Source organism: Thermobia domestica, chromosome 16 (assembly GCF_964235325.1).
Source record: "Thermobia domestica chromosome 16, izTheDome1.hap1.1, whole genome shotgun sequence".
NCBI lineage: Eukaryota > Metazoa > Arthropoda > Insecta > Zygentoma > Lepismatidae > Thermobia > Thermobia domestica.
In genome coordinates this window covers 3412406-3700763 of record NC_137469.1, presented here as the reverse complement: position 1 = coordinate 3700763, position 288358 = coordinate 3412406, and the positions used below count along the sequence as shown (strand labels likewise).

Here is a 288358-nt window from a genome sequence, read left to right as displayed (position 1 = left end):
TTTGCCCCTTCCTGCCTAAATATTTGCTTTAGTGCCTAATATTGCCTATTTTATGCGATTTCTTCAAAATAAGACTTTATTGGGAAAATATGTATAATTTAATATATCACGAAAGCATTCTGCAACTTTCGAGAAATGTAAGTGCTGTTTGTAGTAATAAGTTGCCGTAAAACCTTGGACTGCTATGTTGCTGATAAAGTAATGTAAAACTTTCGCTGAGTGTACTGATAAAGTGTATAGAATTTGGACTGTTATGTGTTGTGATAAAGTGCTGTATACAGTGGCGGCTTTAGCAGGTAGGCCGAGTAGACACGGATCTACTTAAAAGTTTTGAAAAATGTATAAACGGTAAATGATACAATAAAGAGTAAATATATTTCCCACTAGTTATATTAATAGTAGATAGTTACTTAACAAATAGCATCAACCACTACTGTAAAAGTAATTTCCTTCTGTAATTAATCAATCAAATGTGTATATGTATCCGTAAGCGACGGAGAGGGCCTACCCAAAATTAAAATTCTAAAGCCGCCCCTGGCTGTATAGAATGTATTTACCAAATATACATAAAATACATGTCAAGTTTCGTTTTTCTATATACAGTAAAAGAAGTTATTAGCAAACAGGCATATTTCTATATTCTTTGAACATTAACTATGACTTCAATTTATTTTTTAATTGAAGATTTTATCGTCATTATTTTGAGTTATTTTAGTGCCTATTATGCTGCCTATTTTTAAAGTTTTAAGTGCCTATTTGCCTGCCTATTTCCCAGGTTTTTAATGCCTAAACATCCGGTCTCTAGTCATTATTCTCCAGTTCTGAATACTTCTCTGTTTCGTGTTCCCTAACACTGCGTCCCACCATTTACTTTTTGGTTGGTCGCGTGAACGTTTCCCTTCCACTGTTCCTTCAAATATCCTTTTTGCTGTTCTGTCCTGGTTCATTCTGTTTACGTGTCCGAACCATCCTACTTCGGTCTATTCGTATATATGTAATGATGTCTTCATTGCTGTATAAATTGTATAGCAGTGATGAAAAAGAAAAGTTCAAAATGTTTTTTTTTTTTTTTAAATTTTTTACAAAGTTTTTAATTATGAAAAAAAAAAGAAAAAAAGTTAATGGTTAGAATTAATAAGAGCACATAATAAAATATGTTCTCTTTTGTGTGATTTTCGTAAATCTATGACAATGAATGAAAGTCATTTGTTAAGTGAATTCACATAATACAACTGTGACTGACAGTTAAAGTGAAAAAGGAGATTTCAGGCCTTGATTTATTCTATAAACTTCAATATTTTAGAAACAATTATTCCAGTGACGGATTTCTGTCTATCCAATTGCTGAATTACATTTGCGATTTTAAAAAAAAATAGTACACTTTGCCTGTCTCGAACATGTTTGTAGCATGTATATTTCAGTGTCAGTAGCAAGCACGGAGTGAAATTTCTCGAAATTAAAATTAATTAAGACGTATTCGCGAACTACAATGACTAAAGACAGTTCAGACAGTTAGAAACAATTTCCATCGAGTGCAGTTTATTTAAATAAAATTGGCATGACAGACTTGATTGATACACTCGCTAAGGTAAAAGATTGAAAAGTAAGATTTCTGCAATTGTCTTACAGTAAGGTGTAGTGTATTAACTATATAATTATGATGTAATTGTGATATAAATCAATAGTTTTTTTTTCCCTTAACTCTCAGTTTTTAGGACGTAATCTGAATAGGGGTCTAAGAGCGCCGTACAACCTTGAGCCGACTCGATGGTTCATATAACTTCTATTATTTCTGTATTTCATTCGTTACTTCTTATGTACAGTACAATTGAGAAGTCATCGAACTCTTGAGCTAAAAATCTAACGATTAAAATATACAGAAATATTTACTTATATTGTCTCTTGCGGTGCTTGTGATGGACCTTAAAAAATGTTTGCTACCACTAGGGCCAATGACAACACATACGCTGTTGACAAGAAGTCTCATACGAAGGAAAGCCAGTATACCTTTAATCTCTCGCAAGAATAGAGTGTTGCTTTCGTAGAAGCGTATTTTGCAAAAATAAACCAATAAATAAAAATTAAATTATATATAGCATGTACAAACTGATTGACAGGTGATAGAAAGTTGTGGTTCATGTGGTGAACATAGTACAGTGTGAAGTTCTTGCTCCAGATATATTCTCTTCATTTTCTCATTTCTGCTAGAAATGTTATTTATGAGATGACCCTATATAATTCTTATTATTTATTTATTAATTAATTTCAGAGGCGAAGCGCCTGCTGACTGTACTTCAGTAGACGAAAGTACGATGAGTGAAAGAAGCAAGTTGGGTTTGGTACCACATTCCATTCGAGGATTTCTCACTCAATTTAGCCACGTATTGCCAGCAACACATATGTTCAGTCGATGTATAGCTTGTTCTCAGCAGGTAAACATTTTCATTCTCTTTTGCATGGTTTCTTTATTGGTACACTGTTACGTGTTATGACTGGGAGACATTCCTTTTACAGGATTTGGATTGCCGTCTGTCAAGTTTGGAAAAAACTAGAAAAATTAAGTCTCAGTCTAGACGTAGACATTTCCATAAAGAGAAGAAAGTTAAATAAATACTTATATTTACATAGTAGTAGTTGGAGGTCATGGTGTACTGTAGGTTCTTTATTGCTAAATATGTTGGAAATTTCGTTCGTGATTTTGCATAGTTATCGATCACAAAGTGGAGTTTCTGAAGGCAAGTGAGTTGATACCCAGGAAAGTAAATAAATAAATAAATGATAACTGATTTTATTTCTCACCTATCTTATGTATGAACATCTATTTGGTGAATAGACCTTATTTTAATAAATAGTGGCCCTGCGTAGCGTAGTCGCTAACGCTCTCGCCTTTGGTGCAAGCGGTCCCGGGTTCGACTCCCGGTGGGGACACTCGGTCGAAAAAGTGTAAGAGGTTTTTCAGGCCAGCCATCTTGAGTGAGGCTTTTCCTGGGTTTTCATCATTTGCACCAGGCAAATGCCGGGATGGTACCTAACATATAGGTCCCAAACCACTTCCTTCCTTCCCTTTCCTCGGATAGTATGATAACTGGGATGGGACGGGTTAACTCGGGACGTCACCCCTCATATGTGACGGGCGTAACATGGCTATAGATGCTGAAAGCTCAGAAATCTAATTCCTAATCCTTTAATAAATAAAACTATCAATATTTCCCCCGTGTTTTTTAAATTATTTTTTATTATTATTATTATTAGAACTAACGTTTCAAAGGCCTTTATCATGAGAATTGTGCTAATTGAAAGAGTTGTTGTATAATAGTTTTTGCTGGTTGTAGATAATGAAAGAGAGAGGCCAAACTATGGTATACATGTTTCCTTATTCATGTTTATGAGTGTATTGAGAATGTCGAGATATTATGTTAATTATAATTTTGTTTGGTACTAATGTTTTATTGTATGATGGGCATTCCATATTGATTTACACTTTCCTTTTTTCCGTCTTTCAGGGTCCACCATTGAGCTCATCATTACAGTTGGAAGGAAGTAGTACTTAGGTCTGCCTTCAGATGGAAGGGCATTACAGAGAAGTGTAATCCCTGGAAACTAGAGCACATTTCACCAACAGCTGTTAAGTACGTGAGCGGACAACATGGAAGGTGATCAGCAAGAACAGCGCTGGACAACGTGGTTTTTGTGGAAAAAGGGTGTACAGACTGCGGAAATTCATAGGCGATTGGTGGCAGTGTGTGGAGAGTTGGCACCGTCACGCAATACCTATACAACTAGGTGAACGGCTGGAAAAGTGGCCGCACATCAACAGAGAAGGGAACCAGTTCTGGAAGGAAGGTGACTGTTATAGCATCAGTGAACAGTTCAAGAGTCTAGCGGCTTATTCAGGACAACAGGTGCATCACATTTACGGAACTGGAGCCGGTCACAGGACTTGCCAGAATCACTCTGCACCGCATAGTGCACGAGCACCTTAAGATGGGTAAGATGTCTGCCAGATGGGTTCCCAAATCCCTGAATGCAGCGCAAGGATGAGAGCACTGATCTTCTGCAACTTTACAGAAGACTTCTGTCCAAACGGTTTGCGTGACGGTGCGCACTCTCCACACACTGCCACCAATCGCTTATGAATTTCCACAGTCTGTACACCTTCTTTCCACAGAAACCATGTTGTTCATCGCTGTTCTTGCTGATCATCTTCCATGTTGTCCGCTCACGTACTTACAGCTGTTAGTGAAATGTGCCCTAGTTTCCAGGGATTACACTTCTTTGTAATGCTCTCCCATCTGAAGGCAGACCTAAGTACTACTTCCTTCCATCTGTAATGACGAGCTCAATGGTGGACCCTGAAAGAAGAAAGAAAGAAAAAAAATGGAAAGTGTAAATCAATATGGAATGCGCGTCGTATTCCAAGTACAAGAAATTTGACTTATGATTAGTATTTACAGTAAGGAAGTAATCTTATACTGTATTAAAAAAAATAAATAAATAAGAGAGCGTGGAACGACTATAGGAATGGTGGAAGCCAATTCAAAAATTAAGTTTTTCTAAATCCGGTCATAAATGATGGTGTCGCGGGTAAGTGCAGAATTTACTTACTTAGTCATGGAAATTCAGGGAAATCAGTGTGAGAATTTCAGTGTGAATAGTGCAAGAGTGAAAAAAATGCATGATTGAGCCAAGAACTCGGGTCTCCGGCTTACTGTGCTGATACATTAGCCCGCACGCTATACAGTTACTCTCTGAAAATTCTATCACTTTTGACGTCAGTACTCAGCCATTTAGAGACGGAGCCGGGGTGGCTCAGTGGTAGAACGTTCACCTCTGGTGCATTGGTGTCCCTGGTTCGATCCCAGCTCGCGCCAAGTAAACTTTGTGGTGAACAAACACCGTGTGCGTGGGTTTCCTCAGGGTTCTCCCGTGTCTTCCAACTTTCTTCATTCCACCATTTCATTCATTTCTCATCATCACCGTCTCCTTTCGCCTATTCGACATAACCATGGGACGTAAAACTCAAAGATTTCATTTCATTTTCCAGCTATTTAGACCACGTATACTGTACATCTCGGGTTTTCAGCCCAATCGTGCGTTTATTTATTTATTTATTTATTTATTTTTTTCACTCCTGATGTATCATTGAATTATCCTATAAAGAAATTCCTTTGACACAAAATCGCTTATTTTCCTCAATTTATCATATATATAACATGTGTTCTGACGGCATACATTTAACAATGCAGAATCATTATTTCAATAATGGAATACTGACATTATTATTAATAGTAGCATTAGAATTTGTGTTAGTAGTAATTATATTATGTCCTCATTTTGTAGAATTACAAACTACTGTTCTGCTTTGTTTCTCCAGGTTCAGGAGGAGTATGAGAAAAATGGCTTTGAATTCTTGATGAAAGTTTTTAACACTCCTGGTTATTTAGAAGATTTGACTGGTCTCACACAGCTCCATCTAGAATCAGAGTCTGCTGAGGTATGCTTTTTCTTACTTAATTCCTTTCTTTCTTCGAGGGCAAGGTAAAAATTCGAGTTTTACCATTTTCAGATAAATATTTGGTCTAGGAATTAATTCGTGCGGGTGGACAAGAGATGGCGCAACGAACGGAGCGTCCCACAGTTCCGTGTATCCACACATGTGTTGCAAACCCCTGTCATCGCGTATCGTTCGTAGTATAGGGCAGTGGATTAAAGCGTCAACAACACCAGTTTGTAGTTAAGTGAACATGGCGCAATTTGTGCCTGATAAAGTGTTTTTGCGGGGTGTCCTGCTGCATTACTTTCACATGCAGAAAAGTGCGACTGAAAGTCATCGTATTTTGGTGGAAGTGTATGGTGACCATGCTCTAGCTGAGCGAACGTGTCAGAAGTGGTTTGCACGGTTTAGAAGTGGTGATTTCGGCTTGGCAGACCAAGAGCGAGCTGGACAGCCAAAAAAATTTCAAGACGAAGAATTGACAGCATTGCTCGAGCAGGATTCGTGTCAAACGCAGGAACAACTTGCAGCAGCATTAGGCGTTGATCAAACAACAGTCTCCAAACGCTTGAAAGCCATGGGAATGATTCAAAAGATGTCACATTGGGTTCCACATGAATTGAAAGACAGAGACGTTGAAAGAGAAAAACCATTTGCGAATTGCTGCTTCAACGACAGAGCAGAAAGGGGTTTCTGCATCGAATTATTACGGGTGATGAGAAGTGGATCCATTACGAGAACCCTAAACGAAAAAAGGCCTGGGTGAAACCAGGTGAACCAGGTCCATCACAACCAAAACGAGATATTCACTGTGCAAAGGTTATGCTGTGCATATGGTGGGATATGAAAGGTGTGGTGTACTATGAGCTGCTGCAACCGGGTGAAACTATGAATGGAGAACGTTATCGACGACAATTAATACGTTTGAAGCAAGCTCTGGCCAGAACACGACCAGAATGGGAGAACAGACATGATAAACTTATTGTTCAACATGATAACGCTCGCCCACATGTCGCAAAACCGGTCAAAACCTATTTAGAAAATGTCGGATGGGAGGTTTTACCCCACCCACCGTATTCACCAGACGTTGCTCCTTCGGACTACTACTTGTTCGATTGCATGAACAACGATTTGATTGGACAGCGGTTTACTTCTTCAGAAGATATCGAAACATGGGTCTCTGACTGGATCGCTTCCAAGGATGAGGACTTCCTTCGCCACGGAATCCGTACATTGCCTGACAGATGGGCGAAAGTGGTGGCTAGCGATGGACAATATTTTTCTTAAGGTATTTATGTATTTTGTGTTTGTACTACAGCTTCAATGTGTGCGTACCAACCGCACGAATTAATTCCTAGACCAAATAGAAATGCGAAACAAAATACATATGTGCTGTAGTTGAAGAAATATATTACAAACTGGATTATAGTTTCGGCATTATAACGCCTTCATGAGGCACTATGATTCATACTTATCGTGTCTTAATAAACACAATGCTATGAGTGGCCCCACGTAGCGTAGTCGCTAACGCTCTCACGAGCGAGCGTTCCTGGGTTCGATTCCCGGTGGGGGCACTCGGTCAAAAAAGTGTAAAAAGCTTTTTCAAGTCAGCCATCCTGAATGAGGTTTTTCCTGGGTTTTCAGCAATCATCCCAGGCAAATGTCGGGATGGTATCTAACATATAGGTCCCAGGGCCCTTCCTTCCTTCCTTCCCTATCTGCGGATAATGTGATCGCCGAGGAAACCGTCATCCTTCATACGTGATGGACTAAATGGCCATAGATGCCAAAAGCCCAGAAATCTAAATCCTAAACCCTAACAGTGCTATGAGGTCTTCCTCCATCCTCCCCCATAATAAAGTAAATTCCGCCACTGGGGGCCGCGGTGGCTCAGTGGTAGAGCGTTCACCTCTGATGCTAGGGGTCTCGGGTTCAAACCCTGCTTCCACCAAGTGAAATTTGTGGTGGACAAACACCGTGTGCGTGGGTTTTCTCGGGGTTCTCCCGTTTCCTCCCACTTTCTTCATTCCACCATTCCATTCATTACTCATCATCACCGTCCCCTTTAGCCTAACCGGCATAAGCGTGGGACGTAAAACTCAAAAATTTCATTTTCATTTTTTAAATTCCGCTACTGAATATGTTAACAGATTTACGCAATAACATTACATACGTACTTATTTTTATGTAGGAATACGTACCCAGATACACAAAACAGACCTAATAAAGTGTATGTGTAAGTTTTTGATTTGATTTGATTTCAGTTTAGTGTCCCTTTCAGCAGCGAGGCTATATGAGACGTGGACCTACTGCTTAACATGGAATTCAAACCACCTGACCTCCCGCTGGGAATCGAACCCGAGTCTCCCACGTCAAAGGAAAGTATGTGTGAATAAAAGAAGGCTAAAACTTAGAACAATATCTAGAGATACAAATTAATGAAAGGAAAGAAGTACACAAAAGTATGGCTTGTCCCAGTTGCTATACCTTTAACGTAAACAAAGGTATGGACTAAAGAGTGGAGGTTTCGTGCCTGTCAGCGAAGCTGGAAGAGAATGTGAGTCCGAGTATTATCGTGCAACAGTATTACATCTATGAATATGGATTATTGTGGTGTCCTTTACGGTTGGAAGCAGTACACGAGTCCGTTGCTAAACACCAGAAGGATTTTCTCATCGAAACTCCGGGGCATCGAGACGAGTTCACTAGCCATCTGGTAGTGTACCATTGGATGGTAACATAGTTGACACCTTCCCCCCTGCCCCCGTATCACATTTCCTTCTCGTTTTTGGTGCGAGCGGTTCCGGGTTCGATTCCCGGTGGGGACATTCAGTTGAAAAACTGTAACAGGTTTTTCAGGCCAGCCATCTTGAGTGAGGTTTTTATCCTGGGTTTCCCTCATTGACACCAGGCAAATGCCGGGAGGGTACCCAACATAATGCACCTAGGTCACTTCCTTCCTTCCCCAATCCTTCCTTCCTTTTCTTTCCCCGGATAGTGTGCTTGCCGTCATACGTCATCCCCCATGTACGTGACGGGCTAAATGGCCATAGATGCCGACGACAGCCCAGAAAACTAATTCCGCATTTCCTTTTTCTTGATACATGATGTGAGAGACGCTATTCCAACGTAAATTTTTGTAAATTATCGATTATGTCTTGCTTTCCTGTTCCATATCATCCTACGGCATATTTTACAAGCTTTTCATCGTTCTTGGATTTGCTTTTCAGTGTTTGCCTGTTTGTGGTAGTATTTTTTTCACAAACTATGGTATTTTAGCGGCACCGTAAGAAGAAAGAAAGAAAGAAAAAAAAAACACTTGTACGTACGCTTTAACTCCCTCATGGTTATGTACGCGCCATCGGTGCGGGAGTCGTAACTTCTACTTCCGAGGGTGTACGAAGAAGAGGAAGTTAATTTAAATGTTGAGAAAGTTAAAAGTTAGGTAAATTATCGTACAAGTTGTTTGCGTTTTGATAGATAATCTGTTGTTATCTTTCAAACAAATGAACTTTAATATGATATTTTTTATGTTATATATAGTTCAAATCTTTAGTAAATTTTGTGGTTGTTTTATAAATATGTTTATATATGCTACATTTTGATATATGCTTTGAGGGAATAAATGTTATATATTGATGTTAGAAAGTACCTGAAATAAAGTTTAAAAGCTAGACCTTTTTTTCTTTCAACTGTGTCCCTTCTGGCGTTGCTGTTGATGTGTATTTTCCCGTACCTCCCTCGAAAGAGGAGGGACAAATTGCTGCGGCCTAGATCTTTCAATTGTTGGATACGGAAGCGTTGCCACAATAAATTATTTCAGGAACTTCGCTGTGCTCTGTCTTGTTAACCATTCTAAGTAGCTTACGATCTTCAGTCGTCAAGACCAGACGACTGAACGACAAATTGGCAACACAGCTGTCATTCACTTCTTTTCCTTAAGCAAAGGTGAGGGTTTCCTCCGTCAGAGGATGGCGGGGGTTGGGTCGAAGTATGTTTCGCATATTTTCCAAGGACACACCTCAAGTAGACAGGCTCTAATTTAGATACGCGTATATGTGGTCATGATTTTGTTTTCTAATATCTGTCAATGGCTCAGGGAAAGTGATGCATACCTACGCTTGCGAACGATTGAATAAATAACCAAAAGATCGATAAGGTCTGAGAAAAAATGAGCAAGCAGGTCAGCGAAGAAGTCGATTGTAGGCAAAGATATTGACCGAACTATGCTGTTACTGTCCTAGCCTTGTGACAGGGAGCCAGATCATGTTGATAGATGCATCCCAGCAGGGTACACTATTTGGGGCATGGGAAAGACTTGATCCCCTATGATTTGCTCATAGGGCGTGACAGTCATCACTCCACACAAGGGTACAATGGACCTTACAGAAACTACAATATCAGTGCTCTTATTGTCATAACCACTCCCATGCTTCACGGTTAGCAGAAGACAGTCGTCTTCGGACCGTCACATGTTCACATGTCCTCCTATCGGAAATAATGTGAATATCGGTTAATCTGATCACATTACATGTTTCCATAGCTCTGCGCTCTATGTCCTCTGGTCCTCGTGCCACCGGATTCGTTTCTAACATTTAACTGCTGCTACCACGGGCTTTGCTACAGCAGACTTGCCATGGATATCCATTTTATATGGTTCTCTGCGCATTGTTTTCGTGGAAATGGGGTCTTTCGGGAACAACTGATGTCCATAGTAATTTTAGTGGCTATTGTTCTCTTGTTTCTTGCTCTGTTGTCTCTGTTGGACTGCCTTGTCTTTCGACCATTGTTATTTTTAGTATAGTTTTCTCACTAATTATGTATGCTTACATGACCTGGAGACAGTTGCTCTCGATATCCCCCCCCCACACACACACACACATGTATATATATACTTGCCACTTTCGTCACAGATATAACAATGTCCTCGTACAAACTTTGTAAGGTCTGATATTTGAACACGACTACCACAATACTTAAGTATGAACTGCATACTGATAACAGGTGATCAGAGTCCACGTCATACATGGACAGCACAACGCGATTGCTAACCGCATTTGTACGATAACGCTCGTAATTTATATGAGATATGTTAAAGTGTTGTTCACATTATTCTGTCTAAACCCTGTATAAGCATTTGTCAGTCAACAAGCGCGCCATCTAATATTTAACACGATCGGGGGCCACGGTGGCTTAGTGGCAGAGCGTTCACCTCTGGTGCATGGGGTCCTCGGTTCGATCCCAGCTCGCGCCAAGTGAACTTTGTGGTGGACAAACTCGGGTCGTGAGTTTTCTCGGAGATCTTCCGTTTCCTCCCACTTTCTTCATTCCACCATTTCCTTCATTTCTCATCATCACCGACTCTTTAGCCTAGCCGGCATAATCGTTGGATGTAAAACTTAAAGATTTCATTTCATTTAGTACGGTTGGTAATAGAGCCCCCTCCCCCCCCCCCCCCCGAAGTCCACCTGCGAACTTAACTTGTAAGGTTATTTCAGAAACTTACTGGCTGCAAGACTCAGCATAGTCACTTCTTATGGATGTAACTATTCATAACCATTTTATATATATTTCTATTACTTCACTTATTCAGATTTTTTTCTTCTTTTAGGTATGGGAACTAAGTGATTCAGAATCTATTGGACTAGAATAGATGTGACGTATTTCGACACTAAATAAATATCAAATTGAGGAGAAAAAGACGACGCACTGTTTGTGCAAGCACAGAAATTATGTGTATATTTTTGCCTTTTGTGTAACAAGGAGCATAGCAGCAGTTTTGTTATGTAAATGATTTGACGAAACAAACTTAATTATGAAAAAAAATTAAGTATATACAATAAGCACTTAAGAATAAAAAGGTTTTAACAATGGATGTACAATTGTAGCCAGTGCTAGCAGACAGGTTGCAGCAATGCGACTGTTCAGGTGGTTTTCATTGACTGCTAAAAGCTTTAATTGTTTAAAAGTGCATTATTGTTAGCGCTTTACCTTAGGGGCATTAAACAAAGAATTACTTTTTACATTTGAGTGTTTATTGTATATTCTTATTATGTTTTTTCATGCTTTTATATACAAGGAGCGTCGAAATTTGATCAGAATTTTATTTATATGTTTATATATACTTCCTGTTAAGCTGATTGTACACCATTTTTATTAAGAGCCATGCTAAAAATAATTCAAAATTTATTGCTTGCTTTTCATAACTAAAGGAGATAATGAAATGCAACTTACCACAATCATAGATAATGTTATTCTACAACAGAAAATATGAACCTGAAGAATTTTCAGTGTTGCCATCCATAGAAATTACAGTGTTGCCAGAATAACATTTTCCCCAAAATCTAAGTTAAGGCAGAGACTAGAGGAACGAACTCAATTGCATTTGATTACGTATTATGTTGTTTCGGTATCCTGTGAACTACTTTTTTTTTTTTAATAATAGTTGTATTTAGTTTGTAATAAACAAAATAGTTTTAACATACATTTATTAAAATTAAGTAATACTGTTATTTAAAAAGTAGTTCAGTGGATTCCAAAACAACATGATACGTAATCAAATGCAGTTGAATTCGTTCCTCTGGTCGCTACCTTAATTTAGATTTTTGGGGGAAAATATTATTGTGGCAACAGTAATTTCTATGGATGGCAAACTGAAAATCCTTCAGGTTCATATTTTCTGTTGTAGAATAACATTATCTATGTTTGTGGTAAGTTGCATTTTATTATCTCCTTTCATTTATGAATAAAGAAACAAAATAAAACTGGTAAATTATGTATTATTTTTAGTATGTCAGGCTCTTAAAAGAGTATTCTACGTCGTACTTAGTTCTTCATTTTCTTCAGTGTCCTGGAGATCGCGAATCTCAAGATTTCACGGTTTATTTTTGATGCATTGTCTGCTTCCCTGGTTAAATGAGTTTCCATTACTCAAACACTGATTAATGGGATAGACAGGATGCAGAAAAATGTACGTTGAATCTTTGATAGTTTTCACTGCCACACAGAAAAATTTGATTGATTATTCACTGTTGCACAGAAGCTGACATGCATTCTTTCGCCTCTTGTGCAATGCAATGATTACCAATGAAACTAGAGGAAATAGGTGATGTTTTGTTAGTGTAGATTTCGGTATTGACGGAAGCACATTGTTGCAAAACAGAATTAGTAGAAACAAAATTTTAGGTCAAATTTGAACCTCCTAAGTATAAAATAATTCAATGTGTTATGAATAGTGGTGATGCATTTAATTAAAGCTGTCTACATTTGCTCTACACGGAAAAATGTTAAGTTTACAAGTGTGATTATAGAAGCTTAGTAAGTTTTTAAAGTTCTTTATAAATGACGGCCAATTACGCATTGTGCCTAAAGTTAAGAATTGCTAAAACTTTATATATAAATAGGTTTGTACATGTTTGTAACATATATACGAGGGGCGTCCAATAAGTTATCAATCTAGACAGAAAGGGAGGGGTGGGGCATAATGACGCGTGATAGGGACGCCAAGGCCACTGTTGGGAACCCAGCTGCGCAATTTTAAAGTCTGTCGCAGCAACACAGTGGCAGAGTGATTGTGTTACACCGCGAAGAATAGATTTGCAGAAGTTCGAGCACCACCTGCAGAAGATTGTCCGCGAAACTTCTTCCAGGGGCGGGGAATCATGGTGTTTTCCACTGCATGGAATACTGCTTGCTCTCAGGATCCCAATGGTGGATCCAGGTCTCGACACCAGTTGAGTTGTCCCCTAATACAAACACTGCTCACTTCCACTGCGTTGTTCCGACTGACCTCAAATTGCGCAGCGGGGTTCCCCACAGTGGCCTTGACATGCGTGTGAGGCGTCATTAAGCCCCGCCCCTTCCTCCCTATCTAGGTAGATAACTAACTGGACTCCGCTCATAGTACTGATCTCTGAACATTTTTTGCTAACTGTAAAAGTAAAATTTGTTATATATGAAGGGAGTAAAAGAATGAGCTAAAATTGTTTCTGCGTCTATGGGATTATCCAAACGTTTTAGGCCTGAAATTTTAAAAATTCAAAAAAATGTGTTAGAGCCTTTCTATTTGATCGGTGCCCCTTCTGGCGCTGCAGTCGATGTGTGCTTTCCCGTATCTCCCTCAAAAGAGGAGGGAGAAGTTGTTGCGGCCGAGATCTTTCAATTGTTAGATGCGGAAGCGTTGCCAGAATGAATTATTTCACGGACTTCGCTGTCCTCTGTCTTGTTAGCCACTCTTAAGTAGCCTACGATCTTCACTCGTCAAGACCAAATGATTGAATGACAAAGTGGCAACACAGCGGAGGTCAATCACTTCTTTTCCGTAAGCAAAGGGAGAGTTTCCTCCGTCAGAGGGAGGCCGAAGTATAGTCCGCATACTTTCCGAGGGCATAGATGAGATAGACAGGCTCTAGTAACGTATTTGCTCATATCCCAAATTCTGTATTTTTGGTTGCAAATATAAAAGTATACTGTTTTACCTTCGAAATGTGCTTGAGTTCGCAAGAAATGGAAGTGTGTAAATATACATAAGTTTGAATGATGTCCTCAGTTCGACATAGACCATTTTTTTTTTTTTCACCAGACATATATAATCAATGCATAATTCTAAACTATTTGGAATGTGGTAATGTTAATGTAGCTCTACGTGTGCTACTTACTGTAAATAAAACTGTCTAATAATCAAATCATATTTACGGTATTGATTGGTAGAGAAATGCAGCCTTCAAATTCAAAAATTCCCCACAATTTTGACATTTGGTAGTCGTGTTTTCTAAAAGCGACATAAAGTCCCTTAGTTATATGATGCAGCATTCTGAAAACATCATTTATTTCCTTTTATTAGTCTGGGAAAATTCATTTAATAAATAAATAAATAAAAAACTTTCATCTTGAATAAACATAAAATAAGCAACTTACAAATATAAAGTTCAGTGGAAAATTGTCTGCAGTAACATTGAGGAAAAAAATAGCATCGTTGTTCTACAAAATATTAAATGTTTGTCAACCTATTCTAACAGTTTGCTAAAATAGTGAAAGGTGTAGGATTGTCATATGTCCAGGAATTCACAGAAGGAAACATTTTCCCGGTCGGTTCAGTAGAAATCCCGTATTTTTTACTCCATTAATAAGTTTTATCCAATTTCCAATATTAACTCGAACGTTAAATACAATACGATATCAAACTAAAATACTTCACCAAACGTATTTCGGAAGAGTTAGAGATTTATTATGCCAGAACATTGTCAGTGCATATTGCTCTGGGCTTTACAAACGTACACGTAGATTTTAGTACCCTTACCAAGTATGTTCATCAAAAATATAATTAGTATAACAAACATTAAAACACAATTACCAAATTCAAATAGGTGATAAAACAATATGAAATGTGTATGCCAAAGCTGATATTACAACATTCCGGACTAATGATGTAATATATGAATAAATTACCATCTATTCGTGCTTGTCCCCTTCAGAGTACTTTCCTGTTGCATCTACACACCTATTTTGATGATGTCGCAATCGCTGGAATTCCTGTTGAGGAATGTGCATGAGTTTCCTCGTCGTGTTATTCTGAATGTCCTGGGTGGTATCAAATCGTGTCCCTTTTAAGGCAGACATAAGTGTAGAAGAACTAGAGAAAAGTTACACAGAGCAAGGAGGGTGTATTTTTGACCAAGAAGTCAGACACTATTCCTGAAGTGTATGACACGGAGCATTGTCATGGTGCAAACGCCACTGTCGAGACGACACTTGTCCGACCGTTTACAACGAACGAAATCGCGTAACCATTGTAAACAACTGTGTAGAACTCCTTATTAATAATTCAGCCACGAGAACAAATTCATGATGCATGATGCCGAACATGTCAGAAAACACAATCACTAGTTTAGTTATTATGTAAAATACCTTCCGAAGGTTTATGCATAAACCTATTTATTCCGTGGGAAGAACGGGCATTTCAGCTGGCATATGATATGCCCAGTTCAGCCTTTTCTCTAAAAGAAAGAAAAAAAAGTTACGGCAACCCTAAAGTGAGACTAAATACTAACTTGATGTTTGTATCCCAATTCGTGGAACTTATACAGTTTTAACACTTAACGCACTTTTTTTTGTTTTTTTTTCATTTAATATCGTTTGTCTGTCAACATTTTCCATTAAATTTGTGTTTATTGACACGTCACTATGTATATTTATTATTTTCTCTTTTAGGATAAATGTGTGATTGCTTCCAAAACTTGTTAAAATAATTTCAGGCCGACTGACGTTATATGGTATTAGAAAATTAAAAAAAAAAAAAAAAAAAAGTGTTTACCAGCAATTAAATGTTGTAAAGTAAGACTGTGATATGTGAAAATGCTTCTGAGCACGGGCGCTCACAGAAATATTACGTATTACTCATCAAAGCTACAATAGAAACTTCAGTAATACCAGAGGTAACCCTAATAAAATAATGTTAACACTTCCAAGTCTTTTATGGCACAGGTTGTCCTTGTGTAATACCAACTTCGCAATAATGACCAGTGACAATTAGCGCCATTTGCGGTCCATTTACAGAAAAATTTACTTTATTTAGTCTGAGAAAGTTTATAAAATCTGGAATATATATATACAGGGTGGTAGGTAACTCCACCGACAAACTTTGGGAGGTGATTCCTTATATGAAATGAAAGAAAAAAGTTCTTATAAACATAGGTCGAAAAACGTCTCATTTCAGAGTTATGAACCGCCGAAAATTCGAAAAATCATGTTTCGAAACGCCCTGCCTTAGAAACTATAGGGCCGATCCCAAGCGGTTTAAGGAATTACAAAGGAACTAGTATGCGAACTATATAAATATCCATGTTTTACCATCCTCCGTTATCGGTGAAACGAATGCGTTATTAGTACTTAAAGGAGTATCCCTATACCTCAATTTCCTTTTTACAGTTCGTTTCGCCAATAACGGAGGATGGTAAAACATGGATATTTAGATAGTTCGCATATCAGTTCCTTTGTAATTCCTTAAACCGCTTGGGATCGGTCCTGTAGTTTCTAAGGCAGAGCGTTTCGAAACGCGAATTTTCGGTGGTTCATAACTCTGAAAGGAGACCATGTTTTTCGTCCCATGTTTATAAGAACTTTTTTCTTTCATTTCATATAAGGAATCACCTCCCAAAGTTTGTCGGTGGAGTTACCTACCACCCTGTATATATATATATATATATATATATATATATATATATATATATATATAGGGCGGATCCAAGGGGGGGCTAAGGGGCTATAGCCCCCCCTTGACGCTCAGGTTTACACTGGATAAAATGGGCTTCAATTCTGCTTTACACTGGATAAAACGGCAAATTATGGTTTAGCCCCTCCCTTGATCATATCCTGGATCCGCCACTGTGTATATATATATATATATATATATATATATATATATATATATATATATATATATATATATATATATATATATATATATATATATATATATATATATATATTCTAAATAATGTTGAGCTCCTTTGTGGCTAAGCGGTTAGCGTCCGCGCCTTTGGCGTAGGAGACCCGGGTTCGATTCCCCGCGGGAGCTCGTGTGGTTTGGATTCCATGTTAATCAGTAAGTCCAATCTCATATAGCTTCGCTGCTGAAAGGGACGTTAAACTCTTTATAACTCCTCTTAATTTTTTTTTTGTTTGTTTTGTTTCTGTTTCCATTTTATGAACCATTTAGAAAAATCTTATTATTTTGAGAATTTGAGTGTAAAGAAATTTAAGATAATTGAGCATTAACAATAGTTCAGTCAGTTTTAAGAAATGGATGTAGAATCTTTACCCAGAGACAAATTATTGTGCGAAGTCACACGGAACACAAATGTCCCACAATTATGCCCTTTAGGTTAAGGGTGACGGATGATTAAGGCATGTGAATGATAATGGAAGAATTTGTGAAATGAGAATGTGGAAGGAAAACGGAGTACTCCAAGAAAACGTACGGATACGGTGTTGTCCACCACAGACGTACTTGACCGGGGATCAAACCAGGGTCTCCCACGCATCCCAGAGATAAGAAGTTTACCACAGCTACCATGCCTTTCAACCTAGAAAGTTATGATCAATTGAGAAACACGAGGCTGCTGAAACAACCCTTCAATACTTATTTTCCTCTGACACCCATTCTTTAGCGTTAATCAGTAGGTCCACCTTTCATATAGCCTCGCTGCTGAACAGGACGTTAAACACAAAATCAACTCAATAGAGTCATTGCCCTCTGAAAATTAGAAAATAGGTCCGTGACATAATAACACCCTTTTAGAAATCATCAGTGGCGTATTTAGGGGAGGGGGCTTTCGGGCTTAAGCCTTCTCCCCCGAAATCTTACTTATTATAGTAAAGTATATGAAATATCGTGCTGAATTTTCACATTTTCAGACACCCCCCCCCCCCCGAAAGTTAGCAAAATCTCTCCAAAACAAAATCGTAAATACGCCACTGGAAATCATAATACTATAGACAACAAAGTTATTTATTATTTTAGTTATTTACTTTTACGCATCGGTTACAAAGTTATAGCACCAATTCAAACGCTTTTTCAGTTTCTTTTTCTGACATTGCACAGTGTCGTCCAAAGTGTATTCAGCCTTGATATATCCCTTTGAAGTTCTAGTACCTTTACAGGCTCACTAAAGTAGTGTCTTCATTATTCGATTAAAAAAGTACCAATAGAGCTTTTTACTTCGGTTTTTTTATTTATTATTTTATATCTAAATGCATTGTAGAACACGTTACGTATGGTTTCACGCCTTTCTGTGTCGAGGCATAGGAAATGATGACATAATAACTTTAAAAAATATTTTTTGTTTATACCTATTTTTATTTTTTGCCAGGCTTGCTTTTGCACTTAGAAGATTGGCATTTTGCATACACGTTCAGTATACCTCTTAGTATTTTTCAGATTTTTTCAGATATCTGTGTTAAAACAGAGGAGTCCAGAGGGACAAAATTGTAAAATAAAAAAAGGAAAATTTTTAACAAAAAATCCCCTTTTTCGCACTTTCCCCCTCAGATACATGATGGAGACACGTGAGTGGTGCTGTTTGAAAGTCTGTTCTCTGAAGAGAATAATGTACAAACCATGATCCTACGATAAGTAGGAATGTCTCAGGAAATTTTTACCTGAGATTCGGTTTTATACGGGAATCTGGGGTATTTTGGGGATATTTTTTTTTGGCGGGCTTACTTTTGCATCTAGAAGATTGAAATTTTGCACACATATTCAGTCCACCCCTTAGTATTTTTCAGATTTGTTTCAGAAATCTGCGTTAAAACAGAGGGTTCAGAGGCGCTCAAAATAATTAAAAAAAAAAAAAAAATCAGAAAAATCCCGATTTCTCTCAAAATTTCCTGTTTCAGGTACATGATAGGGAAATGTGAATGGTAATATTTGAAATGCCTAATTTATTATTAAGAAAATTAGGTACGAATCATAACCCTAGGATAAATAGGGGTGATGCTGTAGCTGTTTGACTAAAAGTCTATAATTTACCTTAAAAAAACAGAACTTAAAAGGGATATTCATAAAACATATAAAAATAAGCCATCTTCATTCTATTTCAAAGTGTAACATAATATTAACTAATCAAAGAATTGTATTAATCTGTTTGGGAAAGTTCTTTCACTCAGCTTTAGCATTCCTGCGTTGGGCTGAGGTATAATCAGCGCATCTTGTTATTGATACTGGTCTCTAGATGAATTTTTAAGTTCGAGTAGTTTCTAATTATGCTCGTGATTTTGGGCTGATTGTGCAATTCCAATACCATCAGCAATCTCTCAACGATGCACCATCCCAGAAATATTACTAGACCTAGCTATGATCGTACGGGAACTGTTTGGCACTAAAATAATAATAATGCATGTATATGGACATACAGCACACTTGTCTTGCTCTGAACTTTACTCATGAAGAGTGATCTAATTGGCTTAGAAGAATCACACCAAGTTAATATTATGGCAAAAACGTATTACGATTTGCCTTAAATAAATAATACTTTTCTGACCCGAATATATATTATTTATTAAAATTAAAGTAAGTCGTAACAGTTTCAATAACTATCGTTATCTTCATCAGACGTTAAGTACCAGAAATATCTTCATAACAATGAAAATCTTGTGAGAGGAAATGAAAGGAATGGTTTGAGCGTCCGTGCTTTGGAAAGCCCTTGTTGTTGCTTTGTTGTGTGTCTGTTATTGTTATTTTGTACACGAAATTTGAACAATAAAAAAAAATATTCAGCTAAACTACTATATGTATCTCATTTTTTGAAACTTCCTGTTTTAAGGATATATTTTCCGGCTCAGTAATAATTCCTGGTTCCTGTTAACGTCTGTTTCTAGAATTTGTGAAATTTCTATTTCAAGTAAACCATTACCAGCGACGTAATCCAGGACACCCCTGAGACGAAATTCGAGTCACATCATTCTCTCTATAGGTACAGGTGCATTAAAATTCAAAGAACGAGAAATATTTGATAATTGGGAGTCAAACCATGGTCCCAATTTTGCAACGGTTTGCGTTAACGCAATTTTAGTGTGCGATAATAGGCATAGCAGTTATACACAGTATGTACGAAAAGTAATGGAACTTCGTTTCTTTACAGATAACCACTAGCTCCATCTATTGAAGCAAGAGATCATCGGAAAGCTGGATATTTGCTCAACAAAACGAGACTACAATCGTGAGAACCAATTGACGGAGTGCCAAGTTATAGCAAAAAAAGTGAGTGTATCTGGGGTCACTTCGTCACAAAAACACGATGGAGCAAAGAACCAGTATTACATTTTGTTTAAGCTGAGTAAAACATTTACACAAACATTGGAAATGATGAAACAAGTGCATGGTGCTGAATGCTTATCTCGTACACGTGTGTTCGAATGGTATATTCAATTCCGGGACGGTCGTGAGTCCTTGGAGACGACCCAAAGCCAGGCAGACCTAAAAAAATAAAATCACTATGTGTTGCTGGAACAAGTGCGTTAAATGATCCTTACGATGCAAATTCGACTGTGAAATGGATGGCGAAGGAATTAAATACGACGAAAGACTGATGCACGAAACTTCGACAAAGAATTTAAAAAGAAAGGCAGTTGGTCTTTATTGTATGACAATGCACCATGTCACAGAACTGTTGCAGTTCGTGACTTTTTGGCTAAAAAAATGAATCTGTCTGCTTTCACATCCTCCGTATACGCCGTGTGACTATTTCTTATTCTCAAAATTAAAATTTGCCATAAAACGAACATTGTATGACAATATTACACACGTCCAGTCTGCCGTGACGAAGGTTATTGAGGCGGTTTCGAAAAAGGACATTAAAAACTCTATGCTAGTATTGGTTGAACGTGTCCAGCGGTGTATTGATGCGGAAAGGGTGTATTTTGAATAAAAAGAACTACAATTGGTAAAAATATCTAATTCATTGTTTTTAATTCGAAAAATTCCGTTATTTTTTCGACATAGTGTGTAATTGATTTTTGTATTTCGTTACGCCTCACCGTTTTTGTGAAGCCTAATTTGGATTGTGGTGCCATATTTCGGTTACAGTACTCGCGCACTAACCACTACGCTAGTCCCCTCACTGACTGCTTACACATCAATCACGTTTCAGGCCTGTACTCAAGTCACTCAACCCACTGTTTATTCTTGGCAACGTAACAGCAAATTGACTGGTTCATTCGTTGAAAAACTCTTTGCTGCACCGGCAGTATACAATGTGGCCAATTTAGCAGATGAGCTGGTTTATTCGCTGAAAACTCTTTATAGCACCGGCAGCATACAATGTGGCCAATTTAGCAAATTGGTTGGTACATTCGTTGAAAACTGTTGCACCGGCAGTATACAATGTGGCCAATTTAGCAGATTTGTTGGTACATTCGTTGAAAACTCTTTGTTGCACCGGCAGTATACAATGTGGCCAATTTAGCTGATTAGATGGTTTATTCGTTGAAAACTCTCTGTAGCACCGGCAGTATGTAATGTGGCCAATTTAGCAGATTAACTGGTTTATTCGTTGAAAACTGTTGCACCGGCAGTATACAATGTGGCCAATTTAGCAGATTTTTTGGTACATTCGTTGAAAACTCTTTGTTGCACCGGCAGTATACAATGTGGCCAATTTAGCTGATTAGATGGTTTATTCGTTGAAAACTCTCTGTAGCACCGGCAGCATATAATATGGCCAATTTAGCAGATTAACTGGTTTATTTCTTGAAAACTGTAGCACCGGCTACTATACAGTACTATTCAAGAAGAATGGCGCCAAAAACATATGTTTTGTCCAGATACAACATAGAAAAACAAGATTCTAGCAGAATAAAATATTCATAGTCTACAGTAACACTATATTTATATATATATATATATAAATCTTCAATTTTTACATTCTGGCGGAGAGGCTTCCTAATGGAAGCTACAAAAAAAAAAAAAAAAAAATGTGAGAAATGCTATTGGAAAATTCTAGATTGAGGAGTCAAGAAGAATTATGAAGAGAGAGAAAATCATCATAGAGAGAGAAATTATGAAGAATTAAAAATTGTTGAATATGGAGAAAGGAGAACAAAGACACATTCAACACTCATTTGAAGAAGAATAATCTGAAAGCAGAAGAATTTTCCGAAGAAGATAAGTCATTGTATAGTATTGTAGAATACTACAATAACCTATTGTAGTACAATACTTACCCATCTGGATCGCAGCGCGTGGTCCCTTGCCGCATCAGTGTATGTATGATGAGGAATGTAGGCGTTTGGATGTGTGTACATGTATATGTTGTGTATATCCACCCGCCTGGCCAAGCACCCACACCCCACCCTCCTTTCCAAGGTCCCGTCAGCCCGTCTCCCCCTTACCGGACCGTCTGCCCAGCGGCTCAAACACTCGTCCTGTCCACCAATCTACTCCCCTGCCTGCCATCCAGTCACCACCAATCTTCCCAGAGATAGTAGGAAGATTGGTGATAGACATACCCCATCCATCTATTGATCCAGCCACCCCACTTAATCAAGCACCTACCCCTAAAACCCCAAGCTAATTCTTTTAAGGAGTTTTATTACTTTTTCTTATATACATTACATTTTAATAAATTGACATTACAATAATTGCTTGCGTGATGTTTCCCTCTTGGCTCCAATCCAGCGGCGAAAACAGTGATAGGCACTCCAACTCCTTTGTACCAATTGCAAATAATACACAGCGTTCAGTAATACAGCTTGTTCAAGAAGCAGGTAGCTGGCGTGCTTCCAATGCCTTATCAGAACACTCACTCAGTTATCAGAGTCTTTCAGTCAAATGACATTGCATTGATGATTTCTTATTGTACCAAATTTCTTTTCAAGTTTCATAGTTAAAACCGTTGATTAAATGGATCAAGTGCACTATCAGCAGTGAGTAAACGAGAATCACAAAGATTTTCTTTTATTTCTAAGATATTTAAATGATTTTTGGCCATTAATTGTTTTACAAATTGATTTCGGCTCCCAGGAACAACTTATCAACAACCACTTTTTATCACCTGTAGCGCAGTTGGCGGACTGATGGTCCGTCATCCGTGGTCATGTATCTGTTTCATCTTGGAGTTGGATTTCCAGTCGTGGTGCAGGACAGCTTCACAGAATTGAAGTTCACTTGGTCAGTGCACAGTACTTACACATCATGAGTAATATCATGGTGCCATCAGTATGAGTACCTCCAGTGGTCGAAGTGAGGCGGTATGCGGTGGAATGCCATACCGCCTCTGGTTTTTCAGTAATGAGGACATACCATCTCTGGTTTTTCAGTGATCAAGACAATATTTAAATAGCCGGTATGTTCAGTCAAAATGATGATAAAACATACCGACTCTGCTCTTTTTCCACTTCGAACATTGAGTACCTCAATTTAATGTCATTATTCGGTTCCAGCAAGATCAGTCCGCGATAGATACTTTCCGTGTGGTTCAGGAATGGTTTGCAGGTGCAGCCTGAGATTCATTTAATTGACTGGCAGGCCTCAACACCTTTGAAAATAAGTGGACAGAAGTGAAGGATACTCTAAGGCACAGTTCGCCTGAGGCATTTCCACCAGGAACTCGAGATAACCTGTAACGTCCTGTTTTCGAGGCATAGCTGGAAATAGGGGAAGGAGGTAGATTTGTCGGGCACTTAATAGATTCCATGCCCAGAGGAATGAAACAAGTAATAAATACAGAAGGCTATTGAACACATGAACAAATTCAACAAGAAAAGGTCACTCGTAACTACAGCCTTAATATTGGACTAAGGAAGAAATTGGTCAAATGCTATATATGGAGTATTGGACCTTATGGTTCAGAGACTTGGATATCACAGAAGTTAGAGAAGAAATATTTAGAAAGCTTCGAAATGTGGTGTTGGAGGAAAGTGGAGAAGATAAATTAAGACAGAAAGAGTGACAAACGAAGATGTTTTAAAACGGATAGGAGAGAAGAGGACACTTCTAGCCACCATCCTTCGTAGGAAGGCCAATTGGATTGGACACATCTTGCCAAGAAATTGTCTTCTTCATACTGCTATAGAAGCAAAGATGGAAGAAAAGGGAGAAATAAGAAGAAGAGCATAAGTGATCGATGATTTGAAAAATAGAAGAAAATATTGAGAGTTAAAAGAGGAAGCTGAAGGTCGAGAAACATGGAAGAAACATTTGCAAGCCCAAACTGAAAATTAAGGAGAAGAAGAAAACTTCGTTAGTCCCAGGACCTGCCAAACGGCAGAATACTTAATAATTGAACACAATACTATTGTCTTCACCCCAACTCCCAAAGCAGCCCTTTTTAGAGCTACCTGAATTTTTCTGAAAATATTCCCGTAGCAACCACTCCTTGTGGCCTATTTTTATGCAATTCTGCTAATAAAAAAAAAAAAAAAGAGAGAGAGAGAGAGTATGTTGGATTAGAACTCAAAATTTGACAATTGGGATCCCGTGTTCTACCATGAGTTAACATGAACACACAAACTCATTCTGAAGAAACATCACTTTGAATTTCCGGTGTTTGATGACAATGATGCTCATATCCGTTTAAAATGTTCTATTAAACTTAGGATATCCAAAATCTCAGATAACTAAATGTTTGAACACACTGAAGGCACAAATGGCAATGAAAATATTTGGATTTTACTTCCATTACTCAATTTGTCAAAGTGTGGATTTATACGGTTTCTTTCCTACAATCTTGTCAAGTTTTTAAGTCATTTTTCATAGTTTTGGTTGTGTGATTTTTGCTTTCTACAACTTCAAAATTTCGACATTCTGGAATTCAGAAACTGTATTAATGACTTCCTAATATTACCTATTCGACCACGACAGGTTCTTATACAAGATATGTCACAAAACTTCAGGTTGGAAGTGTTTAAAGGAATACAATTATGTACACGTATGTTTCAGTCTCTCGTGTAAAATCAGAGGAGATATGCTAATAATTTCAAAGCAATATAACGTACTGTTACTCAAACTATACAATAAATAGTGCATTTTACTCTGCATAACCGTGATCATGCATTAGACGAATAAAGTGCATATATAATAATTAGAGCAATCCACATTATGCTTTATTTTTGCTTAATTATGCTTTATATTTTCCCAAATTATGCTTTATTGTTAATTTCAATTATGGTTTAACATAAATCGTGTATAATGTATAATATTTACTAGTAGAGTGTCCGGGGGCAAAAGTCCGCAGGGACAAAAGTTCTTTTTGGGGTTTTGGGGTACTTTTTGTTGGAGTTGTGCAATAGGGTGCATCGAATTTCCACTTTTTTTGAAATCAGCTTACCCTTAGCGAGATTTTTTTGCGAAATGGTCTCTATGTGTCATATTGAAAATCGCAGGCCGATTAGTTAATTTCTTCAGGTGCCACTTACGGCCTAAAGTTTCAAAAATTTGTTAACAAATACATTATTTTAAAAACAAGTTATACATATTTACTTTTACGAAAACATTTTACCCTTAGTAGTTATTTTCGGCAGAAATATACATATTTTACGTGAAAAAATTCAGCTTGACCGGTCAAGTCCTTCAGGTGCTACCGGCTTCTTAAAATTTGGAAAAAAACCTCCCAAAAATATTTTTTATTCAGTGTTTTGTAAAAAAAAATCGAGTTTTTTCTCTTATAAACAGCTAATTAGGTAAAAAAAATGGGGCAATCAAGGTAAAAAAACAGGCTTTACAGTAGATTAAATGTTATCAAATAAGACACATACCGGTAGTTGTCCGGCATATGTTCGTAGCGCGAAAAAAAAAAAAAAAAAAAAAAAAAAAAACAAGTAATTATTTTTGTAGAAAGACTCCTTTCGATAATACATCTGCACTGCATAGAATGAAGTCGCCCAAAAGCTAGTTTGTCGTAAAATTACAAGTGGAGTAGCATCGAGAGAAAAGGAAAAAAGTGACTCCTTGTTAGTGTGTCTGGAGATGAGATTAGGAGTAATTTTGCGTTGCTTTCTACACAGAAAAAATGATGTTTGATGTGGAAACTATTTACATTGCTGATTGTGTTTAAGTGAAAATACGTGTGCATTTGTGTGCGTTTTTGAAGGATTGCGTCCTACTTGTGCTTGTCGGCAGTCATTGAATGTGTCAGTTCGTCATTCCAATGGTGCGGCAAGTTTGTTGAGATATTGCGTTGACAAAAGTGTCTAACTGTTCAAAATTGCGTTCGGCGAATAAACTATCAAGTGTCCGTAAAGATGTCACCTAAAAAGAAGTCACGTTTGAATGTAAGGAACTTTGTCCATAATGTCATTGGATCCCCAGTGGAATTCACTTTTAATCAGCTTCCAACAATCGCTGGTGTTTTAAAGCAATTCTTGTGGGAAAGAGAGAACACGAAATGGGAAAAAGCATCTCAGAAGGACCACTCTGCTAAGGTGCTAGCTCATTCAGTGGCAAGGAAAGTAATTCAAATTTGGGAAAATGCATCAATCAGCGGTGCAGCTATTTTGAGCGAGCAACGGGTTATAGCGTTGATTTTACATTATCAAAAAAAGGTCCGTCAGCTGCAAAAGTTCAAGGACAAACCCGTTTTCTTTTCTTTCTTCCAAAGTTGCAGAACTCCAGGAGTTCGCCAGGAAAACTTTGTTTGATATCGCTTCTTGCAAATGCATCGATCCGGTTGCTTGGACTTCTGCGAGAGAGAAGAAAGTGCCTAAATTGAAGGTTTAATTTTTAATTGACCAGAGAACCACTCGACAGATGGGTATGGCAGGACTTTATAGAAAGCAGACACAGAAACGTGTCAAACATTTATTGCGAAAAAATCGAGGTCAGAAAAATCAACAAAAGCCCAATGAAATTAGTAGTTCCAGAAGACAAAACGATAGTGTCCCTTTACAAGATGAATTATGAGAAGAGTCAGTTTCCACTGTCGAGTTTATTCCTGCGCTTAAAAGAAAGAAGGCTAGCCCTTCTAAACAAACGATAGTTAGATTGCCGACATTCTCCAATGCAGTATATAGATGTAATATATAAGACCGCAATTATCACATCGTCGCTTTTGGCATATATCGGACTGGTTACCCCAGTTCATAAGCAGAAAAGGTGATTGACAAAAGCAAGATTCGGAGAGAGAAGAAATCCTTAGGAAACGCCATCGTTGAAGAAGCGAGTGCATCGCTTGAATCGACCAAAGTAAAAGCGTTTCACTTCGACGGAAGAAGGAATCAGACTCTCACCCTTGAGACTAAAGACGGCATCAACCACGGAATAATGAAAAAAAGAAGATCACTACGTTCTGCTACAGGAGCCAGGATCGAACTATCTTGGCCACGTCTCTTCTTCATCTGGAAGAGGAGAGAGTATACGGACTGCCATCACAAAGCTCTTTGTTCATCAAAATATCCCCCTGTCCGATCTGGTTTCTTGGGTTGCGACGGTACTGCTACCAACACTAGTCGGAAGAATGGTGCGATGACTTATATTGAAGGCTTCCTGAACGAACCTCTTCAGAGAATCGTCTGTATGATACACACGAATGAGCTCCTATTTCGACATTTGATTGAATTTATAGACGGCAAGTCTACTGGACCAGATACATTTAGAGAACCAATAGGATCAGCACTTCCAACCTGCGAAGAGTTGCCACTCCAGAATTTTCAGCCCGTTCCAGTAGACTGGGATCTCAACTTGACTGAGGATGCATTAAGCACGGATCAAAAATATTTGCTGAATATCTGCCAAGCGGTTCAGGAGAATGCCCCGCTGGGTTAGCTCACATGAAGCCTGGTAAAATTCATCAAGGCAGATAGCTAACTACAGCAAATAGAGTCTTACGTTTGTACGTAGGAACAAAAGAACCCACTAATGAACTTAAAACCATCGTCCAGTACATCATGATGGTCTACGCGCCACTCTGGTTTGTTGTGATCCGTAATCCATCGTGTGCAGAAGGAGCTCGTCATTTGTGGCAACTCATCACGATTTCTCGCCACATGGAAGCGAAATACAGGAAAATTCATCCAGTGATCCGTAGAAATGCATGACAACCATGCTGAGAACCTACTTCTATCAATGTTGACTGACCAAGATGCTACAGTACGAGAACTTGGCTAGAGGCGAGTCCTAAAAGCAAGACAAACGACCCAATCTGATGATCGCGTACCGGTACGAGAATTCGTCGTCCCTGAAATCAACTTAGAAGTGACAATCTATGTTGATATGATTAATTGGTCAACATGCACGCTGACGGAGCCACCACTGACAAAACACTTGAGCCTGCAGAAGCTAAGAGAAAATGTAAAGACGGCTGCAATGGCTGATGAATCTATTACATCCTTATCCTGTCACACTCGCGCTGTAGAAAGAATGGTGAAGTTGGTGACAGAAGCGGTATCAGCGGTATGTGGGCAAGAAGCACGGCATAGATTTGTCCTAGCAACACTACAATCAAGAAAAAACATACCAAAATTTAATACAAAAACAATTTGAGGTAAAAGAGTAACGATATGAACTTAAAACTGCCATATGCAACATTAGTATATACAGGTGGGCGCGTGGGCGGACCTCAAACTGCAGTCACCTCCTCGTGGTGTGTTCTGGGTTATTTCCAACATTATTGGAAATAAGCAAAGAGCTGCAGATGTAAAACAAAATATTTCTTATCTAATTAACGATCCAGATGAATCACAAACAATGCAACTTAATTTTTAAGAAATGAAAAAAGTAGGGACACAATTGTCCATATTTTAAGCCACTGGTAGCACCTGAATGACTTGACTCATCAAGCTGAAATTTTTTAACGTTAAATATAGACTTTTTACAGAAACAAAACCACAAAAGATAACCATAGGATAAACCATAACCATAGGATAACCATATTTTATAAAAGTACATATTTTACATTTTTTTAAATAACATTTATTTTTTTAACAAAATTCAAAATTTCTCTGCCGTTGGTGGCACCTAAAGATATTGTCCAATCGACTTGCAATTTTTTACACGTTATATGGAGCCCATTTCGCAAAAAAATATCACTAAGGGTAAGCTGATTTAAAAAAAAGTGGAAATTCGATGCACCCTATTGTGCAACCTTGGTTGTGCTACAGAAAGATTAAATGACAGCGGTGTACTGTCCATGTTAGTAAAGGTGTGCGGTGAAATTTGTTAATACAATGAGGTAAATTACATTTTGTCTTACTTTGAAGTAATATTTTGTTTTATGGGAAATAATACTACAGTCCGTAGGAGAAGTCACGACTTATTTTATTGCTGTTTCATATGAAAACACTTCTTGAGTAACAATATACACTATCTTCCCTTTTCCCGGTATCAGTTATTACGTCAGCATTTCATTGTAATTAAAACAAGTGCGATGGGGCAAATGTCCGATTTTTTTGTGGGGCAAGAATCCGAACGCGGACTTTTGCCCCAGCTCTCAAATTTGTAAATAATTTTATTCTTAAATTTAAATTCCAGTTTCTCACAGTAGGCCTATTTTAATTCGTTTGCTACGTAGGCTTTCTTTAACTTAACCAAAGCTATGTAGGCCTTATGGAGTTTGATCTTTGAATTTGAGCAAGCCGCTCAACACTGATTAGTGCACCGATGGTACCAAGTGCACTACTCACATTTCAACGGTGTAAACAGAGCCTACGATTAATAGTCAGTAGTGCTAACACATACCTGTTTGTATTGCTGAATCCATCTGTTGAGGTGTGAAAATTGCTCTTGGAGTCATTTGGTTCGTCGGTGCTGAGACAGATTTGTCCTTTGCTATTAAAAACACTACGAAAAGAGCTACGTAGCCTACTGTTCGAGAAGAAAAAGAGAAGAAGGGTCCTAAGAAGTCAACCTCACGGAAGAAATTGTTTGCATCCGCTGAAAGTTCAACTTCAAAAGTAGTGGAATATGTATGTCCATCGTGTAAAGGGAAATATATCGAGCCACCGGATGAGAACTGGATAATGTGTAATTCGTGCGAAGAATGGTGGTATCATGATTGCACAGCTTATGAAGGAGGCCAGTTCGTATGTGACAAATGCCTAGACCCAAGCCTGGTTTTGTAATTATTTCACTTTATAAGTTTATGTGCTTTTCTTAATAAGTGGGATAATTTCTTCTTTTACTTTAACTTTGTTGAAAAGAAAAGTTTTATGCGTTGTGTGTCTATTGAGCTTTTCTTAAGTAAGGAAGACTTATTTTTTTCTTTTAGTATAACTTAACACGAACAAAATCTTCATGCTTCGCATGTTTGTGTGTGTGTGTGTGTGTGTTTTTAATAAACAACTGGGATAGCCTAATTTCTTCTTTTAGTGTAACTTTTCAATACGAGGGGAAAAAATCCATGCTTTGTGTGTTCTTGTGCTATTCGTAAATAAGTGGGATAATTTCTTTTTTTCATAGTTTAACTTTATCAATACGAAGAATAACTTCATATTTTGTATGTTTATTGAGTTTTTCTCAAGTGAGATAAACTTATCTCTTTGCTTAGTCTAATTTTTTTGTTAATACGAAGAATCACTTCATGCTTCGTATGCTCTTTGTTTGTCGTAAGATTCTTGTAGACCAAGGATGTTATAAGATCCTTGTTGTAGACAACAAAATAATTCAATAAAAATGCCTGTATGTCGATTTGCTACGTCGTGTATTTCAGTGGACTTTTGCGCCATTGCGATAGGACTTTTGCCCCCTATACTGGGGTAAAAGTCCGAATATGTCCATCCTTTTTTAAATTGGTGTATCTTATTAAGTAATAAATTAGTAGGCTTTCTAGCACCTTCAAAATATAGAGTAATATTCACTTGTACTTCTGTGCGAAATTCGTTATTTTGCCGTTGTATATTTCGGCTCCAGCGCAACTCAAACACCAAACTGCGGATATTTGCCCCCGCTTACTCTATGCATTAAATATTCTAAATATTTTGATCTATTTATTAATATTTTATGCAACCAGTTTCTTTCATATTTAATGAACTTTCTACTTAATGCACTTGTAAAGAGACATGCTTTACTCAAGTCAGTTTTTTAATCACTTGTGTGCAAGGTGACCAGAATGTTTACTTTCAAAAACGGGATGCATACGAATCGACGAGGGGGAAGTAAATATCTGACTTTCAGATTGCATTTTGGGACTCAGAAGTGTTTTCAATTTACAAAATACACAAGGGAGATAACACAGTGTTTCTAATTTAAGTACTACCCAACAATGCTTCTAACTACTTGAACACACAGAATTCCCATTCAATTCCCACTTAAACCACAGAACATTGAATTCCCATTTGAACATTCAAAAGTTCCATACACGACTGAACCTTCCCAATGAGTGTTGGTACGGGAAAGTGTAGAATTTGCATTGACCATTTATATTTTGAATAATAATTACGGGACACCTGGGTCATTTTTGCTTAAAAACGGGATATTTAGGCGTCCCGTTTGAGAATCAGAAAAAGACTGGACAACGGTTGAAAAAAGGGACTTCCCAGCTAAAACGGGACGTCTGGTCACCTTGCTTGTGTGCGCCTTAGATGTGCATATATGCAGAAAGGGTAAGTAAAAGATGATACCAAAAGTGCTGAAATTCAGAGTTCTTGTACACTTTTTGTACATTTCGAATCATCATATATACCTGCGCAGTTACATTTAGAATAAAACTATTGTTTATTCCTTGTTGGCGGAAGGTTTTCTTGTTTTACAGAAATAAAAATAACCTTTTCATTGTTGCATTGTTATGTTCTCAAAGGTTTTGCACTGTAAATACATATTTGTTTTAAGAAATATTAATACAGTGTTAAATTTGCAGTTAAACAAAATTTTCCAAGGATTGTTCAAATAGAATTTTCCAAGAATTGTGCTATATATTTTAAATTATGCTTTATGCCTTATTGTCCAAAATTATGCTTTATTATGCTTTTAAAATTAGTTTCTTCTGGACCCTTAGACAACCACAACCATGTTGAAGATACCGACCATATGTGCAAATTGCTGTTATGCTTTTTATGCTCTTGGGTTGCCCTAATAATAATACAGAACTTCAGCAATGAATTAGACTAAATAAATTCACCAGGAGCAAATATGTCACATTTAGCGCATACTATCCACATCTCACAAGTAAACCTTACGTTTTGGTGAATCGAGTTGCTGACTGAGACACATATGAGAAGGTAGTACTAAATGTGGTCAGTATTTCAGTGAAGTTATAGGTGCGAAGCTCCAGGGGTTTAGGAGATACAGCTACCAGAACATCACATGGGAGTACAGAATAGTATTCATACAGTTGGAGGTAAAAGCCCTTTAAGACCTCTTTTAACGACAAAAGGTGAATAACAAATATATGGGTACATATTAGGACTAGGCGGAAGTCATATAGTAAGGGTATACCTGACGGCGGCCATCTTGAAATCCGCCATTTTGAATTAAGGTTAAGTTTTTAAAATAGGAATAGGGTCATGTGATACATGATTTAAGGCGCAAATTTAATCAGAAGAACAATGGTGACGTTAATTTTGATTTACGCGCAATTGGTAAAAAGTTACAAGGAAATTAAATATTGTTGCAGCATATGTATTAGTCCTTTACCCAACCTTGTAAATTTTGTGTTAATAATAATTATTAAATAAAAAGCAGGTGGATTAATATTGATGTTGTCGTGTGTGCGTGGCACAGACAAGGTGAGCAATAGTACAGTGAGGACAAGAGCGAGCGAGAAATAGATGTGAACAGCATACAAGAAAAACAACGAAATGGCGTGCAAGTATAGCATCAAACAACTAACATTGTAACACCACCATTATATTTCTGATTAACTTCTAGCCAGAAGTCATCTATCCTGCATTACTCTATTCCCATTTACCTTTGTGCTCGTTAATGATAAAGCAAAAATGGTTATACCCTTGGATTTATGGTAAAATTTGCTATTAATAAGGTGTCACTGTTATGCGTTTTGTTTAAAACTTTTGTCTGATTCAAAATGGCGGATTTGAACATGGCCGCCATCAAGGCAACTCTTACCATAGACCTAATATTTATCCACCTGCTTTTTATTTAATTATTATCATTAACACAAAATTTACAAAGTGGAGTAAAGGACTAATACATATGCTGCAACAATATTTATAATATCCCTGTAACTTTTTACCAAATGGGCGTAAATCAAAATTAACGTCACCATTGTTCTTCTGAGTAAATTTGCTCCTTAAATCATGTATCACATGACCCTATTCCTATTTTAAAAACTTAACCTTAATTCAAAATGGCGGATTTCAAGATGGCCGCCGTCAGGTATACCCTTACTATATGACTTCCCCCTAGTCCTAATATGTACCCATATATTTGTTATTCACCTTTTGTCGTTAAAAGAGGTCTTAAAGGGCTTTTACCTCCAACTGTATGAATACTATTCTGTACTCCCATGTGATGTTCTGGTAGCTGTATCTCCTAAACCCCTGGAGCTTCGCACCTATAACTTCACTGAAATACTGACCACATTTAGTACTACTTTCTCATATGTGTCTCAGTCAGCAACTCGATTCACCCAAACGTAAGGTTTACTTGTCAGATATATTTTAACCATAATAATTGCTTATATCCCGTACTGATTTTATATATATATATATATATATACAGTGGTGCCCACCCCCCCTCATGTCCATGACGCACCCCCCCCTCAATTGTCTATCCTTAGGTGTTCCATGAAAAAAAATCTTTCCGATTAATTTTTACACCCCTTCAAACATATTTATATAGATTTTTAACCCCCCCAAATATTTCAATGACGCAGTTTGCGTCATAGCCCCCCTTGTGGGCACCCCTGATATATATATATATATATATATATATATATATATATATATATATAACTAAATATATTAGACTACTTTATTTCTATTCTATTCTTAGCCGCTGTTGAAGTGTCATGTATCCATCATTGAAAAAAAAAACTTTTTTCACTACTTTGCAATCACAAAAGAGATCAGGTAGATAAGATTCGAGTTTAGTCTCTCTTTCAGCACCGAGCCTATATTAGACGTGCACCTACAGCTTAACATAGAATCTAAACCACAGAGAATCCAACCCAGGTCCCTCGCATCGAAGACATATACACTAAACATATAGCCACGGTTGAGGATCACAAAAGAATGGAAAGATTACGTGCGTTCTGCCCAAGTTCGTGTTGTTTTGATCAATTACAGCGAAAGTTTCCTTTAACCAGTGGTGCCCACCCCACCCCCTCATGTCCATGACGCACCCCCCCTCAATTGTCCATCGTAGGTGTTCTTCCATGAAAAAAAAAAACTTTTCGATTAATTTTTACACCTCCTCAAACATATCTATATAGATTTTTAACCCCCCCAATATTTCAATGACGCAGTTTGCGTCATAGCCCCCCTTGTGGGCACCCCTGCTTTAACTAAGGCAATCATCCAAGTCTCTGAACCATAAAGTCCAATACTCCATATATACGAGGGGGAGTCAAATGAAAACCATAATTATTTTTTTAAATATTATTTATTGGTCACACAGGGTACAGAAGTAAGTCACTTTTCAACATAGTCCCCTCCTCGTTCAATGCAAGTCCGCCAGCGCTTCGGAAGAGCCTGAATACCTGCAGAAAAAAAATCTTTTGGGCGACGGCGCAACCACTCGTGCACCGCGTTGTGTACTTCTTCATCGGAGTGGAACTTCCTGCCGCCCATTACCGTCACGTTCAGCACGCCACAAAAGGTCTTCGCAGCATCAACACGTCGCTGTTTCAGTTCAGGCGTCAGTTGTCGGGGCACCCATCTTGCAGACACCTTATGAAACTGGAGAACATCATTCACAATATGATGTGCCGATCCATGACTCATGTGTACACATGCTGGAATTTCGTCTATTGTCACACGGCGGTTTTCCAAAACGATGGCTTCAGCGGCTGCAATGGTCTCTGGAGTCACTACGCGCCGAGCCTGGCCGGGGCGTGGAGCATCGGCCACAGACGTAACACCATTTGCAAATTTCCGGCACCATTCATAGATTTGTGGCTGTGACAAACACGCATCTCCATACTGAACCTTCATTCGCCTAAAAATGTCAATCGGTTTCACACCTTCAGTTCGCAAAAACCGAATCACAGAACGCTGCTCCTCGCTGGTGCATGTGGCTAGTGGGGCTGCCATTTTGGAACTGTTGTTGCGCCGGTGTTTGTGCATCTGCCGGCTGCTGCCACCTAGGAGACATCCGGCATACTATCGTAAACAGGCATGCCAACTTACAGCTCACTGGCGCCATATGCGGATTTTTATTTCTACTTTTATGGTTTTCAGTTGACTTACCCTCGTAGCAGTTGACCAATTTCTTCCTTAGTCCAATATTAAGCCTGCTAGCTAAGAATGATCTTTTCCTGTTGAATTCTTCTTTGGCTATGGCAATTCCTCAACCGATCTCTTTGCTGCACTAAACGTCTCTCGCCAAAATACTTCCCAGTCGCTTGCAATGATCGACCTCTTCAAGTTCTCTTTATTCTACTCTGACACGCAAAGGCGTCTTCCAGTGCTGTAGTCCTAAAATGTTCAGAGGGTGTACGCTGATTTGTGATCATCTATCATTGTCGTAAGACGCACTGAAGGCATTTTTAATGAACAATGTAAATCGTATGTATTAATTAATTCAATATAAAGAATACGTTACTGTTTTATGGTCTAAAAGCATTTCATGCTATTTCCTTGATAGCACTCCTTATTTAAATCACACCATTAAAACATAAATGGGTATAGGTATGGAGAAGGAACCAACTCACTCCGAGAAGGAACAGAAAAAATCGCGCCTGATGTTTTTTTTTTTTTTTCATGACATATATTTAAACACCTGCTAAGAATATAAGAGAAAAAAGGTGATATAGTCACTTTATCATTGGATTCATGGCCCGATTAAATAAATAAATAAACATAAACGAAAATATACACTTTGAAGCAGAAGCTACACACTTATGATTAATATTAAGCAGAGAATAAGCCGTGTACCGCCGTGTACCCTCGACTACAGCTCTGCGTCTTTCTATGGGATATTTTCATGACTTTTAGGGATGCGCATGAGACAAGATTTGAGACTGTCTCGACTCGAAAATGTGCTGTAAAAGTGATGTCTCGACTCGAAAAATATATTTTTTTCTATTGGAAGAGCTGTGTCTCGACTCGAATTTTGTCAGGAAAATTCTGTCTCGACTCGACTCGAACGCATCCCTAATGACTTTTGATTGTTCAATGTTGATTTCCATTCCATACAGTTTTCCAGTGTCAACTATTTTGTCAATCATCTCCTGTAGTCCTCCTTCGGTTTTAGCTATTATAACCGTATCATCTGCATACCTGATCTTGTTAATGATCTGCCCTCCAATCTTGAAATCTCCATTAATGCTTCCTTCATTACACATTCACTGTACATGTTGAATAATTGGAGCTTGGAAATGTGGTGTTGGAGTAAGATGGAGAAGATAAAATGGATAGAAAGAGTAACAAACGAAGACGTTTTAAAACGAATAGGAGAGAAGAGGACACTTCTAGCTACCATCCTTCGTAGAAACGCCAATTGGATTAGACACATCTTGCGATGAAATTGTCTTCTTCATACCACCATAGAAGGAAAGATGAAAGGGAAGCGAGGAGAGGAAGAAAAAGAATAGAACTCATCGATGATTTGAAAAATAGAAGAAAATATTGGAAATGAAAAGAGAAAGCTGAAAATCGAGAAACATGGAAGAAACATTTTCAAGCCCAAACTGAAAATTAAGAACAAAAGAAAAAAAAACTCATTACTACCAGAACCTTCCAGGAGGGAGAATACTTAATAATAATAATAATAATAATAATAATAATAATAATAATAATAATAATAATAATAATAATAATAATAATAATAATAATAATAATATGATCGTCTTTCCACTCTACTCCTTCCCATAATTTTCTTAATTCCTTCTGTTACATTGAGTGTGATTTCTTCTGTTTCTTCTCGCGGTGAGTTGGTTCTGGGTGAAGTACCATAAAGAAAAAGCATAAAGTATGTTTAGACTATGAAATAAACAATATTGCTGCCTTTTTGTTTAATGCTGATACGTGCGTTTTACTTATTTATTTTTTTAAGTGCTTTCTCTATTATCGTGTCTTTTACGTCAAACATAGACTTTCCACAAAACAGCATATACCAGTTGAAAATTTTGGGAGCACAGCACTTGGTAATAACAGTAGAATAACTACCCCATGAATAAGTAATATATCGAGCCATTGTCAGGCCACGATTGGACCATAACTATAACTTGGGCCCTCTATCGAGCCGAATGTGGAACGCTCATAGAGTATTGAAGTCAGCCATTTTGAGTCTATCGACCAAGGATGTTATAAAACAGAAGATATGTCTATACAACAAAATCGTGAAACCATACGTTATAATTTCGCCACCCCCACTGTGCCCGCTCCGCCCAAGCTGATTGCAACATTTTGAGCCAACATTTATGGCGGAAACGAGAATAGCCAATCAAGTTCGATTGTGGTGCCAATACTCGGTTCTCTCTCTCTCTTTTTTTTTCTTTCTTCATTGAGTTAATAGGATGAAGATGCGTAATGGGTAGAGCCTCTATTTTATAACATCCTTGTTATTATTGCTAAAATCTTATTATTAAGAAAAAAATAAATTGTTCCAATTTTCAAAAAGAAATAATATCTAAAATTGAAAAAAAAAATCAGAATAACACAAGGAGCGTTCAATAATAGGGTAGAAGACGTGTAACTTTTTCGGGGTGTAGGAGGTATGAAACTTGTGAATCCGTTGCAATCTAGAATTTTTGTTTTGTTTTGTTAAGATCGCCATATTTGCTTCTGTCCTATCGTCGCTCAAAAATAAAAATAACTAGAGAAATTGCATTTTTTGAAGAACTTCATGCAAAGATGCAGGTACAGCGTACCGCTGCATATCGCAAGAAAAGTACAAGTACTACTACTACTATTATTACTACTACTACTACTACTACTACTACTACTACTAATAATAATAATAATAATAATAATAATAATAATAATAATAATAATAATAATAATAATAATAATAATAATAAACACATTCTGAGAAAATTATCGTCGGGGATAAGCAATCGTGAATATGCAGACTCTATAGGCCTACAGAATGACAAATTCATCGCTTAAAATATGAACTTAAAAGAAGCCATCAAAGGGAAAGTTGAAAGAGTGTACAGCATCTTCTTGACTGTTTCTTTTACATATTAGTAGCGTAGTTTCAGAGCTTTGTTAGGAGCATTGGAAACACTGTCGGGTGGTCAACATTGTTGTGACGTAACAGTTGTGGAATGTCGAGCGTGCGGCCGACCAAGTGACTGGGAGGCCCGTGGGCTAGTTGTAGAATAGAAAAAAAAAATATTTAAGGACGTTTGTCGCGTTGCCTCTTTAAATGACGACTCAATAAATGGTCCAGTTAAATATATAGGGTATCAACTTTCGGAGAAAATGCTTCTTCACACCCATTATCGTTTTACAGCGAATTTTCAGTCAAAATTTAGCTACTTTTCTCAGTATTCTCAATATATCCGGACATTTAAATGCGTACTTACATATTAATACATTTTCTTTTGCTGCTAAAATCTTTCAAGATTGATATACGGTATCAGGAATGTATTCATGGGGCCCACAGGGTCCGAACCTCCCCCCCCCAAAAAAAATATCAGAGTTTCTTAAGGCTCTTCTTTCCGGCGAAATTAAAATACCGCTAATTTTACAGTAATTATGTGATATCTTCAAATAGATAAAAGATAATTGAAATATGGAACAAGAGCGCCCTAGACAATATTATTTTGCGTGAGGTACCGTTATCACAAGTTATCTAGCGGCTTTCCGTTTTCAGCTGTTTAGAAACGCGAAAATAAATGCCGAAATTCAAAATGGCTCGAAATCGAAAGCAGATAAGTGAGTCGTGATAACGGTTTCTCATGTAAAATAATATTGTCTAGGGCGCTCTTGTTCCACATTTCGATTATCTTTTATCTATTTGAAGATATGACATAATTACTGTAAAATTAGCGGTATTTTAATTTCGCCGGGATGAAGACTCTTAACAGAACTATACTTGTTTGAAAGAGAAATTATTGATGTATCCTAAAGATTTGACTTTACGCTTCATCTGTACTTATTCTTTTCTTATAAAAATAATCTACTTCTACACTGAGAAAAAAATTTATGTGGCGTACGTAAAAACGTAGGTTACGTATGTAAATCCTGTAGTTTTTGGACTCAACGTACAGCGAACGTACAACTGAAAAAGTAACTATATTTTATACGTACTTTCCGTAAAAGTGTTCCATATAAACGTACTTTCCGTATGAAAGAAGGCACTGTATATAGGCGGTCAGGATCTCGCTTACAGATGGAGGTATATAACATACAGCTGACGTATACGTATGTAATATACGGAAGACTGTTAAATGTCAGACATCCTGCAGTGGCATGATGTAACATCTAAACAGGTAAAATGGTAGTAGTCTATATATGTAGCATATGAATAACGTATGTTCCGTACATATTTCCGTAGTGAAGATAAGGATTCCGTATATTTGTATAATAACCTGCTGTCCGGATAACGGATTTTTCTCACTATAGCATTTTTTAAAGCATGTGACAGTAATTAACCTTTTCGGGTGCAGAATATGACAGGTTCAATATTACATACATGCAAGAGCGTCCATCAGGGGGGCAAGGTGGGGCGCTCGACTCCCCCTAGAGGAAATTGTACTTCAGAATATCGAAAACCCAACAGAAGTTTTACATTAATTAAAGCAAAATTTGAACCTATATTTGAAACGTCGCTTATACTTGCCCCCCTTGGAAACCACAACATGGGCGCCCTTGCATACATATATTGGATCTCCTCACCAAATAAACTTTGGATCCCTCCCAGTAAACACTTCTGGGTGCGCGAGTGTGCAGTATATACCTTTATTGAACTTTTAAAACAAACACCATTACCCACCACATTTGCCATTCTCTACGAAAATATATAATTCTTCCCTCAAAATTTATCATACTCCCAACCAAATTGACCATTCTCCAAGAAAATGTATCGTTCTTCCCTCAAAATTTATCATTCTCCACACGAAATTTAACCGTCTGCCTACCAAATTTATTACTCTACCCGAAAATATACCATTCTTCCCTCAAAATTTATCATACTCCCCACCAAATTTACCATTCTTCCAGAAAATGTATCGTTCTTCCCTCAAAATTTATCATTCTCCACACGAAATTTAACCGTCTGCCTACCAAATTTATTATTCTACCCGAAAATATATCATTCTTCCCTCAAAATTTATCATTCTGCCCTCAAATTTACCATTCTGCTCCCCAAACGTATATTTCTTTCTTCCCCAAATATATATCATTAGCAGAACCTGCGCTCTCTATACAGTTCATCATTGATATATGAGCATGAATCTCCTTGTCATTCTTCACAGCATCTGTACATATTCCTTTACAGACACATCAGGAGCTCATGTGATTCGGATTCCACGTTAATCAGTAGGTCCACGTCTCATATAGCCTCACTGCTGAACGGGACGTTAAACTCAAACGGGATCACCTCACCCTTTACAGGCACAAGTGAAAGACGCCTTGATAAAAATCGGCAAAGGGTGCCATAAAGGGGAGATTTAATATCTCGCACCGTTTGCAAGATTTGATCCTACTTCCGGTTGGAGTTTCTAATTCATGTATATTTAGTGTTCTCTTTCTCCTTGCATGCAGTATGTAATAAGCAAATACATTACATACACAATTAATTATAATGTCAATGATATATGGTGTTCATTGGGCAAAACATTCCAAACAATAAAGATTCATCTTAGATCCTTCGTTTTTCATTATCATTTGGCCATGAAACAAACACCTGAGTGATATACAACCCTTGTATACAAATTTGTAGTGTTGAAATGTATAACTCGTAGGATATGGTGTTTTTTTAAAAAAAATCAGCACTTCCAGTATATCCCTAAAAATGTAATTTAAAAAAGAACGGCCATGCTCTTTAAATATTCAATTAGAACTGATCAATCTACACAAAATTTGCAATCGATCAGTGAAAACTACATCTTTTTAGAGCCTATGGTTCCTGGGAACTCACTGTCGAAAGGATTGGCCACAAACATATAAACCTAGCATTTTAATATATAGACTAGCTGAACCTGTGCTGTCTACTCAGCACATCGTTCTATTATGACCATGAATCTCCTTCCCATTGTGCACGTCTCCTTACACAAGTAAAGGATAGGAGACTCACAAAGGAAGTGAATGCTATGTATAGATCTTGGAGTGAGTTTGTAGCAAATTTGTAGAAGTAACGCAATATCAACTCGAAATATATATTTTTTTTTTCTAATAAATCCATATCCATCCGATACGCCTCATTGTGTCTCTTGAAGCTTTTGAAGTTGCCAGCATACAATAGGTTTTGAAATTCAGATTTAAGCAAAGCGCCTGCAATATCCGCCAACCCACCATACGTAACTTCTGTACTGGTTGCCTAACACAATAGTTTCGGTCTGCAACAATGTTAATCTTATGGGCTCAAAACGGCCCTAAAATGTTGAATAGAACAATAGTCGACACGGTTTTTGAAAATTTGAATGAGAACTGGACAATCTACATAAAATTTGGAATCGACGAACGAAAACGGCACGTTTCTAGCACGTATGGTTTTCGAGATCTCATTGTTGAAAGGACAAATATATCGTCACATGAGAACTAGAGGGACGTAATTCCAAAAATGCGGTTTTCGTTTCATTCATGTTTGGACATAATTTTGAAAGCCCCACTTGGTGTAAATGGAACGTAACGCCATCTGTTCTCCTTGTCGATCATCTGTTGTAATGTAGCTCAATTACCATCTTATTAAAATCATATCTTTCTAAGAAAAAAACACTCTTTTTGTTCTCTCGCCTGTAAACCTATGAAAATGGAGCTACATCCCTCTGGTTCTGATGCGACGATATAAACCTAGCATTTTAATATATAGATAGATTGTTCAGTTTGATTGTACCGTTTTCAGTGAAAAATTATGCCCCCTACCCCACGTAAATATTGTTATGAGCGCAACTTACTGCCTAAAATCTACCTGTTGTGTATCTTGAGTTTGGCTGTCACATCAAACTAGGCCAATGTTTCGTATAGGTTAAGAAGTGCTCTACAAACAGAAACTTTCAATCAGAAACAAATCTATTTTGCTCGATTAATTATTTTGATATTTTATTTAGTTAACTTTTTTAACGTAACTTAATTATTTGACCATTTAAATTAATGGTTCCTTCATGAACTTCATAAAATCCTTTCTAATACCAATTGATATTTCACAACGGTAACGGTCTTTATTATTAACAATATCATCTTAAGGAAATCATGAATCACATATAGAGAAAATGTGTGTCCTGTACAACACACATAGAGGATAGGAAAATAAGATTGTTAAATACAGAGCGTCTGGCAAATTCTGTGATTCACTTCTTATTTCGAAGAATCTAGTAAAAACGAAAATGCCGGGCGACCATCTTTCTGCGTGCTCTTATTTATACAATGTATTATCCACAACTATCTACGCTATTTATTTTCTACTAATGTGGGAAGCTTTTGCTAAATACATAAAAAAATATTTATTACTTTTAATTAACATAAGAACGCCATTCATGTTTAAAAATCTTTCTGTTCACTTCTTCACGTTTAGCAGGAAATGTTCATTAACAGCTTATAATGAAAACAGTTATCGTTTCTTTCTTTTTAATTACGAAATCCTGTCGATTCATGCATTGTCCATTAACTAAACATCTGAGATTAGATTGAATGAATGTGTTTGAAATAGAGTAGCGGTAAGCTTTTTAGTTAATGGATTCTAACATATTTAGAATACATAGGAGATTATAATACGTGGATATTGACGTGCTATCGGTAACAAGAAAATGATACAAATATAGTGTATATGTGTATGTGTAAAATGTGTCTTCTACGTGTATTTTCAGAGTAATGCTTCCTGTATTGGATTCTTCACATTTCTTACGCATTCCCTTGCACACATTCACAAACTGTACGCGCAAAGATAATGACCACAAAAGTACGTACTTGTTTCCTGAAGAAAACTCAAATCTTCTGCAGTAATAGCATTTATTTTTACTCACGATTTGACATGTGTACAGTCAGCGACAAAAGTTCTTTTCGTTTGATAAAATTTATTTTGGTTGATTTGATTTTGAGCTTAACGTCCCGTTTAGCAACAAGGCTATATAAGACGTGCATCCACTGATTAACATGGAATCCAAACCACATGAGCTCCAGTCGGGAATCAATCCCGGGTCTCCCATGTCAAAGAAGCGTACACTAACCGCTTAGGCAGGAGGAAGCTCAATTTATTTGGGGATTAACGGTGATATGTCTGGAACTTACAGAAAATTACCTTCTTTTTAATTTACTAAAAACTGTACTCAAGTTGCCCTTCCATTCTGAAGTTACTTACGAAACTAATTTCATCAAACGGAAAAAAAAACTTTTGTCACTGACTGTACAACAAAATTCACCATAGCTATGCTAATTAAGTATTTGGAGCTGGGATCAAAAATGATTACAGCGACATACAGGATAGCGCACGGAAGTGGGAAATTTTGATAATGGCATAATGCACAGTATTACTATATACGAATCTATTGTTATATAATTCTGAACACGAAAAGGTTGCCATTTGCATGCCATTGTATAGGATGAATGTATGCCATTTGCAGGAAATAAAACATAACTCTTTTCTTTGAAAATAACATCCTCTAAATACGTCCCTCCCTGAGTTCTGCATTCGGGAATGGGAGTTTCTCATAACTTTCTGGAGGATGTCTACTACAGTGATCGACCGAATCTCTTCACATATCGCAGCCTGTAGTTCGTCCAGTGTATGGGAGCGAATATCAAACACACGATCCTTTAAATATCCCCATACAAAGAAATCGCACACTCATAGATCTGGCGATCTTTCAGGCCAGTTCATATCCCCGTTCCTGGGCATGAAACGCCTTCTGAAAAAGTTTCATAAAGTGACAAATCAATATCTTTACTTAGCAATTAACAAAAACACCAAATTTATTTCACTTCTTCGAACTGTAAAATATACATACATCGCATCGTGTAATGAAACCAATAACTTACTTCTCGTTAGTTACCTTACTCTTCTCGTGAAGATAGAAACAATATATTATTTCAATTGTACTTTTATTTTTTTTTAGTGTAACGTCCCACATATATGGTCCGAGTTTAATGGAGATGATGATGATGATGATGATAAGGAACAAAACAATGGAATAAAAAAGTAGGAGGAAACAGGAAAAGTAGGAGGTATATATTAATGCTCAGATCCGCCTCTTCAGTTTCGACATCTGAAGACTTTAACCGAAACGGGCTATCATCATCGCATTTTATTTTTCTTTAGCCTTTTTCATCATCCTTTATTTTCGATAATTGGAAAGAAGAGAGGGAACAAGGAAAAGGGTGGGAAGGACGAGACCGCGACACTCAACATCCAACAACAATGAACAAACAAACAAAAACAAAACAAATTTTCAGAAACAAAAAGAAAAACAAAAAACAAAAAGGACTTGAGCTATCTAATCAATATTAACTAACTGACAAGAATTTAATTACTATCTAATTCCTACCTAATTTTATTATCATATTATTTAACAAAATTTGATTGCTATCTAGCTACTACCTAAATTGTCATGTATATTATGTTGACACTTGTTTAATATTTCCAAAACCTACAGTTTCTATTTTCATCGTATTGATTTTAAGAGTTCATTAAAATAACACGAAAAAAAAAAATAGTTCATCACTGTATTGTACTTCATTTGGAAGACTACCGTGAAAGTTTTATGGGAGCCAGTAACAATTTAGTGGGGCCGGCCCCCATGCCCCCGTAGATACGGGCCTGGGAAGAAATGCACGGAGAGAAAAATCGAGCGCATTTAGAACAAAAATCTTTAGATTCAGGTTACAGGCGGCTTTCCTGGCGCTCCATCTGCCACGGCAGGAGAACTACAATACTAGAAAATCCGTGTTGTGATAGCCTATGTGTTTTCTAGCCTGTGTAATGTCTATACATAATCAGAGGGCACGGTGACTTAGTGGTAGAGCGCTTATCTGTGGTGCGTGGGGTCCCTGGTTCGATCCCCAGCGAAGGACATCGTGTGTGGGGGTTCTCGGAGTACTCCCGTTTCCTCCCACTTTCTCATTCCACCAATTCTTCTAATCATCATCTCCATTAGCCAAAAGGACATAATCCTGAGACGTTGAACTCCAGGATATTCTTTTTCTTTTTTTAATATTCATTTCATTAACCAGATTATGTTTGTCAAAGTACAAAATCATGGTTTTCTATATCCTGCACGTGTCTATAGCGAGGATATACATGATTTTCGTCTATTTGCTGCTGTACAGATTAGTCCTGGCTAAGCAATCAACTTGCACGTAGCCTGGTTCAGAATAGACCTCAGTCCAGCTCTACATTCCTTTGAAGTTACCAGAATCCAATAGTTTTTGTCACTTACCTGTGAGATTAAAGCAAATTGCCTGCAATGTCCCTCAATCTGTTAATGTAGCTCGTCTACTGGTTACCTGATACAAGGATATCAACCTTGGGAACGCCCTGGTGACAATTGTGATTTTATTTGGCTTAACCCGACCCCTAAAGCGCTGAATAGAATAATTCGTACTCAGATGTGGATTTGAAAGAAATAAATATTTTCATTTGACATTATCTACCACTTCTCCAAGTTTGTCACAATTCGCCCAACATCAATGTTAATGTGCTACGGTTATGTGTCTCTCTAGAGCAATTTACTCCTTATAATAATCCTCCCGTTCTTTACTTGTGTCTATAAAGGGACATCTGCAAATATAGTGAGAAAGTAGGAAGGAGATTCCATGTTCATATTAGAATATTACTTTTTTAGACAGCGCAGGCTTAGCTGGTATAGTCGAAAAAATGACTTACAAATGATTTTTCAACATCTCTAAATATTTTGAATCCCGAAAATAAACTTGAAACAATAACCTTGTAATTTTTCCTGAAGGACTTAACTACCTAGTGTCTCGTAAATAGTGTCAGAGGTTTAGAAGTACGATATATTGATACCCTTTTGCAAGATGATACATAGACGTGTGGAGCATAAAGAGCACCAATCGGTTTTCAAAATGTCAACCCTGAAAATGGATACAGGCCAGAAATCTGGTGGGCCACTCGCCAATGGAATTATGAACAGTGTCGATGGAGATGTGACAGGCTGCCTTGACCAGGGAGTCCACTATAGGGTGTCTCTTCTTGCAAACCATAGTTTGAGGCACTGACCACAGTTTGTAATTGAGCAGGCTGGTAGAGAGCCAGTCTGATGTTGAGATCAAATCTGGAACGTTGACTTGTAGCTACTCCTGTGTTGACCGTGCCTTGTGCTTTGGAGCAAAATCCTGGAAAATCCACTGTTGGTTGGGGGATATGGTGGTACTCAGTGGTTTCACAATAGGGTCCAACACTGTGGTTTGCTACACGGCAGCCGATGTCTTCACCCCTTGTTCACAAAAATCAGAATGTGTTGTGCCGTTGAAGCTCACCCACCACATTATGACTGATGTCTGGGTGATTGGACTTTTGCACTTTGGAAACACGTTCAGTAATTTAGATTGAAGATACATACACACGGTCATTTTGAGCACTAAAGGACTTCTCAATTGCGATCAGCTTCTTCTCGGAAAAGGGAATTGTCTTGGTTATCATTTTCTTCGTAATACGTGAGGAAACGTTTGGTTTTCACCACTCTCTGTTGATGTAGCGCATTAGTCAAGATGTGGTCTGTATGTTATTTGTAGGCTCTGAGTCTCAGGTCCTGATTGAGCATTCGTGACATGGTTAATCTCGAAATGGACATCTCTTTGGACATCACTGGTTGAGTCCTGACGTGATTTCGCCAAATCCTTGCAGCTACAGGATGCTGTAACTGCCTGTCGTGTCCTTGTTGTGCGCGGTTTGTCACTACGCTGCTGGTCATTGTCACTTCCCGTTTCACTGTAACGCTGGGTGGTAATATACAAATCGTTCACTGATTTGTAGAGGTTTCAGGGTGATGAAGATCCGTGATAGTGGCGTGTCCACTTTGTGTAGCGTTATGGCTGCAATACGATTCTCGTAGTCCTCTCACTTCATCGTTACACATTCCCACTGTCTCGCCGTAGAATGAACACCTAAGGATCCTCTGCGCCTATGATACCGGTGACAGCACTCACTCATGCCCAGTATGGTCAAACGACGGTCGACATCTAACAATATTTATGAAATAATTAGATATTTCCTCCTAAGACGCGGGGTGTGGGTCGAAGGTCTTACTTGCCCCACCCACAAGGGCGGGCGTATCTATACCCATCCTCCAGTATATGACCTTGATTAAAATGCATTTTCCTTGCGTAAACTACACAGTTTTTATCTACAAATACCGGTATTTAATTCCAAATAAACTTAAATGTTTCAACCGTTTTCATCGACACCTTAAAATGACGCACTATGCGTCATAATTCTGTTCTTGTGGACAATCCTAAATATCAAAATAGTTCAAAAGCTTTTGACGAAACTCGTGGAAGATCATTTGGAGTGAGAAGAGGGCCAGAATTCAGAATTTCTCCCTGCAAGTTCTACTTTAGCTACGCCACTGGTTACTATAATTGAAATTCTGTACTATCATTGGAGATAAGCAACATTTATATTAAAAAAAAAAATCAGGTCAATACAAGTGGATAAAAAATTTCACAGAAGATAAGTTAAATGAAACAGCATAAAAATGATTTTTTTTTCTTTGTCTTAAATTCCAGAATGATGTGTGTGTAAAAGGCTGCCTCTTCCCATCTCGTCAAGGACGGAGAAACGATTCCGTGCTCCTTTGCTGTGGAAACTGTTACAGCACTGAGAATCAGCGACAGAAAGAAAGCCGTCTGTTGATTTTGCAACACTGCGAGTGGGCTTGAGAGGTCGTCCAAACACACAAGACGGAACGTGAAGAGTGCATCAGGTGATATTCGCTTGTCAACAGCGAGACCGGGGCAATTGTTTAACAACAATTAGGATTATTTCATTACGATGTACAGCGATAAAGATTGTTGAGGTGTCATCCCTGTGTCATATTATTAAAACAATAAAAAAGCAAAAATGCCCTTTTGCAGTGTCGCGAATTGTAAGAATGGGAACCGGGGCACGAAGAAGAACCCCCACGGAATAGTGTATCACATGTTCCCACGGAATGTGCGTTTAAGAAAATTATGGGAGAAACGATGCAATACATCCGCTGTTGGAAAACTCAATCCTAAAACAGCCCGAGTGTGTTCCATTCATTTCGACAGCAGTGCGTACGTGGACGATTTACCGAAAAATGAACTTCATCCAGGGATGACTACGAAAAAAGTGCTGAAGAAAGACGCAGTGCCGAGTTTGTATCTCGGGGACAGTGCTACATCAAAGAAAAGTCGTGAACAGAGAATTTGTAAACGGAAAAGTGTGAATCCAGTCAAAATAACAAGAGGAAGGCTTGCGGCCAGTCGTCAACTGTCAGGTAAGTTATTTATTATTATTATTATTATTATTATTATTATTATTATTATTATTATTATTATTATTATTATTATTATTATTATTATTATTATTATTATTATTATTTTGTTTGTACTACTACGTTTTTACTAACCTGTAAAGCTAGGGTTAGCAGATGTCCTGTTTTGCATGAACACATCTTTTCCGGGTTCTAAAAATTGTGCAACAAGGGCGCCGATCCTGGGAGGGGGCGGGGGGCCGGTCCCCCCAAAGCTCATGTGGGACCCCCTAGTGTATTTATGAATATACAATATTTGGCATAATTTGAATGCAATTTGTCTTAACATCCTCATATATATATATATATATATATATATATATATATATATATATATATATATATATATACCTTATGTGTCTGAGAGCCGCCCCCCCCCCCAAATTTACAGAGAAATCGGCGCCCTTGTTGTCCAGGAGCGTTTTTAGGAAAATGGGTAAACATCCTCTTTCTGAGGGTACAAACAACGACATGAACTTCAAGATCCGAAAAAAGAAAAGCTGCAGTTTATGTGTAAATTTAAGAATTAAAATTTGAGAAGAAGAATGCATAACATACAAATTAAATCTTTATGAAAGGTGAAAAATATATTACATATAGTATAAATTTTAATCGAAAATTATACAATAGATATTGACCATGGGTCCTGCCCAAATCCTGGAGAGGCCAAGGTGGCCCAAGTCGGATCACCCGTAGATACTAGATACCCAGAAATATTTGCTGGGAGGGGTCCAAAGTATTTTGGGACGGCGGTCCGAAACGTTTATGTAATATTAAATTTGTCCTATTCTCCACCCGAAAATACGATAAATATAATTGTTAATTACTGCCACCTATATTGTTAGAAAAAAATGACAGAACTGTATTTTAATAAGAAAAGAATGAATACAGATGAGTGTAAGATCAAATTTTCATGCTACATCAACCATTTCTCTGTTTAACAAGTATAGTTCTGTTAAGAAAACCTACAAATATTAGTCGAGTTCCAAATTTTTTTGGTGGATTTCGGACTTGATGGACCCTTCATAAGTGCGCCCCTGGGTCGGACCTTTATTTAAATGTCTGACAACAAAATTCTCATACCCCCGAGCGCCCCTCATCCCCTGAAGTTATTCAGAAATTGGCGCCGCTGGCTGATATTAACCGGAAACACTGCATTGATTTACCTTTCTCACTGGTCTAGTGGGTAGCGCAAAACCTTTAGTGTACTTAGTTCATAACTTATAAAAACATTTTAAAGTGCCCAGGCCTAGTATTTCTTTTATTTATTGATAAACGGAAGAAATCGTTTTACAGGAAAAATAAAAAAAAAAAACGCGTGGAGTAAAACATACCAGAGAAAACAAAAACTTATAGAAAAAATCTAAGATCTGGTAACCCTACTTGTGACAGTGTCCAAATTTATTTAAATCAAAAAATTCATTCCATAAGTACAAAAAATAACAATGTCTACAGGAAACACAATTTAAAAGAATTAAAAAGAAACCTGAGACCTGCACGGGCCAATTTTTTCGGCCCGATCCCAATCCAGCCCGAATGTACCTAGGCCCGGCCCAGCCCGGGCCCGAAAAGATCTGCAGATTTTCGGCCCGAGCCCGGCCCGGCCCGATAATTTTCAAAATTCTTGGCCCAAGCCCGATAAATTTTAAAAATTTCATTTTGTAACATTTTTTCAAGGGCATGCTTCTTCAACGTTTGCCTTTATTCTAATTATCGTTTAACGAAAGCCAATAATATTAACCCTTTCACAGAGGAAGTCGACTTTTGTCGACAGAAAGAAAATTTCCTTAAAATGCGAATGTCAATTATAGTCGACAGGTTAAAATTTGTTTGTCCATATCTTGGCTTTGTCGAGAATAGTCGCCGAAGTTGTACCGTTCAATTTTTTTGTGTTCTATTGTTTTCGATAAACAATAGAAATCACACAGAAAACCTTTGGCGACTATAGTTAACTAAAACAAAACCAAGATACAGACAAATTTTAACACGTCGACTATAATTGACATTCGCAGGCATTCTTTCCGTCGCCTTCCACAGTGAAAGGGTTAAAGAATTTCAATTAATCGGCCCCAGTCCGGCCCGACCTGAAGAGAAATCAGTGTCGGCCCGCGGGCCGGGCTTGACTTCGAGCCCCGGGCCGAGCTCGGCCCGTGCAGATCTTTAAAAGAAACTGCCAGTACTGCCTACTGCCAGAAAACTAAAAGTTGTTTTTGTAACTAAATATCTGTTGTTCCCTAGAATTTCAATAGCGGGAAACCCATCTCCTTTATGAACATCTCCTGCATAGGGAGAGAATTCCATTCTTTTTTGTAACTTCTACGTGTACACAAAAATAAAACTGAAATAAAGTTCGTACTTTCGTTTGAACGTCATTTGACAGAAAAGTATACGCAGGGAGGGACGCATGCAGGAGTTGAGTCCTGGAGTCCGTAATTCCCCGAAATCCCGATTTTTTTTTCATAAATTTACTCTAATTTTGGGGGCGTTTTTAGAAATTCTAATTTAATTTATTGTCATATTGAATTTGAATCTCTCTCTGAAATGCTTTGGACTCTCCCTTTTCCAAAACAAATTCCTGCGTACGTGCTGTGCACAGGGTAAATAGTAAAGCAAATTAGTCAACCAAGGGGAACTTTTTATGTTTTGTTAACGCAAGGTTAAAGAAACAAAATATTTTCCTAATAACTAGGTATTCCAGATTAGTATATTGTAAAAGTTACATGAGTATTGCACCAATTAGAAGAATACTAGAGCAAGTTTTACCGAGTAAGTAATTTTATCCATTTGTATAGACACTGAGTACGTACCAAGCGACAGAGGTTGTTGTACCCAGAGACATTATTAAAATCTAACGATAACTGTTTCCACAAAATAAACGATAGAAAATCATACAAATACTTCTTCCTGTTTCTTATTAGAATTGGATTTTTAGCTTTATATTTTTTTTTTAACAAGGAACACAATATGCGTATAGAAACAAATAATATTGCATTTTTACTTACTAAAAAACGTACAAGAAATATGGAATGGACATATTGGTTTCAAAAGTACAAATATTCGTAACATTATTATAACACACTAGCGTCAATTACTCGCTTTTCTGGGTTAATTAAAAAAAATAGTAATATGTTGCGCAGTGGCGTAGCAGCTGCCCCCGCAACCCCCGCAGTGCGGGGGGCCCCGAGGTATAGGGGGCCCCGAAGTCTTGCGATGACTAAAGATTTAAAGAAGTAGAGCTTCAACCTTACTTCTGTCGGCTTTACAACTAGGGCCCCTTCTCTATACTTTGCGGGGGGGGCCGCAAAAGTATGCTACGCCACTGTGTGTTCCGTTAGTCAGACACTTTTTGCTATTACTGAAACGATCTCTGATATCGGTCATTTTTATATATCTCCTTCTCCTTCCTCAAGTTGCGTTGCTGAATTTGGATTTAAACGACATCCGAAGTGTCACTGTTCATCTCAGCGACCCCGAAAGCTATGGATTCGATACTAATGTCGGTCATTTTTGATCATATTCTACATATCCCTCTTTCCCTCTCCTAAGTTACACCGTCAAAATGAAATGATAAAAACTATTCCAAGCCCAAACCTCATCTATGTTGAAAATTTGATTGAGATCGGTTGGCTGTTTCAAGAGTTATTAAGTCATAAACATAGCCACTTTCATTTTTATATACAGCGGGTGCAGACCCGTACCCAGGGGGGTCTAGGGGGCCGCCCCCCCCTAAATTTTTACTGGTCCCTCCTAAAATTTTCACTGTAGGCTTACAAGTTAACTATAATATGGTGATGTACTATAATGTGATTGGATCGCCCCCCCCCCCTAAATTTTTGGGCTGGCTACGGGCCTGAGCGGGTGTATATAGATATTGAGCATTACAAGGAAAGGCTCATATCCCTCGGACCAACAATTTGCCATATTCATAAACTAAAAGTTAATTTAACAAAAGGACTGGATAATAAATTAAAATTGCCTAAATTTAGAAACGGTAGACGAGCACCTTACATATATTGTGGCACTTATTTGCAGCTTCCACTTACGTTTAGTAAGAAAAACAGTTCCAAATATCAAGAACAAGAATTTTCTTTTATATACAAAAACATAAATCACCTCAGTGTGCGAATTGAAAAATTTTCCCAGGGGGGGATGAATTTCACCCATATGCGCACCCAGTCCTCCCCCCATATATATATATATATATATATATATATACTAACAAGTACAAAACAGTTGAGATGTGAGATCTTTCATAAATTTTCACTCAAGTAATATTTAGGTTAGCTACGCAAAGTAGACCTACTTATCTTTATGTCCACTTAAAAATACTCCAGAGGGGGAAAAAGTTATCCCTGCCAGGGATAAAATTTTTCTTCTCCAAGGTGGGAAAGATTTTTGTCAGGGGGGAAATCCCTGGCATCCCCCCGCCAATTCGCACCCTGAATCGCCTTCTTACTAACTTGTGTCGTCACTGTATGCAGATACTTCATGGTGGCTTAAATCCCTCATTGAAAAATAACTTCACTGGAAGAAAAAAAAATATATCAACGGTGCTGTGGTTGCTATGTCTCTTGGATGAGCTAATTCTGCCATAAGACCTAAACATCATACCGTTAATAAAAAGTGCTCACTCTTGCATAAAGGATATCTCCAGTGTCCCTACTTTCTTGACCAGTGAGTACCAGGATCGATATGGGTATGTCCTGAACCGGGTGCGTTGTTTTTGATGTCGCAAAGTGAGGTGTGTCCGAACAGACGTCGGAAAACCGATCGACAATCCTGACCGTGTTTTGGTAACTTCTTGGGTCACTGTGCGCCACTGGTAAGGTTTCCGTTGGAGATCTTTGGGGTATTCTCATCTCCTGACCCTGTTGCGTAATTCTATACCGCACACTACCCATGAAACCACAGAGATCCAACAGGATCCTCACAGGAAGGGACGAGAACCGGGCCAGAAGCACAGGTTGTTTACTTGTGAGGGCGCATATCTCCGGTGACCTACGCGTCCCTCGGGCATTGTGGGTCTGGAGACAACGGGAAGACACACTAGTTCCCGAATATGCAAACCCCGATGTCGTATTTGAAGTTGTTCCAGTGCCAGGGCCCAAAATGGCCACACACTGCTGATCACTCTCGCACGGATGTTATAAAATAGAGGATCTGCCCATACAACAAAATCATGAAGCCATACGTCACAGCTTTGCCACACCTACTCTGCCCACTCCGCGCCACTAAGATCGCAATGTTTCGAGCAAATAATCATGGCGGAAGCGAGAGTAGCCAATCAGACTTGCCGGTTTCGACAATGCTCGGTTGTTTTTTTGGCTTCATTGAGTTCATATGATGAAGATACGTATGGGCAGATTCTCTATTTTATAACATCCTTATACTCTCGGCTATTTCGACCCATGCGTCAGCTGAGCTTGTGGTGGTTCCATTTGAAACCCATTCTTGGGCTTGGTTGTGAGAGATAGTAGATATAACTCTATTAGAAAACAAAACATACAAGATAGATCAAACCATTTTTTTTTTACTGGAGGGGGCCATGGTGGCTCAGTGGTAGAGCGTTCACCTCTGGTGCTAGGGGTCCCGGGTTCGATCCCAGCCTCCGCCAAGTGAACTTTGTAGTGGACAAACTCCGTGTGCGTGGGTTTCCACGGGTTCTCCCGTTTCCTACCACTTTCTTCATTCCACCATTTCATTCATTACTCCTCATCACCGTCTCCTTTAGCCTAACCGGCATAACCGTAGGACGTAAAACTCAAAGACTTTTTTACTGGACACCACATGTGATAAGTAGAGACAAACACATCCTAATACACGGTGGCGTCACAAAATTAGGTAGCACTGTGAATATCTTGGAAACGAATTATCCAAGATAGATGGTTGTCAGAAAGTATTGGGAACACCTTAATCCAGCAATGGATCGACAAATGTTGATAATGGTATGAATAACTTTTAAATATAAATAATCCTCACTGCTACACTCATGTGATCTCAGTTCTCATTCTTGATATCTGACAATGAGCATTTGAGATTAAGAAATAAACGTTTATACCTTGTTCTGAGAGATGAAGGTGAAACCATTGTTACAGTGTTGAACTCTGTGAAATGCATGGGAAACTTGTCCACAAACACCCATCAATGTCTAACAGACACGATGTCATCCTGTTGAACGACTGTTCTCTCGCGCAAATACGGCGCAAGCTTTTCATGAGTTGCAATATGAAATCTTGCTTACCCGTTGCATTCGTATTCTCCCGACATTTCTCGCACTGATTACCTCCTCTTCAGGCCGGTAGCCAGCCAAAAAGTGTAGGAGGGGCCGGTAGAAGTTAGGGGGGCTCGACCCAACCATATTGTAGTTCATTTGCAAGCCTATCGTGAAAAGTTAGGGGGAGGCTCCCCTAGCCCCCCGTGGGTGCGGGCCTGCTCCTCTTCCGGCATCTCGAGCATTTTTCGGGAGGAAGGATGTTCCATGATGAACGTGCGGTTGAAGAATTCTTTGCATCACAGGCTCCAGACTTGCTTTGCCACGAAATCCAGTCGTCGGTTGAGCGATGCAAACAGCGACTAGTTTGATTAATCTGGTATTTTACGTATGTGTCCTTTTGGAAATAACGCACCTGAACAGAGTGTTCATTCGCACCAACCTAATATTTACAGTTCATTTTAAAAGATTCAGTAAAATTACAATGATTCATTGACAACAGAACCGGTTGTTAAAATATTTCGAATTTGCAGAACCGTTTGTTAAAGCGAGATAACCTACATAAATACACACACACAATACCAAGCCAAGCATGAAAGAAAGAAGCCAAACAAAGTATGTGTTTAAACCTGGCAGAATTCATTTCCAGAATTTGAATTCATGCAGTCCGTTTGTTCACGATTGTTCTCATAAAATTTTCGTTTGTTCAGGATTTATAAACACTTTATATCAGAAATAAAATGGGCGGTGGCAACTTCACGTAGCAGAACCAATTTTCGGTAATCGAAAATAAACCATGCAGATAAAATTTCTATATCTTTTGTATTTCTATTAGCATAGCAAGTGTGTGTGCATCGCAAATTTCAGCTAGAAGGGAGATCTTGTAGAATACAAATTTTTTTACAGCCAAAAACAATTGACCTATTTGAAGAACATTGATCTCTACGTACAAGAAGATTAATGGAGGGCGGGGGAAACGGTAAATTTTGTTTTAAGTTTCTTTGTTCTTAGAAATTCTTACAGGGTTAAACGAAAATCTCTGAGAAGGTATAGACGTTTATTCCTTATCTCAAATGCTCAGATATCAAAAAAGAGAACTGGGATCATATGAGTGAAGTAGTGAGAATTATTTATATTTCGAACTCATACATACCATTATTAACAATTGTCAGAATTTGGATTCAAACGGCATCGGAAGTGTCACTGTTTGTCTCAGTGACCCCGAAAACTATGATTTCCACACTACTATCGATCATTTTTATATATCTCCCCCTACCCCAAATTACGTGGCTGAATTTGACTTAAACGGCATCGGAAGTGTCACTGTTCATCGTAGTGACTCCGAAAACTATGGATTCGACACTAATATCGATGATTTTCGATCATTTTTATATATATCTTCCCCCTCTCTTGCGGTGCACCGTCAAAATGAAATGATAAAAACCATCCTAGGTCCAAACCTCATCTATGTTGAGAATTTGATCGAGATCAGTTGGGTGGTTCAAGAGTTATTCAGTCACAAACACAGTCACTTTTATTTTTATACCTGGTATATATAGGTAAAGAAATTTTGGTAAACCAAAGTCTTCAATCAAGAAACTTGCATTACAATTCGATTCTACAAGTCTGTAAGAAGTATTGCAGGCTTCAAAACGGGCATGTGTACCACCGTTTGAGGACCTCAAAGATATTTCAATAGTGTTCAACATGTGCCTGCTTGAATTAAGTTTGTGTATTCCTCCACTTGCCACATGTTTGAATTTTGTGACAGTTCTGTGTGAGTTGTTTGCCACGAATGCAAATAATATTAAAACTTTTATAATGTTATGTTCGTTGTGTATAAAGAAAGATACAATTGATACGAAATCATACGTGCGTTGAACATCCCGTTCTATCTAAACAACCAGCAATAACAATATACTTTATGTTTCTTGTTAATAAAGCTTATCCAACCAACATGTTACTACATGATACTAGGAATTATCAATGGTCAGATAACTTCGGGAGTTTGTTTTCTAACGACTTTTTATGTCATTCGTCGAAAACACCATTCCGTAATTCTTCCGTCAACATTCACTTCCCTTAATTATCGTCTCCATTAGTCTAAAGGGCATTATCGTAGGACGAAAAACTGAAATATTTCTTTAATTTTCATTTGTAACCAGTATTTTGTTCACGTGACATTGCCACTTATTTAATGCAATAGCAACAACGGATAATTCCTAAATCATGCATCCTTTCGGAAAAGAATGTTTATTAATATGCAGTCTAAAAATTTTTTTAGACCGTTTGCGCACGAGATGATGTTACTCCTTCCAAATTATAAGGTATATGTGTCAGAGTGTGTCAGACCAAAAGCCATTTGAGTCGTTGAGTTGATTTTAGTTTAACGTCCCGTTCAGCAGCGAGGCTATATGAGACGTGGACCTACAGCTTAACGTCGAATCCGAAGCACATGAGCTCCCGCCGGAAATCAAATCCGGGTCTCCCACGCCAAAGGCGCGGACGCTAACCGCTTAGCCACGAAGGAGCTCCAAAAGCCATTGGACAGCTGACAGTTGAAGCCATTAGATATGGAAAGACTGTTGAAATTCACAACACGAAAGATGTTGTGCCGGGAAGATGAATAAACTTCCTGTACAATTGCGCTATTTTTTTTTTTTTTTTCAATTTCATTTTGATAAAGAGTTAAATGAAACGCAGGCCCTTGAAGAAATTTGTGCAGTCATACGTTATGATAAAGCAATAGCCAAAAAATCGTTCAGTAACTTTCGTTCTTTTTTATTTCTGATAAGTAAAGTGTTGTTTGAAGTGGGCGACCAATCGCAGACGAAGTACATTATGTTATGGAAAAAGTCGATCAAGACCTGCATGTAAGATATCAATGATATCTCAGCAATGGCTGGAGGCAAATGTTCTGCACTTCGTATCCACTTCAGATTGGCCTTCTGCAAATCCGGACCTAAAAGCTTTGGACTAGAAATTGTGGTCCAAGCTTCAGATGGCTTGCAAGAAGAGACATCCCAATATTGAAAGTTTAAAGCAGTCTCTTTGGAAGGTAGCTGCGGATTTCCCAGTTGATGTTTTGCGTAATGCAATTGATAAGGGGCCACAAGGACTGTGTACAGGCTAATGGTGACCGTTTTGAATAATTATTATTGTGATTTTCGTTCATAATGCATCAATGTGACTTATGTTATTAGTATATTAAAATATATCTAACCATTTTGTGTCAAAACTTTCGGACAGTATTTATGGTAAGGCTAGGTAGAATATGAATAATCCAAGTACAGTGGAACCTGGATAATTCGAACCTCAAGGGACCAGTAGAAAAATTCGAATTAGAAAAGTTTTTGTAAATGGTTGAAATAAACAATCAAACTTCAGGTTTTAACATAAAGACCATTATTGGAGTACCATACACTCATTGTAAAACTAAAAAAAAAAAAAAAGGTTAATACAATATGAAGTAAAATACTGTACTGTAATACGTACGTACATACAAGAGTGCGATGACCTTCAAGCTGAGTAGACTGCGGGCGGGGCGAAAAGCCTGCTACAGTACGTATCTTCATCCGTTTCTTGGAAAATCCGACCCGATGACTTGACCTCCTTTTAGATTTACACTGCAAAAACTTCGAATTATCCAGATTATTATTCGATTTTTTTTTACCATTGTTTGTATATAAAATTCTAGGGACCAAGAGAAAAATTCGAAATAAAGAAGTTTTCGAATTACAGAAGTTCGAATTATCCAGGTTCCACTGTATTTATGTATAGGCCAATATATGAGTAAAGTAGTGATGCATGTTACAGTATGTGTACAAACCATGGAAGGCTATTACCACATTTTAGATTTGATATGTATTAACATTGTATCTACAGAAGATAACAATTTAATATTTCGTAAGCTATGCATGTAAACATCTAAGAGCAAGCTTGAATGCAAATGTGAAATTTATTTTATTTAAAATTTGAGAATTACGTAACTATGGAAAATCGATTATGGCGACAACTATTAACAAAATTTTGAATTAATTCATATCAGTTGCCACTAGAAGTTCCTTAAAATCTTTTTTTTTTTTTTTTTTCACTTTAAAATGCACATATATAATTTGCTGTGAATCAAGATTAATCTAATTATTACACAATTTTATTACCGTATTTAGCTAGATAATTCACAAGGTAATCAAAAAAGTTCTTCCCGTTTTAGAGGAGTGATAAACAGAGAGCAATACAATGGACTTTACGTATCTTTAGGTTTCGGAGTAATCTCCATCAACATCCAACACCTTTTACCAACGTTCCTGCAGCTATATAATATATTGTTGATAAAACTCGGCGGTCGTGAATGCATAGAAGTCCATTAGTGCGTTCAACAGGTCTCCCTCATTTGCGAAGGATATCCCACGGTGGTTATCGAAGGAATGAAACAGATGTTAACGTGTTGGAGCAAGGTCCCGTGAATATGGTGCATAGTACAGTGTCTCGCAGCAAAGTTGCTGAAGGATCTTTCGGGCCCTCTTTGCTAGATGTGGCTTGGAATTGACATGCAGGAACAGCACACCCTTGCGATTCATTAATACCGGCTTCTTCTGCCGCAATGCACAGTGCACACTTTGCATCTGCTGAGAGTAGAAATTAGCAGTAATAGTCTGACCATGTGGAAGGAACTCGTAATGCACCACTTGCTGACAATTCCACTATACAGAGAGCATAACCGTTCATGGGTGCAGAGGTGGTGTTGACGTATGAGGAACAGGGTCACGTGGCGACAACCAATGTCTGGTACGTTTGGGAGTGTCATAGAGAACCCATTTTTCGTAACCAGTGAGCAGGCAGGCGTTCAAAGATGGGGTGTTCAGGTGCCGAGTAAGCAAGGACAAAAAGACTATCACTTGTTATTCCTTGTTGCCTGCCTACATAAATATTGTGCATAAATATCAAATTTAGGTAATTTATTACACATTTATTATTGTCATTATCAGCACATGTACACAATTTAAATTAGTGAGTGACATAGAATTCTTCATTTTGTGTGCTCAGGAATTGTTCCACTTCTAAAGTCACCTCGTTGTCATTCGGAAATGCCTGCCACGTAATAGTGTTTCATCCGCGGAAAGAGGAAAAATCACTGAGTGCCATGTCTGGAGAATACGAGGTTTGAGGCAAAATTTGATTGCCCAAAGAAGCAGCATGTGCGACTGCGCTCTGTGCAGAATGAGCTGGGATATTGTCGTGGAGCAAAAAGACTCTCTTGGACAACTTCCCTGGGCGCTTCGTCTTAATAGCCTCCCGTAACCTTGCCAAAAGATTTCAGTAGTGTTCTCCTGTGGTAGTTTGCGCCTTACGAGCATAATCTGTTAGCTCCATATTCCAGAAAACACTGAACATTAGCTTGTCCAACGATGGTTGGGTCTTCGCCTTTTTCGGCGGTGGTGAATCCATATGTTTCCACAGCTTGCTTTACTCCTTTATCTCGGTGTTATAATGGTACAACCCAACACTCGTTCATGGTGATTAGACGTTTAAAGAAGTCATCTGGGTTATCCTGACACAGCTGCAACATATGAGCTGCTGCCTCGGTTCGGCGGGCTTTTTGAATGGGTGTAAACAGTCGAGGAAAAGGTTGTGCATGTTCCTTGAAGTTTGATGTTGAAGTCTGATCCATGACTGATTTTGACTATTTCGACTGTTGTCTCGATTGTGATATGCCGGTCTGCAATCAACAGGGCCTCCACTTTTGTTCCGAATCCCAGCTCTTCATAGATAGATGGTTTGTCACCTCGCCCTTGGTCATTCAGACTTGTCTGATCACATTGAAAGAATCTGTGCCACCTAACCACTGTGACATATGATAGTACATTGTTGCCATACACTTCCACCAACTCGGCATGGATTTCTTTCCCTTCAAATATACGAAAACGAATTTCCACACGATACTCCACTTTATCAATGAACTGCGCCATTTTGTTTTCGCAACTCTAGCAAGTGCGACGGTACTGTGACACGAGGATTTCAGTGTGTGCTAGAACTACAGATATGTACCTGCAAAAAAACAAAAATTAATTAACTTTATTTTTTCGAGGTGATAATTAAAACTCTATGCCTGCCCCTCACGTATATACATTGTATGTTTTACCAAAAGCATATTAAACATTAATGGCACCCTACAATGGCTCTCTTTAAAAAAATCCTAGCTTCGTTGGGGATCGAACTCGGAACCACATGCATTAAAGCCGCGCGCGCCAGGCACTAGACCAGCGGGAGGGCTGAGCACAGTGGCGGATACGGGGGGGAGGTGATCGGGGCGATTGCCCCCCCAGAAGAGGAAACTTTGTCAATTTTATATATAAATAAAACCCATCCCAGAGTTTGGAGCTCTTAAAAGTAGCTCTAAGTAGAAGTATTACAACCCCCCCCCCAGAAGTCCGTCCTGGATCCGCCCCTAACTGAGCATGGCTAATAGATATTATTTTTATTATGTAATTTATCACATTATCTACTATATATCAAGTACTTGTCAACGAATATAATAGGGGCTACCTAGGCAATTTAAAGAATTAATTACTGATTGTGAATGGAAGGAAGTTTGTTTTGTTTAAATATAGTTACAAATAAGCGATTTCACGGATTTTATGAAACTAACCTGTGGTCTAAGAGTCTTCTGTGTTAGTTCGGCAGGGGTGTCTACAAGGGGAGAGAGAGCCATAACGCAAAATACGTCAGTGATATTTTTAGGGATCGAGAAAAAATAATTGCTCTAAATCAGCTAGGAAGTTTTTTTTTTTAAAAAAAGAAACAAAAACGAAATAAAAAAATAAATAAATAAATAAAAAAGAAAAATGAAATGAAATTTTTAGTTTAACGTCCCACAATTGTGCTCTTTGGTTTAAAAGAGACAATGATTAAAGCAAGTGAATGATGATGAAAGAATTGGTGGAAGGAGAAAGTGGGAGGAAACGGAAGTACCCTGAGAAAACCCACGGACGCGATGTTGTCCACCACAAACTTACATAGCCGGGGATCGAACCAGGGACCCCACGCACCAGAGGTAAGCTCTCCACCATTGGGCTACCATGTCCTCTTCGAAAGAGAAAAACGAAAGAAAACTATAAAAAGCTATGTATTATCTTAAAGTAATTTTAATCACCGCCATACCTAGAAAGTAAATATTGGATATTAAAACTGAATAAGTCATAGTTTCTTTCGAAGTGTGGGTATGGAGAAGAATGGATAGAATTAGCTGATTCGGGCGGAAAACGAATGAGAGAGGTTAGAAATGGTGGAGTAGAAAAGAACAATTTTATATATTATTAAGAAGAGGAAGAGAAACTGGTTGGGACATTGGCTAAGAAGGAACTGTATCATGAGGGACGTGCTAGGGGGTATGGTGGCAAGAAAGAGAGGGAGGGGTTGAAGGAGACTACGGTTAATGGACGATATCAAAATAGAAAATGAAGAGGTTAACGGAAGACCGTGGAGCATGGAAGCTTCTCAACTGCGGAAATGACCTGTCGATACTGGCAGAATAACTATGAAAAAAAAAAGTCTAAAGTGGCATTGATTTTGAAGCCGAGTGAATGGGAGAATTTTGTGGGTGTTTCATAGCCCGCGAAGGGTGAACACCTCTGGACTGTGGGACAAAAAGAAGTAAAGTTACTGCAAAATCATGCGTAGAAATTATATATCAAAACTTAAGAGACAAATTACAGCGATACTATAATTAATCTGTACCCATTTTTATCAACATTGATCAGAGGCGCAATAATTAAACAGATAACTTAGATATAATTAAAAGAAAGAACGTTGTTATTGATTCGTTGTCATGAGTAAGATTATTGTTTTATGATGGATAGGACATGTTGGTATTATCAAGATCATTAGTTGCTATGATTGCTGCTGACATTTTATGTACGTATACTACAGAGGAATAAATCGAAGATTTTTGGATGCAATTCATGTTTATGGTCAGTAAATTAGTAGTTGATATGTTTACTATAATAACGTAATAACTTAAAAGATACGTAAAGCGAATCAGGGCTAAAACGAAGTGATATCGTTTTATCTGGTGCCGAAGACACGGGACCATACTATTTAGTTCCGAAGAATAGTAAGAACTGAGTTTATGTGCATAAGTACATATACCTTTTTATGAGTTTCACTATTTTAAGAAGCGGGAAGAGAATACAAAGAATTGTTAATATGCAGGATTCTGAGATTGAAGAAGTACCCAGTGTTTCAAACGAAACCATATCTGGAAATGCAACAGCTGTGTCTGAACATTCCTATTCTAACCTTATTGATATGTTTAGTCGACTACTTGATGAAAAACTAGAACAGAAATTTGATCAACAAGATAAAAAGCTAGAACAGAAATTTGATCAACAAGATGAAAAGCTAGAAAAGCTAGAACAGAAATTTGATCAACAAGATGAAAAGCTAGAACAGAAATTTGATCAACAACAAAAATTGTACGATGATAAGTTAGAACAGATACTAGTGCAGCACAAGTCTCTTGCAGATAGAGTTCAGGGTATCCATGAAAATTTCGATCGGTTACAGCATAATTTGAAAGAGGACTTGCAAGTGTTGATTGAAAAAGTGAATGGTACTGGTGTGAATATGAAAGTAGAACCGGAAGAAGATCAGAAGAAGGTCGATGGACGAAATGAAAATATTGAAGAACAGGATGTAAACGAAACAACTGAACCTGTGGTGAATTGGGATGCGGAAGATGCTGCAATTAAAGAAGAACCATCATCTTCGGCCAAGGAGACCACCACCACTACTACTACAGACGTATTCAAAATTGAAGTGAATACAGGCGTATTCAAAATTGAAGTGAAAGGTCTGCCGAGATTATACAGGTTAGGGGAATTGAAGAAATTGTTGACAGACGATTTGAAGTTGGGAAGCCATACTATTAGGTCACCGAAAAGAGCGAGTTCTTGGATTTATTTGATCTTCAAAACTGAAGAAGACCAACAGATGGCAGTAAAGATTTTGAATGGATACAATTGGAAGAAGCGAGTTCTTTCAGCCGAAGTTGCCGAAGCTGATCATCGTAAACGAAAATTGGAAAACTCTGTTGATAAGGATTCTAAAAAGGCGAAAGTTGAGCTACCTGTAGAAGATAGAATAAAACAGGCAACAATACCTTTGTGGGATGTTACTTATGGAGAACAGTTGAAGAAGAATAATGAAGAAATAAAATCTTCACTCACGCGACTGATGGATTTGTTGCCGAGAAGGAATTTGGATTTAGCAGATTGGGCAGAAGAAAGAAAAGAGAAGAATGAAGGACTTGCAGACTTTCTGAAGCATTCGCCTATAAGAAAAATTACGCATGGTCTGAAAGATTACTTCCAAAACAGAGAAGGTAACTGTTTGAATGTGACACCGCTCTATTTCCTGATCTCCACTGAAAAGGAAGAAGGTGAGAAACCTCCACCACTGCAGCTGATGTTCGGGAAAGAATATGTGAAAGAAACTATATGTGACGTGAATTTCCGAGTATCTCCAGATTATTATTTTCAAGTGAATACTTTGATGCTGTATACTTCCATCGCAGAAATGGTTGAAGTTGACGAAGAAACTTCCTTGGTAGATGTGTGTTGTGCCATTGGAGGAATTGGATTTATTTTTGCTAAGAGTTGTGCTCAAATTCTTAGCATAGATGTAGTTGAAGATGGCTGTATTCCCGTTTGTGACTTATCGTTTAGCTTGATTGAATCTTTTGGCCATGTAACTTAGATTTGAGTTACGGATGGATAACAATTCCTAATTTATTCTCTCAGATGTTATGAGTTGTGTTATGAATACTTCATTTGGACTTTATATTTGAGCAACATGTTATGATGTGATTAATTTATCTTATCTTTGTATTAACTTTGAATGTTATGTTTCTTTATTTTATTTTGCATGTTCAAAAGAGATTCGATTGTATTAACTTGAAATCCATGACAGTGAATTTAAATTGAAGCTTTTAAACGTAATTATTGCCTTCTGATCTTGTTGTTGTTTTGATAAGATGACAATCTTAATTATAAATAATATTGTTTGTAAATGGATGTTATTGCTCAATGTAAAAGAGGAACAGTTAAGTAGTAACTCTGCGTAAGTCATCAATTACCTATAATTTTGGATAGACCCATAAATGATATTTGTAATGAATCGACGTTTATGATATGTAATTAGTAATAAAAGAAAAATATTGTTATAAATGAATTGATATATATATATGGAGAAAGAAGAGAAAAGAAAAATATTTATATTGATGTAATAATGATTAGTACGAGGGCTATTCAAAAAGTAAGTGTTCTGAAAATATCCAGGGTTCTTTCCTTCTCCGTGAATACTGTTACGGAATTCCCGTTCTGGGCGACATTTACAGCGATACTATAATTAATCTGTACCCATTTTTATCAACATTGATCAGAGGCGCAATAATTAAACAGATAACTTAGATATAATTAAAAGAAAGAACGTTGTTATTGATTCGTTGTCATGAGTAAGATTATTGTTTTATGATGGATAGGACATGTTGGTATTATCAAGATCATTAGTTGCTATGATTGCTGCTGACATTTTATGTACGTATACTACAGAGGAATAAATCGAAGATTTTTGGATGCAATTCATGTTTATGGTCAGTAAATTAGTAGTTGATATGTTTACTATAATAACGTAATAACTTAAAAGATACGTAAAGCGAATCAGGGCTAAAACGAAGTGATATCGTTTTAAAATCAACATTCAATTGTTGATACAATACATTTTTGCTATTCGTACGTTGCCGCTGTAATTTCGTTACATAGAGAGATTGCTGTACAGGGTGTCTCAAAAGTCTCCTAACATAGGGTAACTCTTGTATTATCAGAGTTACAACAAAATGTAAGAGGGGAAACTGTCTTCAAATATGATATTTTCAATCTAAAGTGAAGGATTTCTTTTCTTTTTTCTCTTTTTTTTTAATTGGACAAACCGTTTCGGTTGTACGTACACTATTTATGTACCCAATGTTAAACGAAAATGCAACATTGCCATTCATCGAAGGCCGGGAGGAGAAGAGTGCGGGGTGGAAGGTGGATAAAGTTTGTAAGAGTGTGGTGAATAGGTCATGTTTGAAATGGGGGCCGGCCATTGATCCATTAGCGTAAAAGAGAGGAACTTCATTCACTTATGTTGTGGGCCCAGGTAAATGACAAGGTTTCATTTTCATTTAGCATCGGACGCCTTTATATATTATAGAGGTACATAAAGAGTGTACAGCCCAAACGGTTTGTCCAATTAAAAAAAAAAAAAAATCCCTCACTTTAGATTGAAAACATCATATTTGGAAAAGATTTTCCCTCTTACATTTTGTTGTAACTCTGATAATAATAGAGTTACCCTATGTCTGGGGACTTTTGAGATACCCTGTATATAAAAACATATATGTAGTTTATAAACTTTAAAAGAAAGAAGCTTGGGAGTGCATGTAGAATCACATCAAAATCACAAAATGCAAAGTGAACGACGTGAAGTGAATATTTCAGCTGGCCTTCTTCTGCAGATAATAAACAGTGGTGTGAAAAATTCTTGTGGATTGTGGAATGCATGGCCTGGATGCTATCAGGATCTACGCTCACGAAAGTAGGTGGCTTCACGACTGGTCTCGAAAGCAAACGAATTCCAACCCGTCCTTCTCTGTTTCTTTTCTTTTTCACTTGGTCTCATTGTGTTTTAAAAAAATAAATGCCATCGTTCTTTGCATTATTGAACAGATGATTGGAATAGTGCAAAATCAAAGCGTTTATTAACTTTTTTTTTTTAAACAACACAATAATCATTATATTTCTTCTTGCTTAGTTTAGACTAAAAAGCACGAGAGCTATGTTGGTCGGATATTACTGGCGCATGTAAAAAGACTCGGGATACTGCTAACCCAAATACCAACAATATTAACTAACAAAACATTGCTAATATGAAGTCTGTATGCAGTTTGCAGTAGGTAAGTTCCGCTAAAATTAACTCCATTGACAACAATTTGCATGTAATTATTATATACAGGGTGTTCCAAAATTGTGCGCCTACACTTAAACCTGCTATTGGTGTAGGCAGAATTTTCTCATGGGATTTTTTTTTCTTTTTCTTTATGAAGAGGGAAAATAGGGTTTGTGAATGGTTAGATGGTACGCCATTTCTTGAACCCTTTTAGAATGTAGAGCGCTTACCTCCGAGTTGCGCAAAGTAAGTTTTGTGGTGGACAAACACAGTGCGTGGTGTTTTCTCTAATTTGTCCTGTTTCCTTCCCACTTTCTTCATTCCTCCACTGTCACCCATCTCATCTTCACCTTAGTCTTCCTTTGCCTCGAAGCGTAACGTGTGATGTTAAACTAAATCAAAATCAAGTTATCAATCAAGAAAGAAAAAAAAACTTTGGAAGTTTTACCTTGAAGGCGTAGAATAAAGTTTGCATTTAACTATTATGACATGGTTCTTTTAAAATTTCAACGTAAGAGCATGAAATTGGGAATAAGAATGCCTAATTCATTTTTACAAGCCTTGAAACTTCCAATTTAGTGGCCTGAGAGAAGGGAGAAAATTGGCCATTGAAATCTGAAATAAAATTTTTAGTTTAACATCCCATGCTCACATCCTTTCCTTTAGGCTGATGATGAAAGTGAATGATTGTTGTAAAATTTGTGGAATCAGAATGTGGGAGGAAACGGGACAACCCCAACAGAAAAAAAATTGACTCAATGTTTTTCTTCCCAAGTTTATTAGACCCGGGATTGAACCAGGGACTCGGAGTATAAGAGATAAGTGCTCCATCTCTGAGTCATGGTGTACTCTAAACAGTGCCGTATCGTAGGGGGCGAGCCGGGTGACGGCGCCGAAGTAAGAGAGCGCAAAATTCGGGAGGAAGAAAGAAAAGAGAAAAAAGAGAGAGGAAATATTACTTGGAATATTACTACTATGTACTTAAATCATTTTCCTGCTTTTAGGAAGTGGTCCTACGCAAGGGCGTCCATCAGGGGGGGCAAGGTGGGGCGCTTGCAGCCCCAAGAGGAAATTGTATTTGGGAATATTGAAAACTCAATAGAATTTTTACATTAGTTACAGCAAAATTTGAAACTATATTTGAAACGTCGCTTATACTTGCCCCCCTTGGGAACCACAACATGGGCGCCCTTGGTCCTACGTCCTATAATGTTAAAGTGCTCAAAATCAAGGCAAAGCAGCGTGTATTTTTGAAAATTTTCTTACACTTCACGCCAAACATGGTGCCACTTCGCTCGCAGCTGCTCTCTTGATCTCACTCATATGTACCGGGGCACCGTCGTATACTCTCGCCCCGGGTGCGATGTTCCACGGCACGGCACTGTCCCTAAAATTAACCTTTATTACATGCTATTTCTGGACAGTTAGAAATTAAGGATACAAACGAGATTTGGTAGGGCTGCCATATTTGTATACTAAAAAACCGGATCTCCCTATCAGAACGTACGAAGAGAAGTCAGAAAATAAGACTCCATAATGTATATCTTTTGTACTATTGCACGTGGGAACTTATGAAGTTCAGACCTTGATTGTTTTGTGGTAACAGAATCAAGTGTCACTGCCTGACACGTTCTGAATATGATGTATACAAAATGACTACTACGCTTTCGGTGTGGACACTAGAAGTGGTGCAATCTGTTATTCGGTTTTTGTGGGCAAAAGGGACAGAACCAGTTCAAATTCGTAAGGAATTGCAACAAGTGTACGGTGCAAAAGTGATGGGGCATCTTAGTAAATGGTGTCGGGAGTTTGGTGGTGGTCATATGAGTATGCAAGATGAACAAAGGAGCGGGTGTCCTCGTACGTCAGCTCCAGAACTCCTTCATGCATTTGAAGAGGCTGTACGAGTTAAGGCTCCGTCATACAAGCGAGAAAACTTAAAACCGAGGAACAGGGGTAAAAAGGGCGTGATTTTTGAGATGTTATTTGCGTGGCTTTTACCACTGACGTAGCACATACGTCATGAGATTGACAGATTCTCTCAAGCCAAAATCCGTTGCACCGCCGCAATGGTCAGAATCCGAGTTAGGAAATAGTCCGTACATTCTACACGTTGAAGCCAACGGCTCAGCTGACGCGAAAGTCTTGGACTTCGGGGTGAAACAAACTATTCTGTGTAGGGCGAGTGCTGCGGAGTGGTGTGGACGAGAATCCGTGAAATCCCGGCGAAGACCTCTTTTGTCCTGTGTGCTCGCATATATCTGCTTCGAAATGCAACGGGCAGGGGAGGGAGAAGTTGACACTTGCTTGCAGGGGATAATGCTGAAAACCTGTTTGGCTCGAACATAGAAGCATCAAGTACCCATCAGCCAACAAATCCATCCATACGACACGATTGCCGTGGCGCATAGAAGAGCCAGTTCGAATTGTTCAAAGTATGCGAAGAGAAAAGAAGGGTGAGGGCAGCCCCCTGCAAGATAATACCGAAGACTTTCTGACGACTCATAATCAACATTCTCTGTAGCAGAATGGTAGATAATTTAATTATAACTAGGGCAAGTGTATATATATATATATACACAGTGGCGGATCTAAGGGGGGAGCTATAGGGGCTATAGCCCCCCCCCTTGACGCTCAGGTATACACTGGATAAAATGGGCTTCAATCCTGCTTTACACTGGATAAAACGGCAAAATGTGGTTTAGCCCCTCCCTTGATCATATTCTGGATCCGCCCCTGTATATATATATATATATATATATATATATATATATATATATATATATATATATATATATATATATATATATATATATATATATATATATATATATGTCGGGAACAAAACAAAATACATTAGCTGTCCATATAATGAGAAAAATAACGCTCTTGACTTTCATCGTAAAAGTATTTTTGGCATTCTTGCTGTTTGCCTTTTTAGAACTTTTCTGCACATTTTTCGCGCTTTTCAGTTTATTATTATTATTATTATTATTATTATTATTATTATTATTATTATTATTATTATTATTAAGAAGAAGAAGAACGCGACTACAGTTTCCCTATTGTTTTTCCACAAGTCGATATAACATTCGCACTATATAAAAACTGCACTACAGTTCAACAATGACCTCTCGTGTGAACCTATAATTTTGTTTCGCTGTATCAAACATATCATAAAAGTATTGCGTAGGTATAATTTTACGTTGCAAGGAGACGTACTTTAATTCAAACTTATTTTGACGTACTTTAATTCAAATATTTGTAGTAAATCCCAGCTAAGGTACAGTGAAAATAGCATATTTTAGAATAATATTTGACGTCATAATATGTTTTAAGGCTCTTTCAGTGCATTTTCCACGTTTATGACAAGCATTTTTTTACACGTTTTTAGTTTATCGTATTTCTTAAAGAGCGAGTCGTAATTATAGCAAATATCTGAGCTCTAATTACAAAAAAGACTGCTATATCTGTGAATAATGTGTAAATGCATACAATCACCAAAAATTCATGAAATGGAAACCACTGTGTTACACACTTTATTCAGTACGTGCAATGGTTGCGTTTCCGAAAACTTAGGATTCATCTCTTATAGGGTTCATACACGGTCCACGGTTTGTGCAAACAGTTTAACCGTGTATGGAGCTGTATGAACTGTTTGCGCAAACGTTTGTGCAAACATTTTCCACATCGAACTCGTTCGAAAACTGTTTACACGAACATGATATTTGCGCAATCACGTGGACTGTGTATGGGCATGTTTGTGCAAATACGAGGTTTATTTCTAAAGAGGCCCATAGATGATCCACGGTTTGTGCAAACACTGTGTTTGCGCAAACATTCGGCCATACACGGTTCAACTGTTTGCACAAACTTCAGTTCAATTTTGAGTTTGATCGCGTAAACATGTCCACTGAAGCAGCTCGTTTAGCGATAGTAATTGCTCGTGCTTTGGAAGCGGAAAGACCTGCGAAACCAAAACAGAAGAAGAGGATGTGGATGAAAGAGTGGTTCAAGAAACGGTCTATGTTAAATCATCAAAATTTACTTAGGTAATATCCGAACTTGAGATAAGTTCGACTGTGGACTATAAAAATTATTTACGAATGGATTCAACTACATGTGGTGAAATACTGGAAAATTGATTGTATTCCTCACTGACTATCTATCCGCCTTCTAATCTATTTTCTTCATTTTAGCCACCAATTCCTCATACGCCGCATTTTTCAGATTCCTGTTTTTATAATCTTCACTCTTTACCTTCCACAGTTCAGGTAAATTTCGATAAAGTTCAATAAATTCTCTCCAGAATTGTTGATTCCTATTCATTGACGCTATAACGCAAGAAATAAGCGTCTGTACACTAGGCCTCTTACTCGGAAATAAAGCTCGTGTTTGCACAAACATGCCCATACACGGTCCACGTGTTTGCGCAAACATCATGTTTGTGTAAACAATTTTTGAACGAGTTCAATGTGGAAAAAGTTTGCACAAATGTTTGAGCAAACAGTTCATACAGCACCATACACGGTCAAATTGTTTGCACAAACAGCCTTGTTTGCACAAACCGTGGACCGTGTATGGGCCCTATAGGTAGGAGACCTTATGTAGAAACGATTATTTCTCGCGCTGTGGCGTTAATGAATAGGATTCAAGAATTCTGGCAAGAATTTATTGAACTTTATCGAAATTTACCTGAACTGTGGAAGGTAAAGAGTGAAGATTATAAAAACAGGAATCTGAAAAATGCGGCCTCACACGTTTCTATAATAATTTGTCCAAGCGTCTGAGATGCAATGGCTGTTTCAAATTTAAGTCCTCGTACGTGTTTCCGCACGCAAGATAATGCAAAGTGTCAAAGAACCTCTGCTCGCGAGATACTGCATCTTTCATATTTGTATCCTGTTCTCGAATAAGAGGAGTACCCATTTCCAATATTTCACCAAATATAGTTGATTCCATTCGTAAATAAGACCACAGTCGAACTTATCTCAAGCTCGGCAACAACCATGTAGCCAAGGGGGGTTTAGGGGGGTCAGGATCCCTCCTTTGAGTCCAGAAATGAAAAAAAGGGAAGATTAAACAAAATGAAATGAGAAAAAAAAGGATCAGCGTTAAAAATAAACTACAAGAAGCTTTTGGTTACTCATGAGGAAATTTGTATTACTTGCAATACATGGTGGAGAGGTGAGCGAGATATCCTGGAAGAGACAGGGAATTTGCAATTTCTATAAAAGTTACGGAATTGTCAGAATTTCTGCTACTAGTCAGGGAGATTTCAAGCTTCCGAAAGCATAGTGCCGTTGTGTAATTGCGTGGACATTTTTTTTAAATCATAATTTTTCATCGCATCCTTACAGTATCAAACATGTTATTTCAAAAACAATTTTCTACTGCTCTTTTGACATGTTATTTGGAACAGACAGTAGTTGACGGAATAATAAAAACAAAAATTTATGTGGAAAGAAAGTTCTGTTAACATTTGATTCAACAGAGAAAGGAACGCAAATATAGTTGAGTTGAGTTTAGTTTATCGTTCCTTTCAGCAGCAAGGCTATATGAGACGTGGACCTACTGATTAACGTGGAATCCGAACCACATGAGCTCCCGCCGGGAAACGAAGGAACGCAAATATTGTAAAATACTTTGCAAGACATTATTGAGTATGTACTGTTTATAATAGTGAATATGTACTTCTTATAATAGTTGAGGTCATAATGAAAGGAAAATTGTTATATTTGAATAAACTGAGGAAGGACGTAAATATTGTAAAATCTTCAATACGTTTTATTATTATTATTATTATTATTATTATTATTATTATTATTATTATTATTATTATTATTATTATTATTTTACTCGAGATTTCTTCATAGTTTGTTATTAAATACTTGACAACATATCCTCATTTTATTGTCCTAACAAACCGATATATGTTGATAGTAAAGTACTTTAGATTGATCGGGCTCCTGGGCCTTCAAGTCACGCCCCCGTTACGAAATCCTTGCTAAACAAACCAATATATGCTCCAGTAAAAAAGTTTAGAATGATCGATCACCGTATTTCATATCATGGCCCTCCCCCATTACGAAATCCTGGCTACGTGCCTGTCGGCAATTAAATTTTGATGTCTAAACTAGACCGTTTCTTGAATCACTCTCTCATCCACAACCTGTTCTTCCTTTTTGGTTTCGCGGGTTTTTCCCCTTCCATGCACAAACCATTATTATAGCTAAACAAACTGCTTCAGTGGACATATTTACGCGATCAAACTCAAAATTGAACTGAAGTTTGTACAAACAGTAGAATCGTGTATGGCAGAGAGTTTGCGCAAACACAGTGTTTGCACAAACTTAATTTTTGTACAAACCATGGATCGTCTATGGGTCCCTTTAGTTTTGTGCCATAGTAGTTATGCCCATGGGTGGGGGATGAATGTAGATCGGATTACATTACACTAGAACAGGGGTGTAGCCAGCAGGTTTATCTAGGAGGGGCAGCTACAATATACAAAGGTTAAAAAATTTGAGGCCTGAAAAAACGGAAAATTTTAGTTTCCGGCCGAAAAAATCTATATTTTTTAGCTTTCTTCTTTTTTTTCTCCATAAATATTATGTACCAGGTAGTTTTTTATTATGCTTAACCAAGAACTACTACCCCGGAAAAAACATAAATTTGTGTATAACTATTTCAATTTAAGCCCTTGTACACAGAACCTATCTACATAAGACTAAGATTTACTGACAAAAATATTTATTTATTATTCGTGATTAAAAAACACTATATTTTTTTATTAACAGCTATATCTCACTTCCTGTTTTACACAAAGTAGAAAAAAAAAAAACTGCAAAACAGAATAAAAGCGTTTTTCATCATATTTTCCATCCAACAAAAAATATGTTTTTTAAAACACTAGTTATAGCATATAAAAATATAAAGTACTTATAAAGCAGTTTAGTACCATTGTTTTATGGCAGTATTTATAGTACCTTGTTAAAACGTTTGTCTTCAAACTGTCAATAAGTCAAATAAATTGTGTAATCTGCTGTCAAAAAAAGTATTTTTCAAAGTCCATATGTTTATTATGCAGTTTATGTTGACACAAATCTAAAGAAGAATTACACACTCGAAAAATTATAAATGGTATGCAATAATATAGTTCCATTATCTAAACCTTTTCCTTTAAATTTGGATATAATTGAAGCACAAGTTTTTTTTTTTTTTTTCATTTGGGTTAAAGAAGCTGCAACTTCCGTAAATTATTAATTATATGTACACTTTGTTATTTTTTAATAACTGAAGCGAAGTAATCTTAGGATAATGTTTTAGAAGTCGGTCATTTGTTGGATCCAGGGAATCATTTGGGGGACACGGATCTCTTCTTTTATATTTTTGATTTGATTTTAATTTAGCGTCCCGTTCAGCAGCGAGGCTATATGAGACGTGGACCTACTGATTAACGTGGAATCCGAACCACATGAGCTCCCGCCGGGAATCGAACCCGGGTCTCCCACGCCAAAGGCGCGTACCCTAACCGCTTAGCCACGAGAGGGCTCTCTTCTTTTATATTCTTTCCACCTCCACTTTCGCGGGTTGTGTAATCGCCGAAGAACCCAGACGCAGAAATATCTGCAGAAGATAATCACTATTGGGTTAGGCACGATTTCTTATAACTTAGTACAGGTACAAGGCACTGACTCAAATTTGTATCGGTAACAGGTATCAGGTAATAGATAGCCAAAGTACTACCCAAGATAGGTACTGTACATGTACTGACTAATCAAAGTACCTAAGGTACTATTCTAGGTACAAGATTTTAACCAATTATCTCCCTATCTGGAATAAAAGTAATAACAGAATTCGTCAAATTTTAAATATTTAATAATAATTCGGGGTACAGAATATACTGATTTATTTTACTTGTGTAAGTAATAGTTCCATATATACAGTACATAATAGTGTTATTATTAATTTGGTTTCCTTGAAGTACAAATGACAGAAAATTCAAAAAAAAAAAAAAAAAAAAAAAAAAAGAGGGGGGAGGAAAGAAAAGGAAAGGTATGCTTAGCTACCAAAAAAATAACAGATTGCAGAAAACTCCAGAATGACGTCAAATTTCACCCTTCTGGAATGTCAAGTTTACAAAACTGAAATGTCAAACGGAGTGACAATCCTTTCAACGTGTCACTAAACGGGTGTCAATGTGACTAAACAAAAGTTCAAAAGAACTTTTTGTGTGTGAGAGAGGAATAACCTCCCAAAATTTGCCGTATAGATCTTGTAACACTCTGTGTATTATTACTAATTTAGCTTACGTCAAGTACAAATGCAATAGAAATGCGAGTTCCAAGAGGCAAAATATATTACACTAAACAACAAAAACATTTGAATCATTAGGTGAAAAAGGAAAAAAAAAAACATACGTTTTTAAAATTCGTAGGAAACGTTCACTATGTAATACAATATTAATAAGTTTAAAGTGTTCCTATCTTTCCTCACATTTCGTTTTGTAAGCTCCATAATACTTTAAAAAACTTAATAAAGCTATATGTACATGTACAGGGTGTTCCAAAACGTATGCGACAAACTTCGGGAGGTTATTCCGGACACAATACATAATTTTGAAACAAACATTTGTAAATAGAAAAGATATGACTTCGACAGTAATTTAGGAAGCCGCACTCTCTACACTGAGTAGTTTTAAAATTATATTCCCTTGAAATTCAATTTCCTACGCATTCGGCATCTTGCAGCTCCGAAACTAGTTGCACTAATGTTCAAAAAGTCTTTCTTTCGTGTCCGGAATAATCTTCCGAAAATTGTCGTATAGGTCTTGTAACATGTATTATTACAAATTATAACTTCCTAAGAACAAATCACTTAGAAAGGAGACAATTCTAACAAACTGCAAAATATGCTATTCTACTACAATAATAAAAACACCTGAATTAGTACGTGAATAATGAAATAAACACATACACGGGAACACACACACACACAATATATATATATACTCTTGAAATTCATATACAGGAAACTTTCATTATGCAATACAATATTAATACATTTCAAGTGTTCCTATCTTTCTCCACATTTCGTTTCATAAATCTACAGTATATTTACATGTACAGGATGTTACAATCAGTGGCGGCTTTAGCGGGTAGGCCGGGTAGGCACGGACCCACCCAAAAATTTTGAAAAATATATAAACGCAAGAAGTTACAATAAAGAGTTTAATATATTTTCCATTATTTATATTAATGGTAGATAATTATTTAACAAATTTTTATTTTTTTTTGAGATATTCACAAAATTTATTAATATTATTATTACTTTATAATCAAATTCCTAATCAACTACATATTTAAAAGTTTTTTTTTTCTTTGCAGGTTGTCTATTGGATCTAAAATTTATAAAATATAATTAACAAATAGTATCAACCACTACTGCAAAAGTAATTTCCTACTGTCATTAATCAATCAAATGTGTACAGACGTGATCAAATTATTAGACTCACGCCCGTAAAATGCAAAGCTGATGTTGCAGCCCTAATTTAGGAGTTCTAAAACATGTGAGTTAAGGGTTAAACCACCAATAGAGGATCCTTCATTTGTTTACTGTACAGTTGAAGTGATGATATCACCGTTGAACAGCAGATGACATTAGTGGAGGAGAAAGTTCTGAAAGTGGTGTTTCAGTTGTATACAGCGCAGAGACCTGCACGAACCGAATTTTTCGGCCCGGGCCCGATAAATTTTAAAAGTTTTATTTTTGTAACATTTTTCACGGGCACACTTCTTCAGCGTTTGCCTTTATTCTAATTATTGTTTAACGAAAGTCAATAACTATTAAAGAAATGCAATAATCGGCCCCAGCCCGGCCCGGCCCAAAGAAATAACAGAGTCCGAGCCCGGCCCGTGCAGGTCTCTAATACAGCGATTGTGGTTTCTATCAACAAGTTACAGTCTGAAGTGTTGTGGTTGCAGTCGTAAGCAGTCACAACATTCAAAGCGTTCAACAGTTCGAATGGGCCAGTTTAAAGTGATCGTGACGTGTTTTGTGTATTAAAATTTTAGTCTGTGAAGTCCTGTAATCGCTGCATAATGTGAAAACCAGAGATCTTTCTCCACGTAAAGTGGAAGTTATCAAAACGCTTCTGGCGGAAGGAAGATATACACAACGACAAATTGCTAGTAGAGTTGGTGTAGGGCAAAACTCTTTGAGTAGAATCTCTGTTGCAATGAGCAAAAAGCAAATGTATAAGCAAAAATCTTTCTTATTTTGGCCTTGCTTCTGCGCTCATGTAGATACATCCCTACTTTCTTCCTTGGCTTCATGCTGGGGACTTCAGTAAACTCTTGAAATGCACACGTCAAAAAATATTACACCTGTCACACAATACACACAATAATGCTGCTTTTCCTTGCCAGCAGACGTCGCATGCGGATCTTCCCTCGCGAACTACTTTATTGTATCCCTCCGAATTCTACTGTGGGTGGGGCTTAGGCCCTGTCGAACTTTAAGCACAAGATGTCGCTACAGTGCAGAGAAACTTTACGCTGTTACAAGGGTTTCGTTTTCCACGTACAGTATCGATATATCAAAACTGACTTTACAAGTTATAGTGCGAGTGTCAAGTGCAAAGATCAATGCACAATTCCTTCAAAACGGATTTTTATTAGCATGTGGGGTTCTGGAGATAATTGCATGTGAAAATGGCGTTTATTCCCCATTTTTATACCAAATGTACTCATTAAGGATGAAAATTTTTAAATTTTTGTTCTGAAGGATTTGTGCCGACATATTTTGTGAAGAATATAAAAAAGACTCCATAGTTCTATCTTTAGTCGTAACTGAGAAAAATGTTCAAAACGGAAGGTCTGTTCTGCGCGTTTTTGTGGAGGTATGAAGTCCTCTTAATTTCCTAGTGTCAATACCAGAATTGAAAGTACAGTTTAATCTGTCACGTAGCACAATGTGAGACATTGTCCAGCCGAACGTTTAGAATACAGGAAAGTGTGCAGCAGGTGGGCTCCTCGACAACTGACAGACAATTCTTCCCCCCTTCCCCAACACACACAATTCATGGGTACATCCCTCTCAATATCTCCCGCTTTAATGAACATGGGCAGGATTTCCTGAGCCAAATAATTTACTTTGGGAACGAAACGTGGTGTATCAAATAGTGCTGTCGAAATCGGTTTTTGAAAAAACCGAAAACCGGTTTTTGAAAAAAGTGAAATTTCATAAAACCGAAATGTCGGTTTTGAAAACCGCTTTTGCGGTTTCGGTTTTCAGAAAACCGGTTTTCTCAAAAACCGAAAACCGCAAATGTCACAAAAATTGAACAGCACTAGTATCAAAGCCCAAACAATGGATGGAAGCATCCAGGATCTTGAACAGTCAGAAAGTTGAAGATATCGTCCAATAGTAACAAACTGATGTCAACGTTCTTATGAGATATGCATCGTGTTTTTCTGGTGAATGTTGGTGCCCTTAATCACACAGTGAATCCTGTGGCGTATCAAGTTACATTCTGGAAACTGAAGAGATTTGTTCAACGAAAAATGCCTCAGCTATTAGCAAGCTGGTGCAGAATGCATGCCCGCATACAGCTCATGCGACAGTGAATATTTTGCAACTTTGAGGCTGGGAAATCATTTCGCACCTACCATAAATTCAAATTTAGACCCGTCCAACTTCCATCTTTTGCCGAAATGAAAGAGCATCTGCGTGGCAAACGATTCGTATAACACAATGACGTCAAACATAGGGTACAAACATGACTTTTTTACTCATTAATGAGGGTAATAAATAAATAGTAAAAAGAAAATTAGAAGCAATACTTAATTTTCAAAATGTTATATTTCTTCTAACTTCAATGAACTCTGGCTTTAAAATCCTCGAAACAAATTTAGAATAATTGTATTTTAAACCTTGAAAGGAATGAAAGGTGTTGGAACCTTGATACTTTACTACCAATAATTTTATTTTATTTGATAGTATCAAGTAAAAATTAAAATACCGGTCATAAGTGGCCAATAAAGGAGTCTGTACTGGCCATCAGCTCTATACTATCATTATTTCCCTGACCTGCCAGTAAATTACTGGTTAGTTGGCAACTCTAATCTAACAGTGAATAAAAAGTGTCTATTACTTAAGATTTAATGTCGATAATTTTTTTAAAGGACCTTGGCTGTATATTTTGAATCAATTAATAACTCGTAGCTAATTGGCTTTCAAGTTGAGAGAAGGGAAAGAAAGTGCCTGTGATCCATAGGAATGCGCACGAGACGAGTCAAGACAGAATTTTCCTGACAAAATTCGAGTCGAGACACAGCTCGTCCAATAGAGAAGAATACACTTTTCGAGACGAGACATTACTTTTACAGCACATTTTCGAGACGAGACAGCCTCAAATATTGTCTCGTGCACATCCCTAGTGATCCAATCTACATGAGTAGGGTTCTCAGACATTCCCGATTTACATCATGTGTACCCTCAAGAACTGTTCCGGACTCCAAATGTCCCGGTTTTCCTCCAAACCATAAATTAATATCATTCATCCGATATATTTTTTAAAATCCTACTTTTATTACTCAAATCTATAGTTAACTGATAGGAATAATCTATTCTCTATCACATTCATATCTATCTTAATGTTGGCTATTATTAAAATCATAATAGTGGGACAGTTCTTTGGTCCGTCCGTGTCTCCACACAACACAATAACTCTTACACGAAAGCAAACTTTTGATTTTTTTTTCTGCAATAGATAACTAGAATGGTTATCTCAGCTGAGTTCGTTAATGGAGTTAATTCATTATTACTAGAGACCGGATGTTAGGCAAAATGCCTATTCTTTAATATTAAAGATATGATCAAAAATAACGTTTTAAAGTTTATATGGGGGGTTATAGTTTCGATTTAAGCCAATTTTATTTTGCTTGTTTTGCCTATTTCGACCTTTACTGCCTAAATAATTGCTTTAGTGCCTAATATTGCCTATTCTATGCATTTTCTTCAAAATAAGCCTTCATTGGGAAAATATATAATTTATGTAACATAATACACACATATTTACGTATATTAAGTGTTTGTAAACACAAGCATGTGGTACGTTGCAATATATAGCTATACAGGATGAACTTCAAAGATGTGCACATACTTCTGGAGGTGATTCGTAACATGAAAAAAAGACAAAAGTCCTCTTGAATGTCACGAATCATCTCCTGAAGTTTGTGCGCACCTTTATGTCCCGTTCCAATTGTCAGGATTCGATTTTCGATTCCAAGTTGGCACCCATGTCACTCGAACACGACGCAGAATTCGACAACATACAACAACACTTTTTGTCTTCTTTTTATGTCACGAATCACCTCCCGAAGTATCTGCACATCTTTCAGGTTCACCCAGTATGGGGAATGCATAACATGCCTCGTTTTTATATATACAGTAAAAGAAGATATTCTTTAACAAACAAGTATATTTCTATATTCTTTGAACATTATCTATGACTTGAATCTATTTTTAATGGTATTGAGTATTTATCTTCATTATTTCGAGTTACATTTTAGTGCCTATTTTTTAAATTTTAAGTGACTATTTGCCTGCCTATTTTCCAGGTTTTTAGTGCCTAAACATCCGGTCTCTAATTATTACCTTCACGAGTAACGGTGTCTTTAACGATATCTATCTATATCGCATTTAAAATTTTATGCACTCCTAGCTTCTATGCAACCTACACAACACCAAAGAAATGTTGGTTGCCTATGGTAAAAGTATATCTAACTTTACTTATTGTAAAATGTTCCCCCCAATATCCCAGATATGGTCCTTCGTATTTTACGGACTATAAGACACATCTACATTTTTAAGCATTTTTTTAAAAATACCGTAACATTTTTTTCCAGTTTTTCGCAGAGTTTACGGTCTGTATATTCTAGTCTCTGGTTCTGGGTTTGTGATGGCGGGGAGGGGGGGAGGGATGCAATGTTAGCAAGCTTGTGAATCCCCGCAACTCATGTTCGTTGCATCGGTGCACTGTTGCTAGCGGCAGTTGAATCCAATGTTGCCAGATAGCGATAGGTTTCCCATGGCATCGAATATATGGCCATTTTTAAGACTGGTGGGAATTTTAAATCAAAGACTGGACATTTTAATATTAATTTCGAATATAAAACGCACCTGAATTTTGGAGGCAGTTTTTCGAAGAAAAAAGTACGTCTTATAGTCTATAAAATACGTTACCTTCAGTTGAGTTTATTTATACCCTGGCCGGTGAACGATGATTTCTGACAGCTTTGCGCAAGGCCACAGCGAGCGAGCAGAAGACAGCAAGTCAACCAATCTTAGGCTCAGAACTTGTCACGTCTCCATGGTATCCACCGCACATTGCCAAACCTTCACTCACACCCTCTCACCCTCAACGATGAAGCAGACGATTCTTCCCTTGTGCAAGAAGAAGCACATGGCAACACCGCACTCCTCAGTCGTCCTCGCGAGCTGAGCTGTCAGAAATCATCGTTCGCCGGCCAGAGTATAGTTAGTTTCGTTGTTTCACGAGGAATAAATGTATGTCTACCAATATGCTGTAAATTTTATAGGGCGTTCTGATTTTTAGTCTGAAAACATGGCAATTCTAGTCATGCATGATATGAGGTGTAATGCCAGGAGCCACAGTCGCTTGTGGTAGAGCGCTTACCTCTGGTGCGTGGGGGCCCTGGTTCGATCTCCGACTAAGTAACATCGGGCGGAGTATACGACGGCGCCCCCATACATATATTCCAAGTAATTTTTCCTGTCTTTTTCCTTTTTTCTCCCGAATTTTTCGTCCCCTTACTTCAGCGCCCGGGGCCGTCGCCCCGTTCGCCTCCCCCCCCACGGCACGGCACTCATCGTGTCCGTGGGTTTTCTCGGGGTACTCCCGTTTTCCCCACTTTCTCATTCCACCTATTCTTCCATTATCATTCACTTGCCTTAATAATTGTCTCCCTTAGCCTAAAGGGCATAGTGGTAGTAGTTACATTGAAATTTGAGATGTAATGGTATGTAGTAACATACAAGGGTCGCATAATTCACTAACATATTGGAAGTTGTTCTTAACTCATCATAGAATTAACCCACCTTATGTTTAAGGTTCTTCACTACAGCGAAATTAAACTACCGCTAAGTTTAGTGTTTTTCTGTAATATCTTTAAAACAAATAAAAATATTCGAAAAGCAGAAACGTAGTGAACTAGATTATACGATTTTGCATGTGATACCATTATCACAACTCAACTATCTGCTTTCGATTTGCAACTGTAGATAGATTTAGCATTTTTTTGCGGGTTCTGTAAATAGCGGCAAAACAAAAGCAGATAGGTGAATTGTGGTAAAGGTATCAAATTGTCTAGTTCACTACGTTTCTGTTTTTCCAATATTTTTATTTGTTTTGAAGATATTACAGAAAAACCGTAAAATTAGCGGAAGTTTAATTTCGCTGTAGTGAAGACCCTTAATAGCTTGGTCTGATCGGGATATTATTATTTTTTCGTGTGAATCCGAAAGTTTCACTTTTGAAAGGATTTTCTAATACGAGGGTCGTTTCATAAGGACAGCGTGTTACAGCTGTCATAGCAGTTGTAGCAACTAAAATTCACTATATGCGTTTAAAGGCCACCAGAAAAGAGCTTTTCATTGCTACCAACAGGTGGCGACTGTAGACAATCAGAAGATACGTACTTACTAATTCATTGTTGGACCAAGCTGCAATACAAATAAACACAGAAGTACAAACGGACAAAAGAAAAATATGGCATAACTTGTGTTGCTCAAATGTACACTGCTGTTTGTGTAAAATACAACACCGTGAGTGTCACGTACGCATGACTGACCGAACTTCTACTGTACAACACTACTAACATTGATAAATTAGTATAATGTAAAATCTCCACGTCCTACAAACACCACACCGAGCTTACGAGCTTACAATATGAACGACGCTGTACGGTCTGTCACAACAATGCGCCCAAAGTGTCTGCGGTGGTATTTGGCGCTATGAACTGCGGACATTCTTTTCTCTCCATTGCTTCCATTATACATGTCAGTGTGGTAGTGGTTTACCCTGTATAAAACCCAATTTCGCGGTTCAAGAAACCAATTACATCCCGAAGACCGACAACGCGCTCCCATTCGAATGTAGTAGTTTTTTTTTTTAAATATATCGTTTGATTTTGAGGAACCATAGTGAAGTTTTCCCATATCTTTTCCTTTCACGTGTCTACGTTCCATTATTATATCCCCCCCCCCATCATGGGGTACGACATTACTCAAGCAGCAAACCAGTGGCTACGCTTGGCCTGACGTCCCGCTGATATCGTGATCAATGATCATTAGTAGGTCATGCCCTGCCGCACAAATTGTGTGAGTTTGAATGGATTCCCGTAATTCCATCTTTATATTGCACATTCTACTCAAGTTCCAGTACCAACACAATTTTGTGACGGGCAATTAAAACGTGGATATTCTTTTTTTTTTTTTTTTTTTTGTCTCGAGTAGCCTGTATGACTGAGAGGGCTACAGTATTTACGCCACTGGAGAACAAAAACCTCTTGTCGACGAATTGTTGGAGACACAAATGCCATAGCACACTGATTAGTATATCTTGATCTCGACTTATAAGCATACTTGTAAGTGGAGGGGGCAGGAAGAGGCAGAGTCCCATCTGCAACAACGAGGTTGGTAATCCGAAAATGTTAATTGGATTACAATAGTGTGTGAATTCATCGCAATGTATGCAAAACAATTTAGTATTGTCTTTGCACTTTGTAGATTTAATAGTGGCTCTAATTGGTCCCTCTCCTCTCTTTTTGTTTCCTATATACAGCTTTGAAACCTTGGTATCATAAAGTTGTTGCTACAATGTGATAGTGGGTGTCAGCTATAAAATTGCGTCTTTCAAATCCGAACATGAAACCTAAAATAGGCAAAGAAGCGATTGCTATATTAAGTTCTCAAGCATAGTGCAAGGGCAGTCAGGGTGGGGAGGTCAGTATTAGTGTTTCCTACAAGAGGAGACGATGCATTCTTCTTGTGACAAGAAACGATACTAAATATTTTTTAAATAGAAAAAGTTACATTTTTACACGAGCAGTATTGCTAAAAAGTTGACACAAAACAACGCCAAGTGGGAGATGAAATGACTCCAATTTTTGGTGAAGGAAAGTCGCTTAAAAAATATTCGTAAAATTTCGTCTCTCTCTCTCTCTATCTATCTATCTATCTATCTATCTATCTACTCTACTCTACAAAAACATAAAGTAAAACCATCTAACCATGGTGGATTGAATTATATGTAATTAATGTCATTTAGATTAAGTGCTTGAACAATAATTTCCTTTTTAATCTATATTAGCCTATAAAATTGAAAGTGACTATGTTTGTGACCCTTAATCTCTTGAATCACCTGACCGATTTTCATCAAATTTTCAACATAGATGAGGCTCAGGCCTAGAGTTATTTTTATCTATCCACTTTGACGTTAGAACTGAGGGGAGATATAAAAATAAATAAAACTTAATAATTATTGAATCAAACGTCCAATCTCGATCAAATTTCCAACATAGATGAGATTCGGGCCTGGGATGGTTTTCATTATTTCACTTTGACGGTGCAACTTAGGGGAGGGGAGATAAGTAAAAAATGATCGAAAATGACCGATATTAGTGTCGAATCCATAGTTTTCGGGGTCGCTGAGATGAACAGTGACACTTCCGATGCCGTTTATATCCAAATTCAGCCACGCGCATGGGGGGAAAAAGAGGATGAAGAAATATAAAAACCATCGAATTGATCGATATCAGAGAGAGCTTTGGAAATGGTAAAAAGTGATTGACCAACGAAACTTATTACAATATTGTTTTCTTAATTTAACCCACCAAAGCGGATTATTGATGGTAGTACTATATATATATATATATATATATATATATATATATATATATATATATATAGAGAGAGAGAGAGAGAGAGAGAGAGAGAGAGAGAAAGAGAGAGATCTTCAACCGGTCTAAATGTAACGAAAACGTTACATAGAGACCTGTCAGGAAATCTAGTCTGAGGTCGAGTGGTCTCTTTGTAACGAAACAGATTTCTTTGTAACGGAAGAGCGGTCTCTTAGTAACATCGATAATAATAACCAGATTCTGTGCACCATGAATGGTCTCAGATAGATAGATAGATAGATAGATAGATAGATAGATAGATAGATAGATAGATAGATAGATAGATACAGTACACTTCTGTATATATATATAGTACAGTGTTACAATATATACAATATTATAGTATTATATTATCAATTTTACGCGTACGGTACTTCAATGAAATCAAAAATGAGTTTTAAAAAAAACACAACAGTTAAAAGTCTACAAAATAATAATAATCTTATAGTCACTTCATTTTTTCTCGCACTACAGATATTCGGTAATTCTGTATTATTTGTGCCTCTCAGCGGAAGCTCTGCTAACTACAACAATTGACATTCAAGGTTGAAATTGTTCTCCGTTAGAGGGAATTGTTATCAGAAAACAAACGGCAAAATTGAGATGTGTTAAGCTTTCCGAAATCGTGAAATGCTTGCGTTGATTCAAACATGCAAAAGGAAAACAAATATATTAAACCTACTTCAAATTAATAGTGTTTCATTACAGAAAAACAATTTATTTGCAGCACAAAAGTAGCTAGAGTTGTAAGTAAATCGCCAAGTCGCCATTTAAAAATCACCAAAAATGTCACTAATCGAAAAAAAAAAGTGTTGTCTCTTTCCTGGAAGTCGAATTTTCTAGATTTAGCTACTTTTCCTCCAAATTGTCAACACTGCAGACAAGATAGTACTTTCACTTTTTTTTTTTTTTTTTAATGACGAGACAGTCTTCAACCTCTTCTCGTGGGCTACACTATTCAGAAGAATAAACATTATTATAAGAGCTTCTGAAAGGTACCGTCTCAGAAGTAACATCGTGTCCTTTGAGTTTTCTCGGGGTACTCCCGTTTCCTACCATTTACTCATGCTACCAATTTTCCCATCATCATCATGGGCGCCCAAAGGGGGGCACGGCCCCCTGGCTTATGAAAATGTATACGTAATATAGCCAACCAAATATATTAAATACCAGAAATATCAGATAATATAGCAAGCATAGAGATGAACCCCCTAGAAATTTTATTCGTACGCCTCTGATCATCATTCACTTGCTTTAATCATTATCTCCCTTAGCCTATAAAGTGCATAATAGTGGGATGTTAAACTGAAATATTTAATTTCATTTCTCAGAAGCAAGATACCATGCCCTCCTTCCTGGCATGCCTAGCAAAATATTACACCAACGTTGTTTATAAACAGACAACGTTAGAGGGGCAAGGGGACGAGTGCCCCTGAATTACGACTGTCCCATGACTTCTCGTATTGTACTAATATATATAAGTAATATAAAAAGTACTACTCGTATTACGTAATATATATTTGGAGCCGCGGTGGCTCAGTGGTAGACTATTCATCTCTGGTATATAGGGTCCTTGGTTCGATCCTAACTCTCGTCAAATGAAACTTTGTTGTGGAAAACACCGTGTGCGTGGCTTTTCTCGGGTTTCTTCCGTTTCCTCCCACTTTCTTCATTCCACCATTTCGTTCATTTCTCATCATCGCCGTCTCCTTTAGCCTAACCGTGATAATTGTGGGACGTAAAACTTAAAGATTTCATTATCTATCTATCTATCTATCTATCTATCTATCTATCTATCTATCTATCTATCTATCTATCTATCTAGATCTATCTATCTATACATAGACTTATATCATTTTTGGTACAAAAAACAATTGGCTTTGTAATAATAATAATAATAATAATAATAATAATAATAATAATAATAATAATAATAATAATAATAATAATAATAATAATAATAATAATAATAATAATAATTCTGCCTCTGCATTTGCATCCCTAAGATATTAAAGGTAGCGTCGTCGCTGCTTATAAGAGATAAAGTATCCTTTCAATATGTATATACAGATGAATAACTTATTTTTAATTGAAGCTGCAATTAACGAGTAAATAACATCAACGGGAATGAGGTTGATAAATCAAGTGATTGACCTGCCTTCAAGTAGCTAGCAAGGAATTCAAAACATTTTCTTTCTTTTTTGTTCGCACGTGTGCACAAAATATTCCTAAGATTTCCTCCAAACTTTCGTTCACATATAAAAATATACTTTCTTTATATATAAGAAATATTTCTTTACTAGTACAGCTCTCATATAACAGTTTTTCCCCTCTAGTACCATGTTAATCTCCGCGAAAGAAAGAATTTATGCGTTACAAACGTTTCATATTTTAATGATAAGATTGAAATGCACGAACAACTGGATATATATTAAAAATACTAGGGTCTACTTCTTTACTGAACTTTTCTTACGCTGCATATTATTCTATGTAGGGGTGCGCACGAGACGAGTCGAGACAGGATTTTCCTGACAAATTTCGAGTCGAGACACGGCTCTTCCAATAGAGAAATATACATTTTTCGAGTCGAGACATTACTTTTACAGCACATTTCCGAGACGAGACAACCACAAATCTTGTCTCGTGCGCATCCCTAATTCTATGTATGTTGCAATGGAGTACTCCCTTGTCGTAAAATCAGTGACATCAATCAGTGCCTGGTTTGGTCAGTCAAAAAGTAGGTAACCGTTCGTAGTCACCAGATGAGTTGGCATTGCGACACCCACTCAGTATCGTGAGGACGACTGGGGAGCTACTTGTAAAGAAAGAAGTAGCCAACTCCAGTCTGGAAAGCCAGCATTAACGGTGAGGAGAGCCAATGTGTTAATGACACAGCACCCCAAAGACATGAGCACCACAAATCCGCTGGACAAGTGAGTAATGCATTCGACCATTCCCTTTCAACATTGAGACGTAGACCTACAATTTAATGTAGACTAAATCACAGCTACCGGGAATTGAACCCTGGTATACATGCCGGAGACGCATTTGCTAATCATATAACCACGAGGAAACTTCGATCCCATATGTCTATCGTACTGTAATGCTTCTTGAGTTCCTCTATCACTTGTACTGCAGTCACGAAATGGGTATTAGTTACAATCAACTTTAATGCTCGGTGCACTGCAAAAAATACAGAAACTACTTTTAGACACAGTAGGGCACTGTACACATTACCGATACTCTTTGAACATCTCCAGATGAATATATTCACCCCTTGTAGATACTGTATTGTCCAGGTATATCGCAGATGTATGTACAAAATGTGCAAAATGTATGTCAACACTTTGTTTTCGAACTGTCTGTCGAGATTGGACAAGCGAAGCACACTTTATGAACACTATTTCAACAATTTTCCCCTCAACATCTGTACTAAAAGTGTTTCAATGGTGTTTTATTTTTTAAAGTGTGGTACATGTTACTGAGGGTTTTCTTACGACCATTGTTCCCTTTCGCTGATTTGGTTTTGCCATGGGTTTGTAGGCCGGCATCACATTGGACACTTGTCACAACACATTTTTCACATTCGTCACGTTCGCATCACGTAATTGAGCGTCAACAATTTCCCCTCGTTTGAAATCAAAGAAGTCCGTTGCTCAGCTCACTGCACACTACCGTTCTACTGCTCGTTATGTAGTAAGAAGTTTGTCCTAAGACACCACCATCTACAGCCCGAGGGTATGGTCGTCGCTTGACCATTGCCAACCCAGACATATGACGTATTTCCAACTCCAGACGCTCCCATAAAGTATCTTTAAATAAATAAATATGGTACTTTCGACGAAATGATTTCTAAATTTATTGTAGCCTAATCTTGAATATCATAGTGCAGCATGAAACCAAGCATATTTAGTTCTATCTACAATATCACTGGTTGTTTCTATGAAATCCCACTTCGAGATGTTATTACGATTTTTTCATTAGTAATTGGTTTATTATGTTCTTTTAAATTGAGCTTTAAAATATTAAAAACGGTTCATTCGACGGAGAGACCGTCAAATTTGTCTTCCTGTCGGATGTACTTTGAACCCACAGTTTGATCTGTTCGTTCAGTTCATGAACACATAAAGTTATCATGGATTAGTGACCTCTCATTAAAGAATGGCGGTTACTGATCCCTTTGGTGGATTTAACATTAGGAAATTGCAATTTTCCTACTACCTGGGTGTTGCTAATAGGGTCGTTTGATTAAAATATACGAGTTCCTTAAATATACAAAAATATTGAAATATATACATTTCTTAAGTTCGAAATTATTTTAAAATCAAGATTCGAATAAAAGTACTCAATTTCCTAAAATACAATTTTCAAAACAATGTAGAGTTTCCTTTATATGACATTCCTCTAACTTCTGATGTTCACAACAACAATAGATCACTTTGTTGTCGTATTGTTTAAAATATCTATATACTGAAGATAAATACGGTAGAGCGTTCACCTTTGGTGCTTGGGGTCCCTGGTGCGATCACAGCTCACGCCAAGTGGGCTTTGCGGTGGACAAACACCATGTTCGTGGGTGTTCTCGGGGTTCTCCTGTTTCCTCCCATTTTCTTCATTCCACCATTTTATTCATTTCTCATCCTCACCGTCTCCTTTAGCCTAGCCGGCATAATCGTGGAACGTAAAACTTAAAAATTTCATTTTTTAGACATAAATAAACAATAATTTCGAAGATTGGAAGATTGTCATAACACATTTCCTCTATCTATCTATCTATCTATCTATCTATCTATCTATCTATCTATCTATATATATATATATATATATATATATATATATATATATATATATATATATATATGCCCCCCACTTTTAACGTCCAATCGCCGCCACTGTATATAATGAATCATGTTTTTTTCGATAGATTTCAACGTATATGATTAATTCATAATAGTGTGTCATTCATCTGTATTTTACTCAGAATCATGATTCTCTTGTGATCCAGAGATGAATTTTCTTAACGCTGTATGTTCAGTCTCATCCCATGTGTTATTTGGGAATTTATGCCTTCCATTTTCCAGGTGAATTCCTGGTATAATTTTTAAGACCAATGAAAAGAGGATAACGTTGTAACAGTTGAATTGTCAAAGAGTTTTAAGTTCTAATTTTTGAATTCGAGATATTAATTAATTTTGAGAATTTATTTAGGAATCATATTTCTCCTTCTAAATGCAATTGTACTTTTTGAAACGATCTTTATATTTTTATTGTCCATGGCAGTGGAATTATTTATTAAATTGCCATTTTTTTCAGTAAATTGTAGCAAGTTTTGACATGTTCTGGCACGCAGTTGCAACATAATTATTATTGTTTGTTTTGCACTATTTGGGATAGTTTATAGGAGATATGGTCACGTGGCGAAGGAGAGGAATGAAAATTGTCGATAATTCATCTGTCGAATGCAAAAATCCACGCTGGTCCATCTCTTCCGCGCCTCAGGAAGAAGGCTCGTTTCAGTCAACAGCGCACGAACTCACACACCAATCACGTCAGCGATACTTTCCGTTGTTTCGTGTAGGTGGCAGCACTTTCCAGAGTGTCTGCTGTATTGGCTTCATTCTTTTCTGCAGTCCTCTCATTCCATACATTCCTGCATGCTGAGGGCAAGCAGAGACCAGACTGGGCACGGTGTGATTGTGTGTAGTACATAGTATTCAGTGTTGGATAATTTTACGAGGAAAAAAAGTGTATGAAGTTCGAAGTGGTGCTGTCTTGTGAAGGAACTGAAGTTAAGCGACGTGGAATTGGTGAGTAATTAACGAAAATATTAGATTGCAAAAAAAAATTTTTGCAGGCCCCCTCCTCCTGCATGCCTTTGGACCTCACCCTCCCTCCCTCTGTGTAAACAATTCTATTGACATTTTACGGGGTGTGTTCCTCCGTAAAATTATATTAAGTATGTGTAAATTTTGATGTATATAACAAATATTAACAGAACAAGTGAATCATGTTATCAATACCAGAACTATTAAAGATTGTTTACTGTAAGGAATTAATAGTGGTTTTACGACCACGTTCAATGATGTTTGTACAGTGTTAGTGCATATTTTCGTAAACAATTTTAACGTCTTTTGCATTGTTATTGGCAAAAGTTAACAACATTTGAAGGTACAGATTGGTTAACTTGTAATAATATAGAAGTCTTAACCGGCAGAATGGCTCAAATATTTACTGTCATTCTTGTTTCAAATAGCATGTTAAATATCTTCAAATTTGAAAATTATATCAGACCCACATTTAAATATTCTGTATTCAAGTACTTAAGAGTAATATCAGGTAAATATAGTGTTCTGATACACTTTTTTTTAGGTGGAATATAGGATAGTAGTTTTATATAATTTCCCCTTGTACTTTTTTTTTTAAAATTTATGAATACAAGCATACAGTGTAGAGTGGAACAAACGTTTCCAACAAAATAATACAATAGAAAAATACGTATGTATTCAACATTATCAGAATACGACGTAATTCATCTGTATCAAGGTAACTTCACTCTTCCCTATTTTGGAATTTTGTAAAGAATGGATTCTAAAGAATTATTAACAAAGTTACTTGTTCAAATTTTAAAGAGAACGTAAATTTATGGATGACAAAAGCATTGATCACTAAATAATATAGATTTTAATAATACGTCGATTTGGTTAGATAAAATTTACGACTTACTGAAGTTTTGTAATATTTTTCGTAATATTTTTCAAAACTGGGCAATTGTTTATTATTATTATTATTATTATTATTATTATTATTATTATTATTATTATTATTATTATTATTATTATTATTATTATTATTATTATTATTATGATTATTATTATTATTACTGTTGTATTTGAATCCAATTTGTTTCGGTGTGGAATGTCACGTTTGAATTTGAGGTAGCCTATTTTTAAAAATGCTTTATATAATGTCATTCGATGAATTTCTTTAATGTGTGTATGTTACTTTTTTATGTAAGCGTGTAGTTAAACGAAGAAAATTTAGCTAACATTTTTTTTTTAAATATAATAATTATATAAAGCGTTTTTAAAATTTTCATTGATTTATTTGTCTGCTCGAAATGGCAAATTGGACTACCAAGAATATCATTTCTGGAGTACTTTCTTGCTATATGTTTAGTATTAATTCATTTATACACATTACCACAATTTAATGTTACATTATCTATTTAATATATATATATATATATATATATATATATATATATATATATATATATATATATATATATAAGTAAATGTGAATTGGGTGCAATAGTGGTCGGACAAACTTCCACATCACATAATATCCACAACATAAAGAAAACCAAATTGCAAAATAGGGGTCTGAACTAATACAAGCCTATATAGTACAGTGTACAAGTTGAGAATTTCGTTGTACTAGCTGCCAAATACAAGATTTAAGCCTGCATTTTCTTATTTTAAAATTATTGCTGGTAGACCAATATTTAGCCACTTCCATGAAATTAAAAATATTTGTTGTTGTGCTTTTGTAAATTGAAATGGACAATCTTTTCATAATTGGAATAATAATAATAATAATAATAATAATAATAATAATAATAATAATAATAATAATAATAATAATAATAATAATAATAATAATAATACTGCTAGTGCATACATTTTTTGTTGAAAGAATATAACTTTCGCTTTTTATTTTTAGATCAAAAGATCCAATGTATTTCAACCAAACACTTTCTTGTAGGCGTTATATCTGGAGAACTATATATAGTGTAGCCAAACCCAAACTATTATTTAACCCAGTATGATGTATTTATTCCGTAGAAAATACGAAAACTCGATTTAAGGGCCGTCCAAATATTTTGTGGCCCCTGATCACCCCCTCCCCCCAAAAAAACTAATTATTGGCCAAGATCGCAATCTTTTGATGCACTGTGTGTTTGATCATTCTTTTTTTTTTATTATTACAAAAATGGAAGTAAAAATATATATTTGTAATTTTCCGAACAAAAAGAAATATCAGACAAACACGGCTTAAATTGTGGATATGTGTTACATCTATAAACGAATAAAAATGTGATTTTTTGCCGATTGTGTTGAAGAGGCTGTCTTTAGACTATTAAGAACTATTCTTTTTGAATACAATGACACGTTTGTATTTAATAACGTTGAAAAAATTCTGTGCTGAGAACGTTTCATGAGAGACTCCGTTTGCTGGATATGTAGACCATGTAATGGATTCATTTTCATTCTACTCAAGAGTGGGCAATAATTTTGAGAGAATTGCAATAAAATAAAACAAAAACACAATAGTTAATTGATATTTTACATTGTTGCCTTTAAAATTTTGTTTCTAAAATTATCTTAGAATTAGCTCAATAGATTTTCAAAACGGGTAATAAAGAATGAACATTTGTGAATTAAATTATTGTTTGAAGATTTTGTGTCTCTTTCAGCGCTCAAACTATACGAAACGTGGCCATACACTTTAGCGTGGAAACTGAACCAAACGAGTATCCACCGGTAATCGAACAGAGTCTCCAATTCCGAACGTACGAGGGGGTTCTGTAAATTGATTAGCAGTCCAATTGGTTCCCAAACCATTTAATTCAGATTTGTTCCTCTGTCTCACTTCTTTTCGTTTCGGCCAAATTTTGTAAACAAGTTTCCGATTTCTATGAAATTGTACGTGCATTATTTCTCTACGATGTTTCATAGATCCTGACGCTGGACCGACATAATTGTTATGTAGCCGAACAGATAATGTTCGGAAGCAACACCAAAAGCTTTGGAAGGTGAATGCTTACATGAAAACAGCACGTGCACCCCTTCCGTTCTCAATATACACTATCTAAACTGAGAAACTGACAATGGAAATAGCAATACTTTCCTAAAATTTCATGTCATGTTTCCGTTTCGGGCTTAAAACAAAGCGGTTTTGCCAAACATAATAGTTTAAGTCAGTATATATATAATTTCGGAGTTTCAGGCTGCCGAAAAGTGGTCAAACTTGAAATGATTTGAAAATAATCACAACTCGAGAACGGATTGTCGGATGAAACTCGGCGAAAGAACATAAACATTATTTTAAACGTAGATTTCACTAATATCCCAAATATATTTGCATAAATCAAAATGCAAAGTTAAATTTTGAGATCTATAATAATTACGTTGTTCGTGAATTATTGGATTACGGATAGTCCTTATCTCCAATACAAGATGATGTCACCAATAATCCTTAGCTAAACGGTTTGGCGTGGGAGACCCGGCTTCGATTTCCGGCGGGAGCTCATGTAGTTCATATTCCATGTTAATCAGTAGGTCCACATCTCATATAAATACGCGAGATGGGACGTTAATTTGAAAATGAACTCAACTCAATCCAGGACATTTGTTGTCCATCTTTCACGTACCAACACTTATATACTCTGTCCATAAAATCTGTCAAGGGTAATTCACTTAATCCAGCAAACTGTGTCAGTTGATGCTTAACGACGATTTTCTTTAATACATCTATTTGTTAAATGTTTCCGAGGAGAGGTGAATAAAGTTGTTACTGGCAGTTTGAATCCAAAACTGATCACCTTCCTACAAGATGTGTGTAGTGTACCAATCACTCAGTTTACGTCAGAAATAATTATGTTCATCTGGCAATTGATTTTTTTTTCTTTTTGGTGTTACTACAGCACAGTTGTTCTGTTTGCCAAAACCACAGCTAGAGTTTTTTTTAGAGGTGAAGCGAGTGAGAGACCTCCTAAACTTTTAGGAATCAATTTGACACGCACAAAGATATGATAGTAGTGGTTTAGTTGATGGACTTGATACATCATTGGATTAGCATTAACGAGCTTTGAAAACCTAGGCATAATCCTAATTGAGGTTTCCTGAATTATTATATAGTGAGATTGTTTTCTTTTGCCTTTACGTTTGGGCCTGGGGATTTTTTTTCGACGTTTTTCGATCTTCAGCTTTTATTTTTAACTTCCAGTATTTTCTTCTATTTTTCAAATCATTGATCAGTTGTGTTCTTCTTCTTCCTATTCCTCGCTTCCTTTCCATTTTCCCTTGTTTGACGGTATGAAATACACAATTTCTTTGCGAGATGTGTCCAACCCAATTGGCCTTCGTACGAAAGATGCTGGCTGAAAGTGGCCTCTTCTCTCCTATCCGGTTTAAAATATCTTCGTTTGTTATTCTCTCTGTCCAATTGATCTTGTCTCAACGGTACAGTTAGAAGAAACAAAATGCAGAAGGCCTATTACTGGATAGTATCTGAATTCGACATAATGACATCTTTATGTTCATTCATGAATTTTAAGATTAATTTATTTCTTATATATTTGGTTGGAGTTTTTTTTTTCTTTTTTTAATGTTTGAACATTTTCAGTCTTGAAATGAATTGAAATGAAATCTTTCAGTAACGTTCAACGATTATATCCTTAAGTCTCTTCATCCCGGGGAAATTAAAATACCGCTAATTTTACAGTAATTATGTGATATCTTCAAATAGATAAAAGATAATCGAAATGTGGAACAAGAGCGCCCTAGACAGTATTATTTTACATGAGATACCGTTATCACGACTCACTTATCTGCTTTCGATTTCGAGCCATTTTGAAAATCGGCATTCATTTTCGCGTTTCTAAACAGCTGAAAACGGAAAGCCACTAGGTGACTCGCGATAACAGTACGCAAAATAATGTTGTCTAGGGCGTTGTTGTTCCATATTATCATTTATCTATTTGAAGATATCACATAATTACTGTAAAATTAGTGGTATTTTAATTTCGCCGGGATGCAAGTGAATGAATGGAAGTATTGGTGGAGTGAGAAAGTGGGAGGACATGGGAGTACCCCGAGAAAACCCACGGACACGATGTTGTCCACCACAAACTTACTTGACCGGGGATTGAACCAGGAACCCAACGCACCAGAGGTAGGCGCTCTACCACTGAGCTACCATGCCCTTTCAGTATTTTTGAAATAAGCAATGAATGAACATGTATGGAAATGGTGACGTGCAGATGCACTATATAAGATGCATAATAAAATTCTGTATTACGAGTATTTAATTCTCAGTGACGCCGTGATTTAAGTCGTCATTGTACCCTACGTACCGAAGGGTATTTAAGATTTAGATCCTTAACTCACATTCCCAAAGCATACTCTAAGATGAGACAAAATCTTTGAGTTTTACGTCCCACAATTATGCCGGCTAGGCTAAATGAGACTGTGATGATGAGAAATGAATGAAATGGTAAAATTAAGGAAGTGAGAGGAAACGGGAGAACCCTGAGGAAACCCACGCACACGGTGTTTGGCCACCACAAAGTTCACTTGACGGGGGCTGGGATCGAACCCGAAACCCCAAGCAGCAGATGTGAATGCTGTACCACTGAGCCACCGCGGCCCCTCTAAGATGAGACAATTCCGACCCGAATATATTAAATAAGTTAGAACTTATGCCAATTTAAACATTGCACTGAAAAAAAAAATCACTACCACGTAGTGATGTTTGAAGCATGTGAAGAAGGAGAGATGACAACAGTGCCACTTAAGAGTCTTCATCCCGGCGAAATTAAAATACCGCTAATTTTACAGTAATTATGTGATATCTTCAAATAGATAAAAGATAATTGAAATATGGAACAAGAGCGCCCTAGACAATATTATTTTGCGTGAGGTACCGTTATCACAAGTCACCTAGGGGCTTTCCATTTTCAGCTGTTTAGAAACGCGAAAATAAATGTCGATTTTCAAAATGGCTCGAAATCGAAAGCAGATAAGTGAGTCGTGATAACGGTGTCTCATGTAAAATGATATTGTCTAGGGCGCTCTTGTTCCACATTTCGTTTATCTTTTATCTATTTGAAGATATCACATAATTGCTGTAAAATTAGCGGTATTTTAATTTCGCCCGGATGAAGACTCTTAAGCAAATCGAAAGTGAAGAAAGGGAGATCGATCACTGCCATATAAGTAGATCGGAAGCATTTGAAGAAGGCGAGATCAAACTTCATATGTAGATCGACACTGAGGGATTATGAGTAGTGGTCGCCAAACTTATGAAACTTTAGAGCTGCCATATCGTTTTCAAATCCTACTGTGAGCTTCCAACCAAAAGAACTACCAATCTTTTTTTTTTTTTTTTTAATCTTACATTTGTTTATTGCCTATAAACTTACGTATCTAGTAAATATGAATTCAAACTATCCAAGTTAGTAAATGTCTAATATACACGCGAAAAACATAACGTTTAGCAAATGCCTAATATACACACGAAAAACATAACGTTTAGCAAATGTCTATATACACACGAAAAACATAACGTTTAGCAAATGTCTAATATACACACGAAAAACATAACGTTTAGCAAATGTCTATTATACACACGAAAAACAACGTGCACAACTACTCCACGCGTATACAATCAACTGAGATGAGGCTGACAATGGCATTTACGCGGAGAAACAAGCAGTTGTCGTCAGCGCCCCCTGTCGTTAGCGCCAACTCAGTAGAAGGAATTAAGGTTAGCAAACCGGAACGTTAACGCGATCTACCGAAAATGTCCCCGCGAGCTACTAGAACTCGAGATCGCCGGTTTGGCGATCACTGGGTTAAGGTATCAGGGATATGAACTTTCGTTATTATTATTATTATTATTATTATTATTATTATTATTATTATTATTAATAATAATAATAATAATAATAATAATAATAATAATGTTGTGATGTATACGTAGTGAGAATTATATGTATTCTTATTATTCTTGTATTTTTGTCAGGGAATCCGTCAATGGAGGCAGCCGAATCCCCATTGGATGTTTTATCTCGTGCTGCAACGATGGTGCAAGACAGCAACGCCTCTGCTTACAGTAAGTAGACGCTCATCTTCCTTTTAGGGGGCGTACAGACAGTGGGAGTTCCAAATTCCAACGAATTTAACTCTCTTGTATCAGTAGAATGGAATTTAGCTTTTGATTTCTTTCTTCATGCATGAAAACCTTTTTATTTTTATTTTTATTTAATTATGAAATCAGATGTATGCATTTTGAATGATTGATTTGGGTTTTGTGTCCTGTAATTAATTGCTTAGAATATAGCGTTTTAAATTTAGCGTCTCTTAATTGAATGATTCAAGTTTATCATTCTATGATTGATTTTTTAAATTTTTGCGTCCTTTGATTGATTGATTCACTTAGTTGATTGGTTAATGTTTTGCGTCCTTCGATTGACTAATTGATTAAATTTCTGCGACCCTTGATTGATTGATTCAATTAGCGTCACCTAGTGGATTGATTAATGTTTTGCGCCCTTTGATTGATTGATTGATTAATTTTTTGCGTCCTTTGATTGATTAATTCAATTAGCGTCACCTAGTTGATTGATTAATGTTTTGCATTCTTTGATTGATTAATTAAATGTTTGCGTCCCTTGATTGATTAATTCCGTTAGTGTTCCGTAATTGATTGATGAAAGTATAGCATTCTTTGATTGATTCGTTCAAGTTTTGCTCGCCCTCTTGACTGATTTCAGGTTTGGATTCTCATCGTCAGCTGAATCTAACCATATTTTGTATTATTATTATTATTATTATTATTTTTATTATTATTATTATTATTATTATTATTATTATTATTATTATTATTATTATTATTATTATTATTATTATTATTATTATTATTATTATTATTATTAAGAATCAGCTGCATAACTATACATATACTATACAGTGTCATAAAATGTCTCAGCTTCTCAGTCTAGAAATATGGGAGCCCAGTCAATGGCATTCACAAGAGGGGTTTCGGAATTTCAACCCTCGCCTTAAGCAACATGTTATGGAAAAATAAACATTCAGTACGTTACGATATATATAGCAGAATGCCCATTCTTCGCACGGGGAGAATACATATCATTTTGGATATAAAGGGTACCAAAACTGTCACCAATCAATTTAGGGATTCCAAAAAATTATGAATTCGACACTAATATCAGTCATTTTTAATTATTTTTACATGTCACCATCCCCCGCTTAGGAGTACAAATGGGAGCTGAATTTGGATTTAAACGGCATGGGAAGTGTCACTTTCCTTCTTAGCAATCCCGACAACTATGGATTTAACACTAATATCGGTCATTTTCTATTATGTTTATATATCAACCCTTCCCCCCTCTGCCGTAAGTTGTACCGTCAAAATGAAATAATAAAAAAACATCCAAGGCCCTAACCTCATCTATATTGGACATTTGATGGAGATCGGTCGGGTGGTTCAAAAGTTGTCACAAACATAGTTATTTTGATTTTTATTTAAACAGATGGATAGATAGATAGATACACAAAAATAACGCGTGCCCTGAAAGGATATTAGATTGTGTGCTTGAACCCTCCTTGATGATATCCTCTGTACGCCATTGGTCTTAGTCATGAATTATACGAAGAATTAATACTTTTTCTTCTCATCGTGAATTGTATGTTTAATGTCAAAAATAAAATTTTAAACACGATGCATTAAGAGTATTGTCTCTATGTTGGGTAAACGCCGCATTAATAATGTAAAATCGGATACTCTTAATGAATTTAGGGCTGGGGTATTCTTCAAAATAAATGCAGTTTGGGTGTAATAAGTAGACTTCGGATCGATATGCACTAAAAAACGGCAAAATATGCATGCAAATATGCGCTAAAAATCACGAAAATATGCACTGAAAATATGCAAATATGCACTAGAAAGGATAAATATGCATCAATCAAAAGCTAAAGTTAGCGAGAAGTTTTATTATCTTTAGAGAAAAAAAGTTGTATTACTTGAACTACATATACTTGGTGTACAACTATGATGCATTCATGCTACAATAGACAACTATATAGTTTTCGGTATTTTCTGGCAAAACATTATTGTACATCGGAAATGTTCCTTCCGTGTCTTGGGTTGTTAAGGGTCAGTATTTCACAGAAGCAATGTTACTTGCCGATAAATCTGTAATTCCTAAACCGTTGTTTCCAGGAAAACTTTATTTGTATTAGACAAGAATTTTATGCCAGGTTTTCTCGCGTCTATTGACTGTGCTTTTCGAAAAAAAATGTTTGTCCGATTGGTTTTGGCGCAATCTATTTCGTTATTGAATAAAACAGCTCAAATGCACTACAAAGTCCTAATCATCGCTCTTCTCATCACGTTATGATCTTTGAAATTGAACTGAAATGAGTATTGATAAACGCAAGTTCGCTCTTAATGTTTTCAATATCCACGGCTTCTTGAATACATTTGGTTTCTTCGGGTTCAAACAGCTCAGTACGTGAAATTGAAATACATCTACCCCCATATATATATATATATATATATATATATATATATATATATATATATATATATATATATATATATACTAACTAATAAAAACTAGAATGCGCCAAGTATTTGTGAATAAAGAATAAATATACTCAGAGAAGTAAATAAACTTTTCTGACATAAACATATAGTGAAACCTGACTAGCGAGATTGAACAGGACTCGTAAAAATTTCTCTTATAGATTTTAAAGTTAACGGAGATAGATCTATGCAAAAAAATAAATAATGGACATAGGGAGATAAAATAAAATGTTATATATACCCTATTAAAATACAGTATTTAGTTATGCTACAAATTCATACACATAAAACTTACAGTAAACAAAAAAAAAAGCCTACATACATTTTCCAAGGTCAAGACAAAAAGTAGATGCTATGTACTTTTCAGTGCTCCCCCTGTACTTTTGGCTCCCTTTGATCTATTGTGTATATTATGCTCATTGTTCCATGTCTCTAGACCAGCTAGAAAAATAGTTATTGGTTTGGAAATTACTATATAAATTGCACTTCGTTCAAAAAGTTGCACGGTATCTAGGGCCTTATACGGCGGTAGACTATAGATTAAATGTGTAGGGTAACAAGTAAACGAAGACCTTTATAGACAACGTAGTTCATACACCTAACCTCTCACAGAATGTCTAAAATTTTTCTAAACGCTGCATTCCGGAACTTGAAAATTTCCGTTAAAAAGTATATTTTAACATCCGTTGTTCGCAACACAGATTCAGACTAATGAAGAAAATTTAACACTTTTTTTTTACCTTTAAATTCATGGGACCGTGAAATATTTCCGTTTAGTAAGGGGTCTTTTTACTGTATTAAAAGCCTGCATTCAAGACCTTATGTTCTTGTTTAAAAGAAAATAAATCCACTTCAAATTCCTTTTTGTATCCAATTATGTGTTAATCCTAGAATATTTTCTTCTAGCGTAACATTGTCCATTAAAAACACTAAGAATTTACAATGCATAATATTCATACTTTAAATGGAATAAACTGATTTGAGCGAGATATGAAGCATGAATGAGAAGAAGGTAAAGTTATCGAAAACATAACAGAAGACTTAGTAGGAAATTTACGTTTCGAGAGACTGAGGTGCATATCAAAGCAACACACGCTTATATTTAAATAATCTCATAAATTCTTAAAGGAAAACTCGATAACTTATCTCAAAAAGTAACTGCTGCGACAAGTTTTAGATTTTGTAAAGAAAATATTTTAATTAATTGTAGAGCATATTTTCAAAAGGGTTGTTCATTTCTTCCCGAAAAACCTTTTTAAAGGATTTCTTTGGGATGATCTCTGTGGAGTAAAAAAAATAAATAAATAAAACACTGGGTTGTTTCATATTTGTAGAACTATAGAACTCCTTACCAGACTTGAAACTGTTATATAAGAAGCCCAAAAAATAGGGCGCTACTGAAGTGTAAGTTTTTGCTGTCGAACAATATGGATATGTCCTCTTCTGAAAACAAGCATACTTAGTTTGGAAACATTACTTGTTTAGCACACACTTTGCAAAATATTTTTCTCCTTGAATTGTTAACATCTCTCGACCTCAATCCATTGTTTCAGAGGGTTCATTAATTGTAGTGTTACACCTCCAAATTCGAATTTTACAAGCTTAGAATTTTGTCCATTTTTTTACATTCTTGAACCACTAACAAAAAGATATATCTAATATATATGGGTTGTTTGCAAATAGATTGGCCTTTTGAAGTCTTTCAATAGTAAGTTAAAAGATTGTTTTTAAAGATGAGTTCTTTTCGAGTGACATATTATTTATAAATATATAAATCTGGTAATCGGTATTTTTTACATAGTTCGTAATGATTTAATATATTTTGAGAGGGAAGATGAATAGAAATGTCATTCTCCTGGGTGTCCCTATGTACAAATATTACTAATAACTTTTGTATATTTTCTTTTAATGTCAATTCTATTTCATAATTTTCTCATACAATATTTGAAATATATTACACTTTTCCAATTCAAAAAAGAAAAAGCAAGAAAAATACTTTTATAATAATTTCTATAACATCAAACTCTGTCCTTAATATTTCTGTCATTCTCCTGGGTAATTTCTCGTCTCTTTCAAGATCACATTTGATTATATGTACAAAATCGTAAGAGTTCATTTTTATATAGATAGTACCTTCTATATCTGTGATATTGGCCACACTGTTCAACCTGCCTATTGCGTCAGCCAGTTTCTGAGTAAGTGTACTGCGAAGTAGGTGTGTGATTCTTTGCAGCATTTCCAGTCATTCTTCTGGTATGACATTTTAGTTTGTTTTTTACAATATCTAAATTAATTAGCTTTCTTAAGAGAGACAAAACAGGTATGTTTAAAATGAGTACATCATTTCATGTAACAGATAAATACGGTATAAGACTTTAACGACATGTTAGCGAAATGTCATTCTCCTGTCATAATTAAGCCGTCATTCTCCTGGAATTTTCGTGCCAGGAGAATGACTGACTAGCCAGGAGAATGGCAACTACTACGTGATCAGACGTCAGAGCGCCCAGACGTTACTTATAAGGGATCTGAAGTGGACTTCCTTGTCACTTGCAGATGGCGAGAAAGAAGCAAAGTAATGAAGAGCGTCTTCAGAAAAAAAGGGGAAGCTGAACGTCGAAGATATAAGATACTGAAGCTAAAGGCTGTGGAGTGTCCTTCCTTCGCTGCAGAATTGAAAGAAAAATCCAGAATGAAATACCAAAGAAGACGGAAGAAAGGACAGGTTAAGCTCATCAAAGAAATGTCAGAAAGGGAAAAGCGAATGAAGATAAAACATAAGATTCAAAACACAGCAAGAATGAGACAAAGGCGGAGGGTAGCAAGTACTATGACTATTTCTTGTGATATTATCCCACCAGACAGTGCTTCGGAACGCAAGGATGTTCTACATTCCCCAGAAATTGTGGCAGAAATTATAAAGACAACAGAACAGGAGAAAAAGAAAGTGAGAAGAGAAAAAATCGCGAGTTGAGAGTAAAAGATGAAGTGATTAAACGTCTGAAGAGAAAGTTGGATAAATGCAAGAAACGGCTGCAAAGATTGACAACGAAATCTTCTAGGGAAATTAGCTCAAACAAAGAATCATTTTTAACTCCAAGAAAGAAAGTAGGAAAGCTCATAGCTTCAAGAAATAAGAGTGAAATAAGAAAAGGACCTCTCTTTGGTGTAGTTATTAATCAACAGTTAACACAATCAGTTGAGACAATGAAGGGTGGGGGTTCGGAAAGAAAAAAACGAATGTTACACTTAATAACCCGAGGAAAAATATTTAAAAAGTATCGGATGTTGTCCGCAGCTAGATTTCTGAAGGGAGGGCGCGTAAAAATGTTAGAGGCAGAAAACACCAGAGTGCGTAAGACAGCTACTCTGAAGCTTCAACAGGATATCATCTCGTTTTACGAGCAAGACAATATCAGTAGAATATTCCCAGGAAAAAAAAGGATTATGTCAGTTCTCGAAGAGTATTGGAAGATAACATGACCACCTTATATACAAAGTAACATTACTTGAGAGATAACCCGAAAAGGAAATATATCAGCTATAGCACATTTACCTGGTACCGGCCAAAATGGGTGACGAAAATGACTATCGGTGAAAGAGGGATGTGCAATGTTTGAAGCATTCAAATATGGGAATGTTAATCAAAGCTCTCTATGCATATGGCTATTTAGATGTGTTAAAACCAGACTCAGTGTTAGAAATAATTTGCTGTGACTCGCAAGAGGAACAATGTTTATTAAGAGAATGTGAAAGATGCAACAAGAAAACAATCATTTTCAAGGAATTTGATGATCATGAAGCCGAATATTCAAAATGGATCACAAAAACTGAAAATTATACAGATAGCAATGAATTGGTCAAATCAGTGAAAACAGTTGTTAAAAAAAAATAAATACGACTGTTTCAAAAATAGGAAATGAGTTAATAGAAACAGTAGATGAATTTTTGAAGCATGTGGCTCGAGTAAGACACCAACAAAATAGTTTGAGATTGCAAAAACCGACCATAACTCAAAAAGAAGCAATAATTCACATGGATTTTAGTGAGAATTATGCATGTAAGTATTCAGAAGAAACACAGTAATTTAACTTTGGAGGATCAAGACAACAACTGTCAATGCACACGGTGGTCGTTTATGCCCGCGACAAAAGTGAGTCTAACATTAATATACAAAGTTTTTGTACTCTTTGCAGTAACCTTCTACATGGAGTACCGGCGATTTGGGCCCAGCTTCAATCAGTGATGAAGAAACTGCTTTCGACTATATATATAATCCATTTCAAGAGTGACAGCCCTGTTACTCAATATAGGAATAACTTGATGTTTAGTGTTTTGTGCAGTGATTTTTTTGAAATGTACCCAAACATATCTAAAGCCACCTGGAACTATCATGAAGCTGGTCATGGTAAAGGCGCACCATATGGCATTGGAGGCACGTGCAAACGAGTGGCAGACAACATAGTAGCACAGGGTAAGGATATTGCAAACTCAGCAGCTTTAGTCAAGTGTTTAAAAGATAGCATGCAAAGTGTAATCATTGAAGAGATACCATCGGATGATATTAAACAAATGCAGCGCAAATTATCCAGGAGAAAGGTAAAAAAATTTAAAGAAACCATGTCTGTACACCAAGTGGTCACTGAAAAAGACACAAGTAACAGACGATTACTCAGAATGAGAATGCTATCTTGCTTTGCTTGTACAGTCTATTGTTATCACTATGAATTAGGCCAGTACTCTAATTCTCAAATTCCAACCAAAGAGAAACTCAGAGTTGAAGACATTTATAGTAGTGCAAACGTTACTACTTCGGGACGCATTAAAGAGGGAAAATTTATTCGCGTTAATATAAAGAGTAGGAAAAGGTCATTCCAGTACATTGCACTGTGTAGAAGTGATGTGAAGGATGGTGAAGTGAATATTGAGTATATTATTCAATGTGATAAAGACACGAGACTATGGAAAAGGAACCTCAATGGTATTACTTACAGTATTAATGTTCATGAAGTTACGGAACTTCTTCCACAACCAGAAATTATTTTAAAAGGACAGCGTGAGTTCTATAAACTTTAAGTATAGAATGGTAAACAAGTACTTTGTGTGAGTTCTTTTAAATTTAATAATACATTTGCTTCTATAGTATTATAAAAGCTAATGATCGGTCTCTTTCATTTATTATTGAATACGGACAAAAGTCACACTCTTTTTGGTAAGATCTTGTTTTATAAAAGTTATGTGAAAAATATATAAATTGAATAAAATGTATACTTTCCAACAAACAAAGCTTGTATGATGAAACGGCATGTTTATTTTGAGACTTCTTGTCTTATAGCTGTCGGATTTCAGATTAGAATTTGTGTCATAGGCTATATTCTTTAAGATAGCATGTTGCTGTTCCTAGTTTCGTACACAGAAATGTGAATTTAAATTAGATTGAACGACTGTGATGTTACTGTTATATATCATTTTCTAAAACAAACAATATATTATATACGTTTGTATGCATCTTGTAATTAAAACTAAGTATTATGTCATACATATCGCTTTATTATTTTATGTTCTCCCTATTCTTTATATAATAATATAATTTTAAACTTTTTTCACGCTCTGACTCGTTACTTTTTAACTATAGTTAAAGATTAACTTTATATTAACGCTTAAGGATATGTAAGTCTCTGGCTGCCAGTTATAAACATAAAATTAAAAAAAAAAATTGTCATTCTCCTGGCTTCGCTGTCATTCTCCTGATGCATGGATTTCTCTTTTTTGCTGTAAAAATAGTGAAAATCTTAATAAATGAATTGGCCTCGACCATGAAGGGTTTAAATTTTTAGTGGGTATGATGAGTGCTAATTATAAGAGTGATAGTTTAATTATTTAAGTTTCGCCGTTTTTAGTCTCCAAAAAGCCAATTTATTTGCAAATGACCCATATATATATATATATATATATATATATACCATTCAAATGAACGAGGAAGGTTCATTTCAAAATTTGGCCACTTCGATCATCTGTAGTGAGACATCTTGAAACTCGAATTTTAATTAGTTCAGAATTTTGTTGAATATTTGAACATTTTTACCACCAGGAGAAATTTTCATCATTCAAATAAACCAGGCACGGACATTTAAAAATTTGGCCACTTCGTTCACCTGTGGTGAAATATTTCAAATTTGAATTTTAACTAGCTTGATGGTAAAAACTCTACAAAAATCAGTGAAAATTCCAAGCTAGTTAGAATTAGAATTTAAAGATGTTACACTACTGGTGAACAAAGTGGCCAAAATTTTGAAATGGCTTTCCTTTGTTAATTTGAGCGTTCAAAATTTTTCTTGTTAGTACAAAAATGTACAAAAATTGACAAAATCCCGAGCTAATTAAAATTCGAATTTGGAAAGTCACACTACAAGTGATCGAAGTAGCCAAATTTTAAAATGACCTTCTTCATTTATTTGGATGGTACAAAATGTTTTGTTTGTGGTACAAGGATTGGACAAAATTCTAAGCTTATTAAAACTTGAATTTGAGCATGCCACACTGATCGATGTGGCCAAAATTTCAAATGGCCCTCCCTCGTTTATTTCAATTTTACATAATTTTTCTTGGTGGTACAAAAATGTACTAAAATCGGACAAAATTATGAGCTATTTAAAATTCAGATTTTGAACATGTCGCACTACAGATGATTGAAGTGGCCAAATCTTGAAGTAGGTCTCCCTCGTTTATTTGAATGGTACAAAAAGTTTTCTTCGTTGAAAAAAAAAATAGACGAAAATTAGACAAAATTGTGAGCTAGTTAAATTTCAAATTTAAAGATCTCTGAGTACAGGTAATCGAAATGGAATAATTTTGAAATGGTCCTCTCTCTTCTACTTGAATTTTACAAATTCTTTTGGTAGGTGGACAAAAATTGGACAAAATTCTGAGGTAGTTAAATTTCAGATTTGAAGATGTCGCACTACAGGTCATCAAAGTGGCCAAATTTTTAGACGGCTCTCCCTCGTTTATTTGATTTTCCAAATTTTTTTCTTGGGTGGACAAAAGTGAACGAAAATAGGACAAAATTGTGAGCTATAAATATACCACATTGACTTGATCCCTAGTCTTCCGTTGCAAGCGCTGCTATCGGCTGAAGGTCTTCCACTCGCTTTCTCTCGCTTAGCAACAGCTGAACCATTATTGGCTCAACGCGTGGGTGTGTGAGCTTTAGTTCGCATTTTTGCCACGGCTCAAGACATTTTGGCAGCACAATAGTTAAATTTCGAATTTGAAGATCTCGCACTACAGGTCATCAAAGTGGCCAAATGTTTAAATGGCCTTACCTCGTTTACTTGAATTTTACAAAAAAAAAAAAAAAATCTTGGGTGAACAAAAATGAACAAAATTCTGAAATAGTTAAATTTCAAATTTGAAAATGTCGCACTACAGGTTGTCAAAGTGGCCCAAATTTTGAAATGTTCTCCCTTTATTAATTTGAATCGTACAAAATTTGTTCTAGGTTGGACAAAAATGGACAAAAATTGGACAAAATTCTGAGCTAGTTAAAATTCAGTATGAAAATGCACTACAACTTAATGGACCATGTTTTAGGAAATAATTTCTAGATTTTTCTTTCAGTATTTTTGTCCTGCCACAGGACTACACAATTTCAAATCCACACACACACAACGGTAGCAACTTTAACTTTTTGTAGGTGGAAATTTTGTTGTATGTGATTTGACACCGTTATTTATATTTTCTATTTAAAAAAAGGTGTCAATCATGTATCTGCCGGGAGGATCAATCATTCACCCCTTTCTTATTTTCTTTTTACATGACCTTGGAAGATATTCGAAACCGACAACAATGAACCATTTCAAGGTCTTGAGTCTATTTATATTAGAATCTTGGAATTCCATTTATGACGAAAGTTATTGCACATTAAAAATTATCAATTTGATCGTTTCTTTAAATATGCATTTATATGCAATAACAACATAAACATGCACTAACCTCCGAAATATGCAAATATATGCGCTATAAAACTCTACTATTTTACCCCAAAACAGCTGAAACGCATTTCGGTTTAAAGAGCATATCAATATCACATCAGGAAAAAAACATGCAAATATGCAAAAATCCGAAGTCTAGTAATAAGAAGGTTTCGGTTTATGTAAACAATGTATATAAAACCGAGGATGTGGTGCTCTATATTACGCGTGCAGTGTATTGAGGAGTCCGAACTATATACGCCGTTATCAGACACAGAATCCCGAGTCGTGCGATTATGCAGGAGTTCAATTCCAAGGAAGAATATCGTGGTCTGAAATTCGGGTTATACGAGGGCGAGTCAGAAATTAGTTGCACTGCTTAAGAAAATAAAACAGGATAGACATTTTAGAATAACTTTATTTGTATCTCAAAGTTGCATTCACAATCTACTTTTCAACGTAATTACCTCCGTTATTTAAGAGTCTTCATCCCGGCGAAGTTAAAATACCGCTAATTTTACAGTGATTATGTGGTATCTTCAAATAGATAAAAGATAATCGAAATGTGGAACAAGAGCGTCCTACACAATATTATTTTATATGAGAAACCGTTATCACGACTCACTTGTCTGCTTTCGATTTCTAGCCATTTTGAGAATGGGCATTTATTTTCGCGTTTCTAAACAGCTGAAAACGGAAAACCACTAGGTGACTTGTGATAACGGTACCTCACGCAAAATAACATTGTCTAGGGCGCTCTTGTTCCATATTTCAATTATCTTTTATCTATTTGAAGATATCACATAATTATTGTAAAATTAGCGGTATTTTAATTTCGCCAGGATGAAGACTCTTAAGCATTTGTCAGTGCGTGGTACAAGTGTTTTTTATGCCTTCTGCAAGGAAATCCAGTCCAATGCCCGATAACCATTCTTGGGATGCAGCTTTCAACTCGTCATCCAAATGGTATCGTCGCTTTGAAAGTTCGTCTTTCATGGGACCAAACACATGGAAGTCATACGGTGAAAGGTCTGGGCTATAAGGTCGATGATCCCACAGTTGATGGTCATCCTTCGCGCTCAGCATCGTCAATATCGGTTCGTCTGTTCTCAGACATGTTGCACCATTTGCGATAGCTTGCCGTGACATTGCATTTTCACCATACACTTCATGCAACTGCCGATAAATTTCAGTGCAGTTACACCTTTTCGCCCCCCTTCCCCCCAAAAAAAACGAATCACTGCACACTTTTCCAATTTGGACGCCACTTGCAGCTCTCAAGACATGTTTACGACTGATTATCAGAACACCTCCACCTGCCTCGTGAAAGCCGCTACGTCACACGATACAGCTACATGTCTGCAGTGTTGCCATACAGTTTCATCAAAATAGCCTTTGACGGAAAATATTTACAAAGGAGTGCAACTAACTTTCTGATTGACCCACGTATAACAGTGGGAATTGAACCTGGCATTACCAGGTAAGAATTATTTGTTTTTAGGTTTTATGTACGTGCTATGCTCAGGAAACAATTTATGAATAGATGCATGAAAGAAAGAAAAAAGTGAATGGAATAATTGTGAAATATGTATACGAGAGGAAATCCCGATCGTCAGTCTTTTGCTTCTCATAAAGTCATGTTTTAAGATTTATTAACAATGGAGAAAAGTGAAATGAAGGGTGAAAGGTGAATTTATGCGAGTGAAAGGTAAAAGAAAAATCTCAAAATAACTTCCAATTTCTCTGAATACAGATGGGAAAAATTACAGATTTATTTGTTAATTACGTAAGTGAATGTTAAAATCGTTTATCACTTTGAAGAGAGGTCAGTGGCGTTAGAGAGTAAAAAACGTGGATAATTTCGTTTATAATGTAATGAAACCCCTGTATTCAGTTGCCGAAATTAGTGTTGATGAATCTCCGGCAATAGACATGTGAAATATGTCCTGGATCTATGAAGTGCAAATGACTTGCAAGAGTTATATATTCCAGAAGTGTTAGGACATCATGTGTTGCACAAATGTTGGTTTTAGACGGTCATATTTGATTGAAACATCAGGGGGCTCCTCAAAATATCACAAGTGAAATTGAGGAGTAGCTTTGATGTATGAAGAAACGTAGGTATCCCCTCGTAGACAACAGTAATTTGGTCACGTGTAATAGTTGGCCATTTCTTTCATGTAAAGATTACTTTTATATCCATTATCTAATGATGTCCAATTGTATTTTACTTAACTCCACTTTCTCATTATAAAGCAAAATTAGCGATAATCCTTAACCGGTGCTGGTAGCCTAAGGGAGCTTCGAAATGTGCATAGTATATAAGATAATTCTTAGCTGGTACTGGTATCCTGAAGGAGCTTCGAAATATGCATAGTACATTAGATAATCCTTAACTGGTACTGGTATCCTTAAGGAGCTTCGAAATATGCGTAGTATACAATGTGTCTCAAAACCACCGACAACGTTTGGGAAGTGATTCCTGACACCAAGATGAGACAAAAAGTATAGATCAACCGGGGTGCATAATACTTCCTTTCAGTTATAGGCTGCCGAAAACATGAAAAATACCTTAAAGGTTCATAGCTTCAATACTATGAGACCTACCGTAGTCGCGTCAAGACTTCAGCTAGGAACTAGTACGTGCCTCATCCAAATATCGCAGTTTCAGAATCCTGCGCTACTTCCGCAACAATTTTTATAGAGGTAGTTGGTGAGTACTTCAAATTATATGTCCGTAGCCAACTTCCTTCTATAAAAATTGCTGCATGAGTACCATAGGAATCTGAAAATCTATATTTGGATAGCGCACTATTAGTTCCTAAGTAAAGTCTTGACCCGACTACGATAGGTCCCATAGTTTTGGAGCTATGGATCTTAAAGTTCTTTTTTTTTTTTTTTTTCATATTTTCAGCAGCCTATAACTCCGAAAGGAAGTACAGTAAAACCTGCCTTCAACGGACCCTTTATTAAACGGAAAACTGTCTTAAACGGAAATATTTCACGGTCCCATGAATTTTGGAGTGGAAAACGTGTAAAAGTCCCTCCATTAAGCGGAAACTGTGTTATGCGGACAATGGAAAGCAAAATAAGCCTTTAACGGAAAATTCAGAGTTCCAGACTCCAGCGTTTAGAAAATGTTTTGACATTCTGTGAGAGGGTAAATATATACATTACATGTCTGCGATAAATTCTTCGTTCTTTTGTTAAATTTTTCTGGCCATTGTTGACCTTACCCAAGCACTACTCATATTCATCCCCACAATTTGTCCGTAGTCCCCTCACCTTAATCAAGAATGAAACGGAAAGTCGGAAGGAGAAGACGAGGTGGAAGAAGAAGAGGAATACGGTGTGTAGAATATAGAGGAATAAAAAGAGTGTAGAATAAAGACGTATCAAGATGATCTCAGAAGTTTAAAGGAACTGCAACAATTTCCTTACGGAAAAATGACTCTGATTTACTCAGTGTAGTTTCTCAGAACAGCTAAGCAGCAATGTATACAGAAAACTCTGCTTGACAACTGCAAAAATAAAGAGAACATGTGCATAGCATATTTTGTATTAATTTTAAATTTTTTGTGTATTAATTCGTAGAAAAAAGAAGCATTGTAATTGAAAAAGGTACGTACAACGTACGTACAATATTTTCTCAGTATGTCCGTTATAAGCACTTATTTAAAAAAAAAAAAAAAAAAAAAAAGATAGCGTCTACCTCCATTAAGCGGAAACCTGACTTTAACGGAAATTTCTGCGAGTCCCGCTCGATTCGCTAAAGACAGGTTTCACTGTATTTGTGCACTCAGGTTGGTCTATACTTTTTGTCTTATGATGGTGTCAGGAATCACCTCCCAAACGTCGGTGTTATTTTGAAACATTCTATATAAGATAATCCTGCTGGTGAACCAACGAAAACTTCCATTAAATTGTGTGGATATATTAAATGGCAGGTCATGAATATTCCTTTAATTAAAAAAGTTATGGATGAGATGTTTTGAAAAATTGTATATTTTCCTGCAATTACTTGCAGCTAAGAACGTGGAAGAGGTGTAATTAAAACATTACTTAGCTTGTTAAGATTTCTCGCAAAGGTTACTAACACACGAGTCATTTCTTTTTTAAAAAAAAGAAGAGATGTATATATATATTAAAGTATTAGTATGGTATCTTTCATGTTACCGACTTCATGATTCATACACCTCAAGGTTACCTAATACTTCTATATTCAGAAGCCAGACCCGTAGCCAGGGAGGGGCTAGAGTGGGCTTTGCCCGCCCCAAATTATTTTTTTGCCCCTTTTTTAATTGAATGAAAACTAGATTTGAAATTTTTGCAATTTCATTTACGTAATTAAATTCAATTTAGTGTAGTTTAATCATTTTTGCGTAAAATGCTATGTTTCTTAGTAGATGCACCAAATATGCCCTATTAGCCTTTTCCGATGCTAATACATCCGACTCACCAACAAGAGATCTGGCCGCCTAGAGCCATGATGTAAGTTTCATGCCATGTAACGTGACGTACGGATATGTATAAAATTCAAACTTCTGCCAGTATATTATGTAATTGACTAAGAGTCTAGTCGGGAAGATTTAGGGAGCTTGACCATCGAAACTTGAAAGGTTATATTATACAGTTAAAGTACATTTTAGTAGATTTGGACCAGTGGCGGATTTAGCTTAATCCTCTCCCCAGTTTTAAGAGTCTTCATCCCGGCGAAATTAAAATACCGCTAATTTTACACTAATTATGTGATATCTTCCAATAGATAAAAGATAATCGAAATGTGGAACAAGAGCGCCCTAGACAATATTATTTTACATGAGAAACCGTTATCACGACTCACTTATCTGCTTTCGATTTCGATCCATTTTGAAAATCGGCATTTATTTTCGCGTTTCTAAACAGCTGAAAACGGAAAGCCACTAGATGACTTGTGATAACGGTACCTCACGCAAAATAATATTGTCTAGAGCGCTCTTGTTCCATATTTCAATTATCTTTTATCTATTTGAAGATATCACATAATTACTGTAAAATTAGCGGTATTTTAATTTCGTCGGGATGAAGGGTTTTAAGTGACAGAAAAGTTTATAGTAAACTCATGATTTATCTATCATAGTGTGGGGTGTGGCCGCCCCTTCAATTTTTATCTTCTAGATCTCCACTGATTTGGACCTGAATTCATCCACTTAAGCCATGGATTGGCCAGATTAAGTTGTTCAGCTTTTCATGACAGGAAGTTTTTTTTTTTTTTTTTTAATTCACCTTAAAATGTAAGTTCCAATTGTATAAACAACTTAAAAGCTACTTCATGGGGCCACGGTGGCTCAGTTGTAGAGCGTTCACCTCTGGCCATGGGCGCCTGAAGAAATTTTTCGAGGGGCATCTCTATGATTGTTAAATTACGTATGGTATTTAATATACGTGTATTGCTTTGCTATATTACATGTACCTTTTCATGAGCCCATGCCTGTATTGCAAAGGATCCTTGATTCGATCCTAGCTCGCGCCAAGTGAACTTTGTGGTGGACAAACACCGTGTGCGTGGGATTTTTCGGTGTTCTATCGTTTCCTTCCACTTTCTTCATTCCACCATTTCCTCCATTTCTCATCATCTAGTCGACATAACCGTGGGACGTAAAATTTAAAGATTTCATTTAATTTTATTTCATTTAAAAGCTTCTTCAGTTAAGAGACAGTGAATTCCGAATAAGAATGCAAAAAAATAACGAAAATTTTCTGTGCTGGCTATGATCACCGAACAAAAGCCGTCTGGCTGACCATAACCTTAATGAAGAGTAACGATGTCAGGGAATACAATATAAGGGAAAGCATATTTTGCCCCCCCCCCCTGTCGCGAGGTGCTGCTTCTGAAGGTGAATGTACGTTCTTATACCCTTTGAGAATCGAAAGAGAAACTGTTTGTGAGGGTGGGTTGTGATGTGTATCCGTTGCACTTGTGGCGACCATTGAGCTGAACGTTGTAATTCTCGTGCGAGCCACCGAGCACGAAGACCTTGGGAAAAAGTGGTGTTGTTGGTAGTTTATACGCACACACGATAGATACATGGAGTACAACAACTTTCCAAGTGTTGTTTTCAATATCACACTCCTGTTGTCACGTACACTTTAAAATTATAACAAAAGTATAATTGGAGAAAATAAAATCACAGACGTCATCACGACATGTGCATTTTGCTTTTCTTTTTATGCTAAAAAGTGTCAACTTTTTTTCCACTCTGGCGTATTGTTCTTTGTTGAACACAGTAGCAAGACATGTTACATTCCTGTTTGATGAACACTACGCAAAATATTTCTTGGTATATTGGCAGTGGCGTATTTAGGGGGGGAGGCTTCCGGGATTAAGCCCCCCCCCAAAATCTTACTTAGTATAGTAAAGTAAATGAAATATCTTGCAGAATTTTCACATTTCCAGGCAAAGCCCCCCCGAAAGTTAGCAAAGCCCCTCCCGAAACAAAATCATAAATACGCCACTGGATATTGGGTTGTTGAGTTGATTTTAGTTTAGCGTCCCTTTCAGCAGCGAGGCTATATGAGACGTGGACCTACTGATTAACGTGGAATCCGAACACATGAGCTCCCGCCGGGAATCAAACCCGGGTCTCCCACGCCAAAGGCGCGTACGCTAACCTCTTAGCCATGGAGGAGCTTGCTATACCACTGGATATTGGTAATGCTAGGAAATTCATTTCAGGAGAACACAACAGCAAGGTAATGTTCTGGATCAAATATGAGGTTGAGTTATTTCAATGCATATATAATGAGCTATTGAAATAAAATGAAATGTTATCTTTATTTAAATTTCTCACAGATTTTGGGCTAAAGGAGACAGTTATGAAAGTCAATCCTTATGAGAGAACTCATGAAATGATAATGTGGGAGGAAAAGGAAGAATCCCAAGTAAACACATGGACACCATGTAGCCTACCACAAACTTACTTGACCTGAGGCGCTCTACCACTGAGCCAACCTGTACTCCTATACTCAATTGTTAATTCTATGTCATATGAAGATCTGTCAACTACTCTCCACAACTATGTACGTGTACCTCGGACAACTATTTTCTTGGTTTCCTTAGGACATCTTGTACGAGATATGATGATGTTCTTTTAGTAATTTCTAATCTTTTTGCATCTAGTCAAGGATTTATTTGGTCTATCAATCATCACCATTTCTTTCAATAGGTCACGGTGGCTCAGTGGTAGAGCAGGGTGTATACTGCTGCCCTGTCGCTACAAAACGCTGTAACTTTGGCGGAGCAGTTTTGAGAAAAAGAGCCGTAAAGTCACTACAGACCGGCTAATTGCCTACTTACATCGAAATTCTCTTTGGCATATTTTCAAAAGTATTTGACTCAGCTCAATGCTGGGCCTGGTGAATATAAATATCGGTGGCGGGAAATTCAAAAATGCTTATAGCGACAAAACAATATAACTCAAGTTACAGCGTTTTGTCGCGACACGGCAGTACTGATACTGGAAGTACTTGAATTACGCTGGAAATATACTGGAATTTTGATCCACATATACTGGAAAAATCATGAAACTGGTAATTTGTCAACAGTACTTTTTTTTTTTACAATTGTTTTAATAGTCTTAGAAACAATTTTGTATTCATTGAGATTGTAAATTTTTCCAAAGCAAGAGTTGTATACATTTTATAATTAGAAATTTAAAGCAATGGGTGGAGTGGAGGGCTGTGAGGGGAGTTGGGAGGCTCTTTAAAAATGTTAAAAAAAATCATTGTATTAAAAAAAAAGTTAACTAAATTTATTAAGAATAAAATAATCTTTTGATGGTAAAACAATTACAAATCTAAAATCATCAAGCGTGTGATTTTCCTAAAGAACTTTAAAAAAAAATCATTGTATTAGGTATAGGAATTTTGCTGATAGTTATACTGGATATATGCTGTAATTTTGAAAATGAAACTCAGTAGACACCCTATAAAGTGCTTATCTATGGTGCGTGAGGTCCCTGGTTCGATCCCCGTCTAAGCTTCTGATGGACAACATCGCGTGCGTGGTTTTCTCGGGGTACTCTCGTTTTCTCCTACGTTTCTCATTCCATAAATTCTTCCATCATCATTCACTTGCTTTAATCATCGTCTGCCTTAGCTTAAAGGACAAGCGTGGGACGTTAAACTGAAAGATTTCATTTCATTTTTTCTTCACTGTTATTCCTTGGTACGTATTAAGTATCGTTCATGAGAGACAAAACCCTTCTCGAACTTCTCTTCCAGTTACATTCTGTCCCAACTCTAACCTGTATATACATTTTCAAACCATTTCGCGAGTAACTTGAAATTGTAGACAACAATTTAAAGCCTAAAGTGAGGAAATGACCCTATGTTTATCTTTAACAAGCGAACCGATCCACGAAACCATATTTTTGAAAAATCTCTCTTGTGGTGACCCTGCTTATCTACCAAGCATTTCGTCAGGAGTCTTTACGAAGTAACGTTCCTCCATTTGTTATTGACAGCACGCGATCCTACGACTTTCAGCTCTCCGTTTACATTTCGTTCTGTGGATTTTTCTTTTTCTTTTTTTTTTTTTTTTTACGTGTTTACATTGCATTTACATTGTGTTTACATTTTACATGTTTCTTATCTGTGGAATTCTTTACACAAATGTTAGATTTCTAAGTCATAATATGTTCTTTTCTAAGAAATATTTAGAGAGCAGATATAATAAAAACCGAGTTGGAGCGGGAAGTTGAGCAAATAGTCGACAGGTGAAGATAAATTTACTTGGTTTACGTTGTATTATTGAAGTGCGTAATGTGGACATGAACATGGTAGATTTACATAAATAGTTCATGGGCCCCCAAAAGGGGCGAACCCACGGGTGGTCCACTAGGTTCCGCCCAAGAAAAATTTCCTAATTCAACGTACATTTGTACACTTTTCCAATAAAACTCTACGGGCCTTATGCAGAGTCGTAATGACGCATGATTAGTGCCATACTAAAGTGTTCGACTAACATACGTTTCCTACAGGTAGTCAGGCTTTTAGCATGATACTAATCATACGTCAAAACGACTCTGCATAAGGCGGTACTTGTTTAACAGGGAAATGATTGATGTAGCATGAAAATTTCACACTTCATCTGTACTCTTATTTAAAAAAAAAAAATCTAGTTATATTATTTAAAAAATATAGGTGGAAGTATTTTACAATTACTTATCGTCTTTTCGGGTGCAGAATAATACCCGTTCAATACTACATAGACGTAGTGGCTTGTAGTATTAGAGCCTCCTCCCCAAAGCTTAGACCTCTCCTAACAAAAATATAGTTGGAAGTATTTTACAATTACTTATCGTCTTTTCGGGTGCAGAATAATACCCGTTCAATACTACATAGACGTAGTGGCTTGTAGTATTAGAGCCTCCTCCCCAAAGCTTAGACCTCTCCTAACAAAAATATAGGTGGAAGTATTTTACAATTACTTATCGTCTTTTCGGGTGCAGAATAATACCCGTTCAATACTACATAGACGTAGTGGCTTGTAGTATTAGAGCCTCCTCCCCAAAGCTTAGACCTCTCCTAACAAAAATATAGGTGGAAGTATTTTACAATTACTTATCGTCTTTTCGGGTGCAGAATAATACCCGTTCAATACTACATAGACGTAGTGGCTTGTAGTATTAGAGCCTCCTCCCCAAAGCTTAGACCTCTCCTAACAAAAATATAGGTGGAAGTATTTTACAATTACTTATCGTCTTTTCGGGTGCAGAATAATACCCGTTCAATACTACATAGACGTAGTGGCTTGTAGTATTAGAGCCTCCTCCCCAAAGCTTAGACCTCTCCTAACAAAAATATAGGTGGAAGTATTTTACAATTACTTATCGTCTTTTCGGGTGCAGAATAATACCCGTTCAATACTACATAGACGTAGTGGCTTGTAGTATTAGAGCCTCCTCCCCAAAGCTTAGACCTCTCCTAACAAAAATATAGGTGGAAGTATTTTACAATTACTTATCGTCTTTTCGGGTGCAGAATAATACCTGTTCAATACTACATAGACGTAGTGGCTTGTAGTATTAGAGCCTCCTCCCCAAAGCTTAGACCTCTCCTAACAAAAATATAGGTGGAAGTATTTTACAATTACTTATCGTCTTTTCGGGTGCAGAATAATACCTGTTCAATACTACATAGACGTAGTGGCCCGTATAGTATTGGATACCCCCTCCCCCAAAGTTTGGCCTCCTCCCAACAAAAAATTTCTGGATGTGCGCCTGCCTCTAAAGTTATTTTAATAAGTTGAAACTAGGAACATATACTGGGAGGTGGGAAAGTTAAGAGTCTGTATCACTGCGAAATTAAAATGCCGCTAAATTTACAGTAATTATGTGATATCTTCAAATAGATAAAACATAATCGAAAAGTGGATCAAGACCTCCCTAGACGATGTTATTTTGCATGAGGTACCGTTATCACGAGTCACCTAGTAGCTTTCCGTTTGCAGTTATTTGGAAACGCGAAAATAAATGCCGATTTTCTAAATGGCTGGAAATCGAAAGCAGATAAATGAGTCATGATAACGGTATTTCACGCAACATAATATTGTCTAGGGAGGTCTTGTTCTACTTTTCGATTATCTTTTATGTATTTGAAGATAACACATAATTACTGTAAAATTAGTGGTATTTTAACTTCGCGGGTCAGAACCTTTAAAATTCTCAAAACTACACTGAATACACGTGCATATTAGTTGATTGGTTAATAATTCTTCTTTAGGACTGAGGCTATATTAGGCGAGACATATCGCTTACAATGATACAATCGCTTACCAACAGGAGCGTTACCTACAGGCAGATTTTGGGGCCCATGAAATTATTTGGGGAACATAGTTTTTCATTGAAAATGAGACCATCAAACTGAAAAAAGGTAAATTTGGGGATGAATAATGGTAAATTTTGGGGAGCCAGATTTGGGGGCAGAATTGTAATTTTGGGATAATGGATACCTCTGGATTCGAATCACCTTTACCATACATCGAAAATGTGTAGCACATGCATCGAAAACATTTTCGTAGCCACGTATATAATAGTAACTGTAGTCTCTGTAATGAGGATATTTTATTTTAAAGATCACGATCTTTTTTCCTCTGTACGAATTTGGAATCCATATTTGCTTGATAAAAACGAACACAATATTTATAGTCTTCTTACAAGGTACATTGGCGAAGTTCCCCTCGGGATTAGTGTAAAATTGATTCAAATGCAAAGTTGTCCGCGGCCCAATGTGTATTTTACTAATTTTAGCGGCCCATACCGGTAATTTGCATGTTTATGGGTCTTCATATATCCGGAATCCAATCATACACCGGTGCAAGCTACGGTAAAACTCACTACATCAATGAACTTCCGAGAAAATTGTGCATGAATTTGATGTATCACTAGCACCTACTCCCATTTGAAAAACTGAAAGTTGAATCCAATATGATGGCCGGGGTGGGTAAGTGTCACAGAAAAGCAGTTCTTGATCCAATTTGTTTTGCATATGCCTATGCCTACATTCATGTCTAGTTACATTTACAGAAACTAAAAGTAATTTTGTGTCCGAGCGTTATAGTTAGTAGTGCATGTTTGAATTTCGGATATATGAAAGCCATAAATATGTTAATTACTGGTATGGGCCGCTAAAATTAGTACAATACACATTGGGCCGCGAAGAACTTTGCATTTGAATCAATTTTAGACGAATCCCGAGAGGACACTTTGCGAATGTACCTTGTCAGAGATCGATTTATCGTAGGTAAATATTTAGCTTATTCGTCTAATCAGTTTCTCATTTCTCAATCGACCATCCTGCCAAGATTTTCGAGTACTTTTAACACTCAGGTCACGGACGAATACTGAGATGGTACTCTTCTGATTGCCTTTCTTCCAAAAAAAAAAATTCACTATATTCTCTTGTTAATGTTCCTACATCTCAAACACTTGAAATAAATAATCATTTGGCATGGGAGACCCGGGTTCGATTCCCGGCGGGAGCTCATGTAGTTCGGATTCCACGTTAATCAGTAGGTCCATGTCTCATATAGCCTCGCTGCTGAAAGGGACGCTAAACTAAAATCAACTCAACTCAAATAAATAATCAAAGCATATTTCAGTTTTCTGATCAGGCTTGGTGTGATCCTGTTCAATTTCTCTTTTGAGATCTTCAGACTTATGAAGCAGTTATTTCCATCGCTATTACATCACACTCTCGTTATCACCTTCTTCGTAAACACAAAAAGACTACAGACTGAACTTGCGTGTTGTAGAAGCAGTGTGGCAAGAAAACAAGGATTTTGATAACATAGTCGATGATCCTACCAACACTTCTTAGCTCTTACTAAGTTCTTCCTCTTCTTTCCTTGGGTTTTACTGATTCGCAAGATAGATGAGCTACATCATATATCGGTTAGAAAAGCATTTGGAGTATACTGTATAATTGTTTTACAATTTAAACCAATGGTAATAATTGTATCCTAGACGCTAAATCCGGGTCTCCACGGTCGACTGATCGAAACCCAGTTGAGTTTACCTTTAGCAGCTTTTGAAATGAAAGTGTATGCTTTTAAAATGCAGGATCTGGATGACTAAATTTCCTCTGGTTTGTTTTGAATCTAACGTTCCGTTTCAGTAGCAGTGCCGTATAATTGACCTATAGTTTAACGTGGGATGCAAATCATATGCGGGGTTTCCCGCACCCACGGTACGAACGCTAATCGTTAAAGTAAAAGGAAGTGCTGAAATTGTTTGATTAAAGATGTGACATACAACGACGAACAATTGATTGAGAACCGATTGCGCCCAGCGAACCACTATTTTTTCCCTATCCAGTAGCTTATTTTCTCCGTTTCCTTATTTATTTACGAGGGCTATCCAGAAAGTTCCAAACGTTTTGGCCTGTCGCGACAGTGAACGGAGCTACAGACGCCATCTTGGTGTCAGAGCGTTGCCACACTCAGTACGCATCCAGCTATGGTAGCGCGAGGAATGTGACACTCTTACTGTGCTTTTTGTGATGTGTTAAAATGTGCTCTGTAATAGAAAATTCCGCCTCTGTAAAGTGCGTTCTGTGATTAGGTTTTTGTTGGCAAAAAAACAACAAGCCAATTGTAATCCATCACTAGCTTGTGAAGGGTCTTCACTACAGCGAAATTAAATTTCCGCTAATTTTAGAGTTTTTTCTGTAATATCTTCAAAACAAATAAAAATATTCGGAAAGCAGAAACGTAGTGAACTAGACAATACGATTTTGCATGTGATACCGTTATCACAACTCATCTATCTGCTTTCGATTTGGAACTGAAGATAGATTTAACATTTTTTGCGGGTTCTCTAAATAGCGACATATCAAAAACAGATAGGTGAATTGTGGTAAAGGTATCACATGCAAAATCGTATTGTCTAGTTCTCTACGTTTCAGCTTTTCGAATATTTTTATTTGTTTTGAAGAAATTACAGAAAAACTCTTAAAATTAGCGGAAGTTTAATTTCGCTGTAGTGAAGACCCTGAAGTGTACGACATGGAATAATGAATGAAGGCCGAGTGAGGCACGTCCACACACGGTCAAACAAATACTAGAACTCTTGGATAGTTTTGGATGGGAAGTGTTCGATCATCCACAATATAGCCCGGATTTGGCGCCGAGTGGCTACCACCTTTTCCCAGCGATGAAGAAATGTCTCGCTACACAACGCTTTCAATACTGACGCCGAACTGCATGCCGGTGTAAGCTAGTGGTTGAAATTGCAGGCGGCAAATTTCTACTGCGACGGTATTCAAAAACTTGTGTGTCATGTTATGATAAGTGCCTTAATTTGCATGGTGATTATGTGGAAAAATAACTTAAGAGTGTACCTTTCAAATGTATATAATAGAGTTTCGTTTGTTTATTCTGTTACTTTTTTTTTTTTTTTTTTTACATTTCAAAATGTCTTTTACTTTCTGAACAGCTCTTTCCTCTTCAGAATGCGGTTTTTAAATGTTTTTCCGTGTTATTGTGGGACAAGAAAAGTGCAATGCATTGTTCTTTCTCCATTGAAATTGAAATGTTTATTTTTAAAAAATCCAAAGCGAAAAAACTGTGAAAAACTTTTTTAATTACTAAAATGCCATTTTTTTCGAGATTTTCCCCTCTCTACTTATGTCCCTTTTTTCTAGAAGCGAGCACTCTACCAATGAGCCACCATTCTTATCGTAGGGTTTACTTTATAACAGGGTTTCTGAAAGTGGGGGTAAGCGGAAGAGATAAATATAATTAGAATCTAATACCGGAAAATATTTTTTTAATCTTATTTCGAATTTTGTTCTGATAGGCATATTTTTATTTGTATACATACTGTTAAGAACAACAAAAAATAAGCCTACTAAACATTTTTAAGAGGCAGACTTGTTTAAAAATCAATTTAAATGAAAGAGATACGATATGAAATTAATGAGAACTGCGTATTGAAATACCAGAAAATGGAAATGCAACAAAACCTGTATATTGAAACAAGTAAAAATTAAAAGCTAATGAAATACCTGAGCATGGTACGGCAATGTCCGGTTCAATCTTCATGACGCACATTATCAAATCAATTTCAACTGATAAGCGAAAAACACTGACCAATGGTATTCATTTTGAAACAGTATGACGAATCGGTCGCTTTTAGGGAAGTTACTGTATCCACTATATACAAGAAATGGATTCTACTATTATAGAAATAGAAGGATATCATGAGATCTCCGCAGTAGGTATATTAAAAATCCCACCAAACTTAATACAAACCAGAAATTATAAGAGGGTCGCTGACAAGAAGATGTAATAAAATGGGGATCGTGATAGGAATTAGGTTGAGAACCACTGCTTTAGAAAAAGCAAATAAAAAACACAACTAGAGACAACATAATGCATCTATTGCGTTTTCTTGATAACATAATCCCAGCGACTGCAAGCAAAGCAAATTGTTGTGCTTGTGGAATCTGTTTCGTAACTCAAAGCAAGGTCAACACAGACTCCCAACAACACGAGCTCTCGTGTAAAAGTTGTTCATATGAAACCGCAAGGGAGGAGAAGAAGAATTACGTTATACAATTCATTGCAATTCTCTAATTTAGTTTTCAACACTGTCTTCCTCCCCCCTCCCCCCCGTCAGCCATTGTAACCTTGTGTTGAAGCGTGAGGGATGGACCGTCGAAGCATTTGCTGACACGAAACAAACGTTGAAGAATTTCTGCAGTTGCACATATGTAAGAATACACAACTTTGTGAGTATGTTAAAGTAAAAGCACAGTGAACAGTAAGAAGTAGGAACCACGTTTATCAAAAATAAAATGAAATCTTTTGAGTTTTACGTCCCGCGCTTATACCGGACGGGCTAAAGGAGACGATGATGATGAGAAATTAATGAAATGGTGAAATGAACAAGGATCTTATAAAATAGAGAATCTGCCCATATGTATCTTCATCGTATTAAATAATGAAGCCAGAAAACAACCGAGCATCGGCACGCCTGATTGGCTACTCTCATTTCCGCCATCGTCTGATTGGCTACTTTCGTTTCCGCCATGTTTGTTGGCTCAAAACATTGCGATCCTATTGAGTGGAGTGGGCAGAGTAGGGGTGGCGAAATTGTGACGTATGGGTTCAAGATTTTGTTGTAAGGGCAGATCCTCTATTTTATAAGATCCTTGGAAATGAAGAAAGTGGGAGGAAACCCACGCATACGGTGTTTGTCCAGTACAAAGCTCACTTGGCGCGCGAGCTGGGATCGAATCAGGGATCCCACGCGCCAGAGGGAATTGCTCCGCCACTGAGGCAGCGCAACCCCCACCACGTTTATCAAGACGACAAAAGTATTGCAACCGATGGGAATGAAGCAAGAGGTAGTTTTTCCCACGAGGCAAGAAATTTATTGAAATGAAATGAAATCTTTCAGTTTTACGTCCCACGATTATGCCGGCTACGCCAAAAGAGGCGGTGATGATGAGAAATGAATGCAGTGGTGGAATAAATAAAGTGGGAGAAACGAGAGTATCCAGAGAAAAACCATGATCACGGTATTTGTCCGCCACAAATTCCACTTGGAGGCAGCTGTAATCGAACCAGGGACCCCACCTACCAGAGGTGAATGCTGTCCATCTGGGTCACCGCGTCCTCAACAAATTTATTGTCTCGTCTCAAAAACGATACAAAAAGTATCTTTTCAAATTCGAGACGAGACATAGAAATTTCTCAAGACGAATCGAGACTTCTGCAAAATTTACCTGAACAAGACGAGAAAATTTTATATGCTGTATCGTCTCGTCTCTAAGCAATACTCAAATTCTATACGAGACGAGATACATGAGAATGCTCGTTCAATTTTCGAGACGAGACGAGAAATTTCTCGAGACGAATCGAAACTTCTATAAAATGTACCTAAATAAGAGGAGAAAACATTATTTCTCGTATCGTATTGTCTCATGAGCAACATTAACTAAAGGAAATAAACGGAGTTTGAGTTTTTGTGTTTTGCATCCGTCTACAACACCAAGGTTATGAGGCACTGGACCTACGATTATCATGGGCTTTGAACCACGAGTGGGGATTGAACCCAGTGTAGTTGAATTGCATTTTTATGAACTGAAGTTTTAAGGTCCGCCACCGCATATATGTCAAGAATTCTATTTAAGAGCCTGTCACTAAAAATAATACAAAATTTACTATTTTTCTTTTGCTTGCTTTCCGTAAGTGAAAGGAGATAATGAAATGCAACTTACAACAATCATAGACAATGTTATTCTACAACAGAAAATATGAACCTGAAGAATTTTCAGTGTTGCCATACATAGAAGTTACAGTGTTACCAGAATAAAATCTCACCCAAAAATCTAACGGAAAAATATTCTAAAATGTTCAATCAAAGTTTTAAACGGTAAAGAAATGCATTAGCGTCTTTAGACGGGATCCTTGATTTACAGGAGTAGCACAAACAAAACTTGCGTGTTTAGACGGGTTAAAATACAAACTATACATATCGTGTAGCGTCTTAAGACGGGTTAATCACTTAAGGGGTTAAAGTAGCTACTAGAGGAACGAACTCAACTGCATTTGATTACGTATCATGCTGTTTTGGTATCCTTCTTTTTAAATAATAGTTTGTTTTAATGTGTAATAAAATAATTTTAATATACAGTTATTAAAATTAAATAATAATGTTATTTAAAAAGTAGTTCACAACATACCAAAGCAACATAATCGTAATCAAATGCAGTTGAGTTCATTCCTCTAGTAGCTGCTTTCTGGTAACACTGTGATTTCTATGAATGGCAACACTGAAAACTTTTGAGATGCATATTTTCTGTTGTAGAATAACATTATTTATGATTGTGGTAAATTGCATTTGATTATCTCGTTTCACTGATGAAAGATAAACAAAAGAAAAATGGTAAATTTCGTATTATTTTTGGTAAGTCAGGCTTGAGCTGCATAGCGTGCTCGTCAGTCACTGTTGTATCATGTATGTTGTATCTGCTAACCTACTCTTGATATGTGAATAAGTGTCGAAACGCGTGTTTATGGAATAGACAAGATTTTAGAACGCCTAACCCTGTTTGGCTTTTTGGAGAAACGGGACAGCCTGCTAATACAAGATAACTCTAGATTAGATAATGTTATCAAATTAGTGAAAGTTCAGTAAAGCAGGGTGTGTTCTACCAGGCGTACTATAACAGATAAAACGATGCAAGGAAAGTTGTCCGTTCTGAAAATTAGGCGAAAACTGATACTCATTCCGAGTTTAAACCGAGTTTGTATAGTTTTTTTTTTATTCATTTTGCCTAATCTATTATACAGTTTATCGACGAACCGAAATGGTGTTTTTAGAACGCCGAAACAACTTTTAAACGATAACTATACAAAGACATTAGAAAATTGAATCAGGGATACCAATTTCTTCTATGCAGCATTATGTGCCCCCTCTTCCCTTAAAATTTCTACAGTGGTCCTTGTTTTTCGATTTCCGAGTATTCTTTTAAATCTAACCCCCTAAAATGGTTCTATATCATACCAAAAGTAGCCCATGAAAAAAAAAAAATAACTGAATTGAATAATACTAAATGGTGCCTCAAGCGATCTCAATTTTTGAATGCAGTTACAATACACAATATGAGCCAGAGAGGTACACTCTACACTCATGTCCAGAAGGATTGCCGCATATCTATAACAATCTTGTTGTGCAAATATAATTGAATAATTATATCGCAGGATACTTTTAATACTGTTACTATGTGTATAATCGGGAAATGTATATTTGTGTAAATTTCATAGAAAAGAATATACGTACATACGAAAGTTAGAATGAATATAGCAAAATGTTGCTAAATGGACAAGAAAAGTATTTTTCGATATATTGTTCTTATTTACAGCTCTTTTGACATAAAACTTGTCACACACACACACACATATATATATATATATATATATATATATACATATATATATATATATATATATATATATATATATATATATATATATATATATATATATATATATATATATATATATATATATATATATATATCTGCCAACTATACACATAGTAGGACTGTCAAAAGTACAATACGATATCATTATCCAATTATATTCCCACAACAAAACTGTTTTAGATATGCGGCAATCATTTTTGGACATGAATGTACCTCGCAAGTTTAAAACGGCTAGAAGGAATGTCACAATATCTTGGATAGGGGTAATGAAGGTAGAACCGTATCTCTTATTGCATAGTACGATCATGACGACCATCTTGCCGCCATCTTAGATTCAGGTACAACATTTTTAATTAGGAAGGGTTATATGACATGTTTTAGGATGGTTTTCACTAGAAATACACCTCTCACGTTATTTTGAACTTACTATATCTAATCAGGTAATAATTATTACCTTCATAATATATGTTTATTAACTTACAATTGTCCTGGGGGTACTGTGGATCAGTGGTAAAGCGCTTGCCTCTGGTGCATCGGATCCCTGCTTCAATCCCCGGCTAAGTAAGTTTGTGGTGGACAACATAATGGGGATTTTCTCGGGTACTTCCGTTTCCTCCCACATTATCATTCGATCAGTTATTCCATTATCATTCACTTGCCTTAATCTTCCGTCTCCCTTATCCTAACAGACATAATGGTAGATTTCATTTCTTTTCATTTACTACCAAATAAAGATTGAGAAGAACTAGGGAATCCGTTATTAATATAAAATTTCAACTTTAATTAATACGCCCATGAAACTTCCAATTGTGTAGCTGCATTAAGGGCCTTCACTACAGCGAAATTAAACTCCCGCTAATTTTTGAGTTTTTCTGTAGTATCTTCAAAACAAATAAAAAATATTCGAAAAGTAAAAATGTAGTGAACTAGAAAATACAATTTTGCATGTGATACCTTTACCCCAAATCACCTATCCGCTTTTGGTATCCCGCTATTAACAGAACCCGCAAAAAATGCTAAATCTATCTACAGTTGCAAATCGAAAGCAGATAGATGAGTTGTAATAACGGTATCACATGCAAAATCGTATTATCTATTTCACTACGTTTATGCTTTTCGAGTATTTTTATTTGTTTTGAAGATATTACTGAAAAAAGTCTAAAATTAGCGGTAGTTTAATTTCGCTGTACTGTAGACCCATAAGTATCTGTCGTTTATAATCAAGTATTCTCCCACATTTTCTAAAAATAAACGTCATAGACCCGAGATAAAACTCCTAATTCTTGCTTGCTTTTCCAACACTCCTGCTTCTGAAAGGGGGGGACACGGTGGTAGCGAACTTAACTCTAGTGCGTGGGGTCCCTGGTTCGATTCCCGTCAAAGTAAATTTGAGGTGGACAACATTGTGTCCGTAGATTTTCTCGGGGTACTCCTGTTTCCTCCCACTTTCTCATTCCACCAAATCTCCCATCATTCACTTGCCTTAATCATCCATTTCACTTAGCCTCAGATGTAGCCTAAGGGTGCCCGGTAGAAGTAGGGATGCGCACGAGACGAGTCGGGACAAAATTTTCCTGACAAATTTCGAGTCGAGACACAGCTCTTCCAATAGAAAAGAATACATTTTTTGAGTCGAGACATCACTTTTACAGCACATTTTCGAGACAAGACAGCCTCAAATCTTGTCTCGTGCGCATCTCTAGGTAGAAGTTAGGAGGCGGGTGCGATCCAACCGTATTATCACGATATTATAGTTCATTTGCAAGTCTACCGTGAAAATTTTAGGGGGGCGCAAAATTATAGGGGGGTGGGGGGGTGGCTCCCAGTCCCCCGGCAGATATGGGCCTACTTAGCCTTAAGGGTATAAGCGTGGGACGTTAAACTGAAAGATTTCATTTCATTTTCCTGTTGTTTATTTCCTTTAATATATAAACAATTACTGCGTTTTTAAAGATCTTTTCAACGACTGTGCATTAGCCTTGTTTAGCAAAGCGTTGTGTTGAGGAGATAAAAGAATCCCCGAATGCGTACATACATAAGATTAGCAGTCTCATGAAAATTCTTGGAGAGATCCGAATGCCTTCAAGCTACGAAGTTTTCTTTTATTTTTAATTGCCCCATTCTCTTAATTCTAGTTGCAGTGTATAGTTAGCGGGCAGTGTTGCATCAATGGCGCACGCGCGTCACTGTTCGCCTATTTGGCGTGTAGATGGATGCCTTTCGTGATACGAGGGCACGCAGTGTTTGCAACCTGTACAAATGGATCTAAATGCGAAGGGGATCTTCATTCTTTGCGTGCTTCAAATGCCTTGTTTAAATGTTTTTTTTTTTTTTTTATGTCGCAAGAAGTGAACGAAATGTTTTGGCTGAGTCGCAATGGGTGATCTGAAGATGCCTTTCTTTGCTGGATAAAAAGCATCGACACTGCCAGACCAAACGAAGGAATTCGATTGGCACATCGTATCAACTGCTCGTGCGAGCTTTTTTTTTCTTTCTTTTCTTTCAGAGGAATTTCGTTATGAAATTCACAAAGCGATAGATTGATAACTTAACTGCAAGTAGATGTAAAGGGCTCGCCAATCACCGTCGGTAGAAAGCAAAACATTTACTCTTATCTCTTCAATGCTTTTTTTATTGCAAGACTGTCGACGAGTCGTGTATTGGAATTTAGACTTGCCTGATTTCTCAGATTTTTGAGGGGGAGAAAAAAGAATGATTTTTTAGCGTTCAAGATTTGCGTGTAACACACACATACGTGTCTGGTCTGATTCCACACAGTAAAACAGAATGATTTTAATTGGAAAGTGAGACATTTTAACTTGTTATCGAGACAACAGTATATCACAATTGATCGAAATGGCATTGACAAGACGAAGACTAAGGTGCTAAGATCCAAAATACCCTTAAATCTTTTAAATTTTGGCTTTTAAAAGTAAATTCTAGACTTTCAATCAAGCGGCTACAGCAGCATCACTATTTACCGTAGGATCATGGTTCATACCTCGTTTTTTCACAATAGAATAACCTTTCAAACGGTACCATTCACATTACCCTATCATGTCCCTGGGTCGGGAAATTTTAAGAAAAATTGGGATTTCTTTTTTTTTTTAATTTTGACCCCCTCTGGGCGCCCCTATGTTAACCCAGAGAGCTGAAAATCAACTGAAAAATAGTAAGGGGTGTACTAAATTTCAAACTTCTATCTTAAATAGTAAGGGCGGGAAAAATATCTACCAATGATCTCACAATGCCCCAGATTACTGCAAAAGTCTGATCTCAGGTAAAAAATTTCCTGAGACATCTTTATTTATCCTATATCTATATTTTGTACCTCATTCTCTTCAGAATAGAACAGCCTTTCAAACGGTGCCATTCACATCTCTCCATCATGTATATGAAGCGGAAAAAACCGCGAATATATATATATATATATATATATATATATATATATATATATATATATATATATATATATATATATATATATATATTTGGTAAAAATATTCCTTTTTGTTACCTTTTTGCTCCTGTAAACTGCCGTGTGTTGACGCAGAGATCTAAAAAAAAAAATTGATAAATACTACTCAGTGGACTGGATGTTTGTGCAAAATTTCAATCTTCTAGGTGCAAAAGTAAGCCCGCCATAAAATAATAAAAATAGCCCTAACAAAAATATTTTTTAAAAATTTTGTCGTCATCATCCCTATGTCTGGACAAAGAAAGGCGTGAAACCCTACACAACGTGTTCTACAATGCCTCTAGATTTGAAAAAAATAATAAAAAAAAACGAAGTAAAAAGCTTTATTGGTTATTTTTTAATCGAATAATGAAGACACTACTTTAGTACCTAAAAATAGGTACTAGAACTTAAAACGGTTATATATACGTAAGATTAAGGTACCTGTTAGATAGGAGTGCAACTGGCGCATTTTCCCTCTGAATGCTTGTAAGGGAATAATGCATCCTTTTCGTTTACTCTTAAAAATGTTTTTCGAACAGCTTCTGTGCAGTTGCATGTTTCGTTTTGTCTACCAATCGCTCCGCGTTTTTTTTTTTTCATGTGTTTGATTTTTGCTTTTATCTTTCTCTAATTTGTTTTTTTTTTAATTTTAGAATATCAGTTTATTTTTTATGTGCATAGGAAACACCGTAGTCTAGTGTTGCTCATGTCCGTGTGATCCTGGGTTCGATTACCGATCGGTGCTTCCCAATTTTGGGCGTCCTCCCAGCGTCATGAGGCAAACTGGGGAGTTACTTGGTCTAATTTGGTCTCTAGGTCACTACTGTAGGTCTAGAATGCTTCTGATGCGCCTGGTAGGGATAAGGCGTCGCAGCACGATGACAGCGTGCTCGCCGCTACACTGGACGTAGTTCAGTCGGTCGCTAATGGATGGCGCTGGAGCAGGTTCAGGCCCACAAACTACGCCAAGTGGTTTGCCTTTGGTTTTTAGTTTATTTTTATGTCTTTCGTGTGTAGGTGTTAGCAGTTATTAGGAATTTATATAGAGAATCATTTTCTTAAAGCTGCAACCTCTGAATGGTTTAATATAAACCAGGAAAAAGAAAAAGAATGTAATTTTTTGTACTTTTCTGCCATACCACCGTTACTCGCAAAATTAATTTTACCAAACAAAAAAAGTACTTTTGTCGCTGACTGTACATTGCTCCGTTTGATGGCATAAAGGCGTAAATAAGATTCAGAAATCTGTCGTGTGTGGTTATTGGGGGGAATTGAATGTGAAGAAATCAACCACATTCACTATAAATTGATTGCTGTTTTCTTTTAAGTTGTAGTAAAAATAAAAAAGTGTTGTTCTCACAAGAAAAACCTTGAATCTTCTCGCACAATTCTTTGCGCATAGTTTATCAAAATCTTCTTTTTTCCTTTTAAAATCAGATTAGTTGATGAGGATTTCTTTGCGTGTGTGAGGCGTTCAAGATTTTACGCGTGCGCTCAATAACACACGAAGCGTTGATTACGATTGCAATGTTAATAGTACGTCATTGGCTTTATATGTTTCGCCTCGCCACCTTGATATATCAACGTAATAAACATTTAAATATTACCTAAACATCCATTGTCCGTTTGGCTTTTAAAACTCTCATACATCTCGCACTAGAAATGTGTATGATTTCCTTTTAAAATAAGCATTGTAACAACCTGAATAGACGCAACAACGGGACAAAACGTCGTACAAATCGCTTAAAGTTGCTAAGTATGCATATTATGTCACAAATTCTATCGATATATTTTAAGACCGAGGCAATAAATTGTACAGTAGTATTGTTAGCGTTTTATCAAAAAGAAACAAGTCCAAAGATGAAATATAGTATTCGATACATCGCATTAAAAGGCCTCATTCCGGCGAAATTAAAATATCGCTAATTGTACAGTAATAATGTGATATCTTCAAATAGATAAAAGATAGTCGAAATGTGGAACAAGAGCGCCCTAGACAATATTATTTTGAGTGAGGTACCATTATCACAAGTTACCTAATGGCTTTCAGTTTTCAGCCGTTTAGAAACGCGAAAATAAATGCCGATTTTCAAAATGGCTCGAAATCGAAAGCAGATAAGTGAGTCGTGATAATGGTATCTCAAGTAAAATGATATTGTCTAGGGCGGTCTTGTTCCACATTTCGATTATCTTTTATCTATTTGAAGATATCACATAATTACTGTAAAATTAGCGGTATTTTAATTTCGCCGGGATGAGAAGCTGAACTAAGTGGTATAGATAAATGTAAATCCTTACGTGCAGTTTTTGAGGTAATGAAAAAAAAAACGAGTGTTTTGTAAAAGTAAAAATTGATAGTTTACAGGAACCAGAGTTGGCCCTAGGCAATTTACCGCCCCGTGCAATAGCACCATTTTCCGTTCTCCAAAAAAAAAAAAAAAAAAAAAAAAAAAAAAATCTTGAAAACCTGGATTTAAGGTATGCTACTTCATCATGAAGTACGAAAGAGAAGGAAAGGCACTCGCACTCAGAAAGGTCTAAATACTACAGATACAATCTCGTTGTGTCTGTTTTTTTTTCTTTAAATAATAATCTATTATGTTCGTGAAAGATAAAGCAAACACACTTGCAGAGGAAAAATAGTAATCCTTTTATAGAATTCAATATCGAGCTTCAATTTCAATATATCAGTTTGCAATTCCATTGCAACTTTATCTTTTATCTTTACTTCTTGATTTTCCATCTTCATCTGTTAAAAGAAACATTTAAAAAAATACTTGTTTCCACGTTTAGTGATAAGGAATTTGTGACAGAGACAAGGCTAGTTTTCATAACTGTGATAACTAACTATTGCGCTGCCAAAATGTCTTGAGCCGTGGCAAAAATGCGAACTAAAGCTCACACCCACGCGTTGAGCCAATAAGGGTTCAGCAGGTGCTGAGCGAGAGAGCCTTAGCGAAAAAAAAAGAGAGTGAAATTCCTTCCCCCGATAGCAGCGCCTGAAACGGAAGACTAGGTGTCAGATCCATGTGATATATCTATAAATGGAACAGGTGTTCGTTACTGTTCGAGAATTGAGTTCTTGTATTTGATAACAATCATGCAATTCAATGTATAGTCGGGGGCCACCGTGGCTCAGTGGTATGGCGCTTACCTCTGATGCGTGGGTCCCAGGTTCGATACCTGGCCAAGTAAGTTTGTGGTGGACAATATCGTGTCTGTGAGTTTTCCCGGGGGTACTCCAGTCCCCTCGCACTTACTCATTCCACCAGTTCTTCCATATTCATTCATTTACCTTGATCATCGTCTCCCTTAGCCTAAATGCTATAATCGTGAGATGTTAAACTCAAAGATTTCATTTCATTTTTCATTTTCAATAGTATAGTAATGTACTACTAAAAATTGTGAAAGTACTTGTCTCGATGGAGAATCTTGCCTCTCTCCCCAAGCAGAAACTGAAATAACCCTCCTGTTTTAAAATGTAAAATGTGGTGTAATGAGCTAGTATTAGTAGGTATTCATTTTTTGTAAGGAGTGTTTTACATGGAGCAGTTGGCAGCACTGTTTGTGGTTTAATTAAACGTCGAGTGCCAGAACAGAACGAAGGATTTTGTGGGAATGACGATCCGTTTTCTATTAGCCATTTAATTCCTCGCGTGCTTTTCCCGTTTGATAATTATTACTCACTGATTTATGTGATTCAAAGAATGCTTTTGAGCGCCTGTCCATGTGTTAACCACAAATGTAAATAAATGTTTACGTGTGGACGGAAGGAATTTATATGAATACATAAAAAAAAAGATAATTAAAAAGAGAATCATTGCATCATGTATGTGCGTATGTGATTAAAAACTTGGATAAAGGTAGCAAAACCAAGTTAGCCTGTTGCCAAGTGTGTGTTTTTATTTTTGTTTGTTAGATTATGCGTATATTTGTATGTATTTGTGTCGAGTACAACGTGCTTAAATTCAACATCTGTGGTTCCACAGAAATCATCTTACCGAAGTGGCCCTTCTTCGATGGAATAAGAGCACGTTAACTTCCATTAATACTCGATTCCTTTCTACTTTAAGAAGTTAGAATAATTTGGGTATAAAACCTCGCGGGCCACGATCCCGCCTGATCGAAATATTGTTTGCCAAAATCTCCCATTTTAGAGGCGTGCGGTACGATATCTTGCCTAGAACAATACCTCCAAACCACTTGCGTAACGGCCCGTTTGTGAGCCTAAGCCTGCTCCAGCACCATCCGCTTCTAGCGGCGAGCCCCTAACAGGTGCATCAGGAGCTTTCTAGACGTAGTGGCTGGCAAGTCATGTTTTCACGTGAATCCCCAGTTTACCTCACGACGCTGGGCGAACCCTGAAAATTTTGAAGCACTGGCCGGGAATCGAACCCGCGACCATACGGACATGAGTACAACGCTCTAATAACTGGAGTACGGTGTTTCTCACAACAGTACCTTGCCGGGACAAAATCTTGCCAGAAGGATTTCTTCGACTTGTATCTGTTGTGTGTGTAACATACCTGGTTGGACTGCATAACAGAAAAAAAAAAAAGGTGGCAAAAAGTTATTACACGTGACGTCTGTACCGAAATGACCTGAATTCGAATCTAGTAAAATATACGTACTAATATCTCCACCATTAACAAACGTCTGAAAGGATCTCTTAATCCATATGAGCTGTACTCAGTCCTTCTGCTTCTTACAGGGCCGTGCCGTGGAAAATCAGCGCCCGGGGTGAGAGTATACGACGGCGTCCCCATACATATATTCCAAGCAATTTTTCCTATCTTTTTTCCTTTTTTTCTCCCGAATTTTTCGCCTCCCTTACTTCGGCGTCTGGGGCCGTTCCCCCTTCACCCTCCCACGGCACGGCCCTGGCCTCTTAACAAACAATTGTGAAAGATTGAATTCAAAACGTGGACTGGAAGATGTAGCTCAAATGGATTCCTGTTAGCCTACCTAGAAATAATAAATAAAATCATAGGTAGGAGTTTATTATTATTATTATTATTATTATTATTATTATTATTATTATTATTATTAGTAGTAGTAGTAGTAGTAGTAGTAGTAGTAGTAGTAGTAGTAGTAGTAGTATTTGAGAAACTGAAAGGAAGGGTTGGAAAGAATAAAAGGCGTTAAGAGTCATCACTACAGCGAAATTAAACTACCGCTAAGTTTAGAGTTTTTCTGTAATATCTTCAAAACAAAATAAAAATATTCGAAAAGCAGAAATGTAGTGAACTAGATAATACGATTTTGCATGTAGTACCTTTACCGCAATTCACATATCTGCTTTTGGTATGCCCCTATTTACAGAACCCACAAAAAATGCTAAATTTATCGACAGTTGCAAATTGAAAGCAGATAGGAGTTGTGATAACGGTCGGTATCACATGCAAAATCGTATTGTCTAGTTCACTACGTTTTTCTTTTCGAATATTTTTATTTCTTTTGAAGATATTACAGAAAACCTTTAAAATTAGCGGTAGTTTAATTTCGCTGTAGTGAAGACCCTTAAGGCGGTTTCCTGATATTCAATTTCGTCACTGTATCTTGTAGCAGTGGAAGGCCATGATTGACTCCATCCCTTAGGTTGGTATAAGCATAGATCATAAATCACTGCGGAGTCTTCTCCAATCATAATGACTCGAAACTTAAATTCTGAAACCCGCTTGTTGTATACTAAGTAGTTTTATTAATTCGGTAGCATCAATAGGGTCGTCGTACGTGGAGTAATAATTTCGTATTTGGTTGTTCGCAGCCAAAGGGTTTTGCTTGTCGTCCCGAATTCGAACCCTGGTTAGAATACTCGTTTCGAATATAAATCCAAGCGGTAGTTTGAAGCCTTCTTCTAATTTAATTTCCAATCTTTCCAGATCAACCTGCGAGGTCAAAATCATCAATGGAAGGGCAGTAAAATGAAGTTAGCAAGGATCTGTGTGTAAAAGTACTGTCCCTGCAAAACCTGCATTTGTCTGGTGGAACTGTGGGAAAACAATGATAAAATCAATCAGGATGGTCGGGGACTAAATTCGAATATAGAATTCGATCGAGAAACAAGATCGGCGTCATATCTAATTTGAAGATATTCTCTTTTTTTACCGTCAAGAACACAAGCTGTTTCACTAAATTCTGTTAGCTAAATTGTAAATTCGTACTTAGTTAGTAAATTATTAAAATCTGTGTAATTCTTAAATTTCCGCTCTCTGAAACAAGAATTTTAGCAATGATAAGAAAATGGATCTAAATATTGCGATCTGGGCCACGAATTGTAGGAATGATCAAAAAGTGCATTTAAAAGTTGCGATCTTTTCCAATAATTAGTTTTTAGATCAGGAGCCACAAAATTTTTGAACGATCCCTAAATCGAGTTTTCGTATTTTTTTTTTACGGAATAAGCACATCTTACTGATTAAGTGATATTTTGGGTTTGGCTACACTATGTGTATTTCTCCAGATATAAGGCGTACAAGAAAAATTTTTGATTGAGATATATATTGGATCTTTTGATGCATTTTTTGGATCAGGGGCCACAACATTTTTGAACGGCCCCCTAAATCGAGTTTTTGAATTTTCAACGGAATAAGCACATCATACTGAGTTAAGTGATAGTTTGGGTTTGGCTACACTATATGCAGTTCTCCAGATATAATGAACAAGAAAATTTTTGCCTGATATATAATGGATCTTTTGATATATCTATATCTATATCTATCTACCTATATATATATATACATAAAAGAGGGTGGGACCACTTTTAAGAACTTGGAGCGGAGAAATATACTGAGTAACATAGATATTTATTTGGGACTTAACACCTAATACTCTTTCCACAGCATTCTCATTCCTATGGTGTATGAAGCAGAGAGGAGAATGAGAACAATCAATCACGATTCAATCAGTGCATTCCTTAAGTAAAGATATAAACGACTCAATTGAACGCTGTGCCCTTTGGAACTTGTCTGACGTATTTAGAAACATGGCTTTTTAAACTTTGAACTTGAATTGACGCAAGAATTTTCGTAATAATTTTCTGTTGCATATCGATCTAATCCCCTGCTTATCATTTACAATGGGTAATGCTTAACGCATAAAGGTTCTCATAATATATATCAAGGTGGGTGTCTGTATTAATTTATTTTGCTTTCTATCCTTGTGGAACATCGAGGTTATCAAGAAAGGGAGTTGGTTTACGTTTGTTTCAAGCTACGGTAGGGCTTAATTTTAGGTTCGACTTTTCATGATGCACAGAACAGTTCATTTTCCGAGACATCATAGTGTGTCCAAGAGTGCTTGATTACGTTACCACACAGCTCGGGATTTCGAATACGAAATAATCCACGCGCAAGTATCGAGGCCTCGATCAAAATGTTTCCACTTGAAATGCCATCGTGTTCAGTGGCCTTTTTGAAATCCCAGACCCACTGATCGTTCTATCCTGTTCAGTAGCCTTGATATTCCATCCTATCTATTCCTGCCATCCTGTTCAGTGATTTTTTGGGAATTCCACCAGCGCTGTTCCTCCTATCCTGTCAGTGGTCTTGAAATCCCACCCGCTCTGTTCCTGCTATGCTGTTCAGTGGGCTTCTTGAAATTGCACTTCCACTGTTCCTTCGTTTTTGTTCAGTGGCCTCCTTGAAATTTCACCCACTCTGTTCCCGCCATCCTGTTCAGTGGGCTCCTTGAAATTCCCCCCGCTCTGTTTCTGCCATCCTGTTTAGTGGGTTCCTTGAAATTCCACCTGCGCTGTTTCTGCTATCCTGTTTAGTGGGTGGGCCCCTTGAAATTCCACCCGCACTGATCCTTCCATTCTGTTCAGTGGCCTCCCGCTGTTCCTGACATCCTGTTCAGTAGCCTCCTTGAAATTCTACCAGCTATATTCCTGGCATCCTGTTCAGTGGCCTCCTTGAAATTCCACCCGCTATATTCCTGCCAACCTGTTCAGTGGGTTCTTGGAAACTTCACCAGCGCTGTTCCTGCTATCCTGTTCAGTGGCCTCGTTGAAATTCCACCCGCTATGTTTCTGGTCCTGCCATCCTGTTCAGTGGATCCTTGGAAATTCCATCAGCTGTATTTCTGCTATCTTGTTTAGTGGTCTCCTTGAAATTCCACTCCTACTGATCCTACCATCCTGTTCAGTGGCCTCTTTGAAAGACTACCCGCTCTGTTCCTGCCATCCTGTTCATCGAGCTCGTTGAAATTTTAACCTGAGCTCATTGAGCTCCTTGAAATAGTAACATCAGGAAGTGAGAAATCGGTGCCCATGAAGTTTATGCTTCACCAGAGGAAACAGAAAAAAGTCACATGGTGCCAGTTCTGAACTGTAGGGTGGATGGATAACTAGCTTAACGGGAGTGTTTCCAATGAGTTCAACTGCTTGGTTGGAAAGATCAGCTGAAGTATTGCCTTCGTACTTCAGAATCAAGCCCTCAAACCGCTCCTAGGGCACTCTTCCTGGAGTTTGCAGAACACACTTGAACGACTAAAGCATTTGTGTATCGTGCTATAACTGTCCGTTGTCTTTCTAAGGAAATCATAGTTGCATGCCCACTTGTCAAAACGAATGTTGCTACCATTTTCTTTCCTGCGCTTCTTCTTCGCTTCACTCCCAGAAAAACCTAACAGGTGGCTAGCACTGGTCAGACTAATAAATCACCACTTACAATGCCCAAAAACACCACTAATGTCTTCATTTTGAAATTTTTTGAATGTTTTCTCACGGCCTTTTTTTTTTTTTTTTTTTTTTTTTTAAGTACTCGAGTCTATCTTTCGTGTTTCTGTCAAGTTGTGCACTACTAAATGAGAATAAACCTACCGTACATGAAGGTGTTTCTAAAACATTATTGAAACACAGCGAAATAATGCGAAGAGTACATTCGATTGCAGCATACATTAATCGTGATCATGTTTAATCATGTTCTCCACGGTGTCAATGTTGTCATTCGTCACTGTTGTTGACGGCATTTCACTGCACCCCGTCACTTTCTAGCGAGGGTCGTCCGTGCTTAAGCTTCGCAAACCATCGAAACACAATTACACATGAAGGGTACAGTATCCCCAAAGACAGAGGACAACCGTTGACAAATTGACTACGATTCATTTGAACCACTTTTATACTCGTACAGATTCATAGCTCGGAAATCCCTTCTTTTTCACTTTCATGGCTGAAGCACAAGTCACACTATCTGCACCCACGCATCACGTGATGTAGCAGTTGTTAGAATGGTGTATTTACTTACAACAACAGTTTCTCCCTGCGGTTTCCCTATTCTCTCTGTCTCAATACTTTTCTAGTGACCCTCGTACTTAGGAAATCCGTCTTTTTATAAATAATCACGAGAATTCCATTACGCAAACCTTCAGTTCATTTTCGTCCTTCACGAGTACATTTACAGTGTTCCTAAGTGTAACATTTCTCATTGATTACAGCTTAATATTGAATTCGAAAAACCACCTTTTTGAGGTTTTCGCTACTCATTGTTCTTTTTTTTTTTTTTTTTTTTTTTCGTTCGAACGACGAGCATGAAATGGTTATTTTTACACACACACACACACATTTACTTATGTTATTTGTCATTTTCCAGTAAAGTTAGTGAATCTTGTGATTGTTCTCTGTCATTGTTTGCAGCCATTCAACGTGACACTTTCTATTGTTGTGTGAAATGGAGGTTATTGCTCTGATTAAAAAAAGGGACGTTTACATTGTTTATATGCCGCAATGTAATGGACAGTAGTAAACTTGTTTTGTCTGGGCCAGTGGTATTCAACCTGAGGTGCGCGATGACTTAGGGGATACGTACACTTAGGCTATTATAGTAAGGATGCACACGAGATAAGATTTGAGGCTGCCTCGTCTCGAAAATGTGCTGTAAAAGTGGTCTCGACTCGAAAAATGTATATTTCTCTATTGGAAGAGTTGTGTCTCAACTTGAATTTTGTCTGGAAAATTCTGTCTCGTCTCATGTGCATCCCTATAACTATAGTATAATGCAGTTAGACCTCGATAACTCGAATGTCTTGGTACCTCGAGTTTTTTACATTCCCTTGAATTCTCCATAACACTCAATGTTAAAATGACCTCTGTAAATCGAATGTTTAAAAATCACAACCTCGACAACTTAAATTTTAAGGGTTTCATAATCATATTTAAAAACCTATCGATAACTCTAAGCTATAACTCTATGCATTTACCTAATTGTCATTGTAGCTAATGTGTACCGTAATTGTGTTTTGCTCATGCCTAGACATGAAAGGCTCCCCCCCACCTCCAAAGCAATTCATGTACAGTATTTTATTTTTACTAGACATGTTATTTAGTTTAAGGAGCTTTCAGAACTTCGAGTTTTAAAAGTTATATGGTCATTTTTTTTAACAGGAACGCGGAACCTCGATATCTCGAATTTTTGTTGTAGCCATCTTGATAACTCGAACTTTGATTACTCGAAATAAGTCGATAGCTCGAATTTTTGTCTATTTCCTTCAGCTTCGAGCTATCGATGTCCTACTGTATTTATCCCTTGCTAATTGTAACATAGTTCTGCTACATAATTCTCGTGTTTATTAAACCTGGATCATTTAATCGATAAGTAGAACATTTTCTAATTTATTTTTGATATAGTTAACCTGTAATTTAAATTAAGGATAGTTTAAATCGGAGGAAACACGCTAGAATGGAAAAGTATCTTTAGGAGTGCGCGGAGAGAAGGTTGAATACCACTTGTAGTAGACTAGTGGTGAGCACAAAAGACGGTTTTGGGAATTTTATGCTTCTTCGTTGTTGCTTGGAAATGAGTACAAAAGAAAAACGCTTCGGCGAAAATCAAACTTGTTTCAGTAAAAACTCAAAAGTATTGGGGAAAAGTGAAGCATAACCGGTTATAGAAGAAAATTGAAACCGTTTTTGGAGAAACCCGAAATGTCGGTTTTACTCATTCTTAGTCTAGATCAGAGATGATTAGATAGCTGCTCGCGAGTATGTTTCATCCAGGCCACGAATAAAAATGTAAACGGTATTTGTTCATTTTCTTCTTAACTCCATACGTAACAATATGAGTGTACTTGGCAATTATAATATAGTTGAGTTGAAAATTAATTTTTAACTGTGCAAATATTTTCTCTGACCTTTCGATTAGAAAGCCAAGCCTATCCTGCAATATAAGGCTATTGGTAATGCGTTCAATATTATATATATATATATATATATATATATATATATATATATATATATATATATATATATATATATATATATCATAAAGTTACTTGTGGCTGCAGCGGCTCAGTGGTACAGTGTTCACTTCTTGTACGTGGGATCTCGAGTTCGATCCCAGGTCGTGCCAAGTGAGCTTTGTGGTATACAAAACACCGTGTACGTGGTTTTCTAGTTTTTTTTTTGTTTTTTTTTTTTTTTGTCGTTTCTTCCTACTTCCTTCATTTAACGATTTCACAGATTTCTCATCATTACCGTCTTCTGTAGCCTACACGGCGTAATCATGTGATGTAAAACAAAGACCATTTCATTTCATAAAGTTACTTTGAAATGATGATAACTGAAGGTCTAGTTGGCCTAGAAAAGCAAAACGGGAAGCAGGGTACATAGAATAAAGAAAGATTCAGAAAATAAATTACTTATGCATACTCAGCGAATTCAGCGAAGAAAACCGGATTAACAATTTAGGTTCTACTTTAAGTATTAGGTTCCTTTCACATATCTAGTTCATATTCAGGGATGAATAGAGGTAGAGTTCAGGCCCCATTTTAAGTATTAGACTCCTTTCACATAGCCTACATTCAGTGACGGAAACAAGAATGGGCTTCGAGTCCCACTTTAAGTATTAGGTTCCTTTCGTGTACCCCACATTTAGCGATGAAAACAGGATTAAGTTCAGATCCCACTTTAAGTATTAGCATCTATTTATACCGGTATACCCCAAATTCAGCGATGAAAACCGGATTAACAGTTCGGGTCCCACTTTAAGTATTAGGTTCCTTTCATATAGTAAGCATTCATCGCTTTAGACTGGAGAGAGTTCGGGCTCCATTTAAGTATGTGCAAGTATGGGCACAAACTCTAAATTTTAGGTCTTCTGGTGTTTTTACTGTTTAGGGCTTGTACTTTCGTGGCTTCTGCCGTTTAGGACTTGAACCTGTTCCATTCACTTGTTTTAGTTCTGAAATTTGTCACATTCCCTGCATTGAGGCTAAGAAAGAATCCCTCTCCGCTGGTCTAGTAATAAGCAAGTAAGCGCTGTTGATGTACGGGGTGCTGGTTCTATTCCCGGTGGGAGAGCAGTGCAATTTAAATGACATGACGAGACGAGAATTATTTTCTTGTCTCATGGGGGACATCAGTCAGGAATTAGAATAACCAACTGTAGGAAATATATCAATAAATTATTCATAAGGAAACAAATACTACGAGTACTTTTCATACTGTTTTTTTTTTTTAAATTTTGGTATAATGTTTAATAAGTAAATATATAACAGACGAACTCGATTGGGGGAAAGGAGCAGGAAGTGTTCGAGGGAGGTAAGACTAGGGTTGCCAGACGTCCGGCTCCGTCCGGTTTTTGGACATAAAAATTGATGTCCGCTTTGTACCCAAGCCGGACGCGCTTTTGTCCTCCTTTTCGAGTTTGGAGACTAATTAATAAAACAAGTCAACAAAGTTTCAAGGTTGCGAGAATGGAGTTAGAATAAATAAGTTATTAGTATGATGACTTAACGAAGCAAATTTCTTCATTTGACTCCTTTCTGTCTGCTGTTAGTAGAAAGCTAAAGATTGATTCTTTTTCGTGGATGAATTCTGTGATGTATGTTGTTTACTGAAGGAAATAATTTCGTCTGAAAATCTTCAGGAACTTGTATCTGATGAGGAAAAATATGCGCGAATTTTTAAGGAGTGTTGGTTGTAGCATCTTACATTTTCTCCATATCGAATTGTAATACAGAATTTGAAAAAAATATTCTCAAGAATGAAATTACTTTGGACCGATGTTAGAAATAGAGTTAGTGTTGATACTGTGAAGGCTGAAATTCAAATCTGTATGAATTATAGCAGTGATGGTGATTCTGAAACATGTTTGTGTGTCACAATGTGTAATAGGTTCTCAAGTGACAAATCATTGATAGAAGCAGCTCAAACGGACAAAAAGCATCATTAGAATCGCTGCCTGCATTTGAGTTATCATTTTATAGTTGTACTTTTTGTATTAGTTTACTTTAATAATGTATTAATTTCTATATTATTTTTCTTTTTCTTTAAAATGTGCTGTTTGATATAATCTGGAAACAAACTTTTTAGTGATTTTTATAAAAGTCAAAGTGTCCTCCTTTCTGATTTTACAAATCTGGCAACCCTAGGTAAGACCTGTGGTTGCAGCCCTGATGTATAGTCAAGTTGGGTGAACTAAAGAATATGTGAAGTGTGTGTACCAACTACTTCTCCAATCGGTAATCATATATGATGAAACCGGCGCGGCGGCGTGAGTTAGTGAGGGATTTTCCATAGTTGTAAAAACATCTGTGAAGGTGGCTGGCTGGCTGGCTACGGTTCCTGAGCAACAAAGTTACAAAGCCATGACGTAAAAACTTTCATCCTCAACACTCTACAATTAACATTCAAACAAAACTCGGACTTTCCTCTCACGTTCACACACAAAATTACGTCAGAAAAATATTGTCCCCATTCTAGACATTTTTCTGTGACAGGTGTTTTCAGTTATCACGTTACAATGTTATAATTTCAGGACGTTGGGGCTGCTCTAATCAATGGCTTTCGCTTTATACTATGTCCTCTATATGCAGATACATTGCGGTTGAAAACACATCGTGGACAATGAGCTTTCATGTGTGTGGACAAGGTTTCCCAACACTTATGAATATTAGTATTGTCCACGAGACGAGATATATGGTTGTCTCGTCTCCTAATGTCTTGTAAAACTCGAAAATGTTCTCTTTTTCATTTAGTAAATTAATGCCATGATTGTTTTCTTAATTTCATCTAGAACAGTGGTTCTCAAACTTTCCGATAACGTGGACCCCCTGTTCATTCGGAAAGTGATCTGCGGAACCTCTTGCAATGCTAGCTGAAATTTTACATCATATTAAAAATACACTAATTAGAATTACCACTGACAAGAAAAAGCTCAAAAAAAAAAAAAATAATGCAATAAGTAATTTATTCTAAAGATAAATGATTGTTTCCTAATGAACGAAATTTCAATTGAAAACAAATAACTGTCAAGACTGAAAATCATTTTTTAAAAAAGGAAATCAACTTAATAAACAATATTCTCAAATGTGGGGTCACTAATTTGCGGAATGAAAGTCTTTTGTTTTTCCATAATTGCATTAAAATCTGGAATAAGTTTTGTCACCATCAATCTTAGGTCCAATTCCACATTAAGACTATTTCGCTTTAAGGTTTTAATATTGCAAAAAGCAGAAAAGATCTGTTCACATAAGTAAGTGGTAGGGAAAGACATCAAATGTTCTAATGCCTTTTTAGACAACTCTTTATACTCACAGCGCACACGCAACCAAAAGCCACAAAGTTCATTTTCTTTAAAAACGTTTTCCCATGAAGTATCGTAGGATAGTTGTAATAACTGTTCTTGTTCTGTGTTAGAGATATTCGTACCTTGTATGTAATGGATTTTTACATTAGTGAAAGGATTTTCAATCCAACCATTATCAGATTGTGGGAGGGGGAAATATTCTCTAAAACTTGCACCTAATGCTCTCAAATGTTCTACAAGTATTTTTGTGCATTTTAGCAGAGAGTTTTTCACCTGAAGAATCAGTGAAGTACTGGAGCACTGGAAACTATGAATAGTTATTGTTTTATACTCGTACTGCCCCAATTGCAGTTTATTAATCTTAAAAATACTTCTTGTCTAACAGCTATGAGTTCCATTTTATTAGAAATCATTTCAATTTTTAGGCTTCGCGGACTCCCTAGCTAGGTCCCACGGACCCCACTCTGAGAACCACTGATCTAGAAGATACCAGAATCCTTCCGCGTCAGGAGAGATCCACAAAGGGTTTGATATAAGAAGAATTAAACCATATTTATTATTGGAGTAATTTGTGTAATCATAGGTACCGAGTGTGGGAGAGCAGATCACTTTTGGCCCCCCATTATTTAAAGGTGTGGTCCTCGCCCCACCAGTATAATCCAGTTGAGGAATAATTAACAAAGAGCAGCAAGAATTTTTGTCTTAAATTTCGTCTTGGCCTTTAATTCAATATTAGGAACAGCCTTCTTATTCGATAGAAAGCGCCATTTCCAAAATGCTGTTTAATATAGCACTGAAGCTTCAACCGACACTGGCAACACTGACAAGACAAGTGAAGATCAATGTGGTGCAGCGAAGTTTCCAGAATTTAAACTTGAATTTGTTTTAATGCCTTTAGACAAATTTGACTTAGCTCATGAATTTCGCAGCGGAGCGGATGCAGCAGACCGAGATCAGGGGGGAGGGGGACTTTATCAAGAGTTGATAAAAACCGGCTGAATATGATAATATATATACATTCATTGTTTGCCCCCTCCCCAATATTTTCTTCAAGTCGGCGCTTATGTGTGTAATGACTTGTGTATCTGTAAACGTTTAATGATTTTCATTGTGCTTGTTGAATCACTTAATCAATTTATAGATTTTATACGATAAATCATGCAACACGCGGTGTAGGATTTAAGACTTGGGTGAACTGGTGTAAACCATGAGACTCCAGAAATGTCTCGTATTTGAAATAAAAGGCTGTGGAATAATTCTGTTCCCACAGCCGCCCTAAAACCCACCTGTGAACCAGCTCCTTTATATTATGGGTCTTGTCCCATATACTCTTTAGCTGCTGACAAAGAGCGTAAATACAATAGCAATCAATCAACATTTAAGATATAAAAACGAAATGGAAAGTGCATCAAACAATTTAAAGCACCCATAGCTGCCCATTGATGCACTTTTCTGTGTAAATTTAACAAGAAAGGTAAATGCCTATCTATCTCTCCATTCCTAGCGATTAACCTAGTTTTGTTTAATTGTGAAATTCATTAGAGTTGAGAAATGTTAGTGAGATGCTAATTATAAGAGCTGAGAATGGAAGGGGGAAAGGTTTTATGTAAAAATGTTTTTGTTTGTTTTGTGCACAAGAAAGAGGAAGTATTCGTACGTAAATACCATAGAAATCAAGGCATTGGTGTTATTGAGTGGGCGTGTGCGTTCCGTCGTCACTGACAAGTACAGGGATATAAAAATTACCCAAATTCCTTACATTTATTACATTTTATTCTACTTTGTTTTCTTTTCGATGAACGTGGAAATATTTCTCATATATTATTGTGCACTTGATAATGAAAGCCGTGCGTGCGAGAGTCCTTGTATTAGAGTTAATTTCGAAGAAGGAAAAGCCGAGCGTGTGACATTCCTTTGCTTTTCTGCCGAATGAGGGGGGAGGGGAGAGAAATGTTGAAGAATGGGGTCGGAACGCGGCTCTCTTTTAACGTATGACGTCAGGGAAGTATGTGTGCTCTCCCATCTGCTGCCAGGTGGTGTCTCCACATATGAACAAAATAACCTCCTACACTCTCTAGCGTTTCTTCTCGTTTTTATATACAGTATGTGTATATCCAGACAGAAATGTTATACATACGGCAGGAACATGCTGTAGAGGGCGATAAAAAAAGTTGAATGACCAAATGCACAAACAGAAGGGGCCAATTCAGGCCCGTATCCACGTCAGGGAAAGGGGGCCGAGCCCCACCCTAAATTTTTACTGGCCCCTAAAATTTTCACGGTAGGCTTACAAATGAATTCTAATATGATGATGATCTATAATATGGTTGGATCGCCCCCTTCTAAATTCTACTGGGCCCTCTTATATTTTTGGGCTGGCTACAGACCTGGGTCAATTTAAGGAAAAGTCATCGTGTCCCCCTTTCAATCTCCTTCAGAGATATACTATCGTTTTTATTTGATCAAAAGATCCAATATATTTCAAGCAAAAATTTTCTTGTAGGCCTTATATCTGGAGAACTTTATAGTATAGCCAAACCCAAACTATCACTTAATTTAATTTGATGTGCTTATTCCGTAGAAAATACGAAAACTCGATTTAGGGGCCGTTCAAAAATTTTGAGGACTCTGATCTAAAAATGCATCAAACACACACACACAAACACACACACACACACACACACACACACACATACATACATACATATATATATATATATATATATATATATATATATATATATATATATATACAGAGAGAGAGAGTTAGAAACGAACAACTGGATTCATTCCCTACTCCGGATTCATTCTTTCTTATACGGTATACAAGTTTTGCATATACTCTTGTGTTTCTGTACACAGGACGATTAATATAAACATTTATCATTTTTATTTACAAATAACTGCTAACTAAATAAGAAACAATACGAACAACTAGTTCTGAATTATACAGTAGATATAGGAGTATTGCTTTGTCAAAGGAAAGGTAGATAGTTATCCTCCACCTTTGGATAAACAACTCATTCAGCGCCTCCACGCAGCTAATTACAAGCTTCTTTAGTGACCGCGTAATCTAAAGAACCTATGGTCTCCCAGAACACCTGACTTAACCTTTTCAACAATGCTTTCTGTTATATCACTACTATATTTTAAGTCACGGCTTCTCGATGTGTACGCTTGGAATACGCTAACCATGTATTTAAATGTAGATGGCTAATCATAAACGCGAAAGCAATAAAAACGTGGAGAAAACGTCAGCTCGAGCGTATTTGGTGCGTTTCGGAAGAATAGACTGCCTGCTGTTTAAAAGATGTCTAAAGGAAGGGAAAAAAAAGGGAAGACGTGTTGCCAGGCGAGGGGATTTTATTAAGAAAAAGATGCTTAGAAGATGCTTTGTGCAGAGTATTGGAACTCTGCTATTATAAAGTATGCAGTAAAAAGACCTGGAAACCCTCACTGGCTCACAGTATGATGTATAACTCTGGCGAAAGTAGAATTACCGAGTAGCCACCTAGGTCACGTTCGCTATAGAGATAACGCATCGGAAACGCATCCTTGTAAAGCCACAGCCTAAACGTCAAATTTTACAATTTTAATTTAGCATTTCTTACAAATACGTAAACTTGATGACAGTGCAATATTTTCACGTAATTTTGAATGTAGCTCATCGTTTTTATTGTTCTTTGCTAACGTTATATCCTATTCCTTTATGCAACCAAAATGCTTTGGAGTAAGCATGTACAGTATAACATGTAGGAGATGTTCGTGGTTGAGTTCTGTTTTCATTGTTAAACTACGATCGACTTTAAAAAAACTAATTGAATATGAAAACAAAAAAGGTCTAATAGTAATAACCGAAAAACTTCTGACAAAGAGTGTTTTTATACAATAAAGAGAATTTTTTTCTGGAGTAAAGAATGAGACTGAAGTATAAAAGCATTGTGTGCGATTGTTAATATTCGATTATAAGGAACCACTTTCCGTATATGCATAAAAATTGTAGCCCACAACTTCAGGAAGAGCGCTGAAGTTTTTAGTCTTACTGGAATTTCTTTATTTTACCCATCAAATTAATTTATTCTCATTTTATCTAATAAATTAATTTCTCCTTTTTTTGTCCATTTTACGAGGAGTAATCAGAAAGTAAGGTTACAAATCCTGCAGTGAAATGTGTGTATATTATTTCATACAACCAATACAGCCAACATACAGTACATACATTAGGTTATTTTCGACATAGTCTCCATATCACGAGACACTTGTCACCCTGTCCTTGCGTGTTAAGCGACATTGTCACGAAGTGTTTCACCTCCTCATCTGAAGCGAAGCGACGGCCTCGTAGGTGTGAGAACAAGTAAAAGTCGCTTGGAGCGAGGTCTAGGCTGTAGGGAAGGTGGTCGATGATGTCCCAGCAAAACTGTTTCAACAGCGTGCTGGGTCGGCCATTGTGCTCCTCGTCGGTGACGTTTCCTCTACCAGCCGCAAACTTTCGACACCATTCTGCGATATGCTGACGAGACATTACAGTCTCTCCGTAAACCTCTACCAGCTACCGGTGAATTTCAGCCGCGGTTACATGTTTCGCCCACAGAAATCGAATAAGTGAACGGACTTGTTCGCGAGACCAGTTTTCAGAACGAGTGGCCATTTGTTTTCACCCACAACTGACGCCGAACGTAGAGGGTAGCTGAAACCCTGCACAGTTGCCAACTTCATGTATTAAAATTACCGCACTCCTCATTCCTTTATACCAGACGAAACTCCACAAATATCGGCCTTGTAACCTTAGTTTCTGATCATTCCTCGTATAAAAGCACTTCCCCTCCCCAGAGCTACCTAAAGATAGAGCGTATAGGAACATCAAGGAACAGTGGGAAACTATGCAAAACCATTAGAAATGATGTTAATAACATTTCTGGTCATACACCTGAGCAAACATCACAGAATATGGTGTGATGTACTCAATTATGTCGTCTATATAAAAGTGAAGACCTTCCCTTTACCCCCCTCAAAAAAAAACTCATATTTTTACTTTATACTTCAGAACTGATTATGTATATTTTTTAATTTGTTTAAACACTTTTATCTAATTAAATAGTAAATGTTTTTAGATCATCCTGTGTATTCTGACTGATCGTAAATATGTAGGAAATTTTGTGGGCAGTAGATTAGGCTGTCGATTGCATTTCAAAATAGTAAAATCAGAATTCGGATATTTTTCTTCAGGTTCAAAGCTACTGCCGAACTCTGCGGCTAACAGTGATTCTCTGGTCCATACATTGAGAAACAGGCGTGTATATCATCATCCTCATCAGCTGAACAATGACGGTATGAATATTATCTTTCTTTTTTTCAATACTAATTTTCCAAAATGTTTTAAATTTGGGATACCAATAACAGCTAATAATATTCGTTCTGGTTTTGTTTACAATGTATAAAAGTGGGTTTTTGCTTTACAACTTGAAACCACGATAGAGTACCAAGCTGTGGAAGTTCAATACTGAAATTAGAGTGATACACCTTCCGCTTCCTGTTTTAGTAGATATACAGTAGAGCACCGATTATTCGCGGAATTGGATAACAAGGGCACGATGTTTAGCGAAAATCGCGGATAACCCGAAAAAAGACTAAAAATGAGGTATATAAAAAATTTTCAGCATGAAAACTATGTTTTATCATACAAAAACATAATAAAACTTTTAAAATACCTTTGCTCTACGTTTAAATCACTAAAATAAAGAACAGTAAAAAAAAATACAATATTGTACTGTTTCTGCTTTTCCTTATCAGCAAGGATCTTATAAAATAGACGATCTGCCCTTACAAAATCTTGAAGCTATACGTCACAGTTTCGCCACCCCTACTCTGCCCACTACGCCCAATAGGATCGCAATGTTTTGAGCCAACAATCATGGCGGAAACGAAAGTAGCCAATCAGACGATGCAAGAAACGAGAGTAGCCAATCAGACTTGGCGATGCTCGGTTGTTTTTTTTCTTTTTTGGCTTCATTGATTTAATAGGATGAAGATACATATCGGCAGATCCTCTATTTTATAATATCCTTGCTTATCAGAATAGAGTTGCATTTCGAAACATAAACTATTGTTGGAAATCTTAATTTTTACAATGCAATTTACGGAGCGACGAATAGGGCATTATGTTCATCTGTTTCTTCCTCCAAGTACTACGAAAAGGAGATACAATATGATGCCAAGACTGGGCACCCGCAGGATTTTTTGCAATTGGGGGCATCTTCTTTAAATTTTAATTTTTAAAATTATGTATGTCCTTTTGACAAATAACGATCAGGTTGTTATAGGGGGAAGGAAAAGGAAGTGGAAATGAGCCTCCCAGGGTTGAGTTGTATGGTTCCATCACGGTATTCACGATGTAGTTTTAGCAGAAAGACAAATGCTTTTGTTTAGAAATGGAACAAACAATAAATAACTGAACAATTAAATTTTGATAAATGTTGCTCGCGCTCGGAAACTTAATTCGTTTGATTGATTAATTTGAATTCTTGAGAGAGAGACGTCCCTTATCTTCCTTGTCCGTCCTTACAGACGTCCATGATCTGAAGTATGTATTGTGAGTGAAAGAAATGTGAAAGCAGAGGAATAATAGTTAATGACAGTGTTTTGTTGGTCTCTGCCTAATATAGGAGGGGGCGGGAGGGGAAAGTACGCAACTTCAGAAGTGACGGCCTGATTTACTTTTCTGATCACTGATGCCTAAATCCATCAATGAACGAATGCATGCTCTATGATTGGAGGGTTTTTGCCGAAGCCGCTTCCCCCTCCCCCTTGCAGGAAACAAAGCAACAAACACCGAGCACCGATTTATGCTCTCCAAGTGTTTCTCTCTTTTTGCAACTTAGTCATTGTTTCGAATGATGTGAAAGGCATTTCAATCTGCTCACTGATATTTGATGGCAAGTGTAAGAAAATGTTTTCGGTGAAAGTTGATTTTGCGATTCCCAAAAAGAAATTGTCCAAATTCAATCTTACTTTGTTGCCAGTGTTCCTTATTAGATTGTATTCGATTCTTTGATTGGTTGATTGATTAATTGGTGTTGGATTATATAATACTAGCGTCAAATACTAGCTTCTCTGGGTTAAAATAAGAAAAAAAATATGTTCCTTTAGTCAGTCACTTTTTACTATTACTGAAACACTCTGAGATCGATAGAAACCAAGAAAATAAATAATCTATATAAATAAAAATTAAATATTACTACTGTGGGCTGAATTTAAATTTAAATGACATCGGAAGTGTCACTGTTCATCTCAGCGACCCCGAAAACGATGTGTTCGACACCGACACTAATATCGGTCATTTTTTATCATTTTCACATATCTTCCCCTCCATCTCCCCCAAGTTGCTGGGCTGAATTTGAACTTAAACGGCATCGGAAGTGTCACAGTTTATCTCAACGATCCGAAAATTATGGATTCGATCTAACATCGGTCATTTTGATCATTTTTATACATGTCTCCTCTCTCCCTCTCTTAACTTGCACCGTCAAAGTGAAATGACAAAAATCATCCCAGGTCCGAAGCTCATCTATGTTGAAAATTTGATCGAGATCGGTTTGGTGGTTCGACAGTTCTTAAGCCACAAACATATACAGTCATATACAGGGGCGGATCCAGGATATGATCAAGGGAGGAGCTAAACCATATTTTGCCGTTTTATCCCTTGTAAACCAGGATTAAAGCCCATTTTATCCAGTGTACCTGAGCATCAAGGGAGGCTATAGCCCCTATAGCCCCCCTTGGATCCGCCACTATATATATAACTTGTAGAAGAAAATGGTATTTACTTTATCAATTTTGTTTATTAAGAGGTCCCATCACTGCGAAATTAAATTACCGCTAATTTTATAGTAATTATGTGATATCTTCAAATAGATAAAAGATAATAATAAAAAAGTTGAACAAGACTCCCTAGACAATATTATTTTACATGAGATACCGTTATCACGACTCACTTATCTGCTTTCAATTTCCAGCCATTTCGAAAATCGACATTTATTTTTGCGTTTATAAATGACTGCAAACGGAAAGCTACTAGGTGACTCGTGATAACGGTACCTCATGCAAAATAATATTGTCTAGCGCGCTCTTGTTCTACATTTCGATTATCTTTTATCTATTTGAAGATATCACATAATTACTGTAAAATTAGCGGTATTTTAATTTCGCAGTGATTAGGTCTCTTGATTTGTTTTTAATGAACAAATATCCTCCTGTATCACTTGACGTTTCTTTGCTCTTACTGTACAACTGCCAAACATCTCATTGTATTTATTGTTTACGACCAATAGCCTTTGAAGGACTCCCTTTTTATGAAGTATTTGAAATTGAATTTGTGTGCATTAGTTGTTATTTAGGGAAAGAATGTAATCAGTTGTTATAAGACAAGAGAATGTTGATAACTAAATACTTTCTCTTAATAAATGTTCTGAGAATCCTTCATCACTAGTCATTACCTCACATTCCCGCCATACTTTGTTTGTTTACAATTATAGATAACACAAAAGGACTTGTTCATTTTCTATTTTGAAGTGGGAGGCGGGGGAAGAAAACACACACGCATCGCATTCCAAAGGAAGGATTCCATTCATCGCACGCATCGCAGCGTTCAGGAATAAAAACACAAAAGAATGGACGACCCTGCGTGTCATGTAATCCAATCAGTAACAACGAGGTCATCTGTGAGGATGGGTCCCTCCTTCCCCTCACTCCGTGTATTCATTAAAATACCTAGACATATGGAAAAATGGGTTGGAGAAATCTAACGCAGTAGTATACGTAGCGTCTCTTTCTAGCTCCCACAAGGAGCTATATGAGACATGGACGTATAATTTACTATTTCCGAACCACTGTAATGCGTTCAAAATTTTGAATGCTCTCCCACCAGGAATCGAACTCTTGACCATGTGTACCAGAGGTGCATGCACTAGTCACTAGACCAATTGGATGGGTTAACGCAATACTGTGCGTAATAAATAGCTACAGATGCAACTTTTGGAGATAATCTGACGCATGTTGCGGAACCTGAAAGGAAATCAGTAAAATGTTAGAAAACTTGAGGGAGGACAGTGAAGAATATGGGATGAAAATAAATGTTAAAAAGACAAAAGCCATGGTGAATGGAACGAAGCGGTTGGTTTTAAATATAGAAGTAGGAGGGGAGAAAATAAAAGAGGTGAGTAATTTTCGTGTTAATAGTAATGATACGAAGTACGAACGTGAAACAAAAGCAAGGATAGGAATGGCGAAAGAAGCCTTTAGGAGGAAGAAAATACTATTTTGTGGAACCTCGAGTAAAGAGTTGAGAAAAACACTCACAAAGTGCTTCGTGTAGAGTACTGTAATGTATGGGACAGAAACATAGGCATTACGTAAAGTGACGAAAAATGACTACAAAAGTAATGAAGCTTTAGAAATGTGAGTATGGAGAAGAATAGAGAGAATTAAATGCGTCTGGTGGAAAACGAATGAGAGGGAGAAAAGAACAATTTTAGATATAAGAGAAAAGAAGAAGGAAATTGGTTGGGACATCGGCTAAGAAGGAACCGTATCATGAGGAACTGTGCTAGAGAGTATGATGACAGGAAAAAGAGGGAGGGGTGAAGCAGAATACAATTGATGGATGGTATCAAAGCAAAGTTCATCTGTGAAAACAAGAGGTTTGCAGAAGCGTGGAGCATAGAAGCTTGTCAGTTGCGGCAAGTGATCTGCAAATAATGGTGATGATGATGGTGATAATGATGATGAGGTGTGTATGGTAGGATGGTTAGCTTATGCGGACTTAATTGCCAATGGAAGTTACCGTGATTCTGATCGCAATCAGTGATTGAATTGGGACAGCAAGAGTCAATATACTTGTAGGTCTGTTAAATTAAGATCCCAAAAGTCATATCAGCTGCAAAAATTAAAAATAACCTCTGCTATATTGAAGTATACTTAAGACGAATGTATATATACAAGCAAATGCCGGTAGTAATTTATGAGTATATAGTGTGTATCATAAAATTGTAATGTTAACACGTCTTTCCGTTACTCCACATGATAATTCTTGAACAAAAGCGATTTTATTTTTTGCAATAGTTAGCCACAGTGATTACCTCGTCAGAATTTGATTATGGAGGGAACCGTTACCATCTTCACGATATTGCGCAATTGATGTGTGTTTGAATTAAGCATAAATAATGCCTTTAGAACCATAGTTCTTTTTGATGTGTTAAGTTCTCTTGCCCATAAAGTTTTTTTTAAAAAAATTTTTGTATAGATAATCGTTTAAACTCCCGTCTGTTCGAATATTTAAATGTGCGCTTTGGTGCACCATGGAAACTAGTTCGCTTTCGGTGTGAGCGGTCCCGGGTTCGATTCCTGGTGGGGGCACTCGGTCGAAAAAGTGTAAAGAGCTTTTTCAGGCCAGCCATTTAGGATGAGGTTTTCCTGGGTTTTCCCCATTCACACCAGGCAAATGCCAGGTTGGTACGTAACTTGTAGGTCCCAAGTCGCTTCCTTCCTTCTCCAATCCTGTCTTCCTTCCCTTTCCCTGAATAGTGTGCTCGCCGAGGGACGTCATCCCTCAAACATGAAGGGCTAATTGACCTTAGATACCGAAAGCCCAGAAATCTAGAATCTTAATTCTAAAAACTAGTTCAGTTTCCGGTGAATTTGGTTCGATGTTGACCGTGCGTCTTGAGGCGATTGGGGAGTTATTTGTGTTTTTAAAAAATACTGAATTTCGATGTACTAAAGGAAAGATTGAGAAATGGAATGCAATGTACTAGCTTCAGCTGGAAAGTTACCTGGCCAGCCATAGCACTAGAGACAAAATAAACTTACATACTTGTACTTTATTTTTCTGTTAGTTTTAGGGGCCGCGGTGGCTTACTGGTGGTCTCTGGTTCGATCCCTTCCCGCGCCAAGTGGGCTTTGTGGTGGACAGGCACCGTATGCGGGGTTTTCTCGCGGTTCTCCCGTTTCCTCTCACTTTCTTCATTTTACCATTGTATTCATTTCTGATCATCACCGTTTCCTTTAGCCTAGCCGGCATAAACGTGGGACGTAAACTGAAAATTTTTATTTCATTTTTAAAAATTTTTTTCCTGTTAGTTCGAAATAGTTTTGACTGTGTACATATAACCTACATGATTCTAACAAATATTGCATTGGTTGATTTCGAGTTTAACGTACCGTTCAACAGCGAGGCTATATGAGACGTAGACCTACAGCTTAACGTGAGAACTGAACTACATGCGCTCCTATCAGAAATCAAACTCAGAAGGAGCGTTTGCAATCGTATAGCTATAAGGAGGCTAGCATGCGAATGATTAACCTTATGTTTTTAATTTAATTACTGAGATCTCTAGAGAAATATTCCTGTTTGAAGTTGACTTGATTTTTGTATTAGCGTCCATAGAGCCTACAAATTACTCGAGGTGATTGACACTTGATGAAGTGACAGACATTGTGTCACAATTATCTGTGACATAGTTACCAGGAGGTCTCGCACTCCTCGTTTCCACATCACTGGCTTATCAACACTTTCACTTTTTTGTTTCGTTTTTTTCTCTCTTTTCTACTGGTATTCGACATCATGATAGCTGTGTTGAAACAAACACCGTAAATTTATTATACTCCTGTCTCAAGCAGACAGACAATGCAAACATACCAATAATATTCTGTTGATTAAACTTCCCCAAAATTCAAAGAATACGATATACAATTCGTGTTCCAAAATATAAAAATGTATTATTATTATTATTATTATTATTATTATTATTATTATTATTATTATTATTATTATTATTATTATTATTATTATTATTATTATTATTATGTTCACAACAGATTGAGTAACACAGGGATCTGGCGTAAACATTTGGCGGATCACACTTTCGCATAGTCATCAATTTTGTACAGAAATCTTTACCAGATTCAAACGCGTACGAAGCCGTTTTTAAACTTCAACCGGGAATTGGCGGCGGTCAAAATAAATACATGTTTTTGACGGTCCCTGAGAACGCCTTGCTTCTATGCAACCTGCATTGCACACTCATTATGTGAGGTTACATAACAACGTAGGATAAATAACCTAGCAATGAAGTGGTTGTGGAGACATTTACCTTTCTTCCAATTTATCCAGGTTCTGCACTAAAACCCGGCAACAGCGGATGTTTACACCAAAGGTGCATCCTCAGGTAGGAATCTACCGGTTCCGGGCCTCCATCCCCCCCAAAAAAATCTTTGTAACTCGATATAGCCTACAATAGGAGCTCCTCCGTGGCTAAACGGTTAGCGTACGCGCCTTTGGCGTGGGAGGTCCGGGTCCCGGCGGGAGCTCATGTGATTCGGATTCCACTTTAATCAGTAGGTCCACGTCTTACGTAGTCTCTATTTTGGTACTATTACTCACATCCCCAGTGGCGTATTTAGTGGGGGCTTCCGGGCTTAAGCTCCCCTCAAAATTTTATTTATTTAAAGTAAATGACATATCTTGCAGAGTTTTCACATTTCCAGGACTAAAGTTAGCAGAGCCCCAAACAAAATCGTAAATACACTCTTGCACATCCCATTGCTGTATATTGAAAATCCCCTGGCGGGTATCTTCTGAAATCACCACTGAATGTATGTCAATTGACAAGTTGTAAAACAAAACGGAAATTTGTATTTTTTTTAAAAAAAAAAGTAAATAAATAAAAATGAACTGACAATACAGCGGATGCATAGTTGTGGATAACTAAAAGTAGGAGGAAGTGTTTGTAAGAGTTGAAAAATTGGATTTTCCTTTCTTTCTCCGGATGCTTGTATAACCACGCAGTCTTCGTTGTTTTCCCTTCATATGCCAAGTGTCAAGTGCAAAGCCATTCCTCTTGCTGCTTGTACGACCAAGAAAACATACATTGTATCAGTTGTCTCTTTGTCACAGGTGAAGACTAAGAATCATATGAAGGAGAGCGGTAAAAGATCATAAAATAGTTGTGAAAGGATTTGATTTTAGTTTAGCATCCCTTTTAACAACAAGGCTATATGAGTCGTGGACCTACCATCTAACGTGGGATCCGAACCACAGGAGGTCCTTTCGGGAATCGAACTCTGGTCTCCCACACCGAAGGCACGAACGGTAACCGCTTAGACACGATGGAACTCTGTTATCAGAGGACAATGTACAACATTCATAAAACACACATCCTTTTTTTTTTTTTTTTTTTTTTTACACATCCTTCAAACAGAGGATAAACATGATGAAATGAATTCTTCCTAATAGGGAAGTTGCATCCGTCGTTAACATTGATAGTCATTTTCGTAGTATTAGCACAATAATAATATGCACGAATACATCTCTCGCGCCTTTCCTATTCTACCCTCAGGGACGTACGCGGGAGGTGAATCCCGAAATCTCGATTTTTTGTAAATACTGTATAGTTTAATTTTAGTTTTTTTTTTTTAATAAGTTATTTTCATATTGAATTTGGACTCCTCTCTCGTATATATGCCAGCTATTTACATTGCTTATCTTAGGCTAGATTTAGTGAATACATATTACAAACTATTGCATTACGTGCAATCTGTGCCATCCACCATTTTGTTCGTTTCTTTCTACGCATATACTGTAGCTCAAATTGTGTTTATTCCTGTTAACGTAATATCCAGATTACACTGTGTCTTTAGACTTATAAATTTGAAAACAATGAATATAGACAATGATAATAATAATAAAACACTTTTTAGAAATGTTATAGTGGTACGCTACTCAATATTCAGAGAAGGAATTTTCCATTTTTACTGAGATCGGAATGCAAAAAGCCGATTGTTTTGGTTGCCGGCCGCGAGAAAAGCAACGAAAGGCCACGAGATGCCTGAAGGCCTGGCGGTCGGTATGGCACGCACCTGGATGGCCACGCGCCAAGAAGCTACCAAATCTCTGCTGCATTGGACAACCCTGGCACGCGGAATGGAATGCGACCTCCCCCTACGAAACAGCGTGCCACACTTCGTCAATTCAATGAAACATCACATTTTCTCTTCCATTACATACCACGATTATTTCTTTCACAACTAGTAGCACGGATTAGGCAATGTGAATCACATTTTTTTTTCTTAAGTGTCACTGTTTCTACTGTATTGTATTTGCATGCTCACGTGCTCACGAATGTCGTCGTCCCGTGTTCAATTACCATTAGGAATACAGGAAGTTCTATAGTGAGGTGTCGGGAGAGCATGTTCGGACCAGGTTTACACGTAGCCAATTAAAGAGGGCCATAGCAGTCAGGTTGGCTATAGCAGCTGTAAAGTAACAGACTAATTTATTAAGAAAACACAAGGGCAGTTCAGTACATAATTTGTCTGTCCATGTTTGACTGCTTTGTCTAGAGATGCATAAAAAAAAAAAATAGGGATAGCCACAAAGATCCTGTTCCAGCGGAACCGGTTCTCGGAGATCCGGTTTCCAGAACCGGTTCCAGACCTGGATCCGAAAACCCGGTCCCAGAGCCGGATCTTAGGAACCGGTTCCAGACCTAGGTCCGAAAACCGGATCTTAGGAACCGGTTCCAGATCTGGATCCGAAAACCCGGTTCTAGAACCGAATCTTAGGAACCGGTTCCAGACCTGTATCCAAAAGCCCCCAAAGATCTGTAAAGGAGGCATGAAGTTCATCTTCAAAACACTGCAAAGAGGACCATGCGTTTGTGCCCTCCCCGCCCAGACCCGCTTGTGCCTCCAGAAAAAAAAATGGTCCACCTGTGGGTGTTTAGCCAAATGAGTTTGCCAGTTTGCCTGTTTAGCCAATGAGTTTGCCAGTTACCCAGTTTATTTAGCCAAATGAGAGAAGCGGCCACCGCCTGGGCGCCTGCCTGTTGCTTCCACCATTTCATCTAGCACACACTGTTCACAGTCTGCCAGCAGCTCGGGTTTAGCGTAGGGATGGTCACAAAGTTTCGGTTCCAGCGGAACCGGTTCGTTTGAAGATCCGGTTTTCAGAACCGGTCCCGGAACCGGTTCCAGACCTGGATCCGAAAACCCGGTTCCAGAACTGGATCCGAAAAACCGTTTCCAGACCTGGATCCTAAAAATCGGTTCCGGAACCGGATCTTCTAGAACCGGATCCGTTCACACCCAAAACCGGTTCCACCAGGAACCGGGTCTGGCCATCCCTAAAAGGAAATGGTGGCTTTTCTGGGATGGAGGTTTCCCATTAAAAAAAAAAAAAAAACGGAAATTTTCTTATTCAAGTGCGACCTTTATTTTCATGTAGTAGATTCTACATTTAAAAGAAAAAAAGTGACTCTACAACATCCATTTCTTATGAATCCTATGTTCTGTCCGGAACTGACTATCTTTCTTAGTTTTCAAACTGACATTCATTGATGGCCAGCAAGCGTCAGTTATGCAAACGAACTTATCGGAGAAGTCATGTTGGTTGCCTAACAACCTTATTGAGTCCCTGAAAGTTATACAACCTGTCATGCGGGTTGTACTAGTTGCCTAAATTGAAACTGGCAAACAAACAAAAAATTATAAACCAAGTTTATATACAGATACAAACCTTATTTTTGTTCTCGTATAGAATTTGGCTTACATTCGTTCTCCGTTCGGGAAGAGAAAAATATTGTGGGGTACACTTTTTTTTTTTATTGAATAATATATTATTCTTCATTACTGATTTTTTCTTGTTTTTCCTTCAAAATTCAGCAATTAAATGATTTCTTGTTTTGCAACGCGAAAAGAAAGTGAAACATACTGTTATTTCTTCATTCAAGTTATAATCTTTTTTAAAAAATCCAAAATTTCGCAGACAAATAAAAACGTGAACAAAAATCGTTCTTTTAATAAAAGCCTTTTTTTTTAGCCCTTACGTAACTAGTTTTGTCCGAAGGCAGGTTCTAGCCCACTTCCTTAGTCTAACTAGATGAAGCCATTAACCCAGTTAGGCAGGGGTAGGTGGTCAATTTCTTTGCCTTGTGGTTCAAAAGGGAAAATGGCGAACTGGTAATTAACAGAAGTAGTAGACGAACAGGTTGAGAATTAGGATAAGGGATACTCATTACTTTGGTCTAATACATAATGAATAGTGACCCACATAGCACACGGACGTCCACGGGACATCTCAGGATCATCTGAATTTACTCCTGGGACATCCATAAGATCTCTGCGGGATATCCAGATGTCCGCTAATATCCCGGAAAACGGGATATTTAACGGAACTCAAAGGGATGTCCACTGGTAAGCAGTGGGATAATGTGGTCCTAGGTTAGTCCGACGTTGGATTTCCCTGGGATCTCCTGTTCCATCCGGGACGTCCAGTGGACATCCTACGTGGAAATCCTTTAGGATGGCCATAGGATATCTACTCATTGTCCCGATAATCCCGGGAACTATATGGGATAATTGGGATCAAAATGGGACGTCGTGTGCTATGTGGGGAGAGTGTACTGTATATAGAATGATATTATAAAATGTAATTCTGTTTATTTTTTGAAATGTTGTATTTGACACACTTCTTATCATTGAAAAAAAATGCATACTTTTAAAGAGCACGGTGAAATTATTGCCATGAGTGCAGAAAGATCCTTCTTTACAAATCAAAAAAAATATATCTAAAAAAGGGAAACTTGTATCGTTGTTATAGATTAAATATTTTTAATCTACAAAAGTATTTCTAAATTTTTTATGGATTAAATATTAAATGAAACTAAGACTAAAAGCATTGGGCGCTCTTCCTGAGGTTAAGGGCGAAAGTTTTTGTACATATCAGGACGTCATTTAAACACTAAATTTTTCCTAACGCTTTTAGTGTTACTGCCAGTTCTTCGTTTTATCCTTTCATGAACACACACACACACATACAAATGTCGTTTTTAGTGCACTTTATAAAATTATTATTATTATTATTATTATTATTATTATTATTATTATTATTATTATTATTATTATTATTATTATTATTATTATTATTATTGTTTCCACCTGAAATCTGTTGTACCCCTGAATGTTATACAGCACATACCAACTCGAGAGAGTTTTTGGTTGCATAACACAATAGGATATATAGTTATTAGAACGTATTTAATTTGACATTAAAATATGAGCTATAGTCAAAATTATGTGAAAATATTGTATTGTCATTGTGTTTACGCATCTGTACAGAATTTCAGAGATCTACTTAGTATGAAAGTGCGTGAAATTTAAGTCTCATAAAAAGTATTGTAAGAGCACAACTACGATAAACATACAAGAACGTAAAGGTTAGAAAGACAGATCAATGGTGATTGGAACGAAGCAGTCGGTGTCTAATATAGTTGTAAAAAGGGAGAAAGTAGAACGGCTGAGTAGTTTTTGATATCTAGGTAGTATTATCAGTGAGAACATGAAGTGTGAACGTGAAGTAAAAGCAATAATGTGAATGGCGAAAGAACCATTGGGGTACTTGCAGAAAGATTTTAGAAAAAGACTCATAAAATGTTTCGCCTGGATTGTACTGTATGGAGTCGAAACGTGGACATTAGCAAAAGCGATGAGAAAAGGCTGTAAATTTCGTAGTGTAGATGTGAAGAACAAAGCAGAGAGATAGATGATTAGGTGTGTCGAACGGAAAACGATCGAAACAGTTTTGGAAATTGTAGAGAACAGAAGAATGATTGCAGATCTAATTAAAAATAGGAAGAGAAATTGGGTGAGAAGGAACTCTATCTTGAGGTACTTGCTGAAAGGTACCAAAGTACGGCGGCAAGGAAAAGAGGAACGTAACTAATAAGGTTACAGTTGATGTAGAGTATTAACCGTAGAAATATCAAGTTATTTTAGGTAAGAGGAGTTCCTCGTACCTACTCAGTATTATTTTTAATATAATTAAAGGTAAATGATCTACTTTCAATTTTGTAGGTTCGTAAGCGTACATGTTCTCTCCTAGATAAAGAATGTGAGATTTATTTCTTTTTCTGTACAGAAAGGTACAGTATTGTTTATTAACTACTATGACTCATAAAAGTAGGTACAGCTGCCGCAAGTATTGTAGAACTCTTGCACAGTTGGCCAGTGAGGCAAAATATACACTTTTATTTAATTCGGAAACATTGAGAGATAAAATTACCTTATATAGCCTGGCCAGGTAATAGTCGGGTACTGAAATTACATTTATTATGATATGTAAATCAAATGGTTTCAGCTAGTCCGAAAAGGGGTGCTCTTCGAATCCATTACCCTGTTTTATAAACTACTTTTGAATTTTTTTAATGCCACTATTGCAATTGTAACTAAGAAATCACAAAGTATGGGGTCCCTGGTTCGATCCCAGCTCACACTAAGTGAACTTTGTAGTGAACAAACTCTGTGTACGTAGATTTTCTCGGAATTCTCCCGTTTCCTCCCACTTTCTTCATTCCACCATTTCATTCATTTCTAATCATCACTGTCACCTTGAGCCGGCATAATCGTGGGACGTAACATTGAAAGATTTCATTTCATTTTCAATAAATAAATAAATAAATAAATAAATAAATAATAATAATACGGCAAATTGTGGAGGCGTTAAAATATTAAATAATACTTTTGATAAAGTGGATACTTTCAAATATTTAGGATCAATATTAACAGGCGAAAATCATATTCACGAAGAAATTAAATGTCGACTAAAAACAGGGAATTCGTGTTACTATTCGGTTCAAAATCTCTTGTCGTCGCGAATTCTGTCGAGGAATTTGAAGCTTAAAATATATAAAACGATAATCATACCTGTTGTTCTGTATGGTTGCGAAACATGGTCGCTTACTCTGAGGGAAGAACATAGACTGAATATTTGAGAACAGGATCCTGAGAAAAATATTCGGACCCAAGAGGAACGAGAATGGGGAATGGCGGAAGCTTCATAACGAGGAACTACATAGTTTATACGGTTTACCCAACATTGTTAGGGTCGTCAAGTCTAGGAGGCTTAGGTGGGCAGGTCATGTAGCTAGAATGGAAGAAAGTAGAAACGCTTTCAAAGTCTTGACTGGTAGACCCATAGGAAAACGACCATTAGGAAGACCTAGGCGCAGATGGGAGGATAATATTAAGATGGATCTCGCAGAGATAGGAATACAAAGTAGAAACTGGATCCAATTAGCTAAGGATAGAAGTCAGTGGAGAGCTGTTGTGAACGCGGCACTGAACCTCCGGGTTCCGTAGGCCATAGAGTTAGTTAGTTAGTTAGTTAATAATAATAATAATAATAATAATAATAATAATAATAATAATAATAATAATAATAATAAAACATTCTAATAACATTTTGTTTTAAACATTTAACAGAAACTACCTTGTGGGTTCGAGGAGCCACTTTTTGGGATTTCTTAGTTTCCGTGCATGGGGCTTCTTAGTTTCCGTAAGGCCAGTAATAGCAGAATAGCTTCGATGGTAGTACGAAAATTTGTTGAACAGTGAGAAAAGTGTACAGAAAGGAGCCATAATTACATGCCTTTTTTCTTTCCGTGAAATGCAGTTTATTCGTATTTCTTGAATTGCCTTGGTAAAGTGTTTCGTAAGGTAATCCTTTCACAAAAAAAGACTCAACTAAAATGTCTTAGTAAACATCATGATTGAAGGTCACATATTTTGAAGCTTAATCTATCTAACCGATGAGTGTTTTAGTATATATATTGAATCAGTAAGTAAATATTTTATAAGCGATAAAGATATGTTTGAACAGCAGATTAACAAATCGCATGATTTTAAGCGTTACTCACCTCATTTTGATTTCTTGATTGTCCTATAATTCCTCACCACTGACTAGGAGCGCATTCACGGGGAGTCCAGACCCCCACAGACTTCATAATTTAACATACATTTGTACACTCTCTTAATAAAACTATACAAAGTACTTGTTTAAGGTTAATGTAAAGGGACAAGTTTTGCCGATAGATGTTACTACAGTCTTCGTCTCTCTCATGTATTTTTTACCTTTCACGAAAATTTACGATTTCTTTTACAAATTTCGACCTAGAGACTTCAAACTTTTGGAGAAGGAATTTCATAACCTATCGAAGGCAACAATCCGTGCCGATTTCTTATTTTGAATCTTCTTCATTGTTGAAAGAGTTATATTGTTAAAGGTTTGGATATCTCTTTCAACAGTCAAGCCATTTCAACAATGAAGAAAATTCTAAATAAAAATATCGACACGGATTATTGCCTTCGATAGATTATAAAGTTCATTTTCTAAAAGTTTGAAGTCTGTAGGTTGAAATTAGTAAGAGAAATCGTGAATTTTTGTGAATGGTTAAAAATATATGGGAGAGATACGAAGATTATAGTGCCATCTATCGGTAAAACTTATCTCCTTAAACCAACCTTAAGAGGGAAATCATTGATTTAGCACAAACATTTGATTTTACACTTCATCTGTATTCTTTCTGTTTTAAAAACAATCTAGTTTTATCACTTATTTTCTGAAAATATAGGTGGAAGTATTTTACTATTCATTATCGGGTACAGTATAATACCTGTTCAATACTACATAGACGGAGAGAGTTTACCGAGCGAAGTAGCTCAAGTGGTAGAGCGTTGGCTTCGCATTCGGGAGGTCGTGGGTTCGAATCCCGCTGCCGACCATCCTAACTGAGGTTTTCCAGGGGTACCTACTAAACAGGCCCTGGCCGATACCTTCCCAAATCCCTTCCATTACTATTGTTGTTGGTGTTGCATATCCAGTGTAAAATGGCCTCTGAGCTGTATCTGGGGATTGTTAAATAAATAAAAATAAATAAATAAAATTATTGGTTCTCCTGAACACTGGCAAAGAACGTAAACAAACATTGCAATCCATCAATCCCCTGTCTCTGTGGCCTATGGAACACAAATTCACGAAAGCTCTCTATTGTTTTCTATTCCTAACCAACTGGATCCAGTTTTTACTTTGTATTCTTATATCTGCGACAACCATCTTAATATTGGCCTCCCATCTGCCTAGTCTTCCTAATTGTCTTTTTTTTTTCGATTGGGTTTCCAGTTAAAATTCTGAAATTGTTCCTCCTGAGCCTTCTACAGTTAATGAACTTTACAATGTAAGGTAAACTGTGGTAAGTTATGGAGTTCCTAGTTACGAAGTCTTCGCCACCATTCAATTCACTGCACTCTCTGTCTCCATTCCTCCCCGGCTGAAAATGTCTGGAAGACAAATTGTTAAGAAGTCATTGCTTATATTCAACTGCTTTAACCCTTTCGTGTACGAATAAAATAAAATGTTCTCTAAATTGGTTCACAAAAAATATATTTCTTTTTCGACGAGAAGGCTGAGCGAGTCATTTGTTAGTGTTCCCGGAACCAAGAGTAGACCTTCAATAAAATCACTGTACATGAACGGTTACTCGGAAGATTTCATTGAGATTTTTTCAACTAATTTTAGTTACCTATAACTATCGCCTCATATGTGGTTGCAGTACACGAAAGGGTTAAGTATATAATTATATTCAGCATACTTGTTTCGGAATGATATCACTTCGTTTATAAATATTTTTTTAAGTGTTGGGAATATGGCGAGTAAATTTTGCGAAAATTAATTATTACAAAATAATGAAACTTCTTGTAATTTTGCTATCACAAATGTGCACCAGTAAGATTGAAACTTCCCACTGAATATGGACTTAAGGGTATAAAGCTTGTCACAAGATTCCAGTAAACATCCGTGTTCGCGTTTAGGAAGAAAAAAAAAGTGCTAATGTTCGTTTTGGTGCAATGAGTGAGAATTTATTCTTCACAGAAAGGCTATTCGTGGGAAGAAATACTACTAAGTCAGGATTCCGTTGGCAGATGGCTCTGAATGCCTTAACTGCTTTTCATGCTTCTGCATTGTATTTCCAGATGTCACTAGCAGTCTGGGCAGCTTTACATAGAAGATCGTACCCATTTACCACCTTCATAAAAATGTTGAATGCAGCTATTATTATTATTATTATTATTATTATTATTATTATTATTATTATTATTATTATTATTAGTAGTAGTAGTAGTAGTAGTAGTAGTAGTAGTAGTAGTAGTAGTGGTAGTAGTAGTAATAGTAGTAGTAATATTTATTAATTTGCAATAATCTTTTATTTAGTTCTTTATTCATATTTTGTCACTGATTTTCGTTTTTTTTGTTGTTTTTTTTCTCCAATGTCAATAAAATATTTCGTTAATTCTAATGAAGGCAAAATTAAATTTTGAGAAATAAACAATCATGCAGATAAGCGCGCCCTATAAATAATGACATAGATGGGCGGCGATACTAGGGACCCGAGGGTGCCCGCCCCGAGCCTCCTAAAATTTGCTTGGGTCTCGTGTTATTTGTATTAAGATTATCATTTATTCAGGGTGTCTATCGGTCAGGACGAATGTCACAAAAAAGTAACGAAATCAGAAAACGGTCTTGAAAGTCACGAAAAAGTCATGAAATTTAGCTTTTGGGCCACGATTTTTTTTTTAACTATACAAATGTAAGTACAGATTGAAAATTTTTGTTCTATAAAACGTCAAATTTCACTATCAAAAATTTATATCGTCGGCTTTAGACGCTACCAAATCGCAAGCAAAGTACGTTTCTATCGCATGGATGAAAATTTGGCCTAATTTACACTCAAATTTGCTCTTGAAAATATTAGGAAATTTTATGATTTGGTAAAGAAAAGTCACGAAAAACTCACGAAATTTCATTTTGGAATTTTAGTAGACATCCTGTTTGTTTCTTGTTAGTTATCTGACAACGAAATGTACATACCTGAACGTAAACGACTCCTTAAAGTTATACAGAAATCGGCGCCACTGAATACATGTTTAGATGTAGTGTTTTGGGACGGAATCTGTCACCTAATGCTCTGAAAGGCCATTATTTTTGTAACGGTCTTCCCATTTGTACTATGTGTAGGTAGAGGTCTGCACGGGCTGGAAATTTTAGTCCGGGCCCGGACCGGCACATGAAATTATGTGAGGCCCGACCCGAGCTCGAAATATCTATATTTTAGCATTTGGGCCCGAGCTGGTGTGATAATCAAATCAGCCCGAAATAAGCCCGAATTACAAAAACTTAATAATTAACGCAAAATTGTATTTTTATTTACAGCAATTAGAGGTTTAATTTTGTAGTTGTGCTTTAAAAATTCTCCAAAAAGAACGGTCCAATGAATATCGCTGTAACAGTATACTTACAGTTAGGCCCAAAAAGGCCTAAAAAATATGGTTGTACATTTAAAAATTTACTGCCCGAGTCCGTGCAGACCTTTACAATGAGGGATTTGTTTTAGAAACTGCCGAGAATTATAGAAACGGAAGTAGCGAAGCCAGGCAAAGTATCACAAAGGGTTTAAGACTCCGGATGTGCAAAGGCGCGGTATGTGCGAGTCACCGAGACTTGAAATTAAAACAGTACTTTTATAAAATGTACAAATAAATAAATAAAACGGGGGAAATAACTTTTTTAGTGGGGGTGAAATGAAAAAAATGGATTAAGGCCAAATAAAAGGAGTGAGTGGGTTTCTATGTGACTCACTACAATGTACAGTATTATAATTAATCATACAGCATGCTTTTAGTTTTTAGTCCCATTTTTTTCATTTTACCATATCATTTAATAAAAATATTGTTCGGTAAATTTATTATTATTATTATTATTATTATTATTATTATTATTATTATTATTATTATTATTATTATTATTATTATGTTTGATGTTCTTAAAGTGTATCGTCTCACAATGAAACAAAACTAAACCACGATCTCCTGCAAGTTATACTATACATGCAAACTACAGGGTATTTTTGGTTGCATAACGAAACAGGATATGTAGTTAATATAGAACAGTGCTTCTCAACATTTTTTGACTTACGACACACTTTACGTCCAGGACATCGCGATTCACTTGTTTGATATTTTTATTATAAATAATAATAATAATAATAATAATAATAATAATAATAATAATAATAATAATAATAATAATAAGAAGAAGAAGAAGAAGAAGAAGAAGAAGAAATAGAATTGCGGATTTAAACGGACAAACCCGTACCTGCCGAAAAAGGGAGTTTTGAATGTATTTATCCTGTAGACCCTATACAGGGTGTTTCAAAACAACAACGGCAATGTGTGGCAGGTGATCCCTGACACCAAGATAAGAGAAAAAGTATAGACTAACCTGGGTGCACAAATGCTTCCTCCCCCGTTTCCTCCCACTTTCTCGTTCCACCAATTCTTTCATCATTATTCACTTGCCTTAATCATTGTCTCCCTTAGCCTAAAAGGGCATAATCGTGGGACGTTAAATTGAAAGATTTCATTTCATTTCTGATATTTGTTGTTGCAATAATTGATTATAAGAATATCTGAATAATGTTCGCTATTCGGTGCTTGAATAATAAATAGGTAATCGAGAAATTATGCGATAACGGAATAATTGTTTGAAAAATGAAAAGAAATCTTTAAGTTTTACGTCCCACGGTTATGCCTGCTAGGCTAAAGGAGCCGGTGATTATGAGAAATGAATGAAATGGTAGAATGAAGAAAGTGGGAGGAAACGGGAGAACCCTGAGGAAAACCCCCAAACACGATGTTTTTTCCACCACAAAGTTCACTTGGCGCTTACTTGGATCGAACCAGAAACGCCACTCACCAGGGGTGAACGCTCTATCACTGAGCCACCGTGGTCGAACAATTGTTTGAGTGTGGAAAAGTAACGTTCGGATATTCGAGTAAGTCTGTGGCTATTTGAGAATGCGTTTTAGAAGCGTTAGATCGAACACGACCAAGGTGGCTATTTGGTAACTTTACTTTTGCCAGAGTTATAAATCATACTGTGAGCCAGTCAGGGTTCCCAGGTCTTCCTTGCCAAGTCCAGATCTGTAATAGCAGAGTTCCAGTACTCTGCACAAAGCATCTTCAAAGCAGCTGTTTCTTGCTAAAATCCTCTTGACTGGCAACACGTCTTTCCTTTTTTCCCTTCCTTTTGACATCTTTTAAACAGCAGGCGGTCTATTGTTCCGAAACGCACCGAATACGCTCGAGCTGACGTTTTCTCCGCGTTTTTATTGCTTTCGCGTTTGTGATTAGCCATCCACATTTAAATATATGGTCAGCGTATTCCAAGCGTACGCATGAACAATAAAAACGTGTTGCCATCGCTTCAAATAGCCGCCCTGTAAGAGTAGATAATTCTGAAATATTTGAGTAATATTAATAGGACTAGCCATAATGGAGCAAAACATGGGGTTATCTGACCCCATTACCCCTTAATCACTGCACTGCCACTCACAAGATGTGAGTATTCAAAGGGTTACACCACACTTCAGATTTGGGCGGTGACTCATTTCGTATGTTATACAGCAGGGCGTGTTTTAATAGCCATTTATTTTATGAGTGACTTTTTGAAGGAAGAAGATGGATCATTGTTCTGCGTTTTATTAACCTGCAACTCACGCGTTAACAACCTTCCGCTTGTTAAAACGCATGTGAAGCTGTACGTGGCTATGCTTTGCATCTTGTAACCCAGCGTGCAGGTATTTTGTTCTCCTCGAGAACTATATATGGACGGGAATAAGAGCCCTCTATTGTTTGCCAGACGAAACGAAACGTGACAGCACACAAGTGAAATTTGTCACGAAACACTTCGTACAGGTTGAAATAGAATGACCCATCAGCCATGGTGAAAAGAAGAAAAAAAAATTTTTAAATTAAAATCCACTTGTCTTTTGTAAGTAGTCTATTTTGATTGTTTTGATAGGATTGCATTCAGAAAAGACATGATTTCTGTGGTGTGTGAGTTTCAAAAAAATCAGAAAATCTAATTGATTAGGTGCAAACTACTGGTTAGACTTTTTGTTTTAGAGTCAGCAGTTACCGGGTTCGAATTAGAGCTGTGCGATATCCGGATTTGGATCTCGAAAAGCCGATATCAATAAAGCATCGAAACTTTATCTTTATTTCGAGATATGGGAAATATCGAAATTTCTGTTAATAAATAAAATAATGTGTCTGTGATTAGTTTTTCGCATAAAAGGGAGTCAGTAAAACAGAGCAACCAATTATGCACACAGATATATCGTCCCGTACGAAGGCGTTTTTGTTCCATTTTCGGCTCGATTGGGGATTGAAGAAAGATGGTAGTCAAAATTTGTGCACGTTTCTGGTTGTTTTTAAGAACTCCTGTCCTATATGCAACCAACAACACATGTTAAGCGGGCTTACATAACGGGAGAGGATAAAGGGGTAACTGTTCTTCGCTACTTTACATTTTTCAGTTATTTAGCATAAACTATATCCTCCACGTGCGAAAAAACAGACATTTCAGCTAGTATTAAATATAGAAACATCGAAAAATACCAACATATCGAGAAATGTAGAAATATCGAATATTAAAATATCAAAAATCGAAATATTTTAATATCGATTAGTATTTTTGATATTAATATTACGATATTTGAAAATATCGATTCATGAAAATATCGAAATCTCACATAACTCTAGTTCGAATCCAGTGGGTGGTTATCATGTCATGATTGAGGTTTCTAGGTGTTTTGCATTAGTTTGACGATGCCAATGCAGAAACTGACTATCAGATACTGGCTTCCCTCAAGTTCCTTCAATAAAGCTTTTTTTTTTTTAAAAAAAAACTGTAAACTTGAACTAATCTTAGATTGAACACACTATGTTTGAAAACAGATAGGAGAGAAGAGAACGCTTTTAGCCAGCCTCCTTCATAGGAAGGCCAATTGGGTTGGACACATCTTGCGAAGAAATTGTCTTTTTCATACCGCCATACAAGGAAAGATGGAAGGAAAGCGAGGAATAGGAAGAAGAAGGACACAACTGATCGATGATGTGAGAGACAGAAGAGAATATTGGAAGTTAAAAAAGGAAGTTGAAGATCGAGAAACGTGGAAGAAAGATTTACACGCCCAAATCCAAAATAATATTTTTCTGTTCTCTCGTAAACTACGCATGATGTTGAAACACGCATATCATTTTGTTCAGCTGAATAAGGGCTGTTGCTGGTTACTAACTTTTGGATATTTTCTTTTTCGTGGGCAATAATAATATGGTAGAAATATGAGCTACAATTGACCTTGTTAACCCTCAGTCCTTTCTAACTAAACGGCGCGGCGTGACAAACATCTTGGCATTTGAAGGCGGCGCTGCAAATTCCCTTTAAATGCTGCTAGCAAATGAGAGGCCAGCGGTATTGCCACGTTTATTTTGTACACATCCACGTCTATCCTCTGCCAGCTGATCGCGCTGTAGTTTGTCTGCTTAGCCATAGCCACACCTCTTTAGCACTTAGCAACGTCGCGCCAGAGCTTGTGTTTTATTCGTTTAGCTGAAATGCCAAGATGTTTGTCACAGGCTTTAATTATCAAAGTAATTACAGGACGCGCTGGGGAGTTCAACCCTACGGGGCCAGCAAGGTGTTGAACTACCGGAAATATTGAACTATTGAATATATTTGTTTTTTAAAAAATGTGGGGACGGTTAGATTAAGTGTAAACGCGTAATAAAACGGTGTTACTACGTATATGTACTGTACTTAAAAACGTAGTTCCTGGTAAAAATTTAAGTCAAATTTACTATCACATTTTTCAATCAAAATCATATATGTTCTGTACATACAGTACATGTACAGTACGTACTACACTTTTAAACAATTACGTTAGCTTCATCTTGAATATTGTAATATATACAGACTACATACAGTATGTGCGTACCTATATGCATGCTTTAATTATCTTAAATGGAAAAAGTCATTTATTTTTATTGTTAGTTTCCTTTAAAAACAGAGGGGAGAAGGGAGGGGGTTTGTTTACATATACAGTATATTTCAGTGGTAGCGCCTTGTGTTAGGTCTGTTTGTCAACAGTGTGTTGAACTACTACTAGGCGGCCGAGCCACAAAACTTGTAAACTATAGTAAGCAAGGATCTTATAAAATAGAGGATCTGCCCTTACAACAAAATCTTGAAGCCATACGTCACAGTTTCGCCACCCCTACTCTGCCCACTCCACCCAATAGGATCGCAATATTTTGAGCCAACAATCATGGCGGAAAGGAAAGTAGCCAATCAGAAGACGGCGGAAACGAGAGTAGCCAATCAGACGTGCCGATGTTCGACTTTTTTTTTTTTTTGTTTGTTTTTTGGCGTAATTGATTTAATAGGATGAAGGTATATATGGGCAGATCCTCTATTTTATAACATCCTTGATAGTAAGAACAATCTGGTGGCCATTTTGCCAAATGTTGAACTACCGAACATGGTGGCTGCGAAACTGTTGAACTGTAGAGCGGGCCCTGCGCGCCAGGAAAATACTAAAAAATGTTGAACTAGGCTACTTGGCTTGTCGATGTATTGAATGTTGTCCTACCGAGAGCACCCTGTATTTGAAGTAATAAAACCATTAATATAACTGTCAGCTCTTGTGCCGACTACTTTGGTAGACTATATGAATTTCTGCTATATAGCGACAGGAAATGTGGATGAAGTCATCAAATAAGGAGTTCAGAAAATAACCGTGCCTTGCAATGGTCAGGTACCTAAAAACCCCATAAAAATATTATTTGTGAAGAAATCAATTGCTTGCTTTGATGTTCCATTGAAAATATTTCACTTGTTTATGATTTACTGCGAACACTTTCGAATTGCGAATGCGCAATTGGATTTTTTTTTTCTGTCGTGGTAGTAGAGGAAAGAAGACGTTAATGTTGACGCTAACGTACGAAATGATGTCATCGCAAGAATTCCGACGGAGACAGCAGGGCGTCAGCTTTTGCAACCTTGTTGATCTAAGGAACTTTTTTTTTTTTTTTTTTTTTTTAATTCTGTATCAAAAGAATTTCGTCGTTGCAGCTTATTAAGCGTTCCCACGCTTCTATGTCTTGATTCAACACATGCTTCGATAAAGAACTTCATTCCTGATGCCTCTACGTAATACAAGATGCTGATATGGAAGCTTTAAGATTTTTTTTTTAAAGGCGTTTGTCTGTATAAATTCTGCTCATCAGTTCCGCCTCTGTTAAAAAAAAAAAAAGAAAGAAAGAAACTAAATGCATTCAATAAATTCTTCTGAAACAGCCGAAATATGTATCAAGGGGCAGTCAAGTTCCCGAACTTCTGTTGTAGCTCTCTATTACCGCCCAGTGGCGTAGGAAAGGGGGCAGAGGGGCCGTCGTCCCCCAGAGGTCCGACAATGTACTTTGGTACTTCGATGTTTGTAATTTTTTATATATTTTTATGTTTATATATATTTTTGTTTGTAATTTTTCTATATGTACCTATAACAGCACTTGCCTCCCCCCCCAACACACATCCTGGCTACGCTACTGTTACCGCCCACACACACACACTTGTTCTGCCGATCCTGCGATTGGTACAAACACCGACGACATTCCTCTTTTGGTATCTTCCGCGTTGGTTTTGATCTGTTTTATGATGGCGAAATGAAAAGGGCCCGTTTGGCCGTACCTTTGGGAATAACCAAACATCCGATGGCGGCAAACTGTTTTTAAGCCTATTATAGTCTCTGAATCAGATTTTCCCCAATTTGCACATGAACTGAATGTTTGCGCGTTGCTCAATCTGTGAAATTGCACCAACTTATCACCGTACACTCCTTCCTTGAGCTGGGGCCGCGGTGGCTCAGTGGTAGAGCGTCACCTCTGTTGCTTGGGATCGCGGGTTCGATCCTAGCCCCCGGCAAGTGAACCTTGTGGTGGACAAACACCGTGTGCGTGGGTTTCCTCGGGGTTCTCCCGTTTCCTCCCACTGTCTTCATTTCACTCATTTCTCATAATCACCGTCTCCTTTAGCCTAACCGGCATGACCGTGGGATGTAAAACTTAAAGATTTCATTTCATTTTTTCCTTCCTTCAGCTACACTACTCGTACACTGCCTGTTATGACGTGTTAATACTTGTCATATTCATAATTAGGTAACCAAAGGACTGTGCTGTACAAGATTTATTGTGATTGCCAAAACCACAACAGTCCAGGAAGTTTTTGACCGCTTCTCTTACTTTTGAGCACTACTGTAAGGCTTATTTTGAGTTATATGACAACACTTCAAACAAAAGAACATATTTTTTGGATTTTAATAAAAAGAATATTAATGGACAAATTTATCAATTCCATAATTAGAAATAGCGGAGCTATTTCAGATTTTGCACGGGAGACCCGGTGGGAGCTCATGTAGTTCTCATCCCATGTAAGCTATAAGTCCATGTCTCATATAGCTTCGTTGCTGAAAAAACGCTCAATCCCAAAACATCCAATCAATTTCTGATTTTGCTTGGATCGACAAGGTTTTCTCGATCGGTATAAGTAGAATGTCACGTTTCTTATTAATATTATACCATATTTATAATATCAAAATAGGTAGGCCTAATTGCCCCTGTCCTCCCCAGATGACGCCCCTGGCGAGAGAAATGATTTCGGTTACATAGGTCATGAGTTAGTTAATTAGGACAAAATGTCGGCGCGTTTTAGTGTGGACTTAGGTAATGTTTAGTACTGACTCTAATGTTTACTTTGGGGGCCGCGGTGGCTCAGTGATACAGCGTTCACCTCTGGTGCTTGGGGTCCCTGGTTCGATCCCAGCCCCCGCCAAGTGAACTTTGTGGTGGACAAACACCGTGCTCGTGGGTTTCCTCGGGGCTCTCCCGTTTCCTTCCACTTTCTTCATTCCACCATTTCATTCATTTCTTATCATCACCGTCTCCTTTAGCCTAACCGGCGTAACCGTGGGATGTAAAACTCGAAGATTTCATTTTCGTAATATTTACTTGAAGACAGTTAGACATGATCAGATTCGGATTTGCGCGTGGACTACAAATGCGCCCGTCTTAGGGTCGCAAATTGAAGCTAGATTTTGAGAATATGATTAATATGTTTCATGAGAAAGGAGAAGATAATTTTCGGAGTGGAATTGCAAGTATTTGTTAAATTTGTGTCCTAGAAACGCAATATAATGTTTTGTCCTTTTGTCGTTTTCTTTTTAACGCACGTAGATACGAACAAATACCGGGGGCTCAATACAGGTCTTGTCATATTTCTCCATCGTATCTTAATTGTATTTTTTCTAGTATGAAGGTTTGAAGTGACTTTATAATATTGTAAGTTGTAAGAAATGTTTGTAGATATATATAAAACTCGCTGGGCACTACATTAGCGGGAAGGGTCTGCTTTTACCGAAAAAACTATTCCTGACGCGGAACGTAGTTTCGTTAAAAAAAAAAGATAGTTAGGTATAGGTACCGAAATCAATTTTCTGGGAAAATATATTCTAATTCCGGGAATGTTTGTTAAGTCCGTTATTGGATCCCATATTGATTTGGATTAGGATTTTAGATTTCTGGGCTTTCGGAATCAATGGCCATGTTAACCCTTTATGTTTGAGGGATGACGTCCCTCGGCGAGTACACAATCCGGGGAAAGGGGAGGAAGAAAGGATTGGGGAAGGAAGAAAGCGGCCTGGGACCTGTAAGTTAGGTACCACCCCGGCATTTACCTGGTGTGAATGAGGAAAACCCAGGGAAAGCTCATTCAGGAGATGGCTGTCCTGATAAAGCTTTTTACACTTTTTCGACGAAGTGTCCCCACTGGGAATTGAACCCTGGACCGCTCGCGCTGGAACCCACACTGAAATGAAAGTGAAATTACATGGTGGATGTAGCCGAGGGAAAAATTAAATTCATGAAAATATCGTGTCTTACATTTTCCGTGTCGAAATTGCAAATTATTCCTTTTTTAACTTATTCAATTATCAAAACTAGAATTTTAGGAATGATCCAAAAATGCATCAAAAGATTGCGATCTTGGCCAATATTTAGATTTTGGATCAGGGGCCACAAAATTTTTGAACGATCCCTAAATCGATTTTTCGTTTTTTTTTTTTTTTTTTTTCGGAATAAGCACATCATGCTGAGTAAATTGTTAGTTTGGTTTGGCCTTACTATGTGTAGTTCTCAAAATATGGGGCGTACAAGAAAATGTTTGATTGTATAAAATATATTAAATTTCGAGGATCAGGGCCACAAAATTTTTGAACGGTCCCTAAATCAAGTTTTCTTTTTCTTTTTTCTTTTTTACGGAATTAGCATGTCACTAAATTCTTAGTTTTGGTTTGGTTACACTATACGTGGTTCTCAAACTATGACGCGTACAAGAAAATGTTTGATTGTATGAATTATATATTGAATTTTGTGGTTCAGGGGCCACAAAAGTTTTGAATGGTCCCTAAATCGATTTTTCGTTTTTTTTTTTTTTTTTTTTTTTTTTTTTTTTTTAACGGAATAAGCTCATCATACTGAGTAAATTGTTAGTTTTTGTTTGGCTACACTATGTGTAGTTCTCGAGATATGAGGCCGACAAGAAATTTTTTGCCTGAAATATATTTGATCTTTTGATCCAAAAAGATAAAGATAAAAAGTAAACAATTGACTAAATAAAACATGGAATGTGTAGTGGAAGTTATAAAAAAGTATTCGTCCTGAACTTTTTTTCACCCAGATGGCGTCAGGATCTTTGAGCAGTTTGCTTGTCACCACAATCGAACCCGATGTCTCAAAGCTATTCACTTCCACAGTCGCACTAGTCAGCGCTTTCAGATGTATGTTTTATGCATGTGTTCCCGACTTCGAATCTGAAGGTCAGTCATTCTGTCCGATTTCGCTGTGTGAAATCATAACAGTCGTTGGGAAGGGGGAGTAAAACAATAAATAAATAAACACTTGGAATGTTTCGACATAAAAGAGTTCACATATTTGAACACCCATAATATTAAGAATACCACAAACCATTAATTACATATGAAATACATGCTAATTTCTTATAAATTACTAATTAATTTGCAATCTTCTGACAATATTGGAGCCGCGGTGGCTCAGTGGTAGAGCGTTCACCTCTGGTGCATGGGATCCTTGGTTCGATCCCAGCTCGCGCCAAGTGAACTTTGTGGTGGACAAACACCGTGTGTGGTTGTTTTCCCAGAGGTCTCCCGTTTTCTCCCACTTTCTTCATTCCATCATTTCATTCATTTCTCATCATCACCGTCTCCTTTAAGCAAGCTGGCATACGCATGCGACGTAAAACTCAAAGGTTTCATTTCATTTTCATTTTTCTAACAATATTGTCATTTCTCTCACCCTTGCTAAGTTATTAGGGGAGAAATTGTCTTCCAAAAATTAAGTGAGGGAATTTCCCGAACCTCCTGAGGATTTCGTGCCCTGTTTTTTTAGTTTTTATCTCATCCACTAGATGCATACCAGAATAGTACCGTTAATTATAAATTCTTCCTCATCTTTGCTATTGTTCTCGTAGATTGTCTGTGAAAGTTGGTTAAGCAAGTAAATATTACATTCACTACGAGAGGACTTACGAAAAAAGTTACTAAATTAAAAAAAAAAACTATTGTTTCCAGTCATGAATGAATTTTTTTCTTTTAAAAATAGTTTTTGAGTATCGTAAGCAATGAATTTAAAGTTTCTGGCACTTATCTTGCCTGAAGGTAGAGCCTTTAATTTTTTGTTGTTTTATGAGAATGCCGCGAAATCGTAGTTGTGCATCCGACCCGACTCCCAACGTTGGCTCCCTCAGAGAGTGGTAGCGGCAGAAGAAGCCCAGAGGCGGTATGATTTAGAAGCTCCAGGTATGCTTATTTACCTGGCCAAGCACCGTGGCTGGAGGCAAAAGAAACAGCGTCCTTCTGTTTGTTTGGGCCTCTCCAAGACTTTTGGTTCCCACCAAAGGAGTTTCGTGAATGAATTAGAAGAGAAAGAAGCAGCATATGTGTTGTGTGCGTGTTGTGTGTTTGTGTGTATGTGTGTGCGTGTGTATCTTGAAGCTACCAACCAGCAGATTGGAGCGTCGGCCGCTTGAAGTGCCCTGGCGCCTGTGTCGTTGACCACCATCCGCCGGCCGAGCCCAGAGTGGAGTGAGCAGGTATCAGAAACCGCATCATTAGAAGCATACAGCAGGACAATCAGTTACTATTATACCCCGGCTTCGGATTTGTCTCTCGACGGTGGTAAGACAAAACTGACTTCCTATGGCTCTGTGTGCGAAGTTTTAGTTAGACCAATATGTGAGTTCGTTGTGTCAGACAGTGAATGGTAATTCGTTAAAGTTGTGTGTTGTGGAAACTCGTGGGCTGGAAGAATTACGGCTCCAGAAATCATGAATGAAGTAGCGAGGATGCCACAATCAAACAGGTGTGTCGTAAAGATGTGGCAACCGTGGCGAAATCCAGAAGACACAGGTAACCATGGATACATAGTTACACACACCTTTTTGTTGTATGTTGTTGCCCGCCTAGCTTTTACTACTTTTCGTGTCGTGTGTGTGTGCTGTGATATAAACACTTTTGCATCATCACATGTTTGAGATGCGATACTAAATAAGTTATTGATGATAGATTATATTGGTAATAGTATAAGTTATGCGTCATACATAGATCCAAAGAAACATAATCAAGTAACTCTTTCATTCACTGGCGTCTCTGGCATGTAAAATTCGGGAAGGGGGAACATCAAAGAAATTGATTAAAATGGTAGTACCTAGCCCAATCTGTTTATTATCTTCAATTTCATTTTTACCTTTCTACTTACCTTCACTTACCCTGTGGTATATCAAGAACTATGTTATAATCATTTCACAGCCTGAATATTATATTCCAAATATGTTATTTTATCGTTAGTAAATAATTAAATTAGAATAAAATATTTAATATTTTGTACTTCAAAATATTGGAGGGCACGTGCCTTCCTCGTCCCCCCTGCTAGAGTGCTTTCGTTAAGATTTCTGAAGAATCATTGCCACTCAAAAAAAAAAAAAAAAAAATGCACACTTCACTAAGAACCTGTCTGTTTCTTAAGTTCTCGGTCTCGGCCTATCTAAAGATCTATTTGCCCAAACCTTCATTGTGCAAATTAAGACTAGAAGTACTAAATTCTTTTCTTTTAATATTTATTTTATTTTTTGACCATACAATATTAAATAATGCGAATATGTCATGATTGTCCAGTAGCGGATATATAAGGTAAAAACTGGGGGAGCCAACCAGAACCCAGATCATGATAGGTATATCATGAGTTTGCTATAAACTTTCGAAAATATATAAATAATAACTTAAATTATTTTTGTCACTGAAAAAACGACGGGGGGCGTATTTCCCCGGCCAAGATCCGCCACTGTAATTATCGAGTTTTATTTAGAGAGTAATATGTGTAAGAAGACAAAAAAGAATACCGTGAAATTTGATACGATTCGTTATAAATAACTGAATATATCTATGACCAGTCAGAAAAACAGCTTGGTGTCTCTAAGAGGTAAAACTTTCCGCTGCTCCTAGTGGATAAAAATTTGAATTTTATTTTAAAAATATTATTTCATAGTGCTTTTAGAGATGATGTATTTTAACTCGAACCTCCTATCAACAATAGTAGGACATAAATCATAAACGTAAAGACTACAGGCTCTCAGGCTGTTGAAAGACTATCCTTTGCATACAGTGAATCTATCGACTCAGTCATCCCCAGATCGCTGAAATTTTCAGTCACAGAACCTTGAAATTTTGTATAAATATTGTCTTGATACCTTAAGGTGTAGACGAGACGGAATTTTGTGAAATGAAGACCCTAAAGGGAAAAAAGGGGCTTATTTCCCCCTTCCTCTCGTTCTTCATATTTTCGAAATTATTATAGGCGTAGAACCTTGAAATTTGGAATAAATATTTCCCATGTACCACAGACTGATTGTAATCTGTAATTTTACAAAATATGACTTTTAGGAGAGAAATGGGAGAAACGTTTACGAAATTTCAATGACATCGAACTTATATCAGAAAATATTTTGAAACTAGACAAAAAGTTACATTACATCTCTTTCAAATATTTGCCATAAACCCACTCTCCTTATATGAATATATATTAACTGTATTGTGTTGGCAAGTTTTCTTTTTCACTGAGGATGCTTGCACGAGGGCATTTGATATTGTAATGCACCGAAGAGTGCAGGAGTCGGAGCGAGCAAAGGCAGATGACTAACACAAGATTGGGGCGTTGTTTGAAGTCACTCTGACTGAAAATACTTTAGGAAAGTTCGTATGTGATCTATTAGGGAGTCTATATTGTGTATACGTGGTTCTTTTACGGACAGTTACATTCCAATGAGATGACACTTTTTATATCTACCTTACTACCTTAGAAGTATGGAGTCTATACAATTAGGTTCATTAGATCAGTGATGATTTCAGACGATTCCCCTCAACACTCAGGAGTTTAATGAAATACTGGCAACCCTTATTAAGCACGATTCGAGATTTACCCAATAGGTAAATCTCGGAGCTCCCAGGGAGAATTCCCCTGGGCCATTCCCTGAAATCATCACTACCTTAGATTCTACTCATTTTTAATAGGTATTACGCCCCAGATTTTCCAAATATTGACATCCAGAGTCTATCTTAATCTTCATGGAGTTCCAAAATTGTACAACTATTTGTATTTTCTATGCACCCGCCCATCTTAATCACATGAATATTATGCCCTCCTGTGACATGCATGTATCTAGTGTGAAAACTGTACGTTGTATAACATTTATTCGTTTATTTTGTAACATTTTCCTCTTTTCCGAAATTCTTCAGCTTATATTTTCCATTGCGAGTTTCAGCGACCAACTTTTATATCTCTAATATACATTAGAATGACAGGGGCGCAGTAGCTCAGTGGCAGAGCATTCACCTCCGGTGCTTGGGATCCCGGGTTCGATCCCAGCTCGCGCCGTGCGGACTTTGTGGTGGACAAACACCGTGCTCGTGGGTTTTCTCGGGGTTATCCCGTTTCCTCCCACTTTCTTCATTCCACCATTTCACTCATTTCTCATTATCACCGTCTCCTTTAGCCTAACCGGCATAAGCGTGGGACGTTAAACTTAAAGATTTTATTTCATTTTCACATTAGAATGACAATTACAATCTGGTAGCAGAAATGCCCGTTCTCCGTACGAGACGATCGAACCAAGGACTCCATGCATCAAAGGTGAACGCTCTACCACTGAGCAATCGCTGCCCCTAAATGTGTGTTCAGTTAAGAAGTTTTTTTTTTTTTTTTTTTTTTTTTTGAGGGTCCGGACCAGATGGACCACCACCGTGGGTGCGCCTCTAATTTCGCGAAAGCCAGTGTTATTTTCACCACACCTATGGCTTACGGATTGCGTTTGTACATAAAAATCTTGTGTTCAATGGCTTCGGAGATCCGTTCCTTAATGAGACAATGGATTTACTGTATTATGTATATATTATTATTATTATTATTATTATTATTATTATTATTATTATTATTATTATTATTATTGTTACTATTATTGTATTACAATGTTTTACTAACTTAATTTTCTGTTTGTTAGAATCAAATCTTGGAACTGAAATTTCCCGCAGCTTTCCACTAGCTAGAGCTCTGAACAATGATAATGACGATACAATATTCTCAAATAATTTTCTTCCTTGGTTGAGTGGTTAGCATACGCATCTTTTGAGTGGGAGACCCGGGTTCGATTCCTGGCGCGAGCTCAGGTGATTCGGATCCCACTTAAGCTGTAGGTCCACGTCTCGTATAGCCTCGTCGCTGAAAGGTACGCTAGACCGAAAATCAATGAAATAAAATTTTCTTCCTATTTACATGAGAGTAAGAAGTGCGTAAGTCGCAAACCGTGTTTTCCAGAAAACACCAAAAACACTTACTTATGTACTAAATACGTATTGGACATACTACATTATATACTTGGTTAATTACGCCATCAACCCGTATAAAACAAAATAAAATCTTCCATTCGTTGAAGACCTCTGAAAGATATTTAAAAAATTGGTTTTAGTTCATTTTCGCCAAAATTGGACTTACGCACTTCATGCTCTAAGCTATAGTATCGTTTTATTGTAAAATTAATTCACGATTTAGAAATGGAAACCAACTGCCTGCTGCATATGCAACCCAACTCTCAGGGAAGCGTAGATGGTTGCAGGCAAGTAGGCATTGTCTTCATATGACAAGTTTCTCTTTCTTTCGTAGAGAGAGGAAAGGACCATTGCATTCCACAATGGAATCAAAATGTTCAATAAAGCTCTAAAAAAATTGAAAACAGTATTTTTTTAAAATAAAAAGTCGGATAATTTAGTGTTGTTAGTTAATAACAAAAGCATAGAAAAATATACCAAGAGACTTCTTTTTGTGAGTTAAAATAAAGAATGTGACTAAGGTTAAAACCGAGTGAATTACAAATTTCCATAATATCAAAAAAGAAAAAGAAAAGGAAAGAAAGAAAGAAAGAAACTCTATCCGTCATCCTTTGCAAGTGCGCCATATTGCAACAAATATTGTTATTGAAAAGTGGTAGTTCGTTATCTCGTTACGTATGCATGGATCTTCCAACTTCAGATTGATTTTATTACTTTATTCAGAACAAATTTCTACCCTAAACAATAAGTTTATTTCCTAAACGCGAGAGAAAGCAGACACAACCATTTCATTGAAACCGGGTCAAGTTGTTCTTGTACAGACACCCAAAATAAATGTCGACTCGGATGGTAGAAGCTTGCGATGTAAGACGAAACAAATGAGCTTCATTTCACAATGTGAAACTATACAGTAGACTTTCAATCTGCGGGATTTCAATACTAAAACCGGAAGTAGTATATTAACAACACCCGGTTGCCATAGAGGGATAAGGTCAGAGGCGAAACCTCTTGAATTCATATCGACATCAATTTCTGGCTACTTCTTACTATTATTACTATATAGTAATCGATATCAAGACGGAAAATGTGTATAGTTTTTACCACTTTTCGTTTCAGTAGAAGAATTCGAGCTTAGATGAAATCTGTTCTTGGAATACTAACTCCATATCTCAGTACTGTTTATCTTCTGTTATTACCGCTTCCACTTTATGTGGAATCAATATTGTAAAGATAAGTGATGATAGATGACAACTGCTGGTTGCAATTGAGAAACAAAGTAGATGAAACCTATTCTTGCGATACTGAATCCGTATCAGCAATCTCTTCACCACGTATTATCGTTTGTTTTTTTTTTTTCACTACAGTGATGAGTTTGAAACCGGAAATCGTAATTCCCACCACATGACTTGAATAGATAGATAGAGGCGGAGAGTAAATGTATTCTTTGGAGTATTGAATCTATATTAAGAGACCATTTCGCACCATCTCTTACTGCTTCTTCCTTTATAGAAATCAGTATTGAAACCGGAAATAGAAGTAAATTTCTACCACTTCCGGTTGTAGTAGAGAAATGGTTTTATAGATACACTAGTCATGGAATCATTACTGTAGATACGCTGTCAATATTTGAGTTTTATTTCATTCAACCTCCCTCGACCTCTTCCCTCCTTTGCTTCTTGTCCCATTGATGATAGACGCGTGCTCCTGTGCGATATACCAGTCAATTCCAAGTGACTGGTTTACACATTTGTTGTAGTTTTCCGGCATCTTTAACGGAAATGGGGTTTCATTTGAACTGGTTACTAGAGAGTAGCCATCAGGAGATAACCTTTAAGTTTCTTACCATATGCGGAGGGGAAACACAGTGCTTAAGCTAGGTTGCCATGCTGCTAGAATCTTGTAGCTATCATTAAAAAATCTTGCAACCCCATCTTTCTATTTATTGTTTACACAGTACAGCTTTCTGAAAGTAAGAAAGATATCTCTACCCATGCAGTGGACAAATAGTAAACCTCCTCATTAAAAACGGGGGCGCGGTGGCTCAGTGGTAGAGGGTTCACCTCCGGTGCTTGGGGTCCCTGGTTCGATTCCAGCTCGCGTCGTGTGGACTTTGTGGTGGACAAACACCGTGCTCGTGGGTTTTCTCGGGGTTCTCCCGTTTCCTTCCACTTTTTTCATTCCACCATTTCATTCATTTTTCATCATCACCGTCTACTTTAGTCTAACCGGCATAATCGTGGGACGTTAAACTTAAAGATTTAATTTCATTTCCTCATTAAAAACGTATATTTTGGTGCGCTTCCCCTCCCCATCCAAAGTAATTCGTCGTTTCGGAAGTGGCGACACTGTTTTTTTCTGTATGTCAATGGGAGGGCGATAGCAGGTAGCAGGCGAGACGGTCCAGAAAGTTGAATATGGTTTGACTCCTTGCAAGATTTAAAAAAAAAAAAAAAGTTGTATGTTCCTTCCAAGACTATGTTTACATGGAGAAATATTGTAGGGTTGCAAGATTTTTTTAGTGACAGCTACAAGATTCTTGCAGCGTGGCAACCTTGCTTTACTTTGGTGCTAGTGGTACCAATCATGGCCACTGTGTTTTACACCATTAAAAATAAACTGCCGTTATAGATGCACAGAAAAAGAGTTGACACATGAGTAATGGTGAAGCCGCTGCGAGCTGTCACAGACCTTTTCTTGGCTCCTCTATAGTGTTGTGCGACATATGTATTGAACATAAACATAGTGCGGACGGTATTATTATTAAGTATTCTGCCTTTCGGCTGGTCCTGACTAATGAGGATTTTTTTTTCAATTTTAGATTTTTGCCTGGAAATGTTTCTTCTACTTTTGTCGATCTTCAACTTCCTCTTTTAACTCCCAATATTTTCTCCTATCTTTTAAATCATCGATCAGCTGTGTTCTTCTTCCTACTCCTCGCTTCCCTTCTATCTTTCCTTCTATGGCGGTGTAAAGAAGACATTTTCTTCTCAAGATGTGTCCAATCCAATTGATCTTTCTATGAAGGGTGCTGGCTAGAAATGCCCTCTTCTCTCTTATCGGTTTTAAAACATCTTCGTTTGTTGTCCTCTCTGTCCATTTTATCTTCTCCATCTTCCTTCAACACCACATTTCGAAGCTCTCTAAATCTTTCTTTTCTAACTTCCGTAATGTCCAAGTCTCTGAACCATAGAGTCCAATACTCCATATATAGCACTTGACCAACTTCTTCTTAAGTCCAATATTGAGCCTGCTAATTAAGAGTGATCTTTTCTTGTTGAATGCTTCTTTGGCTATGGCAATTCTTGACCTGATCTCTTTGGTGCAGTAAGCGTCTCTCGTCAAAATACTTCCCAGATATTTGAAATTATCGACCTCTTCAAGTTCTCTTTGTTCTACTCTGATCCGTAATGGCGTGTTTCCACGGGATATTCCTCATGACTTTCGACATTTCGATGTTAATTTCCATTTCATATAGTTTTCCAGTGTCAACTATTTTGTCAATCATCTCCTGTAGTCCTTCTTCATTTTTTGCTATTATAACCGTATCATCTGTATACCTGATCTTGTTAATGATCTGCCCTCCAATCTTGAAATGTAACTTTTTACGTTCGTTCTGAAGTTGTAGAAAAAGGAAGATCAGATATTATTTTGAGGTCAGAGTAATCTGGTATCATTTTTTCATTGATGACAATCAACAAAAATAACAAAATGAGCTGTGAACGAAGGATAGATTAAATCCGCCATGGGAACATCCAGTTGCCGAAGGGTTTCAATCAGTTAAACACAGTAGCAAGTAAATCATTTGCATAATAATGTGTGAACATCATAGAATAAAAAAATCTTAATAGGGAAGCAACAGTTTCCTTAAAACCTAACTACAGTGGTGAGAAAATTCCGGTTTCTCCCATGAAAAATCCATTTTTAGGTGTTGGAAAAGAAACTAATTTGAATGAAAAATTAATGAATGGTGGCGTTTTTACTAATCATGTTTTAACTGATTTCTGAAAGAGGTAATAAAACTTGTTTTTGTGGGCTCTTAATATAAACACACACACATAGCACGATACATTTTACTACCGGACCAAAGTAATGCTTGTGCGTGTTGCTAGTGTGTTTGTATTTTGAAGAGAAAATTTGAAGCATTTTTGTTCTCCTCTGAGAAACATCCACTCATGCACAGATTACTTGGTTGCTGGAGGCGTTTCGGACGGGAAACGAGTTTTGCCAGCGGAGATCGGTTTACACAACTGAGTAATATTTATGAACTGACTGAAGAAAGCTGTACCTGCAATTTTCTGTTGAATTTCTAAAAATATGATATTCATTCCATCTTATCCTCAGGATTTATTGTTCTCCATTTTGTATTTGCATTTGCAGCGTGTGGAGTTTTTTTTTTTTAAATAAAAATTTTAAAAAACACACACACATACACATATAAGGTGAGTGTGAAAGAAATAGACTCTTTTGAAAGCCTTACAGCAAAAAAACAATTTTAATAAAATGGCTGAAATATTTACATGGTTAGAAGAGTATGTTCTGGAGTTTACATGGCTAAATTACAAATGTGTAACATGTGACTCATTAGTGCCGTACTGCAACCAAGGGACCAACTAGGAAGTTACTTTTTTGCTCCAGGATTCCGTCACCAAGGGGGACCAAAAATTTTAAAACTTACTGAAAACATTTTCATCATAAAAGTTTAAAAAACACGACTGAATCACTCCTATGTAATTCATGAATCCTTTTCAACATGTTGAGATAGGGCCCTCATAAAAGTTTTTGGTGGGCCCCCTTGTATTTTTCCGCTCCAGGGACCCCAATGGTCTTAAGCGGCCCTGTATATTTTCTATACGAAAACAATGATGTAAAATGTAAATTATTATTTAGTTTCAAGTTATGACATCATTTGAGATTTCAATTTAGCTGAATACTTCAATATTAGCAAAATTATAAAGCAGAGTGGGAAAGGCTGGAGTGGACAGGGGTTGAATTACGAAAAATGAGAAAGGCTGTTTTCGCAACATCATGGGCTAGCAACTCTGGTCTCTGATTAGCTGACTGTATTGCCGGTACACGATGTGTTATCGTCCTTCGTTCCCTTACTCCCGTATGCGACGAGTGTGTGACGTGTGCCTTTTTGTTCATATACCGCTACTTACGGCCTTCATTCAACGTCCAGGGCCCACCGGGAAATTTCCCGGTTTTCCGGTTGGCCAGTACGGCCCTGTGACCCATAGTCCAATTCTTTCCAAGTGCGAGTTACTGTTTCCTCAACATACGACAAACAGTAAGATGGGTTGCCACGTTAGAAGTTGTAGCTGTCAAAAAAAAAAAGATGTTGAAACCCTACCATATTTTACCATGTACACACAGTCTTGAAAGGGTCATAAAACATTTTTTCCATCTTGCAAGGAGTTGAACGATGCGCAACTTTCTGGGACGTCTTGCTTGCTACCTGCTATCGCCCTCCCGCTGACATAAAAGAAAAAGAACAGTTTTACCGTTTCCGAAACAACGGAGTCTTTTGGACAGGGAGGAGAGTGCGCCAAAATACACGTTTTTAATGAGGAGGTTCACTGTTTGTCCACTAGAGTGCAGTGCTGCATGGGTGGTGATATCTTTCTTGCTTACAAGAAGTTGTAAAATCTAAACAGTAGATAGAAAGATCGGGTTGCAAGGTATTTTTTATGAGAGCTACAAGATTCATGTAAAATGGAAACGTACCATAAGATAAATGAATAATTTCCATTTCAATTGCTGCTGCAAATGATATACAAAAATATAAAGGGAACCAGGTAGCACTTACGAAACTGCATTAATTGAACTATTGATTGGTTGTAGATATTTTCTTACAATCTCAGAAACTGTATATTACTCTAGAAGTTGATAAGTTCAGTTGCATCAGTAATCCACTCAGATTTGTAGCGAACCAGGAGAGAGAGGGAAGATTATTACAAAAGAGATCTGAGTGACGGAGATGCAATAAGAGACAAAATGTGTTACTAATTAAAACTTATTTCCTGTTTCTCTGGAAAGTTTCATCACATAGTATCTGGTGTACCTCAAGGAAGCTTCTTAGGACCCCTTTTATTCTGATTACACATTAGCAACTTATTTATAACCTTTCCTACCAATAATCTTTTAGTCAGCAACAGTTGTGAACGCTGTAGAAGTCTTCTTAAGTGAAAGTGATTGCTATTCTGTGTGAATATCGTCTTTTGCCCAGTACTGGCAAACTAGGAACGTAAAACACAACGTTGATTTACATATTGCTCTTTAGGAACTTAGGACATAGCAAGTCAGGTAGATAGCGAAGCACTGTAATAAGTTTTATTTTAGTGCAAATTCCTTCAAATTTGGATACCATCGAAGCTGGTCAGCCTAAACATGTAACAAACTTACGGAAAAATAAAAGCAGATCGCATTGTTTTACAGATAAACGACCAAATTAATTAAGTGGCCGAGTTTTATCGTAAAATCGCATAGGTTTTTTCAGTTATCAGAAGTTGTTTTTATAAACCGGCTGATCCAAGCCCTTGAGAAGGCCGCGAAGCCTGGCAACCTGGTCTTCAAAGGAAGAAAAAGACTATAATCTCATGTCATGTGTGAGTGTGTGTGTGTGTGTGTGTGGAAGCGTCTCTCATCAGTCAGCCTCAGTGGTTTGAATGAACACCAACAACGGCCCTGAAGCCTTCTTTTCAAGGTCGCCGCACAGCTTCTTGTTTCCAGCGCCTCCAGGCAAAGGAGAGGAGGCTCCAGTAAGCCTTTGAGATGAGAGAAAGCACGCCGACGAACTCTTTCCAAACAATTCCCTTCCACCTCGTTTTCACCCAACATTACACTCCCCTACGAATCAACACATCGTCAACAATGCAACCACATACACACAAACACACATACAATATCGATATCAAACATCACTCTTTACAAACGAAGGTCAAGGACCTGGCTACTCTGGTAGTTATTTAACTATGTAAGATATGAAAAAGAACATAAAAAATATATATCGAAGCACTCTTGATGTCAATTAGGTGAGGCTGAAACTACCAGTGAATGTTTTAGACTAAGGTAGACTGTAAAACATATAACGCAGTGAAATAGTTAAACTAGAAGAACTAACGAAATATATCGGTAATATCCCAAACTCCTATGATGGAAGAAAGGCGATGTTTATGTTTAAACCAGAGTTTAATACATTCGCATTCTTAGCCTCTTGTCAGACGATCTTAGACATTGTGACCTTTTTAATTAAAATTTTGATATTTCTTTTATCCAAGTTTTTTGTTTTTTTAAGTGTCAGAGATAGTAACACTCTCTTCGGTAGCCGTATTTCTCGATGTGTTACGAAACAAATCTCCTCTTGCAAACGTGCTTATGTTAAAAATGTAGATGTGCTAATGGAATATTAGTTTTTGGAAAGAACATGTCTATTGAGAAACATACTATAGATATGCCACATTGACTTGACACTTAGTCTTCCGTTCCAGGCGCTGCTATCGGTTGAAGGAATTCCACTCCCTTTCGCTAAGGCTTTCGCGCTTAGCTATAGCTGAACCCTTATTGGCTCAACGCGTGGGTGTCGAAGGTGTGAGCTTTACTGCTCACATTTTTGCCACGGCTCAAGACATTTTGCAACACTATAAATTACATTAGATTAGATTAGGTTAGATCAGATTAGATTACATTACATTAAGTTAGATTAGATTGGATTAGTTCTTTCCGCTTCCACAGTGCCGCGTGTAACCATCTTCTTAACTTCAACTATACCCTTCACCAGACTTTAACACTCTTCCTCACAATCCCAAGATAAATTCTCCAATTCTTCCGGTAAATTTCCTGAAATTGGTCCCAGAATATAGCAGTTAACCCTTGAAAAGAATTAGGAAACATCTACTTAGGAAGGAATGATATATAAACAGTGTAATATAGTCTTTATCTGGTGATACCCGTATTCTTTATGTGTGCTGACATGCTGGGAGTACGTCAGGGGATTAAACTTGCCTAGTCGTCTGCCAGAAAATCCGAGACATTTTGCCATTTCTTGTCAATTCTTCTTATTAAAGAATATCTTAGTGTCCGAGTTGCCAACTTCAGAGAACAAAATTATCGATTTTCGTCTGTAAAATTATCGTACATTACAAGCAAATATCGTATATTCGCTATGCACGTGATGTTAGAAACAAATATGGCAATAATATATAATAAACTTATTTAGTAATTTTCAGTTTCGAACTCCAAATCGGCGTCACTGTCCTCACCCTTTTCAAAAATCCTTAATAACACTGTTCTGAACAATAACAATATTTCCAGCAGCGTCTTATACGTAATTGAATTTAAAGAATAGATGCAGGTTGCCATTTGCCAATTCTCAAGTCGATGTTGATTTATTTTAGCGAGAATAACTGTTGAAGACCTCAGTGTGTATGTTCTCGTATTTAATACACATCTACAATTTATTTGCACATTTAAACACTGCAATACAGAAGAGTGCGTTCTAACCATAGTAGGATATACAACTTGCAAACCACTTGCTGTAAGCTTGAATTGCAAGTCGGAAATGCTTGCATCCAGCTTGATTGGAAAACGTGCAAGCATGCCGCAAGATGCATTCCAGTAACGAACTTCCATGGGGGCAAGCTTCCATAAGTGTTCCATTCAAGCTTCACGCAAGCGTTTTACAAGTTAAGTCAAGTCAATAGCCAATGAACGACCAGTGACGCTCTGCGAAGGGTCTAAAGCATTGCTTACAAGTACAACAATAGGCAGATTGTATAAAAGCATGCGTTTCAACTGCAAGCGTAGAAAGCCAAAAGCCAAGCACGTGCCAACTAGCCGAAAGCTTTCTTGCTACTAGGGAAAATATCATAATTCATCGTAAAGGCATTATCGTATATAGCATTGCCTTAAATCATCGTATGGTTGGTAAACCTGGTGCAAGTAGCGTTATATTCCTAATAGTTAACACTCGTTGCTCCGCTACGTAGGCAGACAGGCATGAAGCACTGCGAATGTTAACGTAGAGATTACCGTTGCTAACAGATTGAGATATTTTTCTTTTATTATAAGGATTATCTTGCAGCTAATGAAAACTGGGAACTATTCAGGGCACAAACCAAATAATAAATTCGCGATTATGATATTCAAACACAAGCTTGCTTGTTACTAGACCACGCCTAAGGCCGAATAGGCACGATCATACTTTTCCATCGTACGCTGTTTCCGAATTTTCTTCTGACGAAGTTTGAAGTGACAATTTGGGTGGGATGTTTTTAGATACTGTCCTTACAGTGTTTCTTTAAGATAAAATGTACCCGGGGGAAGGGGGGCACAATTAGCATTTGGAGGATCACATTCTATTTTCACACGGTTTCGGTATGATTTATTATAATATAAACGAATTATTTTGGTTTTCTGCGGGGGCACTCTGAAAGCTCCGGGGGAGGAAGTGTCCTCAAGAAAACATGCCTGGAAGCAACACTATTTCCTTACTTCCTTGTTTATGTGAGACACGGCTTAGTGGAAGGTGAGTAGAGAAAAGTTAAGTATTTGGTTAAAAGATAGTTGAAATGCCGTGTATAATGGCGTTTTGTCACTGAAAAAAGGCAGAAAAATGTTGAAGTCATCGGGCCGTGTCATGTGATCAAACTAGTTTTTTTTTTTTTTTTTTTTTTTCATTGTTAATCAAGCTAAACACGTGAAGGTATGAATCGTTGCAGAATTATACAATGTAGATCAATGTATTGTTTGAATTATAATGTTCCAATTGTCTCACCTTGTAGAAATATTCCTGTCTACGTTTAGCTATGTTTGACGAACATTCCTAAAATATTCTTAGCGCATATTAGTATGTTTATCGTCCATAAGGTAAATTATTTATAAAAAAAAATAAAAAATATGCGTACAATTTTCCTTGTATACGTTTGTAACCAATGATTATGAACGAAAAAATGTCCAGGTAACATTCCGAGACTATTTTAATAATATAGAGTATCCCCTTCCTTTAAGTATGTTGAGTGAGTAATCATTGCGGGTTAAAATATTACCACATTATTTCCAAGAAGTGACTTATAAAATATGCCTCAAGGAAAGTTTTGGATCACTCTTCTTTCAAAATATTCTAGAAATGTTGCAGGGATATTTAGAAATAGTACACAATATAGACTGTAAGTGTAAAGGGTACGTACATTAATTTTGGGAATTCTGTTACTACTCCGTACATTTTGTTGCTGTTGTTCTGACGATACCGAAGTATTCAAAAGTTACATATATATAAGTTGGTCGTTGACTCAAAGGAATACAAACGGGAAACGGGCAGGGGGGCCTTGGCTCACGAAAAGGTGTTAAATTTCTTAAGGTTTTCTTAATACAAAAAAAAAAATGTAATATAGCAACTAGGGAGATTTTCTTTGGGCGCCCATGACGGGACGTATTATTAACTTGAGATCCTAACTACAACCAGGCTTGATCCCGGTCCAGTTGGCGGGTGCGTACCGTTCGCTATCTCGAATGATTGAATCAGCGTCCTCAGTTTCGTAAAAGCGAATTTTCCGCCAACTAAAATAGACGTTTCCTTTGGTCATTGACCAGTGACACATTGGGCGTAATTTCTCCATGGGAGGGGTCAATGGCTAATGAATTATAACGTGAAAATCTTTATATATGTGGAGTTTGCTGTCTTCTTCCCCCACGAAAATCTGAAATAAAGCAACTACAGCAACACCTAAAATGCAAAAACATCAGATGACTTTTTGCAACTGGTATCAGGAACTATATCCTTAGTAGCAAAATCGGTTGGCGAAACGTTGGAAAAATGGTGGCGATGCAACATACCAATGTTGGCCCAACGTCAGGTTTGGCCACTTTGGCAACCATTTCGCACGCAAACCATTTCCCAACCAAAAGATCGGTTCCCGACATTTAACAAACGCTAAAGAAACGTGTTTCTTGGTTGAGAGAACAGTCAATTGTAGTATAGTAGCGTGAAGATCGGGAGAAGAATTGATTGGCTGATCATACATTTAATCAACGTTGGGCCAACGTAAGTTTTTCTGCTGTAGGCTTGCACCGACCATCACCCACCGTTTTCACCAAATCCCATTCAGTTCCCGTCGGTGGGCCAACCAACCTTGCTACTAGAGATGCCCTCGAAGAAGAAGAGGTGGTAGAGCGAATAGATGGTTAGGTAGCTCGTCAGTGACAGCCTTCGAGTACACATCGTGTTCCCGTGGGACTATGTGGAAGGAGGCGTCACGATTGATTTTCTTTACATATTCACTACACTTGCATCTCTTCTTCGTCCATTTACTTATTCATACATCCCCTTCTTCTCTCACACTTTTTCGTTTTTCCATCATACATTCCTTACTTTTCCCCACCTTTTTAGCCCTGTCCGCCTGGGTACTTCGCCCTCTTCCACTGTCTGAACTTCTCTCCCGATTTTCACCTTTTTCTGATTTTGACGTTTCTTTGTTCTAATTGTGACCTTTACTTTTGAACAATTTAGTTGTCATTTTAAAAATCCTCCTTGTGAGATACACGTATGACAGTTTTTACATTTGTAGGCTACATGACTTATGACCGAGACATCTATTTAGCCGTTAGTGGTTTTCGAGAAGAGTTCATGTTCATCCTACCAACCCCTTCCCTTTTGTCCTTTCCAACTGTGATCTGGTTCCTATCTTCCTTCGTGGATAGCTGGTTATGCCTCTTTAGAGTGATACAAACTTCGTCAACCTTCAGATCGATGAATGTGCTTGAGAACGAACGAGAGAAAGAATTAATAAATAAAATATACTGGAAAAAATTTAGAACGTCAGAATTCCCCATTTTCAGTATATTGTAAAGAAAAATTCCCGCCGGTGTTGAGAATTCCTTGTTTCACAGGAAATTTTCTTAAGAATTGACAACACCAAGTTGAATTCAGAGGGTTACACAACGTTGTCTTCCAAAACATTTAAAGGCCACAGAATACCGGTACCATACGAATATAATAAAGTCGAGCGTCTAAGGTGGGAGGGATACGTCGTTGGCATACAGTAGATTCCTAGTGGGAAAGAGACCTCTGGGTAGAACATAAAGAATGTGGGAGGATACTACAAAGCAGTATCTTAGGAATGGCGGATTAGCTTCACACAGAATAGAATCCAATAAAGAACTGTGTTTCTGTGGTGATGATCCATCTGGTTCCTTAAGACACAGAATTTGTTATTTAAGGAATGTATGTAAAATGACTGTGTTGACAATCTGTCTTGTTATGACCAATATATTAAGATGTGTTATTGTCTTTTCTTTGTAGATGATTCACCGACTGCTCTTAATGAAGACAAACGAGATTCTCCAGCAAAGGAAGTGACCACGAGATGGCGCAGAGATCGTCGGTGCAAAGATAGGCAGTTGGAGTATCTGAATGCAGCAAAATCTAAACTCAGAAAAAGTGACGAAAGGTAAATATATACTTTGTTTTGGCGAATACATCGCCGTGTAAATAGAGAAAGGTTAGGTTCAGAATTAAAATATGCTTTATAAAAATTGATCTTTCTATTACGTTGTTTAATTAATTATTTTAATGTCCTTTTTTATTCTTTTTTTTCGAGATCTAATTAACCTAGAGATTCCTCGCTAGAGAGAAACAATATCTCGCTAGGTGGTGGCAAGAGCGCCGATCCTGGGGGCCAGAGGGCCCGGGCCCCCCAACTCATGTGGGCCCCTCATTCATTGTATTTGTGAATATATAATATTTTGCATAATTTGAATGCAATTTGTCTTAAAATCCTCATATATATGCCGTCTGCATCTGAATGGACCCCCCAAATTTACAGAGAAATCGGCGCCCTTGGATGGTGGAAGATCAAAAGTTAGAAGTCAAGCTCGTAGTTAGATGTGACCCATCCAGTTAATCCCAAGATGCGGTCAATTAAACATCTCAAAAACTACTTCATGAATCTCCATCAATTGTAACCAGAATGCGGAGGGTCAGTGCTGAATTATAAGTGTAAAGGCAAAGGCGCCGATTTCTCTGTAAATTTGGGGGAGGGGCCCATTCAGATGCAGAAGGTATATATTAGAGGATTTTTAAGACAAATTGCATTCAAATCATGCCAAATATTGTATATTCATAAATACAATAGGGGGCCCATATGAGCTTTGGAGGGACGCCCCCCAGGATCGGCGCCCGTGTGTAAAGGTATTAATGTTGCGCAGTGATACAATATAGATGCATACGTATTTAGGGAAGAGCAAAGAAATCATGAAAATATGAAATATTTGTGGTTAACAGTTAAGAGTGAAAAGGATAAATGGAACCGGAGTAATTGTAGGTAAGGTTTATTAAAAATAATATCAAATAATTATTAATTGAAAATAAAATCATTTGGGTTGTCACCCGAGGCCATCATCAACTGAAGATTAGCCCATTGCTAGAAGCAGGGCTGCATTTAATACTTTTGCCGCCTCCTCAATATCAATAAAAACCAGTATCAAAAAAATTGAAACAGTAAATAATCAATATTTAAGTGGAAGTGGAAAAAATAAAATGTAATTTTCAGTTTCAGTTCATGAAATAAGGGTTGATTTTAAGTATAGTGGGATTGATAAACGTTGAATACTCTCGATAATTATGGAAGTTAGTCAGCAATGAAAGGAAAGTAATAATTAATGGTATCGTGTATTATATGTCGCGTATAATCCTGTCCGCTTTATGTATATTCTGTAATGTAGATATTTGTTTGCTAGTTGAAACCAACGATACTTTTTTTATGCCTTTGTAAATTTTTACTGACTTAATGTTAGTTCGTAATTTATTGTATATTATTGTGATTGACATACAGTATATATATATCAGGTGTTTCAAAACAGTGCCGACGTTTGAAAGGTGATTCCTGATACCAAAATAAGATTAAAAGCATAGAGCAATTTGGTTGCACAAATGCTTCCTTTCGGAGTTATACGCTGTCGAAAACGTGAAAAAAATAAACTTTAAAGGTCCATAGTTCCAAAAGTATGGGACCTACCGTAATCGGGTCAAGACTTCACTTAGGGACTAATACGTGTGCTATCCTAAAAATACATGTTTCAGAATCCTAAGGTACTAACGCAACAATTTTTATAGAGGTAGTTTGGGTGCAGGCATATGAGTTGAAGTACTCACGAACAACCTCTATAAAAATTGTTGCGGAAGTACCACAGGATTCTGAAACATGGATATATATATATATATATATATATATATATATATATATGTGTGTGTGTGTGTGTGTGTGTGTGTGTGTGTGTGTGTGTAATGCTTTTTGTAAATATTTCTTTACTGGATTTACTTGACTTTGCACCAACATTAAACCCAATAGCAATTTTCTTTATTAAAAATATAGGTTCAGTAGCTGTGCTAGTAACCTTTTTGACAGAATGACCGTGATTTTCATTTTTTTGCAGCCCTGATAGACAATCTGATTCGCAAGCTGAAGAAGGAGAAGAGAAGCGAACACGGGGCACCGCAGACGCTCCTTTGGATATGACGACACGCCGTCGAGCATCGTCTCCAAAGGCTTCATCCTCACCCCCACGCTTCCAGCGGTCACCTCCCCCGTACGGAGCATTTCATTATACCACATCATCATCATCATCAACGACACAGCAGTACCAGCGACCTTCCGTCATCACGTGTGCATCGGGACCCAAGCACTGCCCAAAGACCAGTTGTCCGTCCCCTGGGAATACAGAACCCTCATCGCCGTCGAGGACACAAGACAGTTCGTCGGGCAGTCAGAGTTCCAAGGAAGTTCGACATGGACATAGGAGGGAACTTTTCTCAGGTAAAAATGGTCGCAGGAATTATTTTTTAAGCTAATCCCTTAAGATGAACTTTGGTGTAGTTCCAAAGAATTTAGCAAAATTGGGAAGGTAACAGAATACTATGGCGTTTTCTCTTGTAATTAATGCTTTTTCATTTGATTTTCCAATGTCTTCCATATGTAGTTACTTATAAATGTTCATAAGTTGTACACACACTGGCATTTGTTTCTGGCATGTAAAATTGGGGGGGGGGGGCATCAAAGAAAGTGATTTAAATGGTACTATATAGCCCAACCTGTTTATTAACTTCAATTCCATTTGTTACCTTTCTGCTTACCTTCACGGACCCCCTAAGATATATCAAGGATTCTGTTATAATCGTTTGACAGCCTGAATATTATATTCCAATTAAATATAATTATTATTTATATGTTATTCTCGTTAGTAAATAAATTAAATCAGATATTGAATATTTTGTACTTCAAACTATTGGGGGGGATGCATCCCTCTCGTCCCCCCGCCAGAGATGCCCATGTACAGTCCTTATTACAAACTACTGACTACAGACTATTAGATTTTTTTTTTCATACTTGCTGAACCTGCGCTTTCTACACAGCGCATCATTAACATATGAGCATGAATCTCCTTGTCATTCCTCATAACATCTGTACATGTTTATTTACAAATACAAATGAAAGATTTCTTGATCAAAATCGGCACGGAGTATAAAGAAGAGATTTTTTTCAATTTCTCGCACCGTTTCCAAGATTTGAGCCTACTTCCGCAGTTTCTAATTCATGTGTGATCAGTGTTTTCTTTTCTCTTGCATGCAGTATGTAATAAGCAAATACATTACATACACATTTAATTATAATATCAGTTATATATGGTGTTCATTGGGCAAAACACTCCAAACAATAATGATTCAACTTAGACTGGAGAAATGGTTATCCTTCGTTTTTCATTATCATTTGGTCATGAAATAAACGCCTGAGATATACAACCTCTGTATATAAATATGTTGTGTTAGAGTATATAACCCATAGGATATGATCCTTTTTTAAAATTTTAACACTTCCAGTGTTACCCCTAAAAATGTAATAAAGAAGTAACGGCCATATTTTTAAATTATTCAATTAGAACAGAACAATATATACAAAATTTTCAATAGATCAGTGAAAACGGTATCTTCCTACAACCTATGGTTTCACTCACTGTCGAAAGGATTGGCCACAAACATATAAACTTTTCTGGACCACAAACATATAAACTTAGCATTTTAGTATATAGATTTTTATATACATTAATTGTAGTTTTTTCAAGCAACTAAAGATATACCACATTGACTTGATCCCTAGTCTTCCGTTGCAAGCGCTGGTATCGGCTGAAGGAATTCCACTCGCTTTCTCTCGCTTAGCAACAGCTGAACCCTTATTGGCTCAGCGCGTGGGTGTGTGAGGGTGTGAGCTGTAGTTCGCATTTTTGCCACGGCTCAAGACATTTTGGCAGCACAATAGTCTTATTTTCCTTACTTTTTTTTTTTTGGCAGTATAACTTTTGTTGTGTATCTTGCATTTCGTTTTTGATTTCTGATTTTCATTATTTTTACCATATTTATTCATTAGCAATTTTTCGCTCATTAATTTTTATTTTTGTATCCCGTTAATAATCACTTTTACAAACCTCCTTATAGTAACTTTCTGCAGATGTGTCTTTCAAGATTCTAGTGTTTTTTCTCTCTCTTCTGAAATCCTATAGGAAGAGCACGTTAATAATATCTAATACAGTTAAAACGTACAGCCATTGGAAAATCTATCGCTTATTGTACAAATATAATGTCTTGAATGTTAAGGAGCCGTTATTATTGTCAAAAATTTAAAAATAACCTGAACAAATCATTATTATTATTATTATTATTATTATTATTATTATTATTATTATTATTATTATTATTATTATTAGCTTTATATATATATATATATATATATATATATATATATATATATATATATATATATATATATATATATATATATATATATATATATATATATATATATTATTGTTATATTTTCTAGTACAAGAATATGTAGTTATTAAATAAGAGGTTAGCTTCACTCTACAGGACGACTGAATAAACTAAAAATTGACGTACATTTACTAATATAGTCAACAGCTCGGATTAACACATTTCTCTTTAATTTCTCATCCCATGTCTAAGAAATACCTTCGATCTTATTCAGGGTCTCCCCATTAACATTACAACCACTGAATATAACACAATTAGTACATGAATACAACACTACTTCTACAACTTCAGGTAATCCATTTGAGGAATCCAACAACACACAGAATCATTGCATAGCAACTCTTTTTGTATGACAGCATGTAATTTGATTTTTAAAAAATCTTTAGCTTCATAATATGCTATGCTTTCTATACAATAATTATTATCAGTACTTTTTTTTCTGGGAAAACAGATACGGATAGTACTCACCAGGAATTTTTGTTATTTTAATCGGTTTGATTAGCTGTAGAAGCAAACTTCAAAAGCTAAACAAATGAAAGAAATTAACAGTTGTTGCCGTCTATTGATTTTAATACCTTTTACAAATGCGTATGATGTACTTTTATTCCAGTTTTCAGATTGATTTAAATTGAAAAATTCATTTCACAGACAAACACACACTTACACACACACCCCAATAAAAGGAGGGGAACTAGAGAAATCAGTTTTACTAATTTCAGAAAAAGCTGCCAGCACTGACTACCATTTCATACCAACAAAGTAACTATTATTGTTGTTACCGTCTCTAAATGTTGAAATCATTTTAATTAATCTATGGTTTACTTTCTGCAGAAAGAAATTACATTTTGACTCTTACTAAATTCTAAATTCATTTAATCTAATTCAGTGTTTTGTTCTCGGTAGGCATGTGTGACCCTGTGATTGACGAACACTTCAGGAGGTCGCTTGGAAAAGACTACATGAATCTTTTCTCTTCAAATCCTAATAATACCAGCAGTAGCAGTAGCAGTGTTACAGTAACGGGGTTGTCAGGTAAGTTCCAGTTATCCAGTAAATTCTGGTTGTCCTAATATATATATTTCGAAAATGTAAAGAAGAGCGACGGATGTGGTCCCAAATGATGCCCTTCCCTGGTTCGATTCCAGCTCGCGCCAAGTGAACTTTGTGGTGAACAAAAACTGTGTGCGTGGGTTTCCTCGGGGTTCTCCCGTTTCCTCCCACTTTCTTTATTCCACCATTTCATTCATTTCTCATCATCACCTTCTCCTTTAGCGTAGCCGGCATAAACGTGGGACGTAAAACTTAAAGATTTCATTTCAAAAGATTTCCAAATGATGCCCAGGTTTGAAACTAGCTATAAACTATCAAACAATAAAACTTGTATTTAAAAAAAAAAAAAAAAAAAAAAAAAAAACTAGTTTTAAAGATTTACGCTTTACATCTTTCTAAATCGGAATTTTGTAAATTTCTTAAAAAAGTAATTTAAAAAGTTAAATAAAATGTACCAACACTTTTAGTAGCCCCAGAAAGTACTACACAAACACGGTATATTGGTGGGATTGCAGTGTAAGATTAGCAATTTGTTGGGAAATGAGTTATATCAATTAGCAAGTAAAGAAGAAAGTCTGTCACTAAATTATCCATACACATGTGTGTGTATACAGGGTCTCAAAAGCCCCCTGACATAGGGTAACTCTGTTATTATCAGAGTTACAACAAAATGTAAGAGGAAACACAATCTCCAAATATAATGTTTTCAATCTAAAGTGAAGGAATTTTTTAAATCGGACGAGCGGTTTGTGCTGTACACTCTTTTTGCGGACAATGTTAAATGAAAATGCAACGTTGCAGTTTAGCTGGACCCACAACCGTAAGTGAATGAAGTTACTGTTTGAAATGGGGGCTGTCCTTCGACGTGTTAACGTGAAAGACAGAAACTTCATTCACTTATGTTTTGAGTCCAGATAAATGGCAACGTTGCATTTTCATTTAACACTGATCGCATAAAGAGTATACAGGCCAAACGGCTTGTCCGATTTAAAGAATTCCTTCACTTTAGATTGAAAACATCATATTTGGAGACGGTTTTTCCTCTTACATTTTGTTGTAACACTGATAATAACAGTTACCCTATGTCAGGGGACTTTTGAGACACCCTGTATATAACACAGTTCAAAAAAAAAAAAAAAAAAAAAAAAAAAGAATTTTAAAGCAGCAATGGACATTGAATTGTTTTCCAGAAAATAGTGAGGAAGAAATAAATAAATAAAAATGGAAGTACACCGTGAGCACTTTCGCTAGTTGTTTATCTGATAGGGGCTGAAAGAACATAGTGTTGCCAGACAAAAAATAGACTTATTTTTTGGAAGAAGATAAAGTTGACAAAAGTAAAGGAGAGACAAAGAGTAACAAATGAAGAAAATTTATATACTTATAATCAGTGTGCTAATTAGGTTATTGATATTAGGGTGTGAGAATAAGAGAGATAGAGCACAACACAGAGGTCTGAAAGTGCAGTAATTCAAAATGAAGGAATGGCACCCTGTCTCTCGCCCTTCTCCAAACAGATATTATTACCTGACAACACTAATGAACAAAAAATTTATTAAATCAATAAATTTACAGCAGATTTCAGATGAGAAGCGGCATGGCCTTGAGTTGGCTTTACGCGGCGTCCAATTGGCTTTGAGCGGTGTTGACAATTCGCGACAAGCAGTTCTGCACGCTGACTTCTCGCGCTACTGCGAATCTTGACAATAGCAGAGGCGCTTATTAGAAATATTGTATTAGCACATTAACTGCTCACTTTACGAAGTAGAGAAAAGAATTACGAACACATACGTGAAAACTACATCTTTTTATGACAACTGGTTGTCATGATACACGCTTTGAAAGGTTTCCATATAAAACAATTAGTATAACGAGCGTTGAGTCCCGTCTAATTTCCAGTGGATTTTTCTTCGATTTGGAAATGGAACTCAACTTTTATTAAAGGATAATCAGGGGTGTAACCAACAGGTTGTTCTAGGGGAACATTACTTTCAGGGGGAGGAAAGCTTTTCACACATTAAAAACAGAACAAATGACCTCTTTCAGAATATGAAAGCATTTTAACTCACCATGTATACTATACACATATTATGTTTTCTCGATGCTACCTTAACAAAAGACGGATCTTGACAGTACTGAAGTTGTAAAGCGGATTGTAAGAGATAAATCAATAAGCTATTCATAAGAAAACAAATGCTGTTTCTAGCAGTCTGTTTATCCGACTTTGTGTTTATGTAGGTTAAAATACTAAAAGGAAAAAACTCGAAAAAATATCAATTCAGATATTATTATGCAATAATATAGTAGTGAGAGATCCTGGGGGGACTGAGGGAGCCAGGGCCCCTCATTTTATTTGTAAATGTGCAATATTAGGCATAATTTGAATGCAATTTGTCTTAAAATCATCATATATGCTTTCTGCATCTGAATGCACCCTCCCCCCCCCAATTTACAGAGAAATCAGCGTCCTTGTAATTAGGTACAGTAACTGTATTGATGATGTTTTCTTTTTTCTTTTTTTAAAAATCTTATTTTATTATAAACGTTCCTAATTTGCATTAACTATTAAATAAGTTTACTAAACATATACTAGATGAACCTCATTTCGGGGCTGGAAATAGTTTGGAAAGTCAAGGCCCTCTTTTCCCCCGTTTCTACACCCTTGAGAATAGTAAGCGATCGAATTAAATAACAAGCCTCTGCAATTTGATTCATATATATATATATATATAATTTGATTCCCGGCGGGAGCTCATGTGGAAGAACAGAAGGTATGGGACATTCGTAATATTGTTTTGAAATTTCCTTCATGCAAGATTATTCCTTATTCGACAGAAGAAACGCAGTATGATTTTTTTTCTTCGTTTCAATACCTTACGTATGTGTGGCCAATTACGTACTCCTTCTTTACTCCTCTAGCAGGGATGCAAAAGCACCAGGCGTCTGAGTGGTGTCATAAATTATTGTAACCCAAAACAAACTCGACCATATCGTGTTGCTTACGAATCAGATGGATTGTTGTTGTGAGACCTACATCAAGTATAAGAGTATGTTATTATAGGAACAGACATGTTAGCAAAGGAGCTGATTGTGTGTGTAGGAACGCAACTTCTCTTCTTCTAGCATAAACAGAATTCATCAGTGTCTAGGTTGCTTTCTTTCGTGGTAGTTCATTTGTTCTCCAAAATTATAGTTGACAATGTCTTTAAGGAAACCGAGTACAAGTGCGGAATTTTCTTTTTTTTTTTTAAAAAAAAAAAAAGTGCTACGAAGAATTATTTTTTGTGTTTACAATTTTTGGAACTCATAATAAAAAATTTACAAGAGTCAGATTCAGACAATGGCGAAATATTAATTGACATAGACGATAGTGAAAGTAGTGTTGAAGACGAACGTTTAGCAGTTCCACTGGAATAAGTTAATAGGTAGGTTATTCAGTTGCTATATATACTTCTAGGATACACAGCCAAAATCTTTGAGTTTGCTGGAATAGTATATTTACATTGTGAATAATGTTGCCAATGTATGTGTAATAATCTCAACTAGAGGAAGAGCGAGAAGGGAAAGGGGAGTCCGAAATCCGGCAACACCGCGCGGAATATCGCACAGCATTGGCTACTGCCCGTGATGCTTTACATCTGAAAAACACAATAACTAAAATAACTATATATTCCCTGAAATACCGACACCCAACCTTTCCATATGTGTTTGAATATAGGATTAAATTATCTTATTTGGTACGTACAATGTAAGACGTTTTTGAAAATTATACATGTCGTCGCATAATTATGGATATACTAATTATGCATATTTTGTATAACGTCGTCCAAATTTCCGACGACGAACTGAAGGAATGAGGATACAACTATAGGTACATACCTTCGGGTAGCCTTCATTCTTAAAAGAAACGCGTTAAACGTGATAACCAATTTTTTTTTTTTTTCCACCGCTTTGGTCCCTGTACAATCTGTAAAAAGGTGGTCCCAAGAGATGATCCGCAATACAGTCCAAGATTGAGTGGTTTTGTTATTGAAATAGTGTTGCATTGGTCCAGTCTTCTATAGAAATCCGTCGCTCTTCTTCTTCAGGGGAGTTTGTAATTAGTTTTATTATTCATTTCTTACAATGAATTAATTCAAATCATTATAAGAAAATCTTTGTGGTTGAATATGATCAGTGACAACAAGCAATTACAAAGCTTTTCTGTATAAAAGGAGCTGAAGTTGACAAGTACTTTAAACAAATATTTTAATATCTGCAATAAATTGCCTCACACGTTCGTACACAACGACAACTAACACTATTTGTGTGTATGTACATATGCATTAATGTAGCAATTGTAATTTTTATGGATTTGACGTCAATGGTAGTACGTATATCTTGTATACATTTGAGTTGGTTGAGAGTAAGAAAAGGCACACATAGCCTTAACTCTGCCGTTAAATAAATAAATACTTGGGGTCCCAGGTATTCCATGTTTTCCAGGACAATGTAGTGATAGTAAGCCAAAACACATTTCTGAGACGGCAGTTGCTCAGGAGGCAAAAAAATTAAAGAGAACTATAGTCACAGATTTGTATACCATACACACCAACAAAGCATAATTTGTTGCGTTTAGTGATTCAATATTTGAAAACAGTCACAGACATCAGTTTGAAGACGCTGTAAGAAAACACGTAAACTGTAAAAGAATTAAAATTTAATTATCGATTGCGACCGGTAAATCGTGCAATTTTCGAAGTGTAGGCATTCTAGTTTGTCGTACCAATTGAAATTCCATGCCTGTATTTTAACAATGACGCTGTACGAAATAGCTTGCAACGATGCAAATATTTAGTTATTTTTTTATTAATGATATAGGTACATCCCACTGTAAATAGATTTTTGTATGTTAAAATTAGGTTTTCCGTACCGTGCAAGATCGTCAAGGGTCATTCTGAATTCCATATAATGTTAACGTCATTTCTGTAAAGATATTTGAATGTTAATTTGAATGTGATCTCAGTTTCATTTTAAGATTCGTAGTGTTTAGCTGTATAGTGTTTAACTAACCAGTGTGGTGACGCAAAAATATTGTAATGTAAGTAGTTAGTTATATACCCCTTTTAAGTTCTACTACCTATTTCTAGGCACTAAAGTAGTGTCTTCAATATTCGATTTAAAAAGTACCAATAAAGTTTTTATACTTTTTTTTTTCAAGCATAAAGGCATTGTAGAACACGTTACGTGTTGTTTCATGCCTTTGTGCGTCGAGACATAGGTGTGATGACGTCATAACCACAAAACATTTTTTCTTAGGCCTATTTTCATTATTTTTTGGCAGGCTTACTTATGCACCTAGAAGACTGAAATTTTGCACAAACATTCAGTGCACCGATTAGTATTTTTCTAGATCTCTGCGTTAACATAGGGGGCTCCAGAGGTGTACAAAGGTAAAGAAAAGGGATATTTTTTAACCAAAAAATCGTTCTTTTGCGATTTTTCCGCCTCAGATACATGATAAGAGACATGTGAATGGTGTCGGGTAAGGCTGTTTTGTTCTGAAGAGAATGAGGTACGAACCATGATCCTAGGATAAATAGGGATTCTCAGGAAATTTTTACCAGAGATTCTGATTTTTTATTTATTTATTATTATTATTTTTTTATTTTTATTTTATTTTATTTTATTTTATTTTATTTATTTATTTATTTATTTATTTATTTGCTAGGCCTATTTTTATTATTTTTGCGGGCTTACTTTCGCACGTAGAATATTGACATTTTGGACAAACATTCAGTGCACCGAGTAGTATTTTTCAGATTTTTTTAGATCTCTGCGTTAACACAGGGAGAGGGGATCTAGAGGGGTAAAAAGATAAAAAAAAAAGAATATTTTTAACCAAAAATCCCCTTTTTTCGCGATTTTCCCGCCTCAGATACGTGATGGAGACAAATGAATGGTACCGTTTAAGGTACGAACCATAATCCTAGGATAAATAGGGATGATACTGTAGCTGCTTGACTGAAAGTCTATAATTTATCTTTTAAAAAAGCCAGAATTGAAAAGGGATACTATTTAAGAGTAACAATCTTCTTTTTTTTATTATTTTTTTATTATTATTATTATTTTTTTTTTTATGTGCGCTGGGAATCTTAGTACAAGAAAGGTTAATGGTCCATAATCTTAATAAAAATTTAGCAGACCTTACGTTCGTTAAAGTATATCTAGTTATATTTGTTGTTACAAATGAATATTTTATTTTACAGTAAGAGACTTGAAGAATATTTAAGGTATCACTGTGAAATCAGTTGAATGCGAAATATTGTGACAAGATTTGGAATCAGAGCTCGAAAACCTATGGAGTGGGGCTATAATTTCTATAAAATGCTTCTTAGAAAGGAGACTTATGTTTCAAAATCCAGATCAGATTAAAAAAAAAAAAAAAAAAAAAAGAGTTGAGAAAATTGAATTTTATTTTTAACGTAGTAAAGTACAATATGTATAACTTGCCAATATGATGGGTCTGGCAGAAAGATATTCCTGAAATTTAAAACGGCAATATAGATCTCAACATGGATTTTATTTTACCATTATACAGAACAATGTTTTCTCTTAAAGACGATATCGTCCAAAAGTTTGTTCTAACAAACTATACACTTCTGAAATTTCAGTTTGCAGTTCTTCGGCGCACGCATATAAGTATTGCCTCTACTCTTGTCTCGATCTCTCATTTCCTTAACCGTTTGTAGTGTATGTTTAAGAAGCTCCATCACGGTAAAATAAAAATACCACTAATTTTAAAGTAATTATGTGATATCTTCAATCGCAATGCGGAACAAGAACTTGCTAGACAATATTATTTTACATGAGATATCGTATCATAACTCACTTATCTGCTTTCGATTTCCAGACATTTAGAAAATCGGCATTTATTTTCGCGTTTCTAAATGGCTGCAAACAGAAAGCTACTAGGTGACTTGTGATAACGGTACCTCATGCAAAATAATATTGTCTAGGGCGTTCTTCTTCCACATTTTGATTATCTTTTATCTATTTAAAGATATCACATAATTACTTTAAAATTAGCTGTATTTTAATTTCGCAGTGATTAGGCGTTTTAAAGACTACAGATTTCAGCCGTTCCAAAAGAGAAAATTCACAAAAAAGCAGACCTGGTGAACGAATTGGACTTATAACATCACCAAGTAATGAAATGAGACTCCCTGGAAACATTGGTTTATGGAGTGCGAACGCTGCGGTGTCGACCGGGTGATTTCCTTTCTAGAGTTGACGTCATTTTATGAAATTTCTTACCTAAAAATGCTGGATGAAAACAATACGTTGTCTTTTTTTTCAAGTGAAAAAAAAATATAAATTACTTTGTCACCAAGAATATGTATTAAAGTGAGAACACTTCTCGTGTGATATCTAATGCACGTAACTCTTCGTCTTAGCCTGAATGATATGGGCACCGTCTTGATGAATTATCTTTTATTTTTCTTGATCTCCATAATCGTCGTTACACAATAATTACACGCTAGTATTCATCTCTCTGAGCCATCTGAGTGACTCCTCCATTAACTAATTATATGACTCTTACACAATAATTACACGCAAGTACTCATCTCTCTTGAGTCATCTGAGTGACTCCTCTATTAATTAATTATGTCTCTTAATGTCTTCTGAATTATACTTCACAAAATATATCATACTCTCTTTAATCTCAACACTAACATATAGAAGTAACACTATGTATCACTCGTAACTAGCAAAGCAATCTGTTTAACATAGGCTCTATTTGTTGTAACACTCTCAGCTACTTTAAATATTAAAATTAAGTATATGTGCGTATTACGACTTGTAACTACCCAACAGTAATAACTATGGCAGTTTTTCTTAACGATTTACTTTGCAATACGACATTGCCGCTGCATTCCAGTCACAGACTAATGCTTTTTAAAAAAGATTCAAAAACAAAAATGTACAATTTTTACCAGCCCACGTCATAGTGATAGCTGACATGTCATATCTTGTGCTGTTAAATACAGGGTGCTAGAAAAAAATGTGCCACAACATTTTGGGATCAGATTTCTCACATCAAAATTAAGAAAAAAGTTCATATGGATCTTTGCTCAAAAGTGGTTAGTTTCGGAGTTATAAGGTGCCGAAAACGTGAAACAAGTGAACTTGAGAAGTTCATAGCTCCACTACTATGGGACCTATCGTAGTCGGGTCAAGACATCACTAAGGAACTTGTATGTGAACTATCCAAATAGTCATGTTTAAGAATGCTCCAGTACTTGCACACCAATTTTTAGAGATGTAGGTGGAGAGTGATCAAGTACTCCCACACAGTCTCTCTAAAAATGATTGTGCAAGTACCGGAGGTTCTGAAAGATGGGTATTTGAATAGTTCACATACTAGTTCCTCAGTGATGTCTTGACTCAACTGCAATCGGTTCTATAGTAGTGGAATTATGGACCTTTCCACGTTTTCGGCACCCTGTAACTACGATACTATGCACTCCTGACCATAGGTCCATATGAACTTTTTTCTTATTTTGATGCGATTAAATCTATTCCCAGCATATTATGACAAATTTTTTGTAATACGCTGTATATCTCTCAAGCGCCAATGTCAAGACAATGGCGTGGCGGCCACTGAAAACTACGGAAATCCTTCTGCCAGGCCCTATATAATATGACTTCAACCCCATCCTGTCCCCTGCATGGAGGCTGATACTTTTTTTTTTTTTTTTTTTTTTTTTTTTTTTTTTTTAAATTCCACCACTACCCCTGCCTTTGCCAATTACTTATGGTCTGACGGCAGACGCAACTGCCCATAGTTTTCTTTTAATCTCTCTCTATTTTTTCTTATCTCTCACTCTGGCTGAATCAACTCCAACCCTATTTACGTAGGGGAGTGGGCTATTTTTATAACCTGAGTTCTTGCATGCTAACTCAGGTCTGATTTTCTTCTTTTAATTTTATTTTCTTCCTGGAATTAAAATACAGATTATTAGTACATACATTCATGATACAATTACAAGATACATGCAAACACATTACACATATACATATAAGAGGTTAGAAACATAATTATTTATCAGTTACTAAAACAAAGGTATTTCACTTGTATGTCATTGATTAAAACTAATTTGTAATTTAGTTAAAATTACTTCTATAGGTTTTCACCTGTTTTTAACGGTTTCTCACCTGCTTACACGAAACACTAACACACTAAACACACTGATACATTATTAAAATTGGTTTCCACCTATATTGTGCTTTATAATAGTCGGTCCTCTGAATTTCGAATATATTTTGTTAATTGTGCCTCTCAAAACGGTCCTCCGCATAACATAATTCTAATATGATTTAATTCATGCAACATGGTACGATTTTCTTCACTTCTTGGTACGATTTTCACAAGACATTAACTCTTTCTTTCTTTCGTTCTAGTGGACGACCATTTTGCAAAGGCTCTGGGAGAAACGTGGGTAAAACTGCAGGCAGAAAGTAAAAACAAAGAAAACAGCACAGAGAGATCAGAAGTCTCGTCACCATGTTCTAACACGTCCATATTACAGCAACGACGGGGCCTTGTCTCTACTTAGACAACCAAACTTCCCCCTTTCTTTGCAACAAAATTGATCGCACGGCCTTGCTTCTGCCAGTGGAAGGGTTCAGCTTTAAAAAGGAGAACGGAGGAGCAGCCCAGAATGTTGTTTGTAGTGGAAACTCTAGTTGGTGTTGTGGAAGTGCTTACGTCAAAGATTCAATTGACGGAGGAAATCAGACGATCGTGCATCTATGGATACGTGTCTGTGTTTGTATATATATATAAATATAAATATATGTAAATGTGTATTGCTGTGTGCTGAAGCGCGTATTGGTGAACGATTTGAGTTCCTGAAATATCTTGCTGATTGTGTGAATATGCTCAACATGTTAACAATGAGACACTGGGACTGGATATGTTACGAGCCAAGGGTGACTAATTTTCCCGCGTTTTTCTTTCTCCCAAAAATAGTTAAGTAGCAAGTAATCACAAAATAGTTGATTTTGTCATATACACACACAAAACGGTTTAGGCCCAGTAGGCACCAAAAAAGTATAAAATGGCACTAATAATTCACAAGTAAAATATTTTTCTGTTCAGTGAAGAATTGTAATTTACATGTAACACGATGTTGAACTTCTCCAGTAATTCCTGTATACCAAAATACGCGACAAGTTACAGTAACTGATACTGTTTTTCTGTTATATATATTTTAAGTACTGAAATATAAGTAAAAGGCAAAAGTATGCAGTATACCGGAGTTGCGCCTATAAATGTATTTTCGATATTACTTCAGGAGTCCATGGCTTCTTTCGTCATCCGAGCGACCCAATCAACAAAAGTTGGTATCAATAAATTCACATAACACAAGACGTCTTCCTCGAACAGAAAATGTTTAATTGAATCCATTTCAAAACAAGCTGACGATCCGTTATCATAATGAGCATTTAAAAAAAAATCAGAACTACTTATTAAAAAATTCTTAGAAAATATGTATTAATCACAAAGCTTAGTATAAAAATATATTTGTAGTATGTACAAGTTCAAAAGAAAACACACTTTCTGTTAAAAAGGAGACATGTTTTGTGTTATGTAAACTCATCAATATCAGTTCCCGTTTTTCGACGTGGAATGACAAAGGGAGCCATGGACTCCTGAGGTAATATAGAAGAGAAATTCTACAGATTCAACATCGTGAGTATACTATTAATTTACTAGATGTGCCAGATACACTCCTTATTATGTTAGACAGTAGACTTTTTTTCTTAAATCAAAAGACCGAATATATTTCAACCAAAAATTTTCATGTAGGCCTTATATCTGAAGAACTACATATAGTATAACCAAACCCAAACTATCACTTAACTCAGTATGATGTGGTTATTCCGTAGAAAATACGAAAACTCGATTTAGGGGTCGTTCAAAAATTTTGTGGCCCCTGATCCAAAAACTAGTTATTGGCCAAGATCGCAATCTTTTGATGCATTTTTGTTTTATAACTAGGCTTGTTTAAGGTTCACTTGTTGTACTTTCAGATTATCTATTTTTCCTTCACATAAAGGAGACACTTTTCTAACCATTTGATAAGCTGAACTTTCTGTTGAGAAACCGAATAAATCAAAGATGACGCAAGTAGTCACTTTGGAACCTTTGATTTTAAAAAGGCGGGAAAATTACGTAACCTTAGCTCTTAAAATGAAAGAAAAAGTAATTCCTGCTATTGCATATATACAAGAAAAAAAACTCACCAATGTATTCCCATTGTGCACTGCTACATCCATCTCTGTGATGATGGAGTTGTAATTATTGATTAATTAATTAATTTTGTGTAGTTCTCGTTTGTTACCTGTGGTGATGTTGGACTGAAGTTTTTCTTTCTCTGATCGTCTCTCCGCTTTAGCTGCATTTGTCATAGTTCTTTGTGTTGTTTGTGTATAGTGAAACGCTGTGATACTAGCATACAGTATGTTGGTATTCCATCATATATAGGTTATATAAATGCACATATACATATGAATACGTGTGGATTTCTTAACGTAAATGATTGTTGTATTTTCACTTTTTGTCTTCTCAAAATTAACAGTTTATTACGCTGTTCAAATTTATTTCATGTTTAAAATGTATGATGCTGCCGTGAGAAGTTCATTATGTACAATCGATGACAAAAAATGTATGGATACTTTTTTTTTCAATAACATCAGAACAAATAGACCTGTGTAACTGTTAGGGAGACAAGTGAATCATTTACTTCGTTGAGTGCGTCTCTGTAATAGGTTTCCAGTACAGTTTCAAAACGTTTTACTGTATTTTAATGGTTACATTCTCAATAATTTCTCAAGTGTCTAATTGCAGTTTAATCTATGCATAGATAGTCTACAGCAGGGCACGGAATTTCGGAGTTTTTCAAATAACCAGATCAGAGAGTTTAGTCGCCATTTTTTCTTCGCAAGTCAAGGCCAAATAACTATCAGAAAACTAAAATATTTGGTCTCCGATAGCGACCTGGTGACCGGAAATTTCGCGTCCTGGTCTATAGAACGCTGTCATTGTTAGTACATACGGAAGGAATGTTAAATCTTTCATAAATAAACCACAGAAAAAAAAGTAAACAATCACTATATCAAGAGGTGTTATTTCAGTTTTAGAACACTTGCACCAAAAGATTCGAAAGTGTTTATAAAGTGATTTTATTTTTATGTGTGTGTCTTAATCTGGTGAACAAGGCCACAGAATAAGAGGCCGAAATTATTCAAGAAAACTCTTTTAGACGCGATCAATGAAGTAAATGTTTCACTTCCCTTTGTAACAGTTAGATTAAAACTGCTTCATTTACTCACTTAAAGTAAATAGACTTGTGTAAGTTGACTATCTTTGGTTCCACAGCAAATGCCAACCTGTACACATGTTCTTATACCTAGGGTAGTAATAACTGTAGGAAGCATTCCTCTAGAAGTACTCAACTAGTAACTGGTCTTTGTGTTTATATTGTTTCTTGAACAAAAATGGACATCAACCTAAATATTATGTTTTTCGAAACTCGTCCGAGTGTGTGAACCATTCGGTTTGCTGCAATTTAAAAATAATAACCTCGTGGGAAATTATATATGTGGATACTCACGTGTACTGACAACTATTGGAGAGTAAATTACGAGACACATATAGAAGCTGGAAACGTAATCGTTATTTAATCTGGACGAACCTTTAGCTGAATACTTGGCGACACCTATTAAGTCAGAGGCATAAGGTAACAAAAAATCTTGTACTTCATTGTTTCACAATATAGCACAGATAAATTATATAAGAGCAGCATAATCTAAGTGAGACATTTTGGAAACTCTGAGTCTTATGTTTAAACAAACCTAAAATTTGTGTCACCTAATTGATTTGACATTGCAAAATAAATTATAATACCGGGCGTTCAGAGAGTAAGGTAATCAAGTTTATTTATTTATTTATTTATTTACGAACATAATTCCAGATACAGCTGAATGCCAAAGTTATGCAAGAAAGAAATATAAAGTTTGTACGGTACCCTTAAGTACATGAAAAAATTAACACCCTTTTTTTTTAAATTAATAAATTAATTATTCATTCATTATAAGTGCTATTTACAATGTCTCGACATAAATTTTTAAATTCTGAAAGAGGTTTCATGTCCTAAATGACCAAAAATGGACTTGAGTCTCTTGTGTACTGAACGTACCATATGATGTTAGTGGTGAAAGCAATTAAAGTTAGATGCTTTAGCAATTACGGTTATGATTGAATCAAAGTCTTTTTTAAAAATTGAGTTTAATTACCAGCCACACATGTGTCAAACTCATTGTTTTTACATATAATTACCACTTTCAAAAAACTAGAAAAACAAAAATTGTACCATCATTTTAGCGTTTTTCAAGCTTTCTATTTCTAGTTGACACTACATGTTATCATTTCCTGTGTATATGTGGATGTCATATATATATATATATATATAAATTTCTTACATTTTGAAACGCTTTATATTCATCAAAATAAAGCATACAAGAAACTGGTGAGATTCCCAATGTATGTCACTAACTGCGTTCTGACGAAGCTAACAAGACGGTATGGTTATATAAACTGATATAAAAGTGTTTGAGCGCAGAAAAGCATGCTCTGTAGAACTAAGGATGGCCAATTTATTCAGGTTTCACTGTATAATACTTGATATCGGGGACGTACGCAGGAGGGGAGGGATCCAAATTCAATTTGAGGCTAAATTATATTAAAATTTGTAAACTTACCCTTAAAATTAGACAAAATTTGGAGAAAAGTCGGATTTTTTTTTACAGGGTGGGTGGGTGGTCGGACCCCGAGGACCCAGCCCTTGCGTGCGTCCTTTCTTGACGTTTATTTCTTGTCCTTTCAAGAATATCGACTTGCCTTCGTTAGAACATAATGGTACGACATGGTAACTTGAAAACAAATCATGGCTAACAAAAGAAACAACATATTTCGTACTTTACCAATATTTATTAGACGAAATTAAATTCCCATATATATATACATATGATAAAAGAAACGTTTTGATGATTACCTTTCATAATGTACTATGCTAGGATGCATTTATAACAAATATCATAATTTAATATATCAGTTTGTTAGTTTATTTGGTACAACAAATAATAATTTTAAGATATTTTATAGATAAAGGTTAAGTAACACAAAGGCAGTGGTATGGCGTAATTATTTCCGCCATTTTAATGTTAAATACCAACTTTAATCAAAATCTAATGAGCAATAATAAACCAAAAATATAAGAGTTTTAGCTCAAATTACTCATCTACAGTAGTAATGTTCCTAATCAACATTTTTTCCAATATTTCGAGTGAAACATTCGGTCACTCTTCATCAGAGGCACACAATGGCTTAAATCCTTTTTACTACACATTCTTCACGTTGCTTTTTGTGTCTCAACAATGATATTGCATACAATGATACATTTTTTCGATACTTATGGCTATGTAACTTTTCCAGTAGTTATAAGTTGCTTTTATTGTTTTACTAAATCACACACACATACACTATATATATATGCGTACAGGGGCGTAAATAAGGGCCTCGCAGACCCCGCATTGCGGGGGGGCTCGAAGCCATCACGGGGCCCCAAATCGTGATGTAGGACGTAGAGAAGGGGCCCCATTCCATGTTGTCTGCGGGGTAGCCCCCAAGCCCTTAGTTACGCCACTGTATGTGTATATAGTCCTAATGGTAATGCACTAACTACATTTTATTTTTTAAGTAGTTTTTTCCCAATGAATTCTTACTGAGTACGTCGTCTTAATAACTCAACAGATATTTAAATCACTTGTGAGCAATGTACCCAGGTCAAACTGCTTTTCTGTTTTTGTAATCATAAGTAAACTTCAAATATTTAATGTTTGTTATTTAGATCGTATTGTGTGTATCTAACCAATAAACATGCAATGTACACATCGTGTTGTAAAAAGGACTTAAGCAATTTGAAACGTTTAAGGAGGAGTGACAGAGTATTTCACTCAAAATATTGGAGGAAAGACTGATTAGAAACGTTACTAGTTGAGTAATTTTAGGTATGAATAACATGTCCCATACGCTCGATAAGTAATTATAGCAATTTTGTGTCTTGTCGTAATATTTAACGTTTTTCTTTTCCCCATTCATGATATTGTTTCACTTAATTCCTAAGCGTGGAAATGAACAGCAGTTATGAGATTTAATTTTAACTAATTATTTTTAATTCGTAAATTATAAACTCCCATCAATTGGTCTAACTGAAAGCAAGAAATCGTTTGCTTAGGAATTAAATCTTGTAAATGAAAATCCAAAAACTTTATTTGTAGCCATAAATATTTCAGCAGAAACTTCAATTAATACGTGAGTATCTGCTTGTACCACTCAACTTCAACCACAAATTATGTTAAAAAAAATAATCTATTTGTTAATTATAAACTTAAGCATAGTTAAATGCAGCATGTCCATAAAAATACTATCATATTTTAAATTAGTATTACGTCACTTTGAATAATTGTATTTAAATGAAATTGGTCACATTTGAAAGGAAAACTCAAATATTTTTGTGCATGTCAATAATGGACGGGAACAAACACAGAAAAAGTAAATTCACTCATGTTTACTTTGTACTTAGTCGATATGTATTCACTGTTCTATATTTAGCAGGGAGTTGCTGCTTCTGCTGGAGGTCACTTGGGAAGCTTTTTTGTTTCTGTACTGTTATGCCGTAATGTGCTAACATAAATTTATTTCCTTTCGTTGTGTTGTGTTGTTATTAAAGAGTACGTTTTCAGCAGGAGTTATGGCGACCCGACAAGAACGAAGTTGGTGTGTTTTGGAATATCACAGCACGTAGAGTCTGGTGCTTGACTTGACCTGACCTGACGGTCTGTAACTTCTTTTTATGAGGTTACCTGAAGGATTGTGCTTAAGTTCCCCCATTGCCTCAAAACCTGCAAGAAGCTCAAGTTCCCCCGTTGCTTCAAAACCTACAGAAGCTCAAGTTCCCCCGTTGCCTCAAAACCTACAAGAAGTTTAAGTTCTCTCTTTGCCTCAAAACCTACAAGAAGTTGAAGTTCCCCCATTGCCTCAAAACCTGCAAGAAGTTTAAGTTCCCCCGTTGCCTCAAAACCTACAAGAAATTTAAGTTCGTATCAGAGCTGCCATCCGGTCCATTTTATCAGATATGTTGGAGCGTGTGTGGCGTGAATAGGAATATCATCTTTTATCATTACTTCGTGGAGCCCACATTCAATGTCTACGAGGTATAGTAAGTATTTGAGTTTTTTTTTTTTTTTTTTTTTTTTCAAATGTGACCAATTTCATTTAAATACAATTATCCAAAGTGACGTAATACCACTTTAAGATATGATAATATTTTTATAGACACGCTGTATTTATGAAAAGAAATGAGGTTATTTTAATGTCAATAAATCATCATTTTTAAAGAAAAAAAAAATACTTACCAATTATTGAGAGGATTAGCTTTATATTTGTAAAACACTGAAAGAATAAGTACAAAACGATCTGGTTTGATCTGTGTGGATTATCATTGTTGTTTCGCAACAATTTTTTTTAAAAAGGTACAGATCCACTTGTGTATATTTATGTAAATTTGTTGTAATTATTTTTTTCTTACGTTATGTACTGTGTAGTGTTATTTTTAATTTCTTGTTAACCACTGTTTCATATTCAGCTTCATTTACTATAGAAAAAACACATCCTTGCAATCTGAGACTTGTTCTTTTTATTTTATTGCACAAACAAAAATATAATTTTCACATTTCTCATTTTATCTAGAAGAAAAATTTGTATAATTATTATATACATTGCATTTTAGTGATGCATAAATAGTGTTATTTCTTTGTAAACTGAAAATACAGGGAATGTATGGAGTCATTATAAGTCTGAAATGTTGTATGTTGCATATATAAGTTTATTTATGTGGGATATTTGTTTTATTTCTGACGTGAAATAAAAATATTCACTCTCAACTGGTTGAACTTTTATTTTTATATTCAATGTGTATTGAAGTAAGTGTGTTACTAACAGTGAACTGAGCTTCGTAGCAGGTCCGTGCCCTGGGAGGGCGAGTGGGCCAACTGTCCCAGGCGCCGAAGTAAGGAGGCGAAAAATTCAAGGAAAAGTAGAGTCAATTTTTGAAAATTTTCTTACGCTTCGTGGCTAGTCTGTCGACTCACTCATATGTACGGGGGCGCCGTCGTATACTCTCGCCCCGAGCACTGATTTTCCATGGCACGGCACTGCTTTGTAGGCCATGAAGAGTTGTGGCTGGCTAGACGGCACACGTTGGAGAGAGTAATACATGGTCAGTTCGTCGGATTTCAGCGCCATTTTCTGGCTTTCTATACCCACATTTATTACCGTATAATAGGATTGAATAGTATATCATATCTAATATAAATAAAATAAAGTGTTTCTTTGTCTGCCTGGGGACCAGACGAGTGGATTGAGAGTTACCAAATTTTGGCCACGGGTACTTTGGTCCAGGCTCAGCCCAAAACGAAGTTTTTTTTTTTTAATCGAACCAGGAGAGGGGCGCTTACCGGGACCGACCTGGGAACCAGACTAGTGGACCTAGAGTTATCAAATTTTGGTCACGTGTAACTTGGTCCAGGCCCCAGACCAAGACGAAGCGTTTTTTTTTCAAAATTCGATCTAGGGGAGGTCTCAGGGGAGGGGGCGAGGCATGTAAAAATAATTCAAAAAGACCGATATTAGTGTCAAATCCATACTTTTCGCGGTTGTTGAGATCAATGGTGACACTTCCATTAGCAATGACTTTCAAATTCAGCTATCATTGTATGCGGGCCGGGGGTCATCTGCAGGGGGAGTTACTAAGACATGTAAAAATAATTCATCCAAAACGGACCGATATTAGTGTCAAATCCTTAGTTTTCGGGGTCGCTGAGATTAATGGTGACACTCCCACAGGCGTTGACTTCCAAATACAGCCCCTATGCGAAAAATGGGTAGTTCTTCCATAAAAGGACTCACGATTACATGTATATGTGTTGAATGTGTACATAATAAAACCTGTTAACATTGCCACTTGCGGTAACTTGGCCTCGTTTTTATAGATCCTGCATTTGCCCACAAGATCTGCATTACTTGTTACTCCCGAGTTGGCCACCTGTCTACCGTGGAACTTGGGCTGATGAAACAACGTTGTTCCTATCACTGTTGCTAAAAAGAGCCGTCAGAAAATAGCTAAAATTACTTACAGAGTATAGCTAAAAATGGCTAATCTCTTCTGAACCTATAAATAACAGAATCTAATAATAAATAAAGCAGCATACGTAATTTTACTGTTGTTGGGCGCAATAGACAAGTCAATTGAAAGACACATATATGGTTTATGAATCACAGTTATACTATTTATTTATTTACAAACATAATTCCAGATACAGCTCAACGCCAGTTTACACTGGAATATCTAACAAATCTAAGAGATGATAACATAATACAATAATAATAAAATAACAATAACAATAAGTAACAACATCTAAGTAAGAACAAGAAAGATTGACAATAGCTGACTAGAATTTATCCATTAAAATGATGTCGTAGTGAGTTATATGCAGTTTCATAAATTAAATAAATCTACAGATGTGTGTGATATTTCATTGTATAACTTAGGAAGCTTGTAGAACAGAAAGCGTTAAACTATCAGACAGTCTAGGTCATACTATATGAAAAAGATGCATGTTACTTGTTTGTCTTGAATAGAGATAAGAAATTCAATTCTGGGAAGTAGCGAGTTGACCATGTGTGAGTTTGTACACATATTTAAAATCACTAATTTTATGACGAGTGTAAGGTAGTTGAATATTTAGTGTTCGTAACAGTTCATGTTTTGTCAATGCACCTGTGCAAGGTACTCTGAAACGTACTATTGCCAGGAAAAAGTTTAGAACTGGAGTTCAGCCGGGATAAGTCTGTAGGAGCTGACACTGTCAAGATATGTGAACAATATTTCACTTTAGGAGAAATTATTACCTTGTAGAACGTAGCTAAGGAAAAGAGGTTCCGTATTTCTGTTAATCTGAACAGAAGTCCTAGAAGACATATCAATTGCTTAATGATAGTGTTTATATGTCCGGTAAAAGTTAGTTTTGTGTCAAAAGTAACTTCGAGATCTTTATGACTATTGGCTCTCGTGATAGGTGAACCATTTATATTGCACTATTAAGAGCCATGTTTTACACCAAGAGGAAAAATGATCTATGTCGTTTTGAAGTAGGTCGGAGTCTTCCGGACTATTCACTTCTCTGAAAACTTTACAGCCGCCTGCAAATAACAAAATTGTGCTGGAGGTTTAGTTGAAGCAACTAGTCAGGTCATCCATGTACAATATGAATAAGAGTGGTCCAAGTACACTTCCCTATGGTACTCCGGGTGTTATAGGAAAAGAGTTAGAAATTGATCCCTCCACTACTGCATTATTATACTTTAAACTTGCTTGTTAACAATAAAATTTACATTCTGGTATCACCAATGAACACAGGTTTTGAAATTCAACGAATTCATTTATGTTGTAAAAAGGCATTGCTACTAGACCATTATATAATTTAGTTTTAAATTTAATCATGAACAAATGATGCATGTAGACTGATAACATGTTTATAACTGTTATACTACACTTACATAGCTCTCTTTACCTTTAGATAGTCTATAGTATGGTTTATCAATTCATTTACACGATCTAGTATTATATATGTGTATATTTTGTCTATAAACCATTGTGGAAACGTTCTGTTTCGCGTTCATCGATACCATATAAGCATACAAATTAATGGCGGTCATAATTGTTAACTTATCAACCAGTATCTTACAGTGCTAGTTGTTGGACACACTACAAATTATTCTAATAGCCTTTTTTTATTTTATCTTTTTTTTTTTTAAATAATAATAGCACCTTATTGCTGTTATCCCAAAATATTAAACCATACGCTAATATACTTTGAAAAAGTGCAAAATAAGCAGTTCTTAAACAATTCTTCGTACTGTGACTTTTAAGCATCGTAATAAACATATTGTCCTTGACAATTTACTACATACGTATATTATATGAGGCTCCCAAGACAATTTATTATCTAGCATAATACCAAGAAATTTCGTATTATCCACATCTTTGTTAGGGCAATCTTTTAGAGTAAATAATATTTGTTTAGTTTTATATCTGTTTAACAGAAAACCATAATTTTCAAGCCACTTCGTGGTTTATAACAATTATATCCATTTTGTTCCTCAAGATCTGTTAAATTGTTGGCTGTGTTCAGAAAAATTGTATCATCAGCATACAGGATTGATTTGGCACCGATATTTATTGGTAGATTATTTATCATAAAAAAAAAATAAATAAATAAATAAATAAAAATTAACGGTCTCAAAACAGCACCTCGAGGTACACCATATCTTAATTACACTTTTACTGGTCAAAATGAAAAGAGCTAGATTTAGCTATAAAATGGCTAAATTGACAACACTGGTTCCTATAGTATTAATATTAAATTTGTTGGACACTTACTTCATCTTCATTCCTCAAAAATTCTTCCAGAATATGTTTTACTGTTGCGTTTCAGGTAGAGTGACCAGACGTACTGATTTTCGCAGTACAGTACTGTTTTTCAAAGAGCATGTTCTGTGTGTTGCGAAAACGCCTAGAAAATCAAGAAATGTCCTTCTCTTTTAAAATGTCCTGAGTTAACTTATTAACAACATTTTAATGTTTCATTCTTTATTCACAGCATTTTGAATCACAGCCATTCTTTTGCTCAATGATGAACCGTTATGTTTTTTAACATTCCTCAAAAGATTAGGAAGGAGAGTAATCAACAAACTATTGTTCTGCATTACATTATTTACTGAGAAGGTTGTTGAGATATCGATAAGGTAGAAAAGATTTCTACTTCAAGATATGACAGTGTTGCTTACCAAGTTAAGTTAAAGTTCCCTCGTGCCGGTCTAAATTTTCCCTCATTCCTTAAAATAATCACTCTCTTCGAAAATCGAGTTGTTTACTTTTCTGGAATACTTTTGTTCAGTACTATTCTTTTTAACAAAAATGAATTATTAACTTAAAGTTAACGTTAAATTAAATAAGGACATGCGTATTGCCGACGCAGTAAACTATCATGTACTATTATACTTGTGTTCTACTTTTCGCTTGTCAGAATCTGGTCACTCCAGTTTCAGGAGGTCAGCAACTGAAGGGAAAAAGAGGGAAAACTTCAATAATATAGCAGGTCATAGTGATCTTTTTCGCTTTTATGTGACTGTTATCAGTGAGTGTATCAATATATTGCCATCATTAATGCTTCCCGTTTATGTTCTATATTTCAACACTATTTTGTAGTTCAATTGAAGTGAATTTGGATGTGATTTGTTTTCGCCACGTCTTCGAATCCTTATCCTTCTGGAGAAATTGCAGGGAATGTAGAACAAATAACAATCGGATTCATATTGCGGCAAATCTTTGCTTTAGGCAAGGCAGTGACAATAACCATGGTTCCCGCAGTTACAGTTACAGTTCCCAAGAAGGAAAGACAGAAAACAACGTGCACTGCGGGGCTCTAATCTGCCATCACTCGCTCACGCTTGCTCGGCAATACTATGTGTATAGGATATCATTGCCTTGCCCAAAGTAGAGAGATACCCATATTGCAAACAGTTAAAAAGAAAGCAAAATAAGATTATAGGATTTGTTGTTGTTGTTGTTGACAACCATCAAGAGGAAACATGTAGCTGTTTCCAATTGCACATCAGAATCGCTTTTGGTGTTTTGCTGCTTGGAGAAGCGACACAGCATGGATGTTTTTAGTATTTCGTAGAGCTGTCTATCTTATTTTCATCTATTGTCATAAGTAGGGAAGAAAAATAAATGGAGATTGCACTACAGTGTTTTGTAGCTAATTAGTATACTGAAACTACAACATTTAAAACTGTGCGAATGATAAAGTTACAGATTGTAGTTGTGTCAAACTCCATCTCAATAAGACACTATATGAATAGTGTTACTACTAAGATAGGCGTAAGAATAATATGTAGTTGGAAATACTTCAATATTTTAGAGCACCTGTTTACTCTTGTTCTAATTATGATTAACAGTTAATTAGCAATATCCCACATAATGATTTGCGTACAATGAAGGTTCAACTCACTCACAAACTCATAATTATTTAGAATCTTACGTTGTTATTTACTCCCAACATCGGTATACACAAAAACACACAAATAACAATAGTTTAATTTAGTTAAACACTCAAAATCCAGTATTTCTATCCGGAATACTTTCCGCCTACATTTTATCTTCAACACACACACAATGGTTTTCTATTGTTGAAATATTGTTTATTGGAAACTACAAAAAATTGATTCAATGTTAATTAACACTGATGCTTCTAAATATCAGGATACTAATGTGGGTGCAGCAATTTATATCCCAGAAAGATTGACTACAAGTTAGTATCAATTGCCAAAATCCACCTCAACGCATGAAAGAGAGGCTTTTGCGATCCGATAGATATTAATTTATATCAAACGATAAAACATCTCATCTGCTACGTTCTGTATTGGTTCATTAACAGGCCTCATCACGGTAAAATTAAAATACAGCTAATTTTACAGTGATTATGTTATATCTTCAAATAGAGAAAAAGATAATCGAAAAGTGGAACAAGAGCTCGGTAGACAATATTATTTTACACGAGTTACCGTTATCACGACTCACTTATCTGCTTTCGATTTCCAGCCATTTAGAAAATCGGCATTTATTTTCGCGTTAATAAGTGGCTGCAAACGGAAAGCTATTAGGTGACTCGTGATAACGGCATCTCATGTAAAATAATATTGTCTAGGGCGCTCTTGTTCCACTTCTCGATTCTCTTTTTATCTATTTGAAGATATCACATAATTACTGTAAAATTAGCGGTTATTTTAATTTCACAGTGATTAGGCCTCTTAAACGTGCTACAATCGTTAACTACAAATAAACTGGAATAATAAGGCTCATGGAATATTTTAAATATCAAATATCTATACAAAATTATGTCAGAAAAAAAATAATAAAACTCAATTTTATTTTCATGAAAGCTCATGTAGATATAGAAATTTGTACTACTGATTTAGCTTCTAAAAGTGCATGTAAAGAAGGAATAGTGTATCCAACCAAAATACCATATAAAAACTATAATTATATTATAGAGAAAAGTATAAACTAGAGATGGAACTGTGGAAAAGTAAAAATCAAAACTTCCCAGGAAAACTCTACTGATCAATTACTAAAAATAAAAGATTTAAACCATACGATTACATTGCTGATTTGACTCAAGCAGAAATTATTATATATTTTAGAATCCTCTTGGGAACTGTACTTACACCTTCAAAACTATTTCAAATTAAAAGGAAGAATACTTATCATTATTGATGTGACAAAGAAATTGGTACTGTTAACCAAGAATGTTATAAAATAGAGGATCTGTCTATGCAACAAAATCGTGAAACCATACGCCATAGTTTCGCCACACCCACTCTGCCTGCTCCACCCAATAAGATCGCAGTATTTTGAGCTAACATTCATGGCGCAAACGAGAGTAGTCAATCAGACTCGGTGCTCTGACAGATGCTCAGTTGTTTATTTGGCTTCATTGAGTTAATAGGATGAAGATACATATGGACAGATCCTCTATTTTATAACATCCTTGCTGTTAAGCATATCTTGTATGAATCTGATTTCTTCAAAAGTAACCAAAATAAACTTTTTATTTCAACTTCATCAGTTACTTGGAATAGGACTGTTTTCATATAAACAAATATTGACAGAATACAATTGGAAGTTATAAGAAAAATGAAATGAAATCTTTAAGTTTTACGTCCCATGGTTATGCCGGTTAGGCTAAAGGAGACGGTGATGATGAGAGATGAGTGAAATGGTGGAATGAAGAAAGTGGGAGGAAACGGGAGAACCCCGAGAAAACCCACGAGCACGGTGTTTGTCCACCACAAAGTTCACTTGGCGGGGGCTGGGATCGAACCCTCTGGTGAACGCTCTACCACTGAGCCACCGCGCCCCCCTGGAAGTTATAAGAATTGTGATTCATTTTGTAATTGTGTCAGGAATATACATTGATTATGCAATATCTTACAAATTCTATTAGATACAGCATTCAACCTGATACAGATCCAAGAAGGTGATATTAAAAATTATAAATATAAACAGAATAAAAAGGGAAAAGATAGCCAAATGAATATTGATATGAGATATTTGGACAAAGATTGGGACAGTTTTGAAGAATAGTATGTTTACTGAAGAAGGATAAATTTTAGCATCAAATTATTCCTCGATTCACTTACATGACTAGATTAGATAAGAAGACATATAAAATAACTTAATCCATTTTGCTTTTATAGCTCACGGAGACATCTAGTCTCGAGCTTTTCCCTTAGTAACCATATTACGCGCTGCAAAAATTTTCGCGACCTGAAGAGCTTCTCGAATTGATTGTACGATATGGAGATAAATTGTGATTCTCAGTCTGCGAATCCCAACCAATAGTGCTAAATCATCCTTTTCCATTCTCTCACCTAATATCTAGCCATTGTCAGTCCAGGATTGGCTTGTAGCCACAAATTGGACCTACTATTGAGCCGAAGGTGACATGATCACGGGGTTGAAAACTGTGAAAGATCATTCATCAACCCAAACCAATTCTTTCGAACTTAAAAGCATCCACGAGTCCAGGGACGTACGGAAGGGGGGGGACACGGGGGTCCGGACCCCCCCCGAAATTTCGACTTTTTAAAAATTTAGCCTAATTTTAGGGGCAATTTTAGCAATTTTAATATAAAATAGCTTCATATTTAGTTTGAACCCCCCCCCCCGAAATAAATTCCTGGGTACGCTACTGCACGAGTCAAGAAAGATCTTACTCTGCTAAGTACTGAGAGGACATTTTTTGGCAAGGTTGTAGCAGTTAAGGCAAGAAAAATAGCATTTTAATTTGTGTATGAGAAATACATGATAATCGTACTCGAAAGTGAAATGATGTTAAAGTACTTCAGTTTGTATGTGTGTGTGTAATTTCTGAAAAGATTGCGGTAAATTCAATAACATTTTGAATAATGATGTTTTCTGTTTTTTTCAACAGTCAAGTCACAATCATGTCAAACAAAGAAGTAGGAAGGGAGGGGGTGGGAATATGATAGAATTGATATGATGTGAATGTAATGATAGAAATAGAAATGTAGGAGCACAAGTTGCGCTCTTTCCCTAGGCGCTGTTAACGCTAGATACGCTACTGGTTAGATGTTCCCTGTTTACAATTATCGTTATGTTCTCCCAATCAATAGATCCGTATAATTACACAAATCACTGTCCCAAAAAGAAGTGATTTGTATAATTATACATTTTGATTGCTATACAGAGTGTTAGAAAAATTTCTCACAATATTTGGGGATAGATTTCTCACATCAAAATAAGGTAAAAAGTTCATATGGACTTGTGCTTAAAAGTGGATGGTTTCAGAGCTATGGGGTGCTGAAAACGTGAAATAAGTAAATTTTAGAAGTTCATAGCTCCACTGCTATGGCACCCATCTTAACCAATATCACTAAGGTACTATAGATATACCACATTGACTTGATTCCTAGTCTTCCGTTGCAAGCGCTGCTATCGGCTGAAGGAATTCCACTCGTTTTCTCTCGCTTAGCAACAGCTGAACCCTTATTGGCTCAACACGTGGATGTGTGAGCTTTAGTTCGCATTTTTGCCACGGCTCAAGACATTTTGGCAGCACAATGGTATGTGAACTATCCAAATATCTATGTTTAAGAATGCTCCAATGCTTGTACACTATTTTTAGAGAGGTAGGTGGAGAGTGATCAAGTACTGCCAAACAGACTCTCTAAAAATGATTGTGCAAATACCAAATGTTCTGAAAGATGGATATTTGGGTAGTTCACATGCTAGTTCCTCAGTGATGTCTTGACCCGACTACAATCGGTCCTATAGTAGTGGAACTATAGACCTTTAAAGTTCATTTTTTTCACGTTTTCACGTTTTTTCACGTTTTATAACTACGACACTATCTACTTTTGAGTACAGGTCCATATGAACTTTTTATCTTATTTTGATGTGAGAAATCTATTCTCAAAATATTGTGACGAAGTTTTGTAACACCCTATATATTAGTTCTGACTACTTCATTTTTGATCTGGAAGACTTTTGTTCGGACAGCCATTTCTTTGTATATTTCCACCATACACTCACTCGTATAGCGATATCTTTCTGAACCGATAGTCCATCCATACCTTCGGCTTAGTACAAAGAAGCCGTTGGACAGAAGTTTTCTTATCTTCACGGTAACGGTGACTTTAACAGGCTATCCATACCCTATACATGGAATAGTGTGATCTTTACTGTATTTAGCATGGTTTATTTTCAATAGTTTATGAATTTTGTCATTCGCAGAAGTATGAGGGCAATTCAAAAAAAAAAAAAGTTTGCGCTTTTGCGAGAAATGGCCTAGAAGAGCGACGTCAGTCTTGTGGCGATGTGTGCAATAGTTCAATAGACAACAGCAGTGGAAAGAGAATGTTGCGTTACAGTTCACTCGTCCGCCATAACAATTCAAAATGAATACGCCAATAGAAAGACTCGTCAAATTACAATGATAATGCATATTTTGTATGTATTTCTAAGTATTGTTTCTATTTACGGGCAAAAGTGCTATTTAAAAGAGCACAAGCGGTTAAGAAGAAGAAGAATATATAAAGAAATAATTTAAAATATTTTGTCAAGGATGTTATAAATAGAGGATCTGCCCATATGTATCTTCATCATATTAAATCGATGAAGCTAAAAAACAACCGAGCATCGGCACGTCTGATTGGCTACTTTCGTTTCCGCCATGATTGTTGGCTCAAAACATTGCGATCCTATTGGGCGGAGCGGGCAGAGTAGGGTGGCGAAACTGTGATGTATGGCTTCAAGATTTTGTTGTAAGGGCAGATCCTCTATTTTATAAGATCCTTGTATTTTGTATTATATCAATATATTTCTAGTTTTCGTTGCTATGGCAACTTGTTTATCTTGTTTTTAAGATAACTAGAAAAAGATAGAACGAAGAACCATATTGTTATAATTGGATGTACATTATTTTAATGTGACAAATACGGTATATGTTGAAATATATATATATATATATATATATATATATATATATATATATATATATATATATATATATATATATATATATATATATATATATCCAAAAGTGCATAAGTGTGTTGTGTGATTCATTGTAATTTCGTGTACTTTATAAATATTCAATATAATTGGAACCAGGGAATGTAACGGAAGAATTAACGTTATATATTTATATGGAGACCTTGAGATTAGTCAGAAGTTTTAGTAAAGTATCTCAACATCACGGATTACATTTTACGACGTAATAAAAGAAAAATATATCAAAGAACTAAAATGAATACCAGTACAAGAGTTGAAGATGTCAATATTCCAGCAACTGAGACTTCAACGGATGTGATGGATCTTTTACGACAGCTAGGACAGCAGGTGAATTCCATGACACAGCATTTGGAACAGGTGGATTCCAAATTGGATTCCAGATTAGAACAAGTAACACGAAGTTTGGATTCCAAATTAGAACAAGTAACACAAAATTTGGATTCCAGACTGGAACAAGTAAAACTACAAATAGGACAGCAGATGAATTCCAAAATACCAAACTGGAAATAACCGACAAAACTATAGAGCAAATTATCCATAATTTTGCAGTTGTGAGAAGTACCGTTGATGTAGTAGAAATGGAAGTCAATGAACATACAAATCAAATTCGGGGACTGTAAGAAGAGGTACTTATCATCAAAGAGAAAATCAGTATAGTAAAGTGTAATTCTGATCCTGCCCTCAACGTAGTGTATGAGGAACATAGGAGAACTGAATCAAGACCCTGTGAAGAAGACAGCAATTCATCAGAAGGATATTCTGAAAGGGAGGACACTATCTTTAATATCAAGGACGAAGAAAGAAGACCATTTCGAAGGAACCATACACACGTAAAACCTAGACATCTAAGTTATTTTAGTACTAATAATCGCGTAAAATTTAATGAAATAAAATCCGCGGTAGATCTGAGGACATCCCAGCGTGTACCTTTTTAGAAAAATATGAAAAAGAATGTGAACTAATTGGTATAGATAAGGCTAATTTTCTCAAAATATTGCCACATATTTTGTTACCACCTTGTTCGGTATAGTATAAAGCGATCAGAGGTAGCCTGCTTAATTATTCAGATTTTAAAAATGCGCTGTTAGCAAATTTTGAAAACGATTTTATGTTAGCAGACCGGGGTGCTGAAATTAGAAACCGACGTTTTGATCCTAAAGTGGACAAAAGTCTTAAAGATTTTGTAATTTCAGCCTATAATGACTTGAAACCGCAGGATTCCGTATCAGCAGGAATCACGCATTATTGTATCAATAAGAATATTATTACCGTTTAGGCTACAGAAAGTATTGATTTCTTTGCAATGTATTAAATTTAATCACTTAATAATGATAGTTCAAAATTATGAGAGTCAGTCTAGGTTACAAGGTAATAATTACAGAAATCAAGCTAACCATATTCTTGTTCGAAATATCAATGTTAGAGAAGATTGTAATCATAATACGAGAGGTAATGTTAGATTTTCTCGTAATGCCAATACGACCGAACCTAATTTTAGAAGAAACAGAAATAATTATCATACTTCTTTTAGAAATAATGTAAATAATCGATCTCATTCTTCACGTACTCTCAGATTTCGTAGTAATTATATAGGGAGCAGAAATTTTCAAAATAGAAATCAAAGAACTGGTGAAGTAAATAACATACAGGATTGTAATCAAGATTGTGCCATTCAATGCAACCTAATCGAATATTTTGTAACCTAAGCTAAATTTATAACGTCCGTCAAAACATATTCAATTAGTTTTTGTTTTGTTTCACTTTGAATATTGTTATGATTTCATTGTAATTTTTACTTTGTTCACATTCTATGCAATCACATCTATGCATCAATACAAAATATTATCTATCAAATTTATGCTAATTATGTCCGAATAAATAAAACATGTTATGTTGTATTTTAAGTTACACCAGCTTTATTGTTAACAAGTATAAATGGTATTGATTTAAATAATTTATTTAGGACCTAAATAATCAACCAACTTATCATATTTCGAATATGTCTTTCTCATCGGTAATTTTATAAAATTAAAATAAAATTGATTATTGGACAAATATAAGAATGATATTGAGATAAGATGAAAATAATACATTATTTCATGAATTGTCATATATATATATATATATATATATATATATATATATATATATATATATATATATATATATATATATATATATATATATATATATATATATATATATATATATATATATATATATATAAGGATATTCAAAAAGTAAGGTAACCAGGTATATGAAATGTTTAACGGTCCAGTATTCTTTCTTCAATTGTAATCAATTGAAGACATCCTATAGTTCGGGAACCATACATACAACGATAATGTATATTTTGTATGTACTTCTAAGTATTGTTTCTACTTACGGGCAAAAGTGCTATTTAAAAGAGCACAAGCGGTTAAGAAGAAGAAAATATATAAAGAAATAATTTAAAATATTTTGTATTATATCGATATATTTCTTGTTTTCGTTGCTATGACAACTTGTTTATCTTGTTGTTAAGATAACTAGAAAAAGATGGAACGAAGAACCATATTGTTAGAATTGGATGTATATTATTTTAATGTGACAAATACGGTATATGTTGAAAAATATATATATCCAAAAGTGCATAACTGTGTTGTGTGATTCATTGTAATCTCGTGTACTTTATAAATATTCAATATATTTGGAACCAGGGAATGTAACGGAAGAATTAAAATTACAAAATATGTTATTAAATATGACGGCAATTTGAAAAAATAACCTCCATTTGCGCATGTGTGAGAAATGGTCGCCGCGAAGAGCGACGTCAGTCTTGTGGCGTTGTGTCCAGTTCAGTAGACAGTGAGAAATGGAAGGAGAAGGTTGTGTTGCAGTTCACTCGTCTGCTATAATAATTGAAAATGAACGCTCCAGTAGATTAAGTGCGTGTCGTAATACGATTTCTGAGCGCGAAAATACTTTCGGCAGCTCTGATTAATCGCAAACTGTGTTGTGTTTGCGGATCAAACGTCATTAGTGAAGATGTCGCATGTTTAGATGCACGATGCGATAAGAAGTGCCACTGGGATGTTTTTCATCCTCCTCCCTATAGCCGAGATTTGGCGCCGAGTGACTACTATCTCTCTAAGCACATCAAAAAGTGGGTTGCATCTCACAGTTTCGACAGTGACAATGCGCTTCAGGTGCTGGTGGCGGGTGTCTTCATTCCCGGCGGAAGATTTTTTTTTTTTCTGCAGAAGGAATTTCGAACGTTGTAAAACGTTATGACAAGTGCTTCAAGTTGACTGGTAAATATATTGTAAGGTAATGTAATGTCATACTTTTCCAAGTGTATAATAAAAGTTCTGTATCTGTAGGGGCGCCCATGTTGTAGTTTCCAAGGGGGGCAAGCATAAGCGACGTTTCAAATATAGTTCCAAATTTTGCTGCAACTAATGTAAAAATTCTATTGGGTTTTCGATATTCTGAAGTACAATTTCTTCTAGGGGGGCGAGCGCCCCATCTTTCCCCCTTGATGGGCGCCCTTGTGTATCTGCGAGTGTATGTTATTGATAACCAAACTTTTTTTTGAATTTTCCTCGTAGTAATATAAAAATTCCTTGAACGAAGTAAAGTACAGTAAAATACACTGTATTGAGAGTTTTACTACCATAAAAGAAAGTACAGTAAAATACACTGTATTGAGAGTTTTATTACCATAAAAGAAAGTACAGTAAAATACACTGTATTGAGAGTTTTACTACCATAAAAGAAAGTACAGTAAAATACACTGTATTGAGAGTTTTACTACCATAAAAGAAAGTACAGTAAAATACACTGTATTGAGAGTTTTACTACCATAAAAGAAAGTACAGTAAAATACACTGTATTGAGAGTTTTACTACCATAAAAGAAAGTACAGTAAAATACACTGTATTGAGAGTTTTACTACCATAAAAGAAAGTACAGTAAAATACACTGTATTGAGAGTTTTACTACCATAAAAGAAAGGAGTTTTAGCTAAAGCGTCAGCGGGGAAGCTAAAGAGATAAAGATATCAACAGCTATTTGACCTCAATGGAAGCCAGTGTCCGCCTTACCCATCCAATAACCCTAATACATCTAATTCCTATACCGTTGGCCGTAACCTTCTATGGCGAGCAATTTTGGGAATGAAATACATTTCTCTATTTAAAAACGAACTTTAAAAAAAAAAAACTACAAATACTACCTGCTAAGACCTCAACCATGAGCAGCTTTTTTTTTTTTTAATCTGAAGAAAGAAACTAAAAAAAGTGGACAAGCAAACGTATTTTTGATTATGTTCCTGGTAGAAGATAAAATGAGAGGTTAGCAAAGAGTAATTGGAGTTTTAAGTTTCCTTTTGAGCACTGAGGATATAAGATCCAAGGCTAGCACCTGTAGGTAATTGAACCCAGGACTAATCACATGCATTAGTCATTTAGCCACAAAGTTAAGAATATGATTCACACATGAACAAAATCAACTTCTCTCCTCCAAGGTCAAGATCTAAAGTTAATATAATTGAACCTCTGATTGGAAAAAGGGAATAAGTACAATTTTTTGCGATTTTAACCTGAGATAGCAGATGCGTTCCTTTCAGATAGTTACATCGTTGAGTAGAAAATAGGAATGTTTGGGCAACTCTATATAACCAATGTAGAAGACAAAATCTCTCGCTGATTAGAAAAAGGGAATAACTACGTTTCTTATTTCCTTCTTCCAGTCACTATAGGATACCACCACAACTGTGAGACTGTGTGTAAGTAGGCAAGTTCTAGAGCCCTCTGCTGACGTTTCGATACTTCGCCTTGTCTTCGCATTGCACAATCTATAGAGAAATTTTTGCCCCAATCAGTTACAGATTATGTGTTTTCAGTGATATAAGACGTGATCATACAATGCCAAACCTGCAATCATACAATGACATGAATGCTTTTCAGCCTGGCCGTGCCATAACGGTTCAGCACCATACAGCAATATTTGCCTGTCAGAGGTTACAGTTTTTACCATGTGACCGAAATATTGCTATAATCAAACGAGAACTCAAACGACACAATCGCATGTATTTACCAGCACAGTATAACCACATGATTGGGAATGCAAGAAATAGTGATACTCCATTTCAGGTTTACGAAGTTATCAATGAAGAAATCTTAGATTTTACACTTTGGTGGTAACCGTTTTACAAGAAATCTTCAGGTAGCATTGTGGACAAAACAGTGAAATTCCAAGTAAGTAAATATAGAAACTGTTTATAAAGCAGAATCTCTAGGTTATGTGCAAGCTCATACGTTTATCAATGGACTAAGAACTGATATTTTTCGATAACTCAAAAATAATGTCACAAACGTTCCACAGCGAACGTCAAAGGCATACGGTTGGCAAGTCTCGATCAATCGTAAACGATTAACGATTCTTCACAAATCATCAAATGCATTCCTGGCCAATACAAACAATTTTATAGGATGATTTGTTCATGGAAAACCTCTGACCAAGAAACTGTAGAAGACGAAGATGCGCACGGATAGGACCCTATGTAAAGACATTCTATTGTGACAACGTATTTTGCTACGTATTTTGTTCAGCTGTCTATTGTATTACTTTTCTTGCTGTACGAATAACATGTTCTGTACAAAAAAAAAATAAATAAATAAAAACGAACGGTGACAATAAAAGTGTTAGAAGTCTAACATGCGTGATAGTTCGGATACATATATCCAAGAATAACATACAACATTGTATTCAGCATGTACATTTTCATAGCTTTCTATCATAAACTGCACATTACATACCCTACACACAATTGCAATTGCGTCCAACTCTAATTGATTGGAAAAAGGGAATATTTTTTCCGTTTTTAAGCTTATATAACCAGTTGCAGTGCAGCAATACAAGATTCTTCTTTTTGTCTTATTGTTTGTTAGTTCTTTTGCTACAAGTAATCAATTATACACTTTTTGCAACAAATATAAACAACGCTTCGGGAAGGTTTTTTGGCGTTTTTGAAAACTTAGGTCTGATGCACTTATTCCCTTTTTCCAATCAGTGATTCAATTGAAGGTTAAAAAAAAAAAAAAAAGGTCTTGAATAATATGGCTACATTCTTTTACACTCTTTTTCCTCCTGTGAAAATGGAAATTGGCTCACACTTTGCAATTGAGACAAAATTAACTTCATTGACAACCAGCACGTGGCGGATAATGCCCTCTTGGCTGTTCTATTGCTGATAAGAAAAGTTGGTTTAGTTTGTAGTCACACTATACATTTAACAGACAATATTAAAGTTTCTTACGATAACTGGCAATCCTTAAAAAACATACTGATTGAGGTTCATAGATCAGGAAGTTCCTGGATTTGCATCAAATGGTTTTCAATAATGTCAAAACACTTAAGTAAAGTGTAAAGATGATGGTAGTGATGCTGTTGTGTCCATACTAGTATTATTTTATTTCGGAAGTGTAGCGGCTCCAGGTGATACAGCAATGTAGTCTATCATATTGGAGACGTTGAGTTATTGTTGATTCGACCCACAGAAGTACTGATTTCAAATGGTGCTAGGTAATATTTCTTTTCTAAAAAGTGATCTACCACCAGGAGAAACCAGTAATCCAGCCAGGTCATTCACAAGAAGGTACATCCATCGGAATGCCTTGACAAGTCAATCGGAACGCTTGGCCCTGAAATAAATAAAAAATAAAATAAAATAAAAACAAGAAAATGAAGCACTTTCACAAGAAATAAGTGAACGGTGAATACAAATTTATTTTCTAGTTCTTGGTATAATAGAAACTAGATACATGGAAGTTCACTGGGATCATAATACTGCAAATTATGGATGCGTTAAAATATCAACTAATACTTTCGACAAAGTGGATACTTTCAAATATCTAGGATCAATGTTAACAAACCAAAATCATGTCCACGAAGAAATTTAATGTCGAGCGAAAGCAAAGTATTCGTGTTATTATTCAGTTCAAAATCTCTTGTCGTCGCAAATTCTGTCGAGGAACTTGAAGCTTAAAATATATAAAACGATAATCGTGCCTGTTGTTCTGTATGGTTGTGAAACATGGTCGCTTACGCTGAGAAAGAACACAGACTGAAAGTATTTGAGAATAAAATCCTGATACGAATATTCGGACCCAAGAGGAACGCGGAATGACGGAAACTTTATAACGAAGAACTGAGTAATTTATACCGTTTACCAAACATTGTTAGGGTCATCAAGTCTAGGAGGCTTAGATGGGCAGGTCATGTAGCTAGAATGGAAGAAAGTAGAAACGTTTTCAAAGTTTCAACTGAAAATCCAATCGCAAAACGTCCATTAGGAAGACCTAGGCGCAGACAGGTGGACAATATTAAGATGGATCTCGCAGAACTAGGAATACAAAGTAGAAACTGGATCCAGTTGGCTAAGGATAGAAGTCAGTGGAGAGCTTTTGTGAACGCGGCATTGAATTTCCGACTTTATAGGCCATACAGTTAGTTGGTTTTAGTTAGTTCTTGGTATAATTTTCAAAATAACTAAGTGTGTCAAAATTATTACTAGAAAATAATACAGATTTACTTTAGATTCATTATAAGAATTTGCCTTAATTGATTAATTGGTTGGTTAAAGTTTAATGTGCAAGCCAACAGCGAGGCTATTCCCTGTCACGGTATGGCTATAATGCCCGACACAAGCTACACATTAGAATTTTACAATAATATTTCTTTAAAAATGTAAATCAAATATGAGATCTACAAAATAAGAGATAAACAAAAGTAAATCAATAAATAAAAATTAAAACTGAGGTCGCGAAAAGAATAAAAGAATGTATAACAAAATATAAAATACAAGAAAGCGGTTAAAAAAATAGCAACGATAGATACTCATAATCTTTTGCCTTAAGAAGTTGTATTTGATAAGAAATCTGATATTATCTTACCTGAGATATGTTATAATCATTTTCTTTATACGAGGGGGTGCTGATAAAGATTGAGCCTTACGAAGAACAATTGAGCTAGAAAGCTGAAATTAGCAGGGTATATAGGGAGGATCAGTATACATTATGTTGCAAAATGTAATGTTCTATGATATTAACATCTTTTTTTTTTTCTTTTTCATTTCAGAAGTGAACATGGCTGCACCTCCAGCAAGCTTCAGTCCAGAGGAGTATGACCATCATGAAGTTTCTCTTCTTCCAAGGGAAAGGCGCGACGCAAATCTATGATAAAATGAAACAGACTTTGGGGACCGTGAGCCGTCATATGCAACTGTCAAACGCTGGGTGGCAAACTTCAGAACAGGCTATTTTGATGTTGAAAGTGCGAAACTCAGCGGAGGTCTGTTTCTGTGTCTTTTCCCGAAAATGTGCAAGCCATCCAGGACATGATAATGGAATATCGTCGAATATCAGCCAAAAGGATTGCTACATATTTGAGCATATCACATGAAAGAGTTGGTACCATTATTCATAATGATCTGGATATGAGGAAGGTTGCAGCAAAGTGGATCCCCAAACTTCTGACAAAGAACAAAAGCAGGAAAGAGTGAGAACTGAAACAGAAGACATATTGGCCAGCCTAGGCTTTCAAATGTTGCCTCATTCCCCTTATTAGCCTGACCTAGCTCCATCCGATTATCATCTGTCCCCGAATCTCAAAAAACATCTCAAAGATCACCGTTTTCAGAGTGCTCAAGCGGCAACTTACGCAACAGATGAACGGTTACAGCAGTAGACAAAATACTTCTATTTGCAAGGACTTAGAATGTTGCAGAACATATGTCGCAAATACATTGACCTATTAGGGGAATATGTGGAATAGTGTGGGAGTTTCAGCTCCCTAGCTCATTTTTTTCTTGGTAAGGCTCAATCTTTATCGGCACCCCCTCGTAACCATTAACTACGCGAAAGAACATTTTCCTTGAAAAATATCTACTTCTTAGCTTAGATTACGTAGTTTAGATTTACATATGTCCGAATAGGTTACTTTAGCTTAGCTTTAGTTATCTTCCTAAAGCAAACCTGGTCTTACTTTTCATTTTTTTTTTTTTTTTTTTTTTGGAAAAAAGGAAACTATAACAAATTCCTTGTGTACGCTCAAGCTTAATTTGCACATAAGAAAAGAGAATAAGACCAGTGCTCAATACGAGTTATTGAGTCATTAGAAATAGATTTCTACCACGAAATATTATATACAGTATATAGTCACTAGCTGACATAGGCGTTCTGAAGAGTCTTCATCCTGGTGAAATTAAAATACCGCTAATTTTACGGTAATTATGTGATATCTTTAAATAGATAAAAGATAATCGAAATGTGGAACAAGAGCGCCCTAGACAATATTATTTTACATGAGACACCGTTATCACGACTCACTTATCTGCTTTCGATTTCGAGAAATCTTGAAAATCGACATTTATTTTCGCGTTTCTAAACAGCTGAAAATGGAAAGCCCCTAGGTGACTTGTGATAACGGTACCTCACGCAAAATAATATTGTTTAGGACGCTCTTGTCCCATATTTCAATTATATTTTATCTATTTGAAGATATTACATAATTACTGTAAAATTAGCGGTATTTTAATTTCGCCGGGATGAAGACTCTTAACACGGCAAGAATGAGTTTACAGAAAATCTTTATAAATAAAACCTCTGCAAAATATCCTCGGTGGAAGTTGGCGGTGGACAACATCGTGTCCGTGAGTTTTCTCGGGATTTTCCCGCTTCCTCCCACTCTCATTTAACAAATTATTTCATTGTCTTTCACTTCATTAATCATCTGTCTCCTTCAACCTAGGAGATATTCGTGGGACCAATGACGAACGTAGAATTTCACCAAAAAATAGGGGGGGGGGTCTTTCAATTTTCAACTCAAAGAGGGATTTGATGGGATATCAAATTTTAAATATGTTTCTGGCTGTTTATTCTAAGAATATATGATAAATACATTGCTCTCCTTTATTTATTTATATATTTACTCATTTATATACTTTCAGATATTTTGCACAAACCATATCATTTCCGTACGAAGAAAGGATACTTTAGCTGGTTATTTATAAAACTATTTTTACCTACATAACATTATGGTCTATGTTTTCTGATATACGCATTTCATAGAGCTATAAGCATGGACGGCGATTAGGGTAGCAAAGGGGGCAGCTTTCCCCCACTTTTTTGAAATGACCTATTAATGCATATAGTTTCATTTGGAAGTGTAAAATTTTTGTATACATTAGTGCTTCATTTAAAAAAAAAAAAAAAAAACGATGCCATTTTGCCGTTATATGAGTACGTCCCGCGGAGTTAAGAAAGCTACAGGATTTTTATTCTAATTGCTAAGAAAAATAGCCCAAAAAATACCCTTTTGGAGTGCAACAATTCGAGCGTACTTTCATTTCTTCTTAGAAAGGCTCGATATGTTAGTCAACCGCTTTGAAATTAATTGAGAGAACATTTCCCTAAAAGTGAAAGTGAAAGTTTTTTCTTTAATTGTACAAAAATTGACAGTTCCTAAAATGTTATTATTTATTACTATGATTAATATTATCAATTCTATTTATTTGCTTTGCAAATTTGTTATTAAATAATCTAATCACACAATCTGATCCAGAATTTCGTGAGCAAGGAATCAAATCTCTTCTTACACTTTCATTGTTTAAGAGTACAAAAGGAAAAATGAAATGAAATCTTTGAGCTTTACGTCCCACGATTATGCCGGTTAGGCTAAAGGAGACGGCGATGATGAGTAATGAATGAAATGGTGGAATGAAGAAAGTGGGAGGAAACGAAAGAACCCCGAGAAAACCCACGCACACGGTGTTTGTCCACCACAAAGTGGGGGCTGGGATCGAACCCGGGACCCCAAGCACTAGAGGTGAACGCTCTACCACTGAGCCACCGCGGCCCAGAGTACAAAAGGCTACTACCCTTTGTCAATTTACTTAATAAAATATGAAATATGATATACGTTATTTTAACTGAAAAAGCCTAGTATCCTATTAGTTATACAACCTTTCGTCAAACAAAGTGTTAGATACAAGGAAAACAACATTGATATACAAATATTCAGATCATGTCTTGCACCCCCATTATTAACGTCAACGCCGCCACTGGTTATATCTGTTTTGCTACTTTCTCAAAGTGAGAATAAGTCTAGCTAACTGATCGCCTGTACAGTCGTCAGGAGGGAAAGAGGGTGGGGAAGGCATGAACAGGGCCGGCGAGAGGGGAGGGCAGGAGGGGCCAGAGCCCTGGGGCCCAGGGCACCAAAGGGGGCCCCGCGGCCGAGGATAAAGAATTACTAAATGTTGCATATTCTTGCTCAGTTCGCTTCCAATCAGTGCGCTCTTTGTGTAACAATTTTTGTGTACTGTGGTCTTGCAAAGAAATGACAGGTGACCAGATCCAAGAACAAGCAGCTGCACTAGTCCAGCGATGCCCAAAATATTTTAGGAGATGATCTTTCTGGTGAACTGCATAGCCTGAAATTGATATATTCGGCCAATTTTGGTGAGAAAACGCTTTCATCATGGGATCTCCTAAATAACATCAAAACTTTGAATCTAGAAACTTTATTTCCAAATCTGACAGTGACCCTTCGTATATTCCCCACAATCCCTGCTACAGTTGCTAGTGCAGAGCGCTCTTTCTCTCTGTTAAATAGAGTAAAAAATGTTTTACTCTCTACAATGTGTCAAGACAGATTATCAAGCTTAGGCTTGTTGGCAGTGGAGACAGAACTTGTGAAGTGTACCAAACTGGAAGCTATCATTGATGAATTCGCCCTGAAAAAGGCCAGAAAGGAAATTTTGTTGTAACTATACGTAGAAAATTATACATTGTAACTGTAACAGTTGTCTAGTATTAACACATATAATAAATTTCTCCTACAGACAATTACTATTAATATTACATTATTAATAACACTATAGTTAATTTGAGCAATATTTCATTGAGATAACTAAATTAGGCCTAATGCCTCATGTCTCTAATTAAGGAAGACTAACTGCATAGCTTACTTCTTATTAATTAGGCCTATTTCTAGCAACAATTTGTGCAAAGATATTCATAGTACAGGGTAGGTTGGATGGTTGAGAACATTTACTTTCTCAACTTTTATTAACTATTTAATACGTGCTTTTTCTATTTCCTTCACAAATTAGTTTGTTTTGAGCATTTGATTGAGCATTAGGGGAGAACTTTTGCTACTAAAAAATAGATAAGTTACTTTTTTTCTGTATTTTGATACCGTTGTATTAAATATATTATTTTTTTATTATTCATTTTAGTTTTGAAGCCTTCAAAAATCTTAAAACCAACTACTAAAGGGTCTAAACAAAATCATAAATAGTAAATTAATGAGTTTTTTTTGTTGTTGTTTTGTTTTGTTTTCAGCGAACAGTGAACATAGGCTAGGTTCAGAGTTCTTATTATTCACTTATTTGGAGATATAGCAATACTGTTTACCATGTAAATTAAACGCATTAACGGTCTAATAAAGAGTTCAAAAATAAGCCATAATGTTAATTTTAGTTTACCTCCGTCCAAAGTGGGAAGTACGTAAAAGGTTATAAGGGAACGTGTAAGGGGCCCGGGATTGCTCAGCCCCGGGGCCCGCGACCGCTCTCGCCGGCCCTGGGCATGAAACCCAGTCTATCTACAACTACTTGTGTTCTACGTATATCATTTGAATGCTTTAGAAAAGAACATGTTTGTTACTCCTGTTGATGTAAGATGATCATGTACTGTAGTTTAGGTGGAGTAATGCATCTCATCTCATCCCACCCGAACACATGATGCGTGTGAGATGTCGCATGTGACATGAGATCAGAGGACAAAGACACGTGACAAGCTGTAACGAAGAATTGCATGAGCTGCAGAGGAGAACGGATTCTTTTGTTTTTCAACAACGAACGTTGAGGAAATCAAGTTAGAATCACAGCAATATGACTCACATTTTGTTAGATTAGTCAGCGGGCACTGGAGAGGAGAGAGAAATAGCATACTTATGGACTTGTATAATGATGTCAAACCAACCAGCATTGATCATATATGCTGGGAAACTATCACAGTATTTTTTCAGAAGTATTTTTTGGAGGATACTGCCCCCCAGAGCTCTGAGAGTGTCCCCCGGAGGAGACAAAAAATAATACGTCTATAATATAATAATAAATCATACCAAAACCGCGTAAAAATTATATATGCCCCTCCGAATACTGCGAGACCCCCGGAACATATTTTCTGAAAGAAACACTGATCATAAACGTGCGAGGTACGATTTTAATTCTAAGTAGAAAATCCAATGGTGTCTCGATTTGACGAGTTTAATTCGTTCCAGAAAGTTACTCGCGTCTAAAATATATCAATCTGAATCGAATAAAATAATCCCATCAATTTCTTTTTAGACTTCCGAACTATGTATGAATAAGTACGGAAAATCTTGTAGTAGGACTACAGCTATTTGTCTATTGATAGATCCAAAAGCGCCAATCCTGGGGGCCGGGAAGGCCCGGGCCCCATGTATTTTTATAAATATGTATTTTTATTGTTATATGTATTTTTTTAAATGAATATACAATATTTGGCATAATTTGAATTTAATTCGTCATAAAATCATTTGTCTACAACCAAACACTCATCAGAATGCCCCCAAAAGTTACAGAAAAATTGGCGCCCTTGGATAGGTCTCAGAGTAAAAATGATGATAGCGAGAGAAGTTTTTATTTTTATTAATTTCTTTCTAGGTTTTCTTAAAATCAACTCAGTGTCTCAAGAATAGGTTCCATTTTTACCTTTACCAGCACTAAAACCGGAAGTTGTCGAATCTACTGCTACTTCCGGGTTCAATATTAATTTTTGGAGAGCAAAAGCGGTGAGAGATAGAGTGAGAATGCTTTTGATATGACTTCAACGTTCGAAGAATAAGTTTCATCTCGACCTCTGTTCCTCCATTGCAACCGAAAGTTGAGATCTGTTACTTCCTTCCGGTTTCAGTATTGAAACAACGTAGGTCCTAGTTTGGAATTTGACTGTAATTTCACAATTTGAAACGAAACTCACTCGTTTCCTCGTCTCGTCTTGTAATTTTTTTTGTCGAATTCTCGTCTCGTCTCGATTCTCAAATGATTATTTCCCGTCTCGTTTTCTTTCTCTTCTCAGAAACCTTCTCTTGTTTCCTCCCAATTCTCAGAAACCATGTCTCATCTCCTCTCAATTCTCAGAAACCTTGTCTCGTTTCCCATCAATTCTCAGAAACATTGTCTCGTTTCCTCTCATTCTCAGAAGGCCTTGTCTCTTTCTCTCAGTTCTCAGAAACATTGTCTCGTTTTCTATCAATTCTCAGAAACATTGTCTCATTTCCTCCCAATTCTCAGAAATCCTTGTCTCTTCCTCTAAATTCTCAGAAACCTTGTCTCGTTTTTTTTTTAAATTCTCAGAAACCTTGTCTTGTTTCCTCTGAATTCTCAGAACCTTCACAGAGAAAAATCCGTTCTCCGGACAGCGGTATATTGTACAAATATACGGTATCCTTTTGCTTACTATAGAAATCAGTACGGAGCAAACGTTATCCGTATGCTACATAGGCACTGCCCTTAGATGTTACACCATGCCGTTGCAGGATGTCTGACATCTAACAGTTTTCCGTATATCACATGCCTATACTTTTGTTACCTTCGTCAGCTATATGTTATATACGTCCATTTGTATGTGAGATCCTGACCGCCTACATTGTTTCATACAGAAAGTACGTATAGATGGAACACTTATACAGAAAGTATTGTAAAACATGCGTTTTCAGTTATACGTCTGCTGTACGTTGTCCAAAAACTACAGGAATTACGCATATAACCTATCTTTTTAAGTAAGCCACCTACAATTTTTTTTTCAGTGTTGTCTCGGCTCAAATTTTCTTACGTTTTGTTTCAATTTGAAAATATCCTTTACGTTTCAATTTTCGTCTCGTTATCGAGAGGAGAAATTTTTCTTCTCGTGGGCAACACTCCTGGCGGCAAGGGTTCGACTCGTGGAGGCAAGGGGGGCACGGTAGCTCAGTAGTAGAGCGCTTACTTCTGGTATGTGAGGTCACTGGTTCGATTCCTGGTCAAGTAATTTTGTGGTGGACAACATCGTGCTCAAGGGTTTACTCGGGGTACTTGTGTTTCTCCCCAATTTCTCATCACATCAATTCTTCCATCATCATTCACTTGCTTTAATCATCGTCTCCCCCTTAGCCTAACCGGTATAATCCTGGGACCTTAAACTCAAAGATTTCATTTTTCAACATTCGTTGAGGTTGGGGCATTTGGTCGAAAAAGTGTGAAAGCTTTCTCAAGCTAGCCATCCAAAGTGTGGTTTTCCTCTTTCACATTGGGGATGGTACCTTACATAATGGTCTCAGGCCGCTTGCTTTCTTCCTCCCAAATTCTCTCATACGTAATGGGCTAACATGGCCATAAACGCCGAAAGCCCAGAAATATATATAATTCATAATTCTAATCATGGACAACATCATACCACCTCTTATATATAGTGAAACCTCTCTAAGGCGGACAGCCATAGAAAATCAAAAATTGTCCGCCTTAGAGAGGTTTCAATATTTTCTTACTTAAATTAGTAAACAATGTAATATGCAATTAGAATAAATATTTTTGCATGAATCACGTATTTACGAATATTACCAAAATGTTACTGTACCTGCATTATCCTCCGCCATCCAATACTCCAGGCACAACATGGAAATAAGACGCTATAGTTCTCTGCACTTTACACTTACTACGTTTTCAGTATGTAGCTTTAATTTGTGGGTTAATTGCAGTCTAGAAGTGTCTTTTTTGAGACAATATGCGAACCCGCGGGCAAAAAATACCAAACTTGTCTTCTGCTTGGTCAGAGATTCCAGAGGAACAGTAGCATAACATGTCATCCCAAACGTTGGGGAACTGTCAATCACTTTTGTCTCTAAAATAGCTTGGGTGGGAGTGGGATGCATGCAGAGGACATGGGAGTGTTGTTAAACAGAGGCGCCTCGTCTGAGTTGCTGAGCAGACACTTGAGGAAGCAAAATGTTGTCTCAATGCTTCCTTGGTGACACATGTATGAATTACTAAAAGTGTATTTTTACAGTACTTTTCAACTTGTTTCTAGAGAAAGTGTCCGTAATACGGAGGTAAATAATACCTATAAAAGACAGAAAAAACTTTCCGTGTCCGTACTGGAGAGTGTCCGCTTTATAGAGGTGTCCGTTAGTAGAGGTTTCAATTTGGACAAGTATATAATCAATTTTTATTTATTTATTTATTTATTTATTTATTTATTTATTTAAAGAAGAAAATTAATATATTGGATGTATCCAATATATTAAAGAATATACATAAAAAATACATAAGCATATTAAATTATAAAATAACAATATACAAAATATTAATGAAATAAAATAAAAGAATAAGAAAAATAACTGCTACAGAAATTAACAAGTAAATTTTCTACTTATAAGTGCTATTACTTCTCTAAAGGAAATCGGACTTCCTGATTCCCTTTATTGGTAGAGTTTAACGTACCCGGTATTCAGAGATGACAGGACTTCGGACTTCCAGAAGTCATGTCTATCTCACAGTGTCGGGTAACTTAATTCAATGCACTTATTTCAATATTGCGATTTTTTTTTTGTATTTTTTATGCAAAGAATAAAAAAGAAAATGGCTCACATAAGCAAATGCTTGTGTGTGAGCCTGATTCTCGTGTTTTATTTATTTTCTTATCGTAACATATGAGGTTTATTCTTACTTTTAACTAACAATAGTTTTTTTAAACACTTTTTAATTCTTTTAACCATTGTAAAATTAACCTTTTATATGTTTTGAAATTACTTTCTTCTTTGATTCGGAGTGGGAGTTCATTATAGATCTTCGATGCTCTGTAATATGTTTGGTGTTGAGTTATAGATTTAGTCGTTGCTCTAATTTCTAAATTTTTGTTTGCCACATTTCTGGTTATATACGCATGTTTTATTACTTCCCAATTGTTTCTGTTCTTTTTAACATATATTAATACCTTCTGCAAATATAATTTTGAAAGTGGTAATACTGAGAATTGGTCATAGATTCTATCTAGTCTACTCTCAAGTCCCTTTTTTAAACATATTCTTACAATATTATTTTGCTGAACAATCAAAGGTTTTAAATGAGTAGGGTAAGCAGCTCCCCAAATTAATATACCATATGTAAGTATACTATTTACAAGAGCATAATATACAGTTCGTAATATTTTTATGCTTACAATGTTTCGTAATTGAACAAATTTATATAATAATTTTCTTAGTATCATGGCGATATGTGTAATATGAGAAGACCATTTTAGATGCTTGTCAATAAATATACCTAAGTATTTTACTTTATTTTCACTAATAAGAGGACTACAGTTACATTTTTCAATATTTTGACAATGATGCAATTTAAGTGACATGTTTTCTGGCTGTCCTGTTAAAGTTGGTGAAAACGTTATATACCTGGTTTTTTCAGCATTTAATACTAACTGATTATTATCAAGCCATTGTTTTACTTTCTTCATTTCTGCTTCAGTTTTTTTAAATACATCTGTCCATGTTTTACCAGTAAATATAAGTGAGGTGTCATCAGCAAATGATTGTATATGCCCGTCCATTTTTAAATTACACAAATCATTTATATAAATTAAAAATAATATTGAGCCTAATACAGTTCCTTGAGGGACTCCTTGTTTTACATATAAATAATTGCTTTGAAAATTACCTATTTGGACGGCCTGTTTTCTGTCTTTCAAATAACTGTTAAACCAAGATAGCGATATACCCCTTATTCCACATCTTTCTAGTTTATTTAAGAGAATTTTGTGTGATATTGTGTCGAATGCTTTAGCTAGGTCTAGGAAAACTGCAATTACTTTTTCAGCTTTATCAACATTTTTACAAACAATCTCTGTTAAATTGTATACTGCATCTGATGTACTTTTACCTTTTTGAAATCCATATTGATTTGAAGAAAAGAATTTATTTTGTTCAAGAAAATTAACTAATCTTCTCTTCATACATTTTTCTAGCAGTTTAGCACAGTTACTGAGGATTGATATAGGTCTATAGTTATTAGGATCAGCCTTTGATCCTTTTTTATATATAGGTTTTATTACAGCAGTCTTAAAATCATCAGGAAATACACCTGTTTCTAAGCTTAGGTTAAAGATATACTGCAAAGGTTTTAATATATTTGATTTCGTATGTTTCAATACACTTGCTGATAATCCATCTATACCAGATGTTGTTTTTGGTGACAATTCATTTATGAAGCGTTCAATTTCCTGTTCAGTGATTGGAGTGAAGAATATAGAGTTTACTACTTTAGTTTGGGAATTCAAATTCAAATTTATTTTATCATCAATCTCTTTGTTAACTATTTTTTTGCCAACACTGGAAAAATGCTCATTAAAACTTTCAACTATTAACATTGGATCACGTTCAAACGTTACTAGACCATTTTTAGTGTTTAGTTCATTTATTTCTATATACTTTTTGTCATTTTTATCTATAATATCTGTTATTACCTTCCATAATTTACTAACATTGTTATTACATAATGTAATTTGTTTTCTATAGTAGTCATTTTTAACTTCTTTTATTAATTGTGTAAGTTTATTTCTATACCTTCTGTAATATTCCTTAAATTCTAAATCGTTTTGGTTTTTTATTACTAAACGACTTAATCTATCTCTTTCTCTTACAGAGTTGACTAATCCTTTTGTTATCCATGGTTTTATTTTGCGATATTTACTACTTACTTTTTTATTTTTATTGTTAATACATGAATTACTTATACAATTTTTCATTATTTGGATGAAATTCGAGGTTGCAGTATTAACACAATTACTGTGTATTACCAAATTCCAGTTACATTTTTTCAATTCTTCATTTAATAAAGTATAATCTATAATTGTTCTTTCATATGACATTTTTTCCCTCTTTTGCATTGTAATGGGAACATTTATACTAGTGAGAAAGTGGTCAGTTATACTTGTTTGCAACACAGCTGATGTGACATTCAGTGGACTTTGGTACTTTAAAAATATATGATCTATACAAGTCTTACTATATTCTGTAACTCTAGTGTGTTTATTTATGCATGAAACATGAATTTTGACAAGTATATTAAAAAATCATTCGTTCCCCTGAAAGAATATGAGATTTTGAGTGTTTAAACTGCCTCTCTTGATTAAATTTAGACCGCCTTTCTGATATAGTAAGCTACTGTATCACAAAAGTCATGTCTATCGTGAGAGAAAGGATGGAATGGTGGAAATAATCAGTGGCAGATCTAGAAGATAAAACTAGGGGAACAGCCAGAACCCAGACCATAATAGGTGTATCATAGGTTTACAATTTTTCATGGGCCCTGTAGAAGTTTCCAACTTACCTCTCCCACAATGGATGTTATGGCTAGGTTGGACGTTGACAATGTGGATCACATATACTGTTTTAGAAATTGCATAACAGAAAAACTGCAACTGAAAGTATATCTAACTAACTAACTAACTCTATGGCCTATGGAACCCGGAGGTTCAATGCCGCGTTCACAAAAGCTCTCCACTGACTTCTATCCTTAACTAATTGCATCCAGTTTCTACTTTGTATTCCTATCTCTGCGAGATCCATCTTAATATTATCCTCCTATCTGCGCCTAATGGTCGTTTTCCTATGGGTCTACCAGTCAAGACTTTGAAAGCGTTTCTACTTTCTTCCATTCTAGCTACATGACCTGCCCACCTAAGCTTCCTAGACTTGACGACCCTAACAATGTTGGGTAAACCGTATAAACTATGTAGTTCCTCGTTATGAAGCTTCCGCCATTCCCCATTCTCGTTCCTCTTGGGTCCGAATATTCTTCTCAGGATCCTGTTCTCAAATACTTTCAGTCTATGTTCTTCCCTCAGAGTAAGCGAACATGTTTCGCAACCATACAGAACAACAGGCATGATTATCGTTTTATATATTTTAAGCTTCAAATTCCTCGACAGAATTCGCGACGACAAGAGATTTTGAACCGAATAGTTAGGGATGTGCTCGAGTCGAGATTTAAGCCTGTCTCGACTCGTCTCGAGAAAATGTTGTCTCGACTCGACTCGAATTCGAGTCGAGACGTCTCGAAATTCGAGTCGAGACAAAATATATGAGTTAAAATATACACACACATAAGCCAGACCGTTATGACTACCTACCTAATTGTTAGTATGTCCACCTTTTGACACGAATAACAACGGCAACGCGTCTTGGTATGGTCGCAATGTTCCTCGGTGGGTCGCTGGAGAGAGTTGGCACCACATATGCACACACAGGTCATCTAATTCCCGTAAATTCCGGGGAGGGGGTAATGCGCCCTCACGTCACGTTCAATCACATTCCAGATGTGATCGATTGGGTTCAGATCCGGAGAGTTTGGGGGCCAACACATCACTTGGAACTAGCTCCTGCGTTCCTCGAACCACAGCATCACACTCCTGGTCTTGTGACCTGGTGCATTATCTTGTCGAAAAATGCCACTACCGATGGGAAACATGGCCGTCATGAAGGGGTGTACGTAGTCTGCAAGCAGCGTGCGACGCCTCGGCCGTCATGGTGCCTTGCTCGAGCTCCACTAGACATATGGATGCTCACCTGAATGTTCCCCAGATAATAATTAAGCCGCAGTCAGTTTGTCTCCGTCCCGCAGTACAGATGTCAAGGAGCTGTTCCCTTTGAACACAATGGATTCGCACCCTCACATCGTCATGATGAAGAAGATATCGGGATTCATCAGGCAATGCAACGCTCTGGCATTGTGCCAAGGTCTAGTGGCGATGGTCACGTGTTCATTTCAGTTATAGTTGCCGATGTTGTGGTGTTAACATTCGCCATCGTTAGGAGTGTTCGGTGCACTGTGTGTTCAGACTAGTGTTGTGAAGGCCTGTGAAAAAAACGGAAATTTTGGGCAAAAAAAGTTTTTTTTTTTTTTACTGTTTTCCCGAGCTGGGGAAAAAACGGAAAATTTGGGTGTTATCAGAATCATCATTTTTGTTAATCACAGAATCATTTTAGGTAATATGTTAAATCAAACATATATTTCATAGAGATATCTTCATTGTTGTATGTAAAATTCCGGAAATTTTGAAACCATTAGGAAAAAATCATTTGTTCGGAAATATTGGCAAAAACAGGAAAATGTAGTTTAAAAACTATTTGTTGTCCTGATGCTAGTAACCTTACTTGCTGTAACATGTCTGCAACATATACAGTGGGAAGTCGAAAATCCGAACTAATTGGGACCACAGGTATTCGGATTTTCAAATTGTTCGGATTTTCGAAAATCACCAAGAAAATGCCATTTAGGCTTACATATACTGTACGGTATGTTCTATCGATACAGTGGTTATTCAGTACAAACAGTAATTACAATACCGTACGTAAGGCTACTTACATTTAATGTTTCTGAAGAACTTGCTTGTACTCTAAGTAACACTGTTCTTGTAAGTCACACTTAAAACGTATAGCCTAAGAAAAAAAAATAAAAATACATGACAAACAATTACATATAAATGAACTTCTGTAAAAACACTGACTTCACATAACGTCGATGGACACGCTATTGTTTGTTTATCGCTAGCGTTAAGACAAAATGTAAAAAGCTTCTAGGGACTGCGTTCGGATTTTTGACGTTAGGATTATCGACGTCCTACTGTGTATATACAATGTACAGTATTTCGCTAACGGAAAAATACTTAAAGCAACAGGTTTTAATTCTACTTTACACACATATACCGCACAAGTGAGTAAATTTGAGCAGCGGGAAATATATTAAGTGAAACTTCCGTTTTATTACAGACTAGCAGAATATCCGTTCTTCGCACTGGGAGAATACGTTTCATTTTGGACACAAAGGTCACCGAAACTGTCACCAATGAACTTGTGGAGCCCCAAAACTATTAATTTGACATTAATATCGATAATTTTCAATTATCTTTACATGTCACCATCCTCCTTAGAGTACTAATGGGGCTGAATTTGTGGATTTAAACGGCATATTCTGTTCATCTCAGCGAGTATGGATTCGAGGCCATTTTCGATCATGTATATATATATATATATATATATATATATATATATATATATATATATATATATATATATATACAGAGGCGGATCCAAGGGAGCTATAGCCCCCCCCTTCATACTCAAGTATACACTCCATAAAATGGGCTTCAATCCTGCATTACACGGGATAAAACTGCAAACTGTGGTTTAGCCCCTCCCTTGATCATATCCTGGATCCGCCACTATATATATATATATACTGTATATAATGCTCAAAAAAATTAGGGGTTCAGCTGAAATATCACACAAGGCCTTAAGATAGTTTATGAATAAGCTTGTGTTTGACTCATATATATAATACAAGAAGGACTGCTTTAAGATACACTAGAAAAATGGGGCACATACTGGTGTTGGGGCACGGAAAACCTTGTTCACATGGCTCATGACACAAGACGGATATATGTGCACCTCTCGAACTGCTCACAAACAGGCAAGGCAACAACACTGATTGTTCCTTAATATGTCATATGATCACTTCGAATATCCAACAGAGCCTCGCACCTGCGTGGCATGGATTCAATCAGATTATCGATGAGTTCGTGGGGGATGTTGTGCCACTAATCCAGAAGAGCGACTTCGAGCTCTGGAGTGGTTGTTGGATTTATTGGCCTATCGGTAAGTCGTCTCAAGCATATCCGAGACATGCTCAACTGGAACGAGATCCGGAGAGCATGCTGACCACTTCATCCGAGCGATACCCTCAGCATCCAGCATCTCATCCACTAACCGAGCTCTGTGAGGACGAGTATTGTCATCCATAAAAAGGAACGAATCACCAATGGCACCAGCATAAGGGAGAACAAGAGTTTTCATGATCTCATCCTTATATCTGAGAGCCGTCAAAGAACCATTTCGGATGATGTGGAGCTCACTACGCCCACCAATGCTGATTCCTGCCTACACCATCAGTCCACCACCATGATACTGGGATCTTTCTCGCACAAACATGGGATTGTGTCGTGTTCCACACTCTCTCCAGATGAAAACACGTCGATTATCAGGCTCTACACTGAATCGAGACTCGTCAGAGAACAAAACATTGCCCCATTCATTGCGTCCCCACCCACGATGTTCCTCCGCCTACGCTCTTCGATCAACACGGTGTCGTGCAGTTGATGGGACACACACCATAGGCCTACGTGCGTAGAGACCACCTCGAAGGTGATTGCGGACCGTTTGGGTAGATATTGTGCGTCCTGTTGTTGTTCGGAAGGCTCGCGGGAGCAGAGTTGTATTCTGACGCCGGTTTCGACGGGCTGTTAACAAGAGATAACGATCGTCTCTGGCTTTAGTTGTTAGTGGACGGCCCTGTCCTTGTCTTCTTCGAACACTTCCAGTTGTTTGAAATAGATTCCACAATCGGGAAATCACACTTTGTGCCACTCCTATGGCATGTGCCACCTTCCGCCATGACTGACCAGCTTCCAACCTGCCGACAGCTCGCCATGCCAACGATTCTGGCAAATCACGTTGTTGCGCAATTTTACTACGTAGATTTGTGACGCACTAAACACAATGAGAACAAAGGTATCCTGGAGCTGGAATGTCTTGGCAGCGCCACACTACAAAATGATATCTGGTAGCGCCACGTCACTGATCACGTGCATAGATGTTCCAAACGGTTCGTTTGCACGTTGGGCCTTCATGATTTTAATCTGAACTGGACAAGATACAGTGTTCTCACCTTATTCGGAAGAAGTTTTATATGTGTTTTCATCTGATTCCATAATTGTTTTGATCAGTATATATATATATATATATATATATATATATATATATATATATATATATATATATATATATATATATATATATATATATATATATATATATATATATATTAGCTAAATATACCCATTCTTCACATGGAAGTCAAGGCCTGTGGAAGTATTACCCTCATTTCCGCGACCGCGAAAACTATGAATCTGAGACTAAATCGATCATTTTGGATTACTTTTAGATGTCTCGGTATCCCCCCCCCCCCGCTGACTCTTGTCCCGCATACAATGGTAGCTGAATTTGCAAGTGATCGCTAATACAAGTGTCACCATTCATCTCAGCGACCTCAAAATTATGGATTTGACACTAATATCGGTCATTTTGTATTACTTTTACATGTTTCGGTACCCCCCCCCCCGCTGACTCATGGCCCGCATACAATGGTAGCTGAATTTGCAAGTGATTACTAATGAAAGTGTCACCATTGATCTCAGCGACCGCAAAAACTATGGATTTGACACTAGTATCGGTCATTTTGGATTACTTTTACTTGTCTTACCCCCCCCCCCCGGCCCACATACATTGTCGCTGAATTTGCAAATCATCGCTAATGGAAGTGCCACTATTGATCTCAACGACCGCGAAAACTATGGATTTGACACTAATATCGGTCATTGTGGATTGCTTTTATATGTCTCGATATCTCAACTCCCGCCCCCCTCCCGGTGACCCCCAGCCCGGTGCTGCATAGCATGAATTTGGAAGTAATGCGATCGGAGTTTCACCATTGATTTCAGTGACCGCGAAAACTATTAATTCAACACTAATATCGGTTATTTTCTACTACTTTTACATGTCCCAGTAAACGACCCCTGAGACCTCCCTGGTTCGAATTTTGACAAAATCGTTTAACTCTGGTCTGGAGCCTGGACCAAGGTATTCATGACTAAAATTAGGTAACTCTCGGTAAATTTGTCTGGTTCCCAAGCCGGTTCCGGTAAACGCCCCCCTGAGACTCCACTGGTTCGAAATTTGAAAACAACTTTTCGTCTTGATTGGGGCCTGGTACCCCTGACCAAAATTTGGTAACTCTCGGTCCACTCGTCTGGTCCCCAGGCCGCACACAGACAGACAAACACACAAAGAAACTCTTTTATTTTATTTATATTAGACAGCTGAATATACCCATTCTTCGCATGGGGGCAGTATATGGAAGACAACGCCTGTTGAAGTATTACCATTCATTTCTGCGACCGCAAAAACTATGTATCTGACACTAATATCGATCATTTTGGATTACTTTTACATGTCTCGGAATCCAACCAGGGGGTCTCAGGGGGCGTTTACAGGGACATGTAAAAGTGATAGGAAATGGCCGATATTACTGTCGAATTCATAGTTTTCACGGTCGCTGAAATCAATGGTGAAACTCTCATCGCATTAACTTCCAAATTCACCCTATTCGGGCCGGGGGTCACCGGGGGGCGGATACCGTCCCCCTGAGACCCAGTTAACTCCCGGCCCGCATACAATTGTAGCTGAATTTCAAGTCCTCGCTAATGAAAGTGTCACCAGGACCCCTTTCTCAAAAAAAATTGCTGGGGAAACACTTGTAGAAACTTCAGTTTTCGTGCCGGATGATTACCGAGACCTGGTGAAAAAAAAAAAAAAACCTTTAGCGATCGAATTAAAAAAATAGTTCTCCTCAGGTTAGTATTCACTGAGAATATTGTTATAAAATTTAAATTTTATGGGTAAATCAGTAGACTGAATACATCCACATCGTATCCACTGAGTTGCGAAGTTGTGTGCCTCCAGACATGGGCGGCCGAAGAAAATTTTCTAGGGGGGCATCTTCAATGTTTGCTATTTAATGTGCATGGTTTGTTATATTACGTATACATTTTCGTGAACCAGGGAAGTTCATTCTTATCAAACACGGAGATTATGAAGGAGCAGATCTACTGTAGAAAATATAATAAAAACAACTCTTTCGGATTTCTATCATACCGCAGTTCAACCCCGAGACGGAAGAGATAGGCTTTTTGTTTTTAAACAAGATAACGTGTCTAGCGAATGCTTTACATTGTGAATATTATATTAGTGAAAATTAAACGAATATAATTTTACAACTTAATACACATATCACTAAATGTTGAGCTCCCCGTTGCTATGTGGTTAGCGTATGCGCCTTTCTCGAACGAGGTTTGATTCATGGCGGTTCTCTGTATTGGAAAGAGAATCAGGGGAGGAAGGGGGAATTTATACTTTTTGAATGGATAACATTTCAAAGAAATATATGCAAAACATGCAGCGCTTCCGACGCAGCACTGAAGCATTTCTTTTAGCGGTCATACCCCCTCTCAAGTTGTAAAGTGAGAGGGGACAGAAACATCCCAGACACTGAGGGTTGAATTGACAATAATAAAACTATGGGTAAGTAAACATCTTGTACAGAGTCACGTTTTGGTTATTTTTGAACATTTCTGTGAATTCAACAATACAAGAGCGGAAATACTAACTGGTTTTATTACTCCAATCATCGCTTCAACTAAAGGATAATTCCCAACGGTCAGTAGGCCATCTAAATTTTCGTTCTTTTTCTATTCTCCAGAGGAAAGAATGAGATTTTGCCAAGATGCTAAACTCGTAGGGTATGATGCTTTACTTTTTCGAAAATGTCATTACTTCTATTGAAATGAAATCTTTAGTTTTACGTTCCACGGTTATACCGGTTAGGCTAAAATGGTGGAATCAAGAAAGTGGGAGGAAACGGGAGAACCCCGAGAAAACCCACGAGCATGGTGTTTGTCCACCACAGAGTCCACACGGCGCGATCTGGGATCGAACCAGGGACCCCAAGCACCGGAGGTGAACGCCCTACCACTGAGCCACCGCGCCCCCACAGTACTTCTTGTGTACCCCTATAAATGTAATAAAGAACTAATGGCCATTTTTTTAAATAAAAATATTCAATTAGAACCGGACAATTTACATAAAATTTGGAATCGAAAATGAAAACAGCACGTTTCTAGCACTTGTGGGTTCGAGATCTCATTGTTGAAAGAATTGGAGACAAACATATAAACTTTTCTGTGAGGAGAAACATATACGCGTAAAGCTAGTATTTTAATATATAGATAATAATTGGAATAGTTTTATTTTCGAGTGCTATTGTTTAATATTCGCAATATTGAAATTTTTGAACTTACATTTTTCGCGTGTTTGAAAAAAAAAAGAGATATCATTACTAGTAAAATTAACCTAATACAAACATATTTATTTTTTTCAATTCTTCCGGAAAATCGAAAAAAAAGTTTTTTTTAAAAAAAAAACAGGTTCAAAATTTCCGGAAATTTGACAACACTAGTTCAGACACACTTGTACTTTGCCCAGCATTAAACTCTGATCTTAGTTCCGACGCAGTTCGACACCTGCTCTGTTTTACCAGTCTGCCCAGCCTACGACGTTCGACATCTGTAATGAAGTGGGGACACCCAACCCCTCGACATTTGGACGTCTTTTCCCCTTGGTTTCGCCACTTGCTGAAGACAATCACCACAGCACTCCTCGAACACCTGACAAGTCCTGCAATTTCCGAAATTCTCGTGCCGAGTGTTTCTGAGTGAGCACTTTCTTCAAAATAATATTAAAAATTATAGAAAAATTTTCGAGACATTCGAGTCGAGTCGAGATTTTTACCAGCTGTCTCGACTCGACTCGAAAATTCGAGTCGAGTCGAGTCGAGATTCGAGACATGTCTCGACTCGTGCGCATCCCTACGAATAGTAACACGAATTCCCTGCTTTTAGTCGACATTTAATTTCTTCGTGAATATGATTTTCGTCTGTTAATATTGATCCTAAATATTTGAAAGTATCCACTTTATCAAAAGTATTATTTAATATTTTAACGCCTCCACAATTTGCCGTATTACGGTCCCGACGCACTTCCATGTATTTAGTTTTCTCTGCATTTACTTCTAAACCCATGTCCTTGCAAGGGTTTAATAAGATCTCTGCATTTATTTCTAAAGTATATCTAACGTTTCAAAAATTTTACAATATACAACAAAAGGGAACACTTACTATAAACTTTCAAAAATATACTAGTAATTTTGTCACTCAAAAAACTGGGGGGGGGGGGCGAGGAACTGGGCTGTCCCGCTCCTGAGCTGAATCCGCCGCTGGAAATAATAGAAACAAATCCCATTGTACCAAACCTCTCTGCAATTCTGTTCCTTCTCCTACGTTTTACCTTACTGATTCAGCAACCGATGCTCTCTACACAAAAGGATTTCATGTGCATACGAAACAGGTCAAGAACTATCTCTGTGCCAAGTTTGGGCAACATCCGATGAGCTCTGCAGATCCCATACGAAAGAAAAGAAAAAGAAAAAGGAAATGAAAGACGAAAATGCATAAAGTGCATAGGAAATTTCTCGCTGGAACTGTTCCAACTCGAAAGTAGAAAATAAATTGTATGTAAAGGATGATGTTTTTAAAGATTTCGAACTGTAATGGAAAGAAACATAATAACAGGAAAATAAATAGATAAATAAAATAACGAAGTAATAAGAGAAAATGAAATGAGATTAAATTTGTAACTTTTACGTCCCAAGATTATCTCGGCTAGGCTAAAAGAGACGCTGATGGTGAGAAATGAATGAAATGGTGGAATAAAGAAAGTGGGAAGAAACAGGAGAACCCCACGCACACGGTGTTTGTCCACCACACGTTTCACTTGGCGCGAGCTGGGATTGAACCAAGGAACCCAGGCACCAGAGGCGAGCGCTCTACCACTGAGCAACCGCGGCCCCAGTAATATGAAAAAATGGTGGAGGCGAATTAAGATATGATATTAAGACTTAGGCGTTCTTCATGAGAATAAGGGCTATATATTTTGTGGATATATTATTGAAGTGGTTCGCTTACATTGTTTCTGAAAGTTTATTTTGTGGTATTTTAGTCTTCAATATTTTGAATTGCATGGTAGAGGCAAATAGTCTCTTTTCTGTTGCGTATTACAGAAAAGAAAAATGCTCAAATTTGTCGACGTAAAATTGAACACGCCTAGTTATTTGTAACCAACCAAACTTCTGTGAAAATTGGGTTGCATAAGTACCAGGCGTTCGGAAATTCCTTTTAATAATTTTGCAGTAAGAGGATAAACTACGAGGTGCATTCAATTTATAACACCTCCACCCCTCCCCCAGGACTGGTAACAGGAAGAAATGCGCTTCTTTTAAAATACGCGAGCACTCGTTGCCAATGCGTGACAGAGATTGCAACATCGTACAGCACACAGAACTCTAGCGGCTTTTGATACTTACGATGCTCGTAAATGGCGATGTTTTCAGTATGAGAACAGCGACATGTGATGATGGTGTCATGGATATGTGGGGTGGGTGGGATACTTCAAAGAATGCAGAACGCTGTGTGACAACAAAGCAAAACAATCTTGGCCTCGCACAAGCTGTCTGATGACATGATCGAACGAGTGAAGAAAGTTGTTTTGAAGGATCGCCGAATGAGTGTGACCACGCTTGATGACGGCATGAATTGGACTTTCTTTTCATTGATTGTGACAATGGATGAGACATGGATGCTTTTTATCAATCCTATTTCGTCAATGGTACAATTCACATTTGCCTTTCTTCTCTTGTCAGCAATATTTCGATTCGTTTGACACAGTTTTCCTCTCTTCCCTGTTTGCAGTTAGACTTTTCATTTCCATGTACTTTTTCTTAGCTATTTCCAGCTAGGCGTTTCATTTATGTGTATTTTTCTTCCCTATTTCCAGCTAGGCTTTTCATTTCCATGTACTTTTTCTTCCCTACTTTCAGCTAGGCTTTTCATTTCTACGTTTTTCTTCCCTATTTCCAGCAAGGCGTTTCATTTATGTGTATTTTTCTTCCCTGTTTCTAGCTAAACTTTCCATTTTCATGTACTTTTTCTTCCCTACTTTCAGCTAGGCGTTTCATTTCTATGTATTTTTCTTCCCCATTTCCAGCTTGGCGTTTCATTTATGTATATTTTCTCCCCTATTTCGAGCTAGGCTTTTCATTTTCACGCACTTTTTTCCCCCTATTTTCAGCTAGGCGTTTCATTTCTGTGTATTTTTTTCACTATTTCTAGCTAGGCTTTTCATTTCTATGTATTTTTCTTCCCTGTTTCCAGATAAACTTTCCATTTTCGTGTTCTTTTTCTTCCCTATATATTGTATTTCTTCTGTCCGTATGGCTGTGATGGCTCAGTGGTAGAGAGTTCACCCCTAAGGCATGGAGTTCTATTTTGATCCCAACTAGCGCCAAGTAAGTTCTGTGGTGGCCTAACACCGTGTGCATGGGTTTTCGCGGAGTTCTCCGTTTCCTCTCACTTTCTTCATTACACATATTTAATTCATTTTTGTCATCGCCGTCTCCTTTAGACTACTCAGCATAATCACGTAAATCTGAAAGAATATATATCCGTATACAGGTTTAATCGTGGTTTTCATCTAGATATTTTTCCTTCTGATATTCTCTTCATATTGAATAGCGTGACGCTTTCATGTCTCGTATGTCTCATGATGTATTCAATCTTCCCTCCATATTGAATAGCGTGACTCTTTCATGTGCAATATGTCTCATGATGTATTCAATCTTCCCTCCATATTGAATAGCGTGATTCTTTCATGTCTCATGATGTACTCAATCTTCCCTCCATATTGAATAGCGTGATTCTTTCATGTCTCATGATGTATTTAATCTTCCCTCCATATTGAATAGCGTGATTCTTTCATGTCTCATGATGTATTCAATCTTCCCTCCATATTGAATAGCGTGATTCTTTCATGTCTCATGATGTATTCAATCTTCCCTCCATATTGAATAGCGTGATTCTTTCATGTCTCATGATGTATTCAATCTTCCCTCCATATTGAATAGCGTGATTCTTTCATGTCTCATGATGTACTCAATCTTCCCTCCATATTGAATAGCGTGATTCTTTCATGTCTCATGATGTATTCAATCTTCCCTCCATATTGAATAGCGTGATTCTTTCATGTCTCATGATGTATTCAATCTTCCCTCCATATTGAATAGCGTGATTCTTTCATGTCTCATGATGTATTCAATCTTCCCTCCATATTGAATAGCGTGATTCTTTCATGTCTCATGACGTATTCAATCTTCCCTCCATATTGAATAGCGTTATTCTTTCATGAAGTGATGTATTGTCTGATACTCGACAGGAGAATCCATGCCATTTACCTAATGCTAGTAGAGCAGCATATGGTGATCAATTTCTTTGGATCGTCAAAGTACTAGGAGGATACCCTATACAAATATTATGATAATTCTACCTTATACTGTGGTGATATGGTGGGACCTTCAAATGACGACAAACATGCCCCCCCCCCCCACTGTCTGTGATGCGAATTCCGTTCGGACCGCATGATATAAAATACATTTTTTAAAAAGCTTTTTCATCGCGCAGTTCACGAGGTATTACGTTCTGTGAGGCAGATTTTAGTTGATTTTGAGTTTAACGTTCCGTTCAGCAGCGAGGCTATATGAAACGTGAACCTACTGATTAACGTAGAATCCGAATCACTTTAGCTCCTGCCAAGAATCGAAGCCGGGTCTCCCGTGCCAAAGGTGCGTACACTAACCTCTTAGTCACGAAGGAGCTCTCTGTCAGGCAGGAACATAGACACTGCGCAAAAGGAAAAAAAGAAAACTGAGGTTTTCGAAATGTAGGTATGGAGAAGAATTGGGTTTGTATTGAGAAAGTATTAGGAACGAAATAAGAGGGGAGAAAACAACAACTTTAGATGTAATTAAAAAGAGAACGTGAAATCTGGTTGGGACATTGGGTGAGAAGAAACTGTATCATGAAAAGCGTGCCAGAGGGTAAGGTAGCAAGAAAAAGAGGGAGGGAATGGAGGCTACAGTTGATGGGCCGTATCAAAGCAGAAAAATTGTGCATAAAGACGAAGAGGTTAATTGAAGATTATGGAGCATGGATCTCACTTTAGATCTCAGTAATGAAAGAATAACTATCGTGATGATGATTAACAAAAATTTACTACCTCTCTCTGTCTTACCTTGTTACCGTACCTTTCATCACATCCCTAATAACTCAATTTCTTTTCAGAAAATGTTCTTATCAGTTTCTTTTCCTCTTTCCAGTATTGGTCTTATAAACTTTCGTTAACACTTTCTCATTAGAAATTCGTTATGTTCAGCTAATTCTCTCTATTATCTTCCAGATTCACGTTTTTGATGAACGCTTCCAGTCTTTTAAATCTCTTTTCCGTAATGTCAACGTTTCTGCCTCCATACAGTACAACACTCTGCGGAGATTTTTTTGACGATTCTCTTTATTTAACGATCCACAAAATATTCCTTTTGTTCTTCTTTAAACGGTTCTTCTGCCATTCGTATCCTTTATGGTTGTTCTCTAAAGCAAAGTCAAAGAACAGCGAAGATGTTGGAAAGCGACGTCTCAAGGGGAGAGGGCTCTTCACGGCTGTTGGTTCCATCATATAAGAGGTGATGCCCTTCTTTTAGGCTTCGGGTTTCTTGTGGAAGGGAAATACGGGACAATAACCATGTTCCACTCCGTGTGCACACAGGTTTCCTTTTGTCTGTGTGTGTGTGTGTTTAAGAGAGGTTGCTTACATATACAGAGTCTGTCGTCTTTGTTTCCTCAAATCTTTCATTTCCTTTCGTGGGCTTCCAATGCAAATGCGCTGTCAGGATATTAGATACGTCAACCTTTGTACATCCTCGGCTATTGCATTACATGAACCTCGTATGACATGCTACTAAAGACAATCAAGTCCAGCTGCGAACTGTGTCAGGGATAAATGCACTGAGTCAAAGAGAAAACTCGTAAGAACAGAATACGATACATATATCGTTATACTAGCATATTTTTTTAAATTGTGTTACTTACTGTAATTGGAGGAAGACACCCCCACCAACACTTCAATAAAAAGAGAAAATTACTACAGTGATGCGTGTAGTAGTGTGTCACTGTTAGGAGTATGTATGCCATGGTTAGGAAAAATCAAACAACAATTGACACAAAAAAATGTACTTGTTAATCCTTTTAGGATTTCCACTTTTCGACGTAAATTTTAGACTTTCACTCAAACAGCTACTGCTTCCTTACTATTTATCGTAGGATCATGGTTCATACCTCGTTTTTTTTTTTTTTTTCAGGATAGAGCATATTTTCCAATGGCATCACTCGCTTGTCCTATTATACACCAGAAACGGGAAAACCGGGAGATTTTAAAAAGTTCGAAATTTTCGCGCCACTCTGGCCCGGGCCTTGGTTGACGTAGGGATCTAAATTTAAAAAAAAAAGTTATGTACATAATACGAGTGCGAAATTTCAATCTTGTATCTTGAGAACTAAGGTCGGGAGAAATTTTTAAAAGTCTGAAGGTGACCCATTTTTTTCATATACATATATATATACAGTGGAATCCCGTTAATTCGAACGCGTTTAAGCGGAACATCCGGTTAATCTCAACAGGTTCGGGAGATTTTTTTTTTGTGTGTGTGTGTGTGTGTGTGTGGCGAAAATACGGAGTTTAGGAAATTTAACTCTGTGGCCAATTTAGTCACACTTTCAGCGTTATCTAAACGACATAGAGCGCCTAGGTCATCTTTAAGAATAAGGGTTGTACGTTTACGCTTGCCGTAACAATCGGCTCTCGCACTGAAATATGTAAATGCTCAAAACAGAGGAAACAATGTATGCAATGAGACAACAGCTGACAAACTGCCGACCGCTGCAGAATGAGCTACACAACGATAATAATACCTCTAACGGAAAAATTTCGAACTACTATACGTGGAAAAATAAAGGCATCAAGTTTTTTCAACATGTTAAACATTTTTCCAGTTCAATACATAGGCCTATACCGAAGTTAGAAAACGTCTACTATACGCTATGTATTACAATACAATAGACCCATTCATCCGCTTCAAACCGTGATTTTACTATTATTTCGGCTAATCCGTACAATCACAAAATCCAAACAGGTTTCGGTCCCAATTAGTTCAGATTAGCGGAAGTCCACTGTATATACTTCAAAAATGTACTGCGTAATTACTATTTGACCTAGAGTCATAGTTTAAACGTTATTTTCTTCAGTAGAAGAAGCCCTTTCCAACGGCATCACTCACATATCCGTATCATACATCTGAACCGGAAAAATCGGGAAAAACGGATTTTTTCTGAAAAATTCACCTCCTCAGAACACTTGCGCCCTTCGGGCCCGGCCCCGGTTTCACCTAGGGATCTCAAAAGAAATTGAGCAATACCCAAAGATACATACAATCCGTATGCAAAGTTTCAATCTGATACCTTGGAAACTAATGGCGTGAAAATTTTTGAAATTTGTCTTTAAAAAAGTCTCGCCCCTCCACCCTCATTTGCGCTGCCAAGTTGACCATCCGGTTCCAAAACTCATCTGACAATGTGAGATGTTTTTTGGTCTATCCTTGACTTGACCAATAAAAAAAGCCCGGCTTAAATACCTTTATAGAACCTAAATAAGTGGTCAAAGACGATACTACGTCATGGATATTTTTATGGATCTCGCAGTATAGAGAAATATAAAGTAGAAACTGGATCCAGTTGGCTAAGGTTGGAAGTCAATGGAGAGCTTTTGTGAAGGCGGTATTGAACTTCCGAATTCCATAGGCCATTGCGTTAGTTAGTTATTTTTCATATTCAGTAAATAAATAAATAAATAACCTTTCTTGTTCATGTTCGCTTTGCTTTAGTAATCTATAGTATAAAATTAAAGGTGGCTATGTGACTCTTAATTTCTTGAACCACGAGACCGATCTCGATTCAACTTTCAACATAGATGAGGTTCAGGCCTGGGATGGTTTTTACCATTTCACTTTGACGGTGTAATGTGATAAAACGTGATAAAACCTCATCAAAGAAGATAAATTAGGTCAACAGCCGACCACGTGGTAAGAACATGACAATACTAATAGCTATTTGGTCATCATTACCTACGAAAGAGAACACGAAGGCAGGAGCATCCAAATTTATAGACCTATACATTCGACTCCTAGAGAACACTTACCAAATTTTATACTTTGACAATTCCTAAATTTAAGGAGTGGTCTTATACCCCTCCCAAAATTTAAGATGAGAACATCAATTTACTTATGTCCTATGAAAATAAGCCCAAGTACTCAACCATACAACTACATAGCGTAATAAAGCCTTATCAAAAAATATAAATTAGGTTAATAACCTACCACGTGATATGAGGTATATCTTTAGCAATTTCTTATGCATAGAAAACTATAAGCAGTACCAACCAAGTTTACATAAATGTGTATTTGTGTCCTAGAGATCACTTACCAATTCTTGATTTTTTACAATTTCTAAATTGAAGAGGTGGGCCAACGTACCCCTCCCGACATTTAAGGGAAGTGCATTAATGTACCCACGTCCTATGAAAAGAAGTAGACCCTTGCATCCAATTATACACGTAATAAAACGTCATAAAAGAGAATACATTAGTCGAAATCCTACGAAATTTGCATTTTTGGCCCTTTTTTTACCCATGAAAGGGAACGAGATGGATCATCCAAACTTTATATTTATATATATATATCCATGTCCGATACTACTACATCAAATTTTTAGTTTTAGCAATTTCCAAAAATTAAGGTGGTGGTCTTATGCACCTATCCCAAAATTTAGAGTGAGCCAAGGTACCCTCTTTAAAAAGGGAGGTTGTTCTAGGTACTGCTGGAGCATGGTCCCTGAGCTAGGGACCCAGGGAGCCAAAAGTGTCTTGCAGTGACCCCCATACTACTATTTGCCGTGGAAATACGCCTTTATAGGTCAGTGTAGGACAAAGAGAGCTCGATTATTTCAAAAATCTGCAAATCCTTAACGAGAGACGCTTACTGCCAAAGAGGTCCGGTCAAGAATTGATGTAGCCAAAGAGGCATTCAATGAGAAAAGATTCTCCAACCAGCAGGCTTAACATAGAACTATAGGAAGAAGCTGGTTGAGTGTTACGTATGGAGTATTGTGTTGTATGGTTCCCAGATTTGGACGTTACGGAAGCTAGAGAAGAAATATTTTAGAGAGCTTCGAAATGTGATGTAGGAGGAAGACGGAGAAGGTAAAATGGACAGAGAATAACACACGAAAATGTTTTAAAACAGGTAGGAGAGAAGAGGACGCTTTTAGTAGGAAAGAGAATTAGATCGGAAACATGTGGATAGATTGAGCGGCTCGGGGAAACATAATGATATGTCACATTTTCTAACTTTCGGATGAAGTGGGAAAGTTCAACTGAATGCAATGACATATACCAAACAAGACCATAGAGGGAAAGATGGAAGGAAAGTGACGAGTAGAAGGAAGAAGAACACGACTGATCGATGATTTGAAAAATAAAAGAAAATGTTGAAAGAAGAAAATGAAGGTCGAGAAATGTGGAAGAAACATTTTCAGACGACACGAACCTAAGAAGAAAAAAAGATTCCATTAGTCCTAGAACCTGCCGACAGGCAAAATAATAATAATAATAATAATAATAATAATAATAATAATAATAATAATAATAATAATAATAATAATAATAATAATAATAATAATAATAATAATAATAATAAACTTTATTTTACGTGCTGAGAACAGCTAAAATACAGCAAAAATACAGCACTTTGTCTTATTCTACAATATTTTAGCAGTGAATATATAGTACCAGTGATAAAATTATGTTTACATCTATATCATAAATTATTAATAATAAAAACATTGACAGTGTAGTGTACGTCAATTATTAAAACAAAGAAGTGTCAAAAATTAAAAGTAAAAAAAATAAAAATAAAAATAAAAACTACTGTTATATTTAAAATTCCAAAATAAAGTCATATTTTAACCCTATAATACCCAGAGTGTGATATCATAGAATCAAAAAAATATGCTTTCAAGTACTTCTGGGAGGACAAAATGACAAGAAGTTCAGCAATAATCCAGTAGGTGGTGTTCAGCGTACTGTTACAGATGTGTCACAGTGGGCATTAGCAGCAAAACACCATTGTATTCAATATGAAGAAGTAAAATCCCAATGTTACATATATATAACGCGGGGTATTATAGGGTTAAGATATGCATTCATTATAGCTTTCTAAAATCCTACAGATTAAAATATGTTTTCTATTATGCGGTTGCAATAAAATTTTTGCCCTTGTACCATATGTTGGAACTTTAAAATCAACATTTTTAAAAATATAGTCTGAGGTATATTGGTTGTCAAGTAACTTTCCTACAAATACAGATTCAATCAATTTTCTCCTGTCAGCCAGTCGTTCCAAATTAAAATACGTTATCCAGTATTCATACGTGCTAGAATATAAGTCAAGTCCTAACTTAAAACAAAGTATTCTAATAAAACACTTTTGCACCATCTCGAGATTGTTTACGAGAGTGCAGGCTGTTCCAAGTCACTGATGCATATTCTAGTTTCGACCTTACCAGTAATTTATATAAGACTACATATGAATTTGATTGACAGAAAGCAGGCATAATAATAATAATAATAATAATAATAATAATAATAATAATAATAATAATAATAATAATAATAATAATAATAATAATAATAATAATAATTCCTTTAGGATCTTTTTTACAGGGCACAATGGGGAGCTTCCCCGTGGCCATGTGGTTAGTATAAGGTCCTTTGCCGCGGGAGACTAGATTCGATTCCCGGGAGAGCTCATGTGGTTCGAATCCCACCGTAAGGAGTAAGTCCTCATCTCATATAGCCTTGCTGCTGTAAGGGACAGTAAAACTCAAATCAAATCCAATACAGAGCATAATGCACGAGAAAATGCAACCTTCAAGTCTCGTCCTTAGCATATAACAGAGGTAAGTGACTGGTGAGATATTACTGATTGTTTATTTGCTGGTTGTGAGTTGCGCTGTTGTTCCTCTGACTCGAGAATTCTATCGTGGACGCCATAAGCATTGTTTCCTGGCAACCAAGGGGAACCATCGAATGCGTGAACTGTGTTCAATCCTCAACGCTCGTAACGACACGTACTCATATACACATATGCATCTATACATATATACACACATGTACGTATATGTATATTGGACAAAAAGACTACTCCCTACAACGTAAAATACAAGTGACTTAGTTCGACGTGTGAGAAGTAAAGAAAATGATTGCACCAAACCTTTGCTACACGAAATAAAACAACGGGGAAAAGAACTTTTACGACCACGGCATAACGTAACGCAACGTCACATTCACAACACAATTTTTTGAGACAAGCGCGAAGACTTGGAGACTTTGTAAGTGACAGGATGCATCGTAAGTAATGGTTACGGTTACCACCCAGAAAAATCAAAATAGCAAACACACTGCCTGCAAGAATTGAAGTAACAAATACATTTCTTAATGAATAGAAATACTAAAGTGTATAGGCAACCAATACTCTGAGGAACGACGAGATTTATAAAGTATTCATGTTAATTCCGTACAGATAATTTGAGCCACTTTCTCTTCTAAACAGGAGAAAATTAGGGATTTTTCTCTTTCGAGAAAGGGAGAAACATTTATTATATTTCTGAAAACAAAGAAAAATAAAGAGAAGAGGTTATTCCAACAAAGAACGAGTGATAATATTAGTGGTTTGTTTTGAAATAAACATTTATCATATTTATGTAAACAAAGAATCAACAAAGAAACAATTATCAAACAGAATAAGCTCTTCCAAAAATGAGTGAATGCTAATATTATTAGTTTCTTTTTGTCCTAGTTTACTTTGTTTTCCTAAATATTTATCATATTTATGTAAACAAAGAATCAACAAAAAAAAACTATCAAACAGAATAAGCTCTTTCAAAAATGAGTGAATGTTAATATTATTATTTTCTTTTGGGTCCTAGTTTACTTTGTTTTCCTAAACATTTATCATATTTATGTAAACAAAGAATCAACAAAGAAACAACTATCAAATAGAATAAGCTCTTTGTAACAAGATGGATTGGCTTGGATTTTTAAACCAACCCTCGTATTATTCCAACATCAATTCTTGGAAATGAAATGCAACTAATCAACAGTTGGAGGAGAACAATGCTTAAGAATTTCTCACCCAAAAGGTACCTCACTCTTCCAGACAGTCTTACTTCCTCTCGTCAGTCCATATATGGTTGAGGTATTTAGCTACCCTCAAAAGAAACGCCCACGCAGTGAACTCTCATGACAATGACAGAGTTTTACGTGACAATGTAGGATTTACCAAAAATCGTCAGTTCCATAACTTATTGAAATAATCAGTGTTTTTAATGTGATTTCTATTAATCTATGAACCGTTTATTATATATTATTAAGAATATAATAACGTAAAAACTTAATGTTCTTTACGAACTATATTTTAGTTAGTCAGTGTATTCTTGCGCCGCTGACTAGCAACTGTGCATCGCAAGTAAAGGTCCAAAAAAAGGACTCTCATTCTCTTTTCCTCGACATGTAAAGCCGCAAGTGTATATACTCTCGAAAGAGAGAGTATAATTTTTTCAATATGTAAAGTTGGAATATTTTATAATGTTACGATAGTGCAACATACGATAAATTATACTTTCAAATATTAAACTGTATCGAGTAGAAGTGCAACCAACAGGAAGAATGTAATAAATTCACACTACGTAAATCCTAATGGTCAAATGTTCAAATGGTAGTTTTCACGCCGCCTAATAAAAACAAACATGTTTTGTGAACTTTCTACAGCGATCGAAGTGAAGTTTCTGTAGTGGACTACACAGCCACTAACCAATTCATCATCCTCGTCCGGTCGAAACTTCGCGTATTATCTCGGTATCGTTCGGTCGGTATACCACAGTGATTGGGCCACCATTCTTTTGTTTAAGTAAAATATTATCCATAATTTGTACATATCCTTATTGTTGAATCATATGTAATTCGTACAGTGAAAGTGATAATATAGTGCTAATGTGAAATTCTTGTTATCATTCCTATAAATGACAATAATGTTAACCAAAGGTGTTTAATAAGTCATATTTTCTTTTAGCGCTTCAATGTGTATAAGTTAAAGTGTATGCGGCATAAAGTGTTTATCAGAAGGTAAGGTACCCATCAACAAAAAAGTTCAAACATTACTTTCGTCTCTCACTATCCATCTGGCGTAAATCATGCATTGCTGTCCCACTTTGTACTCTCTTACAGGCAGCGAGCAGCATATCTTGGAGCTAACGCAACAGCAATGGTGGGTAAACGGCTTATGCCTCTGATGTTTAACGCTCGAATCCTAAAACCATAAAAGTGAGAATATTTGTTTACGTACCAATTCCTTATTGGATCTTTCAGTCTTTGACAAATAAATGATGCTAAGGAAGACTTCAAAAGGGATCCAAGGTTCGAATCCCAATATTATTATATCTGGCTTTTGTTACGTAAACAAACTCCATTATAAATGGCGCCCGAACAGGGACGATTAAGTATCGAACCTAGGACCGGCATTACCTTCATAAATGGCGCACCGAACTAAGACAGATGTTTTAGTGGGAAGAAAGCAGATTTTTGAACTTCACTGTTCGTATTCAATGCCACTAATTTGCATGTTGTATTTTTAAGTATAATATTTCACAATGTCAACGCTCAATGAAATGGAAACACTGCTTGAAGCGGTGAAACAATTGTCCGCAGATTTGGCTGCAACTAACCAAATACTAAATGCAAATCAAAAAGAGTTGACTGAGCAGATGTGGTTGAATTACGCGAAAAGGTTGAAAGTAATTCTCAGGAGCTGTTAAATCAGCCGAACACTGCTGTACGAACGCAGGTAGGTCCTAGTGTATGCACACAAGAATGTGAAACAGTTACTGAAAATGCAAATTGTGAATCTAGCAATTAATGTTTTTCGAAAGAAATATATCCTTGCATTCTTTCACATGTAGTGTTACTTACATTCTTATATGTTGTGTTTGTTTTAGAATATAATTCATAAATCCACGTACAAAATGCTAGCACTGAATTTAATGAATGTAAGAGCACAGATAGAGTTACAGTACGCTAATGTAATAAATGAATATAAATATAGTACTGTTCCATTTTGCTTAAAAGAGTTTCAAAACGTTTTAGGCCTCGATGCAGAAACTCATAGATTCAGTAGAGCAGCGAAAATCGCTATTTGTGAACATGTATTTAATTTTAATTGTGAATATAGGAAAAACGTAGAAAAGGAGGTTAATCTCCGTGTACGTGGTATACGTAGAAGTAAGCAATACGAAAAATTAAAAGAGAAATGTGCTCGCGGCAAAAATGTATATTTTCAGTATGTAGCAAAAAAGTTAAAACTTCCATGTGATAACGTTAATGTCAAGAATAAAGTCATTGAAATAATAGTCGAACGGCTACAGAAAAAGTATCCTAATGATGTTAGTTCTTGTAGTGATCAGGATAGTACGTTCAATGAAAAGGAGAAAGAATTATTTTCAAGTAAGGTTGAAAGTTCTGCTCAAATTAGTTTCAATGGTATCAAATCTATCCTCAAAAAACGTAACAAGGATGTCAATTTACATACTATGTCATGTAATGTGGGTCAAACCGATAAGGAAAACAGAATTCCGAAAAAAGTTAAATTTGCAGATGAATTTAACGTGTACCCATTAGCACATGTTTGTCATAGTAGTCCTTCTGAGGTTAGAACTAAAAGTTGTAAGAGAAAATTGGAAAATGTTGCCGATGATATTGATTTTTATTCAAACCCTGTCAAGAAAGGTAGGTTATCTGAAGTCCAAGAGTCACATTTTGTTCAAATTAATGAAAGTGAAAACATTAAGTGGAATGAATTGTTTCAGTTGTTGGATAATAATTCCGTACAATTACAAAGCATCAAAAGCCAATTGGAAAATATGTCTGTTCTACAGAGTAGTAATGTCTTCGTTCAGGGAAATGAAATAAGTAATGAAAATGTCAGTGTAAATGTTGACACCGTACAGGTTGACTTCATGGAGGCTACCTCCAATAGTAGTACGAGCGTGGTTAACGTAACCACCACTAGGGAAATAAAAGGTGATACTGTTGTAGTATTTTCAGACGAGATTAATGTCTGCACTTGTCCCTTATGTAATAGGAAGTGGGTGGATCAGCTGTTTCCCCCCTCCAGCTCAAGGCTACTTGTTCGAAAAAAATGTTTGTCTACAAGTCCTGTAATTTTTGTGGTGTACACACGGCATGTTACGAGTTTTCCCACAGTAAACTGCATTAGACAACCAATTCAGATTGGTGAGTTGCATTATTTTTCCAGTGGTAATATATCTTTAGTGTTGCTGAAAGGTACAGTATGCATATTCGTAATTGTAGGTTTTAACAGAAATGAAACCTTTCCATGTTCGCTTGGCATACATCGTGCAACTTATAAATCTATGAAATTTAGATTTAGAAAAGGTAAGGAAAAATGTATTGAACTAAGTCAAAACGTTCAAATTGACTACCCACCAACCAATACTTTGTATTCAACTCGAAATGCTACCGAGAAATTTAGAAACAGAAATTTTTGCTTGAAAAGTAAACAAGGTAAGCAACAATTTTTTCACCGTGCCAAAATGAAAAATAACCTGAAAACTTGCAAAGATGTGTGTAAAGTAAGTAAGGCATTACGCCTACGTAGAAAGTGTAAATTCTTTGCTGTCAATATTCGCAACGACACTCAATGCATAAACGTTTCGAGAGTACAAACCAGTCACAAGGTAACAGCTGATTCTCACAGTAAGGTAGTACATAAATCTACTGCTTACAGAATGTTGCGTTCTTGTACTAACAAAAATTGGTGCATGCCAAGTATGGAAGTTAAACTCAAAATTTTTGAATGCATGAAAATTTTACTCTACAATGTTGTACTAAATCCAATACGAAAAGGAATTGGGTAAACGACATTAATACATAGCCGGATTGCCCATTTTCCATATTTTGACCTTGCAATGAAAAATAAATTTTGGTCATATCCATTGCAAAAGTTCTTTTATACAAAATTCTTTTGTTGTTTGTAATTATTTTTCATACCATAAATATTTTTCAACACTGTTAGTGCTTTACAAAATTTTGAATGTTTAAATAAAAACAATAATATTTTATTGTGTGTATCACGTTAATGGCTGTAGCCGATAAATACAGGAAAATTTTGAATATTAATTTTTTACTTCATACATTGTTGCACCTTATAAGATATTGAAAATGTTGCATGAAAGATACCTACAAAAAAAAAAAAATTCTTGATATTTTAAATACGTATTACGAAACTATTTGTAATAGCATACTTTTTCGTTAATGCATCACCACGAAATTTCATTTTTCGAATCATAGAGAATATAGTGTTTCTTTTCAAAGTGCAAGAGTGAATTTGCGCAGTGAAAATTTTCAAATATAGTGAAAGGAAATAAATCTAAATTGTGAAAATGTGGGAAATCTTTACAAAATATTCCATCACAGTGTTGCAATTTTACAAAATTAACAATTTGTCAAATCATAAATTTAAATATTCTGGTAAAAAACCATTCGGTAATAAACCTGAATAAGCACATTTTAAATTAATGCAGTAAAGATTTCAACTTTTAAACAACATCCATGCGTCAATTAATAGTAATGTATACTTACGATATGTTATCTCAATTTATTTGTTTTAACCAATCAGTATGCCTCTGGGATTACTAATCAGCTGAGGATACTTGAATTTTGGTGTGGTAAGTTATGGTAGTTATCTGTACCCACCTTCAGGCGCGTTGTTAAGTTGAAAAGAATATATAATGAGACATCTTACTATAAATAAGTATCAAATAAATTGTGTACATGCCAATTGTTAGCAACCATTGTTGCATTTACTATGTATTAATTTTTTCGTTGAATACGAAAACATGTCAAGTCTTAACTTGAAGACATTGAAGCAAAGGTTCCTCCAATATTGTGGGTTATTCATATTATGTAATGCCCGAAGTAGGCAATTTTCTTATTAGTCCCCTCTGTATTATTTTTAAATTCTAACCCAACATTCTATCTTTTCACTTTGCTTCGGGAATGGAAATATATTCACTAATAAATGGAATAGGGTCTTGTCAATGTAATGCAGGCAGTATATTTTGATATACTTTGAGCATAACAAGCTCACATGTGCCCAGTCTTTCATTTCATAATAAATGAAATATTTTTAGTGTTATATTTACTTATGTGCTTTTACCATGTAATTTTAATAAAATGTGAACTAATCGTGTGTATTATATCGCATGTTTTAGTTGTGTTAAATTATTTTAATAAATATTTTGTGTTAATATACCCAGAAACATACACTTTTAAATTTTATGAGTAATATTGGTGTTTCAAATATAATAAATTTTTATGCATTTAGCCGTAAGGAATATTTTCTTTATGAAAAACAATATCATGATATGTTGAATTACTTAGCGATATATGCTATTTTGAGTGATATTGTGTGTTTTATTTTAAAAATTAAGAAGCATTATTGCAAAATATTAAAGCAATTTTACTATTTTAAATTTATTAGTATACATTTAGTTTGTACTTTACTGTGTATTTTTAAATATGGCATTGAATACGATACCTTACCAAGTGTAATCTTTTATTAAGTATGATATTTATTCATTGAATACATTATTGCAATGAATGTATTAATATGTTTGTGTAATCTGGTTTAAATTTTGAAAAACATTGTGAAAAACGATGTTGAATAGTATTTTCAGCTACAAATAACTATCGATTTATATTCAACCATTGAAATTATCTTTATGTTTACATTTCAAAAAAAAAATATATAAACTAATAATAAAAATAAAAAAAACTCAAAAAACATTTACGAAATGGCCCTCGCGTTATCGTAAATGACCCTCGCGTTCGTTATTCTTCGAATTTCGCGATTATGTGCGTCCAAGTAAACCTACAAACTGTTATTCTTCAGTGTAAACGAACTTAAAATAACATTAACCCTCTATGGACTAATGGAGTGTTGTGATTGCTGTTGTGTTGCAGTATGGTTATGAAGATTTGGATTCCAGGGTTCTTGCCCACTTCTGTGATACCTTCAGTGGACAGTCCGTCGGGCCCCATATGTAACAAGATGGATTGGCTTGGATTTTTAAACCAACCCTCGTATTATTCCAACATCAATTCTTGGAAATGAAATGCAACTAATCAACAGTTGGAGGAGAACAATGCTTAAGAATTTCTCACCCAAAAGGTACCTCACTCTTCCAGACAGTCTTACTTCCTCTCGTCAGTCCATATATGGTTGAGGTATTTAGCTACCCTCAAAAGAAACGCCCACGCAGTGAACTCTCATGACAATGACAGAGTTTTACGTGACAATGTAGGATTTACCAAAAATCGTCAGTTCCATAACTTATTGAAATAATCAGTGTTTTTAATGTGATTTCTATTAATCTATGAACCGTTTATTATATATTATTAAGAATATAATAACGTAAAAACTTAATGTTCTTTACGAACTATATTTTAGTTAGTCAGTGTATTCTTGCGCCGCTGACTAGCAACTGTGCATCGCAAGTAAAGGTCCAAAAAAAGGACTCTCATTCTCTTTTCCTCGACATGTAAAGCCGCAAGTATATATACTCTCGAAAGAGAGAGTATAATTTTTTCAATATGTAAAGTTGGAATATTTTATAATGTTACGATAGTGCAACATACGATAAATTATACTTTCAAATATTAAACTGTATCGAGTAGAAGTGCAACCAACAGGAAGAATGTAATAAATTCACACTACGTAAATCCTAATGGTCAAATGTTCAAATGGTAGTTTTCACGCCGCCTAATAAAAACAAACATGTTTTGTGAACTTTCTACAGCGATCGAAGTGAAGTTTCTGTAGTGGACTACACAGCCACTAACCAATTCATCATCCTCGTCCGGTCGAAACTTCGCGTATTATCTCGGTATCGTTCGGTCGGTATACCACAGTGATTGGGCCACCATTCTTTTGTTTAAGTAAAATATTATCCATAATTTGTACATATCCTTATTGTTGAATCATATGTAATTCGTACAGTGAAAGTGATAATATAGTGCTAATGTGAAATTCTTGTTATCATTCCTATAAATGACAATAATGTTAACCAAAGGTGTTTAATAAGTCATATTTTCTTTTAGCGCTTCAATGTGTATAAGTTAAAGTGTATGCGGCATAAAGTGTTTATCAGAAGGTAAGGTACCCATCAACAAAAAAGTTCAAACATTACTTTCGTCTCTCACTATCCATCTGGCATAAATCATGCATTGCTGTCCCACTTTGTACTCTCTTACAGGCAGCGAGCAGCATATCTTGGAGCTAACGCAACAGCAATGATGGGTAAACGGCTTATGCCTCTGATGTTTAACGCTCAAATCCTAAAACCATAAAAGTGAAAATATTTGTTTACGTACCAATTCCTTATTGGATCTTTCAGTCTTTGACAAATAAATGATGCTAAGGAAGACTTCAAAAGGGATCCAAGGTTCGAATCCCAATATTATTATATCTGGCTTTTGTTACGTAAACAAACTCCATTATATCTTCCAAAAAAGAGTGAATGCTAATATTATTAGTTTCTTTTGGGTCCTAGTTTACTTTGTTTTCCTAAACATTTATCATATTACTGACAAAGAAAAAGAAAACAATTGAAATTAAATCTCTAAGTTTTACGTCCCACTATTATACCGGTTAGGCTAAAGGAGACGGTGATGATAAGAAATGAATGAAATGGTGGAATGAAGAAAATATGAGGAAACGAGAGAACTCCGAGAAAACTCACGAGCACGGTGTTTGCCACCACAAAGCCAACATGGCGCGAGCTGGGATCGAACCAGGGACCCCAAACACCGGAGGTGAACGCTTTACCACTGAGCCACCGTGCCCCCATCATGATGGAAGAGTCAATGAAATGAGAATATGGGAGAGAACGGGAATACCCCCAGAAAACCCACGGGCATGATGCTGCCTACTGCAAGCTTACTTGTGCGGGGATCGAATCAGAGACCTCAAACCAGAGGTAAACACTCTACCACTGTCACCGTGTCCTAACAAAAAAAAAAAAGAGAGAGAGAGAGAGAGAGAGAGACAGAAAATATCAAACATAACAAGTTCTTTCAAAAGAAGAGCGAATGATATTAACGATTCCTTTTCCTTATTACTATGGGATCATTTGAGGCAAGAAGCACCTTTTGAAATTTGAGGCAAGAATCGAAATAAGACGACAAATTTCATAAGTACTGTAAAGAACACTAGTTCGCCTAAGTCTTAACATCTCAAAACTGTTCTAGTGTCGCATAATTCATAGTGTAAAAATTATAAATTGATCAAGTGACTGTACGAACATAATGAACCAGCATTTGCCAACATTTAAAGATACGTAAGTCCACAATACACTCCAATAATAAATATGGCTTAAGTGTTGTTATATCACGATCTTTGTGGATCTCTTATGACGAAAAAAAAGTTCTAATGATTTCCAGACAAAATTAATTTTAAAAAATAAGGGAATACATTTTGTATATACATTTACAGAACGAGACGAGATGGGAAAAGCTTGTTTTTCGTCCCGTCTCGTTTCGTAGGCAACACCATTTCTGGTGGGGCGTGGGAGACCCGGGTTCGATTTCCGGCGGGAGCTTATGTGTCGGATTCCACGTTAATCAGTAGGTCCACGTCTCATATAGCCTCGCTGCTGAACGGGACGTTAAACTCAAAATCAACTCAACTCAACTCAACAATTTCTGGTGTACTATACGCACGTTTGAAGTGTATCCTCAGATTATGAAGTCCCAATCGGCAATAAGCTATTATGAATGTTTACAACGGAATCCTATTGCACTGGATTGCTTCCACTATAAACAAATTTCGGGCTATTATGATGTAAGTTATCAGTGGCGTATCGTGGTTTCTTATTTATGGGAAGCTGTTATTTTAATGCATTATTCTTAAATCATTACTCCATTATTTATTTTAGTGCATTATTTTGAAAATAAAATGAAATGAAATCTTTCAGTTTTACGTCCCACGTTTTTTCCCGGTTAGGCTAAAGGAGACGGTGATGATGAGAAATGAATGAAATTGTGGAACGAAGAAAGTGTGAGGAAACGGAAGAACCCCGAGAAAGCTTAAGAGCACGGTGTTTGTCCACCACAAAGTCCACACGGCGCGAGCTGGGATCGAACCAGGGATCCCAAGCACCGGAGTTGGACGCTCTACCACTGAGCCAACTGCATTATTTTGTTTACTCAGAGGAAGCGATGTTTCCACCGCTTCTCATGAACTCTTGAGACTTTCTTAAAGCACTGTAAATAGAGTTTTGCAGAATTATTTATGTGAATAAAGTAATCTGTGACACCAATTGAGTGGCATTCTGATCGAGCATTTGCGTGATGGAACGCCAATGATTTATGTACTTAAAAAAAAAAAGCAATTCGGTAGCAATTACCTTTCTGTCAATAGCAAAAATAGTACATGTACACACGGGAAAGAAAGTATTTGACAGTTGACAAATTTTCTGTTGTCAGAAATAAATTAATTAATTTGGATCTTTTTGTTCCTATCCTTAGAATGGTTGTAACTTGATAATTTGCCAAAGTCGGTACTCTATTAGGCTAATTTGTTGTGGAGTTACTAGGATAAGAAATTGGGTCAACTGAAGAACACTTTCTTTCGTGACTGTACATGCAACCTGTGACCTTTCGTTGTAGATCTTAGGTACACAAGCCTCCCCCATATACACTTACAATGGTACTATCAAGAACTTCTCACATCGCGGATCGGAGTGAAGGTTGAGTTACGATTTGTCTCAGAAGAAAATATGAGAGAAAATGTTTCACATTCTTTTTATAATAGTACTACAGTCAGCCATGTACTTACACAGGAGCCCGGGCCCAGGGCGAAAGTATATTTTTTTTTAAACAAGAATTTTAGGAATGATTTTAAAAAAAAGCCATCAAAAGATTGTGATCTTGGCCAATAATTAGTTTGTGGAACAAGGACCATAAAATTTCTGAACGGCCCCTAAATCGAGTTTTTGTATTTCCTTCGGAATAAGCACATCATACTAAGTTAACTCATAGTTTGGGTTTGGCTACCCTAGGTATATATGTAGTTCTCCAGATATAAGGCCTACATGAAAATTTTTGATTGAAACATATTGGATATTTTCATCCAAAAACGAAATGGTATGCGAAAAAAAAAGCATCTGTGGTAGTTCGGATGAGCTCCCGCCGAGAATCGAACCCAGGCCTCCCCTGCCAAAGGCGCGTACGCTAACAGCTTAGTCACTAAGGAGCTCATGTATTAGGTGAAATGAGAAGGTTCGCTTTGCTTCCCCTGCTATTTTTCCTAGCCCTAGGCCTCCAGATAGTTTAATCCATCCCTGTAGACGTGGGGTCTTGTAGTATTAGGTTCTCCCCAACAAAAATTTCTGAGTGTGAGCCTTCATTACGTTCATCAATTTAAAAGACGTGACCGAAAGGTTATAACCTATTTTCTAGTCTTCAGTGCTCGAATTTTTGTAAGTACATGCGAGGCAAGAAGATCGTTTTTAAATCTTTAAAATGAGCTGCAATATTATTAGCATTAGAAAAAAGTGTCCAAAGATGACACATGTATATACAGTGGCGGATCCAAGGGAGGCTATAGGGGCTATAGCTCCCTTGATGCTCAGGTATACACTGGATAAAATGGACTTCAATCCTGCTTTACACTGGATAAAACGGCAAAATATGTTTTAGCCCCTCCCTTGATCATATCCTGGATCCGCCGCTGTGTATATACATATTGATAAAACTAATTTAGCTTATCAAAATAATAGAGGCGTGAGTGTGGAAGTTCGTGCGGAATATTCGATAAAATGAAGAAAATAGAGTTTGTTTATAAACCTAAAAATTGATACTTTGAGAGAAACATGCCCTCTTATGACCTCTTCATTACCACACCTGCCAGCTATAACAACACGAAGTACACGATAAAATCTAAAATTAGCACTAAATCCTAAATTCTGTTTAAACTGAAATAGTTTCAAAAGATAAGACATACATTCGCCGATAAATCATACCGAGCTGAACAAAATAGCAAAGTATGTGGGTGAATTCACATGCATAGTTATCGAGAAATTTAAAAAAAAAATAACTTGAGTGGCCTTAAGTCTTGTACATTTCCAACACTTATTAACTTTTTTTCTCATTTTCCAAGAAGAAATTATTTATTGATCTACTGTAAATGCAGCAGAACACGTTGTTAGCTAACAAATTGTATGTATTGTTGTCAGTGGCAGATCTAGCCCAGGGCCAGGGGGCCTAGACCCCCAGTTTTTAGAGTGCCAAAAATAATTTAAGCTATTATTTATACAATAGCCTACTGGATATGTAGGATCCAGGATTTAGATCGAGCGAAATATTGCACCTGCATTGTTTTTTCTGGCGTTTGTCTGTGCACCAGTCAAATTATTCTTTGCGTGTTTGTAGTTGTCTTTTGTCTGCTGTGAGGCTATATGGAACGAGACCTAGAGTTTAACATGGGATCTGAACCACGACAGTCAGAGACGTAGTTTTCAAGAGAGCAGGGATCAATTCCCTCATGAGATTAGGCAGGAGTGATAGCATTATTATTAATTTGTAGATGATTATTCTTTATTTTCGTACCTTTTTTTGGTCTATATATATTTCATGCATCAATTCATGAAGATGACCCAGCCATCCTGAGTAACGTTTTCTTGGGTTTGCCTCATTCACAGCAGGCAAATGCCGATATGGTACCTAACATTCAGGTCCCAGGCGATTCCCTTCCATCCTTCCCTTTCCCCGGATAGTGTGATCGCCAAGAGACGCCATCCCTCATATATGTGACGGGCTAAATGGCCTTAGATGCCAAACGCCCAGAAATCTAATTCCTAATCCTATAAATTACGTTAGATTACAGATTCAGATTTTTTTTTTTTTTAAATGGCAGAATTGATTGCGTTTTATATACTAGCAAATGCGATAAACGTAATTTGTAAAAAGACTTTTGGTCACATGTTGTAGTTTTCAATCTACAAGAACGACGTTTACAGTTCCTGTGAAGGAAAATGAAGATATAAGCTATTTTAAAAAAAAAAAAGAGCAAAAAAAAAAAAAAAAAGCGAAACATTTCAGTTATGTGATGTTTCTTGGAGTGCGTGTATGGAATACATTTAAAATGCATCCAATTCCATCAGCATGCAACATTAGTTTCCGCAATGGGATTGGACGATACACGTCGTTTTATTGCCATCCAAACTATGTACATTTAATCGCCATTATACCCTTCCGCTACGCTCCGCCCCTCCCTTCGTTTTCACTTGTTGCATGTGAATGCAAGTGCAATCATTAAATAAAGCAGATCACGAAGATAGAACTGTGGTTCACATCAAACACTGGCCGTTTAATTCAATTATTTAGTGAAACAATTTTCACACATTTCTCGCGCATACACACGAACGCAAGAACAGAACCGTAACGGTCTTATTTCGGGGGAGGGCACAGCGAATTTAAGAAGAGTAGTCAAGACGTACGAAATAAAACAAGATCTTTATTGGCTTTCAAGAGATGTTCTGTAAGCCAAAAATTACCACTGATCAGTCCCGTAGCCAGCCCGAAAATGTAGGGGGGCCCGATGGAAGTTAGGGGGGAGCTATTCAAAAATAGTAGTTCATCTCATATTATAGTTCATTTGTAAGCGTACTGCGAAAATTTTAGAGGGGGCCAGTAAAAATTTAGGTGGGGGGCCGGACCCCCTAGACTCCCTAGATACGGGCCTGCCACCGATTAATGGAAAAATGAATTATTGAAGCTTTTCGTTTAACGCCCAACGATTATGTCCTTTAGGCTAACGGAGACGATGATTAAGGTAAGTGAATGATAATGGTAGAATTGGTGGAATGATAATGTGGAAAAAGATGGGACTACCCCGACAAAACCCACGGGCATGATGTTGTCTACCACAAATTTACTTAGCCGGGAATCGAACTAGAAATCCCACGCACCAGAGGTGGGCGGTGTACCACTGAGTTATCATGCCTGTTTAAAGTCTTTCCACCCTTAGAATAAAGTAGACGTAAACAAAGCGAAATGTATTACTCCGCGGCTCACATGTGCTTCGGCAGTGAGAGACGTGAACAGCAAGATCGTCTGCTTACTTACTGTCGTCGCATAATTTCCAAAGTATAAAGGCTACAGTTGGTTGGTAAATAATTAATGTTGGAAATATGTATCTTCTTAAATCGTTATATAAACGTGATTGCCTCTGTTCCTGTTGTCCTCTTTTGTGTTTTATAACACGAGACGAAAATGGATTATTGTCACACATCGTCGCCATGAAACGCTGCATTCTACAATAATTTTAAATAAGTGGAGGTAGGCGCGCGAACCCATACGCATGCGCAGTAAATATTATATGTCCAAATACGCGTGAGGTTGAAATAAAACTATATCTGTTGTTAAATATTATATATATTGCGTTTTTTTTTATCACAAAATGCAGGATAAATTCAGATATATTTATTTGAAATTATTATTTTAGTAGAAACATATTGCGGTAGGATACTAGTGCAGTGAGACAAACAACCAATCACTGGTCATCGACCTGATGGTAGTCAGATGGATATGTTTACATCTACTTTTTCTAAGGCTAGAAAGAGAATAGAGCTATTAAAGTAACGTTCAGGGACAAAAACGTTCAGTAAAGAGTTTAATAGTGTTAGCAATAACGTGCTGAAAATGTAGTGGATTTAGTGGGAGAAAATATTTAAAATTGATGTATAAACTAAAACTTAAACACAAACAAACTATTTGCTGAGCAAAACAATATATTCACATAAAAAACTACATACGTGTTACTGTTTCTACAAAGCAAAGCTTCTACTTATGGAAAAAAACTAAAACTTGATTATAACTATATATAACATTTATCGAGGTCGCTAAAATACGAGGAGCAGAATGTTAAAAACGCTATTCGCAAGTTTCTTATCTCAAAAGTTTTCATACGGTAACAGTATAGAAGGAAGAAATTCTGAGAAGAATAAGGTTAAACTAGCATCATACCCAAAACAGCTGTTTTCGATTTTAATTTTGTAAACCGATCTTTGAAGCTCAGGATAGAGGGGGCAGAAACAACGTAATTTAGTGCAGGCACTGGCCCGTTATTATAGCATTTCCAGTCGCTGATAAACATACCCCACTTAAGCCTTGGTGACAAACATCTTGGCATTTCAGCTAAACGAATAAAACGTGAGTTTTGAGGCGACGTTGCCAAGTGCTAAGGGGTGTGGCTATGGCTAAGCAGATGAAGTACAGTGCCATTTGTGCCATCAGGTGGCAGAGGATAGACGTAGATGTGTACAAGATAAACGTGGCAATACCGCTGGCCTTTCATTTGCTAGCAGCATTTAAAGGGAACTTGGAGCACCGCCTTCAAATGCCAAGATGTTTGTCACGCCGTTTATATTTTAAGACTTTTTAATATTTTTATAAGTTTACTTTTAAAAAAAGTGACTTCGAAACAAATGGACTAATTTTAGTACGTTTCACTAACTTATACAAATCAATATTCTCCTACATAAGAAAAACTCTGCTCAAATTCATTCGTTTGGGGCTCCGTAAATATTCGCAAATACTGCGTAGCGTAAAATGCAAAAATCAATTATAATTGCCATCCCTATTATCGCAAACCAAAGCCCAAATTTTGCGTTACGTTACGTTGACGCAAACTCTTACAGTATGACCTCCTTGTCCCAATGAAGTAAGTATAATAAACAACTGTAGGTGTAATTTACTTTTGTTACCGACTGTACAATTGATCAAAGATCTCTAGTAGACATATTGGGCCTTATGCAGAGTCGTTCTGAAGCGTGATTAGTGCCATACTAAAGAGTTGGACTAAGATATGTTTCGTGCACTAGATAGGCCTTTAGTACGGCGCTAATCAAACCTCAAACCAACTCTGCATAAGGAATTATATTTGCAGTAGATTAAACTTTATACAGAAATAGTTAACAATAGTTCCCTGTGGCAGCCGCCTGTGAAAATGGGAATCAAAAGTAGAAATAAGGAACACTTCAATACTTTGCCTTGAAGACTTGTAGGCGTCGCTTTGGGAATCTCTATTTGTGTTTTACGATCAACTTACTGACAAATCATAAAAGTTGCGTTATCCTAGCTTTTACGACTCCTTACGTTTCACTTTTTCCATCGTTTTGACTTTTATGTATGCCGGATTATGCATTTCCTACTTCTTTCTCATTTTTATTTATTTTTTGAGAAATAAAACTTTATCTCTCTTTCGGTTTACTACTCTCTCACTTACGAAAGAAGAAAAAAATCGTAAACAAAAGTGTTTGTTTTGGTTATTGCTAGATCAATTATCTGTTCCAGTTTAAGAATGTTCTTCTATTTGGTTGCATGAAGATGTTTTGTGGTGATATAAAACCGTTGTTTGACAAGCTTCACTTGTTACATCATAAATCAGTTTTTTTTTTTCAATGAGAACTTCTTCTTTCCTTTAGCATGCAGGCTAGTAGAGAAATGACCTTGATACCTTTTTTCAAGTTCTTGTAGGTATGATATACACTAAAGTAACTTTGTAAGAACGGCATGTTACAAACAGTGGTGTTATTCTAATTTTTTTAACAACCGGTTCTAGAAATATATATAGGTATAGATATAGATAGATATAGATAGGTATAGATATAGATATAGGTATAGATAGAGATAGAGTTGGTGGATAGATATAACACACCACTATTAGGAAACAAACCATACAAGATAGACAAAAGCAAGTTATTTTTTTATTGGATACCACAAGTAACAAGTAGGCATCTATAGAGCATCCTAATACAAGGTGATGTGACGAAATTAGGTAGCACTGCCAATATCTTGGAAACGAATTATCCAAAATAGATGGTTGTCAAAAAATATTAGATAGACCTTAATCCAGCAATGGATCGACAATTATTGATAATGGTATGGTAATATAAATGTCACCACTACACTCATGTGATCCCAGTTCTTATTCTTGATATCTGAGCATTTGAGATTAAGAAATAAACACTTTTACCTTGTTCTGAGAGATCATATGTTTAACCCTGTAGATCTAAGAATTTCTAAAAACAAGAATTTTAGGAATGATCCAAAAAATGGATCAAAAAATGGCGATCTTGGCCAATAATTAGTTTTTGGATCAGGAGCCACAAAATTTTTGAACGGTCTCTAAATCGAGTTTCCGTATATTTTACAGAATAAGCACATCATACAGAGTTAAGTGGTAGTATTGGTTTGGATACACTATATGCAGTTCTCCAGACATAAGACGTACAAGAAAACGTTTGGTTGAATGAAAAACATTGGATTTTTTGGATCAGGGGCCACCAAATTTTTGAATAGACCTTAAATCGAGATTTCTTTTCTTTTTCTTTTTTCTTTTTTTACGGCATAAGCAAATCATACTTAGTTAAGTGGTAGTTTTGGTTTGGTTACAGTATATGTAGTTATCGAGATATAAGGAGTACAAGAAAATTAATAATTGAATGAAAAATATTGGATTTTTTGGATCAGGGGCCATAAAAATTTTGGATGGCCCGTAAATCGAGTTTTCGTATTTTTTACGGAATAAGCACACCATACTGAGTTAAATGGTAGTTTTGGTTTGTAGTTCTTCAGATATAAGACGTACAAGAAAACGTTTGATTGAATGAAATATATTGGATTTATAGACATATATATATACTGTATGTTTTCTAGAATAAATTAATTCCCGATTTCTCGTATATGGGATCATGTTGACTGTAATTATAAAGGTATGAAAAATTTAAGAATATAACTTATTGAAGCAATTCGCATTCGAAAATTAAATGATTCATTCTCTTTATTTCTTTTCCAAACCAATAATTTATTTCTTTTTACGTATTAGATTGAGTTTAACACGAGCTAATGCTGTGCTAAAGATTGGTCCCAATTGCATTTGATATTGTTTGTCTATATCTTGCCAGTGGCGGCTCTAGAGTCTACATGACGAAAGTCACATCGGCAGAGGCCGACAACACGTTCCTTTCTGCCAGCTTTGGGGCATCCAGTGATTTTTAACTTTTGAAGGCATTCTTGAAATTCTGATGTCAGGCACACACGTTACAAGAAAAATAACATTGAATAAGCCAAAATACTAATGCTTACCCACCTCAGAAAAAATCTAAGTTACGGCGCTAGCCTTTTAGAATTTCCACTTTTTGAGGTAAATTTTAGACTTTCAGTCAAATAGCTACTGCTTCCTTACTATTTACCATAAGATCATTGTTCATATATATTTTTTCAGAATAGAGCCTTCTTTCTAACGGTACCACTCACTTGCCCCTATTATACACCAGAAACAGAAAAATAGGGAAAAACCGGGAGTATTTTAAAAAAAGGTTTCAAAATTTTTGCGCCCCTCTGGCCCGGGCCTTGGTTCACATAAGATTTTTTTTTTTTTTTGAAAACTACATAGTTATATACACAATTGGTGTGCAAAATTTCAATCTTGTATCTTGAAAACTAACGGTGGAAAAATTTTTCAAAGTCTGAAGGTGACCCATTTTTATATTCATATATATAAAAATATTTTCAAAAATTACTGAGTCATAGTTCAAACGCCATTTTCGTCAGTATAATGAGCTCTTTCCAACGGCATCACTCACATGTCCGTATCATACACTTGAACCGAGAAATTCGGGAAAAAAACGGAAATTTTCTGTAAAATCACCGGTCTGTAAAATTTGGTCCGAGCTTGGGTTCACGTAGGGATCTAAAAAAAAAAAAAAAGAAAAAAAAGAAAAAAGAAAAAAATAGAAATAGAAATACTCAAAGGTGCACACAATCCGTATGCAAAATTTCAGTCTATCTGGAAAACTAAGGGCGTGAAAATTTTTTGAAATTTGCCTTATGAAAATGTTACCATAAATCTTTAAAGGGTTAATAGAGAATGATCCGTTTTAAAGTTTCAAGTATTGTACGTAGTTATGTAATCTTCCTTTGTGGTGATGTGTGTGCAATACCAGCATGTGGTCACTCACTTAGTACGTTTGCTTGTTTTCACGTGACTTTGTAAGATGAGGTGACCGCCCACTTTGTCCACCGTGGCAGCTGTGATCGATAGCATTAGGTGAAGGAGGGGGGGGGGAGACAGCGAAGACCGTGAACATAATTAGGTCTAATCGCTGCTGTGTTACCAACTCTGACGTCCATTGGTCAGCCCACAGTTTCTCCAAATATGAACCACGACCATAACGATGCGACGAGAAGAAAGAACAAAGTAAGCAGTGGCTGCAGGTTAAAATTACCACTTATCACACCTGTCACTCAATATTTTCTCCCCGAACAAATTATTTTTAGAATTACAGGAAAAATTGATTTTCTTGTTAACTTTGTTGTTCCCCATAATACTAAGTTCTCGATAATTTGCAGGTAAAATGTATAAAACTACAATTTTCATTACTTGGACGATTGTGTTAATTCTTATTGAAACAACGTGAAATACGAAGTTTAAATTGTTCCAGTTATTTAAAAACACAAAAGCAGTGAGATACGTCAAAATTTAATGAATATAAGTCATAAAAAATATTACTTTGCAGTTAGTTAAAAACAAAGTGGCTACAGGCCTAATGACACACTTAAAAAAAAAAAATCCTGAATTATTTGACTGTTTATCAGTTCCTACGTTACATAATATTAAACGCACGTACGCTGACCACATTAAATCTGATTTATGCTATCTGATTAGTAGAGGTCGGCTGTTTAGTCATTAAAAATCTGGAAAATAGGAACTTAAATTAAAAAAAAAAAATAGGCACTAAAATGTAACTCGAAATGAAGATAAATACTCAATAGAATTAAAGAATAAAATTCAAGTAATAGATAATGTTCAAAGCTTTAGAATTTAGGATTGTAATTTTCTGTGCTTTCGGCATCTGTGGCCATTGACGCCCTCCCGATACGTTAGAGGGATGACGTCCCTCGGCGGGCACACTACCCGGGGAAAGAGAAGGAAGAAAGGATTGGGGAAGGAAGGAATATGCCTGGGACCTATAAGTTAGGTATCACCCCGGCATTTGCCTAGTGTGAAAGAGGAAAACCCAGGAAAACCTTATTCAGGGTGGGTGGTCTGAAAAAACGTTTTACACTTTTTCGACCGAGTGCTCCCACCGGGAATCGAACCCGGGACCGCTAATAATGTTCAAAGAATATAGAAACATACTTGTTTGTTAATATTTTCTTTTATTGTATACCTATATGAAAACGAAGCTTGATATGTATTCCGTGTATATTTGGTAAATACATTCCCTACAGCACTTTATCAGTACATATAACAGTATGGATTTTATATACTTATCAGAATACACAACAGTCCAAAGTTTTACATCTTATCGTTACTAACAACACTTATATTTCTCGAAAGAAACAGAATCCTTTCTTGAAATACTAAATTATAGAATATATTTTGCCCCAATAAAGTCTTATTTTGAAGAAAATGCATAGAATTGGCAACATTAGGCACTAAAGCAATTCTTTAGGTACGAATGGGCGAAATAGGCATAATAGGCAAAATAAAATTGACTTAAATTGAAACTATAACCCCCAACTATAACTTTAAAACGTTATTTTTGATCATATTTTTAATATTGAAGAATAGGCATTTTGCCTAACATCCGAAGGTCTCTAGTGATCAGATCCGTGTGGACTTTGTGGTGGATAAACATCGTGCTCGTGGGTTTTCTCGGGGTTCTCTCGTTTCCTCCCACCTTCATTCCACCATTTCACTCATCTCTCATCGTCACTGTCTTCTTTAGCCTAACCGGCATAACCGTTGGACGTTAAACTTAAAGATTTCATTTCATTTTCTAGTGATCAAATATGTAGCTTAGACAAAATATTCCTAACAAGAAGGTTTCTGAGCAACAAATATGCTGCTTCGCTCTGCGATGAATATGAAAGTTCAACGGATAATATAAATCGGGCCTTACCTTGTTGAACATGCATTATTAGCTGTCCATCTCTCAAAATTAACTAGTTCACGAATGTTTGTAGTGCAGATAAACGATCTGGGGCCACAATTAGGAAAATTTATAAGTAAATTTTACTTCGAATAATAAAATAAAATAAACCTAGTACTTAAGGAACTTGCAAATACAAAGTTGAAGAATACGTTGGCTCACTGTACTATTTTAAAGTTAATGTTGGTGAATGCACAATTAGCCGCCATTAATCCAACAGTTTATGTTGGCCAATGAACAATTAGCCATAATTTAACCAACAGTTTATGTTGGCGAACGAACAATTAGCCGTCATTTACTTAACAGTTTATGTTAGTCAATCTACAATTAGCCGTCATTTATCCAACAGTTTACGTTGGCCAGTGACAAATGGCCGTCAGTTATCCAACAGCCTTTCCCTCGCATTCCAAACCGCAATTTAACATATTTCCTAGGAGACACGTTGGCAAATGGTCTGCAAAACGGCCAATTACACTATAGAGCCAACGTTGACAGTTGACTACCCTATTCTTTCCAATGCTGTGGTTTTTGTCTGTGCTGCTAAGGTGTTGAGTATCTGCACACCTTGTTAAAACACAAGCAACACTTTAATGAATACTTAAATCAGTAAATACCAAAGTACATAAAATATTTTCCTACTCGTTTTTTTTTTTTTTTTTTTTTTTTTTTAATATGGAAGTAACCATACGAAGTATGAAGAGTACATGCATTTGATATTGCAACCAGTACTTTAACAGGTCAGGACCGCTAGTGTTTACTTAACAGGCAGCGGGGTATACCACGTAAAGTTGAGTTGAATTTTTAGGGCGGTATTCAGAGAATTCGTTAATCCAGGGTTATTCTCAGACTAGTTAGTAAGCATACTAAATCTTTACTAAGGAAGGTGCACGTTATGGTATTCAGAGTCTACTTTGAGTACAACTAAAATGATGAACTTATATAACCCAAATGCATCGGGTGAGAAAACTAAATGTGGCAACTATGGAAAAGTAGTTAAACGCACGCGTAGTCCGTGAAAATGAAAATATATGAAATACGAAATACGAAATGTTGTGTCGCACGCTAAACCGTGGATAAAAGATTAGCCTCTGCTCTAGATTAATTAGTCACATGTGATTAATTTCGTCAAATACTACGTCTTAATTAGAGACTCTGAATACAATTTTGATAACCATCCGTTAGTCAACCCCGTAGTATGGCGTTAAGCAGACGTCAAAATGACTCTGCATAAGGCCCTTAGAATTTACCGTCCCTTTCAGCAGGGAGGCTAGATGAGATATGGACCTACTGGTTAACGAGGAATCCAAAACACATGAGCTCCCAACGGGAATTGAACTCGCGGCTTCCATGACAAAAGCGCGTACGCTAACCGCTTAGCCACGAGGGTGCTCACCAGTGAAGGAGTTTGGTTTCTGGAACTTGATATTTTTTCAATTAATACTGAAACCCAAAGTGAAGTTGTAATAGATTTCTACCACTACTTGTTTTAGTAGAGAAAAATGGAATGTATATTTGGGAGGTTAAATCGATTGTAGAAAACTGTTTATCGCTATCTGTTGCAGTTTTTGCTTTTGGATGATTAATGATTGATTACTACCACTTCCATTGGATGGATCATCTTCATTAACGAATTCGATTCATAATTATGATTGAACAAATAAATCATAGACTTGCGTGGTTTGTTCCTACTTTATTATGCTTATTTCTCTGTAGGTAGTTGTGATATTAGGTGAGACGGTGGGATGTGAATTCGCATGAGGATGAATGAACTAACGGAAGTGATTGATTAATAAAATTAGTG

At 36.6% G+C, this 288358-nt stretch overlaps 2 protein-coding genes across 8 annotated transcripts in view; both read left to right on the top strand.

Moving 5' to 3' along the window:
- Positions 1–11928, top strand: part of Atg7 (Autophagy-related 7) — a 50479-nt gene extending 38551 nt beyond the window's left edge. For all 4 annotated transcript variants that reach the window (XM_081742080.1, XM_081742079.1, XM_081742081.1 and 1 more), the window contains exons 12-14: positions 2270–2432; positions 5375–5494; positions 11106–11928. In XM_081742080.1, coding sequence (XP_081598206.1) covers positions 2270–2432; positions 5375–5494; positions 11106–11147 — 325 coding nt within the window. In that variant the 3' untranslated portion in view covers positions 11148–11928. The remainder of the gene's footprint in view (positions 1–2269; positions 2433–5374; positions 5495–11105) is intronic.
- Positions 11929–48065: 36137 nt separating this feature from the next.
- On the top strand, positions 48066–217319 carry LOC145672884 (uncharacterized). Of its 4 annotated transcripts, none has more exons than XM_081742075.1 (7): positions 48066–48621; positions 97651–97740; positions 149898–149999; positions 194697–194844; positions 196829–197208; positions 200121–200249; positions 209712–217319. In XM_081742075.1, exons 1-7 carry the CDS (start codon positions 48222–48224, stop codon positions 209864–209866), a joined length of 1404 nt encoding a protein of 467 aa, XP_081598201.1. In that variant the 5' UTR covers positions 48066–48221; the 3' UTR covers positions 209867–217319. The 4 variants fall into 4 exon arrangements, with proteins under 4 accessions (XP_081598201.1, XP_081598202.1, XP_081598203.1 ...); XM_081742077.1 differs by lacking the exon at positions 48066–48621 and adding an exon at positions 90453–90650; XM_081742076.1 differs by lacking the exon at positions 149898–149999 and having other exon boundaries at positions 48067–48621.
- The last annotated feature ends 71039 nt before the right edge of the window (positions 217320–288358 follow it).

What these genes read in the sequence shown, in the direction of transcription:
- LOC145672884 (XM_081742075.1), top strand. Translation starts at nt 48,222, where the DNA reads ATGCCCTTTTGCAGTGTCGCGAATTGTAAGAATGGGAACCGGGGCACG. An exon ending in CTCAGAAAAAGTGACGAAAG is followed by an intron (nt 194,845 to 196,828) that starts GTAAATATATAC and finishes ATTTTTTTGCAG; the next exon opens with CCCTGATAGACAATCTGATT. An exon ending in TACAGTAACGGGGTTGTCAG is followed by an intron (nt 200,250 to 209,711) that starts GTAAGTTCCAGT and finishes CTTTCGTTCTAG; the next exon opens with TGGACGACCATTTTGCAAAG.